Raw genomic sequence first — 288358 nt, forward strand, 5'->3', positions numbered from 1 at the left:
ATGCGTGTGGTAACTAGCTACAGTTGACCACGTTACTCTGTGACTCTTCAGGAAGCTGCAAGGATAAGGTGGTTAGACTAACACACGGTTTCCTGGCTGAGAACCGGGCAGGCCAGGGAGCTGTGATGGAAGCAGTGTTCTTGGATGGGGCGAGGTGAGGCAATAAGAATCAAAAAGAAAAGTTGCTGGTTAGTAGGTGAGCATCTGGGAAGCTTTGGAGGAAGTAGAGAATGTCCTTGCACATAGTGGAGAAGTGATGCTGGGGTTTCTAGCACAAAGTTCAAGGTGTTTAAAGAGGGAAAGACAGAGGCTGGCACCGTGACACCCTCCTGTAATTTCAGCTATCCCAGAGGCTGAAGCAGGAGGAGTCAAACTCGGACTCCAGGCAGAGAAACCACACAGAGTAGGAAACAGAAAGAGTTAAGGGTTTTTGCACCTGAATACTTGCCTGGAAGATTGAGGGATGGTGGACCGGACAGCAGAGCCTGCGTTATTAGACTCAAGGGTGTCCAGTCAGGATACTTTTCCATGTTCACTTCCAACGTGGGTGACCAAGACCAAGACCTGACCTATCTTCTTCCGTAAGACTCGGGGCTGGGATATGATGCACTAAAGCCCCTCTGCTGAGAGATCACATACATGCATACGTGCACACATGTGCGCACACACAATGCACACACATGCATGCTTGCACACACATACACGCTTACCATACACACACACACATGCACGCACGCACACATGCACACATGCATGCACCCTCAGGCTCTGCACATTTTAGCAAGGGCAGCCAAGAAGCAAATTCAACCTGCCAAGTGCAGCAGCAGCTGGAGCAACAGTCGACTTCTGAGCCAGAGTTGGACTTGGTGGGGGGCGGGGCTCAGTGGCTCATCGGCCTGTGTTTTAAGGAAGCACACATTGCTGCAACAGGGCAAAGTCTCAACACACAGGCAGGGGGAAGATTTCTGGACAAAATGGTACGGCAGTCCCGAGGGCAGTCTACACACAAACACACACCCTTTTCAGTACAGCATCTATCTTCCTCTCAAGTTCTCTCTGTAGATAGGATGAGGCAGGAAGTTCTAGCTGTCCAGGTAGCTATCTATCCTAAGTCCTCTTGATTGAAGCTGTCCTATTACATACATGTACCACCTCTGTCAGATTTATTCCCCAGTCCAGTCCTTCCTCAGGCAGTCACTATGAGGAGGAATAAGATTATAAAGATCTCAGACATGCAGAGATCTCCTGGGCTTTCCATCCCCTACAGTTATTTCTCTTGTCCTGGTCATATATGTGGCCATGACCTCACTTCCCTAGGCTGGCAAGAAAGTCTGGATTCTCGCTTACTCCGTGGAGGAGAGGGCCGCTGAAAGCAGAGACCAGAACATCTCAGCAAATATGCCAGACTTGCCTGGGGTCATTTGCCTTTCTCCTTCCAAAGTTCCAACTAGAAAGTTCCTCATGAGCTTCTACTTGTCCAGCTTCCCCTCACCAACAAGCACCTCCATGGTTCTGCATACTTGTTCCCTCTGGTCCATCATCTCTCTGGCCAGCTTTCCCAGCCTTTGCAGGTGGCGCTAAGCTGCCCACTCCTGTGTGTGTGTGTGTGTGGGGGGGGTGTATTGTTTTCTTGTTCTCCATGCTAGAACAGCTCCTACTGTATTCTTTTTCACACCTGCCTCCCCGGCTGGGCTACAGAGTTCCACACACATTCTTCGTCCTTCTTGTTTTCTGATGTCAGTCATTTCCCAAGAAAAAGGAGAGCTCACACTTCTTTTGGTATTTGTTCTGATGTGAAATCAGGATGAATTCACTGTTTGCTGCCCTAACCTTCATGCTTTTTCCTTCCTTCTTTGACTGCATAAGTAGTGGCCAGAGCTTCTATTTCCACCCAGTGTCTGCTTTCATTGTATACTGTGTCCCTCTTGTCTAGAACATTAAGTCTTGCCACCTTATCGTCTAACTTTAGAAGGAACTCCACCCTTGGAGCGAGCTTGTCTTAACAGGACAGCCTGAAACTAGAGCAGCTTTAGTACCAAGAGGCATCTGTTAGCAGCTCACAGATGTGTTTCTGTGGTCATCCATTTAACCATCAGGATCCCTGCAAGGACCTGGGCTGACTATCTGGGACACAATGCCAAGGACTCAGTTCCTGCTCTCTGCAAGTGTCCCTGCTGAGCTAAGGAGGCTGATGTGGAAAGGGATCCTTGTTAGGTAATAACAGGCCTAGTGTGAAGGTTAAGGACCTGCTGTCCTGACACAGAATGGAGGGAGAAACCGTCACCTGAGCAGAAAGTTCTTTCAGAAGAGACAGGGGGAATTAAGCAGGTAGATAAAGGGAAGCATAGTCCCACAGCCACAGTAGTGATCTGACCTGGGAAGGAAGCAGTAGGCTTTAAGAACAGGGTCACATGATTGTGGGGTAGATGACGTGTAAGGGGATCTACACCACCTGATGAGTCAGAGACCCAGGGGCTTGCAATCAATCACATGGGTAGCAGGGATACTACCAGGGTTACAGACTCACACACGCTGTATGGCCGAGATCTTCACCTTCCTGAGAAGACTGTATGGGAAACACTTGTTTTTTTTGAGCCTGTCCACGAGGCAGCTGCTTCTCGTGACTCTCACATTCCTCTCTGTGCTGTCTGTTGATCTACCATTTGTTACTGCCTGGCACCCCGGACCCCTGAGCTACTCAACACCCGCAGAGGGGTGAGTGTGAGCTTACCCACTTCTTCCCTGATACACTGCCACATAGGCCATAAAGACAAGTCCACTTGTGGATGATTTGAGATGATATAAAAGCTTAAGTTATAGTAAGAAATCTACCTGGACTAAATAGGGGTTCAAATCTCCTTGTTTGACTGCAATCTTTTTGTTTTCTTTACCCTTACTTTCTAGATTTTTGAGAAAAGGTCTCATTGTATATCCCTTTCTGGCTTCATATCATCATGTAACCAATGCTGGTCTGGAACTCACAGCAAGTCTCCTGCATCAGGCTCTTGAGTGCTGGGTTTATAGGAGTGTATCACATGCTTGGCTGATCTGAAATTCTTAATGCCCCAGATATCTGCCAGCTGGTTAAAAGGTTTTCTCCCTCCTAGCCATGCCTTGCTCTGATATGTCACTGTGGTTTTGGGTTCTGAGACAGTCTCATGCTTCAGGAGGATGTCGGAGCTGAGGTTAATGCAGTGTGCAAACCCCTCCTCTGAGCCAGGAACTCGCTGATGGAAGTAAACAGAGCCTGACTTGGCTACTGGACTATGTATGAAGTCACTAATGTGGTAACTACAAAACAGTTTTCTAGAAACAATGGACTCTGAGAACTTGTTGCCAAGGGAAGTTAAAGGCCAAGTGTGTTCCCCCACGCCAGAGGAAGACGGGCTTTTCAGCCCAGAACTTTCTCTTGGGACACAAGCTGATGCTTTCAGTAGGGTCCTGGTACAGAGCCAAAGGTTCTTCCAGCATAGCAACGCTTCACAGGGAAGCCTGAACACAAAGAATGAGATTAGGGCACAAAGGTGTAGGGCTTGAATGGCAGGCTTGCGAGTATAAATTTTAATAAACAGAGTTAAAATCTTTCAAACAAAACCTGCACGTGTATTTGATTCGTGCAGTTCTCAGTAATGTTTGTTCTGTGAGGTTCTGAACCAGCAAATCTGGGGTCGTTTCTGTTGCCTGAGGCTGTCATTTGCCCTCATGACAGTTTTCACTGAGCCTGAATTGACCCATCACCCTATGTGTCTGCTCAGGGACACCTTGACTAGTGGATGCTGTTGATTCACTAACATCAAATCCATTATACACATTTTGAAACATAATTTCTTTATTGATCCTGTGGGAATTTCACATCATGCTCCCCAATTCAGCTCATCTCCCAGTACCTCCACATCATCCCTTTACCCCTGCAGCATTTCTCCCCAAAGGAAAAAAACACCAACCAACCAAACAAACAAACACTTTGCTCCTCCATCTTTCCAACACCTCTTCCTTCATCTCAGTGACACTGGGAGCTGCGGTGTGTCACACAGTCCACCCTTTTCCCTATCAGCTTTACTTGCCGGTGTTCACGGTCCAAGGCCTCTGGTGTCTGGCACACCGTCATCACTGGACCTGCACTAAAACTCCTCTCGGATTTCTAGTGACCACCATAGCCATGGAGATCTTATGAGTATTGTTCCATAGGACCAATCCCTTCACAAGCTCCAGTAGGTCATGGATGGGGTAGATGTTAGGGTGGGCCAACCCAAAGGCCTGGATGTGGTCAGACCTGGCCACTGGGATTGACCCCCTCAGGTATGGGTCAGACCCAGCTCCCCTACTCCCGTACCATCAAGACCAGCTCTCCCACACCTGTGGCGAGGAGTGGGACTATCTCTCCTGAGCGTATAGAGCCAGCTCTCCCATGAGGGTCAGGGCCAACTCTCACATTGCAGTATCCAGCACAGCTAGCTTTCTCAGGGCCATTGAAGGTCAGGGCTGGCTCAGCCTGGCTCTTAGATTTCATCATACGTGGTTCTTATGGCCCTCTATGGCAACATGGACCACAGACATCAACACAGACCCCAGCTGCAGCAGGGTCACAAACCCAGACATGGCCCCAGTGGCAGGGTGACCCTGAGACACCAACATGGCCCCAGGTATCTGTATGGCCTTAGATGGTAACCGGAACCATAGACATCAACACAGACCCTGGTTGCAATAAGGACATAAACACAGACATGGCCTGCAGCTGCAACTCTGGCCTGAGTGTCACCATGTCACCGGGAAGCTGCACAGGCCACTCAGATCTGTATGGCCCTGGCTGCAGTATGGCTCTCAGACACCAATGTGGCCTCAGGTGATGGCCCAGACCCTGGGCAGTGGCATGGCCCTTAGTGGTAACAAGACTCATGGACATCAACACAGACCCTAGCCGCAGCAAGGCCATACACCTATTTCACCGTAAGACATGTCACAGCCTTCTTGTACTGACTTGTATCAGCCATAGTTTAGCTATTATCTTTGTGATTCCAATTCTGGGAATCTACACACAGAAGGTAACCTGAAATGTAGAAAAAGTATTCTGATGTGCTTGTCACAGCATTGTTTATAGTAGAAAGATAGCTGGAAACAGCTTAAATGTTTCACAAAAGGGTGATGGTTAAGTAAATCATTTATATGTATACATCCTTGCATACACATATATCAGTAATACATGGTACAGCCGTTTAGAATTATTACTAAGAATTGTGTCTTGCTATGTAAGAAAGTGGTCAGAGACTCACAGAGTATTAAAAAGGAAATAAAATTTAATAGTGTTAGTAAGAACCTATGCAAATGAAAACCTAACATGAAAAAACAAAATGCTCAATAGGACTGTAAGAACATGTCAAGAGATTGGGTATTTTCTCCTTTTAAATAAAGATATTAAAGCTGAATTTGGTAATAAAATTATGGTTTAGTTAAAAGAGAAAGAAAATGATCATAAATCATAGACGAGAGCTGGTAGGTAGAAGGAGAAGGGGGGAAAAAAGGGCAGAGTAACCCAATACGGCTTTCTTCTTTGCTTGAAAAGCATTCTTGTTTTTTCCGTGTCTCATACTCCTGTTCTTCATGGACCTGTGCTCGGTCCTCTTACAGCTCCCCCAGCGTCTCCTTCCAAATGCTGTCTTCTGTTCTCAGGAGGGAACCTGGCTGTGTAGTTGACCGTGTTTGGGGCATAAACACAAGCAGGAACACAGAGACTTGCTGTCTGTGTCCTATGACTGGATTTATTCTTTTATCTATTTTTTTTTTTTTTTATATTCAAGACAGGGCTTCTCTGTAGCTTTGGGGCCTGTCCTGGAACTAGCTCTTGTAGACCAGGCTGGCCTCGAACTCACAGAGATCCACCTGCCTCTGCCTCCTGAGTGCTGGGATCAAAGGCGTGCGCCACCAATGACTGGCTATGACTGGATTTTTAAAACATTTGAGCACATTTTTCTTCAGTGTTTTTCTATGTATCATTCTCTTTCGTTGAAACTTGCAGCACAAATTATTCCATAATCTTCCCCACATACTGAGGACTCAGCACAATCAGGACAAAGTGATATTTTACTTAAGACATTCACATTCCCCCCCTTTTTAAAGAATACACATTAATAATAAATAGATTTCTAATTGTTCCAGCTCAGATCATTCAAAGGTCACTTGAAGTGAGCTCTCAGGACTTTTTGTCTCTTAAGAGGAAAATGAATGGATGAATGAAGGGAGGAAGGAAAGAGCAAAGGAAGCAAGCCAGTCATGCTTTCTTCAAAAAGAACACAATGGAAAACGGGGTTGTTGGGGGAGCAAGCCTACGTGGAAAACAAGATGACAGAGTTACTTCATCTTAACCAGGCTGGAAGGACACATTTAAGGCTTGATTCGCAATTAACCAGCTCCACTTGCACCTGCAGCTGATGCTAGATCAAGAGTCTTAGAGTTTAGGTGCTGCCCTGTCCTACCGCAGCGCTAGTGCCCTTGTTCAGATCGGCTTCCTGAGACGCCATGTTTTCAGCGTTCTCCGCGAATCTGTTCATTGCAGCGCCGAAACAGATTTCCTTCCAGACTGCTTTCCATCTGGCTGTTGTATAATCACAAACAAACTGCCCTGGAAGTAATTTTTCAAAAAGCCTCAACTCTCATTTTCTATTCCATTTTATGTAGATGAGCCTTTGAATGAAAGTGTTGGGGTTTGAAACAATTTCTGAATGAAATCACCACTTTGCTTCAAGAGTGTGTGCTTCTGCGGATACAGCTTTACTTATCTGTATCTATGTCAAAGTGTGACAGGTCTGAATATGTGTAAAACACAGGTATCTCTAGCTTTTCTCCTTGATTGGCTCTTCAGACATTTATTTATTGATATTTTCATGCTTTTTTTTGTTTTTTTCAAAGACAGGGTTTCTCTGTATAGACCCAACTGTCCTGGGCCTCGCTCTGTAGACCAGGTTGTTCTCAAATTCTTAGAGATCCACCTGCCTTTGCCTCTCGGAGTACGGGCATTAAAGGTGTGTGCCAGCACCGCCCAACTTAATATATTCTTTTTGGCCACCAGGGTTTTAGGACTTGGCTCATTGATTGGTCTGTGGAGAAAGGCTGACGTCATGGGGAGAGGCTGACATCATGGGAAGCTGAGGTTTGTTTTGAGGCTCACCAGGAAGGAAAGAGTCATGTAAACGTGCTCTGGAAAACTTGGTGAGTACAAGTCAATGAACTTGGACGAAATACAAACCAGGGTGTTGGCCTTAGGGAATCTGAGAAGGAAAGTGCCCTCCCAGTGTCCCTGCCCCTCAGCGATGAGCTGATAGGAGAGGCACATGTGCAGAGAGAACTTGGGGAGTACACTAGTTACGCAAACGCCTCTTTTCCGTGCTTAGCTGTTGGAGATAAAATCACTTGCCATCAATTCCTTAAAGCTAGTTCTATATTAAAGCATCAGTGAAACAAACGAAGAGGAACGGACAGAGAAACTGAAGGGGAGCGTCAGCCTGCAGCTCTCCTCTAGTGGAGTTCTCATCGATCTAGAACCTAGAGACTGTCCTATGTCTGTCCTTGAGCAGCCCCGGTGAGGAAACCTATAAAAATGTGTCTGGCCATCAGTGGTGACTGGGTGCTGCGTGGTCTCCTCACGCCAAGCTGCCCATTAGGATTCTCAGTTCTCGCTGCTCCCAGAATCCCAGACACACCTGTTGCCTGGGAACCTTTGCATAGCAAGCCTCCTGAGTATAGTTGAATAAGGGGGAAGTTGGGCAAATGGCAATCTAAAGCAGGGAGGCCATTGTGGGCCCTGCGTTAGCTAACCAATACTATGGAAGAAAGGGCAGGTGGCAAGGGCAAGGGTATTTATTGAAGGAGAAGAAAAAAACAAAACAAAACCACTTCTCCCTTCCCCTTAGAGAACACCCTGAATGAACATTATGGCCACCCTCGGGCTTATTTTGATCTTGGGTGCTATTTTAGTCACTATTATTAGAAAATAAATAAGTTTTAAAAGTTTGATTTTAAATTGATACCCATCAAGCTGTTCTTGATTTGTGGCCCCCAGCCTGATGGTTCTCATTTCTGCTTCAGAACCTGGCTCCACGATCTAGTCACTCTTGAGATCTTCAACTGTCTCCTTCCCCTAATGGTGATTATATCCATGCAGGCAACAATGCATGCAAGGCTCCCAGGCAAAGACCAGCAAGCATGGGCCTGAGTCTGTGCCCCGTCTCCCTAGTTTGTGTGCCCTCTACCTCCTTACCTCACATTTGCTCAACTTTTGTGGTGCATTGCTTGAGCTTTTGTTGCTGGATTGCTTTCGGGGTTCATCAAAGCTGTTTGCAATTCAGAGTGCCCCAATAGCTCTTTATCTCTCGGGACCCCTTTGCTTAGTTGCACCAGAGTGTCGATCATATCAGGCAGGCATTCCTGCTTGTTTTGTTCAGGACTGTTTTCACAGCATCTGGAACAAAGCCTGCTTGGGACAGACACGCCACAGGTCTGGGGAGTTCTTTCCAAGACTAACAAGTTCATTCCTGGGTACAGGGGCCTCGGCTTCCAGGCTGCCTTATTGCTTTCTCTGGGAATTTCATCAGCTCTACTATTGCTGATCAACATATTCACCTTCCTTTCTTGAACAAATAGAGGGTGTTACTGTCTTTTTTTTTTTTTTACTGAATTCTGATTAAATATCCTTTTAATCAACACTGTCAGCCTTGCAGCTCCCAATTCCAAACCAGAATTCTCCTGCATGTACTTTCTTGTAGTTGGCTCCAGCTTCATTTTCCAGCTTGCATTTTCTTGTCTTCTTTGAATATAACTTTCTCAAACATATGAAGAAATAGGCATCTGGAATCTGTGGGGATGCTCAGAGGGTTAGAGTGCTGACCACCAAGTCTGGTGACCTGAGTTGGATCCCTGGGGACCAAATGATAGGAGAAAACGGACCCACAAGCTGTTCTCAGATCTCCCAGGTTGTTCCACAGAGAACTAAATAATACAATATTTTTTTAAATGAAAGACCAATTTGCCTTTTGAATACTAATCTCCCCTTGCTGCGGTTCCCCCGCCCCAAATCGAAGAAGAAGAAGAAGAAGAAGAAGAAGAAGAAGAAGAAGAAGAAGAAGAAGAAGAAGAAGAAGAAGAAGAAGAAGAAGAAGAAGAGATAGTCTTCTGGGGTGATGTCAGGTCACACATGGTTAGGAGGGTTCTGAACAAACCATAGTTAAAATGTTTGCACTGATAATTCTTTTTTATGCAGATTACATATTGGAAGGAAAAACTTAGATTTCTGGTGCTTAATAAAACATTCTCTGAAAATTAACTTTTTCTGTCTTTTGTTTTGGTTTAGTTTAGTATTTTTCTTGCTATTGAGAAATGTGGCTGTTGCAACATCTGGAATATGTATGTGGCTCACTGTCTGTTTCTCTGGGTAGTGCTGCTTTGTACTACTTACACAACATAGAAGGAATCACCCAGTCATCTCTGGTTCTCAACCTCTGGCTCACAACCCCTTCCGGGGTCAAAGGACCCTTTCACAGAGGTTGACAGTAGATATCCTGCTTATCAGATCTCCACATTATGATTCACCACAGTAGCAAAATTACAGTGATGAAGTAACAACAAACGTAATTTTATGGTTGGGGTCACCACAACATGAGGAATTGTATTAGCATTAGGAAGCTTTAGGGAGGCTGAGAACCAATGCCCTAATGCATTCCATAGATTCACCTACTAGACCTTGTGTTTCATTTGGGTGTTGTAAGTTCAATCAAGTACACACACTCAAGCATGTGCATGCACACATGTAGGCTCACAAACACACAGTGGTTCTGTTCCTTGAAGCCCTGATCCCAATGATCTGCAATTGCACACTCCAACCACTAAGAGTTAGGCTCTTCCCCAACAGGAAGTAGAAAGGTGTGCAGAGGAAGATGCAGGCCATTCCTGACTCCTCCCAGGTACAGGGTTGAAGGGCTAACATGCTGGACCTCAGCAATGGTCGCTCCTTCCAGGAGGTTTTACTTTTTCTGAGTATTCTCTTAGATTTGATGCTCTTTTGGAGGGTCGTTGTTGCTGGTGTCAGCCCTTCACTTCGGGGGCTCAGAGAAAGCAGACACCCAGTTCCTCTCTTTCCTCATAAAGGAGCTGATCTGATAAGCTTATCAGCCTAGAACATGGCAGTGGTCTCTACTGCTGAGAAAACAGCATCGCCAGCTTCTGCTGTGACCACCGTGCTTACGTGGGGGTTTGTAGTGGACACTGTGAAAAAGCAAAGATGGGATTTCAGGTCTGAGATGTCTTTCTTGATTTTGGTGACAAGAGATACATTTGATGCCCTGATGCATAGCATTGTGATTTGGCTCTGTGCCTTTTTTTTTGTTTTTGTTTTTAATAATGAGTCCTCTATTCCCCTTACTAACATCACCTAAAAGCTGCCTCTCAAGGACTCTTCTGGGAGTTTGTTCCTGAACGCAGGACTACTCTGCACAGAACACTCATGTTAAATTTATCTTTTCAAATGTGTTCCTGTGTCCCCAACCCTCACTGACTTATGAGTATCTTTACAGCAGCAACCTATGCTTGGGACGTCGGTGGCTCGAGAGCCCGATATACGGATGGGCGTGTGGGCGGGTAGCAGGTACCTTCCTCAGGTTCCTTGTAGTTCCAACATGATACCATAAATATATGTAGGATCAATTATATTGTTTAATTAACCTAAAATTAGATTCCAATTAAGTTCATTATACTAAGATACAGAAAAATAAAAAACAGATTTTTGATCTTGCTGCCAGTATTTTTATGTTACAAATACCCCCATATTTGAATTAAATCTGGGTCCAGCTTAGAAGTAGACCCAGACAAACAATCCAGATTGGGAGCATGAGTGAGTGCCAGGGCTCCAGCAGGACAAACAGCCTATCAGCCAAGAGTCTCTTCCTCACAGATGTCAATTAATCATTTGTTAATTAAAATTAAGCCCATTACTACTAGCTTGCATTTACTATCCATGTACCTAAAGTATAATGCATTGAGACTTAAGGCTGCCCCATATTGTTTTAAATCTGGCAATTTTTTTGGCTATAGTTTCTTCACTAAGTCATTAACTTTCTCTGAAATTATTTATTCATCCGAAACTAACCCTCCCCCTACCATACTAGATAGTGATGAGAACCAAATGAGGTATGTCATGAGCTGTGTAAACCATAAATCATTGTAAAAATTAGGTATTATAATTATAACTCACATGGTTTCTTAGTTCCTCCTGTGATTTAGGAGGAAGTAGTATAATAAGATGATATAATTGGAGGGAAACATCGACAGATTCAATTATGTTTTATCTTTCCAGGTACGTGTTCACGTAATTGTTAACCTGTATCCACTTCAAAAATTATTTTTATCCAGTGAAGCCTCAAAACACTATAGTCAGAAACAACCTCTCCCTTCACAAAGTTCAAATATTTCTTTTGTTATTTTGATAGTCTCAAACCTGATGCCTGGATCATGCCTTTAATTCTTGATTGTTCAGGTTTTGTTTCCTTCCTTCCTTCCTTCCTTCCTTCCTTCCTTCCTTCCTTCCTTCCTTCCTTCCTTCCTTCCTTCCTTCCCTCCCTCCCTCCCTCCCTCCCTCCCTCCCTCCCTGCCTCCCTGCCTCCCTGCCTCCCTCCCTACCTCCCTCCCTGCCTCCCTCCCTCCCTTCCTTCCGAGACAGGATCTCACCATGTAGCCAAACTAGCCTGGAACCTATGCTTCCTAGGAGCGTCACCTTCCCTTCTAGAGTGCTGAGACTACAGGTGTGCACCACTATGCCTGGTTTGTTGTGTTTCTTTATGAATAAAACTTTGGTCTACAGAGATGAAGGAGGTGGGGCCGGGGCAGAAGTCTGGAAACGCTTGACACAAAGAGCTTACGGCAGAAGGGAGTGGGAATACGTCCCACAGTTAGAAAGGGCTCCTTGGCAAAAGAAAGTAAAGTCATGGGATATGAGCTAGTTTGAGAACTTAGAGGGCACCAGCCCCGAGGAGGGAAATGGTGGTTTCCTTGTCCCCAGAAGCTTGTTTGGTCTGAGGGGATAAGTGCCCTCTAATTTGCTTACTGGTCTCATAGTTTCTAAGATATTGTTGGTTACGAGTTTTTAGAGAACGTTTTTCCTCTGAGACATGATTGAGGCAACTGTGAGTTGCTTAGGTAACTAGGAAACTCTGGGAAGACATGGCTCTTTCACCCTATAGTTCCAATTAGATGTGACTGAAGGATTCCCAGGTCTCAGCAGCTGTGACTTATTTATAAAGGCATCATTTCTTCAGTACTCACAATACCTGAAACCCATTTTCTTCACTGGGTTCTGGGTGTCCTAAAGGAAGAGAGATATCCGTGGAGCCCCAACTTTTTTTGTTTGTTTGTTTTGTTTTGTTTTGTTTTTCGAGACAGGGTTTCTCTGTAGCTTTGGTGCCTGTTCCGGAACTAGTTCTTGTAGACCAGGCTGTCCTCAAACTCCCAGAGATCCGCCTGCCTCTGCCTCCTGAGTGCTGGGATTAACGGCGCCACCGCCGCCCAGCTGAGCCCCAACTTTTTGAAGCTCCTGAAATCCTCCAGTTCAACATGCCCTTGGCACCCTGAGGGCAGGCTGTAGGGGAGGCCCCAACGCCACACCCAGCATGGACACTAAGAGATGCTGTTGCTAGAAGGGTGTGCCTCTAGTTCATTCACCAGCGCCTGTGTCAGAACAGGGGCATTTAAAGTAAGATTCCCACATGGAGGGGAGGGACAGGGTTGCGTGCGCATGTACACACACACACACACACACACACATACAAGGAATCAAGGCACATGGGTAACTATAAAAGGCAACAGGAATCTCCAACAATGTCCAGGTTTCCTAGCCCCCTTCTGTAACTTGGTGAGGGCACTCTCACCAAATGTTCAGACAGCTTTTATTGGAACATGGAACACTGAGCAACTACAAAACACAAATCACCAGTTTAATTATTATTTTCCATTTTCTCCAAAACAACATGTTCATTTCCCTTTCATATTCACAGCAAATAGTTGTTCTAATGATTGTTTCCAGAGAAGAGAAATGTGTTGTAGAAAATTTCCATTATCATTCTTCCAACTCTCAGATAAATGAAATCCCATTCCCGTCATATACCGTTACGTATTTGCTATATCCCAAATGAATTTTATTCATTTGACAAGTCACCTTTGGCTGGGAAAGGGGTGGATGGAACCCTGGGCCGGCCATACGCCGAGTAAGTACCCTCTCACTGAACGATAGTCTAGTTCTTGGTCTGTCATGACATCATCTCACTATGTATCCCAGGTTGGCCTCAAACGTATGATTCTCCTGCCCCAGCCTCCTGAATATGAGGATTACCACAAATGCCATTGTACCCAACTATTCAAGAAACATTGTCAGTGCCTACTGTGTTCTGAGCACTATTCTAGATTCTGAAGATGAGGCAATGGGCAAAGTAAGTACCCCTTTCTCTTGTGAGGTACTGTCTTTTCTCAGGTATTTGCTGTCTGTATTCTGGCGGAGAGAAGTCACACATGAGCAACCGCACCATGCTGGCTGATGAGATTTGCTGAGAAAAATTTGAAAAGAGGAGAGGATAGAGAGTACCAGAAAGTTGGAAAGCGAAGTTTTCTAAAAAACAAAGCACTTGAGCAAATCCTGAATCCAAGAAAGGGCTTTCTCGGACTCTGCTAACTTTCCTTCAGCGCCCTAAGCCCTCTTACTGCATTTGGAGACTGGGTCTTCCCAGTTTACTAAGCAAATGGCAGTCAGTTCCTGCCTATTTTTCCCAGCCTTCCTGGCAGTTTCATGTGCTACCCCCTGAGACTAAGCCAATGGGGTGTGAGCAGATACAGTGTATACAGCTTCCAGGTCGCCTCCATCAAGACAGGCAGGCACCTTTGCCTGCTAACTGGGAAACAGTCACCCTCCACCCCCCAAGAAAATCTGGATACCACGAATTGAGTTTGGCAGGGATGATTTATTATCTGTTATTATTTGTTATCTTTATGCATTTTCTCGAGAGAAAGAAAATTCTGTTCTTAAATTAAGCTACTGAGGTATTTATTTATTTATTTATTTATTTATTTATTTATTAAAGAATTCTGCCTCCTCCTCCCCACCACCACCTCCCATTTCCCTCCCCCAATCAAGTCCCCTTCCCTCGTCAGCCCTAAGAGCAATCAGGGTTCCCTGCCCTGTGGGAAGTCCAAAGACCATCCACCTCCATCCAAACTGCCTAGGCTCCCACAAAGCCAGTACGTGCAGTAGGATCAAAAACCCATTGCCATTGTACTTGAGTTCTCAGTAGTCCTCATTGTCCGCTATGTTCAGCGAGTCCGGTTTTATCCCATGCTTTTTCTGACCCAGGCCAGCTGGCCTTGGTGAGTTCCCGATAGAACATCCCCATTGTCTCAGTGTGTGGGTGCCCCCCTCGTGGTCCTGAGTTCCTTACTCGTGCTCTCTCTCCTTCTGCTCCTGATTTGGACCTTGAGATTTCAGTCTGGTGCTCCAATGTGGGTCTTTGTATCTGTCTCCTTTCATCGCCTGATGAAGGTTACTGTTCAGGAGGATGCCGATATGTTTTTCTTTGGGTTCACCTTTTTATGTAGCTTCTCTAAGATCATGAATTCTAGACTCAATGTCCTTTATTTATGGCTAGAAACCAAATATGAGTGAGTACATCCCATGTTCCTCTTTTTGGGTCTGGCTTACCTCACTCAGGAGAGTGTTTTCTATTTCCGTCCATTTGCATGCAAAATTTAAGAAGTCATTGTTTTTTACTGCTGAGTAGTACTCTAATATGTATATATTCCATACTTTCTTCATCCATTCTTCCATTGAAGGGCATCTAGGTTGTTTCCAGGATCTGGTTATTACAAACAATGCTGCTATGAACATAGTTGAGCATATACTTTTGTTGTATGATAAGGCATCTCTTGGGTATATTCCCAAGAGTGATATTGCTGGGTCCAGAGGTAGGTTGATCCCGAATTTCCTGAGGAACCGCCACACTGCTTTCCAAAGTGGTTGCACAAGTTTGCATTCCCACCAGCAATGGATGAGTGTACCCCTTTCTCTACAACCTCTCCAGCAAAGGCTATCATTGGTGCTTTTTATTTTAGCCATTCTGACAGGTGTAAGATGGTATCTTAAAGTTGTCTTGATTTGCATTTCTGTGATCGCTAAGGAAGTTGAGCATGACCTTAAGTGATTTTTGACCATTTGAACTTCTTCTGTTGAGAATTCTCTGTTCAGCTCAGTGCCCCATTTTATAATTGGGTTGATTAGCCTTTTACGGTCTAGTTTCTTGAGTTCTTTATATATTTTGGAGACTAGACCTTTGTCAGTTGCAGGGTTGGTGAAGATCTTCTCCCAGTCAGTGGGTTGCCTTTTTGTCTTAGTGACAGTGTCCTTTGCTTTACAGAAGCTTCTCAGTCTGAGGTTTATTAAGATAACTGAGATCACTCGAAGAATAGGCTGAGTTGACCTCTAGATAAGCAAAGGCTGCATGCAGGAAGTTACTTGGAAAGTTCAGAGAGCAGCACGGAGGTCAGTGTGGTGATGTGGAGTAGCAGGGAAGGTCAGAAAAGCTTGGGAAGACAGAACGTGGAGACCTGGGGACCTTAGAGCTTCGGACTTCTTCCCCATAGGTGTGAATGAAGCACTCGAGCCACGGAGGGGGGGGGTGTGTGGTTTCACTGCTCATAGGAACAGTCGCGGTGACAAAAACAGGGCAGAGGGCACAGGTAGTGAGCCAAAGTGAATAGTTTGGCCCTACACAGTAGTCCAGGCGAGACAGTCTGGCTGTTTGAATAAAGATAGAAATAATAGAAGGTTTTTTCCAAAGCGTATTTTTTTTCAGATAGAAATGCTTAGATGTGCTGACATGTGAATATGAAAAAAAGGAGAACAAAACATGAAGTACAAAGAAAAAGCGATTGCCATGAAAACAAGAATTATGTGAGAAGTTTTGAAGATCAGATAGAAAGAGGGTTTCATACTTTTTTTTGTCCTAAGCCTCATACGACCGTCTCTTTGTATGAGTATACTTAGTTTTATCTCAGCTGTCAATCAAGTTGCAGAAAGAGTTCAGCCCCAGCAGCCTACATTTGACCCAGCACTAAGTGCCCTGCTCGATTTTGACCATTACGTTGCCTCTTGGCCATTTAGGGCACGTTTGCAGACGACTGTCGATAGAGATCTGAGTGATGGGTCTCACTTATCTCCTTTCTCAAAGGCACTCAGTGAAAGAGAAGGAGAAGGGGGCTCTGGAATCAATGTCAAAGATCTGTGTTGTAATTGGAGAAAGGATGGCAGGAAGAAAAATTGGACGTCTTCGGTTGACCGCAAGAGCGAAAGCAGATCTGCAAGAAGAGACAGCAGAGGAAGGCAGAGCAGTGACTGGCTGCTCTGCAAGGGCGAGCGGAAAGGCTGACCTTGTGTCTCCTTTACCACTGCACAGTACATTCATTCTGTGTTCAGTGACTTGCCTGTGAGAGAGACATAAGGAGGCATGGTCAACAGGACTGTCAGATCTTTAAAGATACAGTTCTAAATTAGATTTCGCGCCAGTTGGTCTTATAAGCAGTGTCCTAATTGGGTTTATATTGTTTCGATAAAGACCATGAACAAAAATAACCTGGAAGGGAAGGGTTTGTTTGGCTTATGTTTCTTTGTCACAGTATATCACCAAGGGAAGGCAGGACAGGAGGAACCTGGAAGCAGGAACTGAAGCCAAGGCCTTGGAGGGATGCTGCTCACCGGCTTGATATCCACGGCTTGCTCAGCCTGCTTTATTGCATGACCTAGGACTAGCTGGCCAGGGGTGGCAATACCCACAGTGGGCTGGGTCCTCTCACACCAATCATTAATCATGAAAATGCATTCCCATCCCCCAGGCTTGTCTGCAGGCTAATCTTAGGGAGGCGTTTTCACAGCTGAGGATCCCTCATGTCTCCCATCTCTACCTCTTATTTCCCTGTAGGTACTCTGGGATTACAGACACCTGCATTTCTTCATCTGCTTTTTAATTGTGGGGTCTGGGCCTCCAGACTCAGGTCATCAGGTTTGTGTAGTGAGAAATTTACCCACTGATCCACCTCCACAGCCTTACATCCAGATTTCTATGTAGAAGACTTTCTGGGATACAGATGATAGAGGATAAAAATGGACACTTTATGAACTTAAAAATCAGAACATTTCCTGTTTATGCTCATGTCTATCTTTCTTTGTTTTGTTTTCTTTTGAGATAGAGTCTCACTATGGATGGCCTGGAACTCCCTATGTCGACCAGGCTGGACTTGAACTTACAGCGATTCCCCTGTTCTGCTTCTGGGGGATAAGATCACACATGCATCACAATTCTAGGATTGATCTGTTCTGCAATAAAGATTACTAAAAGCAAAGTGGTTGCTTTAAAATCTATGTGCAGTCATGACTTCATGTCATTATCACCTAACACTCTTATAGATCACGTGAGATGTACAAATCAGTCAGCTAGATACATCTCACCTCTTTTTTAAAAAACTGAAGAGTCAAACCCAAGGTATTCACAAATCCCAGGCAAGCCCTCTATCCCTGGTTCCACTAGTTTTTTTTTAAATTTATCTTTACTGTCCAAAGTGTTTTATTAGTAGAATGATTTCAGTATTAATTATAAATAATTATACTTTTTCTCATGTCTCTAAGGACTTTATTATTCTTAAATTATCTTTAAGATCTTACTTTATTTTTTGTATCCTAATGAAATATGTCATCATCACTCGTGAAAACAAGGTTTCTGGAATTTTGAAGAAAGACCAAGATGGTAAAGTTGTAACTATTTTCATGTTTGTAAGGTGTTCAGAGTTGGCTAAGCAGCTGAACTGATCGCTTGATGCCATGAGACCCTGTGTTGATTCTCTGTATCCAAATGAAAACGTTATCAAAATAAGCAAGTCCAATACTTCTACCAAAAAAGTTTATTGATTTATTTATTTAGCTCCTAGCTGTTGAAAAGGCCCTCACTGTACTTAATGTTTACAAACGCCTGGCCACATATTAGTGACTGTGAAGAAGTCAAAGATGTGGAATCAGTGAAGCTGTGAGTGGTATTCCCATATGGAAAGTGGAACAACATGATCTTTAATAGAAAATAAAAATTTAGAGGGCTCGTGAGATAATTCAGTGTGTAATGACACTTGCTGCCAAGTGTGACAACCTAAGTTTGACTCCCAGGACCCAAATGGCAGCAGAAGAGAACGGATTCCTATGGATGGCCTCACCTCTACACTTGTATTGGCATGTGATACCATGCAACACACCCATCATAAGCAAACAAACAAACGACTATAAAACAAAACCCTACAATGCTTAAAAAGATATAAAGACATCAGAACTGTTTCCTAATTGATTCTTTGTGAATTTTGAATTGTACACTCCAACCCCATCCATTTCCCAGCTCTTCCATATCTAGATTTTTCCCTTGTAACCTCACCCCAAAAGAAAATAAAAAACAAGAAAAAAAAATCTCACTGTGGGAGCTGTGGTGTGTTACACAGAATACCATTTTATTCAAATGGCTTTACTTGCAAATGTTCATTGCAGTGGGTCATTGGTCAGGTTCAAGGACACTGGCTACTGGCACACCATCAATACTGGACCCTCACAGAGACTCCTCTCAGATGCCCTGCTGCTGCCCGGAGTCATGGAGATCCTGTGGTCATAGTTCTGCAGGATCAGTTCCTTCACACGCTCCAGCAGTTCAGAGGTGGGGTAGATGTTGGTATGAGCCAACTCAAAGCCCTGGATCTGAGTCTGTGTGGTGGCTGAGTGGTCAGCCTGCCAGTTCTTTCCTGCCCTTGCTACAGGGCCAGCTCTCCTGCCCTTACGTTATTAGGGCCAGCACTCCTGAGCTGCCCCAGTGAAACATGGCCAGCGCTCATGGGTGCCTCAGGGGTCAACGGATGGGGATAGCTTAGCACAGTATGGTGTCTGTATGGCCTTTGATGGTAACCTGGGCCATGGATATAGATACAGACCCCTGCTGCATTAGTGCCACAAACCCAGACATGGCCCTCCCTGGCAGCACAGGCCTCTCACATCTGGCTGTTCCTTACAGCCATGGAGTCTCCAGCTCCTCCTCTCTTTGTAGTCCACAAACCGCTCTCCTCTTTCTCTCTTTTCCACAAACCACTCTCCTTCTCTTTCTCTCTCATCTCTCCACCACGTACTTGCTCATTGTAGTGATGATTGCCCTGACCAGTGCTGGCAGAGCAGTGGGCTGGGCCTGTGTCTACTGGCTGCCTTCTGCCCTAGCTTGTCTGCATCTGAACTCTTATGTTCTATTTGTGGGGATGCAAAATGTTGTCATTGCTATGGAAATGAGTATGAAAATTTCTCAAGAAAGAATCATATGGCCCATTGTTTTCAATTCTGGGTACAAGCCTAAAAAAAAAGCAAAAAGTCAAGCAGGTATCTGTTTGCCTGTTGTATTAGTCCGGGTTCTCTAGAGTAACAGAACTTTATAGAATGAATCTCCCCCCCCCCCCCATGTAATTTATTAGAATGACTTACAGGCTGTGTCCAGCTAATCCAGCAATGGCTGCATCTGAATAGAAGATCCAAGAATCCAGTAGTTTTCCACTCCACAAGGCTGGATGTCTCAGCTGGTCTTCAGTATAAGACAGAATTCCAAAACAGTAGGCTGCAGTGCCAGAGAAGGAGTGAACTCGCTAGTGAGGAGAAAGCAAGCAAAGAGCAAAAGCTTTCTTCTTCCATGTTCTTCCATAGGCAGTCAGCAGTAGGTATGGCCCAGATTAGAGGTGGGTCTTCCCATCTCAGTTAAGCAAAAGTCCCTCACAGGTATGGCCCATTTTTGTGTTTTGGTTAATTCCAGAGAACGTCTAGTTGACAACCAAGAGTAGCCATCACATCTGAGTTTGTATAGGTTTATATCATAATATTTAAGAGACCACCTGGGTATCTGTTGGCAGAGGAACAGATACAGAAAGTTGTTTGAACCAGATGGAATGTTATGTATCTTTAAAATGTAAGGATTTACCTAATGTGGATGAACCTTAAAGACAAGAAGTTTGTCTTAGGGTTTCTATTGCTGTGAAAAGACACCATGGCCATGGCAACCCTTATAAAGGAAAACATTTAATTGAGGCTAGCTTACAGTTCAGAGGTTAAGTGCATTGTTGTCGTGGTGGGAAGCACGGAGGCATGCAGGCAGACATGGTGCTAGAGAAGGAGTTGAGAGTTCTATATTCAGATCTGCAGACAAGAAGAGAATGCAAAACACTGGCCTGGGTTGAGCATCTGAAACATCAAAGCCCACCCCCAGTCACTCACTTCCTCCAGCAAGGCCACACCTCCTAAAGTGCCGCTCCCTATGGGCCTCTGGGGCATGTTTATCCAAACTACCACAAATTAAAAGGACTAAAGCAGTCACGAAGGGACAGTTAGTGTATTAGTATCCTCACACACAACAGTCATGCTCAGAGTTACAGAAAGGAGGATAATGGATGCCAGGGGTTGAAGGAATAGATAAGAGCCAAGCTAATAATTCATTTGTTTTGAATTTCAGTTGTACAAAGTGAAAATAGCTCTAGAAGTGGCTGGTGGTTCACAAAAAGAAATTGTAAAACCTCCACGCTTTGTAAAACCAGCAGCTTATTAGTTTCTCTTCCGATGGAAACATCTAATTCTATATTTTGCTCACAGATTAAGACCTTAATATAATGCTTGAGATTCCGCACTGCCCAAACCCTCTGCTTGCTGTTGCATTCCAAGAATTCCTGTCCTAATTAACATTTCACTCTAATAAGATGCTCTGTCTTCTGAAGTGTGGACCCATCAGTTGTTGACATCTCCTGGGATATGGCCAGATACAACCCAGTTAACTGTAGTGGATAGGCAGCCTGGGGGAGTCTGTGGGACACAGGCTCAGCGGATAGGTTCCCAAATAAACCGTGGTTGGCAGAGAGCAGGTGGCAGTGAGCACTGGGGTGGGTCCCTGCAATCAGCAGGGGTCTGGACACAGACTCTGGGCAGGTGGAAAGAATATGTAGCCGGCCCTTGTCACCATCACTGCCAAGGAAATCCACCATTCGGGATCCCAAGCACAGCGACTAGGTGTTCACTCCTAAAAACAAAACAAATGCTCAGAAAGGTCAGATAAAATTACCATATGCAGGCCGACAGAGATTCCTGATCTTGGCTGAAAAGTCAGAAGAAGAGAAATTAGCCACACTCTTCTCCAGTCTTGTGATGGTGACTCACTCACCTCGCAGGTTGTCAGTCTGAAAACCTACTTGAGAGGCAAGGGCAGTCTGCTTTTCCTTTCTCACGCGGAGAACAATATGCTCCACAGGCTTTGCGAGAGGAAACCAGAATGGAGGTTTCTTTAAAACACAGGAGCATTATATGTTCCAGAAATGTTCAGCTCCTTGTGTATGTGAAGCCATGTCAGAAGACAGCTGTGCTCTCATGATAATTGCAGCACTAGTGATAATAGATGAGAATCGTCCATCCGTGGAGTAGGTGGATAAAGAAAACACAGCAATATATGCCACAGAACTCAGCGAAATCAAGAATTATGTCATTTATACATGCTACAACATGGAAGGAACTATAGATAATTTTATTCCACGAAGTAAGCCAGGCTTAGGAAGTTAAGTGTCACATGACCTTACTCATATTTGATTCTGTTGCTTGCATGATTGTCCCATAGACGTCCCTGTAATAAAGCTTAGTCCTCAGCCTACAGCATTTAGGAGATAGTGGAACTTTAACGAGCCAAGGCCTGGTTGGTAGTCTTTGGTCATAGGGGTATTCCTGTAACTGTAATATTAGGAACCTTAACTTTCTTCTTCCTCTCATTGCTACCCTGAGGCCATAGGCAAACAGCTGCCTCTCTGTGATGTATGTCTTGACACTCACCCCAAATATAAGTGCCAATGACACGAATTAAACCTTCCAAATTCAAGAACCAAAAAAACTTCTCTTAATTTATTTTTGCTTGTTTAGGTTTTTTTTGTTTGCTTGTTTGTTTTGTTTTGTTTGGTCATGCTGCAAACTGAACCCAGAACCTTGCACATGCTAAGCCACATCCCTTGACACAGTCAGGATACCCTTCCTCTTTTCAAACAGATCATCCCACTTAAAGAAGGCATCCTGTTACCTTGTCACATAAACAAAATCTGACGAACACACGTGGAGACAGAAAGTGTGCTTCTTCCACAGCAGAGAGGAGAATGTCGGTTGCTAGAGACCTGAAGATTTATGGGAAGAAGGATTGAGAAAGGTTGATCAATGTGTTGTCCATTATGGTTCTGAGGCTGTATGTTGCAGTTTTATCTGCACATGAGCACCTGGCTATGGGAGAAGAGGCATCTCTGCAGGGTGTGTCCATGTTCTCCTCGACATCCCCTGCCCCGCCACCCTGCAGACACAGTGGCTTTGAGAGGGTCCCTCTGCAGAGGAGTTGACCCTAAAATCAGAACTGAGAAAGGTGATAGCCTGGGTGTAAATAGGCTTTCATTGCAAAAGGTGGAACTGAGAAAAAAGAAAGGACTGGGAGCAGTGGAGAAAGGAGATGGGTGAGTTCAAGGGGAGAAAGACGAAGAGATGGCTATCAGCAAAGTGCTTGATTTGTGAGCACAAGGACTTACATTTGAGCCACAGGACTCAATGCCAGCACCATGAAGGTGATGGCAGTGCTGTCTTAGTTACTGCCCTATTGCTGGGAAGAGACATCATGACTAAGGCAACAGTTATAAAAGAATACGTTTACTTGGAGCTTACTTAAGCTTTCAGAGTGTTAGTCCATCATCAACATGGTAGGAGCATGGCAACACACATGGCGCTGGAGCAGTCACTGAGAGCTACATCCTGACCTGCAGCTAAAACAGGAGACAGAGAGACACAGACTCAGAGAGAGGGAGAGAGAGAGAGACAGACAGACACACACACACATACAGAGAGAGAGAGACGACACAAACACACACAGAGAGAGAGAGACAAACACACACAGAGAGAAAGACAGACAGAGAGAGAGAGAGAGAGAAAGAGAGAGAAACAAACACCCTGGACCTGGTGTGAGCTTTTGAAACCTCAAAGTCCATCCCCAAGTGGAATATACTTCCAACAAGGCCACCTCTCTTATTCCAAAAAAGTCACACCTCCTAATCCTTCTAATCCCTCTCAAATAGTGTCCCTCTTTGATGATTAAGCATTGAAATGTATGCACATGGGGGTGGGGAGTGAGGGTAGAGACATTTTTATCCAAACCACCATGAAGGTGAGTCCCTGGAGCTTGCTAGCTAGTCTAGCCTACTTGTTCAGTTCCAGGCCAGCTAGACATTGTGTTTTAAAACAGGGGTGGGGGGCTGGAGAGATGGCTCAGTGGTTAAGAGCACTGACAGCTCCTTATCTGGATATCAGAAACTTTCTGATGTGGAGTGATACACTGGATCTCCCAGTTGCCAAGAACTATGCAGTTCAAACTGGAAGAAGGAAATCCGTCAGGAGCCATCCCATATTGCTCCTTCTGCTCCTTCAGCCGATAGCCACTGAGATACCAGCCCACATCAAATTCTAGGTGAAGGGCCCTTTTCCAACCCTCTAGAACAAGCCAATTATGATGAACACACCCTATCCATATGTACGACAGCAGCCTTAAAGGCTTAGGATGGGGTTCAAGACCCAGGACATAGAATGGAATCATATATCAGAGTTAAACAGGGTCAGAGAGAATCCTTTAGTGAATTTTTACAAAGACTAACTAAAGCTGTACAAATAGGATATCTGACACAGAAGCAAGACGTATAATTATTGAGTCTTTGGCTTATGAGAATGCCAATGTGGATTGCAAAAGGATCTTGAGGCCATTAAAGATTGGACCAGCGCCCTTGGATGAATGGGTCTTGCATACACTGAATGTTGATACATTTGACTATGGCACTGAAGCATGGGTAGAAGAAACAATTTCCAATGGTAAAAGAAGGCATCAAAATACCAAATGTTTTAATTGTGGTAAAATGGGGCATATGAAAAGGAATTGCAGACAATGGATTTCCAGATATAATAATAATAATAATGCCTCTTCTAGAAATAACAGAAATAAGAGGACTCAGCCTTCAGGTTTATGTAGGAAATGTGGAAAAAGCAGGCATTGGACGAATGAGTGTAGATCAACAAGAGATAGACAAGGCAACCTGTTACCATTGGGAAATGCAATGAGGGGCCTCTCGCAGGCCCCCATGGCGAATGTGGTCCAGTCATTTCCGGTTACTGTAGAGAATGTGCCTCGTCAGGAAAATTAGAAAGCCTCATGCCTGATGTTAAAAGCAATAACGGCCTGAAGGATGAGTTACGTGTATTTTGGCAGACTTCTATAAATGAGCAAAGACCAAAGCTAAGAGTGTGTAAATGGTATTTTTATTACTGGCTTACTGGACACAGGTACAGATGTAAGTATCATTACTCCAGAATCTTGGCATCCAAATTGACCTCTTCAGGAGGTAGATGTTCAGTTCCTGGGAATTGGAACCCTCTCTCGAGTAAGACAAAGCACGAGATGGGTTGAATGCATAGGGCTAGAAGGGCAAAGAGGAAAACTAAGGCCATATGTAGCCAATATTACAGTGAATTTATGGGCCTGTGACCTATTGCAGCAATGGAATACCCAAATTAACATTCCTGCTGCTTCTAGAGCCTATATTTCTGAGGAAAATATTAAAAGATATTACAGATGGCAGATACCGGCCATTTGGGCTGTACAAGAACACAAAGCAATTGATGGCCCTTCAGAGGTACCAACAGCCCTGCCTCTTAAATGGTTGACTGTGACATCCTAAAGGGTGAATGGGGGAACAGAACCTGCTAAAGAGAAAGAGTCAATGACTCAAAAAATTAAACTTCTGGAGGGCAGCTGGCCCAGGAGGCAGAACGTTCTACACAGAACAGCTCACAGGACAATTTTTTTTTCATTTTGCTGACGTGCAAAATATTGCTCATTTCTGATTCAGGTCACACAAGTCAGCAGATGACAATTGTCAAGAATGAACTTGGGCTGTACCTTTCAGAAAACACTGCAAGCGTGTCTCCAGCTGCATCAATGATGCTATTCTCTCCAGCATACTAACTGGTAACCACTGGTCGCTGAGAACTATATTTATACACTCATATTAAAAGATAGCATGTTTGTCTAGATCTCTGGCTGAAATTTGCTTTAGGATCAGAACAGGTATTAATAATATCTGAGTTAAACTTTAAATGACTGCCCTTAAACCAGAGAACAAATGATTCAGAGGAAATTTGTGAGTCTACTAGGAGGCTGTTACAAACATTAACTAAGGCACTTTATTTTAGAAGTTGTGGAGGGCCGTAAGATGGGTCAGCAGGTAAAGTCCTGGCCATGAAAACATACCAACCTAAGTTCAATCCCTGGGATCCGTGAAAAGGCAGGAGACACCAACTGTACAAAGTTGTCCTCTTACCCTCACGAGAACGTCATATCAAGTGTGCCCCTCATATCATGAAGTGCACATGTGCACACACATGCAAACTGACAATAATAATGACTCTGTTTCCTTGGAGGCTCTTAAAATAAGATAATGACTATTCTATATGAGCAAATTCCAGGGTCCTGACACAGGAAGATAGTTCCATTTTGTTGTCAAGGGTTTTGTTTTGTTTTGTTTTTAAACTAAAGTTAGAAGTATCAACTTGTGAGCCTTATACCCAAGTGGCATCTCGGTTCCCTTAATGTCTTACTCACTTCTAATACTTACGTTAGGAGAGTTAGGAATTCAGTTAGACAGTCAGGTATGAGCTTATTACTCACTGTAGAACCCACAAAGTAAGTCACTTATTCTTACTGTTATGGACCACAGAGGAAGAATCTTCCTCAAGGGGATTATGAAGGGAGATAATAAGATAACTGGGAGACTGGTCTAGCGGGTGGCCCTATTTTCTGAGGTTCTGGAAATTTCAGGAGCTGGGACCCAGCTGGAGGAAACTGGTCACTGAGGGTAGGGTATCCTTGGGTTGTCTTGTCCTGAGCTCCATGCTATCTTTGTCTCTGCTTCTTGAATAGCCTCCGCCATGTACTGTTACATCGCTATATTTGCCCAAAGCACAGGAGGGAAACAGCCATGTGAACCCTCAGAAATTGGAACTAAAAACAAACCTCTAGGTGGCTCCTGTCAGGGTTTGAGCCACCGTGAAGAGAAAGGTAACTAGTTTACCGCCATCATTTTGATTCTTCGCTACAGGTAGGAATGTTGATGACTAACCTTGATCGTAAGCGTGACTACTGAGAAGTGCTATGCCATATTAACCACTTGTCTCCTGGCTGTGACAAAACACCCTGAGAAGGGCCAGCAAGATGGTGCATTTGGTGATGGTACTTGCTGATAAGTCTGGCGATGCAAGTTCAGTTCCTAGGACCCACATGGTAGAAGGCGAGTACTCTAGCAAGTTGTTCACTGAACTCCACATGGGTGCCATGGCACATGTAACACCTCCTCCCCACAACAAGAGTAAATTTAATGAAGAAAGGGTTTATTTTGCCTCATAGTATGGTCTGTCATGGTGGAGGCACCCACCAGGGAATCAGGAACTTGAAGCACCTGATCACATTTCATGCACAGTCAGGAAGCAGAGGAAGAGGCATTCTTCAGCCCTCCCCCCCCCTTTTCCTCTGTATTCACTCGAAGGTGCTCAGTTACCTAACTAATCCCTCACAAGTATGCCCAGAGGCTACCCTTCCCTAGGTAATCTCCAACAGGTGTATCCAAGAAGCCTGTTTCGTAAGCCATTCTAGATTCTGCCAAGCAGGATGAGCTACCACACATACCTTGCACTCAGCGATAAGGAATAAGGCATATTCCTAAGTATATCTGTGATTCCAGAGACAGTTAGCTAAGGGTGGGGAGACCTGCCCTGAATGTCATCTCTACTCAAGCTAGAGTCATTTGAGATGAGAGAGCCTCAAATGAGAAAATGCTCTCACGGGCTTGGTCTCTGGGCAAGACTGTGGGGGATTTTCATGATTATTGATTTAGGGAAGGCTTATTCTACTGTGGGTCCTGTCAATCCTGGGCCCGTGGTGTTGCGGGAGCTCCTTTCGCTCCTTCAGCCAATAGCCGTGGAGATACCAGCCCATTGGGGCGTGGTCTCTCTCCCTTTAAGAGAGCAGCCACTTCCCTCGCTCTGGCTTCTGGCTCCACTTCCATCGACTAGGCTCCCTTCCTGATTGTGCAGAGGGCTGTTGTCTGGGATGGTGATCTGTAAGTTTTTTCCCCTTAATTAAATAACCATTCTATTAATCATAATTCCTAGCTGGTGTGGGATTGTATAACCATTCTATTAATCATAATTCCTAACTGGTATGGGATTGTTTGTGACTTACGCCTTCACCGTGGTCCTGACTTGTATATGAAAGCAGGCTAGCAGGCCGTGAGGAATGAGCAAGCTGGTGAGAAGCATCCCTCTAAGGTTCTGCTTCAAATCTATCCTCCAGGTTCTTGCCCTGCTTGAGTTCCAACCCTGACTTCCCTCAGTGATGGACTGGTACCCCAAAGTGTAAGATGAAATAAACGCTTTCTTCCCCGAGTGCTTTTGGTCATGGTATTTTATCACAGCAATAGAAACCCTCCCTGAGGCAAAGCAGTGCCATCCAATGAGCTAGGATCCGCCATGGAATACCTCCACATGAAAAAAATAGGAAGGCTGCCAGTGCCGATGCTGTCTTTGTCTGCTTCCTAGATACCACCAGATGGGCATCATTGTTCCACGTACCTTTCCACCATCACATGGTATTTCACCAAAGTTCCAAATCAAGCCAAAACAAATCATCCCTTGCTCAAGATGCTTTTGATCAGGTGTTTGTCATAGCAATGAAAACTAGCACGAGTACCATACTAACTTCTCACATACATTATCAAAGGTTTCTTTTGTGCCATGGTTTACTTAGTAATATCCCATCTGCATCTGTTCACAAATGCTTAAATAGCCATAGGGAGGCTGAGCAACCTTCTGGAGACTACAGCAGAATTCAGACCCACCCAGTTCTGCCTAATATGCTTTCAGCTCCCATAAGGTATCTGATGCTTTAAAAGAACAGCACACCCTGTATTATAGTGGTATATTAATTGTATTTTAATAAATAAAGACTGCCTGAAGATCTGAGAGTCAAACAGTCCCACTGGTCAGCCTTACAGACCACGTTATGGTAACACACACCTTTAATCCCTGTAGCCACCCTAATTGCCATAGAAACTGGGTGGTGTATGCCTTTTATCCCAGTGGTGCACACTTTTAATCCTAGCCCTAGAGAGGAAAATAAAATAGGAGGGAACAACTCTCAACATGTAGTCTCATTCTGAGATTCCAGGAGGCAGGATTGCCGTTTCAGACTGAGGTCGAAGTAAGACCCAGTGACTGGCTGTTTTGCTTTTCGGATCTTCAGGTTGAACCCCAGTTTCTGACCCTGAGCTTTTACAAATCGTGCCACACTATATAATTGTGCTTTCATACATGTTGTTGGAGGCACAGTCTTATCATTCTTCTTAGCATCAAAAAGGTTCAGGGATATCCTTCCTTGTCCAAAGATAATTCAGAGGTTCACGAGGAGTAACATATTTTCCATAATCCCTGAAAATTTATATGGCAGGAGAAAGAGCTTCATGACTCTCAACTGCTCAGTATGCATGTAGGGGCTCCGATTAAGAAGTATAGACTCTACTTCAAAGAGATAGTCATAGTAGATGTAATGCATTCTTTTGAAAACTCTCCAACATTTTTTGAAAAGAATTCCAAGGACACAAGTTTGCCTAGGGAGAGTGGAGCAGGATACCAAAAATTGATCCTTGTGGGTTGAATAATCTATCTGATTATCTAAAAGCAAGGATGGACAATAAGACAATGATGCCAACTTCCCCGGGTACCACTGTGACCTATATGCTGACTATGTGCAACCTACATTCACATCATCACCCCTTCCAGTTCCTCCTCTGACATCCATCTGGTAGTCCACTCAGCACCCTAGTGATACTTCACCTTTTTAATGACCCAAAAGCATCCTGGATAATGGCTTGAAGTAAATGTATTCCTTTAGCAGCTTGGGAACTTTGCAGCAGGCCAGATGGTGGAGCTGACAATACAGCATGAAATGCTTCCCTGTGTTAGCAAGGCTGTCAAAACCATGCCTCGGCTCTTCCCTGTCGAGGTGGGAGGGGGAGAGAAGAGCATTCTGTTTGTGTCTCAGCGCATGCTTTCCCCACGGAAGATGACAGCTAAGAATAAGAGTGGCCTCCATTAGTGAACTTGGAGTCTATAACACAAGGGGAAAACTTAGCTTTGCAATGGAAAATAGCACAAAGTTGTCCCTATGAAGTCCCAATTTATTGCATCTAAAGTCTGTGTTCTATTTCTGGTGGAGTTTGGGTCGTATATCACTTGATTGCCACCTACAGTTATATGTATCTGGAATAATATTTATTTTCTGCTCTTATTCTGTTTATAAACACCAAGCAAATGTGAGGTCTGCTATTGTCAACTCCACGGTCGGCCAACCTCCTATGAGAGAAGTCACAAATTCCATGATTCCTTGCTCTGTGGCACCTCTCAAAGAAAGTCACACTCTGTTTTCATTGACATGAGCTCTTGAGATTGGATTTTGTATCCAGACAGTGGAAAAGGATTTGTCTCCTGCCTCTGATTGTTTACTTGTTTCCTGCCAGTATCCTGAGCTCTATCATTCTCTTTATTGCTTTTATGATAAATTAAGTCAGGGTCACTCAGCAACTATTCCATCAGCTTATTATCCATCTCATTGTCATATGCAAATACTGCAATCATTAAAATGTGTCTCGTGCCTTTGATGATCCTCCTCTCTATCAATAGAGGTTTCTGCAACTCACTTTCCACCATGTGAGGCTGCTCTGTTCAAGAGCATTCTTTGTCGTGTGGTTTCCTAAGAGTTATTGTCAGAACAACCGCCTTCAGCATCCTACTATCTCTTGGGTGATAACTTATATAATACAGTCAGGGCTGTATTAAAACTATCTTAGGGTTTCTATTGCTGTGAAAGACAACATGACCACAGCAATTCTTATAAAGGAAAGCCATTTAATTAGGGTGGCTTACATTCTCAGAGCTTTAGTCTATTATCCTTATGGTGGGGCATGGTGGCATGCAGGCAGACATGGTGCTGGAGAAGTAGCTGAGTGTCCTACGTCTTGCAGACAACAGGAAGTGATCCAAGTGTCACACTGAGTGAAGCTTGAGCAGAAGACCTCAAAGTCTACCCCCACAGTGACACATTTCCTCCAACAAGGCCACACCTACTTCAACAAGGCCACACCTCCTAATAGTGCCACTCCATTTTCTTTCAAACCACCACAAACTGTAATCAAGTTTTCACATGCAATTTTGTTCATATGTCTAGCTTTCTCTTAAACTGCTCAAATTTCTTCTGTGTAAGGGTGAAGTCTCTGTTTGGACACCATATCCAAGCTTTGGGTCCTTACGTATAGGAAGGGTTTCCACAGAACCGCACTCCAGCCATGTTTCGAAAGTTCCGTTTGAAGTCAGAAAACCCTTTTCTATACTGTGCAACTGGAGCTTCTCTTGCTGTCTTTCCAACCCTCTCAAGTTGATCTGAGTTCCACCCTTTATTCACCTTGTCAGCTCAACGCTTGCAGCTTTATCTGCAGCATTTTATAGGGCTGGTTACTCCCTCATTACACTTTTCCCATTAGCTTTTCCTTCCTGCTTTTCAATCACCCTATCTAGTTCAAACCACCCTTATAGGATGCATTGCTTTATATTAGATTTATAGGCTAAATGGAGGTAATTGACTTCCTGTTAATAATTTGTGTCTTTCCAAATACACAATATTCTTCTGTGTTTCTCAATACTTGTATCTCTTAGGTCTTAACTAGATCATGAAGCTATCACTTTATGTCACTCCTTGAACAATCTCTGTCTCAGGGCAGTTTCTCTTTCGATGTTCTTTTCTTTCTGTCCAGCTCCACATTCTTTACACAGTACACACACACACATATGTGATCTTTTCATTCAAAGTCACTGAGGGCCTTTTAAGGTTCAGCTCTTTGAGCAACAGATGTTCTTTCTCTATAGATGAGCACTGCGGAACAAAACACTCAGGTGAGCATAGCCTACATGATGTGTTGGCTTTGATTTTTGAGGCAGAGTCTCATGTAGTACAGACTGATCTTGAACTTGCTATGCAGCTAAGGATAAACTTGAAGTCCTATCCTTCTGCCTTTACTCCCGAGTGCCGGGATTATATACAGTACTACAAAGCCTGGCCAGATAGGGAAGTTTTGTTCATTGTTGTAGTTTAAGTGTCCCAGAGTATGCTTGACACTTGGTAACCGTTGTGGAATATTGCTCTAACTAGGTAAAGATGTGTTATATTTGTTTCTGCTGCCTTTGTTTAATTATGTAAAGTTGCATTGCATTTGTTTCATATTGCCTGCCTAAGGCACCCAATTGGTAAAGGTGAACAGCCAATAGCTAGGCAGGAGAGGGATAGGTGGGGTTGGTGGACAAAGAAAATAAGTAGGAGGAGAAATAAGTAGAGAGAAGAAGAAAGAGAGAATGAGGGAGAAAGATACATACCTGGGGCCAGAAGTCAGCCAGTCAGCAGACAGACATGAGAAACAATGACAGATAAATAAGAAGGCAGGAAGGAAGGAAGGAAGGAAGGAAAAAAAGAAAGAAAGAAAGAAAGAAAGAAAGAAAGAAAGAAAGAAATATTAAAAATCTCCAAGGCAAAAGGTAGATGAAGACAATCAGGATAATTGTAAAACCAGGACAAGTAGTAAGAGCCAGCAAGAAATAAGAGCTAAGATAAGACTGTGCTTTCAAAACTATTACTAGTTTTGAAGTCTCCCATGATTTGGGAGCTGGTGGTCTGAGAAAGCCTCCTACAAGTGACACTTCATTCAGTGAATGGATGAAAAACCCGGTATATTTCACCCCAAATCCTGCTGAAAGGTTTCTATGCTCGCTGCTCTGCCACCAAAACCACTCTCAAGTCCCCGGGAAGAAGACCTTTGGTTTGTTTCCTAGCAGCTGAAACTCCCTCTAGGTATTCTGTTGAAGACAGTCTACTTAGAAGACTGGTGGTGTAGTGAGCGCAATTGCCTTCCCACCTATGCTACACTGACCCACTTCTCCACTTAAGTATCACTAATAAATGCCCAGGGCTTTATGGAGAGTAAATTGCTGTGTTCATTTTGTTCCTTTGTAGCCAAAGCCTTGCGGTTCACACTTGCACAAGAATGGCTCTGACAGCTGGGCTGTTGCCAGCCATGGAGAAAGCCCAATCAATGAGTCAAGTAGCCGATGCTTCTGAGTCAGGTAACGCAGCTACTGGGTGCGCTGGGTGCTCCCTGGCAGTGTGGGTGCAAAGGGTGTGCAGGAGTATACACTGCCGGTCTGCACAGCCGCTCAGGTTGCCTTCTATGAATATGCATGATGTGGCTGGTGCCCTTGCCTCTTGAGCTGAGCCTCACCCCCACATTCCCATGTCCTGCCTATCAGATGAAGACGGCCTGGAAGAGGTTTCAAAAGGTGAGTTGCTTCTCCAATTCTGGAGGGTTTACACGCCCCCCCACCCCAAGATGATGACAAGTTGCACAGTGGCTTATTTTTATTCACAGTGAGTCATTTGCTAGGCTTATTTTATAAATAATATTATCTAACTTAGAAGCAGATGGAAAAGTTCAAGGCAACACCTCCTGGGAGGGAGACAAAGCACCCCAGTCTGGATTTGTGGGGCGGTGCCTTTAGCTGGGGTCCGGATAGGCAGCGCTGCCATGAGGAAAGGAACAGATGGCAAAAAGGCCCTTGCGACAAAGAATTTCGAGTGGGTTTCTTTGCGTTAGGAGTGACTGTCATTCCGTTCTTCCTGTGGTCTCTGCGTATTCTTTAGAACGCAGAGAACGGGCTGGAAATCCCCTCCTGTTAATTCATAAAACAGATCGCTGGCTCGGAAAGGTGCTTGCCCGATTGAGAGCTTGAACACGTGTGTTCAAGCTAATCCTGGCTCCATGTTGTCTTTGTGGGAGCAAGTGGGGGAGGGGCGAGGAGGCCTGGCTCTGCTGAAAGCCAAGAAGGCAGAGCTCCAGGAACCCACGTGCTGAGCAGCCTGAGCTGGGAAATGCCAGCCTGCCGTCGTCTCCACTCCCCACCACACACACACACACACACACACACACACACACACACACACACACACATACACACACATTTTGGCAGATACGCTCCTGTTGGACATACTACTCCAGCACACAGGGAGAAGCAGGGCGCGTTTTCTGTATGAAGGCAGCTATGGACAAGGGGATGGCAAATGTGGGTTGCTGTGCAGTTAGAACAACTGGAAGTGTGGGAGCCGTGCCAGGCCGCACTTGAACTCTGAGAACGGTTTCATTATTTCATGGAGGCCGCAGCCTTTCCCCTGGAGAACCCACGCTAATGTGTTTTCCTTAAGTGACAGTAAAAACAATGGGCACTGCTCTTCTACAAGAGTGGCGCCTGTTTTTCCGTGGGCTGGAGACCCTTCCAGAGAGCCCCCTCTGGAAGTACCCGGCTTGCCGTACTCTGAAGGGTGCCCGTTCTGAAGTTTGTTTTTAATGTTGGCTGGCCTTCTCCTGTGTAACACTCATACTCTGAAATATACGTACAGCGCATTGTTTTGGCATTTAAAGTTCATGATTTAAGAGCTGGTGGTTTTGCCTCATCGTTAAATAGTGAAATAATGGGGTCAAAGTGAGGTTAACAGGATTTAGAACTTCAATATGACTGGAGTCTTTCCTTCCACTGAAGATGACAAGGAAGTGAAAGGAGGGGGTAGAAAGAGGGAGGCAGGCAGGGAGGGAAGGAGGGAGGGGGGATAGCAATAAGGGAGAGAAGGGAAGCAAGGTTTATGCATGGACGTCCTGAACATGTGAGATCTTAAATTATCCAGGCTTATAAACCTTTTTATAAGCTTCTCCCATGACTTTATTGATTCGACAAGACTCCTAAGATTATATTTCTCGAGCAAAACAGTTTTATGACAACCGGGTGGTTTCAAAACGAGAAGAAAGTCCATTTCATTTTGCTCTCCCCCACAAGCCTGCTATAGTTGGGCCCCTCCCGTTCTGTCTCCAGTGCTGCGGAAGTGCCTGGGACTTTTATCAACACATCTGTGTTTTATAACAAGGTAAATTTTAATTACATTTTAAAAGAATTGTGGGCTGCTGTGTGCTTATCCTGCTGCATGTGTGGGGGTCAGAGAAAAGCTTGTTAAGAGTCAGTTCTCTCCTTCCAACATGTGTGGCTTGGAGGTTGAACTCAGGCTGTTAAGCAAGTGCCTTTATCCTGAGACACACACACAGACACAGAAATACATAGACACCCTAGCAATTAAGTAAGTTTTGGCCAGTTGTTTAATCTTTATTTCTGGCCATTGATAAATTTGAGTACCTGTGTAATTTTTTAAGGCTTACATTTGCTGATCTGTTAATTAGCACTTTATATACTTGATTCATTTTAACACCCAAAATATATTATCTTAATAAAACCAAAAAGTACAAATCGCTTCCTAGCTAAAAGTCTAATTCCAAGTAGGCGTCCTACAGACCTTCTTAGACTTAAGAAGGAAAATGTATCAGCATCCCATTAGAGCATGACTTATAATGACTAAGGACAAAGAGAATTTATAATAAATAAAGAGAAAGCAGTTCATAGGTTGTGGCAACTGTTTACTAAGGACTACAATAGACAAAGAAAAAAAGATACATCTACATTTTCTGCATAAGCCCATTTCAGCATATTGTTGGAGAACATAGACTGTCCAGTCCTAGCCCTCATTTGATATGTGTCTCTGGCATTGTGGAGGAGACCGAGTTTCTGTTGGTCTTTAACTTTAAAATACTGCCTAACTCGCGGAGACAAGCAGACAGCAATTGCAAAACTACCTCAACTCCAAAAACATGCACCTATCTGTTATAACGAGGGACATAAGACGGACTCTGGTTTAAAAGATGGAAAAGAAGGAGGAGAGTGGGGTAAGTCAACTAAGGTTCAGTCCTGATGAATAAAGAAGCCATGATTTGTTACCCATTGATACTGTATTAGATATATACTTTCAGTGCCTGCATTACTTAAACCATGGTTGAAACATAATGTCAATAGGCAAAGATATTTTAGACAGTAGATAGGTTAGTATAGAGTTTTTGGTAACAGCATTTAAGACTCCTAATCTGTCTTTATACAGTGTTGTGTTTCCTAATGTTTTATATAATTTGTAACAAAAGTGCATAGTAAAATTTGAATTTACTTAAGACTTTCACCCAAGCTGCCGAGTCAGCAAGTAAGGTCTTTGTTTGGTTCCTAGCTCATTGACATTCCCTGTCATTTATCTCATTTACCAGCCACGACTAAAGAGCTTCATTTAAAATTGAGGCTTTGGCTCAGTTGGCTTGCTGCATAGAGAATAAGGTTTATTTCAATTCGAAGGAAGGAACACCCTTTTAATGTTTTTATTCTCACCCGTCAGACTATTTAATTATGCAGTTTGCACAGTGTAGATGTGTATGCATTTGGCTGCACAGCTTTGAAGCAGACAGCAAGGAAACCTGACTGGTAACAGTGTTCCGCACAGGGTGAAAGACTCCAGAGCAGTGGTCCTCAGCCTTCCTAATACTGTGAATGATTAACACAGTTCCTCATGGTGTGGTTGCCCCCCTCATAAAATGATTTTCGCTGCTACTTCATAACTGTAACTTTGCTCCTCTTATGAGTAGTGATGCCACTATCTGTGTCTTCTGATGGTGTTAGGTGACCCCTTTGGGGCCATGGCCCACAGGTTGAGAACCACAGCTATAGGCTATTCTGATAAAGCAGGAGGGAAGGAGAAGGAATTCAGCGCCTAGGGGTGGGTGTGCATAAAGGTGACGTGACAAGATGACCTTGACTGACAACTCAGATTGGAAAGAAAACAGCTGAAAGAGAAATGAATGCAGAAGGCTCGTGAAAAGTCTGGCATGATCCTCCCGTCTTTAAAAGCAACACATAAAAGGGAGAAAATGCCAGGAAGTTCAAATATGTTTCATGAGTGGAGCTCACCGCAAGACAAAAAGCACTGAACTTCCTGCACCTCTCAGGAGACCTGAGAGACTGGACACAAAAGGGAAAACCTTGGCAGCCTGCCAATTGCAATTCTGGCCAGATTTTCTCCGAACACCTTGAAGTGGATGCTGCGTTCACAGGTATTCCATTTTCAGAATAGCCGGCTTCAGGCAAATCAAGGCTTTCTCTTGAAATGGGCAGCTGTGTTCCACGACCGTTTCATTTATGGTTTTTGGATACTGGTGAACAAAGTCTTCAATGTAAACAAAAAACAAAAAAAGCAAAACAAAGCGAAACAAAGAAGACCAATCTAAAACAAGAACCACAATAACAAAACAAACCTAAAATGACTCACGCTTCTCTCTAGAGCCTGGGGAGATGGCTCATTTTGCAAAGTGTTTGCCACACAGCATGAATGCCTGTTTTATGCCAGGTGTGAAAGCCCGAAATGTAACCCCAGTCCCGGCAAGATGGAGAGAGGAGGCTCATTGGCTGGCTCTCTTAAGCCTGAGGTCCCAGTGAGTCTGAGAGACCTTGTCTTAAAAGCAAAACCAAACAAAAAAACAAAAAACGTTGGGGTGTGGTGGAGCAAACCTTTAATCCCAGCACTCAGGAGGCAGAGGCAGGCGGATCTCCGTGGGTTCGAGGCCAGCGTGGTCTACAAAGTGAGTTTCAGAACTGCCAGGACTGTTGTACAGCAAAACCCTATCCCGAAAAAACAAAACCCAAACCAAACTGAAACAAAACCAAACCAAAATGGGTGGCACTTAAAGTTAACCTACACACACACACACACACACACACACGAGAAATTGTGAGTACTCACATAAACACAAACATGAACACACACATACAAAATTAACAAATTAACCAAATAAAAATAGAAAAAGTAAAATGAAAATGCCTTCCTTGTGCATCTGTGTATTGTTGTTACATGTAAGAGAGTTCAGTAAACATATATTGCGCACATGACGTCGGTGCTCTTACAGAAAGACTCAGCACTGGGTCATATGTACACAGGACAGACTGTGTCACTACCAACCCAACAGCTCTCAACACTGCCCAATTAGTGCAGCGCTAACTGTGAGCCAGACAACTGCCAGCAGCAGTGGGGTGGGGGCAGGCCTAGCAGAGAAGGCCTCCTAGGCATTGCAGAAACGCAGGAGGACAGAGAAAGAATTCACACCAAGGGGAGAAATTATGTATGGTATTGCAAGGGTGAAAAGGAGCTTTCTTCAAACATGCTGGTATGTGTTACTCGGCTTTGGTGTTTGGACATATGGAGTTACCATGCCTGCTAAATTATTAAACGAGCCGGAAGACTTGGACTCCCTTGAGAACATGTTGTGAGTAGGGCTGCCACACACCCATTATGCCTTCAGCACGTGCGTCCCGTCAGACTGAATTCTGGAGAAGAGACAGAAATGTAGAAAACCACGTAATGAGTTCTTGTATTGTTGTTACCCTTCGTTTTGTGCAGGCCTCCCTTGATCTTCTCACAGCTCAGCGAGATAAAAGCCCACGGCCAGGACTTGTTAGCTAACGTGGTCTCGAATGAAAGCCTCTCAACTAGGGAGGGTTTGGTTCAATTCTAGGCTTTATGCAGCAGGGCTTCATGAAACTGTGCCGTGCTTTGTAGCGTTCTCTTTCCCTGGTCCCATGGTGGGAATCTTTCTTTTTCCCATCCCTAGTTTGAGTAAGCTCAGAAGGATGCTTTGTGCTTTTGTAGTGTTATCTCAAGGCCTGGTGCAAATTATCAATAAAAAAAGCAAGGAGAACTAATGAGAGCCAAGGTGTGGAAAGTGTTTGTCTACAGGCATAAAGACAGGAGGTCAGAACCCTTCCTTTTCTCCTAGAGATTATTTGGTCTAATAAAGTTGGGGTTTTTTTTTGTTTGTTTGTTTATTTTTGTTTTGGTTCTCTCTTCACTAGAAGGAAGAGCTGAGAGTAGAAAATGGTGTAGAAAACGTTGTGTGTGGGAAGTGGTTACCTAGCAACGGGGGAACTTTCAGCTGATGTTCGGGATTGAATAGCGGGAAATTGGGCAGCAGGGAATAACTGAATGGGAACCCAGATGGAAGGGAAGGAAGCCGATGTGGGGATGAGAAAGGTCACGAAGTGTTTGAGAACGGGTGTGGTATGACCTAAAGACCAGGTGAGACCTGAAAATAATTGATGCTGGGGTAGGGAGTATAGGTAAAAATAGCCAGAAAGATAAGAGAACATCTCTCTGCAGTGTACGCTGTCGGGGAATGGAATAAAAAGCCTGTGTGTGAACTCTGGGCTTCATACTTGGTTCTTTCATGGTTTTTCATAGAGAACACACCAGGGAGGATCTGGAAAATGTGGCCAGACCATCCCACTTCACATAGTCTGATTGAGTCACTGTCAAAGGATCAAGGAGGCTGGGTAAAGCCAGGAATATGTCCAAAACATTTTATAGTAGGTAGGGGCCCGTAGGTGACTCTAAAATAATGGTGATAGCTCAGACCATCTAGGCCTGATCCCAAGGGAAATCCCAGGAGAGGTGGAAAAGCCTGAGACATGAAACTTCTGGCTCCCATCTTTGCTTCTGCCATGCATTTTGAGAGTTGAAGCACACAGTAGTCCAGTAGGTACCTACTGTGGACAGATGTGTCTTGACATTTCTCCCAGCGGCAATTCCATGACAGTTGATAGCATGCATGCTTATTTCAGTTGCAGAACAAGTACCGTTCCCTTCTTCATTTGTCTCTTAAAAGAGAAACCATAATTCCTGGCCCAGCTTCCATTTTTTGATCATCCAGATATGCAACAATAATGTATTTTGAGCATTGATTCCATATATGTACACCTGGGTTCGTATCTACATGAAAGATTTAAAGAGACCTGTGTTATTAGATATGGAGAGCAAGTTAAGAGCAACGAGAAGAAGACACAATTAATATTTATTTTAAATTTTGCCAGGTTTGGTGATACACACCTCTAATTGCAATATTTGGAGACAGAGGCAGGAGGATTATACTTTTAAAGCTTGTATGTAGAAAGATTCTGTCTCAAAATAGAACAAAAAATTATTTGAGTTCTAGTGCGCTTGTTAGTGGAACCCACACCTCCCCACCTTCATTTTCGCTTCCTTGACCTAAAGGACGGATGAGATGAGAGGCCGCCTAGGTATTGCCCTAATGGAGGGAAAAGGGTTATTGACCAAGTATTAACAAAAATCTATTTCATTTTTAAATTAAATGTATTTGTTTCATTTCAGAATGTGTGTATGTGTGTGTTTGGGTATGTGCACATGAGCCCAGGTGCTGAGGCAGCCAGAGGCATTGAATCCCCTGGAACTAGAATTTCCAAAGCTGTTGTGAGCCACCTGATGGGTGCTGGGAACTGAACCGCGACAAGAGTGTCACTCACTCTTTACTAACTGCTGAGCTGTCTCTCCAGCCCACTTTCCCTGGTTTTTGATCTAGATGTCACATCACAGTTTACACTGTGCACCAAGGTGGTTTCGCTTGTTCTTTTAGAGACAGGGTCTCCTGTAGGCCATGAGACGTAAATCATTGTGTATCTGAGGATGACCTTGAGCTTCTGATCCTCCTGCTTCTGCTTCTTGAGTGCTGGGATGGAAAGTGCTCACTACCATGACTGGTTTGATGTGGAGCTGGGGATCAAGTCCAGGGTCTCAGCTAGACAAGGGCACCACCCATAGAAGCACATTCCCAGGTCAGTCACTTGCCGCTTTTCATGCGAGTCTAAAGTCATTTCTGGTTTCCTACATAAGGAGCAGATTTGAGTTTTCACGTTCCTCTTAAAAATAATGTTTTTTGGTACTGAGCCATGTGGCTAACACAGATAAGAATAATGGCTAATATAAGTTATGAGAGTTAATAAGAAGCCTGAGCTAATGGGCCAATCAGTTTATAACTAAAAAAAATAATGATTTTCATCTATAATGTTTGATTCCTAATTAAATATGATGGAATAAAAATATTTTCCCCAAATCTCATTAACACAATAGTTTTCATCCCATGGGTAAATGACCCTTTCACAGAGGTTGCAGGTAAGACATCTTGCATTTCAGATATTTTCATTGCAATTTGTAACAGTAGGAAAATTACAGTTATGAAGTAGCAACAAAACTAACTTTATAGTGGGGGGTCACCACCACATGAGGAACTGTGTTGAAGGGCCCACAGCATCAGGAAGGTTGAGAAACACTGCTCTCACATTATGACAAAAGGAGAGACCAGATCAACAATGACAGTTGTGGACCAGTTATCTATGACAGCATGAAGATTTCCCCAAAACTTTGAGTTTAAAATATCAGCCATCTGCTCACAGTTCTTGGGCAGCAGTTTGTGCAGGGCTCAGCCAAGAAGCTCATCTCTGCTTGTCCTGATATAAACGGGGGTTGCTAAGGCTGCAGCCAGGTAGCAGTTAGCTGGGGCTGATAGACCAGGACGACATCTCCGCTCCCTTCCCCTGGCCTGTTCAGAAGCCAGTGTCCGACTTCTCCCCAGATGTAGGAGTTCCAGGAAGACAGAGCCGCTGAGAAGGCATTCTGAGAAGTCACAGATAGTTCTGCAGCAGGCCAGCAGCCCAAGCAAGTCACAAGATCAGCTCCAGTGTGAGGCGTGAGAAAAATAGATTCTACCTTTTCATGAAAGTGCCTGGAAACAAGCCCATGACCATTTTTAACCCAGTAGGCTTGGAAAATGTTTACTTGCTTTAGAAAGTGGAAGTGTATAAAAATGTGATTCCAGAGTTGTTGCAAACACAGTGTTCTTGTTTTTCCTTTCTCCTCTTGAACTACTCACTCTCTAACTGAAAGTTGCATGGGAACATTTCCATTTAGGTAACTAAGTGGAAAGAAACCGTGTGGTAGGCTCAGAATAAATAGCAAGTGATATAAAACATAGTGTTTCTACTAGATGGAAAAAAACAAACAAACAAAACAAACAAACAAACAAAAACCAAAAACACCCAAAAACCAAAAAAACTGTGTTATGCCAAAGCTTATCTATCTCCAAGAAGAAGACGAATGTATTTCACCCAGGCATGACACAGCTCACCTGTAAGGCCAGCACTGGATACGTGGAAGCAGGAAGATCAGTAGTTCAAGATCACCTTCAGCTACATAGTGAGACTGAGGTCATTCTGGTCTATGTGAGACCTGGTCTCAAAAATTCTAATTAATTAATGAATTAATGCCTCCAAGATTGAGCATGAGTTCTGGAATGTATATTATAGTTCATATTTTCTCACTACTAAGTATAAGAAAATTCTTTTAAGCCTCAAACATGTGATAACCCCAGAGTAAAGGCAGAACTATATGGGATTCTCTTCTCTTCTTCTCTAATGAAAACTCTGACTTTATTCAGACATTCAACCCGCCCCGCTATACAGAGGTGCCGTTTCTTATCTTTTGCCAGAGACGGGCTCAGGAGCCCTGCCTTGAGATCTGTTTTCCACATGCTGTTTCCATAATACTGAGGGGGGCACAAAACACTCTGTATGGGGAGCACTTGGTTTCTAGGTCCCTGGGATGGATTATCTCTCTTCTAGACCCAAATGAAAGTGTACTATGCTCTGGTAGCTGTCTCTTCATTCCGGGTGCTCATCCTAAGAAAGTTGCAAATAGGACAGAACAAATGAATTCAGGATAATCCAGAGCCTGTAGGTACCTCTGCCACAGCCCATTTTCCCGCTATAGTTCTTGATATATATAGCAAGCTAATAGACATCCCTGCTTTTTGGACTAGCCTCTTACAGCTTTATTATTTGTAGCTGAAATGACCTTCCTCTCTGGTGATACTGTCACTGTCTCATCTGGGGGTTCCTCAACCTCTTGCCTGAGGCAGTTTACTAGGAAAATTAAATCCACCCACCATCTCCAAAGATTACCAGACTTTTGAGCAGATTCAGATCTCCATATGGCTTAGGAGATCACTCACTGAAGCAGTCTGAAAGATTCCTGATGGATGTAGGTGATACATGAAGAATATGTGTGGTAATAGATTCTGAGAGCACAGGACCAAGGAAGGAAGGACAGCTGAGACCAGATTGGATCTGTCAAGAGGGATCCCGGAGATTACGGATTAAATGTTCTAGTTTAAGCAGTTGGAAGTTGTTTGAATTCTTTCCCCCTTGAGCTGTACTCAGTTGTGCTCATTCTCTCTCTCTCTCTCTCTCTCTCTCTCTCTCTCTCTCTCCTCTCTCTCTCTCTCTCCTCTCTCCCAGAGAGGACACACATTTCTTGTCATAGTACAAGAAAAAGAATCCAAGCATTAACGAAGGCAAGACTATTGGGTGAGGTTTTCACCTGTGAAAATTTAATCTAACCTCAATTCTCTTCTGCCTGTAGAAGGAGGAAGAATCTATACCAATAGTTTGAGAGTTGCAGTGGTGTGGGCAAGGCCCAGTTTCTTTAAAAAGCACTTCTGCGGTTCTTTCTCCTGTAGCCTGTGCTGGGAAGGGCTCCTAGTTTTAATACTTGGTTAAGGTGAGAGAAGGTAGTGACACACACCATTGTTGTAAAGGTCAGCATGCTTTCCAGAGCAATTGTGGTAGAACTGGCATGGTATTCAAGATGACACAACCCTCAGAACTTTCTGGAAGTCTCCCAGAAATGGGTTTACGAGACCAAAAGAGGTGGGTGTAATTTATTTGCATAATGAAATTTTGCTCTCCAGGAGTCATGTGTCTTGAACTCAGTAGGTTCTGGTGCTGGCCTTATATTGGCTTGGCTGGCTCACCAGTGATTTTTCCAAGTGCCTCATTTAGTATCTTAGCATTCTTGATACTTTATTATCCATCAAGTAATATAATCCATCAAGAGGAAGGACTGACTGGCCCAGGCTTCAATTTTCCATATAGTTCTTAGGACAATAAAAGCCAAATGAAACCTTGGAAAGACTGAAGACAAGATTTCAAACTACGTTATCACATGTGTTCCAACATGTTTCTGAGCCATTACCACATTATTTGCCTGGGTATCTGGACATAATATTGGGATAGATGACCTAGGTCAATGGCAGGATTCTTACATTCATCAATAGATTGAAGACTAACACAGCTATTGTTGTAAAAACAACTCAGTGACAGCGTCAGAACTCAACTTCACGAAAAAAGCAATGGGTCAAAAAGTATTTTGTCGTACTTCAATATGAACATTACTATGGAACTGAGGAGATGGGTCAGCCAAAAGAGTGCTGATGCCTGACCCCTGTGTAAATAGATGGGTGTGGTTATCCTAGTACTGGAGAACTGGATACAGAGAAACACCTGGAGCCAGCTGGAGAGGAGATATTTTGTCTCAAAAAACTGGATGGATGGTACCTGGGCACTCTGTTGTCCTCTGGCCTCCACATGTATGAACAACCACACACAAATATGCAAACACATCCCTGTACATACACATGTACATACACATAAACACACACAAAATGACTGTCATACTTTTCAACACATCCCTGGGAAATCTCAGAGGAAAGTCACGCTGTACTTCTTGTCACAACCCACGTAATTGTCTGATGGGCGACAATGAGCCTCAAGGACTTCCAGGGCACAACTGTGGTCCAAGCTGAGCAGAAACTTGTTCTCCAAGTACGTACATTTTCTAGATGCAGTCGCCTTAGCAAAAGCAGTTTACACACGCTAGAATACTGATCACAGCGTTTTAGAAGGACAATCTTTTTCTTTTCTTTCCCCCTGCTTTGGTAATCAGAAAAACATCAGAAGCAGTTTGATTTTATCTCAAGGAAGAAAAATGCATTTTCTTAACTACTTAAGTCATCTCTCTGTGATCTGTGCTGCAGATTGGTCCACAGGATTTGGTTGTCTCTTTATTCTGGCCTTGCTGAGAAGAATGTGCTGATGAGCTCAGACAGCAGGAGGAGGCTGTTATTTTTAGATGAAGACCATGCATGTCAGAAAGTGAAAACAAATCCATGGGAATACAGTGAGTTTTCTTTACGGGGGGCGGGGGAGGTTGCACTGTATTATACGCATTAAACTTCTCCAATGTCAAGGACCGTTTGTTTCCAAATCTAGAAAAATACTCTGATGGATGTACTTTTTGGATTTGGGAAATGACGCATAGAACTCTTCACGACCCTCAGCTATTTTCTCAAGTGACTTGGCAGCTTTGGGGCTCAGGGAAAGACTATTTAGATAGCTGAAGCTGTCACAATCCACATAGCTCTTGGGACACGTGAAGTTCAAAAGGCTCAATGAAACCATGGAGAGACTGCATGCCGTGTTCCTATAGAAAACATCAGTATGTGAGGACAGGCACTCTTCGGGGTGACCCTGCTACTGGGGTGTGATAGAAACCAGGAGACTAGGAAATATAATCTTCCTGACACACACTGGCTGTTATCTAATCCACCTGGTTGCAAAGTTAGACACATCTAAAATGGAAATAGTATATGAGTGAGTGCATCTGAGCCCGTCTTGCAAGCTCTTGTTTCACACTGATGGCTCATCTTGCTAATGTTTCTAGGCAGGCCGCTCTGTCCCTTATATAACCGCCAACTCTTCATGAATACTTCTTTATTGTCAGTTAACTGAAGAAAAAGAAAAACCGAGCACAGTTTATATATAGTTTTGCATAGAGCGGGCACCAAAAAGGGAGTCTCTTAGATTGCATCAGCCTGACTCGGTTCTCTTCTGCTCCACTGAGAACTAAGATTGCTCCAGCAGGTAGGACATGGGCTGACATCTCTTCTTTGCCTTCTCCTGAAAAGAGACATACTATGACAGGTGTCACAAATGGTTTTGGTTAAATCACCATGGGCACGGAAAGAATAAGAGGATCTGCGGCAGGAGGTTTGAGAAGCAGCAGCTGTATGATCCCAAACGCTGGACATGTGTGACGACTTCCCAGACTCACCCTGTATTCCAGGCTGGCCTTGAACTCTGCTCCCTTTGCCTCAGTCCCTCAGATGTTGTAACTGTCAGTGCTCTGCCAAGCCTGGCCTCTGTGAATGGCTCTCTGGTTATTAAAATGTAATAAGAAGGACTCTCCTCTGCCTCCAGGTATTTGTGTGCTAAGATGGCCTGCCACGAATCCATATAGCTTCTTACAATCATGGAATAAAATAAGATAATGCATTCAAGATGGCAAAACAAAAAGAACTTGAGTCATCTAATAAATTGTGTCTCGAGACCCTAGCTGAGGACTTCCTGATATGTAGCACAAACTATGCCTTATAGGAACTATTCAAGTCTTTTATATTTTTTTTTTGTACAGAAAAAAAACTGATCCACAGGCTCAACAGTATGAACTTGCCATTTCTACTATGGATTGTCACTGCTGGGTGACCAGTTACTAGAAATAGCAGGAAATCACGAGCCTTTGATACATCCTTACACCCTGGGGACCCAGACAGTCACGGAGTGGCAGGTTAATTCACTGGTTGCCTATAACTATAGAAAGGACAGAAAAACTTTTTCTTACTGTATTGAATTTTTTTTTCTTCTGGATTTGGAGTTTTTCCCCTCAGATAAAGTGGTATAACCATTCTAGACATAGTTAACACCTCACACCAAAGGTGATTGCTCCAGTTCACCCCACACAGTCCCAGCTGACTGCTGCCACCCTGGGGGAATTAGGAGCTCCAGCAGTCCCCACAGTGGCCTAGTTTTGATGTCCAGACGCTATCGTGGTGTTCATCTGAAATTCATTCTGCAGGGAAATAAGAAGCAAAGCTGCCAAGCTTTTCCCACAGAGAAGAAACAAAGGGAGCTGTCAGCCAAACTGCAAAGTGGAAATTCTGTACTGTAGACCACGACACAGATTCTCGGTGGATTTCAATAGGTGATCCCCAAACCAACAATATTAGCACTTGCTGGATGTAAAGTTTCTATGATGTGACCTTAGACCTAGAAGTCTCAGGGCCAGTGCAACTGATGGTGTTTGAATAAAGAATACAGCAGGTTTGGAGTCTCACAATTTTGAGAACCATTGCTTTGAAATGTCAGCCAATAAATGTTGCTCCCCCACCATAGTTAATACACTCACGAATCAAGTTATAGGGACTCTTGTTATTGCTTCTAGCCATTGCTTTGCCTCTCATCTCTGTGGCCACGAGCCCAGTAAGTTTAAAGCTTTGTATCCTTAGAGAGATGATGTCACTCTCACTAAGAGAGAAGATAAAGAGTGTTCCACTGGATTAGAAACTGAAAATGTCACTGAGTCATATTCAGATCATTTCATCACTCAGGAAAAAATTCTTTCTGTCATTGGCTTTAATAATTGACTATAGAGACCACAAATCTCTTATAGAGTTGGTTATGCCCGTTAGCAATGAGGAAAAGTATGAACAGAAGCGCTCTTGAGGGACTCTGTCCTTTAAAAATTATTTAACAATTGTAACACCTGCTGGCCCTGTTTGCATTGCTTTGGCCTGCATATCTAAACCAACAGAGGCTCACTTAATGCCCAAGCTGTCTCTTAGCAAACGTGAGAATACAACAACCTGAGGACAAAGAAAAGGATAACGAGTCTACGGGATCTTCCGTCCTTTTCAGAACTTGCTCCTCTTTGGCTCTCAAGGTCAGGTCCTCCGTTCTTACTCCCAGATACCTGACACCATCATCATTAAGATCCAGAAAGGGAGGGGAACTCAACAATTCACCTTAGGTGGGTCTGGGCTGTTCCCTTTCCTCCTCCAGATAATTGATCCTGCTGATAAACTCAGAGTCTATGATGGAAAAAAAGATGTACTCAGTGTTATAGCCCAGTTCAGCCCCAAGCGGTAGCTCGGGATTGGTCTGACCTATGCAAGCACGAGGAACAAAAATTTATAGACGATTCCTTAAGAAAACCGTGTGACTCTTTGACTAGGATAATAGAAAAGTCAGGCCCTCTGGCATGGCTACAAACTGTTTCGAGTGACATGATCTGCCCTTTGTCATTGGACAGACTTTTCTCCCTCATTCATCCCTTGTCCTTTGCTAGTTTATATTTTCCCCTTTGTGTTCCTCCTAAAGAGCCAATTTCCATTGGAAATTTTGCTCACATTTGAACAAATGGCTGCTAGCAATTTGGAATTGGTGTCCAGGGACAGCAGTCTCAAATTTCCTGAGGGTAATAAAAAAAGTTTTTAAAAATGACTGCAGTCGGCCATGTGTAGCAACCTGGACCAATCCCACCTGTTTTTTATTGGACAGTCTGCATGAAGTGCCATTCCTGTGTAGGGAGAAAATGGCACCTTGAGGTTTGTGGTCCCACTTGGGAACAGAGAGCTATCTCAGGGCGTATAAGACCTAACAGATTGGGTACATTATGATATTCCCAGCAATCCCTTGGCAGATAATGCAGGAATAAAAGCAGAGAGTGGGGGTGCAGCTCAGTTGCAGCCCACATGAGACCTTGGTTTTGATCTCAAGCGCCGAAATGAACAAAAATAAAAAGAATGGTAAAGTATTAAAATCAGTTAAACATGGCACTTTGTATATGACCTACATGGCAGGCAACAGAAAATGGTTTGCCCAGTCCCAAATCACATCAGCGTAAAGAATTGCCTTTAGCTGCAGCACACGTCTGTATTCCCAGCAGTTTGGAGGCTGAACAGGAGGATCATGAGTTCAAGTCTAGCCTGGTCCACACAGTGAGTGCTGGTCAGTATTTAGAGCAGTGGTTCTCAGCCTTCCTAACATTATGACCCTTTAACACAGTTCCTCATGTTGTGGTGATCCCCCCCCCCCCACACCAACCAAGAAATTATTTTGTTTCTGCTGCATAGCTATACTTTTGCTACTGTTATGAATCATACGTAAATATATTTCAAGATAGAACTTTGTTGGGGGTCGCGACCCACAGGTTGAGAACTGCTCCTTTAGAGTCTGATGCCCTGAATTCAGTTCCCAGAACCTACATCCTGGAGAGAGAGAACCAACTCCTGTGGGTTGTCCTCTGAGCACCAGGCATGCTGAGGAACACAAGTTCCTCTCCCAAGTAAATAAATAGTACATGTTATAACAAAATAAATGATTAGCTCTGTTGAAAGAACTGTGCATTGCACAGTTTACAAGGAAAACAGAAAATATGCACCACCATTATAACCCATCTCTTATTACAAAACGCTGCAGTGAGAATGGTCTCACAGTCTGCTCCTTTGATAGTTTCTTGTCACAGTGTCTCAGTGTGAAAACGATGCAACTGATAGTAGCAGGCACGGCCAGCTTCTCACATCAGTACCGCAGTTCTTTTCCATTGTTGTTTTTATTGAGCTAGATGTTTCCATCTTTTCCCTCCCTTCCTCCCCATTCCCTTCTATTCTCTCCCATGCTCTCCATGTTCCCAATTTACTCAGGAGATCTTGTCTTTTTCTACTTTCCATGTAGATTAGATCCATGTATGTCTCTCTTATGGTCCTCTTTGTTGTCTAGGTTCTCTGGGATTTTGAAATGTCGGCTGGTTTTCTTTGCTTTTTGTCTAAAAGCCACTGATGAGTGAGTACATATTATATTTGTCTTTCTGGGTCTGTGTTACCTCACTCAATATGTTTTTTAGATCTCTCCATTTGCCTGCAAATTTCAAGATGTCATTATTTTTTTCTGCTGTGTAGTATTACATTGTGTAATGTACCACATTTTCCTTATCCATTCTTCGGTTGAGGGGCATTTAGGTTGTTTCTAGGTTCTGGATATGACAAACACTATGAACATAGTTGAGCACATGTCCTTGTGGTATGATTAAGCATCCTTTGGGTATATATCCCAAAGTGGTATTGCTTTGACTTGAAGAAGGTTGTTTCCTAATTTTCTGAGAAATCGTTACACTGATATCCAAAGGGGCTGTACCAGTTTGCACTCCCACCAGCAATCAAAAGAGTATTCCCTTTACCCCATATCCTCTCCAGCATAAGTTGTCATCAGTGTTTTTTATCTTGGCCATTCTTACAGGTTTAAGATGGAATCTCAGAGTTGTTTTGATTTGCATTTCTCTGATGGCTAAGGATGTTGAGCATTTCTTTAAATGTTTTTCAACCATTTTAGATTCATCTGCTGAGAGTTTTTGCATAGGTCTGTACCCATTTTTTATTGGATTATTTGTTCTTTTGATGACCAATTTCTTGAGTTCTTTGTATATTTTGGAGATCAGTCCTCTGTCTGATGTGGGGTTGCTGAAGATCTTGTCCCATTCTGTAGGCTGTTGTTTTGTCTTGTTGACTGCATCCTTTGCTTTACAGAAGCTTCTCAGTTTCAGGAGGTCCCATTTATTAATTGTTCTCTCATTGTCTGTGCTACTGGGTTTATATTTAGGAAGTGGTTTCCTGTGCCAATGCATTCAAGTGTACTTCCCACTTTCTCTTCTGTGAGGTTCAGTGTATTTGGTTTTATGTTGAGGTCTTTGACCTATTTGGACTTGAGTTTTGTGCATGGCGATAGACATGGATTTATGTTTTCCTTCTTCTACATGTTGATATCCAGTTATGCAAGCACTATTTGTTAAATATGGTTTCTTTTTTCCATTTTATATTTTTTGCTTCTTTGTAAAAATTCAGGTGTTTGTTGGTATGTGGATTGATATCCAGGTCTTCGATTCAGTTCCATTGGTCCTCCTGTCTGTTTTTATGCCAATACCAGGCTGTTTTCAGTACTGTAACACTGTAGTAGAGTTTGAAGTAATTGATTGTGATGCCTCTAGAAGTTTCCTTATTGTAGAGGATTGTTTTGGCTATCCTGGGTTTTTTGCTTATCCATATGAAGTTGAGTATTGTTCTTTTCAATTAACATAGAAAAATTACATATAACACAACAAGCATCAAGCAAAAATTACAGTTACAATATTTATATCTACTTTATCTCTTATTATAACTAAGGAAAACTATAACCATGACTATAAATTCTTCAACTCCATCAAAGACTCCCGAAGGATATAATATTACCTAAGTAAACAGGACATGCATTGTAAGCAATTTCCGAAACTCTAGAATTGACAGAGACATCTCATTGCCTTGACAGTCACCAAAGTTCTTCTGTACCATTGGGGCATCCATCTTCAGCCCACAGGCACATAGTATCTAGCAGACTTTTCCATAAAGCAGGAAATTTCAAAGACAGTTCCACCTATACTGGCAGTTTGTCAGTCACTTTCTTCTGTGTCCTGCAGAATGTCTGGCAGTATCTTTCATGAAGCAGGAACCCTTGAAAGACCATCTCACTTTTAGGCAAGTTCAACAGTCATTTTTCTGTGGGTCCTGCATGTCTAGGTCGTACAGCATAGCATTAAGCAGTCCAGGCAGGAGTAGTTTCTTACCCAAATGGCTAGCAAACTCCATAAGGAGCCTCTTTGATGCCCATCATCCTTTTGAAGTAGACTGATGTTGCCAGGACCATATGTATCCCACTGTCATGAAAAGTCCTAAGTTCTTAAAACATTTTAAATGTTATGTTCTTAAGGTCTTTGAAAGATTTGAAGAATCCCTATCTAACTGAAATCTCTCTCTCTCTTTCTCTCTCTCTCTCTATATATATATATAAAATCTAACTAACATGACTACAAGCTTGACGATTAAAGATGACTATTAACCTATATTTCTTAATTATACATTACATTTTAAATGAACTACACAATCACATACCTTAATCAAGAGCAGAAATAGACATATAACAAGATTGACCTTAAATTTGCATCAATAGACCAAAATCCATACTAAAGCAAATTATTCATCTCTATATCATATCCCCCTTTAAATGTAAAGAAACATTTGCAAACAATATTTGGGAATATGGGTGTAGTTCTTCTCTAAACTGCTTCCTGCTTTTTGTTGGGTGAAGTAATTTTTGGGGGCGTTCACAGCAATCTTTCAGGAGGTCTTGGTCCATCAAACCACATTAGTCTGGAAGGATTCCATAAACCCTCATCTTCTGTGGAAACAAAAGAAGAACTTCTCTTCCAAAGCAACATATCCTTAGACCTTTGAAAACAATATACCTTTAAAGTATATATGTTGGTTACTTAGCTCCTTCACAATCAAAAAATTCATAGAAAAGACAATAATATACACAATCCACTCTGTGTATATTCCATCTTTACATGGCTTATGTGTTTTGTTTTAACTCTATTACTTTTTAATATTTATTTTATTATCTTTACTTCTTTAATCTATGATTATCTGTACTCTGTCTCTTTAAAGACTTTGTCTTATTTTTTATAAATCATTTACTTCCTTTTATAACTGTCTATACTTCTTTTTTCTCCCAAACCTATGTAAATTTATCTAACACTGTGACCCTTTTAGAGGCCTTTTATGTCTGAATCTGTTCTATTGTGTATCTATAATTCTTTACTGTCCAGAATTGCTTCTTAAAATGCTAAGCAGCAACTAAGACTGCTTTGCCTTTTGGCTCCACCCAGTCTAACATGTTGGAGGAGATCTGTTCACTGCCTCTGAGAGCCATTCTCTCCACCCCAGATCCAGGGTCTGGTCACAGCAGGTCTTTGTTGCCATTAAGCAAGTTGTAGCATTCTGCTCATAAACCCCATTTAAATGCTCCATAGCTGGACCTCCTGAAAGAGCCAGAGTTTGCACTGGCCGCATGGCCCAGGAAGCCACCGTTTCAAACTGTGCAACTTTTTTTCTGCTGCTGCTGAATCGGGAAGAGCTCTCTTAAAGGAGCCACAGCATGCCACCAACAAGCAAAGCCCCTCCAAAAAATGCATCTAAGCTTCGGGTTTTGTGTGTGTGTGTGTGTGTGTGTGTGTGTGGTGTGTCTAGAGTTCCTTTCCAAGCTTTCTCAGGTTTTACATGGATATAGTCAACCACGTTGGAGTGCCAATTTGTTTTTTTTTTTTGTTTGTTTGTTTTTTTTGTTTTTTTTTTCCGTTATTTTTTTTATTAATTTATTTAATTATTAAAGATTTCTGCCTCTTCCCCGCCACCACCTCCCATTCCCTCCCCCTCCCCCAATCAAGTCTTCCTTCCTCCTCAGCCCAAAGAGCAAGCAGGTTTCTCTGCCCTGTGGGAGGTCCAAGGACCACCCACCTCCATCCAGGTCTATTAAGGTGAGCATCCAAACTACCTGGGCTCCCACAAAGCCATTACGTGCAATAGGATCAAGAACCCATTGCCATTGTTCTTCAGTTCTCAGTAGTCCTCATTGTCCATTATGTTCAGCGAGACCGGTTTTGTCCCATGCTTTTTCAGTCCCCGGCCAGCTGACCTTGGTGAGTTGGAGGCTGTTTGTTCATTTCCCGGCCACCCAAACTCCCCAAATTATCACACAGAAACTGTACTAATTAAATCACTCCTTGTTCCATTAGTTCTAGCCTTATAACTTGAGTTTCTTTTCCAGAACCTGCATGGCAGAAGGTGAGACAGACTCCTATAAATTGTTTGACCCTCACACATGTGTACCATAGTGCATGCACACACACATAAATAAATATAATAAGTTTACATAGCAGTATGTGAAGTTACATGCAGCATTCTATGGTATGAAGTTGAAGACCAATGATTTTGCATGTTTTTTTAGCTTTAAATTTGGCAATAATTTGCAATGAAATTAAGACACAAATCGTCTATCTAATCTGGCTTCCACTCTAAGTGGAGACCGAGATGTACTGAAGGTTATGTGTAGAGAGCTGAAAAAAGATGAAGGAAACCTGGAGAGTGAGTTGGGAGAAAAGAAGCCAAACAAAAGGGAATGATTGCTAAAGGGGCCCAGGCTTCACTGCTGCTATAACTTTTAGGGCTTTCTGTATGGGGGCAAGGCAGTATTCCCATGATCCTTGACAGCTGGTGCTTGACATAGTGAACATAAGCATAGCCCTAAAGACACATGCACACACATGGCATCAGTGCATAGGAGAGACCCTAAACAGAAAGCACAGTTTCCTTGTACCCACCTGCCAGGGAGGCGAAGTGAGGCTATTGGGAGCTAGAGACTACAGCTAATAGCATGCAGCTGAAGTTGCCAAAAGGACAGAAGTGGGGCATCCAAAACCCCACATTTCAATCAAATGTGAGGGCTAAATCTGGCCCATAACTTGTAATTATTTAACTTGTGGTTCAGGTCAAATAGCTTATTGTCTTAGTTAGGGTTTCTATTGCTGTGAAAAGACATCGAGACCAGACAACTCCTATAAAGAAAACATTTAATTGGGTGACTCACTTACAGTTTCAGAGGTTCTGACATTATCATCATGGCAGGGAGGGTGGTGGCATGCAGGCAGACATGGTGCTGGCTACATCTTGATCAGACAGCAACATGAAATGACAGTCTGTCACACTGGATGAATCTTGAGCAAAAAGGACCCCAATGTCCTCCCTCACAGTGACACACTTCCTCCAATAAGACTACACCTATGCCAACAAAGCCACATTTTCTAAGAGTGCCACTCTCTTTGGGGGGGGCATTTTCTTGCCAACCATCACACTTAGTAATTCACAACTGAATTCAGAGGATAGTTTCACTGGCTTCTTAGAGTCTAGGGATTCAGTATGGAACTGTAATGGCGGGGCAGTTCTGATATTGATTTATATAGCGGTTGAGGACACTTAATGAGCATTTGCTGTCTGTGACATTCTACAGATGAAGAGAAAAGATAAACTGCCTACCTCTTTAATCTTGCACTCTGGTTAGAGAGGGTTAAAGTCAGAGTCTTCTATACAAATGCAGCATACAAATATGGTCAGACAACAATGAGAAGAACATGACCAATCTTTTAGATTCACTAACTTTCAAAGACCTCCCCACATCAACAACATTTCAGGATATACCTGAATGGGAAGCAGTGAATTGAATGATTAGGAAAGAGAATTCTTGGCCATGGGAATAGCTTATTTAAGACACTGAGGTTAAGATAAACCTTAATGTTTGAGGCTCGACCACCTCAACACGAGGGAAGTTGAGAGAAGAGGAGTGGAAGGGACTGGAGGCATCTCAGAAGAGGCGGGCAGGCCTGATACTGTGGGCTGTGGTGTATATCCATATTTCTGTATGGCACAAAATCCATAAGCCTGGTCTGAGGTGGTCATGAACTCTGCAGACAAGTTGTCTCTGTTTAACAATAGCCAGGATGTACTGCTCCTTTCTTTTGTTAGAAATGTAGATCATCTGAGGAGAGGTGTTGGCTGAAGCTAGACAGGATGTTTGGTGCTTATTTCTTGGTAATTTGGAGGAAGTCTTATAGAGATGCTAATTCATGGCCTACGTGACAGCTAGCATACAGGTAGATGCGGATGTGACTAAAAGCCCATTTACCTGGTTGCCTAGGAGACAGCCTAATGTGTTTCCCCACTCAATTTATGTGATATATAAGGTGTTTGGATAATAAAGGAGGAGATCTTTGAGAGATCTTGCCCTTCCATGATGACCGTATAAGCTGCGTCGGTTTATTCCTCGCGACTCCGTTCCAGTCCAGTTAGGGAATCTGTGTTGGACTCACATGGGCTGCAACACTGTGGCAGGGCTGTGGCAGAAAGACACTGGGAAATGCTCAAAGAGAGAATAAGACTATTCCCAAAGTTCTGTCTTCAAAAGCCCCCACTGCAAGTGTGGTTTCTGGAGCTGAGGAACACCAGAGATACATTTCTGTATGTTTTATATGAATTAGCAGCTCTTCCAGTCCATACTTTGCTCTAAATGCAAGTATATGCCACAGACCTCATGCAACCCTTCTTAGCAGCTGTATTCACAACAGCCAAAGCAGAAACTAATGAAAATGGTGACCACCTGATAAATAGAAAAGCAAAATCGCTCGTTAAGTGCGTATTCCTACAACGGAGCAAGGAAAAGAAGTATGCAGGTATGTCATAACGTCGAGGAACAGAAGAGCATTTTAAACAAGATTCAGCATGGGTCGCTCACACCTGTAAACTCAATATTTTGGAGACAGAAGTAGGAAATTCACCACAAATCTGAGGCTATCCTGGTCTTCATAGTGAATTCCATGATTGCCAGGGCTACAAAGTGAGGCACTCTCTTTAAAAAAGCTGAATGAAGCCTGGCGGTGGTGGCGCACACTTTTATCCCAGCACTTGGGAGGCAAAAGCAGGCGGATCTCTGCGAGTTTGAGGCCAGCTTGGTCTACAAGAGCTAGTTCTGGTACAGTCTCCAAAGCTGCAGAGAAACCCTGTTTCAAAAAACCAGAAAAAAAAAAAAAAAACCTGAGAGAAAAAATCCAAATAGAGATAAACAGATATTTCATGATTCTATTTATATGAAATGCCCAGAAAAAGAAATCTATATATGGAGAAAGCAGTGGTTGCCTGGGGCTGGAGTGGGAACAGAGATGAATTGTAAAGGAACAGGGAACCTTTCAGGGACTGTGGAAATGCTCCAGCATGGGCTGCAGCAACGATTGTGCAACACGGAGAAACCGCCACGGCTCTTTCAACTGTGCGCTTAAAACGTGGTCTCTTTTAAAGCATTTAAACAGGGACAGATGAGGTGTGTAACGGCCTTGGCTACCAAGCCTGCCCACCTGAGTTCAATCCCTGGCACTTAACATGATAGAAGGAGGGAACTGACTCCAAGTTGTCCTTGGACCTGTACACATGCACACGTGCACACACACACAAAGCAAAAGGAAAAGTATTTAAATTGCTTAAAATATTTAAAACAGACCTCAGTGAAGTTGTTCTTAACATAGGTACTTATTTTCTAAGTTTAGGACATAAGCCCCCTCAGCATATGAACCCCTGTCTGTCCACAGACCTTTGTGTGACTGTGGTTATGCATGCTCTCTCCCCTTCCCCATCATTCCCCTCCCTCTAGTGGGCAACAAGCTGCCCTGGCCTCCAGGGTCACCCCGTGGTCCACTTGGGAATGGGTTGACTTACTGTTTTTTCCTGTCTGGATCATACTCTTCCCAAGCATTCCCCACATCTGGTCTTTTGGGGTAGTTAGATCTTTACCACCTTTAACCTGCTTCCCGCCTACCTGTCTAACCTTTGTCAGCTGTTTTCAGAGATTTTCTCCACGCTCTCCGTTTACTGTGCCAATTCTCGCTTCTTCCTGTTTGTGCCTCTGCTTTCTTCACTCTCATCCATCATTCCTTTTGGGGGTTAGATTTGTTTGTGCCCTCCAAGACTGATTATAGTCATGGAGAACAGAACAGGGACATGCTAGAAAAAAGGAAAACTTTAGGTTTTATCATGTCAACTTCTAAACTTCAAAGAGCCAAAAAATCTGCAAAGTTTCTTCTTCTACTGCACGCGTGTCTATCAAAGTAGTTCTCCAATTATGTCCATAGGCAACAATACATTGTTTATACTTTAAAATCATGTTTCACTGTGAACAAGAGCATTTTATCAAGAGAGGGTTTTTTTTTTTTTTTGCTTATATCAAGGCGAGTATTTTGTGAGCTAACCAACAAAATCAATACGACTCATTGCATTATTTCCATGGGAAGGTGGATGTCAGGTGTGGTGGACATGCCTGCAATCCCGCTCTCAGGAGCGGTCACAGTAGGATGGAGAATTACAGGCCAGTATGTGCTACACAGTGAGTTTAAAGCCCGGGTATGGGGAGGCTCTTTCTCAACTGAACCAAACCAACCAACCAACAAACAAACAAAAAAAACTGAAAAGTTTGAAGTTCAAGAAACAGTTAAAGTTTTCTTTGGTTTAATTGGAGACTGTGATTATTTGGTTTGGTTTAAGTACATTTAAGTATTTTAAGACTCATATTATAATTGGTCAACCTCATACTTTGTTTAGCTGCAAGTTGTGTTATATAGTTTTTCCTGCTTGCTGCCCTTCTTTCCTTCCTCCCCTCCCTCCCTCCCTCCCTCCCTCCCTCCCTCCCTCCCTCCCTCCCTCTCTTCCTCCCTCCCTCCCTCCTTTTCTTTCTTCCTGTCACCTGTCCTTCCTTCCTGCCTGCTTTTCCTTTCTTCTGTCTTTTAGACACTTGCTTGCTGAGCATGTGCTCCACCATTAAGCCACACCCCTATTCCTTCTCTCTGTTACATTCCTAAAACCAAAAGAGAAATTAGGTTATAACTAGACAAATGTAAATTTTCTCTTCAGTTTAAAAATGATCTTTTAAAAATCATTTCTTCACATGAGATGTATAATGCTGAAAGTAATCAGGCTAGCAGTGTGTTCCTTAGTGTTAGGGTTCCCTTCTTATTTAACAAAGTAAAGTGTCTTGTTTCCTTTGAAATCCATCTTAAAGGAGACAAGGGGATCCGCAGAACATCTTGGGGTCATGGATTACTGCCTTGAGGGAGAGGAGAAGCAACCACTGCCCTGGGAGGGTGGTGAGGGGGCAGGGAGAAGCTGGGCAAACTGATGGAGAGCAATGTAGGCGGGAACAAAGCTGAGCTTTTATCTCACAGAAGCTATGAGAATGTGCTGCAGCTTCCAAATATTGCTAAGTTTCACACATACTTGTTACGACCCAATATGGAAAACCATGATCATAAAGAACAAAACCTCCACATAAATAAAAAGTAGAATTTTACAATGTAATTTGGAGAACCCTATCCCAGTAGGAAGGGGTTTCTTGCATGCTGTGATTTTATTTTTAAAACTAGACTGACATAGAAAGGGGCATGGAGTTAGTGGTAGCTTTAGTCTCCACTTCCTGTGTAAGCCATTTGGAATAGATGTTCAGTATAGATATGAAATCACCGGGGAAAACCAAACAAAGGAGAACGCTATTATGAAAAATTAAACAGTACTTTTCCACACAGTGTTTTTAAAGCAAGGTCAATGTGGCAAGGTGAAAGAGACTTTGGCAAAATAGGTAGCTCTGGGTCCTGAATGTAATCTCCCTTACAGAAGGGCCTGTGACTCTTCTCCGTGAGCATGAGCACAGATGTTTAGAAGGCAGGATCGTGCTGTGTCAAGTTAGTTAACCAACAGTAGCCAGTTCCTGCCTTGGACCTATGACCTGCCCAGGCATGGATTCCCTCTCAGGGAGCTCCTTCAAATTCAACCAGAGGGTAGCGTTTGTTTACCCCCATAACAGCCATCCTGTTATGCATCTGTGGGCACATCTTGCCTGGCAGATTAGTTTTGTGGTTATAGGGTTCACAGCTGGTGAAGACCACTGAGTCTTTCCTCCCGCCGGCAGCCTAAATGGCACTTTTAAACCGAGACTGCCGGGAGAAAGACTGCAGCACAGTTCCCCCATATCAAAGCGTGATGTGTCTTCCTTTAGCTCTGACAGGCAACAGAAAGAACTGACAAAAGCTTGTATCACTTGGGGGCCCTTTGGGGACTTTCCTGATTAACTTCTGTGGGGGTGACTCACACCTGGGTGCGGGGGGGGGGGGGGGGGAAACTACTGTTTGCCTTAAACTGAGAAGCCTCTCTGCAGGGAACAGCGGTGAATGCAGAGATGCATGGGTGGGGGTCCAAGATGCTGGGAACAACTCAGATGCTAATGCTGCCCCCTCTAAACACTGCAGAGGTAGTGGGAAGTACGTAAGAGCGTGAAGATAGGGCGGCAGGCTGTGAAATGCCGTGCTTGCCACACAACCATTGTAATAACGAATTCACAGCAGAAGTGGCGGTTTACCTAGGGCCTTACCAAGATTGGCCCTGTGACCAGCCAATCATGAATGGGGGAGGGTGCCTTCCCCTTATTGCTGAACTATTAGTTGTTGATAGGTTTGGGGAGAGGGGAGGGGGATCACCATTCGGTTGTGTACCCAATGCCGAACCTACCAGGCTCCAAGAGAGAGCCCCACGCCCACAGTCACACAGGTGGTGACTCTGGTTAGATGCAGTCGGTCACAGTACCAAATGAACACACAAGAGTGTGAGGAAGAGATAAGAGTGGCTAGCGGGGGTTAAGGCGAGCGTAGTCCGGCCGTGTGTGATATACAATTGTCAAAGAACAAATTTAATTAATTCTTAAATTAGGAAGAAAGAAGTCCCCCACAAAAGGTCTCATTCTCTAGAAAGATATCTCAGAGGCAAGTAGGCCAGAGCCAATGCATGTTTCTCTACTCCACCGGCCCATGTTTCCAAGGAACAGCCGTTGAGCTCAGGGTGCTTGCTGAGCTGGACATGTTTTTTGTTTGTTTTGAAATTAAAATATAATCACATCATTTTTCCCATTCTGTTTCCTTTCTCTCCAATCCCTCTGACATGTATTCCTTTTCCAGCCTTGCTCTCTTTCAAATTCATGGCCTCTTTATTGTTTTACATACACACATGCCTAAATGTATAAATACAAGCTTCTCAGTCCAGATAATGTTATTTGTCAGTATACATACACATGCACAAAACACTCTCACACAACAAACAAAAAGTACTTACTAGTCAGGTGTGATAAACGAGCAGCTAAAATACAAGCACTTTGGGCTATAAAGGTGGAGGCAGGAGCGTCTGAGTTCCTGGCTCTCCTAGGCTACACAGCAAGACACTAGCTCAACAAACTGGTGTTAAAGATGTAGCTAAGTGGTGGGGCGCTTGTCTAGCATGTACGGTGCCTTGAGTGTGATCCTCAGCAAATCACTAATAATAATAATAAATATATGGTTCATATTCTCTCGTGTTAAAATTCAAAGGATGTGGGGAGAAGGAACTCCACTAGCCTATCTTGACAAGCTTAGAGTCTCCAAATTAATTCCTGCAATCACTTAGCCTTGGGGCAAGAGGGCTGCAAGCTGGAGGCCAGTGTGGCTATGCAGTGAGTTCTAGCACAGTCTGAAGACAGGCTAGAGGCATATGAGAGGGAATGAGGAGAGGAAAGGAAGAGAGAAATGCTGTAATTCAATTAGAATCTCAAAGAGTAAAAGAGAAAGAAAACCATTTATAAAATCAGATACACTTAATGAAAATGTAGTTACCAGATTTTTTTTATAACCATTTTTTTTTATGGTGCGAGATCCCCTAAAATCATCTTATCAGGGATCTTCAGATGAATTCTACTTAGTATTTACAATCAGTTGCTTCTTGGTAGCTTGCAGGCGTCTACTCTACACCTTCCCTTGGTAATAATACACAGCTCCCACTTGCTAACTGGTGCTCTTTCAAGTTCAAGCCGCAGCTCCCTGTTTACTACTCCAGCGCCTTACCCTAGTGTGGTTATTATTACCACTATGGAATGTCAGGAATGACGTAAACATCTACATCCAGACTCTGGACACTTTTCTATTTTGGAGCTGTGAACTCCAAAAATAACATTTTGGTACAAAGTACTTGTTATACAAAATCAAAATTTAGGGCGATGTAACACCCAATTCTGTGTTACCCCCTCGGTACAGTTCACGCACCACTGTACCATACGCGAGTCGGGCAAGGGCTTGGAGATTGAAAGAACACACAAAGAGACCTGGATCATTCGAAAGGAGATCAGTCGAATGCCGTTTATTTAACCTTGGGGAAATCCTTATATACTTCACTGATGCACAAGGATTTCTGCCCAGGCAGGTGGGAAATTACCACACCAAAGATGGAGTCAATAATGCCCTACAGCTAATCACCAACGGGGCAGAGGGAGCACAGGAACAAACAGAATGTTTAGTTAGCTGACCAGAAACTGTCCTCAAGATGAACCCCAAGAACAAGGGTAGACCCGGGCCCTACAGGGCGATGTTAAAGTGTGCGTGTGTGTTTGTGTGTGTGTGTGTGTGTGTGCGCGCATGCACATGTGCGAGTGTTCAGTGGAAGACTCATTTCTGTTTAAAGTTTTAGTGCTTAGCTAGGTATGGTGATGCATGCCTATGATTCCAGAAACTGGGAGATAGAAACAGGAGGACCAGGAAGATCAGGAGTTCAAGGTCATCCTGTACTAACATAGAATTTGAAACATCCTAGACTACAAAAGACTCCATTTAAATATGTGTCTGCATAGGTGTGTGAGTGCATATATGGATGCCTGTGTGTGTGTGTGTGTATAATAGCATTTTATGATACTATATTAGTTACTTATGTTATTGATGAAATACCTGACAAAAGCAACTTAAGGAAGGAAGGAAAGGAGGGAGGGATGTAGGGAGGGAAGAAGGATTTATTTGGGCTCACAGTTTGAGAACATTGTCCACCATGGTGGGGAAGGCATGGTGGCAGAAGCTTGATTGGTCACATTGCATTCAGTCAGGAAGGGAAGAACTCTTCACTGAAGCTCTTCGTTCGTTCCTTTCTTCTTTTTCTTTAGTCTCTAACCCCAGCGCATGGACGGTGTTGCCCATATTTAGGACGGGTCTTCCTACTTCAATGAATCTATATGATTCTAAGTACTGTCAAGTTGGCAATCAATATTAATCATCAGTGGTTTGAAGGTTCGTGCACGTTTGCCTAAAACACAAACCAAGGGAATGTGACACACTTGGTAATTAATGGAGGAGTTGCTTCTATCCCCTCATGTAGTTTTGGGACCAAATCACTTGTTTCCTTTATCCATGGCAAAGCATCCTTCCTTTATGTCAACATTTATCCTTCCTTTATCCCGTGTCTCAACATGTTGGACCATGGACATCCATGTAACTGAGTTTATAGAGTATAAAAACCACTGCCAGTTGTGATGGCTATTCTTGATTGTCAACTTGATTACGTCTGGAATCAACTGAAACCCAAGCAGGCTGGGTACACCTGTGAGGGATTGTTCTTTTTTTTTTTTTTTTTTTTTTTTTTGATTTTGCTTTATGTTTATTTTGTGCAGAGGCAAACATTATTTACAATTTTTTTTCTTTCAGTTTATTTATATGGTTGATTACATTGATAGATTTGCGTATGTTGAACCAGCCCTGCATCTCTGGAATGAAGCCTACTTGATCATAATGGATAACTTTTCTTTTATAAAAAAAAAAAAATGAGGGATTGTTCTTGATTGAATTATTTGAGGTGGGTCAAGCAGACCTACCTTTAATCCAGATCTTTTGATGTGGGAAGATCCAGTTGAAATCTGGGCTGCACCTTCTGGTGGCAGTCCATATAAGGGAAAAGGAAGAAGGCAGTACTTTCTCTTTGCCTACTTGCCCTCACTCTAGCTGGCGAGTTCATTCCTTTACTAGTATTCGGGCCCATTTCCCTGGGATTCTGGTGTATATACTGAAGACTAGATGAGATAGTCAGTCTTGTGGGCTGAACAATTACTGGATTCTTGGACTTCCTGTCAGTAGACAGTCTTTGTAGGATGACAGACTGTAACCTACTCTCATAAATCTCATATATATATATATGTACATACATATATAATAAATCCCATATATGAATAAGTATATATTCAGTTCTGTTTATGTAGAAAACCCTAATACACCACTGGACAAAAGAATAAGAGAACCCCACAAATAAGGAAATGTGTATTTACGTATAAACTGCTGTGACCAAGAAGTGTAGGACCGTGAAGTGGTTACTCTTGTCATGACTGTAGACAAATTCCTGGCTGAGACAGTTTAAGGAAGTAAAGACTTCTTTTCCTCACACTTTCAATGACCCAGTTCTTGGTTACTTGGCTCTGGGTTTCTGGGCCCGTGATAGGGCAGAATGTGGTAGAGAAGCAGGTGGCAGAGGCTCTTCTCATGGCAGATGGGAAGAAGAGATGGAATGTAAGAGAGAATGGAAGTTAAGACCCCAAGACATGCTCCCAGTGAGCTACTTATGCCGGCAGTTCCTCCTATAGCCCAGTAATGCTACCACGCTCTGAAGCCATCAAGAAATTCATTCGTTTATTATGCCCAAGTCCTCTTGGTCTCATTGTCACTGGAGATGCCCTCACGGACACAGTCAGAGGTGCGCGTCACAGGTCTCCCAGGCATTTCTCAGTGCAAGCAAACTTGGCAATTAAGACAGGCTATCCAGGACCTTACTTGGTAGAATGAGTCTATGATATTTAACCTGCAAGAGCTGACTCAGGTTTTGTATATCCAAACCTAAAAGCTAACACATTTTTTCTTTAATAGTTTTATTAAAATTAACACATTTGAAATGAATATTAATATAAGTTATAAACATACCAAGCAGTATGATGTTATATGAGTATAATGTAGGTTTTTTTTTTTTTTTTTTGGCTACCTGTGGGGGGAAAATGGTCTGATAAGAAGTGACCTTTCATTAATTTTCTCATTACTGTGACAAAATATGAAAAAGCAACTTAAGTGTGTGTGGGGGTTATTTTGACTCATAGTTCTAGGGGATACAGTCCATGATGGTGGGGCAGGTCCAAGGCCAGGTCTAGAAGGTGGCTGGTCACAGACGCTTCATAGTCAGGAAGCAGACTGGTTGGTGTTTTCTTCTGTACTCAGTTCCCGAGCCCATTCCACGAAGTCAAGCTGCTCATATTTAGGATGGGTCTCTTTACATCAACTAATCCAAATTAGAAAATCCTTCACAGATGTATCCAGAGGCTTGCCTGTTACATTTTCTAGATTCTAGATCCTGTCAAGTAGATAGCCAATATTAACTATCACAGGTAAGAAATATAATTAGAAATAAGAATAAAATAATGATTATAATAAAATCATTATGGATATCAAAGGTATTTATCCTAGATTAATTTTTTCTAATCCCTCATCTAATTTTTCTCGTTTTTGTTGTATTCTTGTTTGTTTTTAAGATAGCTCTTATTCTATAGTCTTAGCTCACTAGGAATTCACAATGTAGTCAAGGCCGATCTCAAACTGACAGTGATCCTTCTGCCTCAGCCTTCAAGGGACAGAATCGCAGGTATAAGTTGCCATATCAGGCTTTCGTATAACACATTCTCAAGTCATGGGAGGTACAAAGTCCTGTTCAAAGAAAACTTGGCTGGGTGTTGTGAGGCCCTCCTATAATCCCAACACTTGGGAAGCTAAAGCAAGAGAGCTTGCTTGGGTTTTAGGTCAGCTGGAGTACAAAGAAGAAAAAAAAAGGTGGGGGTGTGGATGGATGGGGACAAAAAGAAAGAAAAAAAGATAAAAATAAAATGAGGAACAAAGAAAAACGCCCATCATTTTGAGATCATTGGGCTGCTGAGCAACCCTGACTGCTCTTAACATTGAGTATTCTCCTTCTAGGTCCGCAATAATTAGTATTCTAGCCCTTCCACATCCTTGCTTCTCAACGCCTCATGATTCTGTGCAGGAGCTTGAGAACATCTTGGCACAATATGCTCTACAGGAAGCGAAAGCCAGCATCGGTTATAAAGTGGGTCTGTTTGTTGTAAGTGTCTTCTCATTTAACAACTAGAACCCCACGTCTCTTAATTTTGACACTAAGAACTTTCAATATTTTAAGGTTAAAGGAACCGTATTTTCTCCGTTGGGTTAATGGTAGGAGGCTGGCAACCCAGGGAAGTTCTGTAACTTGACTGCGCCTGACTCAAAGGCTCTTGTGCAGAGCCAAGGAAATACTGGTCTCTCAAAGCAAATGCCATTCGCACAATAATTCCGTTGTGGACTCCGATGCAAGCTCTCTTTCAGCAAGAGCAAGAGAGCAGGAAACTCCTCCTCAGTTTTGGGGTGTGGACAGCTGACATTTGAGAGTCACCTCAGATTGTCGTACGAGCTCTGTTGGATCTGAAGTTCTTGTAGGAACTCAATTGTTTGTAGAGAATTACTTTCTCTCCCGCCTGCCACCTACCTCATGGATTGTCATATCCACCTACTATCTGATGACTGAACTATAATGCTAGCCATGTTTGCTCACTGAGGTGGAATTTTGAGGAGTTTTTCATAGCTTTTGATGCTTTTCTGAATATTTTCAATAAAGAGTGTGTATCGTTTTGAGAATATTTACTTTTAATGTTCATCGTGCCTGTTCTCTAAGCATGGTGCTTTGCTTCACAAGGAAATTTTCATTTAGCATATTCTGTGTGTGTGTGCATATTAGTGTGGGGGCAGATGTGTATACAGATGTGTATCACATGTGGGCACATGCATGCCAAAGGCCATAGGTCAACAATCGGCATCTTCCTCCACTGTTCTCCACCTGATGTTTTGAGTCAGTCGTCTCTGAACCTGGAACTCACTGATTGGCTGATTAGCCAGTGAGCTTTAGGGATTGGTTCATCTCTGCACCCCTGGAGCTAGTGTTAACACATGCCAGCCCTGAGCCTTGGGTTTTGAACTCAGATTCTTATGATTGTGTGCCAGATGCTTACTAAGTGAGCCATCTCCCCCATCCATATAATATCCTTAAGAAATAGAATAAACTTCATAAAGATATTTTTAAAAGGAGCTATGCCAAAGAGAGGACACACACAGATATATCAGTTAAATTTCTGGTCCTTTTCCTGTGAGATTATACAACCCCTTCAGCAAGACTTTATACTTAATAGAAACAGAGAGATGGCCTCTTTTCCACCCAGATTAAAATGCCATGCACATTCTCTTCCTGAATTCTATTGTAATTTAGAGAGTGGGGTTTCAAAATGTGCAAAAGAGAAGTCAAGCTGATGTCTGCAGTGCATCATGGGAGGCCCACATATGTGTTCTGTTTGCAGACCACGTGAGTGGAGTGAAAACTGATTGTTTCTCTAGTGGACTCAGCTCCCTGTGGGCTCTTCGCATGTAGGCCGTCTCTAGGCCACCAGAGGCATTTTACTCCGACACCCTCGTGAAGACTTTGATATAGATGTAAGTTGAGACACAATGTCATGGAGACGTGTTTAGTGAAGCAACAGCTATGTTGACACCACCCTTCTGCCCTTGACCTTGCATAAGCAGACAACTAGCTAGGGAACTCTAGTCTCTTTTGGGTCGTCTGGCTAAGGTCAAATGTAGGAGTAAAGAATTGCCGGGAATTTAGAGGCCACAGCTGCATACCTCATGCATAACCTAATAATTTCTCTCACATAATTCCCTTCTCAGTCCGTTCTTGCAATGACTACTTCCTAGCTAACATGGCTAGAGTCTGACTTTAATCATGTTTAATTTTTACCCATTTTTTTTCTTTCTTTACTGTGTCTGGTCACTCTGCTCAAAAGGCAAAAATGTATCTGGGCTCAGGGTTCATGCTCAGCCCCTAGAAGAGATCAGATGATGTGTGAATTAATAATAATAGGATTTGGCAGTTGGTAAGGAGTAAATTGTGTGGAAACATAGAGAATGGAAATTGGGGCTGTGCATGGCAAAAGGTTCCCACGGGTGACAAATGAGCTGACTCTTGGCCCTAAGATTTAACTTTATTTTTATTTATGTGTAAGTGTGTATGCCTCTCCGTGTATGTGTGTGTGTGTGTGTGTGTGTGTGTGTGTGCATGTGAGTGTGAGTGCCCGTGAAGCCTAAAGGATCACATAATGTGAGCCACCTGATATGAGTGCTGGGACCAAACTTGAGCCTCCCGTGAGAGCAGCAGGCTCTCTAAATCACTGAGAAATGTCTCCAGCCCTGGGCTGACCCAAGAGTAGGCGCAGAGTTGATGAACTGTCAAACAATCATCTCAGGTCCAAGAACGAGTGACACAACACACGGCTTCAGAAGCATCTTAGGAAATTCAGGGACCTTCAAGTTGTTTGGTTTGCCTGGCACAGCAGAGACAAAGGAATCAGAAGAAAGAACTCAATGGTTCTTTCATAAGCTGTCTGCATGACTGGAAGTAGCCGCATTCACTGTTTGTTGGTCAATGGTTGATGAGGCTGCAGTATTTGCTGCACAATGTTGAGTCTAATGGGGATTACAGAGGAATAGGAGATAGTAAAGTATCGTGGCTAGATGGTGGTACATGTTTGCAATCCCAGTCCTTGGGAGACTGAGGCAGGAGGATAGCCACAAGTTTGAGGCCAGCCTGGGTGGCACCATGAGTTCCCGTAGGACCTTGGATACATAGCAAAACGTTGTTTCCAAAAAAAATGTTTTTAATTAAATAAACAAAGTATAAACTAAAGTGTCATTTTTAACTTCTGCACTGTGGCTTTAACCTCCTGCTATTTCAGCCAGAGATTGCCACTCCGCAGTTAAAGCCTGGCCACTCAGGCCACAGCCTAGTGGGAATTCGGTTCGCACAGGCACTAGCTCTGTCGCTGTTGTTAAAGGTAGCTTTACCTAAATCTCTGTCATTTTATTTATAAATAAAACTCGGGAATTCAAAGGTTGGGTGAAAACATGCTAGTTCAGAGAGGTTGAGTAGCACCTAGCCAACCTTCTCTTCTGCATACAAACAAAAGGCCTCACTACTCCAAATCCCTCCCTACTACTTCCGGTACATCTCTGTCTCTTCCAGATGCCCTCGGATTCTCTGTGATGACTTTCTGTTGACTAGTTGCGAACTCAGCCTCCTGACCCAAGGTTAATTTTATTTAATTAATGCAAACGCAAACTCGGGGTTCACAGTGTTATTGGATATCCCCCAACATTGAAGCGTGCTGAGCCCTGTGATCAAATAATGGCAGAGGCTTCAGGAAACACAAAGGGCGTGCATACGCTGGAGCTTGGTGAGTGGGGATCTTCCGAGGTGTGCCCCATTTTCTGAAATGAAGGACTCTTTTTTGCAGCTTCTTCTTTCAGACAAATGGCGACACTACGCTCTGTAAGCGTCTTCTAGGACCCCCGGGAGGCTCAGAGCCTCTGTCCTGGCCACAGTGTGGCTTTTCTCTCTGCCCACCGATGCTTCATCTGTCCACTCGAGCTCCTGACTGCAGGAAGCACTCTTAACATGTAGTGCAGTTTAGGGAGTTTTCTGAAGTGTCCTTGAGCAAGTGCTGGTCAGAGTAATTTCGAGTCTGTGCTCAAGTCAAGGATGGCTTTTAGCAGGGAAGTAACCTGATGATGTGTGTAAGGGTACAAAATGGAAGATAGGGAGATTAATTAGGGGGTTGTTATAATAATCTGAGCAAGAAATGTTTCGGACAGGTGAGATTGCTCAGTGGTTAGGGATGCTTGTTATCAAGTATGACAGTCTGGGTTCAATCTCCAGAATCGCCATGGTGGGAGGAACAAACCACCTCCCTCAAATTGTCCCTTGACCTTCTTGTGGTGGCATGCTAATAATAAATGCAAAAAAAAAAAAAAAAGCTGTACTCTAGGGGCCTAAGAATGTGGCTCAGCCAGTAAGGTACTTGCCTAGAAGTATGAGAACTGAGAACTAGTGTGACCCCTGGATCCCACGTGAAAATGTCATGTGTACTGGCGCATACCTGTAATCTTACTGCTGGGAAGTCAGAGGCAGGATGGTCCTTGGGTTTATTGCAGCCAGGCTAGCCAACTCAGGCCACTCAAAGACCCTGGCAAAAATAAAAATTAAAAAATAAAAGGGGAATTGATTCCCGGGCGGCGGTGGTGCATACCTTACACCTTTAATCCCAGCACTTGAGAGGCAGAGGCAGGTGAATCTCTGTGCGTTCAGGCCAGCCTGGTCTACACAGCTAGTTCTAGGACAGCCAGGGAAATACAGAGAATCCCTGCCTTTAAAAAACCAAAAAGGAATAGTACTCCAGAAGAACAACCCTGAGGTTGGCCTCTGGCCTCCACAGACCCATGAATGCATGCAAACACACACACCCTACACACATGCAAACACACACATACACACACACAAATGAGTGCAGGAATGTTTGGAATCTAAGTGAATGTGATAACAGGAAGTAGGGAAAGACAGATCAATAAATGAATGTATTTATAGGAAATATTGGTTGTGTGGATAGTTCGTGGGCATGGTAGAAATCATCTAAGTCTCCTAAGTCTATGACTTGGCACAAAGTATAAATTTTGGGGTTACTAGTCAAGACAGTGAACTGAAGGAGAAGCAGATTCATCAGTGACTAGAGTGAGTTCTCATCTGGAGTCAACTCAGTTTAGGTAATGCTTGGCAGATGGACAAAAACACACATGGCTATCGGGAAGACAGTCAATGCTACAGGTGTGCGAATCATTGGTAAGCTTGCGGTAGTTTATCACATTGGTGGTAATGAGATTGGCGAGTCACAACAGAGGCCAGATCTCCAAGCCACTAACCCAACCATTTCCCGGCTCCCCAGCAGAGTGAAACAAGAAACCACCTTCAATACTATGGACAGTGTTGCTTGTAGCTTCTGTCCTAGATACCTAATGTTAGCTCTGTTAGAAAGAAAAAAAAAGACATTATTATTCCCCGTGTAGCTTTTTTCCCTTTCACTCTACCTCTTTTTAAGCCCATATCTCATCAAAATTTCCTACTTTCTTTTTAATTAGATGAGAAACTTGGGACTCAGAGAGACTAATTTGTCCAAAGGCCATGCCTGGTGAGGGAATCCAGACTTCCTGGATTATGGCTTAATGTTCTCCTTCAGTAAGCCATGAAACAAAGAGACCCCACAATCTTCTTAGCAAAAAAAAAAAAAAAAAAAATCTCAAGGCAGCATAAAGACAGGCTTCTCAAATAAAGGCATGCTTACTAGGAGTGGAGACATACTCTTGTAGGTTGAAAGAAAAAAGAAAAAAAAAGAAAAAGCTGAAAGCACACAATTGATCAATGAATGATCTCGACTCATGAAGAAATGCTCACATCTCTAGTTGTAGGGGAAGTACAAATTCAAACCACAGGAGCTATCATCTTACACCTGTTAGGTGACTCATAAAATGACAAATGATGTCAAAGGGAACCCTGAATGCCATTGGTGGGACCGTAAACTAGTACAGCCAATATGGAAAATAGTCTGAAAGTTATTCAAAACAGAATTTCTATATGATAGACGCAATTTTCCTTCTGAGTATTTAGCCATGGGATTTGAAATGTGTATGGTCACATCAAAGATGCATAAGCAGTGTTAGTGTGAATGAATTACTGAATTAAAAATACGGGTCTAAGTATACAATGAATACTGTATGGCTGGCCTAGTTCGGAGCCAGATCTTTCAGAGGCATTTTCTCAACTGAGGCCCTCTCCTCTTGGATGACTCTAGCTTGTGACAAGTTGACAAAAAACCAAAAACTAGCTAGTATGTCAGTTTCTGAAACAAGAGAAACTCCATCATTAACTACTGCACTGATTGTATTCTGCTTTTCCTGACGAAATACCTGGCAGGAAGCAGCTGAAGGGAGGAGGGGCTCATTCTGGCTTATAGTTTGAAGGGATAAATTCTTTTATGGGCAAGGAAGGCCTTGTGACAGGAGCATGACAGCAGTGGTCACACGGTGCCCCCAGACAGGAATCAGAGAGAGAGAACAGGAAGTGGGGCCAGGCTGTAACATCCCAAGTCCCACCCATACGGCAAAAATAGATCCGAATAATGGGTTAATATAAGTCATAAGCACTAATAAGAAGCCTGAGCTGATGGGCCAATCAGTGTTATGACTTATGGAGATCTCTGTGTGATTTTCTCTGGGACTAAACGGTTGGGGAACTGGGTGGGACAGAAATCCCAACAAGCAGCAGGACCTTCATGTTACACTGTGTAAGTCTGAGGCTTAAGCCTGGGCTACATACTGAATTCCAGGGCAACCGAGACTACAGAGTGAACTCTTGCCTAAAGACATAAAAACAAACAACCCCTCTGCTTGTATCACATATGACTTCAGTTTGTTGAAAGCAAGCCAGGTGGTCAAGCCCGACAAGGTGGGGAGATACTCTCTGTCTACTTGGATGGAAGGCACCGTCAAGCCTCCTGACAGATGTGTGGCTCTACAGCAGAGGGGACAAGGGATGACAAAGTATCCGACGGCTGTATCCACGGTTCCATCGCTCTTCTCTTTCCCTTTAATTTTCCACTTAGTCCAGCTATGTGTGGCTTAGTGAGTAACAAAGGCTACATTCCAAGAATTTCCCAATAGGCCCTTTCATCACATGTGAACCCTGTGGAGTGCACAAGCCTACACAGACTCTGAGGAGACAGGCATGTCACTCAAGGTAGCATCTTGATGCAATGAAGAAACATGGTAGACAAGACGTCCGAGGCTGCTGGTGGGGTAACATGGCATATGGTTTAAGTGAACTTTGAATTGTTTTGAAATTAAAATACAATCACACCATTTCCTCCTCTCCCTTTTCTACCTTCAACCCCTCCCATATAGTCACCCCTTTTCTGTCTCAATTTCATGGCCTCTCTTTCTTTAATCACACACACACACACACACACACACGTAACATTAAGCAAACTTAAAAAATATATGTAAGTAGAAGGCACATGTTCTGAGACAATGATAAGACATTTGATATCGTAATAAGATGAGCTAGAAAACAGTTGTTCATTATCAGGTATTATGTGCCGTGCATAATTGTTTATGTTAGACTTTTACAGTTATCAGTGTCATGTTTTTGCTTATACCAATATCACCACGAACACGAGGGACGTGATGGCTATGATACTGTGACAAGCCCGATGTCATCACTGCTAAGAATTGTTCTTCCCATTCTCAGCTTACAGGACCACTGTTACATGTCTCGGGTACTACATCAGCCGGAACACTGTTGGAATGCACGTGACTGTATTTCTAACACGGGTGAAGTTGATGTGTCAGGAAACAATGGTCCTTGAATAATTTTTTCATTTTTATGGATAAGAACTGGGTGTGGCCCAGAGGGATGAGGGGACTGGGCTGAGGTTACATCTGTACACAGCTTATTGCACTGAAACAAATGATGTAACTCTAACATTCTTCCCTGCAGTCTATTGCCAAACCGCAACTCTACGTGGAATTGTGAGTTTGGTTTTGGTGGTGAGTACGGTCTGTCTCCAGAAGTCAAAGCGTGGGTCAGTTGCAGGTATAAAGCCCTTTGGTAATTCACCATCAGGAGACTTGAAATCCTGATTTGGAAAAATTTCTTTTTTTCATAGTGACTGCTGCTGCGCCAGGGGAGGGATTTCTAATGAAAATATTTATGGATCCTGGGTTATTATTTTAAAATAGGTAATAGTTCTGGAAGGAGACATTGGGTTTCTTTCCCAGATTGCTCTCCATTGTCCCCAGGTTTCATCTAACAAAGAATCAAATGTAAGAAGGGCTGGGGGTGGCGAGGTGGACCAAGACTGCAAGATTGCCAGAGATGGAAAGCAGGTCTCGAGCAGGGCCGATTGGAGTTGATTCTGTGTTTGAAGTCACTGTAATCACCAGCGGCTTTGTGTCTGGCTTACTCCTCAAAAGCAGATCTGAGCTGGTAAGCAAGCAGGAAGCCGAGACGCGCTGGGCATGGTTTGCTTTGAGAGACAGGAACAGCTGTTCCTTTGGGGCAGACAGAGAGGCTGTCCTCACCTCTGTTCCTAGATGATGATAATGCTCACAGCTTTTCTCTATGTCGTTCACTGTTTCAATCTCTGAGGTCGGTTTGACCGCATATTATATTTTTAAGAGCCACTTCGTAGCTGAGGTTATCTGTTACTCATATGCTGTGTAAATTGGGATGTGTCTTTAACATTTCACGATTTTCCTTCGAGTTTATTTCTTCAGTAAATCAGCTCCCTCTGGCTAGAAACTTGACTCCTGGGGATGACATCATCTTGGAGGGCTGTGTGACAGCCTCAGGATAGTTTTTCTGAGAACCGATGATCTGGCTACACATCAGAAGCCAGATAATTGGTGACCAACCAACCTGAGAAACAAAAGGCATTGATTAGATATACAGCTTTAAAATAGAAAATCAGGGACTGGTGTAAAATAGGTGTTAAAATAATTATTTCCTATCCTCGTATTGCTGAGTTCTCTTTATTTTAGCCCCAAACAGATGGTCCCCAATTTCCAACTGTGATCTAGTTTTTTAACAACAAAAATTCACAGATCTCTACATACTAAAACTTGTGGTAGGAGTTTACTGAGGAAATACATATGGCGAAACACATACTCATGACTCAGGAATGCTTATAAAGCCAGACTTTACTGAACAACAACAACAAAAAAAATACAATCATTTTAAGACTGGGTATACAAACCAGCGCAAACCCCCTAATTCAGGGTACAGATAAGTGTGCTTGTGGGTCCCCTTGTAATAATTTTAAAGCTTCCCAGAGATTTCGGGCCTAAGGTTGGCATCTAAATTGTTTATGTCTGTCAAATTGAGGAGCTGTTCTATTTAGGGATATTTCTAGTCTCCTCTCTCCACAGGCTTTATGTATTTCTTACTAACCAGCTCAGATAAGACATGATATAATGAACAGAGCCCAGGTTCTTAAAAGGGAGAAGATTAAATTATTTACTTCTTTCTTTCTTTTTTTAAATTTATATTTACTTATTATGTATACAATATTCTGTCTGTGTGTACACCTGCAGACACTTATTTATTTCTTATCTACCAATATAATTTCCTTGAGGAATGCAATATTATTGAAAATGTTTTGCCTTCTGGAAAAGTTATTTAAGTTGGGCTTGTAGGATGCACATTCAAACAAATTCAGCAGTTTATTTTGAGGATCAAATTAGAAAAGGCAGCATTTAATACATGGTGGCGGGCCAGTCACTGTTTTTCTGTCTCTTCCTATTTCCAAGCAACTGCTGTGTCTCCCCAGACTCACAGCAGGTGGTGGATAGGGCTGGAGAAGTAACCTAGGTTGAAGATTTACCTTTACCATGTTTTTACAAAGCTCTCTGGACCTCTACCTTTTGTCAATAGAGAAACAGACCCAAGTTGCAGAAGTGTTCATGATCTTGTTCTTGAGCTCTTTCTCTCATTCCTAAATGAAACTGGATGGCTGAAATTCAATATATAAATAAGATAGCCCCAATACACAGCTTCCATATACAGATAAAAATGTTAATTTTCAAAAAATAAAATAAAACAAACATAAGTCAGACAAAAAATGTTCAGTGGGCACAAATGATGCCCTAAGTTTGTTTGTTTGTTTGTGTTTTTTTTTTGTTTTGTTTTGTTTTTTTTTGGTTTTTTGAGACAGGGTTTCTCTGTGGCTTTGGAGCCTGTCCTGGAACTAACTCTGTAGACCAGGCTGGTCTCGAACTCACAGAGATCCGCCTGCCTCTGCCTCCCGAGTGCTGGGATTAAAGGCGTGCGCCACCATCGCCCAGCTGATGCCCTAAGTTTGTAAGCCACCAACGCAGTTCCTGCTAGAGACTTAACTCTGCATAAAGACTCAGTTCTGTACAAAAATGTCTAGGCATTCATTGTCAGTGAGGTGTATTCCTGCCCAAACACTGCTAATTGCCATTTACAGAGGACAGCTGGCCCCGACGGTCATGGGCACTTGCAAAATCAAATTGGAAGTCAGAGCTGTGAATGGAGAGTGGTTATGGCGGGTTTTATATTGTTAAGGCAATGGTGACTCAGTGCCATGTTCTGCCTCATGCTCATAATGTTTTTCTCAAAGACCCTGGCCTGAGTCAGGAATGGGCCATGCATCAGTGTTAGCAGGAAACCTCAGGGTTCCCTTTTTGGGCTCTTAGTCTTGTTTATAAAATAATTTAAAAATAGACACAGAAGGGTGCCGAGGGACAGTTTTACTCGTGTTGCAGAGGACAATAACAAGATAGGCAGGCTGTAAGTTTCAGCGTCTGGTGGGAAGAGAAGAAGGTTTAAGTGGAAGAGGAGAAAGTCATGCTTTCAAGAAAGCAGGCACGTCCAACAGCGGAGGTTAGCTCTGTTGTGGAAGGAGATGGGGGCAAGGAGAGCTTCAGAGACTATGTGAGAAAGCCCAGAATGTCCATACAAACATGCTTAGGGATTTGACCCACATCCAAAAGAATAAAAAAGGAAAAAATTGTATTTTCTGATAAAAGCAGGCCCTAGCTGAGCAAAAGTAGATAAGGTTAATGATGCTGCCAAAATGGATGTTCTGTAGGCTACTGTCCTGATAGAGGGGCTTCTATCTAATATTATTTCATTGAAGGGATAATTAGTCCTCCCCTTGCCTGGATATACCTTGTAGTAATAAGAGCGGCGGGGCTAGCTTATTCCTCGAAATAATTACATGGAAACTGTATTCTTTTGAACACTGCCTGGCCCATTAGTTCCAGCCTCTTATTGGCTAATTCTCACATCTTGCTTTAACCCATTTCTAATAATGTGTGTAACACCACAAGTTGACTTACCAGGAAAGATCTTAACCTGTGTCTGTCTGGAGTGGGAGAATCATGGTGACTGCCTGACTTGGCTTCTTTCTCCCAGCATTCTGTTCTGTCTACTCCGCCTACCTAATTTTCTGTCCTATTAAAGGGCCAAGGCAGCTTCTTTATTTAACCAATGAAATCAACACAAAACAGATGACTCGCCTCCATCAAAACCTTTAGGTGAACCAGATAGAAATGGAGTTCTGACTAGTTGATTGACAGGATGGGTTAAATTAAATGGAGGAGATAGTAAGACATAGCGCTTTGTGTTTAAAAATATTAGATCTCCATCAAGGGCCAGGAATTGAACTTTTTTTTTCCTTTTTTTTGACCACGAGGAAGGAACTTTCTCTTAATGGCCTCAACAAAGACTAGATACCTCTTCCTTTTCATATGGTATTTTAAAATCTTAAAGAGAGTCTTCCTTATCTAGTCTTCCGAGGAAAACAAGAGGTGTGGTCTGTGTTCCATCCTTAGTGGTTACACCATCACCCAGAAGGTCAAGTCAGGAGGATGCCACCATTCCAGAACAGCCTAAGGTGCATAGTAAGATCCACCACAGCCTAGGATACAGTGTCCGGCCCCTTCACAAACAAGCGTAGAAAACTACACACACGCCAGCTGCAAGTCTCCTCAGATCAGTCAGATCCGGTCAGAGACTTTCACCCAGGCTTAGCTTACCCACTTCTCAGATCAGAATTTTGCTACTGCTGGAGATATAACTGTTTGATCTCTCAAAAGAATAATTCTCATTCCTTCTTCCCACACAACGATGTAAACTATGACTCTCTGTAGTTTCAAAAAGCAAGAGAACTACCGATGAGTGAGTCTGATTGCGCATGCTCTGCACTGCCAAGTTCCTACAAACTTCAGAGCCATGGGCAATCAGCTCATACGATTCGTCTTTGCTCAGGGCCTAACAGTACCCGACACTCAGAAGACAAGCTGACGAATGACTGACAGAACAAATGAAGCAAGTGATTTTCTGTCAACTCATTAAATGAGGGAAGACCGAATTTCACGATTGCTTTTGAAAGCAGCCATTACCGCTTTTGTAATTCAGTTTGTCAACAGAATGAAACTAGCCTTCGGAGGGCTTTTAGAAAGCAGGAGTTTCCAAAACAAACTAGGGCTGTTTTCAGGATGCAGGCTGCATTGTCACCAAGCAGCTGTCCTCACTTCTAACCCTGAAAGGACTCCAGGGTGCTGTGGCTAGAGGCTGGCAGAGGACCATTCCTGATGAGAACCTGAGAGACCGCCCTCTTGGACTCTCATCCCGACCTTCCCCTGTTTGCTCTGCAGTTCTGAGCAAGCTGCTATATCAGTGTCTAGAATATGGATACTCCCCCGTGTGAAGATTTAATGAATTCAGGCTAAATCTCTCAGAGACCGGCACGCTGCAGTCAATAAGTACCGGCTCTCATGCGCTCATCTGGGTGTAACAGAAAGAACCTACGTTTTTGAGTTAAGCAAAACAGGCTTTTAATTCAAGCTCAGCCCTTCATCTCTAATTTCACTGAACTTGTTTGGTCTTGTGTAAAATGAAGATAATGACGCGGCGGAAAAACAGGATGGTATTTAAACTATTGCAGACGGTAGTCTTCTGATGTCTCCACATCTTAAACGTAGGGAAATGCCTTGATGAGTTCACTTTGAGTATGAAGGGGAAGCGCTAGGTAGAGGATACGGTGTTTTATATAATAATTAAGAGTCTTGAAGGTAGTGCTCTCCGGTGAGCCTGTCACCCTGCTACTTAGGGAGGCTAGGGCAAGAGGGAGGATCCCTGAGCCTGGAGATTTCAGAACAGCCTGGGCAAGGCAGGGACAACGCCTTCACTTCAAAAACTGATTATGGGCCTAGTGGTGTGTGCTTAGCATGTGTGAAGTCCTGGGTTTTATCCATCCTCAGTGCGCAAGGGAAGGGGGGAGGAAGGAAGGGAGTGGGTTTGACTACCCCGAAGCTGGAGATGTCTAATATTAAGTTGTTTGTTACTTGGCACCAGAGTAGGCCACCCTTATCTAAATTAAATAGGTGTTGCCGGGCGGTGGTGGCACACGCCTTTAATCCCAGCACTCAGGAGGCAGAGGCAGGCGGATCTCTGTGAGTTCGAGGCCAGCCTGGTCTACAAGAACTAGTTCCAGGACAGGAACCAAAAAGCTACAGAGAAACCCTGTCTCGAAAATAAAAAAAATAAAAAAAAAAAAAAATTAAATAGGTGTTACCCAGTGTACCCAATGTGGATGGCACTTGGACGCCTGTATGAGCAGTAGGCGTTGTGATGCATCTAAAGAGAAAGTAGACACAGGGCTAAGAAAGGGATTATTGTGCCCTTGTACGTGGTGAGTCCCAGGACCCTACTAGGAGCCACAGAGGAATGAAGAGTTGACAGATGCACAGATGCAATGCAAAGGACCTGAGGTCAGGTGAGCTGTGTTCACTCTGATGGAGAAGCCGCAGCACCACCGCAGTTCAGCATGGTTATGATGAAAGCTGAACAAGTAAGAATACTCTCGTTGCTTTTATTGGGATTTTTATTGCTTCGTTTTAATTTTTATTGCTTCTTTATTTTAATTTTACAAGTAAAATTGCTTTTATTGCATATTGAGCAAGGAGGTGCGGTTACTACACACAGATCAACAATGAGGCAGTGTTATTATAGACAGCTGAAGGAGGAGGCAGGCTTAGCTAATTGTATTAGGACACTCTCTGTAGGGGAGCAGTCTTCAGGCACTGAAGATTTGGAGGGAGGAAGCTATGGTGGACATTTTCTGCGCATACTGTCAATATTCACACATAGTCCCAAGGAATGCTTTGTCATCCCCTTGAGCCTCACTCAGGAAAGGTATTGTCACTCTTATGGGACTGGGCCTTGGGATTCTTTTTTTTAAATTTATTTATTATGTATATAGTGTTCTGGGCACTAGATCTCATTATAGATGGGTGTGAGCCATCATGTGGTTGCTGAGATTTGAACTCAGGACCTCTGAATCAGCAGTCAGTTCTCTTAACCTCTGAGCCATCTCTCCAGCCCCCATGGTCTTGGGATTCTTGACATGAAATATCAACAGCATACATTCACTCAGGACTTTGCTAGCTCCCTACAAGGGACACATAGGGAATTTGGCTTGCCCAGGAAAATGGGATGTAAAACAAAGACGAGAACCATGGAGATGTAGGTGAACCACCGATTCCTTGCCAGTGCTCAAGATGGCAATCAAGAAGTTATATTTTACACCAGTATCAAAGGCTGAAAAACGAGAGTCAGCTGAAGAACCTGAGCACCCTGCCATTTGAGTTACAGACTTGGCAGGATGCTCATGACAATTAAAGTTAATGGATGTAAACCCCAGCACAAAGCAATCATTTGATAAATGGCAGCTATCATCATCCATCCTGTTGAGTCATGTATTATTCAAGAAATATTTATCTAGCCCAAGGAAGCTGGGAAAGAGCAGCTGGTCCACGTGGGGACAGTGGAGCATCCCACGGCCCAATCTGCCTGCTCACATCTCACCATAGGCCTATCTGTCTTTTATGCAAACATACAGAGCCATGTTCCTTACAGAAGAACAGTGTTGGCTTCCAGGAGTGCCTTCTCTGTATGTATTGCTAGGTGCATGTGAGAGTAAAGAGTTTCTAAGAATCATGTTCAGGCCCTGAAGACTTAAACTGTTGATTTATTCATCATATGATAAGAGTGATAAGCAGGTGTTCTGAAAACACACAATTACTTAACTAGTGATCCATGTTCCAGTAAGTGACTACCAATATAGCCAGAGCACAAAATAGGTAATGGCTTTGTTTACCCATGATGCAGTCATTGCGATTATTTTTAGACAAAAGATTTGGAGCCTGAAACACAACTCATAATTATGTTGCTATGAATCTTCAAGCAGTTGTTTTGTGGGATTAATTTAACTGTGGAAACCTTGAAGTCATCACAGTTTCTGAAAAACTCAGAGATTAAAAACTGAAAACAAGCCATTCCTTGTCACGGAGTATGTTCCTGAGCATGTCCGGTGTCTTTCCACTGTGGAGTATGCTCGCCCGCTTTCCCAGGCCCTCTTCTAGATCCAGTTCTTACTGTGCCCTCTGCTCTCTGGACGAAGCCACTGATGGCTTCTATTCAGGAAGCATTCCTCATGACGCTGGCCTGATGGATGCCCCTTTCCACTGGCCTCTACACTCTTTCTTGGAAGCCCCACCCTCCATGTCCCTGACATTCCTGTCTATTTTGAGCAGCGTCTTGCTATTTCTAAAACCTAGGGATATATTGTGCAATACATGTATATCATAAAAATAATAAAAAGATCAATATGGCCAAAAGTCTTGGAGAAAGGATGAAAATATTGATCTTATTTGCTTTAATATAAAGTGTGTACTTATCATTCTGAAGCATTTCTTCCACAGCCTTTCTTAAACTCAGTTTTTTCATTGAGTTAATTCTAGCAGTCATTTGCTTTCATATGCTGATCTTTCCAACTAATGCTATTTCATTATCTTTATTCAAGTTGCTGTAAAACCTAAAGGCTGCAAAACACTGATGATTCATCTCTAGCTAAAGTTTTAGATTGTTATTACAGTTGGCACCTTAGATCTAAACAGTGTGGTTTATGTGTATTACAGTATGTTTATACTGTGTATATTTTAGCATTGTTTTCTCGAGGAATAGTGTCCTCGAAGGAAAATTCTGAAGCACAGAATGTAGTTTTCATATGGCCGGAAGTGGCACGTATTGTCAAAAATGCTTTCCACAAGAGTTGGAGCAATTTGTATCACCTGAGGTACTGGGGATGCCAGTTCCTCCAGCCTTCACCGTAATTACTCAGTTTCTTATACGTGCAATAGCATGGCATTAATTGTCTTCTTTAATTTTTGAATGAATTACCATGCGGAAAAAAGATATGAAGAAAAATGGATAACTCCAGACACTAGATGATCAAATCCTAACTAATTTCTATATAATGACAGCTTGTTTATCATGTTGTGATGAAGATTAACTGGAGAGTGCATGAAGCAGCGTTGACGTGGAGGGAAGCACAGAACACGTTCTGTTGCTGCTTTAGTTTTTCTACGTGAATTACTTGCCCCTTGTCCTTCTTAGGAAGATGGAATGAGACATGATCATGTGTGGTCCTCCTGGTGGCTGTCTGAGCAGGTACTACTGTGATCTCTGTTAGAGTAAAGAAGAGCTGACCGCAGATCTCCAACCTTTGCTCTCATATGTTGAAGCTCAACCAACTGGGAACTTTACCAGGCCTACCATGGCCCATCAGATGAGGCAGTTTTGTAATTTTCTTTAATGAAATTATTATAGATAGACCCTAATATCTTCTCATCTGTAATTCCTTTTTTTTCTGATTAAAAGTCTTAACAAAGTTTGTGTACACATGTGTGTCTGTGTGGGTATGAAAAGGCAGTTGCTCAAGGAAGCCAGAAGAGGGTGTTGGACACTCTGGAGTTGAAGTTACAAGCAGTTGTGAGCCACACAATGTGGGTGCTGGGAACTGAACTCAGGTCCTCTGCAAGAGCAGTACGAGCACTTAATTGCTTGCCAACCTCTCCTTTCCCTTACCTGAAATTCTTTTTCTTCTTTGTTTTATCCTGAGTTTTCTGTATTAAAAGATTTTACTTCTTATATAACACTAATGGTCTTGCCATTAATAATGTATTATATTTGTATTGTCAGATTTAAAATCTCATAGTGCTGGTATTACTTTTTTCCTGAATATTTTTAAAGAAAAAGTAAAGATCTTAAGCAATTTCTGTATCCTTGTTTCAGTTTGCTAATGCATTGTTCCTAAGCATTTCAACTAAAGCTACTTCATAATAATTCTTGATATTTATTGATAGTTTGTGTAGTAGGATTAAAATTTTATGATTTAAAAAGATTTAATTTTTAAAGAAAAGTTATAATAGGCTTTGTCAGAATGTGTTTATAAAATATAGTCTAAGACATCATTTTTTATTGCTTTTCAAGGTATGAAAAAGTACTCTGGAAATAAAGAAGATGACATTATATGTTAATTTTACTCAATTTATCAATATGCATTTTTTACTTGACTATTTTGTTACCTCTAACACTCGGACCTTTTCTTATTATATTTATAAAAGTCAGATATAGAGGAATAAGGTGCGAGGGAAGCGACAGCTGCAGCATGACGCAGGGAAAAGGGTCCTCTGAAGGGACCGGACAAGCCAAGAGAGTCGCAGGAGTCAGGGAAAGGCTGAACTAAAGATGCATGATTAGGTAAAGGCTCTACTAGAATAAACAGGAAAGTGTAGAAAAGTGTTTTAAAAGACCACTCACATGCACACGCTCACGCACACGCTCACACACACACTGAGACATGGAGAGAGAGAGGGGGAGAGAGAGAGAGAGAGAGAGGGAGAGGGAGAGAGAGAGAGAGAGAGAGAGAGAGAGAGAGAGAGAGAGAGAGAAGAGAGATAGAACTTGAGCTTGGTTAGGTATAGAGATCTTGGAGGAATGGGAGGGAACCATAATCAAAATACATTTTACAAAAAAAAGATTAAATTAAAAAAAATTGAAATGACATTCAGTATAAATCCCACAAACTGCAAGTGTTAGTTTTCTGCACCAAGAGAGAATAATCTGACTTCCTGGAATCCCCACCCCTGGGGTTTCTCTATATGGCAGGCTTAATTATGGGCGCTACGTAAACATTCTAGATGATACCGCTGGCCCCTCACTGGGCAATCTGCCAGTTCACTCAGTCGCTCCCCGGAGCTGTACTGCAGGCCTGACCTTTTGCCAGCATCGGATCTGGAATCGGGCATCTGAACTCCACGGCGTCTCCTTTAGCTGACACCTTTTCCGGAGGGTGCGGTAGCAGTTGCCCCAGCCAAGCCATCCTACCACTGATAATGTTTACCTCCGAAGAGTGAGTGCACTTGCAGACGAATGCCCATACACTCTGCAACCACTGGAAGAAGGCCTAGAAGCCCTGGATAAAAAGGTGGCGGCAGGGCACAGTGCTTAGTGCCGGTTAGCGGGGAGCACAGCCTTCGTGAAGGACGTATGATTATGTACCGCTCATCTGCGGAATACAGCTCATTTCCTAGGAGACATTTTAAGCCATCTGCTCTAAGAGTTGATATGTGGGAAGACGAAAAGTCTTAAAAAAAAAAAAATTAATGTGCTAAAGCCCCAAATCAAAACTGAGGCAAATGTAGCATTGCTCTTCTATGCTTTAATTTTTTGGAAAACAGCCTTAAAGAGTGGGGATTGCAGCAGTCTTGTGAGCCAAGCAAATCCAGGGCCTTTTTAGGGCAGTCCAGGGTGGGATTAGATGTTCCAGGCAACACTGTCCTCGTAAGCCTGCCATGATCTGAAACTTAGATCTTGGTTCTGGGCCAGAATCAGGCTGACCTTCAAAGGTCGGCAGAGAAAGCAGTGACATCTAGACAACTGCTAGGCAACCCCCCCCCCATCTGCCTTTCCAGCCCTTCTTCCTCCTTGCCGATCAAACACTCCAGATTCTGTTGCCTCTATGATCTGACCCTCAGTGAATCTATAGCTGCTTCCTGATGGGATTTTAGGAGATTGTCTACCTTTGTAACATTAGGGAATTAAATATTAATCACCATGGCTTTGGTGCTAGTTGAAGACAGTATCCTTCAGGTATCATTACAACAAAAATAACCTGCCCAACTTTCTTAAGGCAGATGTGTGGTATTTATTATTTGAAAAGCTTTCCTAATTATCCATACAGTGATAGATCAGTGCAAAGATTTTAAGATTGTCCAAATTAGGGAACTATTTGATGAATTACTATATTCCTTACATACAGACTTGTAATTTTCGTGTTATCATCCACAGTGTAAGCGTGAATTAGTTTTTCATGCTTTGTTCTTTGTTTATTTACTTCAGCCGATCTCTGTGAACATTATGATGAGGATTATGTTTGATATTCAGGGGTTATTCTCATTTCCATTATGCAGTTTTATAATTGACGAGTCAAGGTACATTGAACATTTAAAAGCCTGCTCTTGGTTTGTGACACTCATCTATAGATCAAGTCTACTAGATTAAAAAATAAACTCTGCTAAACCCGGTAACATGGCACCTTTAATCCTAACACTCTAGAGGGTGAGATAAAAGGATTTGAATTTAAGGCCAGTCTGTGCTATGTAGGAGAACCTTGTCTCAAAAATCTGAAAGCCCAAACTGTAGATTTATAATCATCATTATTATGTGATAATTATTTTGGGGAAATATTTATTTATGTGTATTTGTATATGTGTGGGTGCATGCATGCCAGAAGACAATCGCTGGGAGTCAGTTCTCTCCAGCACATGAGTTCCAGGGATGAAATCAGGTCATCAGGCCTGGTGGCAAATGTCTTTACCCACTAACTATCTTTTTGGTCACATAATTATTATGTTTTAAATTGTTTGTTTGGGATGTTTGAAATAAAGTCCACTCCACAGTCCAAGCTAGTCTTGAATTTTCTGGATGAAGCAAAGGGCCTACCTCAGCCTCCTGAGAGCTAGGGCTACAGGCATGTCCTACCATGTTTGTCTTCAAAATGATCTTTAAACGTTTGCTTATTTTTCAACTTACACACTAGACTTCATAGATCGAGTTGATGTCAGGTTAAATGACTTCCCCAGCGAGTACCTCACTGATCGATAATAAGTAATTAAGACCATTACCCATAATATAAGAGACCATAAGAACTGTAATATAAAGTGGACCGCCTTCTGGGATATATCTTCAGTTAAACAAGTTACAGAGCTGCAATAGTAAGTAGCCATCTTTGATACTTGTCTCTAGTTTTAATTTTTTCTCCATTTATAGTCTCTTCAAGAATTGTCAGATGTCTTAGTTAGGTTTACTATTGCTGTGAAGAGACACCATGGCCAGACCAGCTCTTCTAAAGGGAACATTTAATTGTGGTGGCAGTTCACAGTTCAGAGGTTCAGTCCGTCATGGCAGGGTGCATGGGGGCATGCAGGCAGGCACAGTCCTGAAGAAACAGCAGCAACAGGAAGTTGACTGTCACACTGAATGAAACTTGAGAAAAAGACCTCAAAGTCCACCCTCACAGGGACACACTTCCAACAGTAGGTATGACCCAGATTAAAGGTGTGCTCTCCAGCCTCAAGGTCTGAATTAAAGGCTTGTGTCAGCCAGCTTCTTCCAGCAAGAGCACATTTCCTCCAAAAAGGCCACACCTCCTAAGAGTGCCACTCCCTATGAGTTTATGGGGCCAAATACATTCAAACTACCATACCAGATGAATAATTATGAGTGTTTTCTATATGGTCATTCTGTTTTTATCTACCTATCTAGGAAAAAAGATGAATTATTTTTCTCATAACCTGAACATTGTATCTGTACTTGCTTTTCGGAGGCTGTTATTACACTTGTCAAAATTCCAGATCCTCTAATAGCTCAGGATAAGGATCCAGTTTTTGAGTTACTCCATGCCCTCTAGGGCTTGTTCTTGAGATATTAGCTCTCTTTACTATTCCAGAGATCCTGACACTCTTGCATTGTACAGAAAATGATCTGAAAATTCTTTGAAAACTTGCTAAAGTTTGTGTGTGTGTGTAAAGTGTATAATGTTGTTTTAAGAGAGGGTTTCATTCCGTAACTTATCCATGGCTGGAAGTCACTATGAAGCCCAGGCTTGCCTCAAACTCGTGGAAATCCTCTGGTCTCAAGATCTGAAGTATTGGGACTTCTGGGGTGTGCCAATATGCCTGGCTTTCAAACATAAAAACATATATTAAATTAAATCCTCTCCTGCTATCTGGAAGTAATTTTTTTTATCATGAAAGCTGTCTTAATGATTTTGCTATTTGAGTAATAACATCATAACCAATTAATTACTCTTAATTAACTGATTAAAATTTCCTGGCATCAATGAGCTCAATACATTTACAAGCTTATAATACACTCTTTGGATAGCAGTAACTTTTTAAAACTGGGTCACTGTCTCCCAGGCCCCTCTCAGTCAAAAGCAGGGAGAACCTTCTTCCCAGGGGTTCACCTATACCCAGGTGGAGTTTGGATGTCTCTTAATCTTGCTTTTCCCCTAATCCTGTTGTGTTGAAGGAGCTGTGGGCTGCGTTCCTGCCACCCAGCTCCCGGCCACCTGGCTAGCTTATGCCCCAAAATAACAACACACAAACTGTATTCTTTTAAACACTGCTTGGTCCATTAGCTCTAGCCCTTACTGGCTAATTCTCATATCCCGATCAACCCATCTCTAATAATCTGTGTAACACCAGTCTTACCGGGAAAGATTCAGCATGTCTGACCTGGTGGCTTGCTTCATCGCGTCTGCCTCTGAGAGGAGCTGTTCTGCATCTGAGCTCACTTCCTCTTCCTCCCAGCATTCTATTCTGTTTACTCCACCCACCTAAAGGCTGGCCAATCAAATGGGCCAAGGCAGTTTCTTTATTAGCCAATGACCTTCCTCCATCATTGTTGGAAATTCCAGGAACTCTTTTTGCTTCCACTGTCTCCATCTGTGTTGTACTTACTGTCTGCTGCATCTCTTGTAGCCCTTCTTGGTGTATCAGGCTGTGACCAAATACCACCAAAAGAAGCCACCTAAGCGGGCATCTTAGTATATTTCTGTTGGTGTGATAAAACACAACAGGAACAATGTATGGCTCATAGTTCCGGGTTCCAAGGCCCTCATGGAGAGGAACTGAGGGCCTCAGGAGCTTGAAGCAGATGGTTACACTATGTCTGCAGTCAGAAGAAGCCTTGAGAAGATGCAGGCTAGTGCTTGGCTTTATTTATTTATTTATTTATTTATTTATTTATTTATTTATTTATTTTTGCGCTCTTAAAATACAGCCCAGGATTCCACACCTAAGGAATGTGTGTCCTCCACGTGGGGCAGGCCTTCCCACACCAATTGAATAATCCCCTCCAGGAATGTTCCAGGTCTATCTCACGCCTCTACAACTTGATTTTGTCAAGGTAACAACACTAACAGTTACAGGGAGGAAAGGCTTACCTGGCTTACAGTTCTTGCGGGAATGTAATCTATTTTGGTGGGGAAGGCACTGGAGAAGGAGCCTGCAGCAGCAGAGTCACAGGAAGTAGAACTTGAGCCGAAAGTGAGGCAGAGCCATGAACCCTAAGGCCCGCCCTCAGTGACCCATTTCCTTCATCAAGGTTCCACCTCCTGACTGATTTCTCTCTTCCAAAACTTCACAGCCAGCGAGAGACCATGTGTTCAAATACATGAGCCTATCAGACCAAGTTGGCACTCAATCCACAGTAGTTGGTATGTTGTGCTCCCCTAGAAACATTTTTGTCACATTCTCTAAAAGCTGTATTTACGTATTTCAAACAAAAACAAAACTCCAATTCCTTTCTATCTTTTGTTCTTCACAGACTGTATATACTGGGTACTCCAGGAAGCAGATGCTGAAAGGAGTGGAAAGGCTAAAGGGGTTACGGGTTACGACCTGTGGACAATGACAGGGCCAGGAAGCCAGACTGAGAAACCAAGGCTCAGATTTCATAGGATTGGAAAGGGTTTGAGCCAACCAATAGAGGGAGTGCAAAGACTGATCATTGGGGCTATCCTTTGGAAAGAGTGGGGCCCTTCCCTATGTTCCAAGGTCAGTCAGGCTAGACATTTCCCCAAATTTCACAGCTTCCTCTCTGAGGCACGTCCTGAGCGTGGCAGGAGCTGCCAACCGCTCTGCTTACCTGGGGACATCAAGGTCTTTGTTGAAGGAAATCAGAGGCACACCTTCAGTGGGATTATTAAGGGATTAATTTTTCCACCTCCGAAAGGTTGGAATTCTCTTCTCTTTCGCCTTCGTTCAAGTCTTTGCAGTGTGTACTCCTTCACGCTCACTCTGCCTGCTGTTTGATTGTAAAACTTCCACTCCCTAACCCCTCCAAAACCTTAGCAACCCATTACCTTGTCTCCAGCTAATATTCTTGGATATTTTTCCCAAGTGCCCATACTGCTAAACTCAGCTTGCCTTCTCATCTGCCCCCTCCCCCACTATCCTCACACAGTACCACAGAGTAATGTCCCTGCTGGGGATCTTAGCACGACTGTACACAATGCGCAGGGATCCTATAATTAGGTTCTTCCTTCTTACATGGCATCTGAAGACTAGTCTTATAATTTCTGTTTACATGTTAAGGAACACGGTGGGAGAGTGTGGTCCCCGGAGTCACGTAGATCAGATCTAAAAGCTAACTCTTTGATTCTATTTGGCCATGCCTAGCATCTCTGGGTCTTTCACCTAATCTCATAAATGGAGTTTATACTAGCTCCTCACGGCATATTATTTGAAGACTGTATGAAGTCTGTAGCTGCATTATTGAGATGTCTCAAATCACTGAAATTTATAATTAAAGATTTTTTTTTCCTTCGGTAGATGCTGCTAACTATACTCAGGAGATAACCCCATTTGCCACTCAGAACATTTTGACCTAATTCTATAAGGTTTTGGACATTTTGAGTTGTTAAATAATTCCCTTGTGAACTAGTGCAGGTCAGCTCAGAGGATGTATGTGTGTGTGTGTTATGTGTATGTGTATAATGTGAGTATAGTGTATGTGGTGTGTGTGCAGTGTGTGTGTATGTGTAAGTGTATATTATGTGCATATGTTATGTAGTGTGTGTCCAGTATGTGTGTATAAAGTGCATGTCCAGCATGTGTATAATGTATGCAATGTGTGTATGTTTATAGTGTGTATGTGTGTAACACATGCATATATATGTAGTGTGTGTCCAGTGTGTGTGTATAATATATGCACTGTTTGTATATATTTGTGTATAATGTGTGTGCATAGTGTGTGTGTGTGCATAGTGTGTGTGTGTGTATGTGTGTGTGTGTGAGAGAGAGAGAGAGAGAGAGAGACAGAGAGAGAGACAGAGAGAGAGACAGAGAGTATAGTGAAGGCATGATTTGTTTTCTTGACCCCCACAATTTCATCTACTCTGTGTGTCCTCCATTATCTGACAAAGAAGACAGGAAGGGAGGGTTGGACTCCTTAGAAACCATCAAGGTTGCTGTTTCTTTTTGCTGTAAGTGATCTCTCTGCTTTTCATAAGCTCAGTAACACGAGTTGGTGACTCCAAGTTCCTGAGACCAAGACACCAGGACAAACAGTTCCAGTAAACACTGATGTCCCTTGACTCTGTTGGCTGAAGCTTGCCTCTTCTCCCCTTCAGTAGCCCGAGCCTGGTGCCAGCGTTCTGCAGCTTACCTGCTCTCTCAGGGGACAGCACAGTTCAGCTTCAATGCAAAAGCTGAGGAAGAATTCATTTTCTATACTTCCTCACTCCCCAAATGAGGCACTCTGGCTCTCTCGGTGGCCATACTACACAGTCACCCTTCTGTCTTTCCTGCCTCTATTTTGGTAGTGCAGGTAGGCGATAGCCTCATGGGGAGCTCAGGGAATCACAGCTTAGATGGAAGCTACCATTAACCTGGCCCTGGAGAGTTTGCTAAGTATTTCTCAATAGTACGTCACCATAATTCCTGAGCTAATTAGTAACCGCAAATGGGCAAGAAGAGACTGCAAGCAGTACTTTTCTCCACTTGGACACGCGTACATAGGACAGGATCCACAACCTATCTGGCCTACAACAACTAATGTTACCTTTCATCTTAGTGAGACGTAACAGCTTTATGTCTATGCTGTATGTTTCTATTACAAATGTGGGTCACACATGCAGTACTCAAAATATTAAGCAATTAATCTCTGCAACAAATCTTCACGGTAGTCACTGTTACAATCCCAAATTATAGTAGGAGAGGAAATTGAGGCATGTGCCGGGTAAGCAACCCAGCAACCCACTTGTCTTCTGGACTGAGGAATTCTGTGTATCAGGAACCAAATTAGATTTTCAAATCCAGTTTGGAAAGTGTTCTTAACTGTTGTTATAACTGTTTGTTATGAAGGATCATCTGAGTCATAACAACATATACAAAATTGAATAACTTGTCATTTCTCTTGTGTGGGAAAGGTTGCACACATATGCCCTTGATACATCAGGATTTTCTAGTTATAGTGACTTTTAGATTTCATCATTCATCTTTTTCTATCTATTGGTAATCTTTTTTGCGGAATTCTTTCAATTACTTTTTTATTTTTTTCTTTCAATTATTTTTGATGGGAGTTTTTCTTATATATTATTCCTCTTGTTTTGATAGACTATATAGTAAATAAATGTATATTATAAATAAAAAACTATTGATTTTCCCATATTATGAGATTTTATTCTAATATTAAAGACCATCTTTATCTATTACTGTATTTTTTTTAGTTTTCTTGTTGCTTATGCAAACTGATAAGTTTGAATCAGGAAAAAATGTAAGAAAATTCATTTGACTCAACCCAAGAATTCATATCAAATTTATGAATATAATGTTTATTTCTCATTAATAAGACTTTTTATTATTTGATATGTATGTGTGTATGTTGGAGTATATGTATGTGTGCCCTCTGTGTGCAGAGTCAGGAAGAGAATATCAGAACTAGAGTTATAAGTGATTATGAGCTGCCCCAGGTAGGCGTTGAAAATTGAACCCAGATCCTCTGGAAAACCAGTGAGTGCTCTTAACTGCTGAGCTATCTGAACAACCCCCAATGATGTCTTTATAAAGTATTTTTATGAATTCTTTGAGAATTTCACATAATGTATTTTGATTATATTTCCCCCCACTCTTCCTCCAACTCCTACCAGATATGCTCAACTGTCTCTCTTCTCTCTCTCTCTCTCTCTCTCTTTCTCTCTCTCTCTCTCTCTCTCTCTCTCTCTCTCTCTCTCTCTCTCTCTCTCTCTCCTCTCTCTCTCTCTCTTTGAACACACAACGGCTGCTGAAGCAGGAGAATCAAGAGTTGGGGACAACCTGACCTGCACATCCAGTTCCAGAATTTGGGCTCTTTGTTAAACTATAAATCATGAAAAGATGAATATGTGGATATAGTATTTAAATTATTTTTACTTTAGTTGTTTTTCTTTTTCCTTTTTTGGGGGAGGGTTCCAGACAGGGTTTCTCTTTGTAATATCCCTAGCTGTCCTGGAACTCACTTTGTAGACCAGGCTGGCCTAGAACTCACAGAGATCTCGCCTGCCTCTGCTTCCCAGAGTGCTGGAAGTGCTGGAATTAAAGGCCTATGCCATCACACATGGCTTTGATGATTTTATTTGTGAAACTTTTAATAAATATTTTTAAACCCATCCTTTTCACGGGTTATAACTAATGTGCTACTTACTTAAATCAGAAAAGAGCCATTTCATTACCTTTTCATATTTCTGTCACACTCTAGCATCAAAACCAGTTGACACCTGACAGACACCTCAGGATTTGGAGAACTAACTGCCAGTCTACAGGAAGATCTAGATGTACAACCACAGTCTGCTGCCTTTCAACAAATGTGGCGAATGATGGAATATCCTTCCAAACTTAAACCTCACAAGTTTTCAAATAGTACGTTTTTGAGAAAAATATGTAAATATTTAAGTAAATACGAAGCTTTTGTTAGCAACTTCCACAATACGGAACAGGAAGACTTGAGCTCTGATTAGGACTTAGCTTTAAGATTGATATGATGTTTTACTTTTATTGATATGCAACGAGCGGGGTTAACCAGTATTTATTTTGTATCTACATATTGGAGAGATCATATTGCCAACAAGAAGAATTTAAAGTGAATGTTGCATCTCTCCGTCTTTTCTTAGGATGTCTGCTCCTATGTAGGGTAGGCACTAAAGTGGAGCAGGGCTCCAAGATGTGGGAGGCAGGCACGACCTCTTTTCTAGTCCCACCGTGAACCATAGTTGGTGCTCTTGGAATGCATGGTGACAATTTAAAATCTGATCTTCATTCTGAGTCAGATAGGGAGCCCCACACCCACCCCATCTGGCCTCTTAATTTTAGCTAGTGGTGATGAGTTGCGGGGACTACTCACACCTTTTATAATCGTACCCCAGAAAGCGTGTATAGGAAGATAGGGCTTGGGGTCAATTTATGGCCCTGTAGGAAACAGGATGCAGAAGTCGGGAGGTACCAGAGCGGCCTCAGAGGTGAGCACCCGCGTGCTGTGGGCGAAAGGTCTCTGGCTCACCAAGCCCGCCCCAGGTCCCGCCTTCGGGCTCCGCCCCCGGGCCCTCTAGCCCCGCCCCGAGGCTCTCCAGGCCCCGCCCCTCCCGGCCCGCCCCGCCTAGCTAGGGTTCTTGTGGGGCGGAGAGTGCTGAGAGGAGCCGCAGCTGCTGATCCACTCGGAGTGTCGGAGCCTGGGCGCAGCCGGGGATCGCGCCGCCGTCACCGGGGAGCCGCTCGCTTCCCTGGCCCGGGCCTCAGCGCAAGTCGGCTGGGCCATGGCAGCCACCGCGCTCCCGGGCCGTCGCTGAGCAGCCGTTAAGCCGCCCGCCCGGGTCCGGCCCGTGCCGCCGCGGCCCAGGCTCCGCTCAAGTTTCCGCCCAGAAGCCGAGGCGACCGCGGGCCGCGAGCTCTCGGCTCGCCCGCTGGCCCGCTATGTGGGGCCGTTTCCTGGCCCCGGAGGCTGGCGGCCGGGACAGCCCAGGCGGGTCCCGCAGCTTCCCTGCGGGTAAGGGGGACGGCGGGCGGGTAGGGTGGCGGCCGCCGGGGTGCGTCGGGAGCCCTCGCCCTTGGGCCTGCGACCCCCGCAGGGTGACAACTCGACCCTTCTGGGCCGCTCGGCCGGGCTTTGTTGTCTCTCGTGTGGTGCGTGGCTGCCCCACGCGGGACGCGGGCGGGAAGGTCGCTGCGGTGTCGCCCGCAGCCGCTGGTCCGGGGACGCTGCTGGGGACGTGGTCGCCGGCAGCAACCTCGGGGGTTCCGCAGCTCTTAGAAAGCGGGTCGTGCGGCTGCCAGTCGCCTCCTGGGTCTCATCAGAACCCAACCACCTTTGAGCTGCGGGGTCAGGGAAACTGGGGTTTGCGGCGCTTTGCGTGGGTGGAGGGGACTGTTAGAATCGGACAAGCATATCATGCCTGCATCACCCAGAAGTTGTGTAGGAGTCATCAGATGAGACTAAATCTTCTAACCTGGAATAGGAAAAGAAGGCTTAGCTTGACCATGACAAGTTATCTAACCATGACAGTCCTTAAGGGCACTTTAATCTTAACTAAGTTTGGATCTCTTTGAAAAGCTGAAAGAGACAGCCCCCCACCTCCAAACACTCAAGAGAAAGGACCACATATCTGTATGCAAAATTTCTCTTAGAAATTTAGATATTTCTTTAGTAACTCTGGTCTAGAAGTGTTTGAACTTGACTTGTGTAACTTAGAGGCATTTGTTTACCCTTTTCAAAGCTCTGTAGACACATTTGGTAGGGGTCCTTTTGTGATGGTCTCTGCTTTTTAGGAGATACCAGGCAGTCATATTGCTATTGAAGTTTCAAACAATGAAATTCTGTGGTAGTTGAGATCCAAAACGATCTGTTGTGGTCATTCCCACAAAATTATTTTCGTTGCTACTTCATAACTATAATTTTGCTATTGTCATGAATCATAATGTAAATATTTGATATGGAAGCTATCTGATACATGAGCTCCCGAAGGGGTCGCGGCCCACAGGTTGAGAACCACTGGTTTAGACACGTGTGACATACATACATACATACATACATACATAATACATACATACTAGGTTTAAATTTATTCTTTTACATTTTAGACCCATACTAGTTTTAGAAGTAATGGAGATTGGGCTAGTTGTGAAATTGGTAAAAAATATATGCAGGGAATTACTTTCTAAAATATTTGCTGTTTGTCATGGAGAGAGCAGTTCAGAGGTTTCTGATGCTTACCCAGTTTTGCAGGTTCTGGCATCTAAGTGGCTTTAGTGATGGAGAAGATACTCATTTTCCCTGGGGGCCAGAAAGAGTGGTTTCCATTTATTCATATGTGTCAGAAGCCATCTGTGGTGCCTTTGTAACCTAACCTCTAAAACCTTCCTGGTGGTAATGGCTGGTGTTGGAAGGGTACCACAGAAGCATCACATCCATATCCATTGTTTTCTTCGGAGAAAGCATCTTAACTTAGAAGTTAAGTAACTGGAAGACTGATGTTTCAGTGTAGAATTTAGACTTTATGATTTGTAGAATACAGAGAAAGTACTTTAAAATTTTCCTCAGATTTAAGGGATTTGGACAGTGTGTATCCTTGTAAACAGAATTCCTTCTTGTGTTGACAGCAATAAGCCATAAATCACGATGTTTCTTTTCAGTGAGATTATATACTGACAGTGGATTACTTTTATAGTAGTGGTGATGTAATTATCTTTTCCTGGAGCCAATATACATAGTTAATTATTTAAAATTATTTTTTTATAAGTTATTCTGAAGTGTGGTATCTCTAGCAGATGATCCCAGTGAAAGTCAAGATAACTTATGGGCTGGTTCAGGTGTCATGTAAAGCTTTTTTCCTAAGAATATGAAGAAAATGTGTGTTTCTCTCTCTTTCTCCTCCTCCTCCTTCTCCTCCTCCTCCTCCTTCTTCTGAGAGATGCTCTCATGTAGCCCAGGCTGGCCTTTGACATGAAATTGCAGTGAAGCCAAGACTGGCTTTGAGCTGCTGATCCTGCCAACAACTGCTGGGGATCACAGGCTTGTGACATCTGCCAACCCAATCTTCTGACGGAGTTTATTGGCAATCTGATGGGTTCTGAGACAGTAAATAGTTTTTGATATTAAAAAAACTGTTTGCATGGAAGAAGTGATTTCTGGATGTTCTGAGCAACTAGGTAACTGATGAGAGGAAAGCAAAGGTAATGAAACGTCAGCTTTCCGCGGTGGAGAGGACACTGCTGCTGCTGCATGAGATGGAGTAACACATGGGAGCAGTAGGCACACTTTAGAAAACACATGCGTTTGTTTTTCCTTCTGGATTTCATTGTGTCCTTTCCTTATTCAGTTTCCCAGGTTTATGGCTAACCATGTTCTAAAAAAGCTAAAATGAAAATTTTCTTACATTTCCATGCAAGTTTACATACACATCAATACAGCTAGAAGGCTGCTTTAAAATAGGATAAGTTGTGTGTCTTTTCGCACTTGAATGTGTTCGAAATCCCTCTTTTTCAGGATATATACTATCAGAGTTGGTTGAAAGATGATATATTTTCCTTAGGCTTTTGAAATCTAGAATCACGCAGTGATATTTGGAGTACTTCTAGTTACAGTGGCTATGTTCTTTGAAATAGGTCACACACATACACACACAGTTTTATTTTGTTTGAGACAGGGACTAAATATGTAACCTAGGTTGGTGTCAAATTTACAGAAATCCTCCTACTTCAGCCTCCATGTTCTGAGATTACAGATATGGGTCACTGTTGCTAGTTTTATAAGTCATATTTTAAAACTCAATATATCCAATCCTTAAAGTCTTTTGGGGTAGAGGTTGGGTGGTGGCAGCGCACACCTAGGGAGGCAGAGACAGGTGGATCTTGTGAATTTGAAACCAGCCTGGTCTACAAAAGCTAGTTCCAGGACAGGCACCAAGGCACCAAAGCTACACAGGGAAACCCTCGAAAAACCAAAAAAAAAAAAAAAGCATTTTGGGGTAGAATATTATACTTTTAAAACATGCTAAAAACATTACAGTTAACACTTGCATGGTATCACTTGCTCATTGCCTTGCATAGTCGGTATGTCACTACTTACAAGCTCTTAGTGATGTCATAATGTAGTGGTCATATCTAGTAAGTAAACAAATGGTGTTTCTGCTATGATTCTGAGTTAGCTGGCCCTAAGAGCACTCTGGTAACAATGAAAGGTAACAGCTCCGTCAACTAAGCTTAACTGGACATGCTCTTTCCTAGTAGTAGCCATTGGGAGGGGGGGGTGAATCACAACTCACCAGTGAGTGATAGCTTTTATGAAAGGAGCTTGATTAGTAATTGGAATTTGATCACTGCTTGACTTGACTGAACTGCTATATTAATCTGAAGCCAGGAAATAAATGGTGAGTTGAGCTGATGACACTTATTGTTGTAAAGTTTTATATATATTATGAACAGGAAGATATTAGTTACAGTTTCTCTGTCTATAAGAAATATGTGTCTTGAGAAGATAATGAAGACTTGCAGTCTCTTAGAGACTGCTTTATTGAATTATAGCTTAATTAGTTCCCACAAACTGTTCATTAAATAAGAAGGATGTGATCACCCAGGTAACATGTGAGCCCCAACATATTAACTGCTATTACTGCTTTAGGGATTTTAATATTTTATGCTTTAATCTTTAAAAATATTCAGAGGAGAGCAGTTTATTGTGGAAGGTTACTAATTAAGAATAGAAGTACTGGATATGGTGCTGCCTGCCTGTAATCTCAACACTGGAGGGGTAGAGGCAATAGGATTGTAGCCAGATTTACATAGCAAGTTCAGACTGGCCAGGACTACATAGTGAGACCCTGTCTCAAGAAATCCAAAACCAAACCAAAACAAAAAAAATCCATGCTCAACCACCACCCCATACAAGAAGAATAGGAATGACTAGCATAATAGTAACAACACCAAATTGCTTTTTTTACTTATATTTTATTTTGCCTATTTTTATTTAATTGATGTAGTGAATTGTTGCTATCTAGTATGGTGCTTTCCACATAAGTACATGCCTTTGTTATTAAACATTACCCATATGCCAAACTTTGTACTAGACATGGTGCTATACTGTTGCAGAACATGAAGGTCCTTGCTATACAGGAGCTTACATTCTCCTGCTGAGGAGATGGGCAGTAAGTAGTACATAAGAAGCTAGTTCAGCTGGTATTGCTGACAAGGAAGGAAACCAGCAGAATGACTTTGAGTAGCCTGGTCAGGCAAGGCCTCTCCCAGGAGGCTGTGCTGAGAGCTGAAGGTGCTTCACAGGAAGAGAGGTGTGTGGACTCCAAGATGGGGCTTGGGTGGTTGCAGGACTGTCAGAACCCGAGCAGTCCTGAGCTTAGTGAGCAGAGATGAGGTATAATGGGGAAGGCCTGATAGTAGTCTAAGACTTTTTAAGGAGTGGGGTTTATTTTATTTTGTTTTTCTGCTTTTTTGAGACAATGTCTCATTATGTATCCTTGGCTGGTCTACTTGCTATGTGAACAGGCTAACCTCAGAGATCTGCTTGCCTCTCCTTCCCCAGGATTCAAAGGCACCGGCCACCACTCTGGGCTGGATTTCATGTGAAAGGAAGTAGGGGTGAAGGACTGTTCATGCTTTTACTTAGCGCTTGAAGCAGACGTTGTTTTGTGTACTGGGGACACATAATGAACATCTGTTGACTGAGTTTTCTGTTTGTTGACAGAGGTTTCTGTCCTGCTTGGTTCCCGTAGTCATTAAGTCCCAAAGAAATCATACAAAGGTCTACATTAATTATAAATTGATTGGCCTAGTAACCCAGGCTTCTTATTAGCTATTATAACTTATATTAGCCCAAAAGTCTTGTCTGTGTTTGCCACATGGCTTGGTACCTTTTCAGGCAAGGCAGTCAGTCACATCTTTCTTCTTCTGTGGCTGGGTCACCACTACAGACTGAAACTTCCCTCTTTCCAGAATTCTCGATGCCCCGCCTCTACTTCCTGCCTGGCTACTGGTCAATCAGTGTTTATTAAACAAGTATGAGAAACAAATCTTTGTCCCACAGCAAACATCTACTGTTGTTGTGAATCACTTGTTGATTGTGTAGGGGAAGAAACTGTAAAGAGGCAAGAATAGCAGTAGAAAGCCAGTTTTTTATACATTGCTGTTATCTGGTGAGAGATGATTTGGAGTAGGGCAGTTAGATGGGGTTATGAGAGAAGAGAAAGGCTTACACTGTTTGTGTGAAATAAAGCTAATAGGATTTGCAGATAGTTTGGAGGTGGCAAACATGGGGCAGGAATCAAAGGTAATTATAATGGCATGTGGTCCCCCTTTTCTGCCATGGGAACTGTTGGTGGTGGGAGGAGTGTAGGGAATGTCATATGTGAAGTCTGAGGACCATTTTAGAGTTTGGGTGAGATGTTGAGTGGAAACAGGCCAATGTGGAGATCACTGGATCTGGGGAGATAAGAGTTTCCTGTGTGCGTGTAAATGGTATTGGTTATGGGAGCTGAATGGGTCCCATGGAAAGATGTGAGTGCATATAGAGGAGACATCAGAGGTCTCGACTCCAGGACACCAGTTTTCCTGATCTAGTAGGGAAAGAGTAGTGTCCAAAGCGATGAAGCGGAGCAACCAGGGAAGTATAGGAGTAAAACCAGAAGAATGTGGTGCTTGATCATTAAAGTCTCATACATCTAAGAGGTCGTATCTGACAGGTCAAAAGAAAATGGCTGAATGCTACTAATCACTGTTAGTGAGGGATTTAAAAAATACCTAAAGTGGCAGAAATTGGATATTTCATTTCACTGCATAAGATTGATACATAAGAGTTCAAATAATGTTGGAGTATTTAAGGTAGAGCCACTGCCTCTTTGGGCTTGCCTGTGACCTCCAGTTTTTAGAGAAGTATCCTGGATTTTCCTAGGACAAAAGAGTTTCTTGGGATGGATGCTTTGATTGACTGATGTTTCTCAGATCATCTGCCTGGTGTTAACAGTGTTCTCTTCCATCAGAATAGGAGTCCCTCCCTCCCTCCCTCCCTCCCTCCCTCCCTCCCTCCCTCCCTCCCTCCCTCCCCTCCCTCCCTCCCCTCCCTCCCTCCCCTCCCTCCCTCCCCTCCCTCTCTCCCTCCATCCCTCCCTCCGTCCCTCCTTCCCTTCCCTTTTTTCTTTTCTTTTTCTTTTTCTTTCTTTCTTTCTTTTTTTTTTTTTTTTGAATAAGGTTTTGCTATGTAGCTTTTGCTGGCATAGAACTTACTATATAGGCTGAACTAGCCTGGAACTCAGTGATTTGCTTGCCTGCCAAGTCCTGGGTTTAAATGTGTGCACCATCACACAGGCTTTGATGTTACTTTTATCTCATGCTTTTATTAACTGTTGTCTGGACAGATACTCTCATTTTATTTTTCCCTGTAATTTGTTAGAGATTTACTAGGTAGTGCCAACATTCAAATCACTGCTTGGCCAATCACTTAAGTGTATTGCTAGCTAGCTCTTACATCTAGAATGAACCCATCTCCATTTTTTATAATTTATTTTGATGCTTGTGATCTACTGGCAAGGTTTCAACATGTCTGTCTCTGGCAGTGGCTCCATGGCTTCTCTCTGACTCCACCTCAGTTTAGTTTGCCCACTTAGCTAAGTTCTGCCCTGCTATAGGTCTAAAGCAGTTTCTTTATTCATTAATGGTAATCATAGCACACAGAGGCGACTCCCTCGTTGTTGTAGGCTCTCAACTGAACTGCAGCTTTTAGTTATCCTTAGAAGTGGACTATGTGTCTTGTTAAAGTTTCTACCAGTTGGATGCATTGTTTTGTAAAAGTAAAGATCACGTGCCTGCCTGTCCGCCTTAAGAATCACACCTGTGGCAGTGCTGCACTGGCTCTGAAGAATCACACCTGTGGCAGCATTGCACTGGCTCTGAAGAATCACACCCATGGCAGCACTGCACTGGCTCTGAAGAATCACACCTGTGGCAGCATTGCACTGGCTCTGAAGAATCACACCTGTGGCAGCATATCACACCTGTGGCAGCATTGCATTGGCTCTGAAGAATCACACCTGTGGCAGCATTGCACTGGCTCTGAAGAATCACACCTGTGGCAGCATTGCACTGGCTCTGAAGAATCACAGATCTGGCAGCACTGCACTGGCTCTGAAGAATCACAGATCTGGCAGCACTGCACTGGCTCTGAAGAATTACAGCAGTGGCAGTGCTGCACTGGCTCTGAAGAATCACACCTGTGGCAGCATTGCACTGGCTCTGAAGAATCACACCTGTGGCAGCACTACACTGGTTCTGAAGAATCACACCTGTGGCAGCATTGCACTGGCTCTGAAGAATCACAGCTGTGGCAGCACTGCACTGGCTCTGAAGAATCACAGCTGTGGCAGCACTGCACTGACTAAAGAATTACAGCAGTGGCAGTGCTGCACTGACTCTAAAGAATTACACCTGTGGCAGTGCTGCACTGGCTCTGAAGAATCACTCCTGTGACAGCATTGCACTGGCCCTGAAGAATCACAGCTATGGCAGCACTGCACTGACTAAAGAATTACAGTGGCAGCAGTGCTGCACTGGCTCTGAAGAATCACACCTGTGGCAGCTTTGCACTGGCTCTGAAGAATCACACCTCTGGCAGCGCTGCACTGGCTCTGAAGAATCACACCTGTGGCAGTGCAACACTTGCTCTGAAGAATCACACCTGTGGCAGTGCTGCACTGGCTCTGAAGAATCACACCTGTGGCAGTGCTGCACTGGCTCTAATGCCCTTCTAAAGTTTTCTTGTCACTGCAGAAACTCACTTCTTAGATGAATAACATTAAAGATAGCTTCACTGGAAAGTGAATGCTTAAATTTGGGGAACTGAAAAATTATAGATATTTATGTTTTTTCAGAATTTAAGTTTTGGTTTATTTCTGCATTTAGATTTATTATCCATAGTACTTATGTTACTAAGTATTAGAAAATTAAGAATTATTGAGGAATAATTTTCCTACACTTTCAGTGTAGACTACATATGATAAAGGTAGCCTTCATAGCACTTTTTGTTTGAGCAGTTGTTTAGGAAAGTTGATTTTGATTTTGGTGTTTACTTTCTTCTTTAGACAGACATAACTTGCTGTCATAAGAGTGCTTTCTGTATGAGGTGGTGCTGTGAAATGCTGTCTAAGACAAGGGCAAGCCAGTGGAGCCCCACTGCTGTGCTCCCTTACACGTGGGTGTTTTCATTGGCAGCCTCTCAGGGCATGGTTCTGATTCTGCATAGCTGCTGAAATACCTGTTGTAATATGTGTTTTCACGTAACCAGACAGTAGTGGCCTTCCTGTCTGTACACTGATATCAACTGCAGGTAGTGTTTTTATAGAAGAGTTAGTCATATCTGTGTTGGTTGGTACCCTTACCTTTTGTTTGCTTCTTGTAAGAAAACTTGATGAGGACTTACTTGTTTGAATTCATAATTTTTTTATGAAAGGCAAACTATTTACTTGTTATCTGATTATTTTTAAATAGAGATATTTTAACAGCCTAGACCAACTTTAAGACTCTAATAATAGAGTTGAAAATAAGGAAATTCATAATCATATTCAAAGCATCTGCTTTTGTAGTACCTTTTGTGGTCATGTTTTAAAAATTATTTGCACTACTTAGTTATAAGAAACTTTTAGCCTTTTCATATTTACATTTTATTACTTGTGATGGTTTGAATGACAATAATCCCTTCCCATAGACTCATAAAGAATGGCTTTATTGGAGTAATAGGTGTGGCCTTGTTGGAGGAAGTATGTCACTGAGGGTGGGCTTTGAGGTTTCGGATGCTCACGCCAGGCTCAGTGTGTCTCTTCCTGTGTCTGTGGATGCAGATGTAGAACTCAGGATTCTCCTTCTCCAGTACCATGTCTCCCTGGTATCTCCATACTTCCTACCATGACAACAATGAACTAAACCTCTGAAACTGTAAGCCAGTTCCAATTAAGTGATTTCCTTTACAAGTGTTGCCATGGCCATGGCAATAAAAACCCTAAGACATTCATAGGAACTTTATTTTAATCAGTTAAACAATAAATTATTTTTTTGTTTTATGAGACAGGGTTTTCATGGAGCTCACTCTGTCTCAAACCTCACGATGTAGCTGAGGCTGCTCTTAAAGTCCTGATCGTCCCATCTCCATCTTCTAAGTAGAAGATTACAGGAGTGTGTCACCCCCGTTCTTGACTTTTAAGTTTCCTTTTTAATTGGGAAAATGCACACATATATCAACATATTTTGACCTAATAGATTCTGCAGAAAGATTTAATCGTGCTAATTAACATTCTCAACTTTTTGTAATGATACTGTCAAAAATCAACAGTAGTATATTTTGATATATACATTATTATTATTAACTCATCACTATGAAGAACAAAAAATCTCCAATGCTAACTTTTCCAGTTTAAATGAAACTTTGTGACTTTGATCAGTATTAACCTTTCTCTGTCCTCTTCCCCCTTCATATTTAGAAAGCCACATCTACTAGTTACTGATTACTTAGACATTGATCTATATTTTACATGCAAGAAAGCCAGTTAGCTCCCAGCTAATTAGATTTTAATGTACTATCTGACTAGCTAATGTATTTATATGAACACACCACTTACTAATTGGATGCTGCTCCTTTATCTTAACTGAGTAAAGACCCATCTTCAAAGACTAATGTGATTCCCATTTTAAAACTGATCTTGTTTTACTTTTTTCTTTGACCTAGAATTTGACCTCCATTCACAGTTCCTGTCCTGATCTTTTGATCTCTTTGTGATTGGAGGAACACAGCCTCTTAATGACCCTCCCCTCTTTGCCTGTTTTTTTTTTTGTTTTTTTGTTTTTTTTTTTTTTGTTGTTGTTTTTGGACAGTTTTAAAGATACTTGTTTTTTATGTATATGTATGCAGGTATATACATATGATACATATGAGTTCATGTTTTGGGGGAGGTCAGAGGCATGGGGTTCTCTGGAGTTAGAGAAGACTGAGCTGCCTGATGACAGGTGCTGGGAAAGGAACTTGGGTCTTTTGCAAGAACAGCAAGGGCTTTTAACTCTTAAGCCCTCATAAATATTTTAAAAATATATTTTGCATTAATTCTTTGACTATTTCATATGTGCTGTGATATATTTTGATCATATTTTCCCGTTTCCTTAACTCCTCCCAGATCCAGTGTCTAACTCCCCTATCACCTTCCCCCACTTTCCTTCCAACTTGGCTTCTCTTCTTTTTAAAAGTAGTTCACTGAGTCCTATTTGTGCTGCCTGTTTGGGTGTGGGGCTCTTTACTGGGACAGGGTTGACTTGTGAGTATCCACACCCTAAGAAAAACTTACTTTCCCTCCCTATATTAAGAATATTTTCTATATCGTTTAGTGCTTTTTTGTGTATGAGAGACATTTTATGTCTTTTGACCTATTTGAGACTGCTTTCGCATAATTCTTAAGAATTTTGACCATCAAATCGCTAATTTTTTAGAAGTACTTTTTAAAAAGTGCTTTGACAAATATTTACTGGTTTTTAAATAGATATATAAATGCATACTAGGTCGAGGGATAGTCGAAAATATCTTGGATTTTAAAATAAACAGAACTTCCTAACAAAGTTCTTGTTTTAATCCTTCTTCTAAAGGGAAGGATATTTTTGTAGGTCTAATTGTAAGGCTTCCAAAATTCTAATTTTATTCAGTGAACATTTATTGGATATCCAGCTCACAGTGACTTCATTTGTTGACACTCTGCCTGAGTGCACAACTCCCAGGCTAGTTGGGGACACTGAGATAAAAAGTTTGTTCTCCACTTTCCAGTTTGAAGTAGAAGAAAGTCATGTGTGAGAGTTAATACTCGCCAGTTAATGCTGTGAGAAAGTTTAAAGTGCAGTTTGGGATGAACAAAGCAGTAGTCATTCAACGCTAGTGGAAGAACCGGGAGGAAAGAGCAAGTAAGTCCTTTAGAAAGTTAGAAGAGAGCCGGGCGGTGGTGGCGCACGCCTTTAATCCCAGCACTCGGGAGGCAGAGGCAGGCGGATCTCTGTGAGTTCGAGACCAGCCTGGTCTACAGAGCTAGTTCCAGGACAGGCTCCAAAACCACAGAGAAACCCTGTCTCGAAAAAAAAAACTAAAAAAAAAAAAAGTTAGAAGAGAGAAGGGAAAAGCAGTTGCAACTAGAGAATAGGCCCGTCTGTGTGGGGAAGAGGTAAGGTGCCTGGCTGTGGTGTTTGGTTGGGGAGCTCGATGGTGAGGAGGGCTGGAGCTGCAGAGTGTGAGCCCGAGATGTCCAGCTGGTGAAGAATTCCCAATCAGTTTGAGTTTTCTTGCTGTGCCATCAGGAACCTGTAGGTTGTGTCAGCAGGAGCACGACACAGATGCTCCTGGCTCTGAAGCTCTTTTTGATAGATGTGGAGTGGGCTTCGACAGTTACTGCAGTAGGAGTGGAGCTTCCTGGGACTGATTACTGCTCTCAAGCTGCACAGCGGGGTCTGTGACAGCAGTGAGGTGCCATTCAGAAACCATGAAGCGTTCGGGGTGGGGGTGGTTGGCTCTGTGGGTTATTCCGGGGCCTTGTTCTTCGACCTGTGCATACCTGAATTTCTGTCACATCAATTGAAGATTTAGGGAGTTGAAGATTTAAGAGAGCTGCCTGAAGCTTGGGACAGAGTACTTCTATTTTTTAATTTTTAAAAAACAATTTAGAGTTTTTAAAATGTAAGATATTTATGCTTTTGTGGTTTAAGGATTAGTGCAATTTGATATTTTCTGTTTTGCTCTATTTTTTTTAAAAAAATATTGTTGTCTAAATTGATTTTAAGACCCATTAATGGCTAGCAACTTATATTTTGAAAAATACTGCTGGGTGGTGGTGGTGCATGCCTTTAATCCCAGCATCGAAAGGCAGAGGCAGGTGGATTTCTGTGAGTTTGAGGCCTGGTCTACAAGAGCTAGTTCCAGAACAGGCTCTAAAACTACAGCGAAACCCTGTCTCACCCTCCCCCCCCAAGAAAAAAGAAAAAAAATACTGTGGTGGAGGTAGAAGCAGGAAGATTAAGAATTCAAAGAGCTCAAGGCCATTCTTAGGTGCATAGAAAGTTCCAAGCTAGCCTAGGCTAGTGAGGCATCCATCTCCCCCCATCCAAAGATTGTAATTTATGATTTGTGCTGCACATCCAGCTTTTAATGAAAACTTGTCTGTTTGCTTTATCATGTGGTGTGTTTGTTTTCTATGGCTTAGTGTTCTCATTAGTTGAGGAGTAATGTCTCTGTCACCCTAAGTGCAGTTATAGGTGTGCTTATACTTCATGGAAGACTTGGTGCAGACACAGCTGTGCTTCAGACACACTCAGAAAATCACATACAGCAGGAGGCTCTTCTGCTGCCCAGCGTCTTGTGTTTCTTTGGGAGAAATGCTAGTGTTTTGTCTTATCCCCAGGCATTCCCAGGAGGTAAAACTAGTACTGGAAAATGAATCATAAAGTCTTCTATTCCAGTGTGTGGGGTCATTAGTTTTTATATCCTTGGAGCAGTGTTTGTGAGAGAGGAGTCAGAATGCCCCGGAGAGCCTCTATAGTCTCTGCCTAGCCATTGCTGCACCCTCAGGTGTAGGTTATATCGGGTTTAGTGTGGCTGCTGGGAACTGAATTAAGGCCCACATGCTACGGAGCAAGTACTTTACTGCCTGAACCGTCTCCTCAGTCCCTGATTTTTTCCATCTTTTGTTTCCAGGTTATTTTGTGTGTATTCATGTACAGTTTGTATTTTTAACAATTTAATGATATATAAAATGTATCTTGGTCATGTCCCCCTTCAGCTCTCTCTCCCACTTGTCCCCAGTACTCCCCTAACATGGGCCTCTCTCCCATTCATGTCATCTTCTTTTTTGTTTCATAACCCAGTGAGTTCAATTTGTGCTACTAGCCTGCACATGGACAACCGACCAGTGGCCACATCCCAAAGAGAAATGTCCTCTCATCTCTCAGTAGCCATCAACTGCCAATAGCTCCTCAGCTCTCAGCTAGGGTGGAGTCTCATGATCCTCCCCACCCCCACCATTGCCCATATATAGAATTATTGGTTGGTCTTCTGGTCTTCTGCAGGTAATTCTACCTTCTGTGAGCTCGAGACTGCAGTGATGATGCTGTGGCTGGAAACCAGCCTTTCACTAATACTGTATTTCTAAACACTTGAATTTCAGTAGTTTATGTTATGATATAATCCATTTATTCCCTTTCTGGGAGAGAATATCCTAAGACATTAGTTAAGTAGCCTTTAGATGACTAAGTTATTAGTCGTATTAGTGGTGAGCATTTTAAGAAATAAGACTTTTTAAAAATAATCTAAGTTAAACTGTAGTAATTCAAAATAAAATAAAAGTGTGGAAGTCAGAGCAGTCACCGGCAGTCTTGGTATCTAGAGAAAATTCCCAGCAGTGTTTGGGTGAGTTTCTTCCTAGTCCCCCGTGTTTTCTTCATTTGATGCCTCCATCAGACTGAAGTAAGGACTGGGACCAGTGGCCTTTGTGCAGACAGTTTTCCTGCCTTGGGGGAATAATCATAGAGATTGGTGACTGTGATGTGATGTGAGATCTGAGTTCAGAGAATTCCCAGGCAGGGTGAAACCTGAGGTTGTGAATTTTCTTTGTGTCAAGTTCATCCTATTTAAATTGACGACGTAAGCATTTTAGATCCTTAGTACCAGTATTGTTTGTTTTACATTTATTTCCCTGTTTATTGTGTGTGCATTTGTATGTGTGTGAGTACTCCCTAACCAGGGCAAGTGTGGAAGTCACAGGATGACTTATGAGAGTTGGTTCTCCTTCTGCCATGTGGGTTCTGGGATCTGGGGGACCAAACTCGGGGTCAGGTGTCCTGGCAAGCACCTTTCCTTGCTAAACCGTCTGGTCCCCTGAATTATTTTAATAGTCAAAGTTCTGTTCCTTCTGTCCTTTCGTTAATTGGAAATAGTTTTTAAGGAACTGTTTTCTGTCTGAAGGTCCACTTTTCCAGATTTTAGAATTTACACATTCCTATTTACTCTTTTAAAGTGCTTTTTGTTTGTTTTTTGATACAGTTTCTTTGTATACCCCAGACTGACCTGGAACTTACTAACTTGTCTTCCGATCCTCCGGCTAGGATCATACTATGCCCATACCACCACCACCACCTCCTCCTCCTCCTCCTCCTCCTCCTCCTCCTCCTCCTCCTCCTCCTCCTCCTCCTCCTCTCCCCTCCTCCTCCTCCTCCTCCTCTTTTTCTTCTTCTTTTTTTTTATACAGTTTTTTTTTTTTTCTCTGTGTGTAACAGAGAAACAGCTCTGGCTGTCCTGGAACTAGCTCTTGTAGATCAGACTGACCTCTAACTCACAGAGATCCACCTGCCTCTGTTTCCTGAGTGCTGGGATTAAAGGTTTGTGTCACCACCACCTGGCTCTTTGTTTTTTTTTAATGTACACATTAACATTGACTTTAGGATATATTCTTCTTTGTCCCAATATTTTGGCTAAGTTGCCTTTTGGATTTCACATTAATTATTTATCAGTGAGCCTGGATTTTCTTTTAATAATTTTTCTTTAATCTGTGTATTTCTTAGATTTATATTTCTCTTTTATCCATTTTTTTTTTATTTTTTGAGGGGATGTTGAAGTTTATTTACACTCTTTATAATGACTTTTAGTTAAAAGTTGATGACTTCTTCCACATCATAGTGGCATGTTTTTGTGTTTGAATAAAAGTCAGAAGTAGAGCTTAGAAGGTTGGAAATTATGAGGTCGTTTCACTGAACAACTAATTCAGGAGAGGTTCTTCTATACTGACTGCCCCTAATACGTGATGACTGGCCCTAACACAAGAATGGTGCACATGTAGGAGAGACTGCCTTCAAGGATGGTCTTTCTCTCTTCTGGTGGCAGGCTGTTTGTGGCTGGAGCTCAGACAGCTGTCTTCTCATGGGCACACGTAATGATCCTCTGCAGTGTGTGGTGTCACTGAGCATGCTTATTTGGCAGTAGTACTGAAATTCATTCATGACTTGTGACATTTTAAATTTATAACGGGGCTTATCAGGATATAGCCCATTTAAATCAAGGAACCACCTGTATTCTTTTGTGATTAAAAGACAGAAGTTAGAGTTTCTAGAAATGAGGGTGGAATGTTTTAGACCATTTGTTTTTTCTAATTTTAAATCCATTTCCTTTGGTATGTGCTAGGTTCTAGGTATTGAGGTTGCACTCATTTGCTTTGGAAGTCTGTTGATCAGGTTATATTGAAGTACAGTGAGGGAAATTGTAGGTTCCGGTCATTATTCTAATAGTTTCCCTAGTTCTCCCAATACTGCATTAGTGTTTCCCAAAGAAGTAGATCCAGTAGGTTATGATTCTAGGAACTATCTTAGAAGTGTACTGACAAAGACCCCAGATCTGGTGAGTTGGTAAGTTGCTGAGGATATTGTTCTAGCCTTGGCCAGCAAGCTCAACGCCAGGAGACCTGTAGTGATGAGGCTGCTGGCAGGCCTGCTTTTCGTCCAGCCCGGCTCCCGCACAGCTAGTTTAGCACCCGAAATAACAACACACAAATTGTATTCATTTAAACACTGCTTGGCCCATTAGCTCTAGCCTCTTACTGGCTAACTCTCACATCTTGATTAACCCATTTCTAACAATCTGTGTAGCACCACAAGGTGGTGGCTTACCAGGAAGATTCTAAACTATGTTCATCTTGGGCGGGAGTTTCATGCCATCTTCCTCACTGCCTTCTTCCTCCCAGCATTCTGTTCTGTCTTCCCTGCCTACCTATGTTCTGACCTATCAGGCCAAGCAGTTTTCTTTATTAATTAACCAATGAAACAACAGATAGATAGAAGACACTCCTACATCAGAGACCTATGATCCATTTCGAGTCCAAACATTGAAAAAGCCTGTGTTTTAGTTCAGAGGTCTTCATGGCTTAAAAAAAATCTCAGTGGATTGGATAAAGTTTGCCCACAATGAGGACAGCAGAGTCATTCACCAAGTCTACCAATGTAAATGTTACCTCAGACCAAAAATACCCTTACAGAAAGATCTGTCCAGGGCCAGTGAGGTGGCTCAACTGGGAGAGGCACTCCAGCTCAGCCTGGAGACTAGTGTGACTCCTCAGGACCCATATGGTAGGAGAAAACCACCCTTGCAAATTGTTTTCTTTCCTCCACACTGCAGAGTGCACACACGAGTCTCTCTAAATTGTCTTCTGTCCTCCACACTGTGGAGTACACACATGAGTCTTTCTAAATTGTCTTCTGTACTCCACACTGTGGAGTGCACACATGAGTCTTTCTAAATTGTCTTCTGTCCTCCACACTGTGTAGTACACACACATGAGTCTCTCTAAATTGTCTTCTGTCCTTCACACTGCAGAGTGCACACACGAATTTTTCTCTCTAAGTTGTCTTCTGTCCTCCACACTGTGAAGTGTACACACATGAATCTTTCTCTCTAAATTGTCTTCTGTCCTCCACACTGCAGAGTGCACACACAAATTTTTCTCTCTAAATTGTCTTCTGTCCTCCACACTGTGGAGTGCACACATGAGTCTTTCTCTCTAAATTGTCTTCTGTCCTCCACACTGTGGAGTGCACACATGAGTCTTTCTCTCTAAATTGTCTTCTGTTCTCCACACTGTGAAGTGTACACACACGAATCTTTCTCTCTAAATTGTCTTCTGTCCTCCACACTGCAGAGTGCACACACATGAGTCTCTCTAAATTGTCTTCTGTCCTCCACACTGCAGAGTGCACACACAAATCTTTCTAAGTTGTCTTCTGTCCTCCACACTGTGAAGTGTACAAACACGAATCTTTCTCTCTAAATTGTCTTCTGTCCTCCACACTGTGGAGTGCACACATGAGTCTTTCTCTCTAAATTGTCTTCTGTTCTCCACACTGTGAAGTGTACACACACGAATCTTTTTCTCTAAATTGTCTTCTGTCCTCCACACTGTGGAGTGCACATATGAGTCTTTCTCTCTAAATTGTCTTCTGTTCTCCACACTGTGAAGTGTACACACACGAATCTTTCTCTCTAAATTGTCTTCTGTCCTCCACACTGTAGAGTGCACACACACAAGTCTTTTTCTCATGTGCACACACATGAGTCTTTCTCCCTTTTTCTAAATAAATAAGTGGAATAAAATTTCTTTTTTAAGAAATGTTTGTCCAAATATATAAGCACCCTATGACCCAGTGGAACACTCAAGATCACATACAAAATTAACCATGACTCAAATTTGACATCGTTCAAGTTGTATCTGCCATATAGTTAAACTGAGATTGTTTTTCTGTGGAAAAAGAAATCTGAAAGACTTTTGTGTCTTTCTTATCCTCAAAAAAAGATCCCCTTAGTAAGGCTTTTAGGAATTACTGTATTGTAAACATCTTGACTTGCTGTTATGTGCTCTAGGCTGGGCAAGCCTTTCTTCCAAATAGAGGAACGAGCAGGCTGAATCATTTATTATGAGTCAGTTAAATTTTTGAGACTATTTTACTGTGCTGTTAAAAATTTAGCAAAAGCTAATTGTTTTCTTGCTCTAATTCTGTCATGAGTTTTTAGTTTGGGGAAAGTGCATGAAAATATAGTCAGCAGTGAGATTGTAAAATGCAATGTGAAGTCCCACACTTTAATATAGCTATTCTAACTGTATAGATGGTCATTGAGATATCGGATAGACTTTGGTTGGGTTAATTTTGGTGGGTGATGTTTTTTATTTGAAACTTTTTCTTGGTTTTGTTATTTTCGAGACAGGATTTCTCTGTATAGCAGCTCTGGCTGATGTGGAACTCATTCTGTAGACCAGGCTGGCCTCGAACTCACAGAGATCCTCCTGTCTCTGCCTCCCAAGTGCTGGAATTAAAGGCATGCGCCATTGCTGCTTGGCTCTATTTGAAACTTTTAAATGAAGTTTTAGTAAACAATTTAGCAAAAGATAATTAAAGAAACAAAAATTCTGTTAAGAGATAAGTTACAGTAGAAACTTTTTAAAAATAATCTTCCATGAGTAGCCTATTCAATATCTCTTGATCATTCATAGGATTCATCTAGACCCTCCCTGAAGTCAGCTCACAGCTAAGGCCTGTGTGTGGAATCAGAGGTCTTGGACTGAAACATTCTAGGACAGGCTATTGACATTTGAAGGTAGATTTAGCTTTCTGGGTTGTTTTTGAGGACCTGTCTCAGTGGTCTAGGTGGGCCTCCTCGTTGTGTGGTTGGGGCTGTCCTTGAGCTCTTAGTCTCCCCCCTGCCTGCACTTCCCGACAGCTGGGATCACAGGTGTGCCCTAGCACATTGGGCCAGATAGGATTTGTTTCTTTTTAGTTTTTACTTATTTGACATAGGGTCTCACTAAGTATTCCTGGTTGTCTGGGAACTCCCCATGTAGATTAAACTGGCTTTGAACTCAGAGATCTGTAAAATCTACCTGCCTCTGCCTCTTGAGTACTAGGATTAAAGTCATGTGCTGTCATGATTATGATTTAAATCAGTTAGCAATCCATCTTCAAAGTTCAGCAAGTAGAGGCGGAAAACAGCTCAGTGGTCAGAAGTAAAGAATCAGCAGCGTTCAGTGGTCAGAAGGTAAAGAATCAGCAGCGTTCAGTGGTCAGAAGGTAAAGAATCAGCAGTGTTCAGTGTCACCCTGTGATATGCAGTTTATTTGATGAATTTTGATCTTGTTGGATATTTTTATTTTGGGTGAAAAATAACCTCTTAAATACTATTTATATTTTCCTATAAGGTTAAAAAAAAACCCTACTTTTGCCTTCTCACAGATACTGCACATGTGCTAATTTTGTATTTTTTCCCTTTATAGGCTCAGATTATTCATCAGCATGGTTACCTGGTAATGAGTCATTGTGGCAGGCCACAACTGTTCCATCTAGCCATCGGAATAACCATATCAGGAGACACAGTATAACTTCTGACAGTGGGGACACTGGCATTGGCACTTCCTGTTCTGACAGTGTGGAAGGTAAGCTAATGGAGAGGAAGGTAAGATAATGGAGAATGGTATGAACTGAGATTATTCAGAAGATGATTCTAAAGATTATAAAGGAATGTTTGTGTTGCTGTTAGTACTCAGTGCTGCTACATATAAAATATTAAATTCTCTGTTTATATTACATTTTACCCTGCATCAAAAAAAAAGGTTTTTATTTTTCTTTATGTATATTTTCAGAGCTGCAGTAAAGTTGATTGAAGATGAAAGTGTTTTTCCATATATTCCCTGTCCCCACCCATGTACACGCTTCTCTCTTAATGCTGTCTGAACAGAGCAGTACATTCATCACTATGGATGAGCCTGTATTGCCACTTCTTGATGTATTAGTTATTTTCTGTTGCTGTGATAAGACACCACGATCAAGGCAGCTTCTAAGAGAGAGAGAGAGCTTCTTTTGGGCTTACAGTTCCAGAGAGTGAGTGTCTGTGAAGAGGGTTAGAGGTAGTGGGTGGTAAACGGCTAGAGCAGTAGCTGGGAGTTCACTCTTGAGCCTTAAATAGGAGGCAGAAAGTGTACTGGAAAGGGTGTGAATCTTTCAAAACCCTCATTCCACTCCCAGTGACTCTTCTCCTCTAACAAACACGTGCCTCCTAATCCTTTCCAAACATTTCTACCAAGTATGAACCAAGTATTCAAGCATACAAACCTGTGGGGCCATTCTTACTTTAATGTGTCGAAATCACAGGCTGACAAGAAATCTTCACTGATAGCTCGAGAGTTTTGTATTACATAGGGCACTCTTCTGAGTGGACAGATCTTTGAGGGCATTTTCAGTACAGTTTAACTGTGGAAGGAAGACCTGGGTCCTGGACTCAACAAACAAAAGAAAATGAAAGACAGGTGAGGACTGGCATTCCTCTTTCTCTGCTTTCTCATCTTCCCAGGATACCCCCACAACCACAGCTGTGAGCCACGTATGCCACCATGTCTTCTCTACTGTTATGGTTAGTTTTTTTTTTTTTTTTCTTTTCCCCAAGACAGGGTTTCTCTGTAGCTTTGGAGCCTGTCCTGGAACTAGCTCTTGTAGACCAGGATGGCCTCGTACTCACTGAGATCCTCCTGCCTTTGCCTCTTGAGTTCTTGTGTTATGGTTAGTTTTAAATGTCTACTTGTCACAACTTATAATCTCCTGTAAAGAGAGTCTCAGTTGAGCTTATTGTCTTTATCAGGTTGGTGTATGGATATGTTTGTGAGGGACTAATTTGGTTGTTAATTGCTGTAGGAAGACCTAGCTCACTATGGGTGGAACCGTCCCCCAGGCTGGGCCTTAAATTGTAAAAGAGTAAAGAAAGCTAGCCGGGTGTAAGCACAGCCAAGCAATTGTTGAAGTGTGAGCGGCAGGGCTGCGTCCCCGGCACCTGGCCGCCCGCATGGCTAGCTTATTCCCCGAAATAATTACATGGAAACTGTATTCTTTTGATCACTGCCTGGCCCATTAGTTCCAACCTCTTATTGGCTAGCTCTTGCATATTGATCTAACCCATTTCTAATATTCTGCGTAGTACCACGAGCTGGCTTACCAGGAAAGATCTTAACCTGCGTCTGTCTGGAGTGGGAGAATCATGGCGACTCCTGACTCAGCTTCTTTCTCCCAGCATTCTGTCTGTTTACTCCACCCACCTAAGGGCTGGCCTATAAATGGGCCAAGGCAGTTTCTTTATTAAATGAAAGTAACTCCTCCATCAAGCAATCAGGCAGCACAAGAATATCTGTTTCTCTCTGCTCTTGACTGTAGATGTGATACAACCAGTCATCTCAAGCTCCTGCCTCACTGATTTCCCTCAATCGCGGACTATAAGCCAAATGAGCGCTTTCTCCCCTGAAGTGTTTTCTTTTTAGGCTATTTTTTCATAGCAACAAAAAAGAAAGTAGGACATCTGCCATTTTGGTGTGATCCTTCCCAATGCATTCTTCCTGTCTTGTTTCTTGTCAGGCATTTGATCACGGCAATGAGAACAGTAGCCAAGACACACCAAATCTGTAGTTCAGATTAAGGTTTGCTCAGAATTGTATGCCCTTGGAACTTGGAAGAATTTATAAAAAACATGTATGTGCCGTAATATATCATTCAGAGTAGCTTTAGTGCCTTATGAACCTCCTGCCTACTTGTCTCTCCCTATGCATAGCTCCAATCTCTAGTCTTGTGCAAGTTTTGTGCTGAATTCATGGGTATAAGAGCCATATTATGACTAAAAGATTTTATTTTTATATCAGGAATGACTATTGGATTTTATCAAATGGTTTATCTATGTGTACTTTATCATGAGTTTCTTAATATGGTGGTGGATTTTACTGCCTGATGTGTCAAGTTTTCATAGATGTGCTACCAGAGAGCATACATCACTTGACTTCCCAATACCAGAAAACACCCTGTATCATCATGTACTTTTAAAAGTATTTATTGCTGAATTCTGTTTGCTTTTACTTTGTTAAGGATATGTGTATATGTGTGGATAAATGTTTTTCTTTTTTTCTATTTTTGCTATGAGGCTTAATACTACCTTTAAAAAATGAATTGGTTAGGTATTTCTATTTTCTGAAAGTCTTGGAAAAAGTTGTGTATTTTAAAATTATTTTCTTGAGTCTAGAGCTATAGATTACTCTTGGAAATTCTTGAATTGTGCCATTTTCTCAATAGTTACAGAGTAAAATTTTTCACATTAGATGAGTTGTGATAATTCTTTTAGAGGAAATTGCTCACTGGCTTATTTTGCCTGTCAAGTGTGTATGTGTTCTAGCATTCTCTTACGATCAGTTTGATATCTGTAGGTTTTATGGTGATAGTCCCTACTCTATTTTTAAGTTTTAGTTCTAGTTTGCCAATTTCACTGATCATATAAAATAACCATATCTTTATTTTTCATTTTAGTGTCAGTTCTTTCTGATTTTTCTTAATTCTTTTCTGCATATGTTTGGTTTAGTTTCTTATGGTAGGAAGTTAGATTTTGAGACTTTAAATACTCCCTCCCTCCCTCCCTCCCTCCCTCCCTTCCTCCCTCCCTTCCTCCCTCCCTTCCTCCCTCCTTCCTCCTTCCTTCCCTCCCTTGTTGTATTAACAGCGGGCTGCTTCCCGCCACCTGGCTAGCTTTACCCGAAATAATTACACGGAAACTGTATTCTTTCAAATACTGCCTGGCCCATTAGTTATAACCTCTTATTGGCTAGCTCTTATATATTGATCTAACCCATTTCTTTTTTTTTAAATATTTATTTATTTATTTATTTATTTATTATGCATACAATATTCTGTCTGTATGTATGCCTGCAGGCCAGAAGAGGGCACCAGACCCCATTATAGATGGTTGTGAGCCACCATGTGGTTGCTGGGAATTGAACTCAGGACCTTTGGAAGAGCAGGCAATGCTCTTAACCTCTGAGCCATCTCTCCAGCCCCGATCTAACCAATTTCTAATATTCTGTGTAGCACCACGAGCTGACTTACCAGGAAAGATCTTAACCTGCATCTGTCTGGAGGGGGAGAATCATGGCGACTGACTCAGTTTCTTTCTCCCAGCATTCTGTTCTGTCTACTCCGCCTACCTAATTTTCTGTCCTATCAAAGGCCAAGCAGTTTATTAATTAACCAATGAAAGCAACAGATAGACAAATGATCTTAACCAATAGACAGATGACCCTTCTCCATCACTCCCTCCCTCTCTCTCTCCAGCACCACAACAGATAGATGAGGAATCAGCCTGTTCAGAGCAAAGGTTTATTTCAGCCCACTTTGCAAAGCTATTGTCCATGATGCAGTGGCCTGTGTCTATTAGGCTTCAACTGGGGGTCACAATGACATATGGCATGGTAGAGCAAAACTGTTCACCTCATGGCCAGGAACTGAAAGATACTTGAAGGAGACAAGGCTCTTAAAAACCTTCTGGATGGCAGGTGTAAAGCTGTCTCTTAGGAACATTCCCTTCCCAAAATTAAAGTTTCTACCACTTTTCAGTATTACCAAGCTGGGCATCTTGCAAACCTTTACCCATGGGGCTTTGGTATGTAGAGATGCAAAGTACATTCTTCCTCTGGTCCCAAAAGTTATATGTATCTCACACTGTTAAAAATATTTAGTTAACTGTAAAAGAATCCCCTAGATTTTAACTGTTTATTATTGCTCAGAGGTCTAAATTAAAAGCTTCCTTTTGTAACCTATTTGTGAACCCTTAGAAAAAAACAAAAAATAAAGGTTCAGCTTCTCTGATATAATGATATAAGATGCACAAAGAAAATATTCCTATATCAAAAGGAGAACAGAGGAATGGGAAGAAAGAATTGGACCAGAACAAGACCAGAAGCCGAAGCCAGTGTGGCAAACCTTGAATCTTAAACTTCCATGTCTGATATTTAGGGTACATATTAGGGTGTGGGCTTCTAAGGCTAGAGTACCTGCAGACTTACAGCTATATTTGTAGCCCGCATGGCCACTCTTGATCTGACTTTGCACACTGCCTGCAGCTTTCTGCAGCAGGCTTTCTACATTGCTCTCATCTATTGTCCTAAGGTTTCCATCCTTCGAAGCCTTAGCTTTTATTTTGGGGATTGGTTTTAGGGATTCTGTCTGTACCACACACCCCATAGACTGTTCTTTGCTTCAGATTCTCGTGTCTGTTTGGCTAAAAGCATCTAGTTGTATGCATGCAGTGCCCAAGTACATAGCTACGTTGACATTTCTACACTTAAGCTGTGTCATCGCCTTTAAGCTTGGACACTTAAAAAGAGTCAGGACAAAATGAATTTGATTCTTGCTGTGGATAACAGAGTTGCCTATAATCTAGATCCCAGCCATGTCCTCATTGCTACCTGAAACCTCCAAAATATAGGCCTTGCTGACACATTCTTGTCAGCATTCTGATTGGAGCCCTTTTCTATAATTGCTTATTAAACACGACTTTTATGACTTGAAGCTTTCTCTAACCTGAATGTTTTCCTGTGAGCTGGGCATGGCGACACACACCTATAATCTCAGCACTCAAGTTGAAGCAGGAAAATTGCCATGAATTTGAGGTCAGCCTGGGCTATATGCTAAGACCTTATTTAAAAAAAAAAATCCAAGCAAATAAATAGATAAATGGGAACTCTTAACGTAGGATAGTCCCATAGCCTTTCTAAGGTGTGAAACATACAGCAAAGATAGAGACCCCTTCTCTAAGTACCCGTAGAGGAAAGCCACCTTTCTCTATAGGTGACGGTTTCTGCTACTGTGACAAATACCGAAACTAATAGCTTCACCCCAAGATCTCTTGGGCTCATCGCTTTCATTAAAGCAGCACAACATGGGAAGAGTGTGTACCGAGTAGAGCTGTAAAGTCTGGGAGTGGGTAGAAGGAGGAGGAGGGAGGGGAAGAGGAGCTGGAAAGGCAGGGCAAAGAGGACTCCATAGAGGACACTTAAGTTTAAAGAACCTCTCAATACTGCCCTCGGGGGACCAAGGCTCTAAAACATGAGAGTTGGACACTGGTGAGACTCCAAATGCTGATGGAGGCATTTGCCACTAAGCCCAACATTAGTTCAGGCCTTGGAACACATGTGGAGAAGAGAACCGACACCCGTAAGTTGTCCATTGACCTCTACACACTGAGGCATATACCCTTCCCCTAGACAAACAGCTAAAATGTGATACTTGTGGGGACATTTAAGATCTAAATTGCAACATCTCCCTCTCAGAAACTGCTTTACCTGTGTTCCACAGAGTTTGAAGTTTGTATTTTTATCTTTATTCAGCTGAGTGTATTTGTATGTGTAATAGTTTAAATATTTATTATTTTACATGTGTGTTTTGACGGCACATATGTAAGTGTATCACATGCCCTTGGATTCAGAAGAGGGTACCAGATCCCTGAAACTGGAGTTAGAATGCTTATGAGCTGCCATGTGAAGGTTGGGAACTGACCCGTGGGTCAGCTGCAAGAGCAGTGTGTTCAGTATGTTTCATACTTTGTGACTTCCTCTGTGCCATAGGATTATGTAGAGTGTGTTGATTTATTTACCTACTGTTTGCTACCTGACTTAGTTAGGTATTGTTCTTGCCATAGAAAGGAATGGGATACTGGTCCCTTATTTTCAATTGGATGCTCTCTTTTGATACCCAAAGGATAGAGGGGAGCACTTTCTTACTGCTGGTTGGGTAGGTGTGCAATAAAATCTAGATTTTCCTGGGTAACTTCACTGACCCCAGTGTGGATTGCTTCTCACCATCTGGAGGTGATGGATGTCCAGAGTCTCTATGAGGGTAGTTCTTCTCTGCCATTGTGTGTGTGTGTCCCCGCGTGTGTGTGCACTCAAGGGGCATTCATCCACACATGGATGGGGATGAGGCTCCAGTCTCCGTGTGTGGCCTTCTTTGATGTCACTGTTGTAAGGCTCTTGGATGCTTTAATTGCAACTTGGCACGATTGAAAACTTAAGTTTCTCACTTGGCATTAGTTGGTGAGGGCACAGTAGACTACACTGTTTTCTGTGCTGTTGGTTAGTGAAAGGGAGTTACCACATAGACTCTGTCTCCTTGGTGCATTATTCTTTGTTCTTGGGCTCACAGGAATGAGCTTTTAGGGCGTTTTTTTTTGGGCAGTTCCTCTTTGTCATTTTAGAATTCTGGCTTTGCTGTTCCTAAGTCTTAGAGCTGTGAGGAAAAAAAAAAAGAAAAATTTAAGAATGACGTATTTCCTTGTCCCCTGTTTCCAAGGTTCCTGGATGATTTGCCTTCTTTTGCTAACCTTTCTGGTCTTGTGTTTGTTTTATGTGTAATATTCAGTACTTTTAGTTGTATTCTAGACAGCAGTATTAGGGAAGTATTTTTCTCTCCTTTCACTGCTTTTTTTGGTAAATCATGTTTAAATATTACTAGCTCTCATAACTTGGCTATCAGTTCATAGGATATTGATTTCATTGTCAGTTTGCATAAGAATATTTCTAACTTTAACCTTTGTGATACTTCTTAAAGTTAGAAAATAAAAGATATACAGAGTAAAATTTTAAAATAAAGCTGATTATATTGCCGGGCGGTGGTGGCGCACGCCTTTAATCCCAGCACTCGGGAGGCAGAGGCAGGCGGATCTCTGTGAGTTCGAGACCAGCCTGGTCTACAAGAGCTAGTTCCAGGACAGGCTCCAAAACCACAGAGAAACCCTGTCTCGAAAAACCAAAAAAAAAAAAAAAAAAAAAAAACTGATTATATTGACAACACTTAAACATTACAAATATAGATAATGCCTACATGTTGGCATTGATATATAAAATTTTATATATTTAATACTTTAACACAGGTAAAAATATAAGAAATCTATTTAATGAATTGAAGATGATTAATAGCATTGAAAAGGTGATCAGATCAGTCATAGATGTTGATTCTCACCAATGAAATTGACCGTCCTTTCTCTAAAATGCATAGTGATACCAGATCTGAGCAAAGTTGAAAACTGTTAGTCTTTAGAGAGGAAGCTTGGCAGCGGTGGCATCTGTATTGCTCTTCCTATATTCCTGTATGTGAACTAGGCACAGTCATCATTGTTCTTCCCATCTTTCAGACAAAGAGAGTGAGATGCAAAACGGTCAGATATCTTACCCAAAAGTAAGTGAGGCTGGGGGTGTAGTAGTAAATTACTTAGGGATTATGTACACGGCCCTGAATTCGATCTTCAACACCAGGAAGCCAACTAAACTACCAACGAGAAAAATAAAAAAAAAAAAACCAAAAAAACAAAAAACAACCCACTAGAAAACAAGTCATAGGTAATATGTCCATATTCTCACTCAGCATAGGCTTGTGTAGGTGGAACCATATACTATTTACAAGAATAGTTAGTGTAAGTTGGGCAGTGGTGCTGCACGCCTTTAATCCCAGCCCTTGGGAGGCAGGGACAGGTGGATCTCTGTGAGTTCAAGGCTAGCTTGGTCTATGAGCTAGTTCCCGGACAAAAGAATAGTTACTATAACACTGAAAAGTATGAAACAACTTTAAGAGTCTATACTAAAAGGAAAATTGTTAAGTATTTCTCTAAATATCCATTTCATTAATTATGTGTGTATATGTACACACATATACCTATATATTTCTATACCTTACAAGAAGAAATTCAAGCAAGTTTTCAGGTGAAGATGACACATTACATACACTTCTTAATTGCCCTGTGAAACTCTGCTAAAGCTTAGATAAAAGAACAAAAAGCTGTATGAAGATAATAACAAGAAAATTACATTAAAATTACAGGAATTATCAGATTAATAACTTCAGCAATTGTTAGCGTCTGGGCGTGGTGGCCCATACCTTTAATCTCAGTACTTGGGAGACAGAGGCTGGCAGACATCTGTGAGTTCAGGGCTACCCAGGGCTACGTAATGAACCCTTGTCCCCCTCTCCCATTGTTAAAATTGTTAGCAGGCCCCAAGTAGCTAGACCCAAATTAGCATCACAAAAATTTAAATGACCTAAGGGTCTGCAGGAGGGCATGAATGTATAGTTGTAGATTTGCTAGGCTTACATGGTGAACTCCTCATCCAGAGTCTATTCCTTGGATGCAAAGCAGAAGGGAAGCTTCACCTTTATCTCCTTGAAGATTTTGAGACTGTCTGAAACCAGGATGTTGGAAAACCCTTTCCTCTGAAGGCCTTAGGCAAAAGGCATGGCTTTTTCTGGCAACCCATTGCACCCTTTCCTGATATTTGTCTCGTTTTCATGTCCCCTTTGTCTTCAGATGTTTCTTTCTTTGCCTTATAAGGAAAATGATGTTTGAAAATACCAGTCAATGGTGTTTGCTCCTGCCTAATTCTATGTGACTGTTATCTTAATTTTGATTCCATCTGCAAGGTAATTTTCTTTTTCTTTTTTTTTTTTTTTTTTTTTTTTTTTTTTTTTTTTGGTTTTTCGAGACAGGGTTTCTTTGTGGTTTTGGAGCCTGTCCTGGAACTAGCTCTTGTAGACCAGGCTGGTCTCGAACTCACAGAGATCCACCTGCCTCTGCCTCCCAAGTGCTGGGATTAAAGGCGTGCACCATCACCGTCCGGCTGCAAGGTAATTTTCAAATGAACTCATTATTTACTGGTTTGTGTGTGTGTGTGTGTGTGTGTGTGTGTGTGTGAGAGAGAGAGAGAGAGAGAGAGAGAGAGAGAGAGAGAGAGAGAGGAGAGTGATTGTAGTTTATTACTTAAATATGATATGACACATTAACAGACTGTTCAGTCTGTAACATTGCATACAGTTTGTGAGATTACATAGAAAGGCATAGAAAGTGCTGGAGGGTAGCCTGAACTAAACCAAATTTAAAAATGAATCAGGGGAGCTCTGCTCAAAACTTTGAACAATGTTTTTGGTTATTTCGTGAACAAACATTAAAAGTTATTAATAAACATAATAATGTGGCAAAGATAACGAACGGATGGGGAATTTAAAAGTTGCAGACTGTATGCTCTGTTTTCTTAGGGTTGTTTTAAAGTTTTGCTTGAAGAAGCTTGTTCTCTTCCTTGACCTTAGAGTTACTGTGTAATTCCTTCTCAAATACTTACCTGATCTGGGGAAAAATTCTGTAGCTTTTGAAGTTTTGACTTAAAAGCTCAATAATTCTATAGTGAATTACTTAAGCTCAAAAGATTATTACATTAATCAGGAAACTCTAGAGCTCCCCACTGGAAGCCTTTTCTCAGTTTACCCAAGAGGACTTTAAAAATATCTCCTGTGTATCTGTCCCAGGACTTGTGGAGACTCGGTGCTATCCTCTTCATGACAGTGACCAGCATCCTTCACTGAGAAGACTGTAGTTTCATAATTTCCCAAAGCTCTTGGATTTGTCTGCATATTATATAATAACTTTTTTCTAAGGCTTTTTAAAGTTTTTTATTTTTATTCGTGAATTAATTTGAAGCATATTTGTATTAGTAGTAGCAAATTATATTTTTTTCCTCATCAAATAATCACAGGGAACAGAAGCTCCTTTGATCTTTGAGGAATAGACAAATAGAATATTCCACAAAATATTTTAATAAGCTGTCTTCAGGCCTTTTGTTGATGTTATATCCAAATAATACTATACCATGTTTTATAATCCAGACATTTAACTTATTACAGTTTTATTTCGGGCTTGATATATTCCAGTCATTATTTCTCTCTGTTAGACAGTTAAGATTGAAGATTATCTATACACTAAATGCCAGTTCCATTTCTGAGTATAGATAAAAATACATAAATGTTTTTATTTTGATTCTACAGTATTTTGCCTTAATACATGTATAAGATCAGTATAAGAACATGTATAAGATCAGTCAACAAAGGTTAAACTGTCTCAAACAAATTACCTAACTTCTGATAATGTCATTTCAGGCAGTTCATTTATCTGTGAAAAGAGCAATCACCACCACAACAACAAAACCCCCTTTGGCATACTGTAGTGAACTATGTTTAGTAGTCTATGTTGGGTTATTTTTTTAAGCATAGTTAAAGAAAGGTAAAGTTAGAGTGAAGTTTTCTTTTTTGACAATATGCTACTGCTAATTTTCTTTGGGGATGATAATTTTATCCAATTAATTGCATTTATCACTACATACTAGGCTTATGTAGTGAACTCCTCATCTAGAGTCTATTCCTTGGATGCAAAGCAGAAGGGAAGGCTCACCTTTATCTCCTTGAAGATTTTGAGACTGTCTGAAACCAGGATGTTGGAAAACCCTTTCCTCTGAAGGCCTTAGGCAAAAGGCATGGCTTTTTCTGGCAACCCATTGCACCCTTTCCTGATATTTGTCTCCTTTTCATGTCCCCTTATTTCATGTCAAATAAAATTAGCTGCTTAATCATATCTTATTAGTTGGTTTACTAATAATAAGCCATTTAATACTTTATATTTTTAGCTCATTCTGTATATTTGTATTAGAGGAGTCACTTGCTAGGTTGTCTACATCTTAGGGAAGAAACTAGGGCTCTCTAAAGTAAGGGTTTGTTAATCATTTATTTGCTTAGCCATTGCTTAGTGTCTCCTGTGTGTTAGCCATAGCTAGTGTTAGAAATGAAGCAGCTATTTCTCCTTGTATGTGTACCATCCAGTGGAGAGGACGGCAAGTGTTGTATAATGAGTGCAGTCTGGTAAGTGAAGTACACTGGGAGGTAAGGATGGATGCTGGGCAGTGGGGGGTACAGAGGTAGAGTATGTTTATGTCTTGTGGATTACTGACTCACAGAGAGTCCAAGAAAGCAGTTGGTGCTGGCTGGGCAGGTTTAGAGGAATGCAGTCTGTGTGGAGAGATCAGCATGGACAGAGTCTGAGAGAAAGACAGTGCTGTGGCTTATGTACTAATATGAAGGACAAATCCCAGAGAAGCTAAACTGGATGTCAAGGGACTGCTTGTTATATTTGAGTAGGAGTGGATGGTAACTTAATCACAAGGAGAGAGAGACAGGAGAAGAAGAAAAACAAGATCATTTAGGAGATAAAAACCATACCTTTTTCCTCTCCCTCCTGTATTTTGGACAAGGTCTCACGTATCCTAGGCTTGCCTTGAACACAATACGTAGCCAAGGGGTTGCAGGCATGTGTCATCATCAGGACTTATAAGTTTGAGATACGGCAACATTTGTGGTCTAACATGAATAGAAATGTCAGTGCCATACACCTGTGTCAGTACTCAGAAACCTGAGGCAGGAGGATTGTGAGATCCAGACCAGAATGGGCTACATAGAAAATTTAAATAAGTGTCATCTGTATAATAGCTAGACGTCTTAAAACCAATCAAACAGAAAACCTATACATTTTTGCAGTATAACATAATTCATATAAACTGAAATCCTGAGGTAAAATTCAGCCATCTTACTTTCAAGCAGTTTAGTATTGTGCCTAGAGTTTTCCAGGTGGTGGAGCTGACATTGCCTACCTCTCACTCCAAACTCTTCCTTCATGCTGACATGCCTATGCTTAGGAAGGGACCTTGGCAGGAGGTGGGTCAAAACTGGTGGCCTCATGTCAGGCGAGTACAAATACACCATGTAGGCAAAGCTTGAGTGATGAATTAATTGAGAGAAGTGGAAAGAATTAGGAGAGACAGACAGGGGAGGGGGGAAGATCTGCTTGCCATTTTAGGAGAACAGCAGGAAGAGAGTGGGGAAGGGGCAGAGCTTGTCTCTTAAAGGGACCTTTTGCACCTGCATACAGACTATGTAGTGATTTAGCACCCTGGGCTGGCCAGGGTACTGCCTGAGTGCATCCTGCCAGCTAACAGGGACCAGCATAATGCCTGAATCCTAACAGGTGAGCTTGGAAGCTTCAGAACTGGAGTCACACCTAGGTGATGGGTATTTTTATGAATTGAACAGTAGAGTGCTTGTTTAAAAGTGGTATTTCTGAGGAACCTCTCTACCAGGGCTGGTCATATTCTACTGGTGTAGGGTAGCATATTCCAGGTAACTTTTTTGCATGCTAAGTTTTGAGAATTTCTAATAAGGAACTTCTAGGAGTAACTTCTGTCCTTAAGATCATATTCTAGAAACATTATCTGTTGGTAGTATTCAGATTTATACTAATAAATACACCTGTGAACCCAGCACTTGAGAGATAAAGGTAGGAAGATCAAAAGTTCAAGATCATCCTTGTTTACATAGCTACAACAGTGTTATCCTGGGCTCCATGAGACACTGTCTTAAACAGACAAGAGACATTTTTAAAAAGTCATCTGATGAAGTGGCTTTTATCACCAATTATTGATCTTTTATACAATTGAAAAATCCCAGACGACTGAAGGCAAATAGGAAAGTAACACATTGTTAGCCCCCAGACAGCAGCCAAGCCTGGTGATTATTGATAAAGTTTGAATCCCCGATTATTGAATATCTGCTGCCACTGATGTAATAAGCCAATCAAACCCTCTTAGGAGGGTTGGAGAGGTATCACGTGGCAAGTATGGCTAACAGGTCTTAAGTAGCCTATAGGTGTGATCTTGAGCAGCCCCAAGGAGGGGCTAACTTTTGGCAGACTTTCTCAGGGGCAGAGTTTGAAGAGGGCTACTCCAGGATAGGGGCTGCTGCTTGGCATGTAGGGTGGGGTTTGGAATGGGAGGAGTGAGACCTGAGTGTGGAATGGGACCCCAAACTAGAGATTAATATGAGTATGTTTTCAAAAAGCTTTCATCCTTTCATACAATGTAGGTGGGTCATCTATCTTTCTGTTGCTTTCATTGGTTAATTAATAAAGAAACTGCTTGGCCTAATAGGTCAGAACATAGGTAGACGGGGAAAACAGAACAGAATTCTGGGAGAAAGAAAGCTGAGTCAAGCAGACGCTATAGCTCTCCTCTCCAAGATGGATGCAGGTTAAGATCCTTCCCAGTAAGCCACCACCTCATGGTGCTACACAGATTATTATAAATGGGTTAATCAAGATGTGAGAATTAGCCAGTAAGAGGTTAGAGCTAATGGGCCAAGCAGTGTTTAAAAGAATACAATTTGTGTGTTATTTCGGGTATAAAGCTAGCCGTGCAGGAGCCGAGCGGAAAGCGGCCCGCAGCTCCTCCTTCTACAATACTGATGGAGGAAGGTCATTGGCTAATAAAGAAACTGCCTTGGCCCATTTATAGGCCAGCCCTTAGGTGGGTGGAGTAAACAGATAGAATGCTGGGAGAAAGAAGCCGAGTAGGGAGTCGCCATGATTCTCCCACTCCAGACAGACGCAGGTTAAGATCTTTCCTGGTAAGCCAGCTCGTGGTACTACACAGAATATTAAAAATGGGTTAATCTAGATATGAGAGCTAGCCAGTAAGAGGCTGGAGCTAATGGGCCAAGCAGTGTTTAAAAGAATACAGTTTCCGTGTAATTATTTCGGGTAAAGCTAGCCGGGTGGTGGTGGGAAGCAGCCTTGCCGCTCTTATTACAACACAATACACTTAATAATTTAAGTATATATAGAAAGTCATGTTTGACAAATAGTGGGTGACTGTAATATTTCACTGTCACCAAAGCAGGTCATCCAGGCCAAAAATAGAGGAGCATTGTAGTTGTATGACTACCAGATACAGTAGGATACAATGAAGGCAGTGCTAAGTGGGAAATTTGTAGCTCTGAGTGCCTACACTCCAAAATCAGAGAGCTCAAATAAGTAACTTAAAGATGTAGCTTAAAGCCTTGGAAAAACAAAACCAAAAGCAGAATATGGAAAGAAGTATAGAAATTAATGAGATAGACTAAAATATTAAAAAGAATCTATTAATTGACCAGTTCCTAGCGAAATTAACCACAAGAATACAAAGCCTATATGCAAACCTCCCATAACGTGGTAAATAGCCAAAAACTTGAAGCATTCCCACTAAGATTAGGGGCAAGACATGCGTGCTCACTCTACTCACTCTTCCTCAGTGTTGTGCTTGGGCAACAAGACAAGCAAAGGAAATTAAAGGGGTCCAGATAGGAAAGGACTATATATGTCTCTATACATACAAAACCTTAAAATTCAGGAAACCTAGAGCTGAGAACCCACCCAGTAAAGTAGAAAGATACAAAATTAACATGCACAATGAATACCCTTTCTGTTTATCAATGATAAACATATCAAGAAATCAGGAAAACAGTCTTATTCACAGTAGCCTTAAAATAATCTAATCAATCAATCCCCATATCTGGGAGTAAACCTACCCAAGGAAGTGGAGACCTCTCCATCAGATGAATGGAGAGTGAAAATGTGCACATACACGGCAGGATTTTCTGCAACTGTAGAGAAAGGTAAATGGTGCAATTTGCAGGAAAATGAGTGGAGCTGAAAAATATATTTGGTGAAGTAACCAAAGTAATAAAGAGAAACAGTGCATATTCTGTCATATATATCTCAGCTACTAATTCACATACATATGTATATCTGTCGGTCTGTCTGTAATTACATGAGAGTGTGTGGCATCCAGGAAGGTGACATTTAAGAGGCAAGGAAAAAAGGTGGGTGTGATATTAAGGGGATGGTAGTGGATAGTAGAATACATGTCATATGCAAATGGAAGGGGAAATGAATACTGGGGAGGGGTAAAGGTGTAAGCAGAAGAACATGAAGATGGGGGAAGAAGAGGATGATGATGTTAGGCCAACTACTGGGTATATGCACAAGCAGAAAAAAACCTGTAACAGATAATGGTACCCCTGGAAACAATAAGCTATTCAACAAAAGTCTTAGTACTGGGATGGGCTCAAATGGTTGATCTAGAAGGCCAGAAAGATTATTTACTCACTGTTGGTAACTTCTTAGGTCCCCAGAAAGATTATTTACTCACTGTTGGTAACTTCTCCATGCTGATGAAACTGTTCCTAAAGAGACTGTGTGCTTTGCTCTCAGGATGTGGAGAAATGGAGCTGGAATGGGGCTGGAAGCCCGTTCCATTTAGCTCACTGCTGCTAGAGGGAGCTAGGCAGGCTGTGGGGGAAAGTTGTCATCAAAGTCCCCTTTGATACAGACCCCAGGTGACACATTGTAGTTGGCTTTTATTTCTCTTTGGGGACCTGTCACCCAGCTCCCAAATGAATACATGGAGACTTATTCTTTCTTATGAATTCCCAAAAATTAGCTTGAGTCATTTCTAGCCAGCTTTTCTATTTCTCTTTAACTTCACTTTGCCTCTGGGTTTTTGCCTTTCTTTATTCTATCAAATATATCTTTCTTTCCTTCTTACTCTGTGGCTGGTGTGTGGCAGGGTGACTGGCCCTGGCGTCCTCTCCTTTTTCTCCTTTTCTCACCTCTTCTTTTTCTCCCGAGCCTAGATTTATCCTCCTATTTATTCGCTCTGCCTGGCAGCCCTGTCTATCCCCACCTGCCTAGTTATTGACTGTACAGCCCCCCCCCCTTTTTTTTTTGCCAACCAGGTGTTTTAGTCAGTCAAGGTAACACAGCTTTAGAGATGCAACATAAAAGAATACAACACATCTTTGCATCATTAAACAAGTATTTTATAGCATAAATAAATGTAACACATCTTAAACTGATATTCCACAATACTACACTACTAGCTGGCCAGGCAAAATGTGCCCATGGGTCCAATAGTGGCAAGTAAGTAATGGGGGAACCACAGACCTTTTCCATTCCACATTTACTAGCACCAACTTGGTCAAATGCCTTTGGCTAGGAGAGTTATAGGTCCTAGAGAGGAAGTTACTGCTATTTTCCTGCTAAGCGGACATGATGTGTCCATCAAATTTCCAAGTGTTGTGTTTGTACCCATAGGAAAGTGCTACTGTCAGCTTTGGTCAGAGAAGTTTCCCTTTGTTTGCAGTGGATAGCAATAACTGCAGAGACCTAGAACTGGTCAAATTGTTGAGAATCGGGATCTGCTCAGCCAGTAATGGAAGTTCTACATCACCCACTTCAAGGCTCAGGGAATATTGCAGAAGATGGGTGGAAAGAATGTAAGAGCCTGAAAAAGGAGTGGAATGAATTGGAACACTCCTCGGAATGACATTCCCATTGCACTCTTGATCTCATAGCAATTGCAGTTCCTGGCACAAGACCTGAACAAGATTGGGCCTGTGAACATTGTGCCATGTGGGGATAGGGCAAAGAAGAAGGACCCATGGACATCCCATGCCCTGTCCCTATAGATGAGGTCTCATGAGACCCCACTGCTTTTTGAGGATCTGTGGCCAGTTAGTGGTCCATTAGGGGAGGGAGAAGCATTTTCTTCAGTGGGTAGCACTGATGAAGAGTGTGTGCTCTGTAAATTATCCCTTTCCCGGGACCCTGTTGCAACCCTAAGGAAACTCTGCTTATGAAGAGTAAACAAATGTAGGCACAGCAGTAGAATGTAGATGGAAGTTTCTGTCCCACCTGGTGCCACAGTCCCAAAGAAACACACAGAGGCTTATATTAATTATAGACTGATTGGCCTATTAGCTTAGGCTTTTTATTAACTAAATCTTACAACTTAAATTAACCCATAATTCTTATCTGTGTTTAGCCCCGTGACTTGGTACCTTTTCTAGTGCAGCATTTTCATCTTACTTCCTCTGCATCTGAGTGGCCATTGCAGACTGACCCTTTCCTCTTCCCAGAATTCTAGCCTGGTCGCCTCACCTATATTTTCTGCCTGGCTACTGGCCAATCAGCGCTTTACTAAACCAATATAAGTAACAAATCTTTCCAGGATACAAGATCATTATCCCACAACAGTAGAAGATGACTATGGAGGGGATCACTGGGAGCAGATGGGGAACAGAGGAGAGAAATGGATGTAGGGATGGTGTTTGAAAGTATGTTGATTATTTCTGATAACCTTAGAGGGATAACAGTCCTAGCAGTTGCCTCATCTTAAGGAAACTGAGAAATAAATACTGGGAAGCCACATTCAGATTTTTACTTTGACATCTTGCATTTTACATTATAGCTTATGTTTTTAACCTGTTAGTTGAAACTGACTTGGCAATCTTTTCTCATTCCAGATCACTCAACGTCAAGTGGCACACTATCTTTTAAACCTAGTCGATCATTGGTTACTCTTCCCACTGCCCATGTGATGCCATCTAACTCCAGTGCTTCAATTTCCAAACACAGGGAATCTCTAGCATCAGATGGCTCTAAATGGAGTACAAGCCTCATGCACACACTGGGAGACCACAGAAGACAGGAGCAGGACTCTTCACTAGACATGAAGGACTTCAGGCCCCTACGAAAATGGTCATCTTTGTCCAAACTTACTGCCCCGGATAACTGCAACCAGAGTGGCATTGTATACACAGACGAGTTGAGGAATGAGCTGCAAAAGACAGGGAAGGGCAAGGCTTTCCCAAACCATCTAAGGACCTTTGGGCCTAGTTGCTTACATGACAGTATGGAGATGCTTAAGCTGGAAGACAAGGAAATAAATAAAACACGGTCATCAACTCTGGATTGCAAGTATAAATTTGAAAGCTACAACAAAGAGGACATCAGAGCCGCTTCCTCTGCTCTCAGGAGACAGACCTTAGACATGACTTACAGTGCCTTACCTGAGAGCAAGCCCATTGTGACAGGTTCAGAGGCTTTTGAGTCTCCAAAGTATTCAATGCTTGGCCAGCAGGCAGTAGGTGGAGTTCCCATTCAACCTTCTGTGAGGACGCAGATGTGGCTTACAGAACAGTTACGGACAAATCCATTGGAAGGTAGAACTACAGAGGATTCTTACAGCTTAGCTCCTTGGCAACAGCCACCAATAGAAGAGTTTCATCAAGGAAGTGAAACACCAATGCAGGTAAGGCTCAAAACCTAGTGTTTGCTTCCCTCCAGTGGATCTTTTGTTTACTGCAGTAAGTGTATGACTGCCTACACCACACGTTCCTTTCTCCATCTCGCACAAGTTAAAAAACATAAGTGCTAGAAATTTTATATACTGTGTTGATAAAGAAAAATAAATTTGAGATAAATTAACATAAGAACCGTAAACATTCTTCTTAAGTTGGTCTTGACTTTCTCATTTGTTAAGTATGCATAAAATAAAATGCTTTTTGTCTAAAGATATGTAAAACAAAAACAGAAGCTGACATGGTATAATAGAAAATTGATTTGGAAAAGTAAGTCTTGGGTTTTTTTTGATTATATCACATTTAAGACCTGAATTTTTTCTTTATAAGTTTTTTTCTTTAACTTGCATACAAAATGTTGATTTTATTATGGGATTTTCATACATTGTTTTTCTTGATTCTGTACTCCCCTGACCCCTGGCCCAGTTCCCTCCTAGGTTGCCTGCCTCTTCCCACAGACCCTTTTTGCTTTCATGTCTCATATATTTTGCTATCCTCTATTTTGTTCTTTCTCCATCTTAGCCCTTTGTAGTTTCATAGCTGCCCTCATATCTATAAAACTGAAACCGACGTTACGTTACAATATGAGAGAAAGCATGTGGCCTTTGGCTTTCAGCTTTCTGGGTCTGGGTTACTTTGCTTGATGTAGTAATTTCAAGTTTCATTTATGTTTTGCAGATGTCATGGTTTTTTTTATGTCAATTTTCTTTATGGCCAAGTACAATTGCATTGTCTATATGTCCTTACCCATTCATGTATTGACGGACTTCTAGGCTGGGCTCATTTCTAGCTGCTATGACTGTCAATAAACAGAACCCAGTGCCTTGTGACCTGACTCTTAATTTATTTGGGCCTTAATTTCTTCTATAAAATGAGAAGATAGAACCCAGTTATTTGTACCATTTTTGGTAATGGTTTCTTTGTATTTAAGCTTCTAAGTCAGCTGCAATTGTTAAATGAATTGACCATCAAGATGTGCTGAATCAGTTTAAAGGAAGCACTTTATGATAATACAGCATATAGAGAAACATTATGTATTAGTCCCTTTTGAGTCTGTGGAATAACAGGCTAATGAGTAAATTTCTTCATTTGGAAAAAGGTGTTGATATGATGCACATGTTTTACATATGAGAAAAAAACCTCAGTTTTGAATCTTCCTAAAACACAGTAGAGGGAGAGAGAGCACAACTAACGGCAAGCATTCCTGTGTGCTTTAGAGCAGTGGTTCTCAACCCGTGGGACGTGACTCCTTTGGGGCTTTGAACAACTCTTTCACCGGGGTAGCATAAGTGGTGCGGGAGAATTGTCTGCATTCTGTCAATCATAGTTTGAATAAACGCTGATTGGCCAGGGAGGAAATGTAGGCGGGAAAACCAGACAGGAAGTAGAAATGATATAATGAGAACAGGAGAATTCTGGGAAGGAGGAAGCTGATTCCTCCCACTCCTGACCAGACCACCGAAGCAGCAGGATGTGATCTGCCTCACTGAAAAAGGTACTGAGCCACATGGCTAATATAGACCAGAAAAATGGGTTAATCAAGATGTGAGAGTTAGCCAGTGAGAGGCTAGAGCTAATGGTCCAATCAGTTTATAATTTATGGAGACCTATGTGTGATTTTCTCTGGGACTAAACAGCTGGGGGAACCTGGTGGGAGGACAGAAACCCAAACAAACAAGCCACCCCCTCCATGTTACACATAAGACCATCAGAAAACACATATTTACATATGATTCATGGCAGTAGCAAAATTACTTCCTATTTCGTTGAGGTAGCAATGAAAATAATTTTAATGGTTGCATGAGAAACTGTATTAAAGGGTCACAGCATTAGGAAGGTTGAGAACCACTTGCTAAACCATCCAGAGACAATAATTCTGAAGAATTCTCAATTGTGGTTGAAGAAAGGCCATCTGCCTTCATTTGCTTTAGGATATAGAACTCTGTGCACTCTGTGCACCACTAGTCTTGGCTGCTTCCTCTGTGTTTCGATACCCCACCCGTAATACTCCAGACTGATTCTGTAGGACTGTGAGAAGGTCTTGACTTTGGTCAGAGGAGAATGCATAATTTACAAGTGCCCCCTGCATTCCTTGTTTTCAATTGGGATGTGGAGAATGTGGCCGTCTACGTGCAGTGACCATTAGATTCACGCTCACAATGGATCTGCTCCATGGTAGTTAAGTAGTGAGTTCGGTTTCTTACGTTACATTTTTCATGTTCCCTGGTCTATAGTTGTTTAAAATGGAAGATGAAATTTTGTTTTTATATGAATCATAAAGTGGTTTGATTAGTCAAGGTATTGACAACTAATACTTTTAACATGTTAATGGAGGCTTTTCTGTTGCTTAAATGAAGATTTTGATTAAATAACATAAGAACTTTTTTCTTCAGAGTGAATTGTGAATAAAGTCTGGCTTCTAGCTTGGAAGGATTTTATTATGTTCTTTGAGATTTTTCTTATTTTCCCTATTTTTGCATGCTGTTACGTTTTTGACTTTTGACTGAGAGAAGCAGCGTACTGAGAGATGTGATTATGTCACAATGCAGTGCCATCACACCTTGTGACACAACAGCAGCAAGCATCTGATACTGATACGTGTTTTAAAAATTGATTTTTCTTGTTATATCTTTATGTGCATATAATTTAGCATGTAATTTCAAGACATTAAAGTGGGTATTAGCATATAACCAAACCTTTTTTATCTGATTGACCATATTCTCACACCTTGTCAAAAGACTCAAAAATAAGGCTAAACAATATCTGGTAGAAAATTCATTATTTTATGGAGGCCTCCCCCATCTTGTGTTTGTATTAGAAAACCTTGATTTTTACGTTATTTGGGGAAAGTACCTCTCTCAGATCTTTAAAACACAAAACTCTTTATAACTAGAACGTTTGATAGCCAGTAGCATATAATTGATTTCAAATATCACCTAGGTCAAATATTCATTTGAGTATAGGTGGTTCTGTTTGCATTTTACAGATAAACTCTTTACCACTAAAAATGTAAAAGGCAATATTAGATGTTAAAAAATTAGTTCGTTTTTAGTATCCTGTAAAATTGTGAGAAGTATTTGAATGGTCATTATCTTCAAAGTTTTATTCCTTGCAACTTACTCTTGTGTGATGATTAAACAGAATAAGCTCCCAGTTATAGAACGGGCTTTTTGTTCCTCATTTTAATGAGCTACACTGTTCTAGACTCCTGATCAGATCAGATTGTAATTCTATTAAGGACAGAATGAAAAACAGCTAGAACTTGTTTTACTGAGGAAAAACTTTGTAAATTGATGGTTAACATCTTGAAGTTGATGGAGTAGTGAGCAGTATGCTGAGAGACATGGGACTTTTCAACTGCAATTTCACTATCAGTACAGCCAGCTATAGAACCTGTATACTCCTGCATAGACAATGACTCAGACCATTTATTAGTGATTCTCAATCTAGGAGTCCTGACACCCAACAAACCTCTATCTCCAAAATATTTACACTATGATTCATAACAATAGCAAAAGTACAGTTATGAGATAGCAACAAAAATAATTTTTAAAATTATTTTAAAAATAATTGTGACCACAATATGAGGAACTGTATTTAAGGGTCACAGCATTAGGAAGGTTGAGAACCCTGGTTTAGATGATTATGTCATTAATGCTTTATATGTGTGTGTATGTGTTTGTGTGTATGTGTGTGTGTGTATGTGTGTGTGATAGGAATCTTTAGCCCTTGCTGAAGAGAACTTTGTTAACATGGACTCCTTTTGACAACTTTTTAACTTCTGAACCCAAACATCTCCTTTTCTGCCTCGCATTCAGTTTGAATCAGCGTCCTGCTGGAAACCGAAGTGAATATTGATGCTTTATACCCTTACAGTCTTTGTGGGAAGTGTGTAATTACATTTTCTCTTTTTTAGCAACTGCTGTATTGGTCGCATATCTTGAATTGGGCTTAAAATTAGGAGATTACAAAGTAGAGGTCTAAATAGTTTTATATTTTGCCAGTTTAAGTTATTACGTTTTGGTGACTATGTTTTCCAACATATTTTTCTGCTCTTATTCTTTTAGTAGTTATTGGAAGAAAGATATTTAAAATTTTTAAAAAGGGATATTGAAAACATATTCAGTAAGAATTATAGTGTTGCTAGCTCTACTAAACTTAGTAAAGCAAATGCTAATTCTCTGGTCAATAGAGGAGGACAGCTAAATCTTATTACATATTATACAGAATAAAAGTTCACATTTAAGTATAATGGAGGTGTTTGGAGAGAGGGTTCAGAATTTAAAAATTATAATGCTTGAAATAATACTTTTTCTTGTTATTGGAAATCTGATTGGAATAGGAGAAATCCTATAAAACCAAGGATATCTATGTCAGTGTCAAATTCAGGTGAGATTTTGCTTTATTAGTAATTATCACAGCCACATAGTAAGATATTTGTTCTTATTGATCACCAATCCCTGAAGAGAGCAGATTTGTGCTTAATTGTAAATTCCATAATCCTTGAGAAAAATTTATGATAAGGAATTTTATTTATATGAGAATTTGATTTTTTTCTTATTTGATTCTCATAAGCTTAAAATATTAGTGTATAGATAAATGACAAGATCTTTATTTTAAGGTATTTATTCTGACAGAGTAATTATCAAGACTTCTGTATAATAATATAATAATAACAGTAGTCATACATGTGAGGACCCAGTGAACTACTTTGAATAATAACACTTCATTTAAATTATTGTTTTTCTACTTTGTGAAGACCTGAAGAATACTTAGTTCCTGTAGAAAAAAAAAAGTGTTGGCAATGCAGTATAAATTTCATTTATCCCCAAGATTGAGCTATAAAGTGAGCTTCTTAGCAGTAAAGCTAGTGCTGGATGCAGAAAGTGAACTTTCGGCAGTGCTGTTTCAAAATGAAAACTCATACTTCATTGTCAGAAATAATCAGGAAAGAAATTTATGAGCCATTTTGAGGAAATCGGCAGCTTCATTATGCACACTTAGTCATTGTAAAGTTTGTTTACAAGATCCAGATGAATACATTGGCTAAGGGTTAGTTTCACCCCTCATCTTGACCTATCTAGACACAAAGACATTCTAGGCAGGGAGCAGGCTGTATTTCCCCCCATGAGGAGGTGCTAGGTTTAAAGCTGAGCTGGCATGTCACACAGATCTGGAGGTGGCAGCCGTACTTCATAGAAGCATCACAATGATGCAGATCAGCAGGAGACAGATCAAGATGAGACAGAAATTGATAAAAAGATTCTGGAGATTTTGCCGTGCTTGCTGAGGCATTTCAATAGTCGAGGCTCTCCTGATAGCAGAGCGAGTGAGGTATTGGACTTTCTCCATGATGCTGGAAGGCAATAGCAGGAAGACTGAAGTTCTGAGTGGTCAAGAGAAAGATAAAAAGCTGGTAGTAGGCAGGCAAATGTGAGCTGTCTTCTTTTAGGAGGCCTGGAATGTAAAAATAGTAAATGGATTAGGTTTATACCTAAACCCATTCTCTGGATAGAGATGCACAGTTTTGCATAAATTGATCTTCCTCGTCTCTGTGTTTTTATAACATTAACTGTCTCCAGTCTTCATGATCTCTCTGCTTCTATATCTCATATGTTACTGCAGTCTTATTTGTCTTGTTTGAGCTATAGGAACTGTAGTTTTTGGCAGGTTCTAGGTTTATGGAATATTGTTGTTTCTTTAAATCTGCTTCTCTGTAAACACAATTGATGTGAATATTTATTATTATAAGTGTTTCAGGACTAATCTCATAAAACAGCATATAATAAATTATATCTTAATTTTAGTCCAAAATAAAATAGTTCACTGAGAAAGAAGTTAAATATGAAATTAAAAACAGATACAGCTGCTTGCCATTCTCCTTTATGATTTATACTGTTATAGAATCATACAATGTATTTTGATCATATTCACATCTTCCTCCTGACTCCTCTTCCCAGATCCAACCCCTTTAAGAATGTTTTCAATTCTTGAACACGATGTTACTGAGTACTAAAGACTGACAAGCTCAGAGTGCACAGTGTGATTATTGTACTAAACTACCATGGACAGTTCTAGTTTTCAGCTAATCTTGCTTACCTGGAGTGAGTTTTTGTTTGGCCATCTTTCAAAGTTCCTAAACCATTGTAGAATATGTAGGGTCTAAAGCTTTGACAATTAATAAACACAACAAAATGAAGCATATTAATAGGAAATTAGATACAGATTTAAAATAAAATAAATGAACTGTCTGAAGACATCAGCTACTTAAACTTTAACATTATTATTTTTCTTTCATTAAACTCTTATTTATTTATTGTTTAGAGACAGGGTGTTGCTATGCAATCCTGATTGGCCCAGAATTTACTACATAGCCAGTCTGACCTCAAACTGGAGGTAACCATTCTGCTTCTTTTTGTCTTTGCATACTAAGTGAAGGGATTACTGTCCTGTACTACTATGCTGGGCTAATATTTTGTTTTTTTATCAGAACATTTTTAATCTTGCAATAATTTACTGTCTGGAGACAACTGTGTCTAGTTTGTTGCTGCATCATTTGTAGCAGGATGTTAGTACAGATTCTAGCTGGCAGGCTGGATTTCCTCCCTAGGCTCTGTGCACTGTTTGAACTCACCTCAGTCTGTGGACTCCATACTTGAGACTAGTACTGAGGAGAAAAGAGATTGGGAAAGGGGAAAATTTGTGTCAGGCAGAACCAGATAGAACTTGGTGCTTATGTTGTAAAGAAACTCTGTGGTATATGCCAGTCAGATGTTGTAGTTCTCAGATCTTCAACTTGGCTCTGTTAGGATTTGAATTGTGTAATAGACTGGATTTTCATTTGGTGTGTGTCTCTGTCTTTCATGTGTATGCCTGTGATAAGGAGCCACGCAGAGTCAATTCATATCAAAATCTGTTCTCAAGAGTTAGTAACAGCTTATGTTTGTCTAGCATATGTTCCTGATTGTCTAGCACAGGTAGCTGAATTATCTATAGAATTTCACATTGAAAAGATGGGAGCTCAAGCCTAGCATATTTAATTACTTTTATTTGAATTCTCCAGATAAAATGCTACAGAAATAAAGCAACTTTTTAAAGAAAATGCTTCCTCAAGTAGTACGTGCTTCTGTTAGTTTATTATAGGTCTCAGGAATTTGTAGTGTTGGAGAATCTGTATTTTACAAGTTCTTTTATAGGAAGATGTATAATGAACTATAGTTTTGAGCAAATTAAAAAAATTAGTATTGATAATTACTATATTTTTGTAATGTTTCAGTAGTTATTAAAAGATGTGGTTCATACCTATAATTCTAGCATGTATGAGGCCATGACAGGATTATAAATTTGAGGGCAGCCTAGGCACAAAGTAAAACTGTCACAACGCACACATGTGCACATGTATGTACACATGCACATACACACGAGAAAGGAGTGAGCCTTCCAGAAGTTCATCAGAAAGCGTGTACAGGAGTCATCTCTATTCTGCCCGACACTTGGTGATTCAGTCACATGCAATGCCCCTTGCTATAAACACTGTACTCTTTCTCATGATCGTGCCTTTTGTACATGTTCTGTTTCTTCCTGGAAGGCCACATCTACCCCTTTTACCTTTCGATTCTCAGTTACACAAAACTGATCTTTCAAGCTCAGTTTAAACACTACTTCTGAATAAGATCTTTCCAGCCAGTAAGTAGAATCATCTGCTTTGCCGAGTTCCCATAGTCTTTTGTGTCACTAAATCAGGATATCTGGTTATGTTATAGTTTCAGTATATGTGTCATTGTCCCCAACTAGAGCTTCTAGTATATGAGTGAAGGAAGCATATGTTCATTCTGTATTTTGTGCATAAAATTAGCATAATTTAATTAAATCCATAAAGTTGAATAAGAATTTTATGACTAAAATTTTTAGAAAGTAGTTTAAAAATTCAGTGCTGTAATTGTCATATTAATGAATTTGAGTCGTAGGATTTGCTATTAAACTCATCATCACTAATATTTAAGTCTCTTCTATTTATAGATGAAGAAAATATGGCTTAGAGGAGGTGTTTCCTAAATTGATAGTTTCTTGTTTAACTTGACATTAAACTGAGTTAGGCTTTGTACAAGTGGGTATTTCGTGTTTGTGAGATACAAAGAGATGTGCTGTCAACTACTACAAACATTCAGGGGCTGGAGAGGTGGCACAGTGGTGAAGAGCATTAGCTGCCCTTCCACAGGATGTGGTTCGCTCCCCAGCACTCAGGTTAGGTCACTCTCAACACCTATAATGTGGGCATGAAACATTCCTGGCTTCTGCAGGTGCCTACACACATGTACACACAAATAAAAATAAATCTGTAATGGAATAAAACATGATTGATACACTGAGGGCATCATCTTACACCATTTTTTATTGAAGGTTTTGTTCAATAAATGAGAGGGTTGTCTATAAAGGACACATAGTGACCAGATCAAGAACTAAATGTTTCTAGGCAAGCTTGAAAACTTGTCATAATTACAAAATGATTTGTAGCAAATTTATAGTCTTGGCTAAAATCGAAATGAGGAAATGTCCATGGTATGCATGTTAGTTTTTTTCTCAGTTTATTTTATAGTGCTTTGATAGGATAATGATTAAGCTACATTCCTCCATGATGGGGCTTCCTCTTACATGTTGAGAATAGGAAAGCTGAGAGTTAAGAACACTGCAGACCTAATTTTGGATCTGTATTATTTCACTACAGATGCTGCAGTTTGTAACACAGGGGTCAGGTGTCTTTTCTGTTCCTCATGATCACTACTCTGTAAGTTTGGAGATCCCAACTTTCTTATAGCAACACTTTAATAAACTAATACTTGATGGGCAATATAGAAAAAGAGTTCATTAGCTGATGTTTTTCGAGCATCTTTTAGGATATTCAGGAATAGATTGTGTTAGGATGTAAAATTAGCCTCCCACATCCTTTTTTAAAAGGCCATATATGTTTATTGGGTGTTTACTAGGGACAAGGAGCCTATTCACTTACAGACTTATTTAAAATTTAATCATCCTGCTTTTAGTAGCAGAGTACTGAAAATAAGAAAGATGTGTGTTTGGTTGTGGGAACTACCAGATCATATCTTTGAACTGTATGGAAGAAGCAGAAAAGTGCCTAGTGTTGTGTTCTATGTATATGGGACCTGTTCTAATTTTTGGACGGATTGAATGGGATTACCAGTTCTTTTCTTAGTGGGAGCTAGTATGACATTCTTGCTCTCTCTAAAGAAGTTAAAATTGGAACTTAATACATTATGTTCTAAAGAGTATTTTATTATTTTTCACTAGAAGGAGGAAAGAGGAAAACCGCAGGCAACCATGATCCTTTGTCATATTGCCAGTAGAGGTGGTGCATGCTTTAATTCTTGCACTCCAGAGGGAAGAGGCAGAGGTAGGGAGGAGCTCAGTGAGTGTGAAGCTAACCTGGCCAACCAGGGCTAGATAGTGAGACACTATCTCAAGGAAAAAAAAAAAAGATCATATACTTTGTTAAAAACTTATTGGGTAGAAGTCATACATATCATACCTTACAGGAATCCTTAACTTCAATGGTATGCTAGGTGTATTCCTGTGAGAAGGAAACCTCAGTAGATTTGGTGGCCTGTCTTATAACTTACAGGTAATTGACACATTCACAGCTTTGTATATGATGTGTAGTAATCCCTGCTGTAAACACTTTGATGGCCTTGTAGAACTTGCTGTATTGTAGGCTTTCTGCCAAAGTCACATTCTTGAGAATCCTCAAGTTTGTTTTGGGCTTTTGCTGTCTTCTTGTTTTTGTCTACTTGTTTATTATACTTTTAAGAAACTACAGTCTGACAGACACATTTAGTATTTTTCCCATTTGATTAATTTAGACGATTAGAATTCTGTATAGATTGAGTTTGAATAAGCAGAGTTTATCTTTGTTAAGATTATTTGGAGATATGTGTGTATGTATGTATGTATGTATGTATGTATGCATGTATTTCTCTCTCTCTATATATGTGTGTGTGTGTGTTTCCCCTCCAGGTACTTATTACCATCTCAAAAATAAGCCAGAAGTTGGTTTGTTCCTTTTTTATTTTTGACTTGTTAAATTAAATTAGGACAGTATTATCATCAGATTTATAATCAACCTGTTTATGAAAGTTCACTGTAGTAAAAGTTTAAGATTGCCAGATTGCAAACTCCTAAATTCTGTTGGAAGTTCCTTTGTGGCAGCAGCACTCCAGCTTTGTTGAGCAGATGGAAGTGTCCGAGAATCTTTCAGATGCTTCTGCTAACAATTGGTAATAATAAAATAGTCTTTGATTTCTAAATTGGCCCAATAAAGAAATACCCATCCTGTTGGCCAGGTGGTGGTGGCACACACCTTTAATCCCAGCACTTGGGAAGCAGAGGTAGGCAGATCTCTGTGAGTTTAAGGCCAGCCTGGTCTACAAGAGCTAGTTTCGGGACAGCTAGGGCTGTTACACAGAGAAACCCTGTCTCCAAAAACAACACAAAACAAACAAACAAAAAGCGAAATACCCTGTTTAAATTTGTCTTGACGTGAAGTCATTGAACAACAGGATGGAGATCTTCCCTCTGAAATTAGCTCATGGCTCTGCCTGTTTAGTCTGTGGGTTTATTTTTGTTGATGTTAAAAATACATGTATTTGTCTATTAACATAGTCCTATTTTTGGACTGTATAGTCCACACTGCTCTTACTTAAACTTAGTGTCACACTGGTTAGTCTTGAATTCTACAGTCCTGCTTCAATTGGAATTTACAAGTGTGTGCCACCACGCAAGTGTTTTTAACCTTATATCGAGGATTCAGATTCTGTATTTTTTTAATTTTCTTTCTTTCTTTCTTTCTCTTTCTTTCTTTCTTTCTTTCTTTCTTTCTTTCTTTCTTTCTTTCTTTCTTTCTTTCTTTCTTTTTTTTAAACAGAGTGTAGGAAGAAAGCATTAGGCAAGTACTAAGAAAAATTGAATGTCACTTAGCAAATACAGCCGCCCAACTCTTTGTGAAAGGCCTGGAGAAGTACACGCTGTAAAGCACTAGAGGTCCTCAGTGAGCTGTGGCTCTACTGAGGGAGGGAAGCGCAGCTACACTCAGCTTTTCTTTTTTTCTTTTTTTCCTTCCCTTTCCTTTTCCCTTTCCCCTTTCCTTTCCTTCCTTTCTTTTATTTTTATTGATTTTATTGAGCTCTACATTTTTCTCTGCCCCTCCCTGTCTCTCCCCTCCCCTCCAACACTCTCCCATGGTCTCCATGCTCCCAATTTACTCAGGAGACCTGTCTTTTACTACTTCCCATGTAGATTAGATCCGTGTTTGTTTCTCTTAGGGTCCTCATTGTTGTCTATGTTCTCTGGGATTGTGATTTGTAGGCTGAGTTTTCTTTATGTTTTAAAACACTTATGAGTGAGTGCATATGATAATTGTCTTTCTGGGTCTGGGTTACCTCACTCAAAATGATGTTCAGGTTTTATTTTGTGTTTATTTGGTAATGCATGCTTCAGAGTTGTGTCAGGGAAGGATCCTGTTGCACCATTCTGGAAATGTCCGAAGAGACTATGTTTCATCAGTTCATGCTGCTGTAGTTTAGAAGGGTTATGTTCTTGATTCCCAATTCTGAAGTTTCATTTTTGTTGGTATGGTCAATGTGCGGATTCAAACATTAGATAAAAATTGTTTTCTTAATGTAGATAACAAAGCAAGATTCTTTTGCTCAGGAACTTTAAGCAGTGACCTTAAGTAGTTTTTAAATGGTAGAGTGAATGAGTGAAAAATGATATTGATGAAATATAGGGATAGAATATGGGACTGAAATAAAATCTTTAAGTTTTTGTGCAAAATTATGGGAAAAATAATCTGAGTTTTAGGTAACAAGCCTAAATGGATTGGAGGCATATTTTTTTCAACGGAGCAAGCTAAATAATTGAAGATTTTAACTTGATTGCGGCATGTTAATGTCTTTGATTATTTTGAACTTTTCTGACTAGAAGTTATTGCTTGATTACTAAAGATATTGGTAATTTTTTATGCCTGGCTTTGAAAATGATACCTAGAATAATATACAGAGTAGTAAAGACATCGCACTTGATGGAGTGCCTTTGAAAGTGACAGAAGCTTGCGTCCTCTACATTTGTCCTTATAAAGTACCATTCGCATTCCTCACTTTCTTTACTGTACCTGCTTGCTCAGCATGATGATTTGTTTTAACCGTGCTCATCAGTGATGGGATGTGCACATGGCTTTGCCTGCTCAAGTTCTGTTTACATGTAGCTCTGTGAACCTGACCAGCTCACCGTTTTTGAATGTTTTTTAAATGTGATGAAGAGATACAGGGCCAAACACAAAAATAATCAGAGAGAGTATTTGTGTGTAAGCGCACTTAGGAAATGTTTATTTAGAATAAGGAAGTTTATACTATCATTTTATAGAGGGATGACCTATACTTTAATCATTTCCAATGTTTTAACTTATAATTTAAATTACATAATCACTTTAATTTATAATTTATTTAATGCATTCTATACATTAAGATTTCAATCACTTCGAAATTTTAATACAAATATTGTTTTAATAAATTGGTGATATTAAGAAACATTTGTTAATGTATGATCCAAATGCAATGATTTTCCTTTATGTCTACCAAAATACCATTAAAATAATTTTGATATGTTTTAGGAAATGGTGTTGATGCAACTCCCCTTGGAAAAGCAAATTTCCTTTCTTCATATTAAAAAGATTATCTTTCATAATTTGTATATCTTTTGTATTTCTTCCATTTGATTTTTATATGACTTCTTTAGTGCTTGGTTTTAAAGAATATACCTTTATAAACAATATACTCTGTGTCACCGTAAAGCTATATGGAAATGCATGATTCAAACATATAGCTTTATACTTTGAAAATTTTTTATCATAGTCATTAATTATACCATCCTCTTATGTTGCTAAAGATACTTTGATAACAATGTTTTTTTCTAGAAGTTGTCTACTTTTGGAACAAAGTGTGATGTACAAAAATTCTGTTGGAAAAAAGCTCATTATCTACTTTCTCTTCCCATTGAAAAACTTTTGTACACATCATTGAATGTTATTTGATATTCTTTAAAGTAAAAATGCAGGGGGCAGTGGGTAAAGGCAAGAAAGGTATTTACTGCCAAACCTTATGCTACAAGTTTGATTTTTGGACCCTATATGGTGGAGGAGGAGAAATGATCCGATGATCTCCACACACATGCCATAGTTGCTCTTTCCCATCTCTTTCTCACACATGCACACACACATACATGATAGATAAATAAAAATGTAAAAAATGCAGAAATGTGCAAATCCAAACTTAACACCAAGTGCCATTTGTATACTATCAAAGGAAAAGTATTTTTTATGAGTACTGAAGTTTTGCAAGGCAGTTTAAGGCTCCTAGCATTAGAGACTCGTACTGGAAATGTTTCTGCATGTTAAGAGTGCTGCCTAGGAGACTCCAAAGTTGCGCTTGTCATAAACAACAGTTACTGTTACAGGAATTGATAAAATTTTATTTTGGTACTTATGAGTATAAATAGTGGAATAAAAATTGGTATAATTTTCTATGTGATCTAATAGATTTAAGGGTGAGAAAACATTTTATTTAGTAAGTTGAGATTTGTAACAAATGATAATAATTTTTTTGTGGCATCTCCATTCATGGGAATTTTGTTTTTTTCTTGTGTTACTTCTAAATTTATAACAGGAAATTTAGAAACATTGGAGAATGAAAACTTTACAAGAGTGTATTCTGTTGTGAGATGAATATACATTTATCAAATTTTCTCCCCTTTTTAAAGTGTTGAATTATTTTTTTGTCACTTTAAAAAATTTTATTTGTGACAAGTGTTCTTTATAGTATCAGACTTAAAGCAAGCTGTTCTTTCTGTGAAACTGGCAGTTCTAGAAGTGTCTAGAAGTTGACTGGACGCTCATTTTAGAAAGTAACATTCTCCAAGAGAATTTTAAAAAGGAATTCTATTATCTATTCTTAAAATTTCTGATTGTGTCACCTTAAGAAGCATACTGATAACATCGGAGTAAGTGTGCTAGCAGTGTGCTTGTCCCACAGTTGTGAGGTATAAATAAACGGTGTCCCACGGCTGTCAGTGGCCCTGTCCTGCACTGTCTCAGCAGAGCAACAGACAACAAATGAAACCATTTCTATAGCATGAAAATTAATTTACATCTACCATCATGTATGCTAGTATAGTTGAGAGGGTTTTCAATTGTAAGAAGCTCACATTTGAAAAACCAAAATAACTAATAACCATAATTTAAAGAAGAATATAACTCTTTTAAAGTTGCCTAATTTTTTTTACTGGGTTTAAGCATTTTGTCATTCATAACAGGTTCTTTTATTATCTAATTTTGAATTGGAATTTGGAAGATAAGATTCTTAAAGTTTACTAAGTTTGATTACAGAAAGTAAGAATTTCCAAAATCAGTGATATCATGTCTTACCTTGGCTTCTGTGATCATCACAATGCCGAGTATTAAGTGTGTGAAGTCTATGGGAGGTTAGCTGTGAGGTTTCTGTTCCCAGGTTTATGGGAACAGCTGCAGTAGGTGGAGGAGAAAAGTATTCTAGGGAGGTCTTATGATGTCACACAGGAATTCTAACGTTTTGATTGGTTAGCTATGTTCTTATCATAACCTAACCTTAGACCTTATCTTACTTTAGCTTTGGAAAGGTCATTAACACTATGCTTCACTTTTAGTTTTTAATTTTAGAATGTGTGTAGCAGTTAACAGAATAAAATAGGTAAGCTTGAAGATAAAATTTTACAGTAGATAGCTTTCCTTAATGAGGTCTACATCCTCTGACTTAGACATAATCCTGTACTGCTGGTGCTGCAGAAGAACCAAATCATTGCAATGGGATGCAAGTAGCACAAGAGCAGTGGTGTGGACTTAGCAGTAGTGGTCATGGAACGGCTGTGCTTTAGGCTGCAGCTTCCAGGGCAGTGAACATCCTTAGGCGAGGTTTGGTGCCTTTTCCTGTCCTATTTTATACTTGTGCTTCTTATCTGTCTAAGTATAGGGGAGAGAATGTGGATGAGGAAACTAAGTTAATAGCAGTTTCGGATTTTGTAAAAGAAAGTATTTTTCTTATAGCTGAAGAGGGCAAATATATTTAATTTATTGTATTTTCTTCAGTTAGGCACTTAATGTTTTCATGAATGATTACATGTTTTAAAAGGTATGTATTGTTCCTAGAAAGACAGTAAAATAGAAGTTTAAGTACTTACGTTTTTTTTGTTGTTGTTGTTGTTTAGCTACATTATATCACCACAAAAACATAATAGATTTTTATAAGTTGTTAGAGTAGCAAGGGTAGCTTTTTAGAAAGAAATGACTGTAGGTTCCTGTCAGTTGTATGATAATGAGGCATTATTGACCGGGTTCTCAAGTGTTGAAATTTAAGTCTTGGAGCATTTCTGAAAGTGGTTTTTAACTAATCTAGCATTTTCTTGTCTGAACCGTAAATAACCTTTTAGAAGGTAGATTGATGCCCTCGTAGTTCAGTACTATCTTTGGATAGGACTGAGTCCTTTGGCAGAGCCGAGCGTTGTCTTACTTTCTCTTCATACACTTTATTGCTTTTACATTACATGTACGTAAATCAGCACACTTGCACATTCTGAATTTTAGATTTGTTTAGTTTTGGAGAACCTATTTGTAATTTTTAAAGTGCTTGTAGCAGCATAAACTCAGCCTCATCTTTCCTGTGGGTAAAGCAGAAATGTGTTACTGTAGCTGCTCCTGTGTCCTTAAATGGAGATGATCTTGGCCTCTTGCAAAGAGAGATGAAATCCTTCTCTTAAACACATCTTCTGTTATTTAAAAGGTTAGTTAAAACCAATGAAAAATATTTTAATCAAAGATCTTCTATAAATATTTTTTAGGCAAGTATTTACTACATAAGAGTAAAGTGCAGCCTATGTTGTTGCAAGAACTCCCGATCAGTGTTTGACACCTTCCTCGATGCTTTACAACTGTTTTCTTTTTGTTCTTGTGTGATAAAATACCATGCTATCAGTTGTAAATACTGCTAGTGATGTGAGACCTGAGAGGTCTCAGAGGCCTATAGTAACGTATCAAAGATAACACAGCTGGTAAAGAGCAGATGAGACCTGAAATGAAGATGAGTTAAATCACAGTTCCTGATGAAATTAGCATATTCTAGGGCAAAGTCATAGTTTGGACTTAGCTTTCATACAATAGTATGCATTATCAAATAAGTTCTTAAGAATTATTATGAATTATTCAAGACTATTTTTGCAAAGTCTTCTTTGTCCGATACATGCATTTGTTTGGGCATGAAGCTTATGGAAAACAGAATGATAATACTTGGTTGGAGAAAATAAGGAATTGCCGCAGACTAAATACGTCCTAGTTATTTTGCATGTTTGCAAGTTTATTCAAAAAGCATGTATGGCAGACACAAACCTTAGGAGGGTACTATGGGTTCTGACAATTGAAAACTGGAATCCAGGTTCTACTGTCGATGTGTATGAGAGTGAGCACCATTCAGGGTTGCCCTTTTGGGGAGTTAGCTGTGCAGCTCATGATAAATCCTTTGGAATTTTAGGAATTATTTGCGTTTTAACAAGTTCTGTAAGCAGGTTGTTTAGTAGAAACATTGGTCAGTTATTGAGTGTTGCTCAAAAATTCTGGACCTGAGTCCGGAAAAACTCTTGGAAGTGTTTGTGAGTCTTCCTTTGGAATCCCAGTATCATTGGAAGCCAGTTTTGGGCACAGGACTTTCAGAAATGTGTGGAATGGTATTGTGGCTAAGGGTTTAGCAACAAGAAGTGCACACAGTGATTATCAGTGATTCTGTGACAAGTATCCGTTTCATGTTAGTATTCAGGTTCTTTTTGCCTTCAGAGAATGGTAATATATGGCCATGAAGAGCTCAAGTCCTTGAACATGTTATAGAAAACAGTTGTTGTTTTTACAAACTCTAAATGAAATTTCTTGTTTATTCATTTTTTTCAGAAGGCAGACATTAAGAAAATGTAAAGAACAAAACTCTTGAGAGTGGGAAGAGCAAAGAGAGGAAAGCCCTGTTTGTTTATTTTGGACTGCAGACCACAAAACTACTGAAATGCTGGCAGTGCGTTTGGCTCTTGCTGTAGAAATGTTAGATACTTTCTTTAACGTTGAGTTTCAGAGTCTGTGGATTCTATATCCATGGATCCAGCCAATAGCAAATTGAAAGTAATTCAAACTTGCATTTTGAGTGTACACAGACTCGCTCTTTCATTATTCCATAAATAATAGTTTGATAAGTACTTACATACAATTCCTACTACATTTAACATAAGCCACTTAGAGATGATTTACAGTATACATGGGAATGTGTGTGTTAATATGTGCTGTTTTATAAGCACCTGAGCATTTGCAGATTTTGGTATTCAAATTAGGATCTGGAACTAAGCCCTAAAGGTAGGAAGGGAAACCTATTATGGTAATTTGAGATTATTTTGAAATATTGTATTTATCACTGTTTTGAAATTGCCATAATTAGACATGCCTATAGATATTACTTAATGTACCAGGCTTGGAGGTACATATGTACCTGCATCCTGGAGCTTGGGAGGTAGAAGCAGGGGGGTAGGGAGTTTCAAGGTCATCATCAACTATGTAGTGCTGGAGGCTAGCCTGGGCCATGGGAAAAAAAAGTCAAAAAATAATTAAGAAATGTAATGCACTGACAAAGAACCTATATTACTGTGTCACAAAATTGTCTTTAACAAACAATAATTTGATTGTAACTTTTCTAATCCCATTCCCATGTGTTCTACCTTTTTTTTTTTTTTTTTTTTTTTTTTTTGGTTTTTCGAGACAGGGTTTCTCTGTGGTTTTGGAGCCTGTCCTGGAACTAGCTCTTGTAGACCAGGCTGGTCTCGAACTCACAGAGATCCGCCTGCCTCTGCCTCCCAAGTGCTGGGATTAAAGCTTTTAAATGAACAGTTTTCAGTTTCTAGAGTTATGACATAGTACAGTGTTTCTATACACTTTACATCCAGTTTTCCACATTAGCATTCTCCATTAGTATCTGTGATTATCTCAACAATTGTGCAGATGCTTCCATGTATTTTTAGTAATGTTGTTACTTAATTTTTCTCAATGTCTCTCTCTTTAAAACTACATTTAGTAATCACATCTCTTTTCTGCTCACTTGGTTTTAACAATTTCCTCAAATTTGCTTTTTAAATGATCCTAGTAGTTCTAAAGAATAATGGATATTTTATAGCATCTCCCTGAATCTTGATTATCTGGTGTTTCTCTCATGCTTAGGTTGGTTAATACCTTTCTGGTACTAAGCTCAAAGGGGCAAGATCCATTTCATTATATTCTTTATCAAGGGCCCTTTAAGCTGACACAGTGATCACTGTTGTTAACCTTGATCACCTAGCAGAAGTCTCTTCCCTGTAAAGTTACCCCCTTTCCACTTTCTGAACTGTTCTTTGGAAATATAACTTTCTTTGGAAGAGAACAAACAGGCTTCTTTACCTCCCTCATCACTAGGTTCATGAATGAGGCTGTTAACACAAAAGGTAGGGTAACAAGAGCAAAGCACATACTTTTAAAAGTATTGCATGTCATGGAATCGTTATAGGAAAATAGCCCAAAGAAACAAGTAAGCTTGCTTTTTTATGTTAGGTTCAATGGAAAAGTAGGCAGTGAATGGGAAGATAACTGGTGTGATCTAGTAATAAAGTAAGGAGAATTTAGCAAGACTTGACTGTTTAGATCCTTCTCTGGGCCTCTTGATCCTGCAGGTATGCACTGTCATGCCAGGCACACTATGTAATTTCTCTAGGCAGATTATTTATAGTAATATTAAAGTAGTGATAAATGTAATATTCCATGGCATCTGAGCGAGTGTAATAGTGGTCCCTTTCCTTTGGGCATAGGAGGACCACCTCTCCAGTGAGGAGCATATGATCTCTTTTAGTGAGGTAAGGATGGGAAGACTCAGGGTGATTTTCTGAGACTGCACGATTTGCTTCAGGGTTGAGGCAAGAGGAAGGTGAAAGTGGCTTTTCTGTGGGTGCTTTTTCTCCTGTGTCAAGGTGCCATGTTTTGGGGCAGTGTGCTCCAAACCCTATCAAAAGTCATGCTCCACCAACAATATGTAATGTTGTACTGCTGAGGTGTGGACTATCTACAGAGATATTTAGAATTGTACATAGTTTATTTTATCCATATAAAAACACACTGAGAACAGAGCATTAGGATTCAGCACTTTATCAGAAAGAAAGGTCCCTGGAACATGAAATACAGAATTCCTGTGATACAAAGTTTCTGTGCTTGGGGCAGCCCTTTTGAGTTTTTCAGCAGGCTAAAAACAAATATTTCAGCTTGGTCTTTGAAGCCTTATCTGCTTTGACTTGTCTATTATCACATTCCTCTGTCTTGTGCTCTGACTCTGGGCAGCTTCCTGTGACCCTGTGGACAGGTTACTGTTCTATTCTAAGCCAGGGTACTTTTCACAAGCATGTCCCGTCAGAGTGCTTCCTTAGTTATCTTTCTGCGAAGCTTTCCCTGCCCTTTGCTAAGCCATTTTACATTCCCCTGTTCATTTCTATCTGCTCTATGTTAATCTGCTAGACAGATTGCAAGCTCTTTGAGAGCCTATTTAGTAACTCATTTTATTTGCTGTTTATTCTTTTTTTCTTTACTTATTTTGGGGATAAGGCCTTTTTATATATCCCAGGCTAGCTTCAAACTCAAAATTCTCTTCCCTCAGCCTCCCAAGTTCTGGTATTGCAGGTGTATGGAGCTGTACCCAGCTGCCAATTATTCTTTATAGGTCAGTTTTCTGTGGATTGTAGACTGTGCTGAGTCTTAAATACATAATGAAGAGTTGAACACAGTAATATAGTAAGCATTGGAAAAGATTATCAGTTGATTTTGAATTACCCTGTAGAACCATTAGGAGCAATTCTTAAATCCTCTTTAATGCTCTTTCAGGGAGAAAGTATATAAATGATTAACATACATAGGATAGTAGAGTAATCAAGAAAATATATTTTGTCATTATTTTGAAAGGAAAGTGTGTCTGGAGGGTAAATGTGAAAAAAGACCATACTAAGTAAGTCTGTGCTTCCTGATTTGTATTTTATTTTTAAATTAAGATTTTATCTTGTTTCTTCAAAGGATTTGCAACATTTCTTGGTACTTTATAAACTCTCAACATTGACTTGCACATACACATTTTATTTAGTTTTTTAATTTAGCTTTATTTGAATGTAAATTTTACTTTTGTGAATTTTAAAAGGCATGCCTGTGAAATACCCTAGAACAAAAGCATGGCTTTTGCCTGTCTGTAATTCCAGCACTTAAAAGGCTCAGGGAGGAGAATCTTGAGTTTGAGGCCAACTTGGCCTTCAAAGGGAAACTGTCTCAAAAGCTTACAAGTGAACAGATTGGTGTTCTCCCACAAAACCCCAAAGCACTCGTGTTAACAGTAACTTATATGTGGCCTTTCCATCTTTCTTTGTTTCCCCAACCTCCTCACTCAGAAAAATGCTTACTCTGAATTTTGGTTTTTTGGTTTTATTTTCCTCAGTTGCCCAGAGTTCTTTGTTTAGGGTTGAGGCCTTATGGGCTTTTCCCTGGCCAGTTTGGCATGCTTGTTGATTTCATCCTAGTTCAGATTATGTTTGAGCAGTGATGTTAGTGAGACATCATAACTATAGTTTCTGTGTTACCAGGAGACACAGACTCACAGCAAACTTCCTGATCCTGTGTTTTCACACCTTTTTGCCCTCTATTCTGCAGTGTTCCCTGAGCCTCAGATGCGGGAGTGTTTTGTAGATGTGTCTGTTAGGACAGGTTCCACAACTCTGCATTTGTGGTTTTCTGTAGTAGTTACCATCTGTTGCAAAGAGAAGAATCATTGATGAAGTAAACTTATCTGTAAGGACAAATGTTTATTGTTGTTTGGAATAATAAATTGGGTTTAGTAAATTGGTGGTTGTAGATTCTCCCCTAATAACCATGCTTTCACTAGTACTAAGTAGAATTGAGACACAGAAACTATATTATTTAAATGACTTTTTGGCCTATAAGCTCTAGTTTCTTATTAGCTAGCTCTTATATCTTTGGTTAACCCATTTCTGTTAATCTGTGTATCGCCACGTGGCTGTGGTTTACCGGGCAAAGTTCCAGTGTCTGTCTGCTCTGGCGGCTACATGGCATCTCCCTTGACTCTGCCTACTCTCTCTGTATATATCTCTTCCTGCCTGGCTATATTATGTTAAGCCATTGGTTGAAAGCAGCTTCTTTATTCATTAACCAATAAAAGCAATTGCGACACCAGTCATCGTGGTGGATTTTTTCTTTGAAATATCCTTCTCAGTCTCTCTTTTAATTTTGGTTTGAAGTCTGTTTTGTTAGATATTAGGATAGATATACCAGCTTGCTTCTTAGATTCTATTGATTGGAAAATCTTTTCCCAACCCTTTACTCTGAGGTGATTGAGATTGAGGTATATTTCTTGTATACAGTAGAAGAATGAATCCTGTTTTCTATCCATTCTGTTAGTTGTGCTTTTTAATTGGTGAATTGAGTTCATTGATATTCAGAGATATTAATGACTTGTGATTATTAATTCCTGCTATTTTGTTGTTGGTGGTGGTGCTGGTGGTGTTGGTATTGTGTGTGTGTGTGTGTGTGTGTCTGTGAGTCTGTATCTGTTTCTCTTCTTTGGATTTTGCCTGTGATTTTTTTGGGGGGTTGGAGTTTTCCTTCTAGTATCGTTTGTAGGTCTGGATATGGATGGATATTGAGTGATTTAATTTTGTCATGAAATATCTTGTTTTCTTTATTCATGGTGATTGAAAGTTTTGCTGGGTATAGTAGTCTGGGCTGGTGTCCATGATCTTTTAGAATCTGCAATAAGTCTGTCTAGGCCCTTCTGGCTTTTTAGATTCTCTATTGCAAAATCAGGTGTAATTCTGAGAGGTCTACTTCTATATGTTACTTGACCTTTTTCCTTTGCAACTCTTAATATTCTTTGTTTATTCTGTATGTTTAGTATTTTGATTATTTTGTTGTGAGGTTGTTGTTGTTTTCTGGCCCAGTGTATTGCTGTTCTGTAAGCTTCTTATACCTTTATGGATATAGTTTTCTCTAGTTTGGGAAATTTTTCTCCTATGGTTTTGTTGAGTATATTTTCTGTACCTTTAAGGAGCTGTGATTCTTCTCTTTTTCTATTTGTATTATTCTTAGGTTTGATCTTTTCATAGTGTCCCAGATGTCCTGGATTCTTTATGTTAGGAATTTTATAGATTTAACATTTTCTGTGATTGATAAATCTATTTCCTCTATAGTGTCTTCAACACCTGATATTCTGTTTTCCATCTCTTGTATTCTGCTGGTGATGCTTTTATCTATAGTACTTGTTCACTTACCCAGGATTTCCATCTCCAGAGTTCCCTCAGTTTCTGTTTTCTTTCTTCCTTTTTTTTTTTTTGCTTCTATTTCCATTTTCAGGCCTTGAACAGTTTACCCGTCCCCCCCCCACCCCCCGTTTTCTTGACATTCTTTAAGAGATTTATTGATTTACTCCAATTTTCTTTGGTTGTCTTTTCTTCCATTTCTTAAGTTATTTTTTATTTCCTCTTTAAGGAACTCTATCATCTTCTTCTTTTGTTTTGTTTTCTTTTTGTTTTTTGTTTTTTTTTTTTTTTTGGTTTTTCGAGACAGGGTTTCTCTGTGGTTTTGGTTCCTGTCCTGGAACTAGCTCTTGTAGACCAGGCTGGTCTCGAACTCACAGAGATCTGCCTGCCTCTGCCTCCCAAGTGCTGGGATTAAAGGCGTGCGCCACCACTGCCCGGCTGAACTCTGTCATCTTCATACAGTTATTTTTAAGTGCCTCACCTACATTGCAATGTTCAGGTCTTGCTGTCCTGGGATAGCTGGTTTCTGTTACTGATTGTGTTCTTTTTTTTTTTTTTTTTGGCTTTTAAAAATTGTTTTTATTGAGCTATATATTTTTCTACACTCCCTTCCCTTCCTCTCCCTTCCCTTTCTACCCTCTCCCATAATCACTGATTGTGTTCTTAAACTGGCATTTAGGCATCTAGATTTGGGTTGATTATTGGTCTAGGTGTTGATTCCTGTGTTTTTCATTGTTGGATGGCATTGTTTTTGTCCTAGAATACTTTCATTATTTTAGTTTTTCTTTCATCTCTTAATAGTAAAATATGGGGAAAACACACTGGCAATCTGAGTTTTAATAGAAAATATGTTGCTATTTCTGTTACAGCTCAGATTTAGTAGAAGCTGTCTGTATTGTCTGGTACATTGGTACTCATAATGTTAAACACCATGTAAAATAGGCCCATATTATATTAAATGCCTTATTTCAGTAACTTCTATACTCTCACCCTTTTGAGTGAGGGGGTAGCATTGGTATGTCTTGTATCCTAGGCCAGCCTCAAACTCGCTGTGTGGTGGAAGGTCACTGCACTGCCCTAGACCCTCCTGCCTCGGTCTCTCAAGTGCTAGATTCACAGGTGTGTGGAGCCACATCTTGCACCTATTTCCACTTATAGTTAACTTTATTGTGAATTATAAATATACTTTTAATGATTTTGTCCAATTTGACTAAGTAGTAGATGTCTAATTTACTAATAAAAATAAATTAATTGAATTCCTCTGTTAATAAATGTTGAATGCAAGAACAATAAAGGTTTCAGGGGGATTCATGGTTAACTTTATTTGAAGTGTAAATCTTTATTAGTTTTTTAAGGGAAGTGATTTTTCAATTTGAGTTTTGTGTATGCATTATGTGTGTGCAAGTGCATATGTGTGGCTGTGCATGTGGAGGCCAGGACCTGACATGAAGTTCCTCTCTCAATCACTTCCTTTAATTTTTTAGACAGTGTCTTTTACTGAATCTGGAGCTCAGAGATTCAGGCAAACTGACCTGCCAGCAAGCTCTAGGGAGCCTCCTGTCTCCATCTCCCTAGTTTTAGGATTGTAGGCATGCACCACTATGTCTGTCATTAAAAAATGTATTTTCTATGTAATTATGTGGATGCCTCTGTGTGTGGATATGTGCACATAAGCACATGAGCACAGGTGCCTAAGGAGACCACAGAAGGTGTTGGATCCCCATGGAGTTGGAGTTACAGATCTCCAAGCCAGACCTGGTTGCTGGGATCTGAGCTGTGTCCTTAGGAACAGCAACAAGTGTTGTTAATCCATCTCTCCATCATCTGTGCCTGGCTTTTAGTGTAGATGCTAAAGATCTGAAGTTAGAGCCCATGATGCACGGCAGGTGTTTTGCTCACTGAACCATCTCCTTAGCACTTACGCCTCACCTGTTGACACACCATACAATCATTTTATAACTGTAGTGATACCACATTTCATGTATCACTCTTTTCTTGGTTGGCATTTTAAAAATAAAATATATAAGCTAACACAGATGTAGCCTAGACTGAATTTTAAGAGGAAACAATGTTTCTTCCTTTAAATGAAAGTTAATGGTAATTTAGTTTTATAGAGTGATAGGTATAAAAGCTTCTAAGGTTTTATTTTCATGTACACATACTTTTAAGGTAAAAGTGTGTATATGTACATATTATCTTTATTGTTTTCTTTTATTCTTTATATAATTCAATACATTTGAATTTTTATTTCAGTAAAGTGTATTTGCATGACAGGAGAGCATTATAGTGTTAGTAAAAGTAAATAGAAGAAATAACAGTTCCTGAGTCAACTGTGGTTTTGTACACCACTAATTTTGGCACTTGCGAGGTAATGGCAGGAAGATCAGGAATTGGAGGTCATCCTTGGCTATATATAGTAAGTTCCAGGCCAGTCTGGACTACGAGACCCCAGAGAACCAACTAGATCATTTATCTTACTACCATTCAAAAAAGAAAGTCTTAAAAGAACAGTTCCATAGTACAAACATAGTTCCTTATGTAATTCAGAGATTTGAGGGCTTGGGGGTCACTTGATTGGAAAAGATGACCAATGACACTATTGAAAATGTGTTTTTGCCTTGGTTTTGTTGAAAGATGTGGCAATGTATTGCACAGATAACACAGGCATAGTTTCTACCAAATTCATAGTTCTTTTTTAATATTTTTTCTTTCAGTAAATAAAAATCTGTTAAATTCTATGCTGTTTGTAGCTAATTTTCATTTTATTTGTTGAGCTTTCTGAGATTCTTTTGGCTGAGGTATCATTCTTTTACCAAATGCTTTTATAAAGTCCTACTTCAGAATGACTATTCTTGGAAACAGGGAGATTTGCCGTGCTATTTGACGTAAGTGATGCCTGAGCTCTGGGAGAAAGGTCCATGAAGGAGAGCGATAACACCCTGAAGAACTGCAGAGGTGGTCCTGTAGCTAGTGCAGCGGCACTGCAGTATCTAGGGTCACTGTTTGTCCAGCCAGAGAGCACCAGCTATTTTCAGATGCACTAGAGGAAACTTTTAGTAGATCATGTTTGGCCACTAAGTGACATATTTTGGCAACTTTTCCTAGCATCTGGGTTTCATCTCAGTAGCATGCTTGCTATTGTTGTAGATATAAGCTATTCTTACTCAATTAGGAGAGTGGAATTTGCCATTTCCAATGAGGAGGTGTGTGTGTGTGTGTTTCTCCTGAGTCTATAAATGTATAGACTAACATATTTGAGTCTAGTTAGGGCCTATATACAGAGAACTTAAGATTTTTCTTTGTCTGTTGAACTAGTTAGCAAAGAATAATGGATTTTTTTTTTGCATTTTTGTGTAAATCATCTAAATGAATTATTTTCTTTCCCTAAATTTGACAGCTATACAATGTGTTCATAATAATATTTGCTTGTTTAAAAAAACCCTTTGATTCTCTTTTTTAAATTCAGAAGCATCACTTTCTCATGCTAGCTGACACAGTTACAAGCCCTTATGATTACCTTTATATTTCATGTTCCTCTTCAGTTAAATTTTATTACTTATGAGAAACACTTTACATATTTATAAGTTTCTTATACTCTTGATTACTTAAATTGTCTATAATTAACAGAAGCAAACTATACTATTGAAATTCTCAGAGAAACAGCAGAACAGCAGTTTTCTCTATTTTATCAATATGTAAATTTCGATAAATAATTTTCTACCTAACAGTAACTAAGTTTGTAAAACTATACTTTGCTATCAGGTATCATGACTAGTTATAATTTTATTTAACATAAATTCTTATTGTTAGCTGGGCGGTGGTGGCGCACGCCTTTAATCCCAGCACTCGGGAGGCAGAGGCAGGCGGATCTCTGGGAGTTCGAGACCAGCCTGGTCTACAAGAGCTAGTTCCAGGACAGGCTCCAAAAACTACAGAGAAACCCTGTCTCGAAAAACCAAAAAAAAAAAAAAAATTCTTATTGTTTTCCAACTTCTTGAGGGAAATATATTATTGATAGGATATAGAGGAGGGGGTGTTTTCAATTGGAGAAACTGAACTATCCTCTAATAGAAAACATCCTGGCTCTCCTAGATTATTGGCAGCTCTGAAAGGCCAGCTTAACTTTGGGTTGTTAGTAAAGTCTGTTCTTGCATTTTAATGGGTAGTTATTTACTTCACTTGGACTTTGATCTCATGTTATTTGAAGGTGAAGTCTAGAACTGAAATTATAGCAGAAAAGGACAGCCAGGACCATCCACTCCAGCATCCATAGTGCACACTGGCAGCCCTAAGTGTTGCCCTAACAGAGGATTCTCTATTTTCTTGGCCTCATGCCTTTGAGTTTTACCCCATAACAAACTTTTCTCCATATTGATTTTTGGCTATTGTTTTTCTGGTTTAAACTTCAGTGATTTCTGGTTTGGGACTTATTTTCTTCTACATGCTTGCCTCGAGTTTTGTGTACGTTCATTTTAATTGCCACCTCAGCAAGATCTAGAGTTACTTAGGAGAAAACATTCTGGGCAGACCTGTAAGGTATTATCTACATTAGGCTGAGATTGAAAGACCCATCTTAACTGTGATTGGAACTATTTGATGGGATGGGATTCTGGACTGAATTAACAGGAGACAGCTTAGTACCAGCATTCATCATTGCTCTCTGCTTCCTGACTTTGAATGCAATGGTTCAGATACTTCAAGTTCCTGCTGCCGTTTTTTTGTTTTGTTTTGTTTTTTGCTATAGTGAACTATGGTTTTGAATTGTGAGCCAAAGTAAAATGTTCTTTCTTTAAAACAATCCTGTACAAAAAAGAACTGCTGGAAGAATAATTGTCCCTGATCTCGAGCTCTAGTACAGAGCTATAGTAATAAAAACAGCATGGTGTTGGCATCAAAATAGACAGATCAACGGAATTGAATTAAACCTGACATTACTTCACACACCTATGGACATTTGATTTTTTTTTGACAAAGAAACCAAAATTATACAGTGGAGAAAAGAGGATTCTCTATTTTCTTGGCCTCATGCCTTTGAGTTTTACCCCATAACAAACTTTTCTCCATATTGATTTTTGGCTATTGTTTTTCTGGTTTAAACTTCAGTGATTTCTGGTTTGGGACTTATTTTCTTCTACATGCTTGCCTCTTCAACAAATGATGCCGGCATAACTGGGTATCAGCATGTAAAAGAAAGCAAATAGATCATATCTGTTGCCCTGCACAAAACTCAAGTCCAAGTGGACAAAAGACATAAATCCAGTTATACACTGATAGAAGAGAAAATGGGAAGTAGTCTTGAATGAACTGGCACAGGAGACAACTTCCTGAATAGAACACTAGTAGCACAAACACTGAGATCAACAGAAATGGGATTTATTTACAGAATGGGAAAAGATCTTACCAACTCCACATCTGACTGAGGGCTGGTCTCTAAAATATATAAAGAACTCAAGAAACTAGACATCAAAATAACAGATAATCCAAATTAAAAATGGGGTACAGATCTAAACAGAGAATTCTTAACAGAAGAATCTCAGATGGCCAAAAGACACCTTTAAAAATTGTTTAAATGCTAATGCTAGCTCTTTTGCTGAAGAGGGTGTGGAGCAAGGGGAACACTTTCACTGCTGGTGGGATCACAAACTTGTACAGCCGCTTCGGAAATCAGTATGATGGCTTCTCAGAAAATTGGGACCCAATCTACCTCAAGACCCAGCTATATCATTCTTAGGCATATACCCAAAGGATGCTAAACCATACCCCAAGGATATTTGCTCAACTATATTCATAGCGGCATTATTTATAATATCCAGAACCTGTAAAAAACCTAGATACCCCTCAACTGAAGAATGGATAAAGAAAAAGTGATACATTTACATAATGGGTTACTACTCAACAGTAAAAAAAGAATGTATATTAAATGGCAAAAGGATGGAAATAAAAAAAAAATCCTGAGTGATAACCTAGGCCCAGAAAGACAAACATGGTACATACTCACTCATAAGTAGATATTAGCTGTAAAGCATAACCAGGCTACAATCCACAGATCCAGAGAGGCTAGGTAACAAGGAAGACCCAAAGACAGATATGGAGGTTTCTCCGGGAAGAGGAAATAGATCTCTTGGGTAAACTGGGGGCAGGGGGTGAGAAGGGAAGGAATAATGGAATGGGAATGAGGAATCGGGTTGGGGGCATGATGGAAGGGGAGGATAATGAAAGGGATATCTTGATAGGAGGCATTTGGGGTTAGGGAGAACCCTGATGCCAGGAAACTCCCAGGAATCCGTATGGATTACCCCAGCTAAGACTCCTAGCAATAGTGAAGAGGGTACCTGAACTGGCCTCTCCTGTAATCAGTTTGATGACTACGCTAATTGTCATCAGAGAGTCTTCCCTCGGTAACTGATGGAAGCAGATGCAGAGTTCCACAACCAAGCACTGGACTGAACTCCAGGAGTCCAGTTGAATAGAGGGAGGAGGGATTGTATGAGCTGGGGGGCGGGTGGTCAAGATCATGAAGGGAGAACCCACAGTGACAGCTGACCTGAACTAGTCAGAGCTCACAGACTCTGGACTGACAGCTAGGAATCCTGCATGAAACTGACCTAGGTCCTCTGCATGTGGATGATGGTTGTTTGTGGGACTCCTAGGAGTGGAATCAGAACCTGTCCCTGGCGCATGAGCTGGCTTTTGGGAGCCTATTCCCCATGCTGTGATACCTCGCCCAGCCATGATGTAGAGGAAGGTGCTTGATCCTGCCTCAACTTGATATGCCATGCTTTGTTGACTCCCATGGGAGGACTTCCCCTTTCTGAATGGAGGATGAGTGGATGGCGGGGGGGGGGGGTACAGGAGGTAGAGGGAGGGAACTGAAGGAGAAAGGAGGGAAAACTGTGGTATGTAAAATAATGCAAAAATTTAGTAAAAACATTATGAAAACAAAATCTCTTTAAGGCCATAATATAGATCTGTGAAGAAGAAACAACTGGAATTAAGTGCATTCTACTCCCCTCAGGTTCTTTAACCCTTGCTTTAGAACTTTGAAAAGATAAAGCGTTCTTCAATGCATGCTTATTTTTCTTCCAATTTAATGGAAAATTATTGCATGTTGTTTCTTTTGGAGTTTCTTTAACTTTTTGAAGACCAGATCCTGAACTATTGTGAATTATGTTGAAAGAAACTCAAAGCAATTTCACAAAAATCAGGAACAAGACAAGGCTGTCCATTCTATATCTATTCAATATAGTACTTGAGGTTCTAGCTAGAGCAATAAGACAACAAAAGGAGATCAAGGGGATACAAATTGGAAAGGAAGAAGTCAAACTTTTACTATTTGCAGATATGATAGTATACATAAGTGACACCAAAAATTCTACAAAGGATCTTCTACAGCTGGGAAATACCTTCAGTAATGTAGGTACTAAAAAAAAAAAAAAATCAGTAGCCATCCTATACACAAATGATAAATTGTCTGAGAATTAAATCAGAGAAACAACACTCTTTACAATTGCCACAAACAATATAAAATATCTTGGGGGTAGTTTTAACTAAGCAATTGATATATATATATATATATATATATATATATATATATATATATCACAAGAATTTTAAGTCTTTGAAGAAAGAAATTGGGGAAGGGATCAGAAAATGGAAAGATTGCTCATGGTCTTGAATTGGTAGGTTTAACGTAGTAAAAATAACAATTTTACCAAAAGTAATCTACAGACTCAATACAATCCCAATAAAATTCCAACAAAATTTTTCACAGACCTCAGAAGAACAATACTCAATGTGGAAAAACAAAAATCCCAGAATAGCTAAAATAACCCTATACAATGAAGGAACTTCTGGAGGTATCACCATCCCTGACTTCAAGTTCTGCTATAGAGCTATATGATGGAGGTGGTTCTTGTATTTTATCTGTTGCTTTTATTGGTTAACTAATAAAGAAAACTGCCAACCAAAAAAAAAAAAAAAAAAAAAAAGGCCGGGCGGTGGTGGCGCACGCCTTTAATCCCAGCACTTGGGAGGCAGAGGCAGGTGGATCTCTGTGAGTTCGAGACCAGCCTGGTCTACAAGAGCTAGTTCCAGGACAGGCTCCAAAGCCACAGAGAAACCCTGTCTCGAAAAACCAAAAAAAAAAAAAAAGAAAACTGCCTTAGCCCATTTGATAGGCCAAACCTTAGGTGGGTGGAGTAAACAGAAGAGAATGCTGGGAGAAAGAAGCTGAGTCAGGAGTTGCCATGATTCTCTCACTCCAGACAGACGCAGGTTAAGATCTTTCCTGGTAAGCTAGCTCGTGGTGCTACACAGAATATTAGAAATGGGTTAATCAAAGATGTGAAAATTAGCCAATAAGAGGCTAGAACTAATGGGCCAAGCAGTGTTTAAAAGAATACCGTTTCCGTGTAATTATTTCGGGTAAAGCTAGCTGGGTGGCCGGGAGCTGAGCGGTGGGACACAGCCCCACCGCTCCTATTACAACAGCTATAGTAATAAAAACAGTTTGGTATGGGCATAGAAACACATGTGGATCAATGGGATTGAATCTAGGACCCTGACATAAATCCACACACCTATGAATACCTCATTTTTGACAAAGTAGCCAACGTTATACAATGGAAAAAGGAAAGCATCTTCAACAAATGGTGCTGGCATAACTGGATGGCAGCATATAGAAAAATGCAAATAGATCCATAAAACTCAAGTTCAGGTGGATCAAAGACCTCAACATATATCCAGTTACACTGAAGCTGATAGAAGTGGGAAGAAGCCTTGAATCCATTGGCACAGGAGACCACTTCCTACATGTAACCCCAGTAGCACAGACACTGAGACTGACAGTAAGTGGGACCTCCTGAAACTGAAAAGCTTCCATAAGGCAAAGGACAGTGTCAATAAGACAGAACGATAGCTTATAGAATGGGAAGAGATCCTCCCTAACCCCACATCTGGCAGAAGACCGATCTCCAAAATATATAAACTCAAGAAACTAGACATCAAAATACCAAATAATTCCATTAAAAATGGGGTAGAAATTTAAACAGAATTCTCAACAGAAGAATCTCAAATGGCTGAGATATACTTAAAGAATTGCTCATGATCCTTAGCTCTCCGGGTAATGCAAATCAAAATGACTGAGATTCCATCTTATAGCTGTCAGAATGGCTAAGATCAAAAATGCCAGTGACAGCCTGCGTTGGAGAGGATGTAGTGTAAGGCGAACACTCCTCCACTGCTGGTGGGAGTTCTAACTTGTGCAGCTACTGTGGAAATCAGTGTGGTGGTTTCTCAGAACACTGGAATCAATCTACCTCAAGACCTCTTGGGCATATACTCACCAAAGGCTACTAAATCATAACATGAGAACACTTGCTCAGCTATGTTTATGGCAGCTTTATTTGTAATATCCAGAACTTGTAAACAACTTAGATGTCCCTTAGTGGAAGAATGGATAAATAAAACGTGATGCTTTACACAATGAAGTGTATTACTCAGCTGTTAAAAATTACAATGACATCAGGAAATTTGAAGGCAAATGGATGGAACTAGAAAAAATCCTGAATGAGGTAGCCCAGAACAAGAGAGACAAACATAGTATGTACTTGCCATAAGTGGATATTAGCTGTAAAGTAAAGGATAACCATGCTAGGTAACCAGAGAGGCTAGGTAACAAGGATGGTCTAAAGAGGAAGCATATATTTCCCTGGGAAAGGGGAAATGGAAGAGATCCAGATAAATTGTGGACGGATGGGAATGGGAACTTGAGGGATGGGGTTGAAGGTGGGACAGAGGGAGAAAGTAATTAAAGAGATATCTTGATGGGGGTGTAGAAACCTGTGCAAGAGAAACTCCTAGGGATCTACAAGAATGACCCCAGCTAAGACTCCTAGCAGTAGAGAATACATAGCCTGAAGTGGCCATCTCCTGTAATCAGATAGGTGACTACCCCAGTTGTCATCACAAAACCTTCACCCAGTAACTGATGGAAGCAGACACAGAGATCCATAGTCAAGCACTGGACTGAGCTCCAGGAATCCTTTGGAAGAGAGGGAACGAGAAATGTAAAAGCCAAGGGCAGGGTTTTTTTTTTGTGTGTGTGTGTGTGTGGGGGGATGTCAAGGTCATCCTAAGGGAATCCAGAGACAACTAACAGGAGCTCACAAACACTGGACTGACAGCTAAGGAGCTCATATGGGACCAGCCTAGGACCCTACGTATATGTGACATTTGTGTAGCTTGGTCTGCTTGTGGGACTCCTAGCAGTGGGAGTGAGGCCTGTCCCTAATGCTTTGGCAGGCTTTTGGGAACCTACTATTCCTCATACTAGGTTGCCTTACCAAGCCATAATATGTAGGGAGGAGCTTAATCCTACCTCAGGTTGATAGATATGCCATGCTTTGTCCACAGCCCTGGGAGGACTGCCTCTTTCTGAACAGAAACAAAGCAGTGGGTATGGGGGAGGGGGGATGCTTTTCTTTAAAGTGGGATGTTTGCTGTGTTATTGTTTCTTGTGTGTGTGTTTGTTTTTTTATCTGTGTTAGTATTTAGAAAGGAAGAATCCTGCTAATTTTGGTTATTGTTTGTATAATGTTATCTTCTTAATTACAAGGAAAGGCACTTTTTTTGTCCCTTTTGCTCATTTTATTTTTTTGTTCATTTTATTTCTGAGGGATTTAGATCAAGGATTACAAATGATAATAAGACTGTATGTTTAGCTTTATTTACATATGTTCATCAAAATACTTAGCAGGTGCTTTAAGTAATCCATTCTGCCAATGGCTCAAAGTGTGTAAAGTCAAATATTGTTGTCAGATGTCATTCTCTTGCAGACCCCTTGTTCCTTCTGTTATTTTCTTGTTGCCAACAGCATGTAAAACAAAGCACAACAGAGGCTTTTCCCGAAGGATAGTTTTAGCTGTGGGGAGAAAATGCAGCCAGCGCTATGTAAAGAGTAGTGTTATGGCTCTGTGAGGAGACGGTCATCTGTTACGTAGCTGCTTTTCTCATAAAGGAGGCAGAGGATATAAAGCCTGAGACAGTTCTCAGAGTGTATGCTACAAGCCAGTAGTGGGCACATAGGCTGAGGCAGTGTGTGAAGAGCAGGTGTTCTTTGTTGGGTTGCCTGGGTTTTAGCTGTAGTTCTGTCTGTTGACTAGTCTGCTACGTAGTGTTTGGAGGGCTGATTTGTGTAGGAAGCAGCCAGTCAAAACAAGGATGCCATTCGTAGATGGAATAGAACCCTTAAGGATCCTTTGTATGCTGGGACATAGCTTCTTATTTCTGCATTGTGGGGGTGTTCTCAACAGGGGGTTAGGCACTGGAAAGGGCAAATGAACTGAAGTGGGTGGAACTAAGTCACCAACCACAAGGAAAAACTCGAGTGCTTCAGTAACAGGTATACATAAGTTTGTGACTGGGTTTATAGTACCAGACATAAATTCCATCCTGTGGATTAGACCTTAGATTCAATTAAAAATGGTCGGATTACCCCCAACAGACTTGCCACTGTTGTACCAGTGGGTACGTTTTGCCTCACTGGATGTTAGTGTAGCACACAGGGTCTTTAACTGAATTCTATGGGTGACAGTTTACCTTCAGCAGCCAGTTGAGTACCTTCTAGCTATGGAAGCTTGTCAGCAGGTAGGAAGCTTACAACTGAGTTCCAGGTTGATTTTCTATGTCCTGCAAACAAAGCACATGGTGGCTTCAGCAATAGGGTTTTACCATTTGTTGGGCAAACAGCAGTAGTGGCTAAACCTTTCCTAGTATCCCCTTCCATTTCATATCACCTTTAAAGCCTTTTTCTTGTTTGTTTGTTTGTTGTTTTTTTGGGACAAGGTTTCTCTCTCACTGCCCTGGTTTTCCTGGAACTCACTTTGTAGACAAGACTGTCCTTGAATTCACAGAGATCCGCCTGCCTTGCCTCTGCTGAGCTACCGTGCCCACTAAAGCCTCTTTTTATTACCCTCTCAAGGACTGCTTTCTAGTTTTCTGGCATTGCCATATTGATTTTTATTATTGTTGCTATATGCTAAATATCTGAAAATTTTCTTAAAGTCTAAATATATTATTGTTCTATTTTGTAACTACAATGGAGACAAATGGCCATCTAAATCGTCTGCATAATAGTTATTTGTGAGTAATGTTTATATCTTGGAAAAATATTTGTGATTATGAAATTGAATGATATGATCATGATAATTTACAGTCTGGATACTCAAGTACTGTGTTTTTATCTCTTTCCTGTGCTAACCCTCCTAGTAGTGTCTGTCTGAGCCATAGGACATCTCAGTTATTGTACTGCTTTCTGAGGTGGTAACTGACCTGCTCTCAGTAAACTTCTACTTAGATAAGATAATGAATATAAGATCTTATACGTAGTGCGACAAATAAACATTTTGAAGCTTTTATTGTCAATTCTTCATGAGATTTAAATACTTAAATACTTTTGTAAAGTGCTTGAAATTCTTTAATATACAGTATATGTAAATGTGTTTTTTATGGAAAAGCCAGTTTTTTTACATTTTACTTCATAACTGAATATCTTTAAGGCCCAGTGTTTGTACTGTTGGCTTCTATATCTGTTTAATTTAGCATTAAAACACTCCACAAGTGAGAGAGTCTCCATTGCACTGTGTGTCAGAGAAGACTACAGTGGTGCTCAGAGCCTAGACATCAGTGCTGCAGCAGGGCAGGGACCTATTTATGAAGGAGGAAAGGAAGAGAAGTAGCCATTTGGGCCACAGCCATCTTGTTCTTCAAGCTACACAATTTTTCCTTTGGTTTCACAAGGATATGGGTTGAAGTGCCCACTTGTGTGTCAATGATTGCAAAAGATTTGTCAGTGGTATTAAAAGGCTTGGTTTCTCTGAAAATCGTGGTCTTTTGGTAGTCATGGTAAGGGACTTTCTAAAGTAACTGTCTGAAGAAGGGCAAAGGGTTGGAAGCAGACCTTTGGGTTGGCCAGTTCTTTAAACTGCTCTTTCCTGGTCCATAGGTAGTCCATGAACAAGCCCAGTCATCCCTGTAAAAATGTTTCCCCTCATTCAACAGGAAAAGAAGATGCCAAATGCCAGACAGCACAGAGTAACTGTCCAGGTAATCCTAGACCAGGAAGTCATCTAATAGTTCACCTGCTCTCAGAAATTCCAGTGAAATTCAGTGAAAAACTCCTTAGTTCTGTAACCGTTAGCACCAACGCATCCTCTAGGGGCATTTAGCAATATATTTTGATGGATTCATAAAGCATGATTGCAGTGTAAGAGGAATGTTTCACATTAGACTGTTCTGCAGGAATATACAATGGGGAATCGTCATTTTTGATATGCTCTGTTTTTTTGTCCCTAGGGAAAGTAATACAGTTTGAAGGTGTGTCTCCATCCTACAGTCTCTGAAGCACTCTGTAGACGTGCTAGCATAGCTGCTCTCTTTGAGTATTCCTGACGCTGCCAAGATCTAGCTGAAAGTACTGGCATTGCTCATGGTTATCATCCTTCCTTTTATGAATTATTAGCTACCTCCTCCCATAATTCATGAGCTCTATTTGGTCTGTCTTTACCTTCCTTTAAGTAGTCCTCTTCGGGAGATTGAGAAGTTGGCAGGAAAGGTTTAGATAGTTTACTGCTTTTAGCTACTAGAGGTCTTTTCCAAATAATACCTGATGAAGGAAGCCGTCTTAAGTCAGTCCATCATTGGGCGTCAGGACAGGAACTCAAGGTTGGAAACTGGAGGCAGAATCACGGAGGAACTGATTGCTGGCTCCCTCTCTGACTTGCTGCCTTGCTCTGTATATGTCCATTTAGATAGTCCTTTTTGGGGGAGGCGGAAGGGAGAGAGGAGAGAGACCTGTTTTTCTTTTTCTTTTTTTAATGGAAACCATTTGGGAAATGCTGGATGGTCCGTAAGTGTTCCCTTTAGGTAGCATACTAAACTTGTACACTTTTTGTTCAGGTTTTGCCTGGATCATCCCGTCAGAGTTGCTCACCTTCTGGCTTTCAGGATTTCAGTAAGTGGGAATCAGTATTGAAAATAAAAGAAGGACTTCTAAGGCAGAAGGAAATCGTAATTGATAGGTGAGTCTGCTTTTTAATTACTATTTTAGATTGTAAAAATGTAGATTAAGGAAGCAATTACAATTGCATCCACTACTTAGAATTTGAAATTACAAATTAATGTCTCATATCTGCACTCTGCAGTCCCACAGCATGTAAGAGCTATCAGAACAGAGGGCTGGGGTGTGTGTGGTCTCTGACATGCTCTATGTTTGCTTTAGTGAGACTCATTGTTTGGAAGATCGTCTTTACCTTTCTCCACATGCTGCATCTAGCTGTCAGAGCTGCAAGGTGATATCTTCATATTTGTCTTGGGATACTGCCAGATTTGGACAGCCACACTGAAGTTATGAGTTCTTTTGTCTATTATAGATTAGATTTGAGACCACATAATATGAAAAGGATATATTTTTAAATTTATATAGTTTAGAGTATAATCATGGAAAGGTTTCTTTTATAACATTTAAAAGTTGTAATATTTTAGTACCAGAATTATCCAGAATGATTTTTATAAGATTTAATAGAAACTTCTGAACAATAAATCATAAGGTTGTTGTGTTATCTTTAAAATATATGGATGTACATCATTTATATATGCTTTTGAGATTGTCAAGGGTGTTCATATTAAAATACTTTAGAAATCCTTTAAGGAGGATATTTTTTTCGTAGCCAGTGTTAATTGTTGCTTATTTTCGTGTGCAAAAGTACTATAAACAAAGGGAGTAAAACGATATAAAAAGAGCTGGGAAAAATGGAGTGAAACATCATAAGCCGCCCAGTTTCTTAGCAAGGAGGGAGGAGAAGCGGTAGCAACTTCCAAAAGTAGTTTATCTTCTCCTTGTGAAGTTGAGCTAGGGAATCAGCCTTCAAAGGTAGTCTACTGAGGGCTGGAGCTACCGCTCAGTCCAGTAGTAGAATGCTTGGCTCATGAGCCCAAGTCCCTGGATTCAGTACCCAATACCATAAAGAGGGAAAAGAATACTAGTATTTCCTAAATGATCAAAATTTAAGGGAACTGGAAACAGCTCAGTTGGTAGAGTACTTGCCTGGAATACATAGTACCATTGGACTTTCTAAAACTGGGAATAATTAGAACACTTGTATCCCTTTGACTTAGAAGGTAGAGGCAAGAGGATAGGAAAAGCATGAGTTCAAGGATATCTGTGGCTACATATTGAGTTGGAGGACAGCCTGAGCTACATGTGGGAAAAGAGAGGAGAAAAAGGAAGGGGAGAGAGAGAGAGAGAGAGAGAGAGAGAGAGAGAGAGAGAGAGAGAGAGAGAGGAGAGAGAGGAGAGAGAGAGAAGGGAGAGAGAGAATATGAATAGAATTGAAAATAGCAAACTTCTCAGAAGAGATACCCAAACCAACACACAAATTACAACGCCGACAACACAGAATCTACCAGAAACATGGGTGGGAGTTGGGTGGCAAAGCAGCATGACTTCTTCAAAGGATCATAATTCTTTAAATATTGGGCTCAAAAATATTGAAGTGAGTGAAAGGCCAGATGAAGTTCAAAAGTTTCCTGGTGAGAATGATGAAGATTAAGAAAGCAATTATAAACAGAGGACATGGAATCCTTGGAAAGTAAGCAACACAGAGGAAGAAGTCATCAAAGTGGAGGGAAGTGAGCAGTGTGGATGAAAAATTGAACTTGGAATTTAAAGTTCTGAAAAAAGTGTTAAAATGAAAAACTCAATCAAATAAAAAACAACATTAATGGACTTGACCAGGCAGAAGAAAGATCATCAAAATTGGAAGATGAAATTTTAGTATGTTAAAGTTAAAATCCTAGTTAGAAAAGGGGAGATGATATGAGATATCCTTCTGTGTTGCTTTTATTGGTTGATGGATAAAGCTGTTTTGGCCAGTGGCTTAGCAGATTAAAGATAGACAGGAAGTCCAAACAAAGGTACAGAAAGAAAGTAGGTGTAGTCAAGGAGATGCCATGTAGCCACCAAGAAGAGAGATGCCACTAAGATGAAAGAAGAGGCAGTGTAGAGGCAGGAAAAATAGAGGAGTGAAGTATTTTTTCTTTCTTTTAAATTATTGTTTATTTTTAATCTTCTTAAGCTTTCTTTTGGGGGGCACTTCAAGAGTGAGAGGAACTGGAGATGAGCAGGATTGGGGTGCATATGTGAAATGCCCAAAGAATCAATAAAAAAAAAACAGTCTCACATATCAGCCTTACAAGGTAAAAAGGCCTGAAGACAGATGGTAATGGTGGCCGCACAGCAGTGTGGACATGCTTAGGGCCACTGGATTGTACACTTGAAAAGGTTAAAATGATAAGTTCTATGAGATTAGATTTTTACTTCATTTTAAAATTTTTTTATAAAATAAGTTTATATAAATGTTTATTCCCCCCAAAAGAAATGGTAAAATTGTATTTTTCCATATAGAAGAGTAAAATTAGATCCTTCCCCCTATAAAACTAGCAATTCAAGAATAATGGAATACATGTGATAAGAAAGCTTGAGGAGGGAAGGTAAAGAACCAGACATAGGACTCAGAAGACCTGGGGGAGGGACTCTGGGACGAGAACAAATGCCATGCTCACCAAAGAGGAAAACATGAATAGGAAAAGCAGTATTGATGGTAACTTAGGATAAGTATCTGGCTTTGAGATAGACACTATAGTGAAGGAGTGGGGGTTATTTTGCATCAAAGTTACCAGTTAAATTTGAACATCTAAATACAGTTTTCAAAGTTTACTTTTATTGTAGTTGTTTATATTCATGTTAGCCTTATAGAATCCATTATAGATTATTTATATTGTTCCCATCGCAACTGGTCAGTTCTATAGGTCAATTCTAACATCGGTGAACTAGGATTAGATTCCACAGGATCAAAGACTTGAACCCCAGCAGTCTTTTCTTTGCTTCAGATGCTAGCCACAGGTGAGACCTCAGGCCATACATGTCTCTGGCATTTATCACAACTGTGTTAACAAAAAAAAAAATAATTTAACATAGCTTGGAATTTAGTACAGGAAAATTAGAATATGTAGAAAATTTTGTTGGTGAGAAAATTTTTAAGAAGAAACAACGTTTATTTGTTAGTTTTTGCAACAGTATCTGTACTTTATTAAATTTTCACTGAAAAATGGTTTCCATTGAGGAATTTTGAACCTGTAGTTCAGAAATTGATACATAGCTTTCCATTTGTTTGCACACATATATTATACATGTTATCATTCTGTTGTGGGTAACTTATTCCAGTCTTGCCTTTTCTTCTTTTGTTTGTGTATGCACTTTCATGTGTGTGCATGTATGCATGTGTGTATAGGTATATGTGTATAGGTAGTGTTTTGGGGGTGCTGAAGTTGATCTTAGGTGTCTTCCTAGACCCTTCTCCATTTTATTTATTGAGGCAGGATGGCTAACTGAACCAAGGACTACCCAATTTCAGCTTGTTGCACAAGTTCTAAATGGTCTTAATAATAAAAATCCAGAGCTAGATATCAGGGTAAATGCTGAAAGATCAGACAGCCACAGCCAACTCGTACATCATCCAAAAAAGGGCCAAGCTCTTGTCTCTTCCCATATTATATTACTCTCTCTGCTCAGCCATATCACTTCCTGTCCGTGTACAGACCTCCAGACTTCTGTGGTTAATTAGTGGCTAGCTCTGCCCTCTGAACTTTAGGAAAGCTTTATTTGTTAGAGCACAAACATCACACCAGCTAGTCTAGCTAGCCAGCTTTCCCTGGGAATCCTGTCTCTGCATCCTAAATGCTACAAGCTGCTTCCATGCCTGCCTGACATATACATGGTTCTTGGAATGTGAACTCTGCTCTTCACGTTTAGGTGGAAAGCATATATTGAGTTATATCCCTAGCCCTGTGGTTCTTTTTTTCACATAGGAAAAATGTTTAATTAACTAATTTCCCCCAGTGGTTGAGATGAGACAAAATTTTTACACACCTTTTAAAAAGTAGTAGAATACTAAGATTTCTCTGCATTATTTTCTAGGAAAGTATATTCTTTATAATGTAACTTCAATTTATGTTTTACAGGCAGAAGCAACAAATTAACCACTTACATGAAAGGATAAGAGATAATGAACTACGGGCACAACATGCCATGCTGGGGCATTATGTAAATTGTGAAGAATCTTACATGAGCAGTTTGCAGGTAAGACTAGAGAACTCTTGGTAGTTTGTAGTTATTATTAAATCTGTTCTTCGTATGTACTTATTTATAACATCAGAGCACCTTAAATCAATGTTTTGTGTAGTATGAGAGGGCCTGCTTTTGGTCCCAGCCACCCTGCTAGCTTACACCCCAGAAATAACCACACAGACTGTATTAATTAAATTACTGCCTGGCCCATTATTTCTAACCTCTTGTTGGCTAACTCTCACATACTAGTTTAACCCATCTCCATTAATGTATATCGCCACTTGACTGTGGCTTACTGGCATGAGTCTAACCAGTGTCCGTCTTGGGCAGGAGAACCATGGCGTCTGCCATGCTGCCCTTCTTCCCAGAATTCTGTTCTGTCATCCCTGCCTACCTGAGTTCTGCCCTATCAACTAGCCCAAGGCAGTTTCTTTAATAACCATGAAAGCAACACAAATACAGAAGGACCTCCTACACCAGTTTTGAAATAACAGTGAATTTGCATAGTTCATGTTTGTTTGTAAAAGGTGTTCAACTACTTTCTTCCTTTGTCCCCTTCACACCCTGTCCCCCATGCACACGGAATAAGCTATCATCAGTCCCTGGGGCATCGCTCCACAGTTGATGCGTACCATAGACAGATACAATGCATTTTAGTTCTTTATGTTTACAAAATCCTTAAAAATATGTACATTATTTTATACCTGGTACCATTATTTATATAATATAGAATTATACAAAATATACTAATTACTTCTATATCATTTTACCTAAACCACTCCACTTTTGTTTTGTGGCTGTGTGATTTTCTATTTCATAATTTATTCAACCATCTCTTACTCATTAAAATTAAAGTTTGCCATTTTGGTATATTATAAATGATGTTGCAAAGAGTAACTTTTTATAAATATAGTTTTGTTCCCACATAAATCTCTGTAGCTAAAGTTCTGAGAAATGATGTTTCTGTTACACATATTCGTATGTGTATGTTTAAATGGAGACTCTGCATATGGCTTACTTTTTCTAGCATGATGTTCTCGTTTCATCCATTTTTCTACAAATAACAGTTTCATTTTCTTTTGAGCTGAACAAAACTTCATCTTGTATACATGCATTTCCTTGTTTATCTGTTGATTGATATTTAGCTTAGTCTCATATTTTGACTATGACAAGTAGTGCGGCCATAACCATGGGCATAAAATGTCTCTGGTATGCTTAGCTTCCTTCCTGCTGGGGTGGTAGTGCTAGATCATATGTCAGTACTGTTTTTACTTTTTTGGAGAACCTCCAAACTGTTTTCATTGTGACTGCACCTGTTTGCATTCCCACCGCTGTGCTTAATGGGTCTTCTTTCCCAGTCTTGCTGGCTTTTTAAAAAGTGTTAGCCATTCTGATTGGAGTGAGATAGAATTTCATTGTATGCATTTTCCCACAACTAAGGTTTTGATCATTTATTCAAGTATTTATTAGTCATTGTATTTTTCTTTTTAAAACTGATCATTTGCTCATTTATTAATTGGTGAATTTGTTGTAATTTTGTTGTTTTATTTTATTTTGATTTTTTTTAGTTTCTTTTAAATTCTATGTGTAAATTCATTGTTGTATGTCTAGTTGCCAAAGACTTTTTCCCATTCTGAAGACTGTCTCTTTGCTGCTAAAAATTCTGTTTCATATTTTCTTTGTCAGTTTCTACAATTGTTTCCTGAGCTGTTGGCATCCTTTTCAAAAGCTCTTGCCTGTGCTTATATCTTTGGGTGCTTTTATTTTTTAGCATTTATTTGCTAGTGTGTGTATATGTGTGCCCCTGTGAGTATGTATGGTCAGAGGACAAGTTGTAGGAGCAGGTTTTCTCATCTTGTGGTGTGGAGAATCAAACTCAGGTTAAAGCATGGCAGTAAGCACCCTTTCCTGTTGAGCCTTTCACCAGCCCCATCTCTGAGTTTCAGAGTTTCAGGTGTGACATTAAGGTCTTGAATCCATATTTTAATTCATTTATATTTAAATCGAGAGGCACATACCCAGTATAGTTTGGTGTAAGTAAAATCCAAGTCTTTTAGCACCATTTTGTTGAAGAGTCTCTTTTCTTCAACCTATGTTTTTGTTACCCTTGTCAAAAGCTGGGTGGTCGTAGCTGTGTGTATTTATTCTTGTATTTATTAATTTGATCTTGTACATATGCTTGTGTGCCAATGTCAAGGTAATTTTATTACTGTGGATCTGTAGTATGACTTGAGATTAGCTCTCATGGGCCTTTGACATTGCCCTTTCTATTTAGGATTGTTTTTCCTATTCAGGATATTTAGTGCTTTCTTACACCATTTCCTTTTTTCTTAGTTTTGTGAAGAATGATAGGATTTTGTTTATTTTTTTGTTTTTTCTAGGCAGGGTTTCATTGTATGGCTCTGTCTCTCCTGGAACTTATTCTGTAGACCAGGCTGGCCTCAAACTTACAGAGATCCACCTGCCTCTGCCTCCTGTGTACTGGGATTAAAGACTTGTACCACCACTGTCCAGCAAGAATTTTTTCTCTTAAATTAAGGATTGTTAAATGTGTCTCAGTTTCTATTGCTCTGAAAAGACACTATGACCAAGGCAACTCTCATAAAGAAAACAGTTAGGGTGGCTTGCTTACAATTTCAGAGGTTCAGTCTATTAATCATCATTACAGGGAGCATGGCGACTTTCAGGCAGATGTGGTGCTTGGGTCGTTGCTAAAAGTCCTACATCTTGCAGGCAACTGGAAGTCGACTGAGATATTGGGCAGTGTCCTGAGCATAGCAAACCTCAAAGCATGCTCCCACAGTGACACACTTTCTCCAACAAAGCCATACCCTCTCCAAGAATGCCATACCTCCTAAGAGTGCCACTCAGTATGTGATTATGAGGGCCAATTACACTCAAACTACCACAGCTAGTGTCTTCAGTTTCTTATGTGTTTTTACAGATATTTTTGTTTGGTTGGTTTTTGAGACTGTGGTGCAGATATACCATTGGGAATCAGCTCCACATGATCTTGGTAAAGGACTATGACTTGGGAATAAAATTGTGAATAAGCCTAGTCTGTATAATACAGTGGGAATACAGATGTAGCATTGCTGATGTCTTAAACCTTATAGGGCCATTGTTGTCAATTATTTCTCTCCCTTTTAAGAGTCTTTTTCTTAAAACTCACTTGCATATTTTTCTATATATACTTTATAATAGACCTATTTATTTTCCAAAGAAAAATCCTTTTTATTGGGATTAAAAAGAGAGAAATGAACATTTCCTTGAGATAGTTCTTCTGTTCGTGGAATTATTTTTGTTATTTGTTGTTAAGGTCTTTATTCCTAGATGTCAAAAACTCATTTGAAGTGAATTTTTTTCTTTCATTGTACCCTCAAATGGGTTTGTTTTTTTGTAAAATTTAAATTAGACATTGAAATTAGGAAATACTAAAAACCAAGTAGATATAAAACTTAATGCAAGTTAGGAGCATTTAAAATAGTGGTCTAGCTAGCTTTTTTTCAAAAAAACTTTAATTACACATATATCATATTTTATTACTGCATACTCTGCTTTGATCTCAATTACAAAACAGCAGTTCCATGTGGGCTAGTGCTAAGACTGATAGTGTAGTTATGTGAAAATAGTATTCTTGTGTTAAATAGCTAGCATAATTTGCTTTGAAAACAGCATTTTTGGTAGAACCATTCAATATCTCCTTATAGCTTTATTCTTAAAAAATATTACTCTTAGGTTATGTATACAATTATTGTATTACCGAAAGCATGTTTTTGAGAAAATGTTTGAACCGTGTGTGAGGCCAGTAGATGGCTCCCTGAGTCCGTGTATCAGTGATTACTTTTGTGGTTCTTGCCTGTCCTGTGAGGTCTAGAGTCATGCCAGCACAGATGGTTGAGATTCTCTTCCACCTTTCTTTCCTTTGTTATTTTTGGAAATTTTATATTGTGTGTGAGGTCCATTTGGTGGTTAGTTTAGGGAATGATGGTTTCTGTTTTAGAATGCTCTGATTACGTATTCAGCTTCTTTAATAAAGGTCTCCAGGTTTCTTTTATATGTGAGTTTTGGCAGGTATTGTTCTGTTACATTGAGTTTATAAAGTTTCCTGGGATTGGAGGAATTCTCTTATGGTTCTTCTTTTGTGTCTGACATTAACAATTTGGCCTTCTTTCACATTCTTAGCTTACCTAAAGAATTTCTGATTTTTATTGCTGTTAATAAATGCTCAACTTTTGTTTTGTTGAATTTTCTGTATCTTATTTTTAATTTCATTTTTTTGCTCTATTTTTGTTTGCTTTGGGTTTAATTTTCCCTACTTTTTCTAGTTTACTAGAATTGGAGACATAGATGAATTTTAGATCATTATATAATATATACAGAGGTATAGATAGCCTCAAAGCACCAATTTATTTAGATCTCACAAATTTTCAGTTATTTTGAGTTGCTGTTTTTAAAATTTTCCTTTAGAGTTCCTCTTTAAGCAGTGCTTTGTTTTGGAATGTCCCAGATTTTGTGTGTGTGTGTGTGTTTGAATTCTAGTTTACTTTACCTGTGGTCTGAAGGCAGGTGTCTGATGAGTTTTAAGCTTTTAAGATATGATGTATAAACTAGAATGCTGTTTTCTTGGTGACTGAAAGGAAATTGAGAAGTGTGTGTTGCAGCTAAGGAATCAGTAGTCCAGATGTCTGTTCATCTGACTCCTTGATGGCCAGTGAGAGCAAGTGTGTCCCCATTGATAATCTGCCTTTTGTGGCACGGCATTCCTGATCAGCTGTCGAAAGTTCAGTAACTGTAGTTGATATACATATTTTTTCTTGTAGGTCTGTCACCCCACTTCAAATATTTTGATACTCTTTTATGCTGTTAAAGACTATTTTGTATAATTAATAAGGTTTTCTCATAGAAGATACATAGGGATCTTGTTCTTTGATCCACTCTGACAATCTCTGTCTTTACGTTGGTGTACTTTAACCAGGGGTTTTCATAGTGACCATGGGTATAGTTGATTTAATAGCTATCACATGTGTAATTCTTGTTCTGGCTTACCATGTTTTGATGTAACACAGTTTTTCTCTTTTGTCATTTTAATATTTTATATGAATTTTTTTATTTCAATAACTTTTATTAAAATGTTTGCCCTAGAATGTGCATATACATTTGCAATTAATCTTAAGGCTAGTGCCCTGATATGTGTAGGTTGGTGTCGCGTTGACAAAAGCAAACCACCACAGCAGAATTCACCCATTTTTAAAGAAATGTCTCAAAGTCACTACCCCCTTTTATGCATTTTCCCAGTGATAGCTTCATTTTCCTTTTCCCCACACTTTCTTTATCCATTCCTCCATTGAGGGGCATCTAGGTTGTTTCCAGGATCTGGCTATTACAAATAGTGCTGCTATGAACATAGTTGAACAAATGCTTTTGTAATATGATAGGGCATCTCTTTGGGTATATTCCCAAGAGTGGTATTGCTGGATCCTGAGGTAGGTTGACTCCCAGTTTCCTGAGAAACTGATTTCCAAAGTGGTTGCACAAGTTTGCATTCACACCAGCAATGGATGAGTGTTCCCCTTACTCCACATTCTCTCCAGCATAGGTTATCATTGGTGTTTTTATTTTAGCCATTCTGACAGGTGTAAGATGGTATCTCAAAGTTGTTTTGACTTGCATTTCCCTGATTGCTAAGGAAGTTGAACATGTCCTTAAGTATCTTTTGGCCATTTGAACTTCTTCTGTTGAGAATTCTCTGTTCAGTTCACTACCCCATTTTTTAATTGGGTTATTTAGAATTTTAATGTCTAGTTTCTTGCGTTCTTTATATATTTTGGAGATCAGACCTTTGTCTGATGTGGGGTTGGTGAAGATCTTCTCCCATTCAGTAGGTTGCCTTTTTGTCTTAATGACAGTGTCCTTTGCTTTGTAGAAGCTTCTCAGTTTCAGGAGGTCCCATTTATTCATTGTTGTTCTTATTGCCTGTGCTACTGGGGTTATACGTAGGAATTAGTCTCCTGTGCCCATGTGTTGCAGACTACTTCCCACTTTCTTTTCTATCAGGTTCAGCGTGGTTAGATTTATATTGAGGTCTTTGATCCATTTGGACTTGAGTTTTGTGCATGGTGATAGATATGGATCTATTTTCATTCTTCCACAGGTTGACAACCAGTTACACCAGCTTCCCTTTGTTAAAGATGCTTTCTTTCTTCCATTGTTTAATTTTAGCTTCTTTGTCAAAAATTAGGTGTTCATAGGTTTGTGGATTTATATCCGGATCTTTGATTTGATTCCATTGGTCAACATCTCTGTTTTTATGCCAATACCAAGCTGTTTTCATTACTGTAGCTCTGTAATAGAGTTTGATGTCAGGGATGGTAATGCTTCCGGAAGTTCCTTTATTGTATAGGATTGTTTTGGCTATCCTGTTTTTTTTGTTTTTTGTTTTTTTTGTTTTTGTTTTTTTTTTTTTGTTTTTGTTTTTCCATGCAAAGTTGATTATTGTTCTCACAAGGTCTGTGGAGAATTTTGTTGGGATTTTGATGGGGATTGCATTGAATCTATAGATTGCCTTTGGTAGAATTGCCATTTTTTACTATGTTGATCCTACCAATCTAAGAGCATGGGAGATTCTTCCATTTTCTGGTATCCTCTTTAATTTCTTTCTTCAAAGCCTTAAAGTTTCTATTTTTTAGATGAGTAAATCAAGACTTAGTGATACTGATTTTCTTTAATCATGCTCTGTATATAGGAGACAGAAGAGGTAGGTTTTAGTTTGCGGACAGTCTGATTCTAGAGCTTATAGGTTTTGCACTGTAGCCCCGTCCCATTTTGTTTTTGTTAAAGACAGGTAAACTTCTGAAGACTTATCTGCCATTATTTTTTCCCAATAGCCACAATATGAGAAGAGTTCAGTCCAGACTCCATTTTCTGAGCAGTCATTGTCCCATCCCCAGCAAGAGGAACTTGAGCAAAAGCTAGCATCTACTGAGAAAGAAGTGTCACAGCTCAATGAGTTTCTTAAACAAAGAATAAACCAATTTAGTGAAGAGAAGAAGAAATTGGAGGAAAAGGTGAGTATCTTGTGTAAGATTGTGGTGGATCAACAGCTTTTTTCAACAAACAATGATTGTTTGTAATTTGCCCGTTTCAAGTGCTCTATCAGGTTATACATTTATATTATAGTAATTAGTGCTATATGTACCAACTTTCAAAAATCTTGTGCTATCGTCAAAGATTTAAGGATCTTCTTGAAGTCTTTATTATACTTTACTAATAGTGAAACTACTTAAAGCCAGATGCCTTCACCACTGCCTCTTCATTTTCCTTCTTCTCATTCCTTGTTTCTTGATCTCATTGACTATAAATTATTGGAATATTAAGTGAAGCCTATTACCAAAAACTTGCCTTAAGCTATTAAGTTGGAGCCCCTTACCCTGAATAATACATATGTGGTTTTGTGTATCTCTAAAAGACGTGTGATCCACAAATGAGAGGAAATACTAAGTTTTTATCTTTCTGAGTCTAGCTTAATTTACTTAATGTGGTAGTCTCCATTTGCATCTATTTTCCTTCAAATGACATAATCCCATTCTTTATGGCTGAATTAAACTTCATTTTACATACACACACACACACACACACACACACAAAAGCACATGCGTGAGAGAGGCAGGTGTGTGTGTGTGTGTGTGTGTGTGAGATATGTCTATGTATGTGTTAAAACATCACATTGTCTTCATCCATCTGTGGATCAACACCTAAGACGGTCCTGTATGTTGTCTGTTGTGAATAATGCTGTAATAAATGTGCAGGTTTTTCTATGGGGTGTTGACTTAGAGTTGTTCAGGTATATGCTCAGGAGCAGTTTAGGCTGGATGATATTGTAATTCCATTTTTAGTTTTATGGGTAACTACCATACTGATTTCCACAGTGGCTGGACTAATTTAAATTTTCTCCACTTCCCCCACATCCTCATCACTGGTCCTGTAATTTGTTTTCTTTATGGGAGCCTTTCTGAGCACGGTGAGAACTGATCTCATTATAGTTTTAATTTGCATTTTCCTTATGTGTTAAGGGTGTTGAACCTTTTGTTTTCACATATTATCCATTTGGACTTCATCATTTGAAAATAACCAGTTCATTCATTTCATTAGCCTGTTTATTGACTGGGTTGTTTGTCTTTTAATTGACCTTTGTTGTGAAGGACTTTTGTGAGTGTGAGATGTGCAAGCTAAAGTTAGGAGAGACAAATGAGTGTACAAAGTCTGAAGTTAAAACTGTACAGATTGGGTCTTTCTGAGGTTCTCTATTCTTGTTCTACAGTAAATGTTAACTTCACATAATAACTCAGCCCTAGAGTGGCCTTAGTAGTGAGGCAACTTTATATTAGAGTTTTAAGAAAGAAAATGTGGTACAAGTTCATTTATGGTACGATATAAAAATATTCTTGCTTGAAGTACATAAATTGATTCACTTAGCCTGTTAATCTGTTTTAAATATTTGGTAAGTTCTCCTGGCTTTGTAAGTTGTTAGTAACAAAATAACTGATGTATCTGCTTTTCTTAGCTCATGTAAAGTGTTTTGACATAGCTTTGAAAAATGAGAAATTAGAATCTGTCCTCTAGAGAGGAATATTTGCTTTGATGATTTAAAAAATACTTGTAGCTTCATTTCTGTGTCTTTGTCTCTGTCTCTAATAACCTTTTAAGAGAGTTAAATTAATTAGTTTTAATATAATTTAAACTCAATACAGTTTTAGCATGAGCATCACATTATTTATGTGATAAAGATATAAATAGAATTATCCAAATTTATACATGTATAGGTAGTAAAAATTTGATCATTAATGCCACATGACTTAGTACAATTTAAAAATGCCATCACTTGTAAAAGTAAACAAATATCTTCCAGATTATTTCAGCTATAAAAGTTTCAAGGAAAAAAAATCTTAGAATAAAATAAGGCCGATCTTAACTCAGCTGATGATGTTTACTGTAATCTGATACTGATTGATAAATTTAGTGATACCATGGAACACTGATTTTGTAATTTTTAGTAACTCAAAACAATAAATAATTGAGGATTCATAATGTTTTCCTTTAGCTGAAAACCAGAGATAGATACATCAACAGCCTGAAAAAGAAATGCCAGAAGGAAGCTGAGCAAAACAAAGAAAAGCAGAGAAGAATTGAGACATTGGAAAAGTACCTGGCCGATCTTCCAACTCTAGATGATGTACAGAGTCAGAGTCTACAGGTAACGTGGTCACACATGCACCTTTGAAATGCTTGTAAAATGTTTTAGAAACTAGCTGCTTAGAAATTACATACTCAATTGCTGCTCCTGAGATAAGTAGATTCTAAAACTGTTCAAAGGGTAAGTAGATCTCTCTTCTGCTGTTAATATGTGATTACCTTTGTAATAAACCTATATGGTAACTGTCTTACTTAGCATTCTATTTTTAAACTTTTTTATTTATTGCATGTATGTGTAATGTGTGTATGGAGGTCAGACGACAGCTTCATGAAGTGGGTTATGTTCCTACCTTTATGTAGGTCCCAGGCTTTAAAGTCAGTTGTCAGGCTTGTACTGCAAAACACCCTTATCTGCTGAGCCATCTCTTTAGCCCCTAGCATTCTATTTTTAAAAGGTGGTAGTTTCTAAGCCTAGCTATTAACTTTACCTCATAGCTCCACATTCACTCCATATTTTGGAGTTTTGTCCAATGTTCTCTGGGTTTCAAGGCTCAAGTTAGTGATACCCAGGAATGGAACACTGATTTTGTAATTTTTAGTAACTCAAAACAATAAATAATTGAGGATTCATAATGTTTTATGAGTGGCTTTATAGATGTTTATTTTCTTCAGTTCTTAATCTTGCTGTAATCTTTAATATTATTGATCTATAACCTCTCTTCTCTCCTCAGACTTCTATTTAATATTATTGATCTATAACCTCTCTTCTCTACTCAGACTTCTATTTTCTGTTCTTAATTCCTCACTGAGTCTCTTTACCGGTTCAGCTGAAATCTTAAAACATGAATTCACTTCAGTTATCTCCGTCCTTCCAAGCCATGGGTCTCAACCTTGGCACAAAGACCATTTGGGGAGCAGTTGTTCTTTGCTGTCTGCCTAGTGCGTTGCAGGAGAAGCAGTTCTTGTAAGAGTCCTGTGGCCTCGGCCTCCTAGATGACCACGGCGCTGCTTCTCTCTTCCAGCACAATGAGCATTTGTCAGTTTCTCGCGGAAGTAAAAATATCTTCAGCTGAGAATTGTTTACATAATTTTAGGATGCATATAGACAGAAAATTAGTTTATAAATTATGAAAGTAAGAGAGATTAAATATAGGGAGGCACTAAAGGACCATAGGAGATAACATGAGCAGGAGGAGGCAGGAATAACAATACCTGACACCCATTAGGATAGCCACTACCAAGATTCATGGTGTTCAAAGACCCTATTTATGACAGTTATTTACAAGAATCATAATACAGAATCAAGAAGGTGTCCACAAATGGATGAATAGATATAAAATAGATAGTACACATAAATAGAACGGAATATTGTTGGGTCTTATAAAGGAAGGAAATTCTGATATACTCTTCAGCATGGATAAACCTGGAGATCATTTTATAATAAAGTAAGAATAGTAAAATAAGCCAGTCATAAATAGGCAATATTATATGATTATATTATATGAGATTCAAAAACAATTAAATTACAGAGACATAGAAAGTAGTGTTGCAGGATGCCATGGAGTGGGGTAAATAGTGATTGCAAAAAAATTGAATGGGTTCAGGTATATAAGTTCTAAGAATTGTCACGATGACAGTCTGGATGTACCCAATCATAAAGAGTCATACATCCAAACATGGTTATATTATGATGTTAATTTTATGTTTTTTATGTTTTACCACACTTAAACATTTTAAAAATTATGGACCTTTCTATGTTCCAGAAAATGTTACTCAGTTTTCTGCTTCATAATCCATTCTCCCAGTTCTTTCAAATAAAGGAAGAAGCAGTGTGAAGTTCTTTAGATAAAATATTGAATGACTATAAGCAATAAGTCTATTTAACTCTGAGAAGAGTAGTAATTTAATGGCAGTATATTTAGTATTGCATGCAATTCAAACTGTAAATATTTTTCCTTAGCTGCAAGTTCTTGAAGAAAAAAACAAGAATTTGCAAGAGACTTTGATAGACACAGAGAAGAAGCTTGAGGAGATTAAGAAGCAATGTCAAGAGAAAGAGATGCAGCTCCTGTGCCAGAAGAAGAAGGAAAAGGAGCTGGTGACTTCTGTGCAGAGGTAGGGGACCTGCTATGGCTTCATGCTCTTCAGCTTGCCAATACCATCATAAAGTGTGTTCTACGTAAGAAGTACAGCTGAATCTACAGCAGCAGTAGAGCATACTTCTTACCTGAGTATCTGCCTTAGAAAGGCGCTATATGAATTCATCAAAGCTAATGGATTCAGTTGTAATTTGATATTTTGAAGCATTATAGGAGCATCTTGCCAAAATATCATTGCAAACTCTTTAGTTGAAGGTTTTATCAAAACAAGCAAAAATTCTAACAGCAGAAAATAACCTGTAGGCCAGGCAGTGGTGGAGCATACCTTTAATTCCAGCATTCAGTAGGCAGAGGCAGGTGGATCTCTGTGACAGGTTCCAAAGATACAGAGAAACCCTGTCTCAAAAAAACCAAAAAGGCAGAGAGAGAGAGAGAGAGAGAGAAAGAGAGAGAGAGAGAGAGAGAGAGAAGAAAATAACCTGTAAAGTACACCGCACTCCTTCCTGGAGAGTGCACCGAAGGTGACTGATGGGCTGTTTTCATCTCACTGTGAGTGGCAGATTTTCATGTGCTTTCCAGATCCACTTGCACATCTCGCCTCATTTCACACTTTGAAATCAGAGTCTCCAGTGACCAGCATTTGTTGGTCTGCTCAGTTTGTGCTCAGACTTGGGAATTTTTATTATAAACCTAGAAAACTAACATGCATAAGTTCATATTATTTTTATAACCTTTAAATCTTGTTATCAATCATGAATAGATTGAACTATCTGAAAGAGCCAAACAATAAAGCAGCAAAAATCCTGAGTGCGAGAAATCCAGTCTTCATGAATATATTAGTTAGAAGCTCAGTGTATTCATGTCAATACTGCTTTACTCTCTAGTCTTTAAACATGAAATTTACTCAGTTTATTGTTTACTCTGAGGTTTCGGTATAATAAATGCTCTGATTTCTGTTTTTTTTTTAAACAGAAATGTTCTTTTTTTAAGGTTTGTTTGTTTATTTATTTATTTATTGTGTATACAATTTTCTGTCTACATGTTTGCCTGCAGGCCAGAAGAGGGCACTAGATTCCATTATAGATGGTTGTAAGCCACCATGTGGTTGCTGGGAATTGAACTCAGGACCTCTGGAAGAATAGCCAGTGCTCTTAACTGCTGAGCATTTTCTCCAGCCCCCTGATTTCTGTTCTTGATATCAGTTCCCAAAACTGTCAGAATTTTGAGTTTACATTTTTTCCTAGTGTTTTTCTTTCTCACTTAATTATTTTAATTTTTTAAAATAATCTTTTTGTTGTTGTTGTTTTACATACCAAACCTAATTTCCTCTCCCCTCCTTCCACTTCTCCTACCCCTCCTTCCCATCCACTCCTCAGAGAGGGTGAGACCTCCCATGGGAGTCAACAAAGTTTGTCACATCACTTGAGGCAGGACCAAGGCCCCTCTCCCTTATCTAGGCTGAGCAGGGTATCCCTCCATAGGGAATGAGCTCCAAAGAGCCAGTTCATGTACTAGGGATAAAGACCGGTTCCAATGCCAGTGACCCCACAAACTGCTCAAGCTACACAACTGTCATCCACATTCAAAGGGCCTAGTTTGGTCCTATGCAGGTTCCCCAGCTGTCAGTCTGAAAACCGTGAGTTCCCACCAGCTCTGGTCAGCTGTTTTTACGGGATTCCCCATCGTGGTCTTGACCCCTTTGCTCACATTATCATTCCTCCTTCTTTACTACTGGACTCGAGGAACTCAGCCCAGTGCTTGTCTGTGGCTCCCTGCATCTACTTCCATCAGTTATAGGATGAAGGTTCTGAGGGATCAGGAAGGTTGAGTTGTGGGGATATCAGAGAAGGAGAGCAAGAAAAGAGACATCTTGATAGAGGGAGTCATTATGGGGCTAATGAGAAACGTGGCACTAGGGAAATTCCCAGGAATCCACAAGAATGACCCCAGCTAAGAATCTAAGCAATAGTGGAGAGGGTGCCTAAACGGCCCTTCCCCTCAGATTGATGACTACCTTGTCATCATTTTAATAATTTTTTGGGGTTTTTTTGTTTCTTTCTTTCTTTTTTTTTTTTTTTTGAGACGGGGTTTCGTTTTATGAATCCATAATTTACACCAACTTCGTAGTCTTAAAAAAAACTTCCTGATTTTCACTAATTTAAACATTTTATCCTTGTTGACAAAAATAAAAATAGTGCGTGAGTTCTGTTTTGTAGGCCACTGTGGTTGAAGAAACAAAACTGTGGTGCTTGGAGGCTTCCTAGCAGTTCTGGAAGATTACTGAGTGCCGTTTTGTCCCACTGTCTTCTTTGCAGATTGGTGTCATTTTCTGTGTTCTCTTTTGTTAGGTTTTATAGAACACTAAGCCACAAATGCTTGATTTGCAAAGATTAGTATAATGTATTTCAGAAAACATTTTCCACTTTAAATTTTATCTTGAGGCTGACAGAGATAATATCTTAGAAGATTCCTCTTGCTTTTTGGTAAAGGTTTATTTTTAGTCCTCCAGTATTTGTATTGACAGTGACATCATTTAATGTTGAGGAGTAGGAATTTTATTTACGTTTACTTGGCTCTAGGATATTTCTTATATTTTGAAAAGAACTTAATATGTATGTGTGACTACAAATTATATTATTACATTTTATTTAATGTTTCTAATCTTTTGTTTTTTAAATTTTAAGAAATTCATAAACTCAAAAAGCTTTTCCTTAGAAATGAAAATGTAAAATATATGATAATTCATAAGTTAGTTCCATTTTTCAAAAGTTTTCTTACTTTTGGAAATGGCATTTCTATGTAATCCAAACATTTATGCATGAAAGAAAATTTGGTGTGGGCAGCAAGATCATACAGTGTTCCTTATTGTTGGCTCTTTACATTTTAAAGATTTATGTGTTCATGTGGGCCTATGTCTGTGTGGCAGCCAGGAGTCAACTTCTGGTATCATTCCTCTGGAGCTGTTCACCTTGGTGTTTGAGGCAGTATTTCTCAGTGGTCAGAAACTTCCTAAGTAAACTAGACTTGCTGTCAGTGACGTTCAGGGTTCTGTTTCCACCTCCCCAGTGCTAGTTTACAAGCTGTTCTGCCATACTTGCTTTACTGACATGGGCTTCGGGGATAGAAGTCAGGTCTTTGGGCTTGTACAGGCAGAGTTACCTCCCAAAATGGAAGCATGTTTAATTTTTAAAGTGCATTTTATCCTCTTGTAATGCCATTGAGTACATGGAATATAGTGTCAACACCAAGATGGCAAAATATAATGCACTTGTAATTTGAAAAAGTAAATACTTCTTACAACAATTAATAATGTCTTACAAAGCAGTGCACCATATCAGGACCACATAAACGATTACTAATGTCATTAATTATAAATATACCTGCAGTCCTTATTCAGTCACCTAGTGTTACCAGTTCTTTTTCCACAACCTCAGTAGTATTATTTTTCTTATTGAAGAAGACAGCTTCAGATTGCTATAATACTTGAAAAAAAGAAAAAAACAAAATCAGAGTTATAAGAGAATTTTTTTTTCAGTCTTCTGCAGTTTGTTTATTTTGAGACAAGGTCTTACCATATACATATGGTCAGCCTTGGCTGACCTGGGACTCACTGCTTAGTACAGGGTGGCCCAGAACTCACAACAGTTCTTCTATTCCGGCTTTCCGAGTACTAGGTTTCCAATTAGACGCTACCATGCCTAGAAGATGTTGCAATTTTTGAGACTAATTCTTTTTTTTTTCTCTCCAGCTGTTATTGTTTGGTTTTGATTTTTATTGTTAATGGCATGGTCTGCTTGTACCAATTACTAATCTTTCATTCTAATGGCTAACATCTTGTTTTCCCTGTAACTTTTACTTTTTTTACTGAGAAAGTTTTTTTTCCATACAGTACATTTTGATCATGTTTTTTTTCTTTTCCCCAGTTTCTAGTTTCCTTCCAGATTCTCCACCTGCCTACACACACACACACACACACACAAACACACACACACACACACACACACAGAAATCAAAATAAACAAGCTGCAGACTAGTAAGAAAAAAAAAATGCCCAGGCAAAGCAAAATGAGACGAGCCTAAAAGAATGTCATTGAGTTTATTTTGTGTTGCCAGCTATTCCTAGGCATGGGGTCTGTCCTTATATGGGGTTGATATACCCAGTGAGACTGGGTTGGAAGAAACTGACATATTGTTAATGTGTCAGAAGAACTTCCTTTGTCATAGGCAGCATGACAAACCTAAGCTAGTGGCATGAAAAACCATATTCTTATGTTGTTGGGAGGCCATTTGTTTGTTCCTGACTGCTTAGCCCTGAAATAATCACACAGAAACTTTATTATTTAAAACACTGTTTGGCCCATTAGGTCTAGCTTCTTATTGACTAACTCTTACATATTTAACCCATTTTTAGTAATCTGTGTATTGCCATGAGGCTGTGGCTTACCCAGTAAAGTTCTGGCATCTGTGTCTCCAGTGGAGCTACATGGCTTCTCCCTGACTCCACCTTTCTTTCTCTCAGTATTCAGCTTAGATTTCCCTGCCTACCTAAGTTCTGCCCTATCAATAGGCCAAGGTAGTTTCTTTACTCACAAATGATATTCACAGCATACAGAGGGGAATCCCACATCACCTCCTTTTTTCTGTTTAAATAAAAAGAAAGGTTTTAACTTTAACACAGAAAAATTACATATAACAAAACAGGTATCAATCAAGAAGGACAGTTAGAATATTTATATCTACTTTATCTTTTATCATAACTAAGGAAAACTGTAACTATAACTTCTTCAATTTCATCAAAGACTCCAGAAGGATATATTACCCAGGAAGTACATTGTAAGCAACTTCCAAAATTTTAGAATTGACAGAAACATCTCGCTGCCTGGACAGTCACCCAAAGTTCTTCTGTACCATTGGGACATCGATCTTGTCTAAAGTATCTGGCATAATTTTCCATGAAGCAGGAAATTTCAAAGACAGTTCTGCCTGTATTGACAGTTTGTCAGTCACTTTCTTCTGTGTCCTGCAGAATGTCTGGCAGATTCTTTTATGAATCAGGAAGCCTGAAGGATCGTCTTAATTTTAGGCAAGTTCAGCAGTTATTTCTCTGTGGCTCCTGCATGTCCAGTTCATCATGTAGCCCAGGCAAGAGCAGTTCCTTGCCCAAATGGCTAGCAAACTCCATAAGGAGTCTCTTTGATGCACATCTTCCTCTTGACATAGATTGGTGCTGCCAGGAGCATATGTGTCTTACTGTCATGAAATGTCCTAAATTCTTAAAACACTTTAAATGCCATATTCTGTAGTCTTTGAAAGATTTGAAGAATCCCTATCTATCTGAAAGACATCTGTGTACATCTAGAAAATCTAACGTGACTACAAGCTTGACTATTATAGATGATTATCTATTAGCTTATATATTTTAATTATACATTACATTTTAAAATAAGCTGTATAAACACAATACCTTAATCAAGATCAGAAAAACATACACAGTATAGCAAAATTGACCTTAAATTTGTATCAGTAAACCAGGATCCATACCAATGCAAATCTCTATAGCATATTCCCCTTTAAATGTAAACAAACATTTATAAACAATATTTGGGAATATGGGTGTAGTTCTGTCCATACTGCTTCCTGCTGATTGGGGACACTGTTAATCAGGTCTTTCATGGTATATTCTGTGTGGTAGGTTCATCTCAGTCAGCAGTTGGGTGAAGTAATTTTTTAGGGGTGTTCACAGCCATCTTTCAGGTGGTCTTGGTCCATCAAACCATATCCTCTGTGGAAACAAAAGAAGAACCTCTTTTCCAAAGCAACATATCCTTAGACCCAAATTTTGAAATCAAAATACTTTTAAAGTATATATGTTGGTTTAGCTTAGCACACTTTACAATGAAATGTCTCCCTGTACTTAGCTCCTTCACAATCAAGAAATTCAAAGAAGACACAGTAATATACATAATACAAACTCTCTGTGTATTCACCAATTTACTTGGCTTATTTATTTTTATTTATAACTGTCTATATTCTTTTTATTCTCTCTTTCAAGCCTACTTAGATTTTTCCAACACTGTGACCCATTTAGAGGTCTTTTATGTCTGAATGTATTAATTCTTTACTGTTCAGGAGCACTTCTTAAAATGCTAAACGCTTCTTTAAAACGTAAGCTGCGGCATTACTAGGGCAAATACGGCACTTCCTGCTTGCTCTGCCCAGTCCAGCATGGCAGAACTGCTCACCACCTCAAGAACCATGCACAGTGCCCCATCTCTAAGCACACAGCCGGTCCATGTTGCCACCAAGCAAGCCATAGAACGTTGCTCACAAACCCCATTTAAATGCTTGGTCTTCTGAAAGAGCCAGAGGTCACGGTGGTAGCACTGCCCAGAAAGCCAACATTTCAAAACAGCGCAGCTATTTTTCTGCTACCCCTGAATCAGGAAAACCTCTCTTAAAGGAGCAAGAAGCTGTATTAAACTCTGTATTTTTGTGTCTAGAATTCCTTTCCAAACTCTCTCAGGTTTTAAGTGGATTTTAGTTAGCCACATTGGCACCAATTTGTTGTTGGGAAGCCACTTGTTTGTTCCTAACTGCTCCAAAATAATCACACAGAAACTATATTATTTAAAACACTGCTTGGCCCATTAGGTCAAGCTTCTTATTGGCTAACTCTTACATATTAATTTAACCCGTTTCTAGTAATCTGTGTATTGCCATGAGGCTGTGGCTTACCGGGCAAAGTTCCAGTGTCTGTGTCTCGGGGGGGGGGGGCTACATGCCTTCTCCCTGACTCTGCCTTTCTTTCTCTCTAAGCATTCAGTTTAGTTTTCCCTGCCTACCTAAGTTCTGCCCTATCAACAGGCCAAGGTAGTTTCTTTATTCACCAATGGTATTCACAGTATACAAAGGGGAATCCCACATTATTCTTCTACATCCTTATTAATTCTGTTGTTTTGGCAACAATAATCCCTATAACCAAACTTTCGCTATACTCAGAGAAAAGGCACGAACACATATCTACATTCTTCATCTCTCTACCCTACTTATCTTGGTCAAGTAATACTCTACTGAACTAATGTTAAAGTAATACTCATCTTGGGAAAAAGGAAAGAATGGTTAGATTACAGAGTTCAGCTTCATGAGATGGACTTCAGTGGGACCTAGGGATGCCACACTGTAAGCATCCCCAACTCCAGATTTGCCATTTCTAAAATGATGGACAGCCTCTGTCTAGTAGTTTTGTAAAATACATAGCTATTTGTATATTTTCTGTGAATCTTCATTGTTTGATTAAAAAATAATTCTTCATGAAATTGTTTTCTTCTAAACAATAGCTTACAACAAAAAGTAGAAAAATGCCTTGAAGATGGAATACGCCTTCCCATGTTGGATGCGAAACAGCTCCAAAGTGAAAATGACAATCTCAGAGAGCAGAATGCAACTGCCAGTAAGGTTAGTGGACACCGAGAGCAGAGGTCACATCTGTTCTGTGGAGTATGTGTATGTTAGAGTTTTCATGTGATTTATAATTTTATCTTATTTTATTTTTTTTAATTTAACATTTTTTTTTATTGAAAAAAAAATTTCCGCTTCCTCCCCGCCTCCCATTTCCCTCCCCCTCCTCCCGCCCCTCTCCCCTCCCCCACTTCTCTTCTCCTCCCTCTCCAGTCCCAAGAGCAGTCAGGGTTCCCTGCCCTGTGGAAAGTCCAAGGTCCTCCCCCCTCCATCCAGATCTAGGAAGGTGAACATCCAAACTGTCTAGGCTCCCACAAAGCCAGAACATGAAGTAGGATCAAAACCCCGTGCCATTGTCCTTGGCCTCTCGTCAGCTCTCATTGTCCGCCATGTTCAGAGAGTCCGGTTTTATCCCATGCTTTTTCAGTCACAGTCCAGCTGGCCTTGATGAGCTCCCAATAGACAGGCCCCACTGTCTCAGTGGGTGGGTGCACCCCTCGTGGTCCTGACTTCCTTGTTCATGTTCTCCCTCCTTCTGTTCCTCATTAGGACCTTGGGAGCTCAGTCCGGTGCTCCAGTGTGGGTCTCTGTCTCTATCTTCATCCATCACTAGATGAAGGTTCTATGATGATATGCAAGATATTCATCAGTATGGCTATAGGATAGGTTCATTTCAGGTTCCCTATCCTCAGGTGCCCAAGTAACTAACTGGGGACAATGCCCTGGGCATCTGGTCGCCACTCTAAGTTCAAGTCTCTTGCCAACCCTTAGGTGGCTCCCTTAACTAAGATATGAGTTTCCCTGCTCCCCTATCCAACCTTCCTTTATCCCCAATCATCCCGTTTCCCCCAGTTCCCCTCATCCTCTCCTTCACACTTTTCTCTGCCCATCTCCCCTCACCCCCATCCCACCCCACTCCCAAGATTCCAATTTTTTGCCCGGCAATTTTGTCTATTTCCCATAGCCAGGAGGAAAACTATATGTTTTTCCGTGGGTTTACCCTCTTGTTCAGCTTCTTTAGGATCACAAATTATAGACTCAGTGGCCCCTAACCATGGCTAGAAACCAATTATGAGTGAGTACATCCCATGATCTTCTTTTTGGGTCTGGGTTACCTCACTCAGGATAGTATTTTCTATTTCCATCCATTTGCATGCAAAATTCAAGAAGTCATTGTTTTTTATCGCAGAGTAGTACTCTAATGTGTATATATATACATTGCTGGTGGGACTGCAAACTTGTGCAACCACTTTGGAAATCAGTGTGGCGGTTTCTCAGAAAAATTGGGATCAACCTACCCCTGGACCCAGCAACACCACTCTTGGGAATATACCCAAGAGATGCCCTATCATATGACAAAAGCATTTGTTCAACTATGTTCATAGCAGCATTATTTGTAATAGCCAGAACCTGGAAGCAACCTAGATGTCCTTCAGTGGAAGAATGGATAAAGAAAGTGTGGAATATATACACATTAGAGTGATTTATAATTTTAGTGATATTTAATAGCTTATAAAATATTTAGTTTGCTTTGATTTAAAAAGAAGATAGCAGTTTAATATATTATAAATTATTTAAACTTAAATAAAAGTCAAAACAAAAGGAGACATTTTCTGATAAATTATTCAAAGTCTGTCTCAAAGTTATTTTTATAAATAAAAAATTTCATTACGAATTACAGGAAAATATTTGCAGTTTTAATTATGGGTGGCCCAAGTCATCCTTGTGATTTGAAGGATATTTAACTATGAATGCTCTGTAAAATAAAGATATTACAAATAAACTTTCCTTTTTTGAATTTTCTTGAAGTATTGATTCTCTTTTAAAGTAATGAAAAAGATTCAGACCAATTTTTTTTGCTGTGTTTTAGATAATAGAGAGCCAGCAGGATGAAATTAACAGAATGATTTTAGAAATTCAGGTAAGGAATGTTCTTCATGTATTTTAGTGTACCCATATGCTAATGTATTCTTATTGCCTCTATTACCTAAAAGTATTAAAGTATATGAATATCTATATGAAAATATAATACTAATAGTTCCTGAGAAAAGTTATAAATGTTTTAATATTAATCTGAGCAGAATCCATATTGTATATGTGTGCATTTGTGAAAGACCAAAATTTACTAATAAATAAAATTCTGTTGGGTGAGCCAGTTCTCTCGAGGGGTAGTGAGACTGTTTCCTCCTCTTTGCTGCTTTCTTCTATAATTGGCCATCGTCTCTCTCAGATGCTGAGAATGCATTTGATTGAGGTCGCCAGAGATCAATCATAAGAGAGAATGGAATGCTATTAGTCTAAGTATTTAGTTTTCATATACTAGTTCCATCTGGAAACATACTCCCAGCCCAACTCTGCCCATTATTTGTTCTTTTCCTCCACTAAATTTTCTTCAGAAGTCTGCAATGTTTTCTCCAGTATCTCCTTGGTCCTACTTAATATTGAGATCTCTAATATCACTCTGTCTCTTTTGTTTTGTTTTCTGACATTGCTTCCTCTACTGCCATTGTACTATAGTGCCTATACTAGTTAGGTGATGCTCACCAATTACAGAAATAAAGTAGGGTTGTTATTTGTGGAATACTTCTATTATGTATCCGTTAAACAATCAATTCTAAGTATGAAATCCCCACAATCTGTTTTTATAGTTCTTCCCTCCCTCCATATCTTGAACATGCCTACCATGTTTGTAAATATGCTCACAATACATCAGGAAATTTGAGTAAAAGCTGTAGTCCACTAAGTGCCTGTGCCCTTCCAAGACTGCCTGCCCATCTGTAAAACGTGCTCAGAGCATTATTTAATACAGTGTGGAAACATGTAATGTCCCCAGCCTTTACCTAGAACTGACAGTGCTCCTTTTAATTTCCCTCTTCCTCCTAATGACACTGTTGCTCTTTCTGTATCACCAAATGGTGAGATGTTACAAGTTCATCTCTTTACATTTTACTGAGTTTCTTGAGAATGATGCTCTGGTAGTTCAGCTTGGGAGTTAGGACTTACCAAAATTCTGGATACATATGTACACTTTAAAAGTTTAGAAGCCAACCAATCTTTAATTCCTTTATTTTCTCTGTACTTAAGAAGCCCTTATCTATATGGTGGACACAGTTCTTAAATTTCATGAGTGAGCAAACCAAGTCTCAAGTCAGTCTGATGGTTTAGGTTGGGAGAATTGGAAATTAAACATCAAGTCCTATTTTGATTTTTGTTATAAAAGTGCTGATTAAAGGCATAACTATGACAGAGGGCAGTGACAGAGAGGACTCCACATGAAAATGTGACCACGGAAGTTTTGTAAAGGAGGTAATATTTGAGCAGAGACATTAGTGAAGATAAGTAGGGAAAGCGTAGCACCTGCTAAGGAAAGGAAGCAGCAGATGCCTTGAGTTGTCCAGTGTGCCCAGTACCAGCAGCGAGGCTGTTCAGTAGGGGTGGGCGGCATTGAAGCAGTGAGATGAGTTGAAGGTGATGGAGGGAAGTAGCCTGGACATGATGATCCAGTGTTTAGATTTTACTCTATGTATAACGGAAAGCCATTGGACAGATTTTATTGAAGGATTTTTTAGAATCATACATTCTAATTCTAACAATGCTTCCTTGGAGGTTCTAGCAGAGATCACAGTTACTTATCTACCTTAAGAGAGACAAAGGTCATCCTTTTGATAGAATATGGATCAGTAAGGAAGGGAGGGCACCCACTCCCAGACTGACTTATGAGTCAATGAACTCTGGTAGTCATTGCATAACAATTAACACAGCCACAGCACCCTCATTGTCCCTACTGTCAATCAGAACTAAATGCATTCTCCTGTTTCCCATGTTAAATGATTTATCTATGATTTAAATAATGTTCAAGAATTTCTTGATGTGTTGATTCAAAAAGGTTAAGAACTGCATGTTTCTTCAGACAAAGCTTCTGTTGTTCTACAAGTTAGAACTACAGAACTGTTAGGTGCTTCCAAAAAGTGGGTCTAACAAAGTTTTGTTAAATTTACAACAATCAATGCATGAATTTTTAAAAAGATTTATTTTTTTAAAGTTATTTGTATGTAGGCTTGTGCACATGAATGCAAAGGCCTTTAAAGGCTGGAAGAAGGTGTCAGGTCCCCTGTAGCTGATTGTGAGCCACCTGAAATGGGTGCTGAGAACTGACCTTGGATCTCCTGCAAAAGTGGTCTTCACTCCTAACTTGTCACCAGCCCCCAACACAGGAATTTTTTCATGAAGCTTGAGCCATGATACCTGACAGTTTGTGTGTATCACATACATTTCTTCTTATTATGGTCATTCAGTATTTATTTGTGTAAATTAAAATGTGCATAATTTTCTCAATTTTATTGAGTCTTTAGTCACATGTAAATATGATTGCATATAAGTTAAGTATGTAGAAGAATGTGATTCATACCATTTTGTCTTTTATCTTGAATACTTTTTTTGTCTTTTTCTTAAATTTTTTATTTTACATACCAACCACAGTTTCCCCTCCCACTTCTCCTCCTGTTCCCTCCCCCCACTTTGTACACTCCCCCCCCCCACTCCTCAGAAAGGGTAAGGCCTCCTGTAGTGGGAGCTGCGGGCTGCGTTTCTGCCACCCGGCTCCCAGCCGCCTGGCTAGCTTATGCCCCGAAATAACAACACACAAACTATATTCTTTTAAACACTGCTTGGCCCATTATATCTAGCCTCTTCTTGGCTAATTCTCATGTATTAATTTAGCCCATTTCTAATAATCTGTGTAGCACCCCAAGGTGCACTTACCAGGAAGATTCTAGCCTACGTCCATCGTGGGTCGGAGCTTCATTGCGTCTGCCCCAGAGAGGAGAGCTATCGAGTCTGAGCTCACTTCCTCTTCCACCCAGCATTCTGTTCTGTTTACTCCACCCACCTATGTTCTAACCTATGAGGGCTAAGCAGTTTCTTTATTTTTTAACCAATGACCTTCCTCCATCAGCCTCCCATGGGCATCAACTAACATAGCATATCAAGTTGAGCCAGATATCTCTGTCAAGATTTCTTTCTCATTGCTCTCTCTTCCCATCCCTCACCCACCATTGTTCTCTCTCTCTGTCTCTCCCCCAACTTCTTTAAGCAACTTAGAAAATTGGAGTCAAATTAATAATTTATTTCCAAATACATTGGTCCAGGCAGTATATTTGTTAAGTTCTGTTATGTTTTGAAGTGATAACTTATTTTTTCTTTTTTGCTTTTAGCATCTCATTTATAAATTGTGATTGTCTAGGTCCTAGATAGGCCTAGTATGTAGTTTACTCACAAAAGTATCTAATATAGTTAGGTCAACCTAGCCACACTTAACTGATTTGTGTTAGAGTGGGAAGGTAGAGATGGAGACAAGTATGACTCCTCTCTTTCCTGAAATTCATCTCTTTGGTTGTGTTAATTTTGTCCCTGTACAGTTGGAAAGGCTGGATTTATAAACATTTAGTGGTTTGTGGTAACACTTAATAAAAGATGTATACTTTGTTTAAAAAAATATCAATCCATAAACTATTTTTCCCCTCTGGCATTGTAAATTTAAAAGACCATTTTGAGTTGAAGAAACACTGTTATATTATTTTGCAAGTAGCTAATAAGTATATTATTATGGGTGAAGTATCACAATAATAATCTAACGGAGCAATGCCCTTGACTGCTAATTCTTCAATGCTGTCTAGTTTCTCCTCAGCTGTTTTCAAAAACAGCCTTCCCATAGGTTATATCTGTACTTTTCTTCGTGTAGCTAAAATACAAATAAAATACTATGTAAAAGAAAAGCAGAACATCCCAAATGATTAATATAAATCTTAAAATTTAGCTATCACTATAGTAATAATTGTAAAACTGAATTCACTATAATTTCAATGTTCTTCTTTTTCTAATAGTTGCAACACATTTAGGCTTTATAGTGGACAGAAACAACTTTGTGTTACTAGAATTGCATTTTGTACCACTGTTTTTTCCCATAAAATATTTAAATGATCAGAGGTAAACAATAAAATCTTATGCTGTATGCATGTCTCCCTTATTAATACAAGATGAAATAAGACATTGTTTTATAATGAAATGCTATTTATTGAGACAAGATCTTGCCATGTAGTCTTGATTGACCTGTAACTTATCATATAGACCAAACTGGCCTCAAAGTTAGAGAGATGTACCTGTCTCTGCCTCCCAAGTGCTGGGATTAAAAGTGGGTGCCACCAGGCCTTACATGAAGATATTATTTAAATACATATGTCATCTGCCATTTTACATCCAAAGTTTAAAAAAATTTACCTGGTATAAGTCACTGGAAAGTGTAGTTCAGTTTTAGAAGGAGAACAGAATTCATCTTGGACTAGAAATAATATTGCAATTGTTAAATATGGAAAAAGCAAAGCTTCATATAAAAGCAGATATTAAATTTGAAACTGAGTCCTATATGAAACTGAGTCCTGTAAAGTATAGCTTTTTATACAGTTTGGCTTAACTGTCAAGATGATATTGTTGACTGGGATGAATTCCTTTTTGATCAATTGATTGTGTAAAAATGTTGCTTTTCTTTACATCCATGAGACCAGGAAAGACCACTGGCTTCTCTGTGGACTTTTCCACTTATGAACAAAATAACATTTGTATACCACATTCTTCTATCATTTCTGTAAATTTTATGGTTACAGTCAGAGTGTGATCGAGTTCTTCATTGGGTATTACCTTCCTTCCTGCTTTGTTAAGGCATTTCACTATCATAAGCTTATTTCTAATTGACTGTCATCTTTGCATTTTGGTTTTGTAATCTTGACAAAGGAAGTATGAACTTTAAAATTTTCAACTCTCTTTACTGGTTTAACATTAAAATGTCTCCATAATGGAAGCATGAATGTCATTAACTGGCCTTTCTAAATTGACATCTGTCAATGAATGATTGTTACAACCATAAAAGATAAATTACATTCAGAGGTCATTTCGACTGCCTACTCTTACAGGTATGACTAGGACTTCCATTCTTAAAAACTCTTGACAGTCTGTCCTATTTACAACGTGACAAAAGAAGATATTTATACATTCTCAGAAGATTTGTCTTAATGTTTACCAACAACTTGTAAAGTTCAGTTAGTAGACTTTTCTCAGTAGAAATACTAGAGAAATGGATTTTATGCCAGTAGGGTTCTTTGTAGGTGGAATATGACTTCTTTAACCTAATAATTGAATTGCATTAATGCTTCCCATTGTTACATAGTATTTATCTTCTACCTTTTGTTAGATTAATTTAATGATATGAAATTCTTCCTAATGCTTAATTTTTAAAAGATACATATTAAATTGCTTCATGTCTTAATGACAGAATAAAAATACCATATCAAACTTAATAGTTAAAAAAATCTACCAGCCAAATATAGTGTCTTCTATCAAAGAGAGGTTAGCATGCTTTCATATGCTCTTTCTCCAGGTATCTTTATTTCAGGAGACTTGTATTATTATACATATTGTACATTTGCTTTAAGCACTTTATAATTTTTGCATAATTAAGATACGTCAAAAACTGTAAAAGGTAAATTCAACTTTTGAAGAACCATCTTTTTGTGTCTTAGTTAGGGAGGAAGCTATTGATGTAAATTATGAAGAGTTCTTTTGAGCCTATTTGTGCTGAGTGGTCAGTCACCAAATTTGTCTGCATAATTAGGTTATTTGGGATGTTTTTGGAGTCCCGTCTTTATGAGCTGTATGAATTCCTATCTGAGGGTTAAATTTGAGCCTGGATTGGACAGACTGTGGGCATCACTTGACTGCAGCCTTGTGTCTAGTCCTGGATCTTCTGTCAGGCACAATCCTCGGTGCTTTCTGCTCTTGAGTGGGAAGTACAGGAAAGCCTGGGTGGGAGGTGAATAAAAACGTTTAATGTTTAGATACCAAGTGGTGCTGCTGAAAGATCTTGTTTATGAACCAAAATACAAATCACAAGGCAAAAGAAAGGGAATTCGGGCAGCTTTTTCTTTATGTTGCCTGAAGTTTCAATAACAATTTTGAGTCATAATTGCCACAACATACTTTTCATGCCTTTGTATGTTACAATATTTTTAGTATATCCAGTAGATGCTCAGACTCAGGTCACAGCCTTAGAGCACTTTATCCCCTTCAGAAGAAGCCCTGTGTCTTCTCATTTTTTCTCTTAAGCTCTCCTCCCCTCTCTAGCTCTGAGCAATCGCTGAGACATTTCTGGCCGCTGTAGATTTACCTGCTCCATAACTTCATGTGTCTGTGGCTTTTACTGACATGAGCCAATTGTAAGCTCCCCTAGTTGCTGCTGATGCCTCGCTTTCAGCTGTTGATGGTAGCACACACGGCTTTACAGATCATCCATTCTGGTTCCTTCACAGGACAGCTTCATAGGCTAGTGAGGATTGCTCTGACTGGGGGGCTATGCCTCCCAGTCACCTACCTCAGGCCTGTAACATCAGTGAATCTGACAGTAACCTAGCAGTTGCCCTTTGCCACAACTGCCAGTATTGAAACATTTTATATATGTGTGTGTATATTGCTTGTATTCTAGTGTCCATGAAGGTCAGAAGAAGGTATCAGAGCTAGAGTTACAGGTAGCTGTGATATTCCTTGTGTGGGTGCTGGGAGCCAAGCTTAGATCCTCTGGTAGAAGAGAAAGCACTCTTAACTAATGAACCATTTTCTAGTACTTCCATTGTTTTTGAAAGGACCTTTTAGACATATTCTTATAAATGAAGCCATTTCTTTGTGGACACATTTGTAATTTCATAGTATGGTCTATTTGCTCTGAGTGAAAAATCTCTGATGTTGGGGTTATTCAGAAACTTGTGTGTGTGCATAAACATTACAGCATGCATGTGGAGGTCAGAAGACAATTTTGGGGAGTTCTTGCCTTTGCCTTGCTTGAGGCAAGGCCTCTACTTATTGATTTGTTTATATTTGTTTATTCATTCTGCTGCTTCACTCTCGTAATTTACCCTTCAGTAAAAAGAGTAGGGACAGCATCTCTCAGTGTCCTTGACTTGCTGCTTCTAGCATGTAACCCTGTTCCACAAACTGAGGCAATAATTACTAGGACCACCATGTTCTTGATAACACCACACAAGGTAAAGTCTTCATCCTTTGTGGGAAGATGCTGGAAGAAAAAAGCCCCACCTCTTGGCTACCGTGCCTTGAAACTTATCCACAGCTACAGGTAGCTGGGGCAGAATATCAAACATTGATGGGTCCTGTCTCCTGTGGGAAGATAGCTCTCCACCTGGGAGCCAGAGGATTCTAGCAGTCTGGAGCAGAATTTCCATCTTTCTGAGCAGTGAGAGTCTAAAGATGGGGAGGGTTGTGCTTCAGGCACCATGCAGTCCATTGCAGCTGTTTCTGGGTTCTAGTAGGTTTTCCTGAATGAATGACTTTGTGCTATATGGCCATTTGCAATAACTTCTAAATGTCTTCTTTTGTATTATTCACCAACTTCACTAGGGAGCAGGTTTGCAGAGCACCTCATGGAGAATGTAGAGCTCCTCCTCAGGTGGTTTTTAAAATCACATGATTGCAAAATGATAGCTAACTTACAGAATTAGAACTATCATATCTTCGAGTCTTATAAACAAGCTAAAAATGGCTTATGGTGTTTGCATATTACTTTTAGTTTTTATGATTTTTTTATTTTTATTGGCGAGAGAGTTGTGTATGTACCTCACATTTCTTACCTCTGAAATAGATGTAAGGAGACAGAAATGAAGGGGCCAAGTTAAAAACCTAGATTTCTAAGATTTGATCATCAAATTAGGAAATTCTTTTCATAATATATATAACAATTACTGGGATATTTAAATGTGCTCTCCCTCACATCACAACTATGTTTTTCTTAAAGAAAAGTCTTTATTGTGAATACAGGAAGCTTCCCTGTAGAGGAGGCTCGAATAGAAGCTTCTTACAACAGCATGGGCATGTAGACTGGGCCTCACTCAAGTATGAGTATTGGTCCACATGCATTCCGGGCTTTTGGAAACCTGTTTTTCTTTAAACTAGCGTACAAGTAATTGATATCACTACAGACTTTCCCTACAGACTCTGTTTTTGTTGAATCTTCTCTCTGTCCCTTCTCCCCCAAGTAGCCTCATTCCACATGCATGGATTTGATTACCTTTCTTTCATTCTCCCCTCACTTAAGATCTACCCCCTCCTGTGTTTTTTCCTTGTCTTATTACCTATATCCATCCATACTCATGTGGATTCTCACAAAAATTAAAATTTAAGATCAAATATGTGACGAAGCATGTAGTGTTTTTTGCTAACTCTGGCTCCCAATGCTTAGTATAGTTCCAGTTCCATCTATTTTCCTGTAGATGTCACAATTTCATTTTTCTTTGTGGCCAAATAAAGTTCCAGAGTGTTTATGTACCACCTTTTTCTGTATCAGTTCATCTGTTGATGGGCATTTAGACAGCAGTGAACATGGATGTGCAAGTATTTCTCTGATACAATTCAGTTTTTATGGTATACATCCAATAAACCCCCTTGTTTTTAGTCTGCAACTTGTTTTTAGTTTGCGTCCCTAGGTTCCTGTTCCACATCACCACACTATTGGACATACTTGACATAACACATTAAAAACAAAATCACCGAAACTTTTTGAAAAAAAATTTACCACAAACCCTGCCATACCTCCCAGTCCTGAATTATTAAACTTAACCTTAATTCTCAGCACATGTTTCTCAGGAAATTCCATGACCTTTAAAATATATCCCTCTCCACCCGCCTCCTGTTGCCAGCATCGTCCAAGCTATTTTTGTTTCTCTTGTGGGTTTGCTCTTCCTGCCTCTCCCTTGTGTTCACATAGTCTGTTCTCTTGTTAAGTGATACCATGGGACAAAAATCAGATCACATATTTCTGTTCAGAACTCTTCAATAGTTTCTTTTATTCAAAATAATAATCCAAGTTCAAACATTAAGTTAAGAAGCCTGTATGTCCACACTGGTGTTGCAGTGCTTGGTAGCTGGAGTCACTCTGGCTCTGTTGCCTCACCTTCATTTAATCCAACAGAAGACAGTGTCTGCCCCAGAACTTCTCACTTAAACTCTCGGTATCTGGTGGACACAGTCCCTTAATCACCGCAAATCATGGTATCAGTGTCAGCTTTTCCATGTATTCTGTACCCTGTTTTGAGATTTCAATGTCATTTTCCTACCATTCTCTTTTCCATTTTCTACAAGAGTAAACCAACTAATATACAATATTATACAGCTATAATTTATTTTGTCTTTTTCTTGCTAATAAAAATTCCACAAAATCCAACAGCTTTGACTGTTCACTAATTTATCACGTAGTACAAAGAAGAATTTGCTCATAGATGATTACATGAGGTAGCATTGTTTTGATAACTCTTGTGGGATGTGTGTGTGTGTGTGTGCTCACACACATTCATGTATGTATGCAATACTAGTGTGCTTTTCTTTTCAAATGACTCCTTTTACGTTGAGCTTACAGATTGTGTAGAGTCTGTTGGCAATAACATGGCTTTCCTTCGTTTGAGTTATTTGTGTATTTCTAGATTCTTATATCTAAACAGTACATTCAATTAAAACTACTTTTCAGCTTCAGAAATGCTCATAGTAAATGCCAGGAGGTTATGAATTTAGCAGTCTTAAGACTGTTAAGTCTGGAACTTAAGGAAGATTTTTGACATTTAAAACCTAATTCAATCCTTTAATTTATGAATTCTTAATGTGGCTAATGGAGCACAAACAGATTGGTATTCTGCATTTCACAACAGCCAAATACTTATTTCAGAAAATATGGATCATTTATTTATACATGGTAGGAAACCACTATTTGTAGCAATTATACTTTAAAAAACGCAAGATTTCAAAAATGCCTTGTGAAATAACATTTATTATTTCCTCTTGATAGAACAAATTAACTGAAATGTCTATCAAATTTTCTACGTTTTCCTGCATAGGAAAATAGTTATTAATTTGGTATTTTGGGTTCTTACATCAAAATAACTACGTTGTGCATTTGCATTTATAAACACTAGTAAGCACTACAAGAGCTATTGTGAACATTGGGTGAAAGACCAGAACTACTTAAACAACCCTTGTTCTGTTCAGGGGTGGGTGATTGACAGGAAATAAGCATGATGTTTACTACTTGAACTGCGCTTGACTCTGGAGATCTAGTGTGACAGTCACATTTTTGTTCTTTCATCTATTGAGACAATAGCATTACTTCACTCCAAACCTTATGGATACATGTTTTCATACAATTTAGAATAGATGACCTCTGTTGTAGATGAGGTGCTATTGTCAGGCAGCTTCAGCACTGCAGCTAGAATTATCCTTGGAAACAGACAGGAATGCATCTGTGAGCCCAGTCTCCACGGTGCTTCCCGATACCCGGCCAGTGTGTCACATGAGTCAGATGTTATTTCAGTTTTCCTTCTTGTGACTCTATTGCCAAATACTTCCAACTTCTCCTAATAGAAAGGTTGTCTGTAGCCGGGCAATTGGTGATACATGGCTTTATTCCGAGCATTTGGGAAGCAGAGGCAAGCAAGTCTCTGTGAGTTCTAGGAAGCCTGGTCTACTAGTTCCAGGACAAGCTCCAAAGCTACAGAGGGAAATCCTGTCTCAAAAAGAAAGAAAGAAAGGAAGGAAGGTTTGCCTGTTTTGTAACTGTCTTAATTTAATCTTATATGGAAACACATTAATCACTAGCTAATTGCCCTTCATAGTCAACATGGCTCTGAGTTGATCAAACTGTAAAACACTAAGCTTTTAATGGATTGTATTGTGAAAATAACCTCTTTGGATTTAGTTTTTATTGTTAAAATGTGAGCTTTATGTGTTTTCTCTGTAATTCTTTTTTTTTTTGGTTTTTTTTTTGTTGTTGTTGTTGTTGTTTTTTGTTTTTTGAGACAGGGTTTCTCTGTGTAGCTTTGGAGCCTGTCCTATAACTTGCTCTATAGACCAGGCTGGCCTCAAACTCACAAGAGATTAGCCTGCCTCTGCCCCCCGAGTGCTGGTATTAAAGGCATATGCCACCACTGCCCAGGACCTCTATAATTCTAATAAAGCTAGTTTTCTCTATAATTCTAATAAAACCATGTGTCTTAAGAGAATTTCAATTGAATTCTGGAATATAGATAAATAATATTGTCACGCCAGGAAGCATAAATCTCCAGTAGGTAATAAATCCCCATATATCATTCAATCAAATGAAGTTAGAAAACAATTGCAGTACCAGAAATATGTTTAGGGAGCTATCCTTTTGTGTTGTATTGCCAAATGCATTTTGAGGGAGCGCGAAACAAGCTTGTGTAAGAAATATACTTGCTCAAAGGGTTGAGCCATTTTTATCTAGCTCTTAAGCCATTAAATAGTCTTCCAGCATTTTATCAAATGACATTTAAAAACATTAAGTTAAATATCTGCCCCTTACGGTCTTCTGTCTGCCTCTGTGACCCTCTCCTTCCATCACATGAGGTGATAGGGTGGTACACATTCATAACGGATGTGTGCTATTCAGGTGGTCATTATACGAAAGCATGTTTAATTAAGAATAAATACAGATTTGTGGAAAAATGATTTCTCCTCACTGGTTATAAGTTTATTGATTTCATGGTCTAACCACATGGGGAAAATTGGTAGAAACACCTAGGAACCCTAGTAAATCGTTTTTTTTTTTTTTTTTTTTTTTTTATGACAAGTCTTCTGTAGTGTGCAGTCTGAATCAGGAGTCAGCTAGGATGGCTCGGGTATGCCTAAAGCATTTTCTGTGCCGCTTTGTCACACTCGGGCCTTTCTTTTTCATAGTACTATATACTACGTGATATGAAATTTTATAATGGAGTAAGGAGATTAATTTTCAAAGTTTCCTCTGACCTGAGTTTGGGCTCATCTTCATTGTTCAGGACAGTATAAACAGAAAGGGGAGCTTAGCTACAAATAGTTTTTGGAAACTGTCTTACTCTACTATGTTATATATAAGAAAAATGTAACAAAGTATTGCTTTGTTGCCAATACATTCCTAACACCAATTAATGAAATGTAGCACTAGCTAGAAACCTCAATTGACATGTTTACACTGGTTAAAAACCTCTTTGGTATTGCTTCCCTTTTCTTTCTATCTAATGTGAGCCGTTTTAGAGGCCACAGCTTCATCATAGAAGGGCTAGGGAGACCACAAGATCTTAAATATTTGGGGTATCAGATTAACATGTGTTAACATGTTTGCTTTATAGTTTTGTCATTGTTGTCATTTTAGTCTATGCAAGGGGATCTTTCTAAAGAGAAACGGACTGCAAAGAGCATGGTAGAAGAGCTCGGAAGAAAAGAAGGAAGCCTCCAGAGGTTAACAGAAGCACTGCTCGAAGTGAGTACAATTCCCACCGCCGAGAAGGGTGATTCTCCATCTCTTTAAAGTCAGTGTTTGCTTTCTATGTATAGAACATGTACAAATGGGAGGCTTGACTTGATGTGTTAAGTAAAGTCATCAGGTTTCACAAGAAAATTATAACAAAAGGCAAGCCTTTATTTATGTCTTCCCCCATGCATTAGAATACAATTTTCATGACTTAACTGGGTATATTCAAATGTTGCACTAAGTCCCAAAGTGCTAAAATAAAGCATAGATTGAACATTAGCAAAGTTCTCAAGGGGTCAGCAGTACTGCCACAGATCACACTCTGTCCTGAGTATGAGCTGAAGTACTTGACCTCTGCTTAAGGACATGTTGCATATGGTACATGTGTTAGCCAAAGTGTTGTAATAGGAACAGCGGGGCTGCTTCCCGCTACCCGGCTAGCTTTAGCTTTACCCGAAATAATTACACAGAAACTGTATTCTTTTAAACACTGCCTGGCCCATTAGTTCCAGTCTCTTATTGGCTAGCTCTTACATATTGATCTAACCCATTTCTAATATTCTGTGTAGCAACACAAGCTGATGGCTTACCAGGGAGGATCTTAACCTGCGTCTGTGTCTGGCAGGAGAATCATGGCGACTGCCTGACTCGGCTTCTTTCTCCCAGCATTCTGTTCTGTTTACTCCACCCACCTAAGGGTTGGCCTATCAAATGGGCCTAGGCAGTTTGTTTATTAATTAACCAATGAAAGCAACAGATTAGAAAGAAATCACTCCCACATCACCAAAGTATTCGAATGAATCTCCTAAAGTGGAAGATGTTTTCTTACATAAAGCTTTCCACAATATGATTATCATGCCCAATAAAAATAATGATTTCTTGATTTTGATAATAATCTGTTTTCACATTTCCCCGCTTCACCAGGTATTTGTTTATGGTGTGGAAGACATTCCATCAGGGGCCACCCATGCATTTTATTATGGTGTCTTTTAAATCCAAGGTGCTTTTCTTTTGTGTTACTGTCTTATTGAAGAAACTAGAAGCTCATTCTTCTCATAGACTTATAGATTGTCATATGAGATTTGTCCTTTAGATTTGTCCAGCTCCTTCCTTAATGATACCATTTGTTCTTTACCCTATGTTTCTATAAGCTAGTTATTAGAGCTAAGGCTACATGGAATTCATGCCAGTTGTTCCTGCTATGAATAGCTGACATATTGTACAATGCGATTATCCTTCCTAAGTAGCATACAAATACTAACCTCTCTAGGTTAAAGTGGTGACAGCCTAGCTTTTCTTTTTAAATTAAAGGTACAGCTACTACAAAGAGTAGGTGATCTGTGGGACTGGCAGAATATGCAGTTGGCCAGCATGTTTCCTAGCATCTCCCAAAGTTCATGATTTAAAATTAATTTTTCACGTGTAGTTCATTCCCTTTCTCTTTATTAGCTACCATTTATAGGTAAAAGCAATCTTTTCCTTGTCACCCAGTCTATTTGGTTATTCTTAAATGCAGTTCCATTTGGAAACCCTGTTAAGCTTACTTTTCGTGAGTGGAGAGTGGGAGGTAATTTTGGAGATGAGGATAGCATCTTCATGAGTGGGGAGTGGGAGGTAATTTTGGAGATGAGGATAGCATCTTCTTGAGTGGGGAGTGGGAGGTGATTTTGGAGATGAGGAGAGCATCTTCTGAGTGTGGTAAGTCGAGTCCATGCTGATACTCAGTTCTGCTCACACAGTTCTGAGATGCTGGCGTTTCTTTCCCATTCATGTCTCATTTATATGTCTTTGTGTTTTAAATCATAAAATTTAATTCCTATAAGTATCAAAACATAAATACTGTTTGTTAAGATTAAAATAAATAGTTCCAGTTTTCTCCAGGGGAGTCTCACTGGGTATATTAAATATACCATTTATACATTTCAAATAACGAACCAACATGAAACAAACTCAGTGGTATTGTAGACTTTTTGTTTCATTTGGATTGTTTGAGCACTTTCTCTTATTGGTCTCTTGCTTGTATATTTTGCTTTCTGTTTTATGGGAGCCCTTTTGTTTTTTTAGGTGGGGGTGGATTTGGTGTATGTGTTTCTTGTTTTATGTTTGTTTGTCTTTACCCTTTTTTCTCTTTTTAAAAAAACAAAGACAAAGTTGGGTAGGTGGGAAGGGAATGAGGGAGGATCTAGGAGGAGTTTAGGGTGATGATCAGAATATGTTGTATATAAAAAGGGTTTTTTGTTTTTTTTTCTTAAAAAAGAAGAAAAAGAAATAGTCCCAGTATAGTTAAGTCCCTTCGGATGAGGTTTAAGGTGTCCTTGCTTTTTCATTCAAATAGGTTACATTGTGGGGAATGCATACATAACCAGTCTGCTTGTTAGGAAAGGAATGCTGAGAACCCCAGGCTGCTGGGGTGTGATCCTTTCCTTTGATTACTGTGGGTGTCACCTGACACAGAATACTCAGACCTGTAAATATAGATAATTTGTTTCTATTAAATGTATGCAATTGAATTTGGTTAAAGTAAATACACGATGATGTTTGATAATAGACTTGTTATAGACTTCATGGAAAATGTTAAGCCATATGACTTTGAATACTTTTTCTCTGTTCTAACAACTGGCTTTTTTTTTTTCTTTATCCACTACAGAACCAAAGACAAACAGAAGAGACATACTCTTTACTGGATCAGGGCCAGGAAGCAGAGCAGTCTGGGCTGCAGACCCTCCATTCTAAGTGGCCTCTCTTTGATCTGACTGTGATTGACCAGCTGTTCAAGGAAATGTCTTATTGTTTGTTTGACTTGAAAGCATTGTGTAGCATTCTTAATCAACGAGCTCAGGGCAAGGAGCCTAACCTGTCGTTATTACTGGGAATCAGATGTAAGTGGCTGATGCTTTTATTCTGTTTGCTTTTTCTGTGTTAGCTTTGTGCTCTCCTTTTCTTTGGCTTTATTAAGTCTTCAACTCAGCTGGTGGTTTTAGGTTTACCTCTCACCAGTTCAGTACTAAAACTGATGTAAATTTGTGGAATCCCGCAAGGGCATAGTTGCAGAATGCCTGGAGGTGTTTCCTACACTGGGTCTGAGTGTGGCCTGCAGTGCTTCTTAGCACTCCCCACACTCCCCTTTCCCCTCGCTCTCCAGTCCTAAGAGAAGTCAGGGTGCCCTGCCTTGTGGGAAGTCCAAGGCTCCCCCTTCATCCAGGTCTAGGAAGGTGTGCATCAAACAGACTAAGCTCCCAAAAAGCCAGTACATGCAGTAGAATCAAAATCCAGTGTCATTATCATTGGCTTCTCAGTCCACCCTCATTGTCAGCCACATTCAGAGAGTCCAGTTTGATCACATGCTCGTTCAGACCCAGTCCAGCTGGCCTTGGTGAGCTCCCATTAAATAAGTCCCACCGTCTCTGTGGTGTGGACACACCCCTCGTGGTCCTGACTTCCTTGCTCATGTTCTCCCTCCTTCTGCTCTTCATCTGGGCTTTTGGGAGCTCAGTCCAGTGCTCCAGTCTCTATCTCCATCCCTCGCCAGATGAAGGATCTATGGTGATATGCAAGGTGTTAATCAGTGTGTCTATGAGAGAAGGCCATTTCAGGTACCCTCTCCTCTGCTGCCCACAGACCTAGTTGGGGAAATTCCCTTGGACACCTGGGAACCCCTCTAGAGCCAAGACTGTAGCTAACCCTAAAATGGCTCCCTTGGTTAGGATAACTTCTTCCCTGCTCCCATATCCACCCTTCCTCCATCTCAATTATCCCAATCCCCCAAGCTCTCCCCAGTCCTCCTCTGTTTTTATGCCAATACCAAGCTGCTTTCATTACTGTAGCTCTGTAACAGAGTTTGAAGTCAGGGATGGTAATGCTTCCGGAAGTACTTTTATTGTGTAGGATTGTTTTGGCTATCCTGGGTTTTTTGTTTTTCCATATAAAGTTGATTATTGTGCTCTCAAGGTCTGTGAAGAATTTTGTTGGGATTTTGATGGGGATTGCATTGAATCTATAGATTGCTTTTGGTAGAATTGCCATTTTTACTACGTTGATGCTTCCAATCCAAGAGCAAGGGAGAGCCTTCCGTTTTCTGGTATCCTCTTCAGTTTCTTTCTTCAAAGACTTAAAGTTCTTGTCAAATAGATCTTTCACATCCTTGGTTAGAGTTACCCCAAGATATTTTATGCTATTTGTGGCTATCGTGAAAGGTGATGCTTCTCTGATTTCCCTCTCTGCTTCTCTATCCTTTGTACTCACTGCTTTTGTAAGTATCCTGTGCCCTGTGGATGAATGGGAGTGCCAGTCGTTTCAAGGGAGCCAAATTCTCTCCCACAGACGTGCTGCCTTTGGCACACATGACTTTTATGCTTTCTTTGTGATATCCTCTCTACTCTGTCTCAGTTCTTTCCCCTTCTGCCTGGAATTGTGGAAGAGCTGCCACAGTAATAAACTAACACGAGCCTTCCTTTGGGGGTTCTTTTTGTAGGAATGCCCATCTCTTTGTGTAGTTCTCAGGAATAGAATATTGTCTTATTGATATCTTTTTAATAGAGAAGAAATATATAAGTAAAAAGCTTAAAAACAGGGTAAGGCTACATAAAAAAGTTTATGGTGGAACACGCTCTGTGGAATGCTTGCCTCAGTATGGTTTGTGTGTGATGAGAATATTTCTATTTTCTCCAGAAAATATTCTACTGTATTATCTCATAATAGGTACTTTGGCTTAAAACAAATGCTCTTAAAGAGTGTCACTTGTTAAATGAAACATATATTTGTGTTAAGCAAGGTCAGCAGAATTTTACCCTCATTTCATAGAGGTGTGTTGACATGCTTAAATGTAGGCATGTGAAAAACACTGGTCAGTATTAGTCAGCAGATATCAGACACCTTCAGTGGTGTGGATACTAAGTTGGGTGCTGTCAGTGCAGATCATTAAACAACCCCCTCTCTCACATTAACTGAATTATTAGATGGATTCAGTAAGTACTGTAATTGAGATGTGATCAAAGACTAGAACTGACTGATATATATGGGAAGGGCTGGAAAGGCTTTGTGGATCTTAGAGAAGATGGCAGATGATCACCGACACTGGTTAGAATGGATCTCTTGGAGGAAGAAACAGAAGTTCACATATCACAGACTTCAGAGACGTAAAATTCCCCTCAGTTATTTTCTAATGTATATTTTAGTATAGCATTTGTTAGCCTTTACATTAATAGAGTTATGCTAAAATGAATGCAGTGAAGGTTTGTGACTCCACCCCCTTCACCACTAATCCCTGTGGTGGCTTTTTTCAGACTTTCAGGTCCAAACTCCAAGTCCTTACCTTACATGTGGCATTGTGAAATTCTGTCTGGCCAGCTACTTTGAATTGCTGTGTCATATGTCCTTCAGTTGTCAATTGGCAGACCTACCGTAATTTTCTTAAAATTCTCTGCCTCCTTGGTTTTCATGACATCATTCCTAAGTTCTGCTTCCACTGTTATGACTGCTTAGCCTCAAGATTCTCTAGACTTCTCTGCAACTTTCTTACTGGGTTTCATCTGGGCACACCGTTAGCCCCAGCATTTGGGAGGCAGAGGCAGGTGGATCTCTGTTAGTTCAAGGCCAGCCTGGTCCACAGAGTGTTACAGAATGGGCAGAACTACATAATGGGTCCCTGTCTCAAAAAAAATAATATTGGAGTACACAAGACTTATTAGTCAGTGGCTATTTTTATTTGTTTCCTCTTTTAGTCACTATTCTCTCTGAATACTTACATCTTTTTCTGTTCTTGCAATACTTTTCCCCATACAGATACTGATCTCTCACCTTGTCTAGAAGGCATCTTTGGTCTCCTGATTGTAGTCAACTCTTTCTCTCTATATATATTTACACTGGCTCTTTCCTAGGTATTAGAGACTCAGCATTACTCAAGTAGAGCCCCACTGTTCTGACCAGCTCTGCTCTCCTCAGAGTACTTAGTACTACCATACGCCACCTGATCCCAGTCCCTGACCCTCACTGTTGGCAGTTGAGCTCTATTGAGCTAATATTTACTCCTACCATGTGTCAGGCTCACATAACGCTGAACTGGACCATTACCCATCTTTTCATCCTCCTTTCCCTACCCATTTTTCATATTGTTTTCAGGGTTTTGTCTAAACCATAAATTGTTTTTCCTAATATCCTCCCTATGTTAGAATAGGTTCTGCTTATCTCTGTAGCTTATTTCTTATGCCTCTTCTCACATGTATTTTGTCTTCTACTGTTTAATGGCTAGACACTACTAGTCTTGTTTCTCAGATTCTATCAGACTGCTGTGTTTTGTGCCCACCAATAAACAAGTCCCAGCCATTACCCCAGTTAGGTCTACGTATGTTTTGTCTGTGCCGCTGTCTCTTTTGGGTAGTGGTAAGTCTACGCCTAGTTATTTATGGAATCATTTGGAAAGCATTGAGAATAAGTCATTGACTTCATCCAGCATCATACCTTGATCATGGCAAATGTTCATTAGTGTTTAAAAAAAAAAAAACAATTATTTGGCTGCTGTGCCGGAGGTTGAAAGAGTTTATTTCACATTTTTCTTGCTTTTTTTATTGGGACATGCTTTAAAAAAAAAAAAAAAAAAAAAAAACAACTAGAGTAGATAATTAAAAGCTAGCTGCTATACCCTCACCTTCATTATTCAGACTTCCAGTCATTCTCTATACACTTGTTTCAGTTGTTTGAGATTATGTGGTCCTAATACTCTGGCTATATCTTTTGAAACTAGTGTCTGCATGCTAGTAAAACTCCCTTTTCTAATCATAAAATTTAAGACATTTTGTCTGTGCAAATAATTTTCAAATTTTGTCATTGGGAAAGAATTAAGTACGCTAGTGGAACTTGAAAAGAGATGTGAGCAGTAGCTCTTTGTCGCCTTGCTAATATTGCTATTCACCAAGCATGCTGAATTTGTTTATGCTATATGAATTTAATACATTCTAACTAGCAGTGGTTTTTTTTTAAGACCACACAGGTAGGGTTTTTTTAATCTCAAATAATGTATAATTTGAACCTAAGCCTCACTGGTATTCATTGTACAGCATCATGTTTCCATGAGAATCTTGAACTGTCTATTCAGAAACCTAAGACGTTCTCTCCATGCTTTCTTTACACAGCAATGAACTGTTCAGCTGAAGAGACTGAAAATGACCACAGCCCAGAAGCACTCACTAAAAAGCTCTCAGATGTGTGCCAGTTACGGAGGGACATTGATGAATTAAGGACTACAATATCAGACCGCTATGCTCAGGACATGGGAGACAACTGTGTTACCCAGTGATCAAGTGTTGGGCCACAGCAACAATGATCCATTGTGAAATGCTGCTGTGTTAGACTCCTTTGGTTTTGTAGGACTATAAGGGAAAGGTGAAGCTCCTTGTAGTGGACTTCAGCTTTGTTGTTTCTGTTTTTAGGTTTGCTTTTCTGAGGAAGTTTGAAGGGGCTGATCAAATCAGGCAAGCAATCATGTTACTATTTGAAAAATGAGATAATGTCTGAAAGAAAAAGAACAAAACAACCTTCATTTTCAAACTGCTGATTGTAGGACCAAGCTGTGAACAGTGCTCTTCAGATAAAGGCATAGGGTTTCCTTACTCCTGTCATTTTGTGTACGTACATGTGAGTGCTCGTTCATTTTCTTGCTTGATCGCTCTGTCTCTGTCTGTCTGTGTGTGCTTGCCATGCATGTGCATTTGCATATGCGTGGACTCTGTCAACACAATAATGGGATTTCAAGGGTCAAAGCAAGACTTTGAAAGGCACACACTGTTGATTCTTCACTTTGGATTTTTCTAGGCAGACTGACCTGATCCAGTTCCAGGGCAGTGTTCTAATACAGAAGGCTAGCAAGCAAAATCACTAGTACTTTAAAAAGTGGCTGTATTGAGATGGTGCGATTGCAAAGTTGGGCTGATTTTGGCTCTGAGGACAGCTGTTTCTTCCAGAGTGGTCATAGATTGCCTCAGCAGTGTGAAACTGCCATGAGGATTTTTCCATTGGCTTTGTATGAAAAGTTAATATACAAAAAGTAATTGCAATTAATTTCAGCATACCCCTTACTATTTGTAATCTTTATTTATGATATATATGTAAAGAGAGCCATATAAAATTAATAGGAGCCCTCTGAGGCCTTCAGTGACTAGTATAAAAAGGAAGATGATAAAGTAACTCTGGCAGGGCTGATTTTTATCCACACTTCGGCACTCACATTTAAGCAGTGTCGGGCCTGCTTTAAACTACTTTAAGAGAAAGCCAACTCATTATTCATATATGAATTAACAGTAACATAAAACAAAGCCTAAGTCTCAGTGATATTTTAATTACTAGATTTGTTACATTACAAACAGCTTATCATGGAGAGTGATGTTGCTTAGGTTGGTTTATTTGGAGCACAGGGTACTTACTACTATGTAATGTAACTTATTTGAGCAGATACAGTCATTTAAACTTCAAATAATATTGTCTGTGTATCATTTTATGTTTTAGAAAGATTATATATTTTATTGCCAGCTGAGAACTCATTACAATCTTTTTAATACAGGCAAAGCATTGCCTTTTATGGGTGTGTTTTCCCTTCCTTCCTTCCTTTCCTTCCTTCTTCCCTCCCTTCATCCCTCCATCTCCACTTAATGCAACCCAGTTTTCTTCAGGCAGGACTACATAGGTGGGAGAGTAAAGGGTGTGGAGCCAGCAGGGTAGTACTGTTGACTGACATAAACTGTTTTCTTGCTAAGCTTATTCTGGTAGAAAAGATTTTTCTTAATCTAATCAATGAGAACTTAGTAGGACAGGCCTTTAAGGAGATTTGCTCAGGAAGATGATTAGTTCAGAAGTGAACTGTCCATATTCATTTGGTAGTTATATTTCAGTAGTTGGTTATACTCTATAATAATGACAGATTTCCCTTCTATTTAGTGTAAATTCACTCTACTCCTCTTTGGATCTGACTACTAAGAAATCAGTGTGTTGAAGCGAGTATGCATCCTAGCTCTCTAACCCAGAGAGAATTCCCTCTAAGAATTTGGTTCTTTAAAAATGTGTTCATTGGGTTTGGGGAGTAATGTTTTGATGATAATCAAGAAATTGTTCACTGCAAAAATATATGCTGTGCAAAAAGTAACATGTGTAGATGGTCCCAAGCTGTAAAGTCAGACAATACCATCTACGTGGGTCAACCGCTACAACAAGTAACAGATTTACTTTAGCTTTGGATAGAGTCCTCCCTGTTCTTTCATGGTGTCAGAAATACAGCCACCTAAAACCATAGCCCTGTAGAGCAACTATTGCTGATGTGTGTTAGCATCTTCTTAGAGTACCTAAGTCCTAGGTTCTTAGTTTCATGCTTTGAGTTTTTCTACTTACTGCTTTTTAAAACAAATTTACGGTCATATACACATAGAGACAGACATGCACAAATACCTTTCTTCTGGCCACTTGCAATAAATAATTTTTGTTTCGGCTAGTTTTCTAAAACTTAATAAATTTAATTCACATATCTTAGGATAAAAATTTTTAATTAAGAAATTACCAAATTCTTATTGATACATTTTAATTTCTAAACTGTATACTACCATTAAAAAGACATTCAGATGTGATAGATTTTGATTCATATTTTGATATAATGGACTACAAAATACTAATCTCTTACTAGAGTCTAGAGTTAATGAAAGACTGTGATAGTAAGGAGTCAGCTTTGGAGGGAATTTTAAGGAAGACGGAGCTAGTTATGTTCTAGTTAGTCAGCATTTCATTTTCCAGAAACATCTCCTTCCTTGAGACACACCCATTGAAAACAAAAAATTATCATTAGGTCAAGTGAGATGGCAAACAGCAATTCTATAGTGTTTTGTCCACATTTTGAAGTAGGGTGTACATGGAAGTTACTATAATAACATAAGCCTACAATAAGAAGGAACTTAATTCTAAAGTAAATCTATCTGTAAAATTTCTTATGCAATGATCTTTTTTCATTTATGTCTTTGTGTATGAAGTCTTATTCTCCTAAGAAGTGTTACACAGTATTTTACTTTTAGTCTATTCAAGGTGAAGCCATTTGAACACAGCCACGTAGAACAGAGGTAGACTAACAGTTGCTGCAGGAAGTCACCGTTTACCTATGCCAGTAGAACTAGCTGAGTCAAGGACACAGCCATGCACTGTTCTCGCGTGTGATGTCAGAAAAGCAGACTTAAACTTAGTGCATTTCCAGTGGCATCTGGTTCTAAGATTGTGAGTCTTGACAAGATACATATACAAGAATTTTATTCTTAAGAGCATGGTCCCTTTTAATACTTGGACTGGATTCACTATTTAAAGTTAGCATTATTATATCTTAGTGATGGTTGTGGGATTTTAATTTTGTGAAACTGAATTTAACTTTTAGTAGCTTGTTAGAAAAATATCAAGAGCTAGAAAATGTTGCTAAAGTGAATATTGGACAGTTCGACATAGAACGTTGTGAGGAAATATTGTTCTTGTTTCAGACTCATTGGGAAGCTCGGGCAGGTTGTAAAGGGGCCGTTTCATTGGAGAATGCTCTTTAAATATCAGCAATATTAAGCAACAGCAGCTGAGCAACAGTCTATTTTTCACAGTACTGTTCAGTGCTAGCACACCTCTGGTTTAGATTGCTGGAGTTCTTGTCTATATTTCTGTCACTGGATATATGATACAGTGATAGGATGTTCTCTGAATGGCCACACAGAGCGAGCAGATGACATTTGGAGGCACCAGTATCCTTTGCTTCCCATTCGTTTCCATTTCTGACAATTCTTTTCAGTGCTCACGAACGAAGAGAAACTGTGTACTGTTTGGTAGAAAGAGTAAAATTTCAATTTCACCCCCAAAACACACTGATGGTAATTGCTGTATGAATGCATCATACATTTAATCATGAAAGGGAATGATTGAGATTCTTCATATTTAAATGAAATATTCAATATAATAGAATGTACTTTGAAATCAATAAGTCATTGGCAACACTGTTGCAGCTGCATACAGAGAGAACCTTTTGTGCCTTTTTGCCTGCAGTGTTTATTTCTCTTACATGAGCTATGAGAATGTTGATTATTGCACCTTGTTCTTTGGTAAATAGACTTAAGAATTTTTCTAAAAAGAGCCATTTCTTCTTAGATGATAGTTACCTTAGTAAACTTGAGAGGATGTATCATATTTGGATGTGTTTGAAGCCCAGCCTTTTCTGTATAGAGAGCAGGAAACTCCTTTAAAATGTACTCATTTGTATGTATGTGTGTGTATTTATATATTATATATATGTAGTTATTTAAATACTTAAGCATGAAATTGACATAATGTTGGCGTGGTGACCAGAAGTAGTAAGGTGCTAGGTGGTCACATTAAAAGCACAGCACAGCAGAGTGTGCAATCAGTCACTGACTGGTGGGTTTGTAAACTAGGTTCAGTTTTTGAACCACCAGAATACCTCATGTGTAAATACAGTGTTCATGATTTAACTGAAATACAGTTATTGTAAAAGAAAAAAAAATGTGAAGCCACTGGCTGGCTTATGCCTTCTGACTTTGTTTTTCCTCCTTTTTGGAAAGGAGTTGTTTTTGGTTTTGTTTTTTAAATAGGGTTTACAGCTAGAAATTTGAATGCCAAAGTTCTATTTATTAAACTAAGAGAAAAAGTTTTCAATGTTAATGGCTAGTATTTTTCCACTGGACTATTGTTTGTTGATGTTGGAATTTGTATTTACAGAGAAATAAATTTTTTACAAAAATATTTTGTCTTTGTGGTACCTAATGTTGGTATAAGAATGTATTTGACATTTCAGGCTCTCTAACCCAAGGTCTCAATGACCTGACTTTTAAGTAAATGCTTTCCATAAATATATAGAAGAATCTTTGATCTGAATACAAGACTTGGGCTTTCTAGGTCTCTCTTATTTCATTAGCTAAAAATCATTGCCTCAACATCTTTCTGGGAAGGTGGGTAGAATTCCCACAACAGCTGTAATAAGTGCAAAGTCAAGACTGCATACATCTCAGCTGATAGAGATGTGCTCCCTCAGGGACTGTGTACACCGCAGCTGATAGAGATGTGCTCCCTCAGGGACTGTGTACATCTCAGCTGATAGAGATGTGCTCCCTCAGGGACTGTGTACACCGCAGCTGATAGAGATGTGCTCCCTCAGGGACTGCGTACACCTCAGCTGATAGAGCTGTGCTCCCTGAGGGACTGCGTACACCTCAGCTGATAGAGCTGTGCTCCCTGAGGGACTGTGTACACCACAGCTGATAGAGCTGTGCTCCCTCAGGGACTGTGTACACCTCAGCTGATAGAGCTGTGCTCCCTGAGGGACTGCGTACACCTCAGCTGATAGAGCTGTGCTCCCTGAGGGACTGTGTACACCACAGCTGATAGAGCTGTGCTCCCTGAGGGACTGTGTACACCACAGCTGATAGAGCTGTGCTCCCTCAGGGACTGTGTACACCTCAGCTGATAGAGCTGTGCTCCCTGAGGGACTGCGTACACCTCAGCTGATAGAGCTGTGCTCCCTGAGGGACTGCGTACACCTCAGCTGATAGAGCTGTGCTCCCTGAGGGACTGCGTACACCTCAGCTGATAGAGCTGTGCTCCCTGAGGGACTGCGTACACCACAGCTGATAGAGCTGTGCTTCCTGAGGGACTGTGTACACCACAGCTGATAGAGCTGTGCTCCCTCAGGGACTGCATACACCTCACTCAGCTGATAGTGCTGTGCTCTTTTGAATGAGGGGGCTGCTTGTTCATCCCGGCCACCCAGAACCAAAATAATCACACAGAAACTATATTAATTAAAATACTGGTTGGCCCATTAGCTGTAGCTTCTTATTGGCTAACTCCTATATCTTAATTTAACCCATTTTTTTTTTATCAATCTGTATATCACAATGAGATTGTGGCCTACTAGCAAAGTTTCAACACATCTACCTCTGGCTGTGGATCCATGGCATCTGTCTGACTCTGCCTTCTTTCTCCAAGCATTCAGTTCCACCTTCCCCACCTACATAAGTTCTGCCCTATCAACATGGCAAGGCAGTTTCTTTATTCATTAATAGTAATTACAGCACATAGAGGGGACTCTCACATCACCTCCCCTTTTCTGTTTAAATAAAAAAGAAGGCTTTAACTTTAACATAGTAAAATTACATATAACAAAACAGGTATCAAGCAAGAAATACAGTTACAATATTTATATCTATACCATATCTAAGCAAAACTATATAACTATCTATTCTTCAACTCCATTAAAGACTCCAGAAGGATATATTATTACCTAAGTAAACAATAAGTTCATTTAAAGCAACTTCCAAAACTCTAGAATTGACAGAGACTTCTCACTACCCGGACAGTCACCCAAAGTGGCATCCATCTTTAGCCTACATGCCCATCGTATCCAGCATATATTTCCACAAAGCAGGAAATTTCAAAGAGAGTTCCACCTATAATGGCGGTTTGTCAGTCACTTTCCTCTGTATCCTGCAGAATATCTAGCAGACTCTTTCATAAAGCAGGAACCCTGAAGCACTGTCTCACCTATAGGCAAGTTCAGCAGTCATTTCTCTGCAGGTCCTATATGTCCAGTTAGGCAGTCCAGGCAAGAGCAGTTTCTTGTCCAAATGGCTAACCAACTCCATAATGAGCCTCTTCAATGCCCATCATCCTCTTGAAGTAACTTGGTGCTGCCAGGAACAGACATGTCTCACTGTCATGAAAAGTTCTAAGTTCTTAAACATTTTAAATGCCATATTCTGAAGGTCTCTGAAAGATTGGGAAAATAACTAACGTATACATATATATATATATATATATATATATATATAATGACTATAATATATAATATATATATAATGACTATATATAATGACTATGAGCTTCACTATTATTGATGACTATTAACCTATATTTAACCTAGATTTCTTAACTATACATTGTATTTTTAAATGAACAAAGACAATACCTTAATCAAGGGCAGAAATATACACATACAGTATAACAAAGTTTACCTTAAATTTGTATCAATAAAGCAAGATCCATACCAATGCTAATCTCTATAGCATATCCCCTTTAAATGTAAAAAAAACATTTATAAACAATATTTGGGAATATGGGCGTAGTTCTGTCCATACTGCTTCTTGCTGTTTGGGGGCACTGTTAATCAGGTTTTTCATGGTGTATCCTGTGTGCTAGGTTCATCTCAGTCAGCAGTTGGGTGAAGTAATTTTTTGAGGGTGTTCACAGCAACCTTTCAGGGGGTCTTGTTCCATCATACCACACCAGTCTGGAAGCAATCCACAGGTTCTCATCCTCTCTAGAAACAAGAGAAAAAGGAGCATATCCTTATACCCAAATTTGGAAGTCATCATACCTTTATAATATCATGCTGGTTTAGCTTAGAAGCCCATAAAATGAAATGTCTCTCTGTACACAGCTCCTTCATAGTCAAAAAATTCAAAGATAACACAATAATATACATAATCCGGACTCTGAAATTTCCATCTTTACATGGCTTATTTTTACTCATAGCTTTTTAATATTTATTTTATTATCTTTTATCTTTACTCCTTTAATCTATAACTGACTGTCTTTGTCCTCTGCAAATATGTTGTGGCTGTTTAGCTTAGGGATTTTGTGGGACTCTTAAAGTAGGAGTTGGGGATGTCTCTGACTCTTTTGCCTACTCTTGGGAACACTTTTCCTCCCACTGGGTTGCTTGACATGAGGGGTTTTTTCCTAATCATATTGTGCCTTGTTTGCCATGTTCTGTTGATATCTTTGGGAGGCCTGTACTTTTCTGAATGGAAATAGGGGAGGAGTAGATCTGTGAGAGAAGGAGGTTGGAGGGTGCTAGGAGAGTTGGAGGGTTGGAGGGAGAAGAGGATGTGTATTTGGCATCCTTAGCTATCAGGGAAAGGCAAATTACAATGACTTTGGAAATGTATCTTCCAGCTTTGATCAAGAAGGGGACAGTAAGGTTCCAGAGGAACTGACACCTTCTCCTGCCCTCTGTGGGTACCTGCATACAAGTGTAAACATTCACCAAGTGTATGCACTTGTGTGTGTGTGTGTGCACATGAGTACAAATAAATAAATCCTTAAAAATTAAAAGTAAATTTTCAATATGATCTAGCTATACTATTTCCTGATGTATGCTCCAAGGCCTTAGCATTCTCCCACTGTAACACTTGCATGTCCAAGCTTATTGCTTTAATATTTTCAACAGCAGGAAACTGAAACCAGGCTAGATTTCCATCAGCAGAGGAATGGATAATGAAAATGTATATATACATGATGAAATTTTACTTGGTTGTAGAGAAAAAATTGAATTAAATTTGAAGAAAATGGATCTGAAAAATGTTACATTAAGCAAGGTAACTCAGGCCAAGAAAGACAAATTATATAGTCTATAATATGCAGATCCTAGCTTGCTATAGGTATAAATCCTAGTGAATGTAGAAATAGGTTATGAAACTAGTAAGAGCAGCAATAAGCTTTGTGTAATGTGGCATGAAAGCAGAAAGGAAGTGATGAGGGAGAGGGTCAGGGATTAGGGTAAAGGTGAAGAATAATCAACAGAATCAAGTTAATGCCATAACGGAATCTAATGCTGTGCAGGCTGATATATATATATCAGGATATATATATATATATCCTGAGATAGACTAAAATGGCCAATGCTAACTTGTGGCATATATTCCCAAGCCATCCCTTAAATAATCTTTTTGTTATTATGTTGGAATCTGGGATGAACATAATTAAATTCAGTTGGTGCCTTTGGACAGTTGTCATTAATAATTACATTGCAACTAATGCCAGCAATACTCAAAGCAAAATCAAAGCAGGTGCTCCTGGGGTAGAGTTGGAGAAAGTGGCTGGCTGGAATTAATGTTGAGGGTGTCTGTGGCCAATAGTTAGCAGAATAAGCTTAAAATTACAAGGCCACGAGGTTCAGGGTGCCAGGATACTTAGTACTATAGTACTGTGTGCTAGGAATTAGAGATGTTTGGGGGAATTCTGAGCACCAAAAGGACTCAGACCAAGACTCTACCAAAGGAATTTGTTTGTGTAAACATCTTGCTTGGTTTGTGATTCTCTTTATTATCTGGCCTGCAGAACATTTTCAGTTTACATAAATATTACATAGAAGATGCACTTGCTCCGTCTACCACTGCAAGCATTTTTCCTTGTTAGTTACATCTTGCATTGGTAAGGTGCATGTCATATAACTGGTAAACTAATATTGGTTGTTATTTGTAACTGAAATCCCTAGTCGATTCCTGAATGATCCTCTGAATTATGGAAAATACACATTATCATATATTTTTCAACAATTCTGAGTTTTGAAAATACATTTTACATATAGTTTATATTCATATGAGCCAAAAGTTACTTTTCTGAAAATTACTTCACAGGTTTATGACAAGTTTTATGAAATATTTTGTCACTTTCAAGTGGGAAAGATGCCTTAAATTTTTACTTAAATTTGAATCCATTATATGAAATGTAACTACATTTGCATATTTTTGCGATGTATTCCTAGGATAACATTCTTGTTCCAAAGGATGCTTTATACTTTGACTTGTAAAAGAAATCCATAGTATACATCTTACCAGATTGGGTTTTGGAAGAACAAAAGTCTCCCATACCAATAATTCTCCATAAAGTTTGAAAAGATTTGAAGTCCTGTAATTGAAAGAAATATAGAAGCCCAGAAAAATTACAAGGAAATTTGTAATTAAAGTGATTATTATTTCCTTACTTTCTTCTTTTTTTCCAACATAATATTTTTATCAATTATTTAGAAATTTCATGCAATGCATCGACCACACTCACTTTCCATTCCTCCCAGGTCCACTCTCTTACAATTTGTGTTGCCCATATACTCACTGGAGCATGGTCAAACTCCCAGTGGACAGCCCCTTACTCATAACTGAGACCTTTCCCATCCTTACCACCAGAAGTCTACAACTATGAAGAGCTATACTTTAGCATCTTTATCTTTTTTAAGGACTTCCCTCAATAGCTTCTGCCGCGGACTGACTCTCTTGGAGATTGAAGACCGAGGGAGAACAGGGGTGAAGGCTTAGGAGAACCCAGGATTCGGCGAATGACAGACAGACACAACTCTAATGAGATTTGAATCTGCTGCAACTTTACTGAAATTCAAGCATCACTTTTAAGAGATTACAGAAAGAAGTTGGCAGACATAAAAGTTTCCATAGAAAAATGATTACAGACAATTGATTATTCTCAGCAAGTCTTGTGGTCAGGGCCAGGTGGGCAGAGCTTTTCTTTGAAATTCATCTCACACAGCTAACTACCTGTGCTTTCTCGTGGCCCTAAATCATATCTGCCCTCAAGGTAACCAAGGTGACCCAAACGCCATTCTTTAACCGTGCTTCCTCATGGCCCTAAATCATATCTGCCCTCAAGGTAACCAAGGTAACCCAAACACCATTCTTCAGGATTCCACCCCCAGGGTTTGTTCCAATATTGAATGACTGACTTCATGTTATCAAGAATAGCCTGCCTTTCTTTCCTATCTAATATGTACCAGGGGTTTCTCATTCTGGCTAGCCTCTCCATAAATGGTAACTCATGCCATTCCATACATTTTCCTTCATAATTTACCCATATTCTACCAAATCTCCTATCATGGGCTCTTTCTGTTCTAGGGTATCTATAAATTCCCCCAGAGAGTGAGCTGGAGTTTTAATCATAACATTAATGGCCTGAATCAAGGGAGGGAACTGACACATCAGTTCCTCCGTATTCAAGGAGCCGTTGGAGATGCTTCCTGGTTCCTTGAACAGATTAAGTTTTTGTCAAGAGAAAAATAGAACAGAAGCAGAGTCAATGGAAGAAACCATCGCCAGGAACAAAGTGAACGAGATCGTTGAGGCTGATCAGGCACCTCAACTCGAGCAGACTGCCAGGGAACTGCCGGGGGCCAAGCTCCGGGAAGTACGAGCCCCTCATTTTGAGACGGCCACCACCTGAGAGGCATTTTGTCACACAGGCGGGACAGCTGTGGATGTGGCAAGCTTCATGTCTAGACTGTTTCTTTTTTCTTTTGTGGGGATGGGTGGGTGTATTGTAGAATCTTTCAATGTCTGTTATTCTCAATTGAGACTGTAGACTCATTGGTACTACTGCAATAGATTCTTCTTTGTCCATAACAACCACCAGCAGCACAGATCATGGACTTTCCATACCTGCACAGACCATGGGCAATCTATATGGTCTCTGGTGGTATCATGGACCATGAATTTCATCATGATCTCCAGTGGCAACATGGATTACAACATCAACATGATCCCAGAGTGGATCATGGACATTAACATGGTTTCCAGTGGCAGCAAGGACATCATTGTAGGTTATTTGTTCAAATCTTTGGGGGCTTAGCACCCAGCTCTCAAATAAGTACACAGAGACTTATTTTTACTTATAAATGTCCTGCCTTAGCTTGGCTTATTTCTAGACAGTTTTTCTAACTTAAATTATCTCATTTATATCTAACTATGTTTTATTTCTGGACTTTTTACCTTTTTATTTTATATACCTTTCTTTCCTTCTTATTTATTACGTGGCTGGCTATGTGACTGGGTGTTGGCTTCTGGTGCCCCCCTCTCTTTCTCCTTTTCTTACTTCTCCTTCTTCTCTCCAGCCTAGATTTCTCCTCCTGTTTATTCTCTCTGTCAGCCCCACCTATCCTTTCTCCTGTCTAGCTATTGACTGTTTACTTCTTTATTAGACCAATCAGATATCTTAGTTAGGCAGAGTAACACAACTTTACAGAGTTAAACAAATGCAACATAAAAAATGCAGCATATCATTGCTTCATTAAACAAATACTTCACAGCATAAACAAATGTAACACATCTTAAACTAATATTCCACAACACCTCATTGTGGCCTCTAGTGACTGCATGTATCTCAGACATCAACATGGCCCCCAGCTGCAGTATGGATCACAGGTATCAACATGCTATCCAGTAACCACAGACATCTACATGGTCTCTTGTGACAACACAGACTGCAGACATCAGAATAGCCCCATATGACAGGCCAGACCATGGGCATAAACATGGCCTCTATGAGCAGCAGGTACCATAGACACCAATCTAAGCCTCTGTAGCAGCAGACCATAGAAATCAGCATGGCCTCAGGTAGCAGGCCAATCCGTGAACATCCACATGACTTATGTTGGTGTGGGAGGTCCTTCTGTCTATGTGTTGCTTTTATTGGTTAATGTATAAAGAAACTGCTTTGGGCCTATAGCAGAGCTATTGGGGAACAGAGCTAGGCAGGGAAAACTAAGCTGAATGCTGGGAGAAAGAAGGGTGGAATCAGAGAGAAGAAATTGAGCTGCTGGAGACAGATACTGGGAACTTTAGCTGGTAAGCCACAACTATATGACCACACACAGATTAATAGAAATAGGCTAAATTAATATGTAAGAGTTAGCCAATAAGAAGCTAGAGCTAAGGGGCCAACCCGTTATTTAATTAATACAGTTTCTGTGTGATTATTTCGTGGCTAAGCAGTTGGGAATGAACAAGTGGCCTTCTCACTACATTCTGTCAATCTATAAACATCAACATGGTTTCAGGTGTCAGCACAGACCATGATCACCAAATGGCCTCTGATGACTACACAGACCACAGATATCAACAAGGTTTCTGATGGTAGTAGCATAGTCCACTGATGTCAACATGGCTCCCAATGGTAACATGAACCACAGACATCAGCATGGTCCTTGGAAGCATTTCAGATAAGGAAAGGGGAAATAGATGAGATCTTACGAGAAAATTGGGAGCATGGGGATGGGAGAATAAGGGAGGGTAGAAGGGGAGGAAGAAAAGAGAAGAGGAGAGGGGAAGAGAACCTGTGGGAACAGGAACAGAGATAGAGAGCATGGAAAAATATATTTTGATTGAGGGAGCCTTTATGGGGCTTTGCAGAAACCTGGTACTAGATCTTTCTGGGAATCCATAAAGATGGCCCCAGCTAAGATTCTAAGCAGTAGTGAAGAGGGTGCCTGAACTGGACTTGCTCTGTAGTCAGATTGATGACTATCTTAAATGTCATCATAGAACCTTCATAGAACCAGCAAGTGATGGAAGCAGATGCAGAGATCCACAACAGAGCCCTGGGGCTGAGCTCCCTAAGTCCAATCAAAGTGTGGGATGAGTGAGAATATGAACAAAAAGGTCAAGATCATGATAGGGATAACCACTGAAACAACTTAATGGGAGCTCACCAACTGCAGCCTGACAGCAAATGAACCAGCATAGTACCAAACTAGGCCCTTGGGATGTGGATGATGACAGTTGTATGGCCTGGGCAGACTGTCGCGACACTGGCAGTGGGACCAGAATTTATCCCTACTGGTTGTACTGGCTTTTTGGAACCCATTCTCTTTGGTGGAATACCTAGCTCAGCCTAGATATAGTGGGAAGGGCTTTGGTCCTGCCTCAAAGCAATGTGCTAGACTTTGTTTACTATGTGAAATCTTACCTCTCTGAGAAGTAGATGGTAGGGGGTGGGATGAGGGGGGAAGGTGGAGAGAGCAGAAGGGGAGTGGCAGTGGGAACTGGGATTGGCATGTAAAATGAGAAAAGATAGTTTTTTTTATTAATTAATTAAAAACAAAAAGTCATTGATAAACTCAAAGTGACATAGATTTCCCACCTGCTACCTTAGAGAGACTTTAGTTTTGTGTTATACATTTAGGTCTATGATCCATATTGGGAGTATTTTAGAAGAGGGGACGGCTTTCATTCTCAGCTAGTTTGCCTTTCCACAGTCAAAAGCTGCGTAACTATTTGCATGGGTTTTAATTTCCTTTTTTTAATGCAGTTATTTATCAATTACTATTGTGTGTGGCATGATGTGTGTGTGTTTGTGTGTATGTGAGTGAGTGTGTGTGTGTGTATGTGAGTGCATGTGTGCCCAACACGTGTGTGGAAGACAGAGGAACAACTCTGTAGAGTCCTGTTTTCTCCTTTCTCCTTTAAGTTCCTGGGGATTGCAAGCTTGTACGGGGGTCTTCAAGCTTGTATGGCAAACACCTTGTCTTAGGGTCTCTATTGCTGTGAAGAGTCACCATGACCACAGCTTTAATTGGTGTGACTTAAAGTTTCAGACATTTAGTCCATTATCATCCTGGCAGGAAACATGGCAGCACCCAGGCTGGGCATGGTACTGGAAAGGAGTCAGTCTAGAGTCCTACATTTTTGAACCACAGGCAGCAGGAAGTGGTCTGAGACACTGGCTGTGGCCTGAGCAGATATGAAACCTCAAAGCCCACCTCCGCAGTGACAGGCTTCCTTCAACTAGGCCAAAGTCACACCTCCTAATAGTGCCACTCCTTTTGGGGGTCATTTTCTTTCAAGCCACCACACACCTGTACCCACTGAGTCATCTCACCAGTCTCAAGTGTTTTTTTTTTTTTTAATAGTATTTGTCTGGAAAAGGTAACCTGCTAAAAGTATTTAATATTTCAAAGTATAAGTTATTCAAAATCCACTACTGTCAGCAAAGATCGTACCCTAGTTATTTTTTGTTGCTGTGGTGGGATACCATGATTACAGGGGAGATTTGTTTGAGGTTATAATTAAGCTACAGTTACATCATGAAGAGAAAGACAAGGCAATAGGCAGGAAAGGCACCGTAGGAAGAGTAAGAGGCTGACTGGTCACATTGTATTTCCACTCAGGAAGCAGAAGGTGAACAGGAAGGGGAGGCAGTCTACAGAGCTTTAAGGCCTGTCTCCTTTGACCTAATTCTTCCATTGAGACTCTGTGGTGGTTTTAGTGTAATTGCCTCTCTCCCCATAGGCTCATATGTTTGAATACTTGGTTCCCAGTTGGTGAAATTGTTCGGGAAGGGTTAGGAGGTGTGGCTTTGTTGGAGAAGGTGTGTCACTACAATTGGGCTTTGAAGTTTCAAAAGTCCATGCCATTCCTAATTAAATCAGCATCACCTTACCAACTGAGAAGACAGTATTCAGAGATCTGAGCCCATTGGGGGACACATTTTATATTCAAACCACACATTATGATATCCCCTAATGCAAAATACATTCAATCCAACTTTGAAAGTACCCATGATCTTTCACAGTCTTAATATTATTCAAAGGTCCAAAGTCCACATCTCATCTGAGACTCAGAACAATGTCTGAACCATGGGTACCTCAGAAAAACAAGGTACACAAATTTCTAACATACAATGTTACAGAGTATGCATGTCCACTCCCAAATTGAGGCCTGGAAACACAGTGAAGAAAATCTGGTTGACTAAAGCAAGTCAGAACCACAGCAGCAAAGATACCAAATCCTGGAGCTTCTTGTCAGGCATCTAGGATTTCTCATGATTCATAGTTCCAGAAGGCTGAGGGTAGCATCACTCACACAACTCTCCTACCTGTGGTACCCTCTCTCATGACTCCACTTGTCATGACCCATCTTCAGTGACCTACTTCATCTCCTAAAATTTCCGTAATCTTCCCAAACAGTGCAACTGACTGACAGGGGATGAAGTGTTCAAACACATCAGCCTTCGGGGAGATATTTCACAGCAAACCCAAACAAGTGGCTGTTGTGGTCGCAGGAATGGTTTGCCATGGCAGAAATTGACTACATACATACACCAAAGACATTTTCTCCAATTTGGTGTCAGGTTTACCTGAGATCTGAATGTGAAAGTCAACTCTAACCAGACTTGTCCAAAAATTGGTTCTCTGTTCTTCAGATGAAGGATTGAGCTGAAGGATATATTCCTTTCTCTGTTCCTTCTCTTATTCTGTGAGGTATACATTGTGCAATTATTGTCTAAACATAAAAATGGCATTATCATCAAGCAACTAATTATTTCTAGAAACACACTGTTATCTACCTTGACTTTGATGTGCTAGTTTGCAAGGCAAGCCAAATTAATCTGCATTTCTGTGGCTTTATTCCAGCTTTTCTTGATTAAGACAGGGCTAATATGGAAAAGCTTCTATCCAAAAGTCATCAAAATGGGGATACTATAGAAACATTGCATGGCCTTGAGCTGTCAATCCACCTTTGCAGGAATCAATGATTTCATATAAGAGTTCTATGTTAGGAATATATAATAGGAAAATGTAAATTCAGCTAAATTTAATCTATTGGTTCAGATCAATTTTCAGTTAAAATTGAAGAGTTCTTTTCAAATTGAAAGTGATGAAATATTTTGTTTCCTAACTGTGTGAAAGGGTAATCCCCCCCGCAAAGTAACTTTCTGACTCATATGAATATAAAATGAACATATGTCAAATATTTTATTTAATTCATTAATGAGGGAATTGGAAGTGTTGTTTCAGCTGATGTAAGAAGAATACAAAGGACAGATACACTTATAACTCAGAAGTGTTGAAATGAATATGCAAGAGATTGCGAAAGTGGCTTTCCATGTGCAGAAAGGGGCATTAATTTAATCTCTACTAGATGCAATTTACAGTGTATTGCTAGGCAAGAATTGTTTATAATTATTATTTCTCTTTCTATTATAAGAATTGTAAAGTAGCTGAAAGCCAATGAGAAGCTTAAATAGCACCACAGTGAGCATACAACAATGCACCATTTCCTATCACACATGCTCAGTGACTACCTCAATGTTACACACTTCCTTGCGAATTTCTCTGGGCTTTTTTTTCTCTTTTGGCTTGAGTGATGGACAGTATGGAGGCGTATGGGCACAGGAGTCTTTTTTATAAATTCCTCTAGAACCCAGTCTAGAGTATGTGATGCTTCCTCACTAAACACCTAGAAATAAAGGAGACAAAAGAACAGATAGAGATAGGAACAGATGTGCAAAAGCTAGTCAGTTATAAATATGTTATGTAAAAGCATTTGCCTTTAGAAGATACAGCTTTACTTCACCGGGAAGATTTTTTAAACCTTTTTAAAAATTTATTTTATATTTTTTAATCAACAAGTTAATATTCCCCAGGTGATCACAGTTTCCCCTCCCCCAACATCACCCCCTCTCCCATCCACTCCTCCTTCCTTCCCTTCAAAAAAGTACATGCCTTCCATGTATATCAGTCAGTCATGGAAAATCATCACTTGGCAGATTTTATCTTCTACTTTTTGGAAATATGACTCCTTTATTTTTCTCTCCTTTTTATTGATTGGCTAGTTTTGTGCCTCTCCACACCCCCCAGCATGTGTATCTGGTAGATTTACAACGAATGGGTAAAAGCTTTCCACACATTAATGAGCTAAGAGTTCTATCATTAATATATTACTAGTGTCATATTTAGGGATTCTATTGCTGTAAAGAAACACCATGACCACAGCAACTTTTATAAAGGAAATAATTTAATGGGGTGGCTTACAGTTTTAGGGGTTTAGTCCATTATCATCATGGTGGGACATGGCAGCATTCAGGCAGCCATGGTGCTGGAGCTAAGAGTCTTAGATGTTGACAGGAAGTGGTCTGTCTCACTGGGTGTAGCTTGAGCATAGGAGACTTATAAGCCCACCCTCACAGTGAGATACTTCCTCCATCAAGGCCACAACTCTCATTAGTGCTACTCCCTTTAGGGGCCATTTTCTTTCAAACCACCACAACTAGAATTTAATATTTCCACTGGAGTATTTCATCATGTAAGTCTAGATGTTTAGAAAAGGTATTTTGAAGGGAACCTAAAGTCAATAACTATTTTGAATGAAGATTTTTTTTTTAAATTCCCAGAGTCCAAAAGATAATCGCCAACAAAAACCATTTGCAGATTTTCTGGGTTTCTTTATCACCACCTTGCTGCCTGTGAACCACTGGGTATTTTCCCCAGGTAACAGGCTACTAGAATGCACAGCCAAAAAGTTCAGGGTAGCATAAAGAAAGGACAAAGGTTGCTGGGAAAGATTTATTTAGAATACTATCAATAAACATTTAGGCTCCAAAACGTATGGAACTCTGTGGAGGGATTATTGTCACCTTCCCTCACCTGCCGAAAACCAAAGGAAGTGCTCTGCTCCCAGCGTGGGGTGCAGAGAAATGAATGAAAGGCAATATACTTTAAAAGTGCAAGAAGGCAATTTTTGACCTCCCTTTCTTCCCGAGTGCCCTCACTTGGAAGATGTCTTCTCTATACTAAAAAGGAATGCAATGTTCTCTTCATCAAGAGAAAGATGTTGAGAATGGAAGACTTCTTACAGACACTTGTGTTAAATGTCTTTTTAAAATATGCTTACTGAGTTTATTTCTCTGGTTGCTTCTTTGTCCCACTATGGTGTTTTGAACAGGAATGGCCCCACCGACTCAAGTGTTTAAATGTTTGGGTATAGGGAGTGACACTATTAGGAGGTGCAGCCTTGTTGGGGTAGGTGTGGCTTTTTTGGAGTAGGTCTATCACTAGGAGGTGTGTTTTGAGGTCTCATGATAATGGAATAAACCTCTGAAACTGTGAGCCAGCACCAATTAAATGTTTTCCTTTGTAAGTGTTGCCGTGGTCATGGTGTCTCTTCACAGCGATAGAAACCTTAACTAAGACATCCACCTAGTACAAAAAAACATGCCATTTCTCAAGGTCTATGTTTCTTCATGAGGGCTCCTGTGTTAATATCACATGCATTTGCTTTCTCTTCTCTCATTAATGTGTCTTATATAAATTAGTTCTCTGACTCAGCCAAAAATGGTGAGGATGTAGGTAAAATCTTGTCTCCTATCCTTAAGTTTTCCAGGTTGAAGATGAAATGTTAAGAGGCTAGTGGGACATTTCCGTTAGACTCTTCCTCTCCCTTTGGATAAGTCTGTAAACTAGGGGTTAACCGTGCACAGAAAGGATGAACGATGCTTTGTAGCCAAATGTAAACTAGGAGTTAACCGTGCACAGAAAGGATGAACGATGCTTTGTAGCCAAATGTAAACTAGGGGTTAACCGTGCACAGAAAGGATGAACGATGCTTTGGCCAAATCTGCAGGTTTGAGCAGCTGTAGGCACATAGCCGCCCCAGTGTCCTCAGAAACCTACTGGCAGACTCAGCCCAGGCTGCCCTGAACTGCATGTGGATACCTCTGTGGGTATCTCAACCCACAATCTGAGAATAGCTTGGGGATGGGAAAATTGAATTGAAAATGGGCTTTCTCCTCCAGATGTAAACAAATTGTCACTTAGAGCTCCAAAGAGATGGGCTCTTCTTTTAAGTCACCGAAAGTAATGCGTCCAGTAATGCACTTTTATTAAGGTAGTACAGATTTACTCATCTTTTTTTAAAATAAAAAACCACAGAGATTTTCGCTACTAGTCCCCAAAGAACCATACATTATTTTCTATATTGCCATTAACAATTGTTTGAAAAGTGACGATGTTTATCATCTTTAACAACAGTAATTTATCTCATTTAAAAAGACCTTTTAGCTTATACAATAGAACATACTTATTAAGGAGTATTTAAAAATCGCTGTATATTTTCAAAGTGAAAAAATACAGTTAACATTTATCATTCTGACTTTTATTTTACCACCTGAACAAGATGTATTTGGACCAAGCACAAAACAGTGAAAATTTCAAAAAATTTAAATATTCAAATTTGGAAAAAAAATAAAGTTTTGTTCTACTTTTCAAGGCAAAAATTATGTAAGCAAGAACAATTCTGGTCGTGAGAAAAAGTAGGATCAAGAAACTCATGAGGGACTACTGCAATCACCTAGTCTAGAGAAACATTAGGATGCTTTGCATATAATAGTGATTATAAAACTCCAGGTGGCAGAGATCTTTGATTAAGGCTGGCATCCTCATAAATTTAAAATGCTAAATGATTCTTCTTGATAAACATTGTGGCTGCTAGAAAATACTATGACCTGAGCCCCCTCCTCCTGCCACCATTTTTTTCTCCTGGTAGAAGTAGGTCCTTCAAGTAAGTGACATTTTCTAGCAGAATCCGGCAAGGCAACAACAAAAATGCCTGCCTAGTCTTTGAGGTGCGGATGGCTCACTTGAGTCTCAAGGTATACACTCCCCCTAGTTTGACTAAAGTAAAGGAACATGGGTCACCTGTGCTGACATATCTAAGTATCCGCCATTGGGTCCAACAGAATGGGCCAGCATGGGATTGATAATTGCAGCCAAGTCAGTGTTAACATAAATAAAAGTATAAGTGAGACACGTAGACATCGACCATTTTGTACACTGTTAACTTCTAGTTTCCAGACCCATCCAAAGGGAGAGAAGGGTTTAAATGGAGATGTTCCACTACCCTGTTAATATTTCACGACCAGCCCAGAAAATATAACAGGATGGGAGACAGGATTTTACCTCTTCATTTTCTGTTCAGGTCTGGGAACTAATTTGATAGAAAATGCAATGACAAAAATCAGTTTAAGAGAGCATTGATGATGTCTATCTAGAAGTAATTGTTTCTCAAAGTAGAGACTGTAGCTGTGTGTGTGCTATAATTTTCTCTGAAAATTGTGAGCTCTAAGAGAGTGGGTACAGTGCCTAACTCTATGCCTGGCCCACAGGAAGTACTGTGAATATTTGCCTAATGAACAAATGCACTATCGTCAAAAACTACAAATAATCAGACTTCCCACTAGAAACTGCTACTACTATGCAGTGCTACGTACTAGTATTCTAGGATTTAAGTTTATTAAATTATTTGTGTCCCATAAAGTTAAACCTTACTTAATCTATGAAAGGGCTCTGTCACTCCTAACGTTGGTTGGCAGGAAGCTTTAATTTGGAAGTCACAGACGGGCATGACACAGCCAAGTCCTGTATACAAGCAAGTATACAAGCCCACTGCAGTGCGGATGTTGCTACTCAGAGCATGGTCCAAGGACCATCCATCTGCATCTCGGGAGCTTGTTAGAAACATGGGATGACCCACTCAGACCTTCTACAGCAGTATCTGCCTGTGGACGGATCTCTGAGTGATGCACGTATGTTCTGGAGTTTTCAGTGCTCCTTTAAGTATTATAGTTACTGCTATAATGTAACAAGCCACCCAGGCCTTAGAAGGTCTCCAGACCTTGCAGTACCTAACTCCATGATGGAAGCACCATTCAGGCTGTAAAATTCAGCACACAGTGCCACCTGCCAAAATGAAAACAAAGACCTAATCCATCCAAGTCCATGGTCCTTTGGGAAAGTCTCTAAATGTACTAACCCTGCTCTTTCTGTCTAACTGTTCTTGTTAACTGAAGCAGGTCAACCCAGAACTTGCAATTTGTGCTTAAAAGGTCATCCTTAGGAAGGCTTGGCGCCACACTAGGATCCTGGACAACCCTTGCAGTCACTGGCTGGCTAATAAAGACTTTCTATTGACTTAAACCCCTGTCTGAGAAGTCTTCTCTAGTGGAGACCCTCATAACAATAGCATCAGGCAGCTCCAAACACAGGCAAATGCATAAATCCATGTGACTAGAGTAAGTGAAACGGCTTATCCATCCATCAATCAGGAAATATTTACTCGGCAACTCTTTGGTGCCAGTCACCAAAGCCTCCTTACAACAGCCTTCAGTATGCCCACTTCTGTGTAATATAGAGTTTTCATTATTCATTGATGAGTGTTAGGCTTTGGAGGCACCTTAATAATGACAAAGTCCAAATCTTCTGTATTGCTAATGAGAAATCCACAATCCTGTATAGCGAGGAACCCACAGACCAGAAGAGAACTAAAATCCAGACCTTTGTCTCATTTGTTACATCACTGTAATGGCTATTCTTGGTGGTCATCTTGACTATATCTAGAATTAACTAAAACCCAACTAGCTGCATTCACCTATGTGGCATTTTCCTTGATTGAGTCATTTGGGGTGAGAAGATCCACCATAAATTAGAATATTTTGAGTATCTGCCTTATGCGTGGGCCACACGTTCTCACAGCAGCTTCTATAAGGGACATGGAAGAAGGAAGTGCTAACCCTTTGCCTACTGCTGCCTCTTCCACTGGCAAGTTCATTCCTTCACTGACATTAAAGCCTATGTCATCAGATTCCAGTGTATGCAGAAGACCAGTTAGCTGTACTAACTGGTCTTATGTCAACTTGACACAAGCTAGAGTCATCTAAAAGGAGGAAGCCTCAAACGAGAAAATTGCCCCAGAAGATCTGCTTGTAGGGTGTTTTCTAAGTGATTTATGGGGAAGGCCCAGCCCATTGTGGGTGTTGTCATCTCTAGACTGGTGGTCCTAGGTTCTATAAGAAAGCACGCTGAGAAACACATGTGGAGCAAGTGAGTGTGTAGCCCTTCTCTATGACCTCTGCATCAGCTCCTGCCTCCAAGTTCCTGCCCTGCTTCAGTCCCTGCCCTGACTTCCTTCAATATGAGCTATGATATGGAAGTGTAAGCTAAATAAATGCTTTTCTTCCCCGACTTGCTTTTGGTCATGGTGTTTCATTATAGCCATAATAAATCCTAATTAAGACAGCAGCTGAGATATCCAGTCTTTCAGACTGAATAACTATTGGATACCTGGACTTTCCATCAGGAGATGACCATTGCTGGAAGGTCAGACCATAACCTGCAAGCCACATAAATATGTGTGTGTATGTATATATGCACATACATGTGTGTAGTAGCTATGAGTATATATATATAAATATGTGGATATATATATATATTCATCCTATCAGTTCTGTTTTTTCTAGAGAATACTAGATTTTTCTAGGGAATACAATTACACTTCATTTCTTCTCTAAATAAAAAACTCGAGAGAGGTGTTATCAGTGTAGTCGTGTGTGTGTGTGTGTGTGTCTGTGTGTGACAGACACGTGAAGTGGAAAATCTTGCCACCAGAAAGCCCAAGTACGAGGGGCTTGTGTCACCTGAGAGTGGCTTTTTCACGTGTGCTCTGTACTATGATGGAGCATTGGAAGAGAGGGTGGAAATACAGGCCAGATTCAGTAAGGAAGTAATGGGTTGAAGGCAAAACATCCCAGGGCCAAGGTTTTCTCAGAAATGAGGCAGAACAGGTCAAAGGAGAAGACAGCTAACGTCCCATTTAGTACGACAGGGCGTTAGGCTCGGCCGTGCCGCTTCAACTATGCCATGGAAAAGGCAAACACTAAATGAAGGATAGAATTTGGAAATTGTCTGCAAATCATCCAAAACTGTTTATTTTTCAAAGCCAAATTTGTCTTATTTATTTGGTTCATCATATTTTGACAAAGAGACATGGTTTTCTTCCTTTTGAATTCTTTTTCTTTTTCATCCCAATTACTCTTCTACACATCTTTTTAATTTTTCTTTGCTAGTTTATTTGTTGTTGAGATGAGGGTCTCACTATGATTTTCGGACTGGTCTTCAACTTGTGAGCTCAATAGTTTCTCACCTCAGCCTCTTGAATGCTGAGGAGGATGGACAGGCATCACCAAGCTTTCCACTCCCATCTACCTATCACTCCGTTTGATCAAAACTCTAAAAAATAGAAAGCAGGTAAGGCTACTCGTCTGACATTTTGTTCTTAGTTACCTTTTCTAGAACCTTCTGTGCTAGTTTAACTGCAATTGTTCCTGCTTTGGAGTCAGTTGGGTGTGTTTCTGCCTCATAGTCGGTGCCCTACTTGGAATGTAATTCTTTTTTCTCCACACCCATGAATCCCAACTTTCTTTTGTGCTCAGTCCTCATCCAGCCACATCAGGTTTTCTCGGAATAGCCTGCTTTAACTACCCAATTTTTCCATTTGCCAAAACTCTCCACACTAAGTGACCTACTTGGTCTTTCATTCAACTGAAATTCACTGGCTGCCTCCTATGTGATGGATCCTGGGCTGAGAAATGTCTCGGTCTCAGTGCTGAAATAGTCGACCATGTAGAGGGAAGGCACAGTTCAAAGTACAATAGAATATAAAATGCTACAATACCTGGTGACCGAGTCACTTCAAAGCTCTTGAAAGAGATTAGGAGACAGGAAGAAAAAAAGAAAGATCCAGAAAGAAGGGGAGAGAGAGACAACGAATAAGTGGGAGGGTGTCTTGGTGTCCATGATTACCCAGTTGGTCTTTGAAGGGTGGCAGGATAGAAGAAGGGCCAGAGCATAAGAGTGACTGCATTAAGAAACACGAACACTGACTGAGCTCTTTGTTACCCTTGATGCTATGAAATGCACGATTTGCCCCATGCTTTTATGAATAGCTTTTCTTTAGTTCAAAGGAAGCAGAGGTCCATCAGTGACGGTTTTGTCATTAATCAGTTCCTTTTATATCAAGCTGACAATTGGCAGAGGGGCGAATCAAGTAATTAAAACCCGCCCATGAAACTTAACTCTTTCAGAGAAGAACCTGTGTGTTTTCCTCACTACACCACTGATAATTATGAAATGACTATTACCTTTTCATTCCTCTTCCCCAATAATTGAAATTATTATAATGGAGCTATATGCCTTCAGAAAACATGTATGCTCTATCTTGTTCCCCTTATTTAGAGCCCCAGCTTCTGTGCTCTTCACCCATCTCTGGTAATCCCTTACTATCTCAGGCTAGTACAAGGAGCTGCTTCTGAGCTGCTTGCTGTATTCCTGATGGCTGCAAGGATGAGGCATGGGGAATACCTGTGCAGCTCCCAAGCCTGTGACCTGGGGAATGCATTAAAATATACCGTCTATGCATGGCAGAGGATGGTCTCATGAGTGAAGCACATATTTGTGCTTAGAGATATACAGAATAAAGATGTTCTCTTTATTTTTCCCACAGAAGCCCTTATTCTCAGTTTGGTTCCCTTGGCATTTCTTTTACTCGCAAAATATTAAAATGTAAAGGTTCTGTCTCTGAGGGCTTTGCTTTCTAGGGACTTTAGGTGAAGCCAAACAATATTTTACCAGATACTGCTTGGAATACAGAAACCAAAACTACCAAAGTTTATTGCTCAATGGCTCTTTTATGACCTTCATTCAAGAATGTAGTTCTATCCTTTGTCTATGTTAAAAAATATTTTTTAAAAATATTTATTTATTTTATCGCAGGGAGATGAGAGAGAGAGAGAGAGAGAGAGAGAGAGAGAGAGAGAGAGAGAGAGAGAGAGAGAGAGAGAAGGGGTCAGGACAAGCTACAACATTAAAAGACATGCCTCCAAGGACCATGTCTCACTGCACTCTCTCCAGCCAGACACTCTGCTAATAGTCCATTCAGTATGAACTGATCAGAGGTGATCCCACTACTGAGACTGTCTTCACAGTCCAGTCACCTCTAATGACTGGACTCACCAAATATGGTCAAGCCTCGGACACACAGACCTTTTGTAGCACACTTTCTGTGCTATACGTGGCCATTTCTCTAGCATACCATGTTGTCAACTGTGTTTTAGTAGATACTGCTTTCTGGATTCCCATTCCAAAGCACAGTTATTTTCACCTTGATAACTAGTCCATTTTTATTACGGCTAGGATAAAAACTAGCCCATGTTCCTTTAAGTCTGTAACTTTCTTCACAGATATATGATGAGCAGATCAGGGTGTCTAATCTTTAGAATATGTTTGAAGAGGATTGAACCTCCATTCAAGGTTAAATCTTAAAATTAAATGTCATTTTCACCTCTTTAATGAATACTTGATGGCTTAGGTTTTACCATTTCTATGCTAATGGCATTACAAGCTTTCCTTTAAGCCTTGAAAATTGTCAAAGGAGCCCCTACTTTTATTACTGAAAGCTATAAAAATGTGTCAAAGGGAAGAGAGTTTTCGTTTTATTCATCATTTTAAAGCATTTGATGTACCGAGGGAGAGCAGGTGCTGTTATTTTAGGTAATCCTGAGCGAGTTTGTGAATCCACATCCATCTTTTGATTTTTAGGGTGTTTTAAAAACTTACCACGCGTCCCCCATAATCCCTTCCCTGCACTGCTGCCAACTTTCTCTCCTTAATTAAGAATCTTGCCACAGCTTCCTCAGTGTGGGCCAGTCACGGAGTTCCACATAAGGACATTTTCCCAAGGTTCACATTGACCTGGGAAAGATAGCCATGGTCCAGATCACTATGAGAAAGCGAGTTACAGAAGTGCTGTTTGACTTCACTGCGCTGCATTGGTGGTGGCCCCTAGTGACTGTTCCATTAACCATCTCTCCATCTAGTCAGAGACAGATGAAGTCACACATAGGCGGCCCCAGGCAACCTGACTTCCTAAGTCTGTTCTCAGTCAAACATAGCATCATTATACTAAAATATTGAATGGCTTATCTCTATATAAGCCAGGCATTGTTGTGTTCCTCTTTCGGGCTTCAAGCTGCCTATTTTTGATGCCAGTTTTAAATTCCGGCTCCTGTCAAAAATACCCAATCACCTTGAAATCAGCAATGCTTCTGCTACTCAGAAAATTGCAGGGAGCTCTGCTTGTGGTAGGAGAGATGGAAATGTGCTTGTTACCCAGGATTGACCAGTCCGTAGAATTATTCTGAGCAGGAGTTGGATGATTTCATTCCTGCCTAGAACTTTTATTTTCTGTGCTTGCTTTATCCTTGGGCAAGCCCCAGTGGCTTCTGTTCCTACAGAAGGGGAAGGTCCTAAGTCTTTTAGTTTCTTAAACTAAGCTTGAGTTTGTAGGTTGGTACCAAGAAACATATTTTGTTGTTTTGTTTCTTTCTTTCTGGAAATCATAAATGATGTTGTTGTTGTGTTTCTATTTACCGAAAATCATAAAAAGGAAGCGTAAAGCTGTAAAAATTTAAAAAAGGAAGAAAGGGGATTTCATTGGATGTTCATTGTCATACAAATAGTTCCTGCAGAAGCAGATATCTCTGGAAAGAATTATCCATAACTCTCAATGTCTCCCATTAACTGTCCAATACCAGCTTCAGAATACACCTGTTTTAAAAGTCTCATTTTTTTGCGAGTTGGTACCATAAGAGAATATCTTTTAATTCTTTAAATTAAAGGTATGTTAATTTCTATCACTGAGATTAAACACATGAACAGAACAACTTAGTGGAGGAAAATTGACTTTTTCCTCATGGTTTCAGAGGTTCAAACTCACAGTTGGGTTGCTACATTGGTATACACCTGGAGGGAGGGAGGGAAGACGGGAAGGAGGGAGGGAGGGAAGGAGGGAGGGAGGGAGGGAGGGAGGGAGCCTAAGGAAGAGTGTGATCACAAGATGGAGTTTCAGAACTGCACCTCTAATCACTCACTTCCTCCAAGTAAGTGTTTCCTTTTATGGTCTTCTTGAAAAGTATCAATTTATTTATTAGTATTTTATTGTTGAAGGGTATTTATTTGAATAAAAAGATTGTGAGTATTTGTTCAATAATTTAAAATAAAATGAAAATTTCATTTTTTAAAAAGCTAATCAAAGCAACATATTTTAACCTTTGAGTTTTTTTTTCTTTGAATCAAGCATAGCATTTGTCACTGACAAAATAATGTGAGTGATCTAAATATAACTAAGGGTTGTTAAAACACAGTGTAGTTAAACAGACATCGACTTTGCAGCTCCAACTCCCCCATCCATTATACATTTCTAATCAATATGAAATCATTTTCCTGTGCATAAAAATCATTTGACTTGTTTCTTTCCAATCTAGAATCCATTATCTCTCTTTCTTTTAAAACACCTCCCCCATAATTTTGGCTAGAACCACAAGTATGGTGCCGACTAGACATGGTGAGAATAGGCACTCTTGTCTTATTTCTGTCTTTAAAGAGAAAGGCAGACTGTATTTCACTGCTAACAGAATTATCCTGTAGGAGCAGAAAAATCCAAAGCCCATTTATGACACCAAAATGAAAATATTTGAAAGATAAAGGTTGTTTCTTATCCCAAATAAAGGTATTTATGAAACATTCACAGCTAATGATAATTGTTTTTAAATCTAACCATGGGATTTTAATATTTTTATGGTTATTTATGGTTTTAGAGTTTCACGCACATATCATGTTTTGATCAAATCTACCCCTTTCTCTTCTCACCAAATCCTCCCCATCTTTCCAAACTTTCCAACTTCATGAACTCTTTTATTACCACTGAGTCCACTTGGTGCTGCTTGAATGTGCATGAGTGTAGGATCATCCCCTAGAGCACAGGTAGTCTCTCAAGAGCTGTATCTCTAAAGAAAACTGACTTTCCTCCCTCCCCCCAGCAGCCATCAGTTGCCAATAACTCAGCTAAGAATAGGACTTTCTAAGGCCCTTCCCCACTCTGGCTGGTATTTTGACTGGCTTGATCTTGAGTAGGTCTTACGCCTGCAGGCTCTTGTGTGCCACAGCCCTGTTATATGAGGCAAAAAGTGCTTAGTTGATCCCTGAACCTTGGGGAGGTGGTGATATAAATATTCCATTTAGAGCTGAGCATTCCATGGTCTCTTTATCTTTGTACACTGACCAGTTGTAGGCCTTCTAATTAATTGCCATCTACTGCAAAAGTAAGTTCTTCTGATGAGGTTGAAAGATATACTAACACATGAGCATAAAAAAAGAACTTAGGGTGCAGCTTATTAGGTTCTCCCCTGGAGTTCAAGACCTAGAAAATTGAAGGTTTTTTTTTTTTTTTTTTTTTTTTTTTCTGTTCAATTATCAGTACTACACATAGTTCTGCCCTGTGGAATAAATAGCCTTTAAATCTGATTAGGAAGTGGTTGGTTACTTCCATAACATTTATACCACTATTGCACCCCCAGGCCTATCTTGCCATTCTTGTGGTAATAGCAGGGTAATGCTGTTGGGGAATTTCCTCACCCAATATTACACATACTACCATTCAGCACTATGAAAACTAGCCAGTATTAACAAAGCTTCTAGACTGGTACCAGTTTGATGTCACTATGTCATATGATTTAAGTATGTGGTATCTTCAGAAATAGAGACTTACATCAAGTTCTTGAGGATAGATAACCAAGAGCAATGGCAATAGTCCATAATGTTTTGGGAAAATTTATTGAACTCCAGTGACCAAAAACTCAAGAATGTGTAACACATACCTGGCAATGAGCTTTTTGTTGGTAGTCTATTGTGTTTGGGAGAGGCATGTCCCTCTGATATTTTTAATTTGCATATATATATGTAAGTATATATATGTATGTATGTATTTTAGGAAGCTTCTACAGAAATAGGTTTCCACATAGCTCTTTCAAAAGTCTCGGGAGGCAGAGGCAGGCGGATCTCTGTGAGTTCGAGGCCAGCCTGGTCTATAAAGGGAGTTCCAGGACAGGCTCCAAAGCTACAGAGAAACCCTGTCTCGAAAAAACCAAAAAAAAAAAAAAAAGCAAAAGTCTTATTATTAGTGATAGATACCTCAATCCCTCTACTCTCTTCTATCCTGCCAATTATCTCCCACCCCATTTTAAACCTTACTGTTCTATTATTGCCCTCCTCCCATTTGTATCTGTTAGATTTCTGAGGCAGTGTAAATGGACAGGAGGCAGAAAAAGACAAGAGCCAGACCCAACAGATACTGCTTTCTAGGATGACTGAGGATGCTGAGCAAAACTATCTGTGACCTTGTAGAAAGGAATCCTGCTTTACAGACAAGGCTCTCTATCATCCCAAACCCTAAAGGGATATAGTAAATTGGTGGTGGAGGCATAGATCCTTTCTTATCTGCTTCCTGCTGCAGAAGGTCGTTATTAGAATGGGGTAGTCCTCGGTCCATTGAAGAGGAGGTTCTCTGCTTAACAAGAGGAGAGCTTTAACTTGATCATCTTTGATGGATCATGTGACTATTATCATCCATTCTTAGGGAGATTTTTGGAAAACAGTTGATAGAGGGTTTTAAACCAATGTTTTGGTCACAGAGAAAAATGAGAGATTTTCCAGGAAGGTGGAGGGGGAAGGACTAGAGGTGGGAGAAAAAGAGCTAGTGAGAGGAAGTGGGTGTAGGGTTGATTCCGGGTGACAGTGACTAGTTCCACTGCCAGGAATGTTGCACAAGAGAAAATAGAGGATAGATGTAAGGAATTATATCTGGCCTTGGGTGAAAGGGATAATGGTCCCTTGCAAGTCAGAGTTTCTCCGTGGTGCTTAAAGGTGTGTTTTCAGATGTATCGGGAACAGATAGAGCTGTTTTGTAAGGTGAGAACCATTGGGGGAGCTTACTTGGAACATTTCATTAGGATATAGGGAGATTTCAGTAAGTAAAGCATTGACAAGACAAAACCATGAGCAGGATGAGAATAAGAAGGAAAGAAATGACCAAGGGGAGGAGCCAGAGTGGGAGGGAACCAAAAGTCAGTATATGGAAGGACAATTGTGGTTGAATTTCTGTCTGGTCCTTATCTCAAACCAGTTAGGATGGGCTGGTGCCCTATCTCAAACCGGTTAGGCTGGGGTAGTGCAGAAGCAGCATCATTTGTGGACAAGGACACAAATATCATTCTTAACAGAAGTCAGATCTGGTCCCTTTTAGCTTTGGAGTACTGCAACAGCCAACCAATAGAGCTGGCCCTGAAGGATGCTGTGCTGCTCTGAGATTTTCTGAGGGCTGGTGAGACAGAGAAGCTAAATGATACAAAGAAGGTTCCTGTCCAGCTGCTTTAGTTCTGAGTCCTGCAAGTGATGCCTAGGGCAGCAAGAACAGGAATGAGTTGAATGGCCTGTGGCCCATAATTCAGAGGTTACTTTAACTTCTTCCAGGAGTTTGGGGGTGTTGATCCCTCTTTAACTGTTTCAAGCTGACGAAAGTGGAAATGTAGAGTAGGCAGCAGCCTTAGGGGAGACTCCGTCCAAAGAACCACAATAAAACTCAACAGATGGCAAAGATCCAGAACATAGGTCAGAAGTAATAACTGTACAACTGTGTGGGGGAACTTAAAGAGACAAAGTTAATGAGGGAAACTTTTTTATATCAAGATTAACACAGGTTAATGTAAGGTTAAATATAAAGCTAACATAAAGTCAAATGCAGATATACACCCGGTTGGACCATGTACCAGAGTTCTGCAGAAGGATGAGTTAACTGTAAGTAGTTGTCTGTTACATCAGAGCCCTGTATAAGGAACAAGCACCTGGAAGCTTTCTCAAAGAAGTCGGTGAAATTCAGCATCTAACTGACAACTTAAAAGAGAAATAGAATCCTACTGGGTCATCTTTATAGGATACTCCAGCAGAATTCCAAAGACAGTGCTTGTATATGCAGAATAACTGTCCAAAGCTGTGAGTTTGAAGACAGTATCTGCCCTCTGCTTTAATCAGGGAACATGGGTAGTTAGGGTACGGACCCTGGAATAAGCTTAGTCTAAGAGGAAGATTCAATTGAAAGCCAAGGTAAAGGGTGTGGCCACCTGAATTAGCATGAAGGTCCTCTACTGTGGAGACTGAAAAATGCAGGCCCATTTCCACCTTGTCTGATGGTCAGAGAGTTGGAGATTGACAAGCATAGCTGCACATCCCAACTCAGGATGTAATTGCTTGGTTCTTTTGGAATTAAGATAAGTCCATGCCTTGGACTTTCCATAGGGCGGGGTGCATGGCACTTCCTTAGGGTTGGAGGGGTGAGGGGAGAGTCTGTGGAGGGAGAAGGAGGGGACGGGGAGGAGGAAAGGGAGTGGGAATTTGGGTTGGTATTTTTTTAAGTAATAAAAAAAAGAAAGAAAAAGATAAGTCCCTGCCATCCTGACAGATGGTCAGGATGTGCTATGTACTTCTGCTCTTCTTTTGTAACGCTGAGGTCACCTGGGGAGGGGTGGTCTTCAGAATACATGACCTAGAGCACCTTCACTACCCGGACAACAGAATACTAATGATTTGATGTCTCAAGTGATTGACTGTGTGAGTTATCCTTTGGATCATGCTAATAAAGTCTTTTGTTACCCTTTCCCTCATTTATGTTGGGTATAAAAGCTGTGGAAAAATAAATGTGGGCAGATTTCAGAATTTCAGTTACTGGAATGCCTTTCCAATACTTTCTACGTTTTCTGTCTTACTATTTTTATGCATCTTTATTTCTTTACTTACATTTCTTCAATTCCCACACCCCAGGTATTTTTGTTAAGGCTGGTCCTCAACATTTTACCAGTCAGGTTTTAGGCTTAGGTGTTTACAGCACCCTCATTGGTCAGTTTGGGGGATACTGAGGGTAGACCAGTTGATATTTGCACCTGTTGTCTGAGACATTTCGGTTGTGGGTGTAGCTTCTCCACTGAGCAAAAGAATCCATCCCTGTCATGTGAGACATGAGCAGTAATTTTAATCTTTTTTATAGAAAAGGAGGAGGTTTTTCTGGTCAGATCTGCACAGCTGGAGACAGAAGCAGAAGAGTTCAAGCAGGTTGTATTTCCCATACAATAATAAAGTTAATCTGGAACTTACTCTGGTGGAATTGTGCCCCATCAAAGGGAACTACTTGGAACTACATGACATTCTGTCATGCAAGTGTATTGTAAATTTGACTCAAGCATTCAATTTTTTATTATCAGTTTTTAGAAACATACCTGATTTTGAATATTATTTTACATTAAACAAAGTTTAAACTTGTTTTGTGTTACATGCTTCAGGTTTAACTTTTGATTTAATATATATAAGACTGTATAATTGGTTATATAAATTGTCTTCCAACCCTTAAACAGTTAAAGAGAGATCAATACCCCCAAACCCCTGGAAACAGTTTAAGTAACCTCTGAAAGGGGGAATTATGGGCCATGGGATTCAACTCATCCCTACTCTTGCCACCCTAGACATTGTTTGCAGGACTTAGGACTAAAGCAGCTGGACAGGAAACTTCTTTGAATCATTCAGTTTCTCTGTCTCAACAACTCTCAAAAAATCTTAGAGAAATTTCAGAGCAGCGCAACATCTTTCAGGACCAGCTCTATTGTTTGGCTGTTGTAGTACTACAAAACTAAAAGGGACGAGGTCTGGGTTCCGCTAAGGATGGGATTTGTGTCCTCGACCACCACAAATGATACTGCTTCTGCACCAGCCCATCCTAACTGGTGATGAGGCCATGTTTTGTTCAAGGCAAGATCAGCTCCCTGATAAGGTGAGCCTGTCTGTCTACAGGTACAAGTCCTGTGATGTCCACATATATCACATATTAGATATGGATCTTTATACCCTTTATTTCTCCCAAACATAACCTTATATTTTACATCCATCTAAACATTTTTTTCTCAAACCTAGTCTCTACTTCTTTCTCTTTTCCTAAACAAAAGATTAATCCAAGTTACATACATGACACGATGTAGCAAATTAGGGTTACCTGAGATAGACTTTAATGATTAACTTTTTTGTTCCAGGTTTTAAGCTAACCTTTTCTCTGCTTAGGATTTTATGGCCTTTTCAAAAAAAAACCCCAATGGTCTTATAGATCCTGAAATAAAGAAAGTCTATATCTCAGCAAGAGCTTCAAAGATATCCATGGCTCTGAATTGGGGAGACAGTATACTACCTTATCTCAGTTAAGAGAATTAGGCTGGGGACCCAGGAGAAACTGCAGGCAGTCTGGTTCTAGGTATGGTTGCAAGCAGGTGCTCCTCCTTTGGAACAAACAATTTGGAAGCCGTGGTGGATATAGAACCAAAGTAAAAACAGGGTTCAAATCCAGCCATCTGTAGGCATCCCTTGGATTCCGGATTAAATAAACAAGCATGGAAAGAAAGGTGAGTGCCTCCAAATGTCTACATATCCAAGAATCAATAGCTTATTAGGCTGTCCCAAACCAGTCTTGTGGAGAGACATTGGAGGTCTCGGGGACCTCCAAGCTGAGTAAGTCTCAAGGCAAAACTGAAAAGGAATTTCTGGAGCCCCCAAGACCTAACTCGTTTGCTTCCGAGTTTGGTCTCACAAGTTATCTTGACCTGATGTTTGGCCATATTGGATGCATGTCTTGTCTAATAGAAAATGTGCCTTCCATCTGATGGTCAGGTTGTGTCAGAATAAGACATAAAAAATGAAAGGAGAGAGGGGTGGAGATGGAGAGTGAAAAAAATGGTGGTCTGAGAGAGACAGGTGCCCTGCCAGGCCCACTCAGGGAGGGGCTGTGACTGCATGAAAGCGAGTGAAGTTCGTCAGTGGGAAGGCCTGGGTTATCAGTAGGCTTCTGATTCCCTTTCTGGGTGTCAACACCATATGTTAGATTCTGAGTCAGCTAAAATGGACAGGAGTCAGAAAAGGAAACAGAGGCTTGATCTTCAAAGGACAAGACTGTGTAGTGGACTCTCTCCTGCAGGATGTTGAACTGTCTGCCAGAACAACAACAACAACAACAACAACAACAAAAACCCTGGCTGTGACACTATAAAGGGGTGGGGCCTTAGAATATAGTCTGTAGTTCATGTTTCTCTCCTTCTCAAAGTGGCCCACCCAAAGCAAGACAGGCTGTCCCAACAGATGATCCTTTCTGGGATGACCAACAAGATTGAACAAACTATCTGTAACCTTGTCAGAATTCTGCTTTACAGGTTAGGCACTCCATCAATATGTTCTACCCCCTTCCCTTGGAATCTACCTCCATCTTTGTGGTATCACCTTAACAATAGCAACACTGGCTGGGAACCAAGGCTTGGATCAAGAGACTTTGAGAGGCTTCATACCCAAAACACAAAAGATGCAGCGATGGCTTAGCAGTTGAGTACTTGCTACTCCTGCAAAGGATCTTGGCTCGGTTTCCAGCCTCTACATGGTGGCTCACAACCATCTGTAACTCCAGTTCCAGGGGATTAGGTGTCTTCTTTGGGCCTCTGCAGGCACTAAATATAAATACTAAGATACATGCAAACAAAAATACATATAAAATCTCTATTTTAAAAAAATGCCAAAAATGCATGTGAAATAAATATCCATAATCCATTTTTTTTGAGAATGTGGGCATAGTTTTCTAGGCTACTTCCTGCTGATTGGGGGTGCTGATAATCTTATGGAGATCTAAAGAAAATTTAGAATTATGATCAAGTCCTGACTGGAGTATTCTGTGGGGCTTGATCATCTCAGCCAGAAACTATTTTGGATGCAGAACTCAGAGGAGACTCCAACAGAGGTCCTCTGAAATGTTGGATCATCTGGACCATCCACTCCAATCGGAGATTCTTCAGGGGGTCTTTCTTGATCAAACCTGATTTTTCTTAACCCAGAATAATCCACAGCCTCTTATTTCCTGTGGAAACAAAAAACCTCTTCTTCAAAGTAACATATCTTTTGACTTAAATTTTGAAGGGAAAGCATTTTCAAAATAAATATGTTGTATTAATCCAGTAGCATTTGTAATCAAACATTTTTTAGCAGCTGTTATTCCTTTCTCAGCCATCAAACCAATTAAAGACAACACAGTAACATATAGTATCCAGACTCTCTGTGTATTTTCCATCTTTACTTGGCTTTATTTCACACTATATTTCTTTTATTTTTATTTTTAATTTTCCTTTTTAAGTGGGGGTTTCTCTGTGTATCTTTGGCTGTCCTGGCACTTACTCTGTAGACCAGGTTGTCCTTGAACTCACAGAAATCTGCCTTCCTCTGCCTCCCAAGTGCTGGGATTAAAGGTGTGTGCCACCACACCCAACTGCTTTCTCTCTCACTCTCTCTTTCTCTTGATGTGGGAGTCCCCTATATGTGCTGTGGTGAACATTTAATGAATAAAGAAACTGCCTGGCCAGTTGATAGGACAGAACTTAGGTAGGTGGTGAAGACAGAATTGAATTCTGGGAGAAAAAAGAGTGGAGTCAGAGAGAGACACCATGAAGCCACCAGAGACAGACATGCCGAATCTTTGCTGGTAAGCCACTGCCACCTGGCGGTATACAGATTAATAGAAATGGATTAAATTAATATGAGTTAGCCAATTAAAAGATAGAGCTAATGGTCGAAGCAGTGTCTTAATGAATATGGTTTCTGTGTGATTATTTCGGTTCTGGGCTGCTGGACAAACAAGCGGTCTTCCTGTAACACCCCCCCTCTCTCTTTTTAAGAACTTTATCCTTTTTCTTTTCTTTCCCAAGCCTGCATTTATTTTTAAACACACTGTAAACCATTTAGAGGTTTTTTTTTTTCATCTGAATCTATTTTTACTCACTTTTTCTTACCACATGAGTCTTTAATTTGCTAAGCAATATGGCTAAAAGTAAAGCTGTGACGTTGACAGCTGGATCTGCCCCATACCTAAGCTTTTTGAGAGTCTAGCCTCATGGCAGAGGTACTAGCTGGAGCCATGTTTACTGCCACAACTCTATGGAGTTTCATGGTCCCTGCCACCACCAAGAAGCATCCTGTCAGCTATTCATAAACATCATTTAAGAGGTGGTGGGGCCTCTTAAAAGAGCTGCAAGGTTTTTGCAGCTAAAGCTGAGTCAGGAAACCTTTCTTAAATGAGATGCACTTTCCCTAGCAAAGAGAGCACATCTGAGAAAATGCTGCTACCAAGAAGCCATGCTTAACTCTGCTTCTTTTTGTCTACAATGACTTCCCAAGCTCTCTCAGGTTTTATGTAGATGCAGTTGTCCATGTTGGCACCATTTTGTAGTGAGAAGGCCGCTTGTTCATTTCCTGGCTGCTCATACTCCCAAAATAATCACACAGAAATCATATTATTTGCAATACCATTTGACCAATAGCTTAAGTGTATTTCTGGCTAACGCATATCTTATATTAACCCATCTCCATTAATCTGTGTATCTTCATGAGGCTGTGGCTTACTAGGTAAAGTTCCAGGGTCTGTCTCCAGAAGGGCTACATGGCTTCTCTCTGACTCCACCTTCTTTCCCCCAGCATTCAGTTTAGTTTTCTCTGCCTACCTATATTCTGCCCTTTACAGGCCCAAGACAGTTTCTTTATTAACCAATGGTATTCACAGCATACAGAGGGGAATCCCACATCACGATGTAGCTTTTATAATCAGAGATCCATGTTCTAGAAGTTATAGAAGATCTTTGCATGTTTGGAAAATAATTCTGTTCCCTATGTGACTTAGATACATTGATGTATACAAAGCCAGATGTTAGAAGGAGGAAATGATGAGCCCTTGAACTCTTCCCCCAGTTGCTCGTTGGAGATAAGTCCTGACATCTGGCCCCAGTTGTTTTCAGATGACTGAAATGGTACTAAAATGTTACTAACACTTGGATTCTCCTTTCTTTGGATCTTAGGTTTAAAAGAAAAATCTTGATTCTAATGCTGGAAGAAACTTCAGAGTTCAGTGGCAGAATTTAAATACAGGAATGTCTGAATTGGCTCCAGAAATTTCACCTTGTAATTAAAAATAAATTAAAGAATAAGGCTTTTTACTTGATACAAATATAGGATAAAATTTCCTCTGTTTTCCTCCCCAATTGAAGATAGATAGGTCAACAAGGAGGGGAGCCCTGACTTACACCTTGACCAAAGGTTGAGAAATCATTGAATGGATGTGTCTTCTGTGAGAGAACAGAGAACCCAACCCAGAGACCTACAGCCCAGGGTTCAGAAATATAATGTGTGTTCCCATACCTGGTCATGCATAGCTCAAAAGACTGAGGCAAGGAGAACAGAGAACCCAACTCAGAGATCTACAGCCCAGGGTTCAGAAATATAATGTGAGCTGCCATACCTGGTCTTGTGTAGCTCAAAGGACTGAGGTAAGAAGAGCAAAGGCGTCTTCCTTCTGCTTCCGCTTTGGCTTAGGTTTCAGTCCCAAGCTGGGAGGGTTAGGATATGAGCAGTCTTACATTCTGAGGGACCACACAGGTCTTGTCCCCATGTAGACCTGATCAGAACTCTCTTCTACATAGAGGCAGGGCATGTAGGTTTGTGGAGAGCACTTCTCTAAGGGTTTAATCCCTGGCATTGTAACAAAAAGGTTTTCCTCTCAGTGGAAGTATGAAGGCTAGTAGAAATCTTCACCTACTAAAATCATTTTAAGAAGGTAACTTACTTGTGTGATATCATGACTTAGGGGCTGAAACAGGAAGTTGAGGAATTCAAAGCCAGTCTGGGCTACACTAAATGCATGAAAAACACACACGCACACACACGTACTTCTATCTACTTATCTATTTACCTATCTATCTGTATTTGAAGTATTTTAAAATATAAAAATTACTTGGATAATACCTAAATCATATAAATTATAAATGTCTAGGTTAATGAACAATTAAATGCATTCATTTATTTAATAATAATTTAAGTATTTAAATTAATTTAAAAACAAGATTTGTGGAACACTGACTCATATCCTGCCCATTAAAGACCAAAAAAAAAATTGCTGCAAGGACCTCCAAAGTCTCCTTTGGTCCTCAATCACCCTAGATAAACTTTAAAAAAAAGTTCTTGAATTATCTTCTTGCATGGTTTTTAATGGAGCTTAGCAGCATAAGAAATTTGCAAGCAGTTTGGAAGGTGGATGCAGGTGAAGAATCAGCCATGCTTCTGCTGGAAGGGTTGGTGAGGATGTTCAGCTTTGAGGCAGTCTGCATGTGTCTGGATGTCCTTCTGACCACCAGCGAGATGATCTATACACACTGCAAGCCCATCACAGTGCATGAAGTCACGTGTATTCCCTATACAGCTCTCTTCTACCACATCATTCAGAATAGTCTGCTCCACTCAGAAAAACTCTGAATGGTGCTGGGTCCATCTAGAGGAACTAACAGGTAACCTCTATGATTTGGTTCCATTGTCTCGAATAGCTTCTTGCAACAGACACACTTCAAAGTGTAATAATTCAGACAAAAAAGATAGCTCAGTTGGTAAAAGGCCTTGTTAGACTGAGGATCTGGGTCCAAACCCCAGAATCCACATAAATAAAAGGCAGGCATAGTGGCACATACTTGTAATTTCAGCACAAACAGAGACAGAAACAGGCAGATCCCTGGGCCTTACTGGTTAGTTGGAGTAGCAGGCCAATGAGAGATCTTGACTCACAGTGAGGTAATGGTACCTAATGTTATCCCTTGGCCTCCACGTGAGTGTTCACACATGTGATCATGAATCATCAGTCCTACATACACCACCGACATGAACACACACACACACACACATGCACACACACACACGCACACACCCCAATATAACAACCCTAATCAACCATAATCAAGCAACCAAAGAAATGCTGGCAAGCCATGGCATGTTAGAGCAAAGTGGTTACTTAAATTTGTAAACTCTTTGTAGAATAGAAGACTCTGGAGAACTAAGTATAGGATGCCAGAGTATTGTTAATCCAAGAAGAACTGAAAATTGTTTGATTTGTTCCTCTTAGTGCAGCATGAAACATAGGGAGACAGAGAGTCAAGACATCCAATTTCTAGCTTAAAACATAGAAAAGACCCAGGCATATGCCATCAATGTCCTAAAATAAAAAAAATCAGGAATCCTTGTCTTTTATAATAACAGAATCAATTCAGTTCCAAGCAACAAAAAGGGGTGAATTACATAGCAGATTCAATTACCAGCTTTGGTAGATGTCTGTATTAAAGTTAGGGAGGAGTGGATGCTGAACCTGATGAGGGCACACAGGAAGGTGCTAGTCCAGGTGAGAGCCTAGCATGCCAACACTTTGCTGATCCTTTCCTGCCAGCAGAAGTTACTCTTTCCTCTCACATCCGACAAAGTCGGCACCTCCTTGCTAAAAGAAGCCATAATGAGTTTGAGGGGATCCCTCCCTAATCTTCCTTAGGATGGAAGTCTACCACATCCCACTGTTCCTCGCCTGGTGATAAGATTCAATTTCATCCAGGCTCTAGATAGTAAGATAAAAAAAACTTCCCTTCGAGGAGACACAAAAGCATAACTCACATCTTCATGGGGAGAAAGCAAGGGTTTTTCTTTTTTGACAATTTCTATTATCAGAAATCGCGAAATCAGTTGAGAGTGGTTCTCAACCTTTCTAAAGCTACGACTCTTTAATACAGTTCTAATGTTGTGGTGACCCCCCCAACCATCAAATTATTTTCATTGTTACTTCATAACTGTAAATTTGCTAGTTTTGACTATTAGTGTAAGTATCTGTGCTTTCCGACGGTTTTAAGAAAGCTCCGTGGAAGGCTTGTTTGATCCTCTTTGGGATTGACAGGTTGAGAACTACTTATTTATGAGGTTGAATCCTTATGGTTGGGTTTGAGGTAGAAAAGACTGTTTGGAAGAAATTTCTTGATACCAGTCACAAATTTGGATTCCCTCTTCCAGCTCAAATTTTTGGCAGGGACTCTGGCAACCCAACTCCAGATTGCTACATTGGAAAAGACATAGTCATCAAGAGGAGAAACCTCAAATTAGTTCTGTATTCTGTGAAGTGACAGCTGTTCTGCTAGGAGAGGCTGGTGTGATCAAGACCACCTCTCCTTCCAAAGTTAGTTAAACCAGCAGTAATCCTGCAGCCTTGGGAGGATGACGAGATCACGGCAACCATCCAGGCTTCGGAAAACTCAAGTGGCGATTCCTAGCAAGTTGCTATTTGCTATCTGAATCATGAATGAGACAGATGGATTTGAGAATGATCACTTGTTATTATAAACTTAATCAGATGTTGATGCAAATTATAGTGATTGTTCCAGATGTTTATTCCATTCTGGAGCAAATCAACACATGTCCTAAGCACCTGGAAGGCAGCTACTGATCTGGTGAAAGCCTATTAGTACAACTGTCAAACCAGGTGCAGTTATTGTTCAATTGGTGGAGCTATCAATGTACAGAAGCTTTGTCACTTACAACAGGGATTAATTCACTGTTAATTAATTAATGCACTGAAACTATCGTAAGTCCAAATGCATGCAGCCTACTGCCCATCACAACTTGGCCACAAAGAGAAATCTGTGTGTTGGTGATTTACTCTTATGCTGACATGGCTGATGGGGAACCATGACTACTTGAACCTGATTTAAAAGAATAACACACTGTTAATTGTCGGGGTCCAACCCCAACATAAATTATCTCTTTGGATCGAGTGGAGGCATGGGAATTATTGAGACACAGTTCACACAGCAATATCGGAAGGGAGTCTCAGGGTTCATTCAAATCCTGAAGATCACCCGTGTTTATTCTTAAAGCAGCTTTTTTAAAAAATTTATTTCTTTATTTCTTTATTAAAGATTTCTGCCTCCTCCCACCACCGCCTCCCATTTCCCTCCCCCTCCCCCAACCAAGTCCCCCTCCCCCATCAGCCCTAAGAGCAATCAGGGTTCCCTGCCCTGTGGGAGGTCCAAGGACCACCCACCTCCATCCAGGTCTAGTAAGGTGAGCATCCAAACTGCCTAGGCTCCCACAAAGCCAGTACGTGCAGTAGGATCAAAAACCCATTGCCATTGTTCTTGAGTTCTCAGTCGTCTTCATTGTCCACTATGTTCAGCAAGTCCGGTTTTATCCCATGCTTTTTCAGACCCAGGCCAGCTGGCCTTGGTGAGTTCCCGATAGAACATCCCCATTGTCTCAGTGTGTGGGTGCACCCCTCGCGGTTCTGAGTTCCTTGCTCGTGCTCTCTCTCCTTCTGCTCCTGATTTGGACCTTGAGATTTCAGTCTGGTGCTCGAATGTGGGTCTCTGTCTCTGTCTCCTTTCATCGCCTGATGAAGGTTAATATTCAGGAGGATGCCTATATGTTTTTCTTTCGGTTCACCTTCTTATTTAGCTTCTCTAGGATCACGAATTATAGGCTCAATGTAAGAATGTAGGTACATATATTTGGTACAACAAAAGTTATATTTTATTATGCTGAGGGTCATCACGCAAAGCTCACACTCCAAGTTCCTAAACATATTTCTCCAAGGCTGATCATGTTTGCAACATATCTTAACCAAAGTTTGGATCCAGTCTCTCATAGTAGTCTCTGGGTTTGAGGGTCAGGATCCCAGGAGAGACTCTCCAGTCACAGGGCACATCAAGGTGGCATCTCCCCAGCATCCCTGAAGACACACAGAGCAGAGGATTGCACTTTGTTTTCTGCTTACGTACTGTCCAGTGGACTTTCAGGAGTTCTAGTTGTGTCTGGTTATCCTGCATAAGTGATGTCGTTCTTTGGGTTCTGGTTATAAGGTGCAGCCTTGCGTGTAGTGGAATTCCTGATGAAGCTTCTTTTGCATGTCTAAAGGGCAGTTTTTATTCTGCTCATGACAGACCATGTCATTCCTGAATTCACCTTTAGAAGCATATGAAAATGATTGTCAGTTGTCGTTGGGAACACAAGGGTTTTTCCTTTTTCCTATCCTTGCCATCTTGCTAGCCTTGCTGCTACTAAGGCGACTTTTCGCTCAAGGGAGCTGTCATGTTCCTCCCTGGTTCACTCCGATTATATAGAGCTTCAAACCCACATTTTGCACTGATTTTTTTCTTTTTAAGTCTGGAAGAAAATAAAAGGGAACAAAACCTTCCTAGAGATGAAATAGTCCCACATGGGTTTTCAAAATGTCCTGTTCCAGATGGAATGGCCCACTGAAAGTTTTGCTTTACTGCAACTCATAGTTAGTATAGATCCTATCCTGCAAATACATTATTTGTCTTCATATATATATATATATATATATTACACTTTTCCTGACTACAATGTTTTAAACAGGAGGTTGAAAATCATATTCAGGACACAGGTAATTAATTCAGAACCAATTAAAGTCATAAAGTAGAGATGGTTCTAGGTGCCGGAGGCCTGATGTGGGATTTCATTGGTCAATAAAGAAACTGCCTTGGTCCATCTGATAGGGCAGAATTTAGATAGGTGGAGTAAACAGAACAGAATGCTGGGAAGAAGAGAAAGTGAGCTCAGATGCCATGCCGCTCATCTTCAGGGCAGACGCGATGAAGCAAGCCGCCAGGTCAGACATGCTGAATCTTTCCCGGTAAGACTGGTGCTACACAGATTACTAAAGATGGGCTAGGCAAGATGTGAGAATTAGCCATTAAGAGGCTAGAACTAATGGGCCAAGCAGTATTTAAAAGAATACAGCTTTCCGTGTAATTATTTCTGTGCATAAGCTAGCCAGGCGGCCAGAGGCTGGGTGGCAGGAACGCAGCCCGCAGCTCCCACTACAGAGGACAAGTCATTTCAGTCTGCCCCATTAAGGCTTCGTCTCCCCCCCTTTCCATGGAAGCCCATCAGTTTTCTAGCTGTAGTTTTCATTGACAGGTGACCTTTTTCTTGAAAATTAAAAAAAATATAGTTAAGAATCAATAATTGTTCTTTCTGCCTCCATCTGTATTTAGAATACAGAACTTAAAAAAGAAGATGTGGGGGTCTTTTCCTCCCAAGTCCCTCTCTAAAGGAATAAAGTTACCTTTTTCCTTTTTTTTTTTTTTTTTTTTAATTTCAGAGTGAGGTAGCTGTGGTGCTAGCCTTAAATCCCAGCACTTGCGAGGCAGAAGTGGGCAGATCTCTGTGAGTTTGAGGTCAGCCTGATCTATAGAGTGAGTTCTAGGGAAGCCAGGACTGTTACACAGATAAACCTCATCTCAACAAAACAAAACAAAAAATAAAACAAAACACAAAAAATCAAACCCAAACAAAAAAATCAACAATCAACCAAACAAAAACAAATAAGTTTCCAAAAAGACTTGGATGTGTAGATGGATTGCTAAACTTGTAAGAGTGTGTTTCTTCTTACCCCACTTTAGTTTCTAGAAAAACCTGTCTTGATCCCCAAATGAATTCTTTTCATTATAAACTGAAGCTGAAGTCTGTGTCCCAAATTGTTCAGGAAAGCTGTAAGTAACAGTAACCCTAACACATATGGAGCCACGCCAATTAAATTCCAACATCCCAAGAGGGATCAAGATACTGGCCTCTCAGGCAGTTCTTCGTCAACTAAATGGTGCATCCATTGATTAGGTATAGCTTTTCCAAACTCAAAAGCCTCAGGACCTAGGGTGCTGATCACCCTGAGTGGCACTATGAGCTCTGAATGAATTGAACTCAGTGAAAGGCATTGTAATTCTCCTTGTTGCAGAGTTACATCCTCGTTGGCTTGGAGACCCTAGGAAGCAGATGATTGAGTTTAGCAGAGAATGAGACCTTCCATTTTCTCCCTTCATCCCAGTCTAGATGTGTTCCCCACCTGCAGGAAGAGCCAATCACACAGATTGGCATGGATGTTCTGTATTTTGGTGCCTGCTATGACAGGGAGGCCAGTTACAGAGTGAGTGGCAGGCAGTGAGCAGTGGCAGGGAACCAGCTACAGAGGGAGTGGCGGGCAGTTTCCCTTTTAGTGTTGCCATCCCTGTCCCAATCAGCATGGTTAGTCCACATCAGATTGTTCTCGGTCTTCCTAAACAGATCTGTTTTTATTTCAGTGAGGAAGAATGAGTAGAGGGTTTGGAGACATTTATTCCAATACCATTACTTCAGAGCTATATGACTTTGAAAAAGGGAGGCAACTGTTTGCCCAACAAGGCTCTTGTGTGGAAAAGTGTCCTCACTTAATGTCATACGGATAAATGTAAAATGTATTAGAAAACTTAAAACTCTGAAAGCTCTGTTTTGTCTGTTGGATTCCTTTGTAAATAATCAATGGATCAACCTTTTGTTTAGTTTATTATAAAGCAAGAAGGGGTGTTTCTCTTTCTTGGTTCCTTTGGGCTCAGATTCTTGGAAACAGGAGACGTGGCTCAGACAGAAACAGGGCATCTCTCAAGGGTAAGCAGCATACAGATAAACTAGAGAGTCTCCATTTATCCAGTGTATTTACTCTGGCACCCCTCACACAGTCTGTTTATATTCCTTTGTCACAAAGGAAGCGATGAAGTATTACATGCTCTGTTTAGCCACTGTCATGGGATTGATGAGTGCCCAGGTGGCAGCTCCTCGGGAGGTCTGCAGATGCTTCCTTTTCACTTTGTGCTTTCTGATGCTGGGACACGCTGGCACATAGTGAGTGATAGGCTCTGTGTTTTCCTAACCCTTTTCTGTAATTCAGATGGTGAACATTTTCCAAAAGTCTGTCCCCAAGGAAAATACTGTGAAGAGTTGCTGAATCCTTCAAAGAGGAAGCCTCAGTTGGAGATTATTAGGTCATTGGGGGTGTTATCTTGAAGGTGGATGTAAGATGCTGGCCCTTTTTCATTCTCTTTTTCTCTATATGTGTACCCCACTATTGCTATCTGTCACCTCCAAGCTAGTGGGCCCACCTAATCTTGATAGGAGCCTTCAGAACAGTGAGCTAAATAAAGCTTCTTTCCTTATAATATGATTAAGGTATTTCATAATAGTACCATGAAATATATGAATACCCATAACCTTCAGAATATCAGTAATTAACCATGTAGCCTTTTAGGTACAGTTTCTTTTAGCAAATTCATATAAATTTCAGTTAATAAATATATAATGAGATCTTTTAAAAAATATTTTATTAGTCTATAGATCTGGTCATAATATAGATCAGCTTGTGTCTCTCCTATGTGTCTGTGGTCAGTGCATTGCATGAAGAACTAATACTGTCCATACGAATATGTCAATAGTATTCTAGCATAGGTCCTTCCAATGTACTTAAACTTAAAATACTAAGATTCTTATTCTGCTTAGTAGCTGTGCTCTGATAAATGTTGAAAATAATGGAGAAAATTCCCTGATTTGTGTCATCTTCCAAACTATATGCTGTAAATTCTCCAAGTGGGCCAATTTCAATCTGCTAAGTTCACATCAGTGCATACGAAACTGAAAAAAGGTGCACAGGAAGACACACATCACTGTATTGTATTCCTACCACGCAGATACAATACACCTCAAGAGCACAGAAAGTTGATGATGGTGAAATAAGCTGAGAGATGGTGAAGACTGAGTGTGTAATACATCAGCTTTTATATTGTGAGTTTAATATCATATGCTTTTAAAGAATGGTTCTTAAACACTGACTTTAACTGCTTCGCTTTTCTGAGTTCAAAGCCATAATATTTTAGTCACTTCCTCTTTTAGGAAGTTTCCACATTTACCTGTCTGGACATACAGAGTTTGGATTATCGAAGTATGATGTTCTTTTAATAGAACCAAATGTTTTTCCTTTTCTATTTTTAAATGCAAAACTAAGAGTTGTTTCCTTAACTCATAACTCTTTGGAGTGGGCAGGATACCAGTAGGGTTAGCTTAACTGAAAGATGAGAGACTCTTATTTTTCTTTTATATAAGCTTTTAAAACATCAATAAAAAGATATTTTCAGAGTGCACAGATAGAGCAAAAATCACACTACACTAAATAAATGAAATACAATTTTAGAAGAACAAATTTAGAAGTCCCATTGTCAGTTTTGTTTTAAAGAATTCTACATGGATATCATGATAAAATAAAAATTAATGTGGCATGTTATGGGGCCACATTTTGAGGAAAGTTCAAAACCTTGCTAGCAAGAAACTCCTGTCCCTTTCCCAAAAAAGAGGTTCAAAAGAAACCAGAAAGACTTCATTTTTTTTATTTTTGAACTACCTTTGAGACAGCATGTTCGGAAGATTATTGCAGCCCACATGGATAAGTTGAAAGAGCTCAGAGAAGAGTGAGAAAAGTTGCCTGAGAGAGAAGAGCTTGTATTGCCAAGGAAGTTATTTTTAATTAATATGCATTAGAACCAAGAGTGTGGAAGGAAGTTGGAGTGAAGATGAGCTCTCGCTGGTCTGGCACAGAACTCTTAGTTTTAACCTTCACTTTCCATCTACACAAGTTTCAAGTTGTGCCAGTCACTTTCCTGGATAAACTATCAAGTGTAGGGCTTTTCCTGTCCATAACTGAGAATGACTGTAGCAAGAAAAGTTACAAGCCACCACACTATTTCAAGAGTCAAACGACATCTGTACCATTTGTTCTCAATGTGGTAGAGTCATCCATAAGCAACGGAAATATCTGCCTTTATTTTCAGTAAGTATTTTTTATTATATAGTATTTGACCAACATTCCTACATTTTATGGGGTCAGTGTCTCCTAATGTTCGGTTTACTGCTGCTCAAGGTTTTGCTTGGGAAATGGTGATGGCATTATAAAGATAGCACAGTGATGTCATATAAAGCAAAAGAAATCAAGAGGTAATTCACAAGTTAGAAAATCCTTCTTAAAAGTAGATACCCTATGAAGAATGGGTAACAATGACAATCCCCCCCAAAAATGAGCTGCTGTACTTCCACAAGGAAGCAACTAGCTCTATGTGTTCACATGAACTCCAGTGGTTTATTGGATCTTAATTCTAGGTTGTAAGAAATCCACGGGAAGATCAGCTACTGTGAAGAGGATAGGGTGTTTCTTTGTGAGGCCAGAAGTCCATCATTATACAACTCCTTGGATCTTAGCCACAAGAGTTTCCAGATGGAAGTTATTTTTTCTTTCTTTGCTCTGAGTGCGGAAATGTGGAAGCAGACGACTAACTCTACAGGAGTCTACAGATTTCAGTTCTGGAAGCACAATGAGGCTGAAATGGTGCCATTGGCAACCGGAGGAGGGAGTTTTGCACCCTGATAAATTCAAGTTGGACTTAGTGGTCTCTGGGAATAAAAAAAAGGTGTAGGCAAGATAGAGCCAAGGCAGAAGTTAGACCACATGGCGAAGGAGTGAGGGACTGCAGTTTGGTAAAGGAGCCCACTCTCTTTGAATCCAAGGCCTACAGTGATGGTCTGAACAGAATGGAGGACATTTATAGACAAGGTATGAGGGACTGTGTGGAAAGGTATCTTAGTCAGGGTTTCCATTGCTGTGATAAAACACCATGACCAAAAACAACTTGAGGAGAAAAAAATTTATTTCAACTTACAATTTTCAAGTCACCCTCCATCACTGAGGGAAGCCAGGAAAGATATGTAAGGCAGGAACCTGAAGGCAGGAACTGATGCAGAGGCCATGCAGGAACACTGCTTACTGACTTGCTCCTCAGGTTTGCTCAGCTGTAGTGAGAAGACCCCTAGTTAGTTCCTGGCCATTTAGCCCTGAAATAATCACACAGAAACTTATTAATTAAATCACTTCTTGGCCTCTTAGCTCTAACATCTTAGTGGCTAACTCTTACATATTAATTTAACACATTTCTATTAATCTGTCTATCGCCATGTGGCAGTGGCTTACCAGGTAAAGTTCCATCTGGCTCTAGCAGTGGGGCTACATGACTTCTCTCTGACTCCGCCTCCTTTCCCCCAGCATTCAGTTTAGTTTTCCCTACCTAGCTCTGTTTTACCTTGTCAGGCTAAGCTAGTTTTCTTCATTCATTAGTGGTAATCACAGCATACAGAAGGGAATCCCACATTACCCAGCTTGCCTTCTTATAGCACCTAGGACAGGCTTCCCAGTGGTGTCACTGTCCACCATGAACTTGGCCCTTCCACATCAATTGTTAATTTAAAAAGGCACCACAGGTTTGCCCAATGCCAGTTTAGTCATGGGTATTTTCTCAATAAAGATTCCCTCTTTATAAAAGACTCTAGCTTGTGTCAACTTGACATAAAATTAGCCAGCACAGGGAATAACCCAACAGGGACTTCTGAATGCTAAATATTGTTAAGCTTTAAAATGTGTTTCCTATCTGAAAAAACTATATATGGTGTCATATTGTTCTCTGAATTTATATTTCCTCCATCACTAATAAAGTCAAATATCATCTCAATATTTATTGACTATTATTTCTCCTCCTATGAAATACATAGATAGAATAAGGTTTAGAAGAAAAATAAAATTAGAACCTTTCACCATTTAATATACACAGTTACTCTTAGATGGTTAAAAATTGAAACATAAAGAATTTAATTCTATTCCTGGATCTCACAGTAGAAGGAGAGAAACTGGCTTTTTCTTTTGACCTCTACAAAAGGACCATGACAAACATCAGCACTCCATGCCTGCCCCCATATGAATAATAAATAAAATAAAATATTAGTTTCAAAATAATATCTGTGTTAATAACATCTAAAACATTAAGACATTAAAATGCCATTAGGACAAAAAAAGTAAAACCCATAGGGATGTGTACTCAACTGCAAACTGTTATTCTACATTTACGGAATAATAAATAATGTGGTATGCCCATCAAATTGAACATAATTCCACCACAAAATTGAATTAATACTGAACATTCTATAACACAAATGAACTCTGGAAAACATACTGAACAAAAAATTTAAACACAAAAGGCTGTAGAATGTATGACTTAGAAATAAAAATCCAAGCCAGACAAATCCATAGAGATAGAAAGTGGATCAGCAGTTTCTGTGGTTTCAATGTGCCCCCTTGGAAGATACGTAATTCCATTTCCCTTTGCTTCTCTTTCCCTCATAGATACAAAGATTCCTCTCCAGCAGGTGTGTAATTTGACAAAGATTTCCCATCATATTCTCCTTGACAAGATCTCCAAATATTGAGCTGGGTGGTGGTGGCACACACATATAATCCCAGCACTTGGGAAGAAGAGGCAGGTGAGTTCAAGACCAGCATGGTCTACAGAGGGACAGGCAAGGCTGTTACACAGAGGAATCTTATCCTGAAAAACAAACAAAACAAAACAAAAAAGATCTCCAAATATTAAAAAGATCATGATAGCTATTTATGTAAATAATAGTGATCATTTATTGACTGACTCCTGGATACTACTCCCAATGCTTTCTAACATTTATTTTGTTAGATCCTAGAAAATTCTTATGCATTATCCCCAAAGTACATGAGAAAAACATAGGTTTCTTTCTAATATGCAAGATCAAACAACTAACTGATTTGAGAATAAAAGCAAACACTTTTATTAGATTCTAAATTCTACTCCTTTTTGTCAGCCCCACTTTACGCAAAGGTATAGGTTACTAAGGAGAAATGCAGACACGTCTCCAAGAATGCTATGAGGCAATTTATTCATTCAGTATTATGTTCATACCACTTAAGTAGCAACAGGATTTTCTGATTTCATAGACAGCGGCTGCCACTAGTTTGCTTCAAGAGTTCTCCAAAGTATCTTTCATAAACACCACGCGAGATGGATCAACTTATAGCCTGGAAGAAGAATCAAATTAGCCATTTAAATGTCAATTCTGTAAATGTCATTTTAATCAAAGCATTTGCAATCCCCTTATCATGATTCTCCACAGCATCTCCTATAATTAGCAGGAGCTTTGAGCCAGTGCTGTGGTGTTAGAAGAGTTTGCAATTGGCTATGTGCAACTGAAATGTCATCAATGGAAATATCAGACCATAAAAATCACAGCGAAGTGTAGAAGTATAGTTGAACAGGTTGGACTCTACAAACAAACCTCCACAAAAATGTTATCTTTTAACACAGGCTTTATTTATTTGATGTACTGGCAGCTACAAGACTTAGTTAGAGCAGAAAACATCACTTGCATAATTTCTTTTCTGAGATGTTTCTTCTCATAATTCTGATCAATTCTTTGAGATGGGTCATCTTTGAGAACACTGTGCTTGGGGTCAACAAGCTTTCAGAAGATGTCCCCCAAATGAAGCAAAAGTGTCTGGACAAAAAACGAAGTTTCCCCTTTTGACTTTGGCAACCTGGAGAGCTCTTTCCCACATCTTCCAGAAAGCTGGCATCACATTGCGGTGGAACCTCCTATGTGGAGGAGAACTTGAGCTCAGTTGGTGCTGTCTGGGGGCTGGTCCCTATAATATTTTCCTTCCCGGTGCAAGCTCCATTACTAGTGTCATAGCTTCTCTCAAAGCAATTGGATCTTAAAGCTTTTTAGTGGCTTTTCCAAAGCTGTGCAGCTAGCAGGTGGAATGGCTGAGATTAGGACTGATTTAAGTCTAATTCCCCCAAATCTAGACTTTTTTCATAATATTGTTACCTCTGGAAGAAAATCATTGGCTGAAAAGCCATATTGTGCAAGTAGATTGTGCAACTACTTCTTTATGATGCTCTTTAAAGTGATGTTAAAGACATCTTCTGAAGAATTATTAGATTCTAAGATAAAGTATTTTTCTATGGGTATTGTTTAATAATCCTCAATACTATGGTGGAAAATTTATATCCTGTTTTATTTTTTTCTGTCTAATTTCTTTTTATACCTTGTCATTCTCTATAGGAGGAAAGTGGCCATTGGACAACTGCCAAAACCACCCTGCCTGGTAGGCTATTGTGGGGGGTCCAATAACAGGTGAATGGGTCACAGATGTAGTTTAGTTGCCGAGCATTTGCCTGGGCATATATGGTGCCCTCATTTCAGTCCCTAACGCTGCAAAAAAACAAGTATAGAAAACCTTGCCCCACCCCCACCACCTTCTATCTCCTGTTCTGCTGGCTCAAAATTATTCTCAAATGCATTAGACTCTTCCGGGCCTCCCTATCTCTATGTGGTAATAAGCCCTCCCAAAACGTTCCTTCTCTACGAGGCCTATGGGAAGGAGATCAGAGAGAAAAAGCAAGCCCTAAATTATTCAGCTCTTGGACAGCCAGGATAACTCGGTGTTCAAAGGTACCAGGAAATTCTACTTTTACCTAGATCTATAAGCCATGCTTCTAACACAGTCCGTGACAAGTTCTCTGCGGCACGGATAGGTAACTTGACTATTTTATTTCCACTTTGCTTTGTTCTTCTTTTGTTTTTTAATTTGCATCACTTTACCTTGTTCTTGGAATGACTTTGGTGTTCAGTGTTTGTTGCTGTGATAAAAGCACCATTGGTGCAGGAAATTTAACAACAAAAGACTTTGTTTTGCTAATGTTTTCACAAGGAGAGTCCAAAAAAAAAAAAAAAAAAAAAAAAAAAAAAAAAAAAAAAAAAAAACGGCAGCTACACGGGGAGGGTATGGGACATAGCAGGAAGCAGTGGAGCAGGAAGCGGAGAGATCACATCTGGAACCATGAAAGCAGCACCAGCAGAGAGTGACCCGGAAATCTACGTCCAGTGACGTACTTACTTTATCAAGGGTCCAGTTTCTAAAGGTTCCCCTCCAACCAGTGCCGTGAACTGGGGACCGTCTGTTCAAATACGTGAGCTTATATAGGACAATTTCTCGTTCAAGCCCACACAGTTATTCAACCCTTTCTTTTACAAACTACCTCCATTCTATAAGCAAGCCCATCCCCAAATGAGCCTGGATCCTCCTCTTCCCTTCGCCCTAGTGTTATCATCCCATTGTGAGCAGCACAACCTGTGGCTAGAACCTCCTGACTCACCTGTTTCTGCATTTCCCCTCACGACAAGGTTGAGTCCTTTAAATTGTCACGCTCTGAAGCAACACCCTGGAATACCTTGTCTTTGCACCAGGTTTAAAGACTGTCTTGGAGTCTGCTCCCTTTCCACCATGACTAATGCTTCTTTGCATGTTGATTTCAGCTGCACGGGCTTCTCTGATGCTCCTTGAACTTGCTGGACCCATCGCCATCTCAGGCATTCTCCTCCGATCCCCTGCCTGGCACACAGTTTTCATAGACACCTGTACATCTAGCCCACTCCGTGAAGATCATTGCTCTTGTCTTTTCAATGAGGGCAATCCTTACGCAGAATCATAAATGTTTTACTCTCTTGTTCTTCCCATCCATTGTGATTTTTTTGGTGTGTGTGTGTACTAAAGATGGTACCTAGCCCTCAGACATTTTAGGCAAGTGTTCTACCCCAGTCCATGATTTTGTTTTTTGTAGCATTTTGTTAGAATTTTTTTTTTTTTGAAACAGGATTTTGTGTATCCTGGGTCTCAATCTCACCTTAGCAAAGGCTGACCTTGAACTCCTGATCTTCATGCTTCCAGTGCTGGGATTGCAGGTGTGAGCCACCAGACAAAATGTCCATAGCTTATTTGTGACACAGATAACATATTATGATACATATTGCTTATTGTGTGTCTTTCTAGATGGAATATAAATTATTTGTCTTTCTATTCATTGATGGATTCCAAGTCCCTGGAACATAACTGTTGAATGAATGAACAAATACATGAATGTAAAATATACTTTTCTGTGCTTTTTCTATTTTTTTCCATTTTTGATTTGAAAACAACCAATTTTTTTTCTGAGTTCTCATTTTTATAAAAACATGCTAAAAATAGCAAGGAGTACGCAGCACACAGAAACATTCAGCTTTATTTACATGCTTTCCCTAGAGCTACTGACTCAGTAGCCCGTGTTATTTCAGGAGAATGTTTGGTGTGGGAGGGTTGGTGAACAAATGTTCTAGCTTTCTCATCTGTATTAGCTTCTACTCATTATGTGACTGTTAAGTCAATTTCATGTGTGTTAGATGCTTGTTATAAAGCACATTATCTCATTTATCTACCTTAGCATGAGGGTAGCACTAGCTTCTATAACAAGAAACTCCAGAATAGAGTGACTTGGGTGTGTTTCCCCTGTAATAGTTAAGAAATGTTTCAGGGTTTCTGGAGCACAACTCCAAATGTCATCCACAATTTTGGGGTAACAGTGTCTCTATTTTTGTTATAATCTGGTTCCCATGCTTCCTGCATTTATTGATATTCCAGCATGTTTTATTGGTCGGACTTTATCTCATGGCCATCTAAATAATGCAATCATATGTTGATGGGTGAGAGTCTTCTGTTTTGTATTAATTTCATTGGTTAAATAAAGAGACTGCCTTGGCCCTTTAATAGGACAAAAAATTAGGTAGGCAGAATAAACAGAACAGAATGCTGGGAGAAAGAAGTCGAGTCAGGCAGTAGCCATGATTCTCCCACTCCAGACAGATGCAGGTTAAGATCTTTCCTGGTAAGCCAACTCATGGTGCTACACAGAATATTAGAAATGGATTAGATCAATATGTAAGAGCTAGCCAATAAGAGGTTAAAACTAATGGGCCAAGCAGTGTTTAAAAGAATACAATTTGTGTGTTGTTATTTTGGGGCATAAGCTAGCCAGGCGGCCGGGAGCTGGGGTGGCAGGGAAGCGACCCGCAGCTCCATACTACAAGATGTCAGCTACAACCCCATCTCTACAGAGGTAATTTCTTGTAACCTTTGTGTGGGGAGGTATTATTTTGATGAATGGCTTTATTACTTAAATTAACATACAACCAAGTTTACCCTTTTACATTATATAATTCGATATATGTATTCAATGTCATACTGTTATGCAACCATCACCTTCTTGCAATCCCAAAATAAACCCAGTATCTGCCACCAGATATACATCTTGGACTTCATATTTTGGAATCAGTAATATACCATTTTTATTTCTACAAATAATTTATTTCGGATATTTTATACAAGCAGAATTATATATTATGTGGCTTTTTGTGTTTAGTTTCTTTTACTTAGCCTAATGTTTCAAGTCCCATCGATATAATATATGTATATATATATATGCTGATACATGTATATATATGACACACACACATATATATACATATACACACACACACACACACACATATATATATGTTCTTCATTCCTTCTCATGGCAAGAGTTAATTCCATTATATTTATGTAATAGTTATTTATTCATTTGTGAGTTATGATCCCTTGGGTTTTATGTTGTTTTACATATTGAATATTATAAATAATTCAGCTAAGAATGATTTGTGTATTTTTGTATTTCTATTCTATGGGCACTTATATAGCATAGACTTGGATCTATACCTAAGAGTAGAATTAGTAGACAATCTGTTAACTCTATATTTAATTTCATGAGCACCTGTCAAATTTAATTTTAAAGCATGCAGAAGTTGACATGCTCACCAGTGATATACAAGAAGTGCAATTTCTTCACACCCTTGTCCACACTCATTATTGTGTGTCCTTTTGATTCTGACCATCCAGGTAATACTTTGTTGTGCTTTTGTTTGTCGCGTCCCCTGGGACTAAAGCTGTTATGCTGTTTGCTGGTGCTTACTTATCACTCACAAGCTTCTTAAGGGAAAAGCTCTTTATCACTTTTAACTGTTTTTAAATTGTTGAATTATAATCATCTTGATATAAATCCTCATCAGACTTGCACGGTTGTCTTTTTACTTCGCTGTAGTAAGCATTGAGATGGTCTGATCGTTACAGAGAAAGGAAGTGTAACTGAGATGCTAAATCACTTATTCCAGATCGTGGGGTAGACTGTCTCTGCCTCTTCTTTTTAGCTAGTTCTGGGCTGCGAGGCTGAGTTTTCCCACTGCACTGGTTGTAGTTTATTTTCTTGTTGCTATGATAAAACACTCTGACAACAGAAACTTCAGAGAGAAAAGGCTTATTTTGGCTCAGAGCTCGAATTCCTGTACATCATGACGGGGCAGTCAAAGAGGCAGGAGCTGGAAGCACTGGTTACATTGCTTTTGTAATCAGGGAGCAGAGATAGATGATTTTGCTTTCTTTTCCCTACTTAGACTATCTAAGATGATAGCAAAGGAATGGAAGGAATGGATCCTCCCATCCTGAGCCTGTCTTTCCATTTCAACACACTCAAGGTAATCCCCCAAGGCATACTGTCTTGGTTGGGTTTTCTATTGATGTGATAAAATACAATCAGCCTACAACTTGTAGTCTACCATCCAGAGAAGTCAGGACAGGAACTTGGAAGTAGAAACCATGGAGGAATTCTGCTTACTGACTTGGTTCTTTGGCCTTTTCAACCTGCTTTCTTATATAAGTCAGAACCACGCTGCTCAGGACCACGCTCCTCAGGACCACACTCCTCAGGACCACACTCAGGACCATGCTGCTCAGGACCATGCTGCTCAGGACCACACTGCTAAGGACCACACTGCTAAGGACCACACGGCTCAGGACCATGTTGCTCAGGACCACACGGCTCAGGACCATGTTGCTCAGGACCACGCTACTCAGAACCACGCTACTCAGGACCACGCTGCTGAGAACCACGCTGCTCAGGGCCATGCTGCTCAGAACCACACACACGACTCAGGACCACATTGCTCAGGACCACACGACTCAGGACTACACTGTCCCACAGCATGAGCCGCTAATCAAGACAATATCCCACAGATGTGCATACCAACCAGTCTTATGGGGGGCATTTTCTTAGTTAAGATTCCCTCTTTCCAGACATAGCTAGGTTTGTATCAAGTTGAGACAACAACAGAAACCAACCAGCACACATGAGCAGAGATCCAACTCCCAGGGGATCCTAGATTCTGTCAAGATGACAATTAACAGGAAACCATCATAGCAATGAGGGCGGTGAAGGAAGGACCAGGACTGCTGACACCCCCAACTTCATGGATTTGTGTTCTTTCCTCATTCACGGTACTGAGATGGTGATACCCAGTTCAGTCACTGGCAAGGCTCCTTGAAAAGGCATTGGTGGGTATAGGGGGTAGGAACACAGTGTACCCCTGACTGAGAACTTGTCTTGGACAGAAGCAGAGACAGATACCTAGTGTGTCCCTGTCACTTCAGCTTAGCCTCTCCTGGTTGTTATAGCTCAGACCACCATCTGCTTAAACATGTTTAGGCTGAGACCTTCTTGAATTCTCAAGGCAACACAGAACTCCTTGAAAAATCTCTTGTGTGTTTGTGTGTGTGTTCATGTTCATGTGTGTTTGGGTGCATGCACGTGCCTGTGTAGAGGTCAGAGGACAACTCAAGTGTGGTCTTGACCTTTAACCTGCTTTAAGAGAGGGTTTCTTGTTGTCCACCAATGTGTGTACCAGACTAGCTGGCTTGCAAGCTTGCAGATTTTCTCCTGTGTCCACCTCCCATCTCTCTATAGGGGCACTCAGATATCTGCCTCTGTATCCAGCTTTATGTGGGCTCTAGGGATCCCAGCTCAGGAATTCATGTTTGCCGTGAAAGATCCTTACCAACTGAGGCATCTCCCCAAACAGGGTTTTTCCCCCCATTTTCCTTTTTTGACAGGGTCTCATGTACCCCTGGCCTTGTACCTCAGATCCTCCTGCATCCACTTCTCAAGTGTTAGAACTGCAGTTGTCTACCATTATGCCCAGATGTCCAGTCAAATTTTTCCATAAATTCAGAATATATATTCCATTTGGGGGAAGAAGAGAAAATTTGGTGCTCTTCGGAATAATTCTTCAGGGGCTAGAGAGATCGGCTCAGTGGCTAAGAGCTCTGGTGGTTCTTGCAGAGGACTGAGTTCAGTTCCCTCTCCAGTTCCATGGCACCCGATATCTTCCCACTTCTATGTGCACATGGTATACATGCGTACATTCAGGCAAAACATTCATATGCATAAAATAAAATAAAATAAATACAACTTTTGAAAACGAACCCTTCTTCAAAGACTCACTCGCGGTTTAAGAGCAATTATGCATTCCTGACTTTCGAGCCCTTGGCTAAGTGGCTGGCTCTCTTGTGTTTTGTTTTTGAGACACGGTTATTCTGGGACTGGCCCTCAAGTTCTCAGTCTTCTTGCCTCAGCCTTCTAAGTGCTGGATTAATGGTGTGTAGCAAATCCCCGACAGTGGTTATGCTTTATAAAAACACAATAAATCTTTGGAGTTAGAAGCTGCCTCTCCCCTAAACTAGAGCACAACGCATGGCCTCCGTTATCATTTTCCTATTGTACTATGGTTCTTTTCATTGTATGTGTGGTACATGCATAATGTATGTGCTTGTTAGGGGAGGTGTGTGCATGCGTATATGTGCAAAGGTGAGAGACAGATATTGGGGATCTTTTAATCAATATTCACCTTGACTTTTTGAGACAGGGTCCCTTGCTGAGCAGGAAGCTCGCTGATTCACCTAGATTAGGTAACCATTGAGCTTCAGGGCTTTGCCCTGCCTCTTCCTCCTTCCAGGGTTTGTTCCAGCCTCAAGTCACCATGCTCAGCTTTGTATGTGGGTTCTGGGGTTTCAAACATAGGATCCTCAAGATTAAGAGAGGCAGGCACTTACTGACTGAGCCGTCTTTTCCAGTCCTGCTGTGGCTTAGAAGGTCAGGGCAAGTAGAGGACAGGAGACATTTTCCTCAGAGAATTTTCATTTGCTTGCCTCTCCAATTTTCATTTTAGCCTTGCTATTCAAACTGACCCAGAAAAATCTGGCAAATGGAAGCACTTGGGGTCACAGGATCTAAGCCGTCTTTATATTACTGTTGCAGTCTTAAAGAGACAGAGAAAGAGGGCACCACGTGTGGGTGTCTGACCCAGGGTGTTGAAATGGAATTTAGGAGGATCTGTAAGGAGAGAAGACAGTGGAATTGAAGATGCTTGTTCTGCTGCTTTTTCAGTAGCACTGTGGGGAACCCCGCCAGACCCCCTTCATCTGACAGACCCACTCCATCTGCAAGCACAGCTTCCAATCAGGGCTTTTTCATTTCTCTGTCATTGTGATAAGCCCATCTCATCATGGATCTTTAGTATGGTCAGCTCAGGAATCTTCTCATCTTCTTGTTTCTTACCCTGAAATAATGTCACTAAACTATATGGATGACTTAAAGCTTATAAGATATAAAAGTACAGATTAGCTTTCTCTCTCAAAACATGATCTCAACCCAAGAGACAGACAAGTGGACTGCAATGTCTTGGTTCCTAAAAATAGACAAAATTGGTTTTTTTGTTGACAGTTAGGAGATTTCAGCCATCCAAATAGATTGACCTGTCAGTGTGCGTTACCTTGAAATTGCTCATGGAAATGGATGGGCATATGGGAGTCAGGTGGGACATGACACACTATATTCATTTCTAGAAATGAAGACTAGAGTATATTTCCCAGCAGAAGTCCAAGACTAATATTGAAAGCAAAAGCTTGTCATTGCTTATTGCCTTGTGTTATAGTTTGAGTCTGAAGTGGCCCCCTCAAAAATCATGTATTTAAACAGTTGGTTCATTTCTGTACTCACCCACCTGCCAAACTGCTCCAGAAACCATCAGCTGAATGTATTATCTGAATATGAATATTGATCAGGGTCTCTGACCCTACTGGTTGAGAGGGATAATTGTCTATACTTATTTTTATCCATCTTTCTTCCCAGTAAATTAATTTTATTTGACCTGTTTTGACATGTTTTTCTTCTGACTGATGAGTTACTTCCTTGTTAGGATGCCCCAGAAGGTGCATTAGCACTGATGATGGAAGGGTGTCTGTTCATCATAACTCCTGACTCCTAACTCCAAATGAGAAGGTGATCTTCTGAGCACATTGTCATCTATATCCTGTAGTGGTCTCTCCTGCCTCTGTCAGCAACAATACAATTTAAAAGTTTTTACTTGATTTTACAGGGTTACATAAAGCTATTTTTAATACAACTTTTACACACACACAGTGTAAAAAAAAGGAGTATATTTCTTAATAAAAGTTCAAGACCATATCAAAACCAAGAAGTAGTCATTGACTATTACCCTGCCTTACAGCTTGAGTCTGAAGTTCTGAAGTACCCCCTCCCCCAAACTCACCTATTCAGACTCTTGAGTCCCAGCTGGTAGGTGGGAAGCAGTGGAGCCTGTATGACGCCTGTATGACTGACATGGAGTACTGCTTGGAGATTTACACCCTACCTCTGGCTCTGTCTACCTCTTTCTGCTTCCGAGTCTACCAAGAAATGAGGGGTCCCAGCCTCACCTTCCTCTTGCCACTAATTCCATCATGACTTCGGAACCATGATGGACTGTACCCTCAAATCACAGGGTAATCTTTACCACAGCGATGAACACAGTAGCTAATACACCATGTAGGAATCCATTTTCAAAGACAGTATCAGCTTCCTGCTGTGGACTTCTGTGAGGTGCAAGGAAATGCATCGACTCTCAATAGGTTCTACGAAGAGGTCATGAGGCAGAAGGAAGAGGATGCAGAACCCATTTCTCTTTTAGAAAATCTTTGTCCCAGGTAGACCACCTGGACTTTGTAAAATACAGCTACAAATGTCACAAAGTTTACCCAGTTTGGGAAAACAAACTTGAAAAATGCACATTTCTTTCCTGTGTAAGATCTTACTTCTTTTTGGGTTCCGTAGGTATGGGTTGGAGTGACACCTGGGCCCTCCTTCACACTGTCTTCAGGAACTAATTCTTTTCTGACATAGTTTTAGGCCTCTAGGGAAAATTATTTAACATTTAATTAATATTAAGCCTACTAGTGTTTTAAAGGTCTCCACTATATACTTTGAAGGTCTTCTACTGACTTCTCTCATTTGTGACTCCCAGAAGAAGGTTCTATCTGTCTTTCAGGGCTCATTGTTTATCTCTTGATAAAGATGGGGTGTATAGCTGACTATTATTCCCGGAAAGGGTGGGCCCCACTCTTGCTACGTATGTGTTTATTTCTCTTCCAACCACAAAGAAGCCTGGTTTCTTCAGGTTCAGTTCAGCATACCTAACAGCAGGAAGCTGTGACAAGATGGTCCGTGTGAAGCATGCAACACAGCTAAAACCTGGGCAGGTAAATACATCCTGATGTCATTTTCTAAATCTTGGGAAGGTTTGGAGCTCCTCTTCCAGTCAATCCTAAATTGAAGCACCACACTGGGAATGCCTAATATGAAAAGGTTTTTAAAAAAAGAAAACTGAGTTCTGAAGAATCTAGTGACCGTAGACCCTGGACTTTGCTACCAATGACTCGCCTAGCCAGGAGGTTTCCTTCCATCACGTATATTTTTCCCTACTCCAATTTACCCATCAACTCCTTTTAAACATATTTAAAGTTTTGAGGGAGCAAAATTCTATTTCATTTAAAGTTTTCAAAAACTCCTGAGTGAGGCAGTCAGTGCATGAGAACTGCGGGAATCTTAGTGTGCCATCTCCACTTTCTCCTTCCGTCACTCAGGCTCCCGTCCAGCACAGGCAGGCTTCTCGCCATGTGACACATTATCTCAGCTCAGGGGTGACCTCAGGGTTGTTTATACCCACATTTATAAATGAGGTTTTATTAAAACGCAGTCGTTGTCATTGTTTGTGTATTGCTTGCGACTGTATTCTGACAAGGACTGGCCGAGTGACTGTGACAAATCCTGACTCACAAAGCCTCTCTGGTCCTTCACACAAAATCCGCCAACCTTTGTCTCAGTATCAGCTTCATCTTTCTGCACATCCTCTCATTGGCCTTTGAAGGAACCTGGATTGTGTTTAATCAGAACAGTTATTTCTTTATTGTTAATGATACACACACATATACACTAGAGAGAGAGAGAGAGAGAGAGAGAATGAAAATGACAATGTGTGTGTGTGTATACAGGTCAGTGGACTAAGTCTCTCCCTTCACTTTTTTGGGGGCAGCAGGTTTGAGACAAGATTTCTCTGTGCATATTTGGCTGGAACTGGAACTCCTTCTGTAGACCAGGGTAGCCTTGACCTTACAGAAGCCACAAACCTGCCTCTGTCTCCTGAGTGCTGGGATTAAAGCTGTGCACCACCACGCCCAGCTTCTCTGTTCACTTTTAAAAACATTTATTTTATGGGGCTGAGAAAGCAGCTCAGCAGTTAAGAGCACTGGCTACCCTTATCGAGGACTCGGCTTAAATTCTCAGCACCCATGTGGTAGCTCACGTCATTTGATTCCAGGAGGCTGAATGCCCTCTTCTGGGTCCTTCAGGGACTAGGCACATACATGGTGCAAGACATACATGCAGGCAAAACACTCATACTCAGACAAGTTTTGAAAATTATTTTAATTAAAATATTTCGTTCACCCTCCTCTCTCCATGCTCTTGCATGCTACCACTTCTTGCTCCCTCTTAAATCGAGGCCTTTGTTCCTTAATTATTATCATATATATATGATTATTCATATATATATGAATATACAAGCAACTGCTGAGTCTGCTTAGTGTTGATTGATATACACTTTTAGAGCTGACTGTTTGCTTTTGGATAATCAATTAGGGGTTTATCCTTGAGAAAGACTAATTCTTCCTCTCTGTGCAGTTGTTAATTCCTATAGCTCTTTATGTAGGGGTAAGATTTCCCTCATCTACTTTGGTATATCACTTGGTGTTGTTATCATTTAGCGCTCAGAGGTTTCATGGGTGTACCTTCTCTATCATAGCTAGAAGACATAATCCTTTGGGAAGCTCCCTGATTCTCTGGCTTTTATAATCGTCCCACTCCCTCTTCCTTGCTGGTCCCTGAACCTTAGGAATATGGGCTATGTTTTTAAGTGGGTTCTGGTAATGGAACTCTGACCATCATCCTTGGCAGCAGGTTGAGATACCTTGTTTAATTATTTTACCTGGAAGAAACTATAGTTGAACAATTTTGAAAAGTATGAATACGTACAGAGACTATGGCAATAACCTGTGACATTACTAGCTGAAGGTCTCAGCTATGAGTTTTTAGGCCCTTCGCTATGAAGTCAGTCATCCAGGGCTGGCCAGGTCATACCTGAGCATCAGGGCCTTTTCTATCTCAGATTAGCAATGGCATTGGTTGCTGAGTCTCAGAGTGAGGAATAGGGGTAGAGTAAGTCCATTGCACAGGTTGTGATGGGGATGCATGGTTGTTCTCCAGGATATAAGAAAACTCTCCCACATGTTTAAAAATCTAAAGGTATTCTTAAAAAGCTCCTGGAATGGAATGAGGAAGGGAGAGAGAAAAAGGAGCAGCTGAAAGAGCAGCCCAATGGAGAGGCCACAGGATGGTGAGAAGAGAGGGGATTGTTTCGCTTTAAAGCTGTATCTATTCACCACGAAATGTTCTTCAGCCATAAGGCAGGCAGTTACCAAGGCTGGGGCGATGGCTCAGCCAGTAAAGAGCTTACCATGCAAGCACAAGGACCTGAGTGAGTCCCTAGCACCCACACAACACTGGCAGTGGGGATGTGCACTAGTAATTATAGGGCTAGTGGAGCAGGCAGGCGGATCCCTCAGGCTTGCTGGCCAACTAGTCTATCCATGCAGTGAGCCCCAGAACAATGGGAGATACTGCATCAAAAGACGAGGTGGATGATCATTGAGGAAAGACACCTATGGTTGACTTCTGACTTTTGCAGGCATAAACACACACGTGTGTATGTATACACATATGGACATGTACTCACACAGGCATATATGCACAAACACATGCATAAATACACACAATTGTATTAACTGCTGTGATACAACATTCCATTGCTTCTCACATTTTAATAAAATTGATTTCATATCTGAGGATTTTGGGTAGGGTACCTGTGCATTAAGTTCTTTACATCCATCCTTTTCTCTAAAAAGCAAAAACAGCTAAGTCAAAATTTTACCTTGGATAAGAGACTACAAATTGTTTAGCTATTTTCTCAAGAACAAGAAGTAGGAAGGAAGAAGCAGGAAAGAGGGACAAGCTACAATATTCTCCTAAACGCCCTCAACACAGCAGTGAAATGCACTTGGGAAGAACCTTCTCACCATCTGAAAAGTCACCTCCACAGCCATCATTCTACACTTCTTGTGGCCTATCACGCTGGCAAGTCCCTGCTACTCCTAGGTAGGCTATTACATACAAGATGGGCCATGTCATACAGCTTCATAGACCAGGTCAAGGCCGAAATCTACCCGTGACAAGTGAGTCCTGTGGGCACAGAGGAGGAGAGAGGCCTCTTCCCTTCTTAGTGTTTTATGGTGCTATTAAGGACTGTACTCAGGGCTCCACATGTTCTAGGCAAGCGCTCAACCACTGAGCTACATCCCCAGCTAAAGGTGTAGCCCAGGCTAGACCCTCCAGCCTCTGCCTTTTTTTTTTTTTTAACCATCTTTCACCAGCATGTGCTACCACAACTAGCAGAATGTCGTCTTTTATAACTGTAGATTTTCCCTTTAGATGCCCGGGTGTCAACCACTCCCTCACATACACATACCATGCTAAACATTTTATTTTTCATTGTCAAAAATCTGTGTATATCTATCATACACATGTTGTTTTGGTCCTTGCTAGAGGCTTGTTCCACGTGGTTCAGAGGTGATAAGCATGCAGACAACCCAAACTTCTGAAGCATCATGTCATTTTGGACTCTTGAAGATGAAGGCCACACGGAAGTCAGTGTTTCAGGCACGACAGAAGCAGACAAGCAGCTGATATGATCTGTGTCTCCATCGGCATTCCCTGCACAGGCTGTGTACATTGTGCCTGTGAACCAGCTGAGACAGATGGCTCTGGCGGATGCATCATTCCCTGTCAGTCTCCAGGGAAGAAGAAATCTCTGAGGAACAACTCACCAGGCCTCGCTGAGTTTAAGTTCCGTGACGCCCGAGACTCTGTCTCCTCAGACAGAAGTAATATTCACTCACAGTGGGCAGTTGGCAGAGCTCGGGAGCTGCGGAAAAAATGCAGGGTACATTTTCAAGCCAAGGTCACCTCCTAGCACCCATCTCTCATCCACCAGACAGCAGGGTCCCCTTCACTGCTGCCAGGAGATCAGCAAATCAGGGCAGGGCTGCATGCAGCACCTCCATGTCCTCATGCATCCATTCTAAGTGTGACCCCCTCCGGTAGGGGGACCCTGCAGACCCAGCCTGGGGCACTCCCCTCACACCCTCCATTTTCTCTTCATCTCAGCTTTCTGTGGTAGTCTCCTACATACTGCCTAAGCCATGGCTCCTGGAATAATGAGTTCTCTTCTCTTTCTTTCTTCCTCCCTCCCTCCCTCCCTCCCTCCCTCCCTCCCTCCCTCCCTCCCTCCCTCTCTCTCTTTCTTTCTTTCTTCTTTCTTTTTCCTTCCTTCCTTCCTTCCTTCCTTCCTTCCTTCCTTCCTTCCTTCCTTCCTTCCTTCCTTCCTTCTTTCTTTCCTCCCTTCTTTTCTTTCTTTTTGCCTCATTTATATATATTTACATTGCCTAGGATGACTGCCACTACCCTCAAGTGAACTTTTACTCCCTCAAGACACTTCAAATACTCTCTGCCCTTCCTGGTTATCATTATTTTTATCTCCATCTGTGTCTTCATTGGCAGCTTTTGCAGCATTTATAGTGCTAAAAAGTGTGTGTCTTCTGTTTCTGCCTCTGGATTTAGTCACAGAACATGGACCATACCCATCTTCATACCCTCAGAACTTGCAAAAGTGGCTGGTGCCAAATAAATAAGAAGTGGTTCAAATCAATCTAATAGAATAGTTACAAACACTCTGTGAAATGCTTTCTTACAGGCTGTGTGGGTGGTGAGCTATAAATAGACCTCTCAAGTCCAACTTAAAAAATCTCCAGCACTTCCGCCAAACTCCAGATTCCTGGCCCATCTGTATGTATTTATACCATTCCTGAATACCTTACAGAGTTTGAGGGCGCAAAATGCCCTAAGCAGAATTCTAGATTTTCTTTTTTATCAGCTACCTCTCATCCTTGATTTTCACCTTTTCAATTAATGACAGTTTTGTCCTTTTAGTTGCTGAAGCTAAATGTTTTGCAGCTTCTCTGATAATTTTCCCTTATAGTCACACCTAATGCATTTAGTAAATCTTGTCTCTTCCTTCAAAATGTCACTAATCCCACCTACCAGCTTGATCCTCACCACCAAGCTTGTATTTATGGCTGAGCCTTCTAACTGGGTTTCCTGCTTCTGTCTTTGCCTGCCTTCCACCTCCTCATGGTCTATTTTTAACACAACAACTAGACTGGCCATTTATTGTGGTGTAGCTTTTCTTTTCTTAAAAGTCTTATTTGACTTTCTCAGCACCCAAACACTGCCAAGAATATAATAAGAATTCAATATTTGCTAAATGAATAAATGAATACGTAAGTGTTAGTATGAAAACCTAAAAACAACCGAGATACATATCAAGAAGTTGCAATTTATAATAAGGTATGTTTCATGAAAATTCCAAATTCTTGTATATAATTGTATGTTAAATATTTGTTGATTTATTTTTATGTATGTACTTATGGTAGTTTGGAAGAAAATGGTCCCCAAAGGGAGTGGCACTATCAGGAGGTGTGGCTTTGTTAGAATAGGAATGGCCTTGTTGAAAGAAGTGGGGGTGGGCGCCAGGCAGTGGTGGCACATGCCTTTAATCCCAGCACTTGGGAGGCAGAGGCAGGCGGATCTCTGTGAGTTCAAGACCAGCCTGGTCTACAAGAACTAGTTCCAGGACAGGCTCCAAAACCACAGAGAAACCCTGTCTCGAAAAAGAAAAAAAAAGAAAAAAAAGAAGAAGAAGTGGGAGTAGGGGTGGGCTTTGAGGTATCCTATGCTCAAATTAAACCCAGTGACTCAGTTTACTTCCTGTTTGTTGCATACAAATCAAGATGTTGAACTCTCAGCTCCTTCTCTAGCACCATGTCTGCCTGTATGTTGCCTTGTCCCACCATCATGCTAATGAACTAAACCTCTGAATGGTAAGCCAGCCCTAATTAAATGTTTTGCTTTGTAAGAGTTGCTGCCATAGTCATGGTGTCTCTCCACAGAAATAGAAACTGGAACTGAGATAGCATGTATACAACATGCCTGGTACATATGAAAGTCAGAAGTGGGTGTCAGATCCCCTAGAACTGGAGTTATGGGCAATTGTGAGCCTCCATGTAGGTGCCTGGAACTGAAGCCAGGTCCTCTGAAAGAGCAGTAAGTGCTCTGAACTGCTGAGACATTGTTTTAGTCCATATAATCATGTTTTGAATATCATCAAAAGATTTCAATCATTTTCTCTAACATTAAATTGACCACAAAAGAACCCTTGGCCCTGACTGGTCATATTGCTTTGAAAAATTCTGAACTGAGTTTGATTTGAAGGTAAGGAAATTGAATTTAATTATTTTCATATTCTCTTGTAATGCAAAATGTCCACGGTGTGTGTGTGTGTGTGTATGTGTGTGTGTTCGTATTTTGTGTGTGATCTGGTTTTTACAAATATTCTAGCCAATTTTATAGAGAATTTGGGTAGTGACCCCAAGTGAAGAATCCAGTGCTGGAGGGTGAGACAAAACAGAAGTCATGTGAGAGAGGACCAGCCTCCTGGTTTGAATGCTGCCGGGAGAAAACACGCAAGAGAACAAGAATGGCCATGGGATGAATCTGCTTTGTTCACCCGTTCTTCTTTTTTATTCCCCTTGAGACTCAAGCCAGAGAGTGTGAGTGAAGTGTCCTTGATTCAGGAAAGTCACACAAACGAATGAATTCCCGAGTGCAACTGATTCACACAATTTGAAAAGTGATGAGAGAAAGAGAGAGAGAGAGAGAGGGTTGGGGGGGTTTCACACTGAACCTGTCTGCAGTGCTTTGTTCTGAGGTATATTTAGACAGGCAGCTAATGGAAAGTGAAGTCATAGGCGTCAACCTGAATGGTTTCCAGAGATTAAGTGGGAAGGTTGGGCACCTGGCCTTTGAGCAGAAAATTATTTTAAAAAACAAATAAAATATTGAAATTATTAGTTAATTAAATATTATTTAGTATTTAATATTATTAAAATCTTTACCTTTTAGTGTTTTAAAATAGAGCTGAATTTGCTCTTTAAAATCCTTATAGAGTAGGTATCAGACACAATGCTTTATCATCTGCAGTTCCGTGTGTGTGACCTGTAAATTCTTCATTTAATAGTGGGCAAGCTGGCTGCCTCTGTACTTTAATAGTTTCTTTCTCATTTGCAATCAGGAGACCGCAAATGGGGGATCAAACTTCCGTGCGCCTGCTCAGCATCTCACCTTCATCACGCATTGTTCAGAACAATTTTCCAACTCATTGACAGCATTCTCCTGTTTCTGCTGAGCGCTTTTGCAAATTGCTTCTACCCTCCTGGCCCCAAACAATGCGCCTTCCAGGGGTAAACAAACATTGGCTGCCTGCTTCTATCAGGCCCAAATCCAAAGTTAATAAAAGTCTAAAGCTCACCGGAACTCCTGCAGTCTCACACAGAGCCATTTATAGAGTTGTTTGTCTCTTTGAGGACTGATGTAATGCACAGCCATGGCTGTAAAACAGTCAAGGACTCTAGAAATGATGCTGAGAAATTCTCCCTTGCTACCCCAACCGCAGGCCACACCTGGGAGTAACTAGTTATCAGTTCAGAATCTTTTAAAAATGCCTGTTCACAAAACACACACACTCAATATGTATATTTATAAAGTATGATTTTTTCCCCACTTCCCTCCTACCTGTATCGCTCTCCTCCTTTTCCTTCTTCCTTTGTTCCCATTGAGCTCCTATTCCATCTATTACACAGGAACCCCTTCCGCAGCAGCAAACATACCTACCTCCTTTAAAACTTTGCCTCTTGGTACCCCAGAGCGTGAATGTGTGCTAATTTATTTAGAATCTCCATTGTTACACGTTTAGCTTATTAGCAGGTTTTCAGGGTCACCAGTAATGGGGAAAAAAAGGAGGGAGAAAACAAAGATAAAGAGAAAGGAGGAAGATGAGAGCCAGTGTGCACCATAACGCCATTTAGGAACTTGGTGCTGGAATACAAGAAATAAAAAGAGGACAAACATACTTTGGTAACTGAAGTTTTCAAACAGAACAGTGTTGTCATGGAACGGAACATGGGGATGGAAGAATAACCATGATACTACTTCCTAGTGCATGGATAAGTTTCTTACCGTCCCCTGAGGTTTCTATCCTGTTGTCTTTGTCCTGTCTACTGGTTTTAGGAGTAGCATTCTTTGAGTAGATGGAAAACTTCAGCAACCACGCTTACAAAGTGGCTGCTATCCATCTAGTTTAGAAGTAGGAGCTCTCATGAAAGCACAGAGTTCTGGTGTCCTAGGCTTATGCTTTGGCACCATTTCGTTGGTATTAAACACCCAAGTGTATTCCAAGGGAGGAAAATGTCTAGCCAGTAAGGTTTAATGAAAACCTAAGGTTCCCTGACCCAGAAAATTCTGCCCTTGGGAATCATGTGCAAGGGACATCATGATTTTCTCCAGCCCATGAACCAGCCTAAAGTTTAAGCAAGGGCATGATTAGCAAAATACCAGCTCTAATTTTAGAAGGGATAGGACGGGGAACAGGCAGAGATGTGAAGTTTAATCAAAGTGCTATCATTTCAAGATGTTAATGAGCCAGTTATCAGGCCCCTGGCAGGTCTGGCACATCTGACCTCATTATCTGGGGAGGCACACGGTGTTGGATCCGGGCTTCTGGTCACCAGACAGGTGATCCTGAGCCATGGCTGCTGAAAGCCTCTTGGAAACAGAATTCCAGGATTCAAGCTGAGCCAAGAAACTCTCTACACACTCTAAATAGCATATGATAATGACTTCTATCAGTCCAGAACAGCACCTGCTTTTTCTCTGACCATTATGTTTGTATGCCCAGAGGTTGTAAGTAAGTGTCTCATTATACAGTAGACATGATATTTATCCTGCCTTTGCTCTAAAAAGTTTATTTTCTTAAGAATTTCATATACAAGTTTATATCATTTCCACCCCTCCAACTCCTCTTATGCTCTCCTTTGCTCCCCCTTAAATCTATGAATATATATTCAAGTCACAGAATCTATCTATCTATCTATCTATCTATCTATCTATCTATCTATCTATCTATCTATCTATCTATCTATATTCTATGACTATATATGTTAACACACACACTACTGTTGTGTTTATTTATGTAGTGTTGTCCATGTGTGCACATGTTTAGGACTGACCACTTGGCATTGGATAACCTATCAGTAGTCAGTACTCAAATCTGGTGCAAAGAGATTCCTCCTCTTAGAGGTGTTGATTGCCTGTAGCTCTTCACCTATGGGTTGGATATCAAAAGGTTCTAGGTGATTCTACTCTCTCTGATTTCTGAGCTGTCCCTGGCCTTTGGGAAGCTCAGTCCTTTCCTCAGAATGGCTTCAGTGAGAGTAGGAGGTATTTCTTGGAAAAGGAGAGTCAATGGAGACCAGAGAGACCAGAATGCAAGTGTGATAGAGGCTCTTAGCTCTCCCTCTTGTGGCTGTCTGCTTGGCATTGCCACACCCTTAGTATCAAAGACCACAATTTTTGAAGTATATCTGCCACTTAGTAGAAAGGTATATATTTCTAAGAATTCTTGAAGATACCAATAGATCTGATTTTAGAAAGAGGCATCATTATTTGCAAACAAAGTATTGGTAATTAGAGAGGCCTGTGACATTAAGAGCACCTCCTTTCAAACTTTGATCAAGTCAAGCAATTTCATCTTCAAGTAGGATAATTATTCAAAGGTCTCCAATTACCATTGCCCTTCTCTGTTTAAGAATGTCATTGTTAGTAATGTGGAAATCTTTCCCCAAGTTAGACCTTCCTTCTGTAGGCACAAAGACACATAGGAAACATTTGCTTCAGCTCTGTGTTTTCTTTGGACAGCACCCTGCACATCTCTGAGATTTTTGTACAACCACAAGTCATTATCCGTCTAGGAGTCTGGGCCACTATAGGCCAAGGCTGGCTTGTTCGTTTCCCAGTTGCTCAGACTCCCAAAATAATCACACAGAAACTATATTATTTGCAATACTATTTGACCAATAGCTTAAGCATATTGCTAGCTAGCTCTTACATCTATAATTTACCTATTTCCATTATTTTATATTTTACAACAAGGCTCGTGGCCTACCAGTAAGGTTCCAACTGGCAGCTCGTGATTTGTCTCCCCTGACTCCACCTTCTTTCTCCCAGAATTCAGTATAGTTTTCCCTGCTTAGCTCTACTTTACCCTATCACAGACCAAGACAGTTTCTTTATTCATTAACCAATAAAAGCAACACATACATAGAAGGACCTTCCACACCAGGTCACTCTAATCAGGATACTGACTTTCAGCTTTCCGCTCACCTGTGTTTTAATGACATGGGGTACTTGGTTCCTCTCTCCACATGTAGGGGCAAGGGAGCAAGGACATGACTTGGAGAAGGACACTGGGGCTTCCATTAGAAGGAAGACCCTGTTGCATGCTTTAGACAGTAAGTGTTCAGGCGGTTCAGTGGCCACTACAGGTGCAGGGTCTGGTAGACTGACTCCCGGAGTGGACTGCAAACTGGATTAAAAGATCTCTTTCAGGAAATCCACAAAAGCTGCTGTGATCGGGATTTTATAGAAGAGGTCTCCCAGTAACTGCTGCCAAGACCACCATTGGCACCTGAACCTGGAACACCAAAGTACTGGCATTAAACATGATCTCTGGACAGCTACCCCTGGTGCTGGTCCTGTGGGATTCCAGCAACTGCTGCTGGGCAAAGTTCAACTCAGCTATCCCCTGTTAACACAACAGAGCCCAGCGACTCCACAAGAAAGCTCCATGAAGGAAAAGAGCTGGGTATCCATAAGAGAAGAGCAAGATAGGTAAGTTCAACATGGAGTACAGTCTGGGCCAGCAGTAGGAAGACAATATTGTGGCTCAGTGAAGAGACCCAGTAGCACCTGGGTGATGTCATTGTCTTCCCCAGATCAGTGCAGCATCCCAGTCCTGTCCCTCCCATCCCTCCTTATAGAGTTCTATACATTTTCCTTTTCTTTTCCCTCTTTGACTGTGCCGTTTCCTTTAACACCACGTCTTCCAAAACCCCGAGCCTGGCCCAGTTTATGATATTTTAATACATCCCTTTACTTCCCTCTTTTTAGCCTATTATTAACCAAGATTTGGAAATCTCCTCCCCATAGTTTTCTTTGCTTCTTATTCCCACTCCTATATATACCATTTTCCTCCCCTCCCATCTACCAACAGAAGTAGACTGCAGACAGAACGGTGCCTGGAATACCAATCTAACAGGAGAAAACACGGGCATAACTTCATTATAACCCAGTCTCTATAAACACCATGAACACCTCCACTGAAGGAAGACAGGCTACCCAAATGAAAAGAACAACAACAAAATTCTTAACCAACATTTTAACCCTAAATGGGCAGATTTTAGTGCAAAACCACAAGTAACATGAAAACCCAAGACTACTTGTCTCCTCCAAAAATTACTAATTTCATAGTTATGACCCCCATGAGAATGACTTAGATAAACCAGATACAGAATTAAAAAGAATATATATAAATATTATTTGTATAAATATGTATATATGTATATATATAAACATAATACATACACATATTTAAAAACTTCAGAGAGAACATGAATACTTAAGAAAACACAAGCAAATGGCTCAATGAAATAGGGAGGTCAATTCAGGATATGAAATTAGAATTCAATAAAGATCTAGAAGTACTGATGAAATCTGAACTGGAATGAGGCAGGAGTGAGAAACACAATCAGTCAAGTGAAAAGCTGGGTGGAAAATCTCATCGCTGGAATGGATTGGGAGGAAGACATCAAATACCAGGTTATTGATGCTTTTTGTGTATGTGGACTGACAGCCTACCTCTGTGGAAATCCTATTTTCATCATTTTGAAGTGGAAGCCCATCCTCTTTCTTTTGGTTCAAAGTCCCAGGTGGTTTTTGCTTTTAAGGCTGTTCTGGCAAATGCTGCATTAGGCCCTGGCCATCCTTTTTGGGTAGCTCTTTAGGAGTGCGAGTTAGAGTCAGCTCTTTTCCAAGTCAAACTGAAGCTGAACCCACATTTAAATAAGACTCCTGGGGATCCACAGATGCATTATTTTCGAAGCAGCTTTGTTTAGGGCTATTTTAATGTTTTAAAAATGGAATATGAAATGCTCACACAGATTTTCCATTCTATTATACATTCACCTGTCAAATACTTTTGGTGATGCATAAGCCCAACTTTTTTGGTTAGCATTCAATAATAAGTAAACAAGCATATAACTTCTGTAGCCTGGAAAGTATCTCACAGCAAAGAAGCAAGGTGGTAGGACCTAGGACAGTGATCCTAAAATTCAGACATTTTGGAATGACCTCAGGGACAGGCTTAAGAATTCTTAAATTCCAAGACTACATGCCAGTCACACTAAATCAGAACTCTGAGAATGAAGCCTAGCATCAAAACTTATTAACAGTACCCTACCCCCACACCCCATCATCCCCCCCCCCCCGCCACAACACTCCATCCCCAAAACCAGATGATGCCAATGGAACTTGATTGCATAGGTGGGTCAAAGAGAACAGATCAGTAAGGTTGGTGTAGGAGGTCCTTCTGTATTTGTGTTGCTTTCATTGGTTATTAAAGAAACTGCCTTGGCCTAGTTGATAGGGTGGAACTCAGGTAGGCAGGAAAAGACAGAACAGAATGCTGGGAAGAAGGACAGTGTGACAGATGCCATGGTTCTCCTGCCTGAGACAGAAGCTGGTTAGACTCATGCCGGTAAGCCACAGTCAAGTGGCAATACACATGAATGGAGATGGGTTAAACTAATATGTGAGAGTTAGTCAATAAGAGACTAGAGATAATGGGCCAGACAGTGATTTAATTAATACAATTTCTGTGTGGTTATTTTGGGTGTAAGCTAGCTGGGCGGTGGGACGCAGCCCATTACCTCCTTACTACATATGGTGGAGTATTAGCCAAGAAGTTGCAGGTGAGTGGACAGAAAAGATGACTGCGAGAGGTGGCTCTGTAGGTACATGCACCTGCTGTGCCTACGCAGAACCCTTGTAAAGGTGGGGGAAAACAACCAAGTGCTGAAAAGTTTCCTTCAACCCAAGCTGCCCCACACTAATAATCATCAGGAGCAGCAGAAGCATTGCCACATTAGTCGTATTTCTGCTCCTTTAGCAAAATAAGCCTTGAGACGGTGCTTACAGAAACAGCGCAGCTCAGTTTGGGAGCTTCTGGTTCATGTTCATTTGGTTCTGTTGCTTTTAGGCAGGGGATAGTCACTCACAAATGGGAGTATACAGCAGGGAAAATCACTCACTTCTTGACTTGGAAGCAGAAGAAAGAAGAGGAGACCAGAGAGTCCCACAATCCCCTTCAAAGGCAGCTCCCACTGTCCTGGTACCTCCCGCAGTCCAGCTTCTCTTTGCCATCATCTCCCGGTAGCATCATCCTGGGACCGGGCCTTTAAAGGGGCTTTTGGGGGAAAATCGAAGCTCTTAATTTTAGCAATTATTTTTAAAGTTGCATTAAACTCTATGCCAACAGGCCTCTAACAGTTTTATCTTGACCTCCACCTAGGTTGTTGTTGTCTGGATCCTATGCTTTCTTGGCAATGGGGTTTTATTGCTTTTGTTTGTCTTTAGTTTGTGGTGCATAAGATCAAGTTTAAAGGCTGTGCCTGCAGAGTGGAGCCCCAACCTGGGCTTCGTTTCTTGTCGGTAGTAATTTCTCATGTTAATGAGCAACAGTTCCAAGTTTAAATTTTGTTATTACTATTGTTGGAATCTACACAGGTAAAGACTAAGGTGAATGTTTCCTTATGCATTTAATGTGTAAACTGCCTGCCATGTCCTTAGTACTTTTTCCACTGTGGGAAGTCACTGGCCAATTTGGGTCATCAACAGACTCTCATTCTATCCCCGTTCCGATAGCTCCCAGATAGATTGGTCATGAATTCCATAGGGATAGGCTCTCTTTCCCCCAGCAATTGGTTGTCATAGATACCTGATATTAAACTCCATCTGTTGTCTCTTTTGCACAGATAGAACATTATTGCTGAATATATTTAAAAAGTAACTTCTCAGAAAAAGCAATTAGTAACAGAATGAGTCGGCATGGATTTTGTTTCAAGACTCAAATCAAGTTGTGAATTTCTTTCAATAAAATCATTGCCAATTTTTGCGTTTGTCAGGGGTATTTCAGTCCCTACTTAGTGGCAAGTGTTTGTTGTTAATCATATTGTTTTGTTACAGAAATTCAAGAGTCTTTGTTTCAGTGGTGTTGATCTTTCTTGTATGCTTCCCCCCTCCCCCGCCCCTGTGTCCCTTGCCCATTTTCCCCTTGGGCTGTTTGTCTCATGGTTTATCAGGACTATTATGGTGAGAATATTATAAGAACTTTCCTTTGTTCTATTTCAATTTTGTTTAATGGTATTTTTGTTTCTTTTGAGACAGGGCTCCCTATGCTGTCCAGGCTGCCTTGAGCTTGCTTACACAGTCCCAGACCATTCTTGTAGAAATCTCCCTGCCTCAGCTTCCCTAGTGCTGCTGTTTGTATGACCACCGCATCCACCTGTTTCCAGGTTTTCTTTTACATTACATTGTTAAAACTTTTTGCACTTCAAATTTCCAAACAGTGACTTATGTCTATCTTTTCCCTTTCAGTTAAGTTTTATTTGTAAAGGTCTTTATTGATCAGGGGAAGTGAAAATACTCATCCCTCTTCCTGTTATTTGCTTTGGCTTTTAATTTTCAGACTTAAAGCATTGTTCCTGCAATGACAGGTTTTACAGTCCTTTTCCCATCAGCCTTCTCTGTAAACAGTTAAGACAGCGCTCCTGTGCCTTCCGCAGTAGCAACCGTTGGGCTTGGAGGCAGCCCTGCAGGTGTATAAGTGTTTCGTGTCTACTGCTAAGGAAAAGCACTTGCCTGCTTTACTAAAATCTTTAATGAATTCAAATAGTTTTATTGATTTTTCTCAGACTGAGTAATTATCTCCTCACACAATTTATAAGCAATCGGGATGTCATATCCTTATATTAAATCATTTTGCTACTTAGTTCAGTTTCTTTTTTTCTTTGTGTGGACCCAGGTCTATAAAACACATCCAAATAACCATCTAGACAAGGGTGCTCATCTCTGCTTTTTAAATCCATCCCTCTGATGCTTCACAGGTATATATATCGTTGTCCATTGATTTGTTTATTTTGTGATCTTAAGGTAGTAATTTTATTTCTTGTTACCTTTTTTTCGTAAAACACAAAACAGGCATAGACATTAGTATTTAACTACTCAATTAAGAATGCATAAGAGAAATTAAAACTACATTTTCTCATATTTCACTAACTTATAAAATGCATTAGTATATTTCTTAAGCATTTGTATTTTAATGTATAAACAATTAAATTCTAAATACATTTTTGAGTTTATTTTTCTGTGATTTATCCTTATACATGAAAAATTCAAGTGTATTATTTTTCATATTCAAAATCTAAATCAATCCCAGTAGTTCACTGTGTGTGAACTAGTCTGCTAGCTCTGTGATGTAGTAGACGGCTGTCATGTCATCTGTATCAGATGTGGTGTGGAAAATCGGGATGCTGTGGTAGTCTGAAGGGAGTTCATTGGAAATTAAACATCACGAGGAAGCTTCGAAGAGGCAGTCCTTGAGAGCGTTGTTCCTCATTCCTCGTCACTGGCCAGTTCAGCCTTTCTGTGTCTAGACACAACATTGACAATTTACCCTTTCCAAGAGATATATTACCTCATCAAGATCCTGAAATGGTTAGGATGAAACTCTGCCTGGTGAGCACCTAGAACTGCAAAAACCCACACTGGTGCAGATGGTTATGAGTCACCATGTGGTTGCTGGGAATTGAACTCAGGACCTCTGAAAGAGCAGCCAGAAGCCAGTGCTCTTAACCTCTGAGCCATCTCTCCAGCCCATTTTTCTTCCTTTTAGAAGAAAAAGGAAAGCATTTATTTATACTTTTATATTTTGTTGCTAAAAATGAGCCATATTTATTTACCAACTACCTTATAATGTCTAGAATTCTACCGTTCCGAATCAACTCTTGTTTCATCTTTATCTTTTTTATGCTAGCAGAATTACCTCCTGCCATCACTCATAACTGTAGAATTGCTCAGAATATTTTGGCATGTGAATGTCTTAGAATAGATATCTAGATAAAGGATATCCCGGTAAATTTCCCTTTTGGAGCAGTCTAAATGTGATTTGATTCAGGAGACTTGACTTCTGTATTACCAAGGCAATGGCATGATTTTTTCACTTGTTCATGAGTAATTTTCACCAAGAGAAATATATAATTTTTACAGCCTTTTTCCTGTATCCCAGGAGGCCTTACATTTTCTTATAAACCTTATGTACATACTATTAATTTATTTAATACGTTTGTTGTTCTCATCATTTTTGTTATTATATAAATAAAACTTACCCCTAAGACATCTCTTGGTTTTCTTGTCACACTGTTAATTTATTAATTCTGTACCTGGCTATGTTATTCAATTCTCTTACTATTAACAAAGTTATTCTTTTCTTGGATTTGTGGGATGTAATACAATTGGGCTATAAGGAAATGATGATTCTTTCTAGAATTTGAATCTTTTTTTATAATTTAAAATGTTTTTGAAACACAATTTCATTATGGCTGGCTGACCTCGAACTCACTCTATAGATCAGGCTGGCCTGGAATGCACCTGCCTGCCTCTGTCTCCTCAGCTCTGAAATCAAAGATGTGCATTGCCATGCCTGGCTTTCTCTTTTCTCTTCTCTAGTAGTGTCTGTATTTGACCTGGTTTCCCGGGACCTCAACCCCCACAGCGACGTCGAGCAGGAATGGAATGCTGATGAACCTTCTTATTCCTGACACTATGAGAATTCTTCTAGTATTGCCCTGCTTAGCCTATAGAGGGCTCGTGGATTAAGGCATCTTGTGTTTTTAATTTGAGTATTTTCATGGGGCACTCAAAGGAGACTCAGTTATAGTTAATTCACAGCAGTTTAGTCTACAGACCTGATGGACATAAATACATAGACTGCTTTCTTCCTGATATATAGGCTGGTTTGATTTCGGAGTACAGTTTTTAAAAACTTTTTTTTTTTTTTGGCATGAGGAAGAGGGGTAATGTAAGTACATGCATATTTCACAAAATACAAACCATTTGGCCAAGGAAGAAGGTTTCTGCTATATGGTATAAAGACCCATGTGATCTCACCAAGATGAACTGCGATGCTAGCTGAGAAAGGCCTCTTCCATTTCTAAGCGGCTGATTTAACAGTGCCGTACAGCCCATATCCACGCTGGCTCTCATATCTGCCCCAAACAGATGATTGTTACTGACAGATGCATTTATTTGAATTTAGAGCTCATGCTCCAGTCGTTAGTCAATCCATACCAGCCAATTCCCTACTCTCTTCATCCCTATGAGCTGGTAAAGCAGAAGACATCCTTCCTAGTGTTGGGGCAACACCTGTCATATCTTAGTTGACCATGGTGTTCTGAATAATCAGAGAGTCTATATATAGGAACCCTATTTCCTTCCCATTTCCCTTATGTAGGAGTGAGAATCTAGATTGCAGCCTTCCTTGGATTAGGGATCTGCAATCCACTCACCTCCCAAGCCTTCTTTTTAAAGGGGGTGAGAGTGAAATCTCTTCCCAGTGAGAGGAAAACATGTTTCAGGGGCATTGTACCCTGTTCCTCCTGCTCAGGACTGTCCACTGGTCCTGGCTGCTTATGACTAAGTTCCATTTCCTTGGGTTTAAACAGGTTCTGAAAAAGATACCCAGTAACCTTGAAGAAATTTCTTGAGGGCTCAGAGGGTAACCGCTAACTTTACATTGCAAACAAGAATTGAACCCACAGCTTTATAAAACAAAAAGACCTCAAATTACTCAGCCCATCAAAAGCACAGAAGCGCTGCTAGATGTACTCTTGCTACTGCCTAACCCACTGCCCCTTGCAGTAAAGAAAGAAACTTTCTGTTAAACACACACACACACACTTACACACATACACACACTTGCCACACACATACTCACACATATACACACACGAACTTAAATTTTAGACCCTGAACATTATCTGTATAGTATCCAAGTAAATTTTTTGTTTTAAAAAAAAAGGAAGAAGGGAAAAAGAAAGAAAAAGAGAAAAGTTAGCAAATTCTGTCTTCGTTGGAGCACGGGCTACTGTATAGTTTTATACGGTGTCAAACATTAGATTTAGTTGACTATTTGCAGTCGTGAAACCTGCCTTTTGTTTTGGCACCAAGGCAACACAGTTCACAACTCAGGGAGCTCTGCAGATCCTAATGTGCTTTTGTATCTCGGCCAGGGGGAGTTTTATAAATGAGAATAAACACCAGTCATCTGCTTAGAATTCCCTAATGTAAACCTGCCGACCCTGTGGGTTCCTGGAGCCTCATATCTGGGATGTGCCCTCTCTGGTCTTTGTCCAGGGCAGTGGCTGGGGCTAAATATGTGGATTGTGTTTATGGTGCAGCACATGGTTTCCAAAATGCAATCATCGGAGTGTCTCCCTTTGGCTAGGAGCCGTCCTTTATCTTCTTAAAGAAACACCCCAGAGGATTTTTTTCAACTCATCTAATGACATTTTGATGTGACAGCCAAGAGCTGATCAACGAGGGCCTCCCAATGGTTGGAAGATAAACATCTTCTGTTGGTAGAATCTGTTACATAAAATGTTAACTTTAAATAGTAATTATAACTAAGCCAAATAGTTTCTAGCCCCAGAGAGAACAGTATGTGTATCACGAAGATTGTATGGGCCAATTGGGGGAAAGGTATGTGGTTTGATTTCTCCCTAATAAGGAAGTATTTGGGTCGTTTTGGTGAGGTAAAGAGTGGTTCAGAAGCCACATGAGGTGATATGGCCAAGCTGATGTGTGAGTTAAGGGCAGACGTCACTGACATGAAACCAGAGCCTGCCTTCTTTTTCCTCCCTGCCCCTCCAGTTTCTGCACCACG

General features: G+C 40.5%; 2 protein-coding genes across 3 annotated transcripts; one reads left to right on the top strand and one right to left on the bottom strand.

The window, feature by feature from the left end:
- The first annotated feature begins 91163 nt into the window (after positions 1-91163).
- Cep85l (centrosomal protein 85 like) lies at positions 91164-214182 on the top strand. Of its 2 annotated transcripts, XM_057761713.1 has the most exons (13): positions 91164-91503; positions 110333-110491; positions 127896-128683; positions 165135-165256; positions 169257-169374; positions 176250-176429; positions 178463-178615; positions 180515-180669; positions 187991-188108; positions 189982-190032; positions 202357-202464; positions 205103-205334; positions 209583-214182. In XM_057761713.1, the coding sequence occupies exons 1-13, from the start codon at positions 91431-91433 to the stop codon at positions 209744-209746; spliced, it is 2421 nt and encodes an 806-aa protein (XP_057617696.1). In that variant the 5' UTR covers positions 91164-91430; the 3' UTR covers positions 209747-214182. The 2 variants fall into 2 exon arrangements, with proteins under 2 accessions (XP_057617696.1, XP_057617697.1); XM_057761714.1 differs by lacking the exon at positions 91164-91503 and having other exon boundaries at positions 110421-110491; positions 128008-128683.
- On the bottom strand, positions 133824-143302 carry Pln (phospholamban). The gene is made up of 2 exons (XM_057761716.1): positions 143221-143302; positions 133824-134189 (listed from the first exon to the last, which is right to left on the bottom strand). Exon 2 carries the CDS (start codon positions 134082-134084, stop codon positions 133926-133928), a length of 159 nt encoding a protein of 52 aa, XP_057617699.1. The 5' UTR covers positions 134085-134189; positions 143221-143302; the 3' UTR covers positions 133824-133925.
- Positions 214183-288358: the final 74176 nt, after the last annotated feature.

This window comes from Chionomys nivalis, chromosome 2, assembly GCF_950005125.1.
Source record: "Chionomys nivalis chromosome 2, mChiNiv1.1, whole genome shotgun sequence".
NCBI classification, from domain to species: Eukaryota; Metazoa; Chordata; class Mammalia; order Rodentia; family Cricetidae; genus Chionomys; species Chionomys nivalis.

Excerpts from the sequence above, each read along its gene's own strand:
- Cep85l (XM_057761713.1), top strand. The coding sequence starts at position 91,431 with ATGTGGGGCCGTTTCCTGGCCCCGGAGGCTGGCGGCCGGGACAGCCCA. Across the intron at positions 110,492-127,895 it reads CTGTTCTGACAGTGTGGAAG|ATCACTCAACGTCAAGTGGC; the intron begins GTAAGCTAATGG and ends TTCTCATTCCAG. Across the intron at positions 178,616-180,514 it reads TACAGAGTCAGAGTCTACAG|CTGCAAGTTCTTGAAGAAAA; the intron begins GTAACGTGGTCA and ends ATTTTTCCTTAG.
- Pln (XM_057761716.1), bottom strand. The coding sequence starts at position 134,084 with ATGGAGAAAGTCCAATACCTCACTCGCTCTGCTATCAGGAGAGCCTCG.